This window comes from Tamandua tetradactyla, chromosome 2, assembly GCF_023851605.1.
Source record: "Tamandua tetradactyla isolate mTamTet1 chromosome 2, mTamTet1.pri, whole genome shotgun sequence".
NCBI classification, from domain to species: Eukaryota; Metazoa; Chordata; class Mammalia; order Pilosa; family Myrmecophagidae; genus Tamandua; species Tamandua tetradactyla.
In genome coordinates, this window is record NC_135328.1 from 146,604,969 (window position 1) to 146,818,694 (window position 213,726).

General features: G+C 39.9%; 1 protein-coding gene and 1 pseudogene across 2 annotated transcripts; both read right to left on the minus strand.

Moving 5' to 3' along the window:
• Window positions 1–2,478: 2,478 nt before the first annotated feature.
• Window positions 2,479–97,225, minus strand: CNKSR3 (CNKSR family member 3). Of its 2 annotated transcripts, none has more exons than XM_077149317.1 (13): window positions 96,748–97,225; window positions 36,583–36,746; window positions 30,064–30,266; window positions 29,282–29,369; window positions 22,799–22,840; window positions 21,569–21,688; window positions 19,271–19,330; window positions 14,593–14,661; window positions 14,194–14,340; window positions 9,815–9,939; window positions 8,723–8,928; window positions 8,129–8,218; window positions 2,479–5,318 (listed from the first exon to the last, which is right to left on the minus strand). In XM_077149317.1, exons 1-13 carry the CDS (start codon window positions 96,797–96,799, stop codon window positions 5,125–5,127), a joined length of 1,560 nt encoding a protein of 519 aa, XP_077005432.1. In that variant the 5' UTR covers window positions 96,800–97,225; the 3' UTR covers window positions 2,479–5,124. The 2 variants fall into 2 exon arrangements, with proteins under 2 accessions (XP_077005432.1, XP_077005431.1); XM_077149316.1 differs by having other exon boundaries at window positions 2,481–5,406.
• A 112-nt stretch (window positions 97,226–97,337) lies between these two features.
• LOC143657609 (death-associated protein kinase 2 pseudogene) lies at window positions 97,338–120,566 on the minus strand (annotated as a pseudogene).
• Between the last annotated feature and the right edge of the window lie 93,160 nt (window positions 120,567–213,726).

Genomic DNA, 213,726 nt, shown 5'->3' on the forward strand with positions numbered 1-213,726 from the left:
TTGGAGCAGAATGCTGCCACTCTGTATATATAGCAGAACAAATAAAAATGTAGTAGATTGTCCACATACTTTCATTTCCAATTAGCCCATGGTCAACTAGCGAACACAGGCAAAAATAACTCTGAGCCTGTTACCAGGCCTTGGGCCATCAAGTTATCATGAGAACTGAGTTACCATCATGATCTAGGTTTTGTTTTACCCAATAAGCCACAAAGTCAGGCATGCACAGCAGAATTGCATCATCAAACAGAAGTGGTATACATAAGATTGAATTCAAGCAGGTCCTGAAGACATGAGTAACTTATATGAGGAAGTGGCTTAAATGCCTATGGCCTCCACTGCTGTCACATTACCTTCTCTTTGCCAGCCCACAGCTATGGCCCCTTGGGGTGTTCCTTATGATCAGCTCTCTGAGGAAGAGAAAACTCAGGCCTGCTTTATAGATGTTCTGCATGTTATACAGCCCCTTTTTGGGACATCCCTGAAGGGCAGTGAAAAAATCCTCCCAGTGGGCAGAAATTTGAGCAGTGCACCTGATTGTTAATTTTGCTTGGAAAGAGAAATGGCTTCAAGTGCATTTGTATACTGATTCACAGGCTGTGGCCAATGGTTGGCTGGATAGTCAGAGATTTGGAAAGAACATGAGGCCTGAGGAAGAGGTATATAGATAGAACTTTCTGAATGGTTGAAAAACATGAAGACATTTGTGTCATATGTGAATGCTCTCTAGAGGGTGACTTCAGTAGAGGAAGATTTTAATAATCAGGTGGGTAAGATGATCCATCCTGTGTATACCAGTCAGCTTCTTTCCCAGCCACTATCATTGCCCAATGGGCTCATGAACAGAGTGACCATGGTGGTAGGGATGGGCTCAGCAACATGGAATTCCATTCACCAAAGCAGACCTAGCTACAGTCACAGTGGAATACCCAAATTGCCAGCTGCAGAGACCAACAGTTAGCTCCCTGTATGGCACCATTCCCTGAGGTGATCAGCCTGGTACCAAGTGGATTACATTGGACCACTTCCATCATGGAAGGGGCAGCGTTTGTTCTTCCTAGAATAGAAACATACAGCAGATACAGACTTGCCTTCATTACTTGAAATGCTTCTGCCAAAACTACCATCCATGGACTTACAGAATACCTTATCCACCATCATGGTATTCCACACAGCATTGCTTCTGATCAAGGAACCCACCTCACAGCAAATGAAGTACAAGAATGGGTACGTGCTCATGGTATTCATTAGTCTTTCTAGTCTTGTTCCCCATCATCTTGAAGCAGTTGAATTGAAAGAACTGTGGAGTGGTCTTTTTAGACTAAATTTCAGTGCCTACTGGATGGCAGTACCATGCAGGACTGGGGCATTGACCTCCAGGAAGCTGTATGTGTTCTAAATCAGCATTCACTCTATGGGGCTTGTGATGGTTAAGGTCATGTGTCAGCTTGGCTACGTTTTGATGTCCAATTGTTTGTTCAATTAAATATTGGCCTGAGTGGTACAGTGAGGATATGTCATGGACTTAAATCATCAGTCAGGTGATTGCATCTATGGCTGATCACATCTACCGTCAACAAAGGAGACTGAATTCAACAATGAGAGACATTTCATCCAACCAGTCAAAAGCCTTAAAAGGAGAAGTCATGATTTCAACATTCAGAAAGGATTCCCATCTCTACTTCACCCAGTCAGTTTCTCCTGGAAAATTCATAGAAAATCTTCATCAAGGTTCCCTGCTTGTGGACTATTCTTCAGAATTTGGACTTGCCCATCTCCACAGTCACATGACTACAATAAATCTTATCATATTTACACAAATCTCTCAGTTCTATTTTCCTGGAGAACCATAACACAGTATTATTTTCCCCAAAATCAGGATCTAGGGACCAGGAATCAAGGGGTAGACATGGTGGCAGCACCACTCACTGCTACCCCTAGTAAGCCTCTAGAAAAATTTTTGGTTCCTATTCTTGTGATCTTATGCTCTACTGGCCTGCAAGTCTTAGTTCCAAAAGGAACTAGGAAACACGGCAATGATTCCATTGAACTGGACGTTAAGACTGTCACTTGTGTTGGGACTCCTCATGCCTCTGAACCAACAGGCAAAGGAGGGAAGTACTGTATTGTTTGGAGTGACTGATTCTGATTATCAAGGGGACATAGGACTGCTACTATACAATGAAGTAAAGAAAAGCTTGTATGGAATACAGGAGATCTTCTAGGGCCTCTCTTAGTACTACTACAAACTGTGATTAAAGCCTATGGAAAACTGGAACAACCCAATTCAGACAGGACTACCAATGGTTCAGACCTTTCAGGAATGAAGGTAAAGAATCAAGACAGCTGAGGTGCTTGCTGAGGGTCAACAGAATATGAAATGTGTAGTGGGAGAAAGTGGTTATAAATATGAGCTACGTTCATGTGACCAGTTACAGAAGCAATGACTATGATTATGAGTATTTCTTCCTTGTTTTTTTAGGAATATTTGTATATATACATAATACAAGTATCTTTGTTATTGTCTCTCTCTTATCCCCTTAGTGTATAACATAAGTTGTATTAACTTTATGTCAGAGTATTTAAATTACAGGATACCAAGTTTAAGAATGAATATTACCAAAGAACTTGCAACCTTTTTTGAGAAAAGGGTTGGTTCATTTATGGTTGTACACAGAATTATGTTAGGCAGAAGTATGACTGCTACAGTTTTATTTAGAGGTTAAATATGGTTTAAAGAGATATGTATGGGTGCCAAGTTGAAAAGGGGTTGACTGTGATAGTGAAGTTCATGTGTCAATTTGGCTAGGTTATAGTTTCCAGTTGTTCGGTCAAGCAAATACTGGCCTGATTATTTCTGTGAGGATATTCCATGGATTTAAGTCATTAGTCAGTTAATAGCATCTATGGTTGATTACTTCTACAATCAACAAAGGAGTTTGTCTTAAGCATCGAGAGAAATCTCATCCAATCAGCTGAAGGCCTTAAAAGGAGAATTGAGGATTTTAGCAGTCAGAAAAGGAGAATTTCTATCTCTCCAGTCAACTTCTCTGGGGAGATTCATCAAAGCTTTCATCTGAGTTTCCAATTTGCAGCCTGCCCTACAGAATTCAGACTTACCAATAAACATGGTCACAGGAGCTAACTTCTATCTAAATCTCATAATAAATTTTTTTTTTTAATTTAAAATGAAGCTGTGGAGGCTGATTGAAAGTTGGGGTCCCAGAAACCTCTCTGGCCTTCCCCTAGAGCTTTAAGGAACAGGTCTGAAAAACACCCATTTGAGACAGGAATTTAAGTGGGCACTGTATACAGTTAAGACTGACTTTGGAAAATTCACTTGAAGTTGGTCGTTTCATACACAAGTGGCATTTTCCCTACAGGAAAGGGGCAACCTGCGAGGTTAGACCTCCAAAGCTATTTATTTCATGATGGACCTCCCTACCCCTATACTCTGCCCTTATATTAAACTAAGCACCCCAAAAAATCACTCACTCCAAGTCTCTTCTATTCCTCAATTTGCCACACCTTCCTTTGATCCCCAATGAAACACCTCTTTCTTCACTGTCATTCATTTAGAGGTTGACAGGAAGGCAACATGACTGAATTCAATCATACTAAAATGTGGGTGGTTGCTGGTTCCTTTAATCTCACCAGAGACATTTTAAAGGGAAGATGTTTCCTAACTCCAGTAAATTAGTTGAATTTCAGGCAGTACAGCAAAGTAAACAATTCCAGCAGTGTGGGAGGGGGTATTTTGGGGTTGGGGATAGCAGTTCTGCCTAGAAACATCCCTCTGTTTTAATTTTACTTTGCACATGCTTCTTCAGTCTCTCCATTTCTAATCCATAAAATCCCAAAAGGCTTGGGAGGGTTTATTTCATTTTTTTAACAACAGCTCCCATGGTTGCAATAGTCATGGTAGACACTGGTAAATTTGAAAATAACTTGAACACTCTTTTTCATTAGCTTCAAGTATGACGCAAGACAGAAATATTCCAATTACATGTGACTAAGAGTAAGAAAAATATACAACTATATTTAAAACACTTAAATTAACAAGATAGTACTTTTCCATTCTAACAAAATATCATACATTCAGTTTAAACAAGAGTTAATATCCACGCATACATTTTCAAAATACATATGCTAGCTGAAAGTCAGTGACCATGAGACTTTCCAAGATATTTCCAATTAGTATGATGTGTAAAATTTTGAAGAACTGTATGTTCTTTTCTGGAAGTTAGATATTGAGCAGGTCAAAATGTAAACCAATGTATCTTTCATAAACCATAGTGTTTTTGCTTTGTTTTTCTGAATGATACTTTGGCGGACAGCAAATCTTATAGCTTTTTTTTTCCCTTAAAGAGAATAATATATAACAATGACAATGACACCCCTCACAAATAACAACAAACTTCTTTGCATGTAAGAATCTGTATCTAAATGTGTTCATGTGATTCAGTATTAATTAATCTATACAGTACTGAGATTTTTATGGAAAAGGAATTTACCAAGTGGAAGAGACCTACACTGAAACCTCTGCTTTGCAAGAGCATCAAACACTTACACTTCCCACTTGTTATTTCAAAGTCAAAGCTGCTATACTTACACATATGGTATATAGCTTTAGAAATCAAGACAAAACATCTTCTCCACTGGCTTTTTCAAGTGAAGACACTGGACCACAAACCAACACATCTTTGTGTCAATAGAATGGCCCACCATTTTTAGCTCCCCCAAAAAGCAAACTATGCCACCAGCTCCTCGTAAGGACCACACGTTCTAGCTCGGACCGTCCACAGCTGCCACCCAAAGCTCCTCGCTTGCAAAGGAGCGCTGTTTCCCACTCTCGTGAAGCATAAAAAGCAGATTCTCCCCCCGTGACCCTCCTTCCACCAACACAGGCCACCGTCTGTGATCTTCGCAATCTGTTCCTAACCCATGTGTTCCCAATTCCTAGAAGGGCAGTATACGACTTTCAAAGAAAACGAAATGACACGAGGTTGCTACGTAATACTGTGGATGAAAATAAGAAGAGGTTGTCGACTGAGGAACCAAGGCACTTGGTAGCAGGGGCCACTGGAGGAGTGGGACAGGGGCGTCTTCAGTGAGTCAACAGTTTCAGCCGAGTGAGCCAGCTGACCAGGAGTGACCGTTCCGTGGAGGAGGACGTGGACGAAGAGGAAACTGGTTTCTTTTTGGTCCCTTCCTCCTGGAATGGAATGGTGGCGCTGCTGTGGAGATCTGCATTGAGGTAGCACCTGCTCCCTCGGATGTAGTCTGCTCCTCGGACCAGGTGCCTCTCAGCTGTGGGCCTTGAGACGCGGTAGGATGGAGAGGAGCTCTCTTCAATGGTGGGAGGGATCCTCTCGTTACTGAAATACCGGCACAGGGCATCCTCACCTGTTTTCAGACAAAGCCAACGACTGGATTAAATGACACCCCATTGCACTGCGCTGTTCAGAAAGCCCTTTCCTCTGCCTGCTTCAAATTCTGAGCTGCTCGGAGAGCGGGTACAAGACCCTGCTCTCCTTCCTAGGCCCCGCTACAAAGCCTCACACATGGCCAGGTCCACCCCCGTGGGAGAGGCAATCTATTGGTTGTTCAGAAAGCAGAAACAGGGGATGAGCACTCACTTTAGGCTGCTTTCATACCTGAGAGGGTAGTCAAGGGAAGGACAGGATCAGAAAGCCCACCCTTTTTTACCACTGTAAGAATTTTCATAATTTCACGTGAGATCAGAAAGCAAAGAGAGAAAGTCCTGTGATTACATCATCCCTTGCCCTCTGGTCCTTGCTTCATGTTTCCAGAGCAGTGATCTAATCCTGAAGCATCTCTAAGGGACGTTCAGAAATCGAGGAGTCAGGGGTAGGTAATATCTTTATCACGCTGAATGTACCTCTCATGGTTGGGGTTTAAGAATTTGGTGCCCTAAAATGCTTGGGACATTTCTGAACAAGGAAGAATCATCTTGCTCTAAATAATCCCCACTGGGATGGGGGGGGGGGGGAGCGGGTAGGGAGTGTTTTAAGTTTTTAAGTGTTAAAAGTGTTAAAAGCTTAACGTGGGGAACTTTGGCAAATGTAGTGTTCTTTTTTTTCTTCTAATTTTTAATCAAAAATGTTTTTGTTATTAGGGAGTTTTGTGAAAAATCATTCATAAAATACACGGTTGACATACACCATCCTATTACTAGCACCTTGAACTGGTGTGGTACATTTGTTACAATTGATGAAAGAGCATTTTTATAATTGTACTATCAACCACAGTCCCTGGTTTACATCAGGATTTACTGTTTGTGTTATAGCATTCTTTTGACCAAGAAATGCCACTCCTAAAAATGTGTGAAGATTCATGTATATAGACGCTAATTGTAGCATTTTTTAATAATTCAGAAAACAGAAATAAATAAAACGTCCAACAGTTGCAGACCAGACAAATTGGTGCTGTAGCCACAAATGAATTGCTAATGCAACTATTTAAAAAATGTTCCAGAAAAGTGTGGCATATCATTAGACAATGGTCACTTTACACAGTATTACTGAGCATCTATGACTTCCAATTTATACATTTTTCTGAGTAACTATAGGAACAACTGGTTCCTATATTCCCAATTATTATTTCTTAATTGGGAAGCGGATTACAGGTGAAATGTATTTTCCTGCACCTTCAGATGTTTGACAACGTACTTGTTTTGCTTTTGTAATCAAAGGAGGAAAGTGACTTTTAAAAAGCGCCCATCGTCAAAAGGTCAAACTGTATAATTCCATTTCTGTGAGACGGTCGGAACAGGCAAATCCACAGAGACAGAAAGTAGATTAGTAGTTGCCAGGGCTTGAGGGGAAGGAGAAATTGGGAGTGATTGCTAATGGGTGTGGAGGTTCTTTTGAGGGATGATGAAAATGTTTCAGAATTAAATAGTGGTGATGCCTGCCCAAATCCGTGAATAATTCAAATCCACTGAATTTTGCACTTTAGAAGGGGAAACTTTATGGTAGGTGAGCTATATCTCAACAGAACTGTTATTTCTTTTCTTTTTAAAAAAGGGGCCCCTTGTACAGATATATTCCATTCAAAAAATGATCATACAAGAAACATATGGAAAGGGGAGGAGGTCTCAAGTATTTTTCCATTTCCCTATTTCTCACTTCTCCTCCCCCATTGCCCCATCTTCAATACATAAAGGCAATAAAAGGGTAAACCAGGGCTCAAAGGGATGGCAATGAAGATGTTACTGCTTTTAAATCTAAACAAAGGACAGTCCTGCCACCTGCTGTCTGCTCCACAGATTTCCCTTCACCAGTAGTTTGAACTGCCGGCCACTCCTGGTTTTAACACATTAGCATAACCCATTAGTGTAATCCAGGAGATACAGCTCTGAGGTGACAGACTTCTCCCAGCCCCCTGTTGATGTCAGGGGTTGATCACTGGGGAAGGATTCTCAGATTGTTTTCTTCTTCCTTTTACTATCTAAGGCCTATTGTACTGCAAATTTTCACCCACTCTTTCATTTCAGCACTACAAAAACAATGGAGTTCCAATGTCCTGCCGGTATTGACAATCAAATGTGATCCTGTAAAAACAAGACAGTTTTATTCCCAGTGCCTGCCCATGCAAAAAAAAAAAAAAAAAGACTATTTTAAAACATTTTCCTTGGGGCTAGTGTAATAAATAGCCAGTAATTCTGATTACAGGGTAAATTGAACATAACTCTCTTTTCAAATAGAAACTACTCTCTAACACAAGGACTGGGGAGAGATAGAAAAGACCGTGATTTTTTTTTCATAAAAAAAAAAATCAAACAGACTCATAATAATAAGCCATTAAATTCAGGATGAGATTATTTAGTGATTGATATATGTGTATGGGTTTTACAATATGGCCATTAATGTCTTCAGCCTTTGAAAAACACACGAAACTGACTGGGAGACTTATAGCCACTAGGATCATACAATTCTGCCACTTTAGGAATCATTAGTCAACCTGATTTTATAGACAAGGAAATGGAACTCGAAAGAGCTAAGACCTACGTCTCTACAACACACTTAGGAGGGGAGCTGACATGAGGGAATAGGCCTTTTGATTGCCAGTTTGGTGCTTCCAGGTTTGCTTACATTAAACTTACCTTTCCTCCCATGCCCCCGAGGTCTGGCAAAAGGGTCCACGATGCCCATCCAGCTCCCATCGGCAGGCATGGACAGAGGACGGGGCCGGCCTGCCCAGCAGCGGGAAGGAAGGCGACAAGGTTGGCAAGTTCACAGGCTGTACAGAATTCCTCCCTCTACTTGAAACTTAGATGTCCCAATCCCACAACCACTTAACAGAAGCAACAGTATAGTTTAAAACGTGAACACTACTTTAAAGCGTTGTTATTTCCACAGCAAGCAATCGGGAAGGAAGCAGGCTGAAAACTCGAGTGTGCACGCCTAAGAGCCAAGCGGCTCCAAAGTTGACGTCCAGGCCTGAAAGCTAAAACTGCAAGATGATCTCACCCAGCTGGGGCTGATGCTAGGCAAGAGGAATGACTCAACAAGGCTTCGCTTTAGTGAACATGAATAAAGGTTTCATGCTTAGAATTTCATTGAGGTTTATGTTTTCCTCGGATTACCCTTCAAGCCTGCCAAATCCATCCAGCAGTCCCAAATAAGGCAGGGGGGTGGGGAGGAGAAGCACAAGCAAGTAAGTGGCAGAACCCAAAACAAACACACTCGGGACTTACCGTAAGATGGTGTTTTTTCCCTCATTTTTGCGGGCAGATTGGTTTCCACCGAGTACCCAGGCAACTGATCAGAGTCGGCAATGGTAAATCTTCGTCTTCGGCTCTCCTGGTCCAAGAAAGAATTTGGGGACTCTGAGCCCTTTGGCCCAGGCAGTGGTTGTTTACTCTTACTGAATCCTCCATAAACAAAACTCCCATTCTCATCCCTGGAAGAGAAAGTGCAATAATTAAATTTCCTACAAGGATCCTCTTGTACAGAAGTATAACAGGGGTCTACATCCCGCACACATAATTTCAATCCTCTTTTTTTTCCACTGGAGGACAAAAGCATTCCTTTCTCAATCCCTATTGCCTCTCCGGTGCATAAAATAATAAATAGGGGTAAATGTCCTAAATAGGTGAACTGACATAGAAAACCCTAAATTTCACACCTAAATCATCCCCATACACCAACCAGTATGACCGTTCTCATTATACCACAGGCCACACGATTAAAGTTTCCTGAAATAGCTATTAAGAAAGCAACTATATTTAGGGATTTATGATAATACACGTAACACATGTACACACACACACACGCACATACACAGGCTCAACACCTGCACTCACATGCCTTTTTTCTTTTTTTAAGTTCTCTGAAGACAACATCTCTCTTGCAACAAAGTAAAGCTGTAAATTTAATTCATCTCAATGCAATATTTATTATCCTCCTCCCCAGGAGTGAGTTTACCATGTAGTTAGTGCAACTTAAGATTTAAGGCCCCTCTAACAGCCACTTCCAAGGCCCTAGAAAGAAGGAGCCTTAGCAACATGTTCCCAAGAGCGCAAGTTTTTGTAAATCATTCAAAAGTAAGATATTTCCAAATTTTCTTCTTTGAGTCCCTGCCCTCCCCCAATGGCATCCCTTCAAGCCCCACAAAACCTGGATCTGTGCCTACACGTCCCCTAAAGTAAGTCTGATCACACTTCTTAACAGCAACTTTCAGATCTAGCCTTTCGGCTCTGAAGTTCAGGATCCTCGTGGGTTTTCTGCCACCACTTAGAATCTCCACAAACAGGGGCCGACACACCACCAGACGGGTGTCCACCTACCGTGGGGAGTAGGGGACAGCCGGTGGGGGCGGAATATAAAGGTCCAGGATGGCAGGCTTCTCCTTTTTCAGCGAGGTATCCATGGTGCTTTCGGGGGACTGGGTGGTCGTGGGCGGCGGGGAGGTCTGAAAAAAGAGCGGGGCAGCCGTGCCCACCGCAGAAGCACAGGGACGATGACTCAGAAATTACTGGCAGCACTTCGCACCCCACTCCCCAACCCGACGCCAGCCCATGCGTAAAAGGGGGCCAAGGTCATGCATGGGTTACAGCTGTCAGCGACATTCACCAGACACTCAGGGTTTGCTTTCAAAGACGGGACGTGCAATGGGGAAAAGCAGAGGCTCAGGCCCCAGGTGCCCAGGTTATAATTCCATCTCTGGACAAATTACATAACACCTGTGATTCATTTTCCTCCCCTGCAAAACAGCCACACTGACTGTATCTATCTCTTGGGGTTGCACTGAGGATTAAATAACTTAGTTCATAAAAATCCCAAACAATAGAGGAGTGTAGACTCAGGAATCTGGCTTGCCTGGTTATACGTTTTAGTAGCTGTGCACTGCTGGGCAAATTACTAAACTTCTCTGGGCCTCCTTTGTAAAGGGGGAATAAATGGGCACAAAAAGAGTTCCCACAGAGCAGAGCTGTGAGAATCACAGAGATGATATAGGTAAAGGGCTCAGGACACGGCTTATACTATTTAATTTAGTATAATTTAGTGTGAATTTTAAATTTAAGAATTTAAAATTCTTAAAATTAACTTCTTATGTACATAAGCAAGTTAATTTTAAGAATTTTAAATCGACACAGCTTAATTCTAATTATGTTATTAGTCTCAAGGGATCTATTTTTTTAAATCTAAATGTGAGGCTTGCAATTTCATCTCTTTTACAGTCTTCTAAAAACATGAACCAAAAAAAAGTTTTTCTGGTTGGCAAAGGATGAGCAAGGAAAAGCTTATATTCAAAACACTCCAAGCAAGACACTGCATGAGAATTGTGCTAGGCCCTGGGTGGATATAAGAAAGATGCCTTTAAAGTTTTGTCTAGCTGGGGTTGGGATGGAAAACTGAAAACATGAGCTGGAGTCTAAGGTTTGGATGAACTGGAAAAGGAGGAAGCTAAAAGGGGTCGCTAATTGGTGCATGGAGGGACACTGAGGCATAGAAAGACAGGTACATCATCTTCCGTCTCCCAAAATGTAATTCCCATTTCTTGGACTTTGGCCACTCACACATAATCTGCCAGTTTATTTAATATGTAACCAATCTGCATTGGATCTCAGTACATCAATCTTGGAACATGTCTTAAAACCCAGGGCCAGGAACCAGGACTTCAGAACTTGAGAAACAAATGTAAACTGGGGAATTCCCCACCAAACAGCCACTCCCTGGAAACTCCAACATTAATAATTAATTCTGTATCAATAACCCTAATTTACCAGGATTATGGCATTAAAACCAGATATGGCCTAAAAATGGAATGATGACCACCTTGTCAGTGGCAGGATAATACTAGGGATGTTGTAAAGAATGAAAGAAGTTCACTCCCAGGAGTGGGGGGTACCCAGGCACACAGAATACTCAAGAATGAGACACAGAGTGATGCCAAGTGAGGGGTTGGGGACTGAGAATGTCCACAAAGAATATTTATGTACCAAGTCGTGGAAGGACCCTGTAGCCCAGATCTTCCATTCTGGAAATATCTTGGACACATGGGGAGAGCACTTGACAGCTAAGCTGTAAAAACGCCTCTGCCCTTGAATGATCTGATCCCCAGCTCAGAAGCAAACACCCAGCATCTCTATCCTCCACCATCACCTCTTCCTCAAACCATGCAGGCAATGGAACTTGGCAGGGTGACAGGTAAACAAATCGAGAGAAAGAGAAGACTGTCTCTTCCTAAGTGAATTTCCAGGAGTCAAGGGACTTAAAACTGTTTTCACCAATCTTCTGAACATATCCCCTTGAATTTTCCCTTTTTGCTTCAAACAGGGATGTACAAGAAACCTATCATCTTGCCTTTCACATGGCTTTTTCCTGAGTTTGCAATTTCTGTCCCAGATACCTCCACCCAGGCTCGCTGTCCTGTTGAACATCTGCTTCTCTCTTGCCTTAACTAACCCTTACCTTTAAATCCTTTTCTAATTAGTCAATACTGATCATTAGGAATTTGAGACTTAGAGAGATTTTTATCTAAGTTCATCCAGTTCATCAATGCAGAGCTGGGCTTTCACCCATCCCCCAACCATGATGCTAGGCTGATTTATGTGTCATTTGTTTATTTATTCTGGGTGCATGGGCCTGGCATCGGACCAGGACTCCCACATGGCAGGCACGGATTCTAGCACTGAACCGTATGAGTCATTTTTTGATGTTTCTTCCAAATGGCCTCTTGCTTTCTCTTTCTTTTGAATTGCCACTGTCCCCAGCTTTGCCCAAGACAAAATCACTCAACATCTAGACTTGGTATTCCTTACGTTTAGATACTAATGTGAAAAACACAGTCACCTATTACTTGTAGGACAAAGTCCATGCTCCTTAGCTTGGCCCTGCCGCTGCCCCATCTCAGCCTGCCAGTGCGACTGGATTTCCCTCCCTGTGCTCTGAGCAGTTTGATCTACTCATTCCCTATAGGCAGAATGCAATGCCTGCCTAGAGCCCCTTTGCCGGCCAGCAGACCACCCCCCAACCAATTAAGTTCACAGCGACCCCCTTCTCCAGAGAACAGCCCTCAGCTGACAGAGCTGCTTCTTCTCATTGAAACCATTCAGAGTTCAGGGCCTTGATTCAGGGGATAAGAGGCTGGTTTCCTGACCTGGTTATGCCCGGCGTTACCATCCTATATATTAGGCCAAGGCTACAACTGGCCTGAGATACCTTCTCCTGCCCCGGCTGCCTCTTCCCTTCCCTGTAGGTTATACATGAAACCGAAGCTTTCAAAATATCACTTCCATGAGAATCTCTGCCTCAGACTCTGCTTCTAGGAAGGCTTATCTAAGAACACTACCCTGTCTTCCTTAATGCCACTACATCCATGGTTTGTGGGTATGTGTGTTGAAAAAATTCCATTAATCTCCTCTATGCTAGGCACCTCCCACCTGCCAAATGAAACCCCTCCTGCTCCTCCAGACTTCCAAGTGCTCTCCCCTGCCCCCTCTACCCCCACACACCCCCAATCTGAGAGAGGTATCTTAACCTGCACACTCCAAACCTATCTCTCCTTTTTGGAAACACAGCATTTTTCTTGTGCACCAATTATCAGGCACAGCTGGCACAGGATAGGCACTCCATAAATTATCTATGAGGAATTAAGCACCTCTACTATGGTAACTGACATATACTTAGAAGTCAAAAAAGAAAAGTTAAAACTATCACACCATATACTGGGGGATGCAAACAGAAGCAGCTGGGGTGTGACCAATACGCTCAGCTATTATGTAAGAAGTGACTTTCATTATGTGCCCTCCTTGCTCCATTCTCTGCTGGGTTTTTTTATTCTTAAACCCTTTCTGTAATGTGCACACGTAGTTGCATTTCCAGGGCTCTATGCAACACTGTTGTGTCCAAACTGATGCAGGCTATTGCTCCCTCTGTTTGAAGATGTACAATTAAATCACTCTGTTATAAATGCATTTTAATCTCAGTCCTTTAAAGTGCATTAAATGTCACTAGTTTCCTTTCATGGTTTAGGAAATACACACTAATAGCACAACAAGGTAGGGTGGATGGTGGGGATGGACTGCCCAGGTGCAGGCAAGAAGGGGATGTACTATTAGTACAGGGTTTCAATAACAAAAACCATTCAAGTCTGTCCTGCCTTTAATTATCACCACATGTTAGCAAACTTACACAGTGTCAGGGATAATATGCCCCTCATCACTGGGTAGACTGCTCCCACCACCCAAACTCTGCCAACATCTTGACTCCATGCTGTCTCTCTCATAGATTAGTGTTCAAACCATGCACATTACATGTGACTGAAATGGGAGAGGAGGTGGACGAGAATGAACTTTCTCTAATGATGGAAATGTCTACCTCTGCGCTGTCCAACATGGCAGCCGTTAGCCATATGTGGCTATTGAGTCCCTAATAAGTGGCTGCTGAGACCGAGGAACTGAGTTTTTAATTTCATCTAATTTAATTAATTTAAATTTAAATAAGGCCCAGGGGCCTAGCAGCTACCATACTCTTCAGTGCAGATCTTGAATTTTTATTTCCATATAAACAGGATCGTAGGATGCATTTACCTAAATAAACAGAAAACATCTGATACCAATTAGCTTCAGATTTCAAGTTTCCTTTGCAGAGACAACTCAGACAAATTGTCCGTGTGCTGTGACAGATCTTCGAAGGTGTGCCACAAAGGACAGGTACCTACCTGCACAAGTGGCGGCTTCCACCGGAGGTTTTTCAAGGGCGCAGGAGTAAAGTTGAAAGAACCTGTGGGGCGCTTCTTAAGCAATAACACAACTCCTGTGGGATTCTCTCTCAATTTTCTCACCAGATTTTTTAGCTGCCATCCCACCTTCAAAGAAAAAGAAAAATTAAAGTGAGGAGGGAGGACTCACTCAGGAATAATAATAAATCAGATCAATAAATTTATTTCAAGGAAATCAGGGTTGTGAGCAAACAGGTAGATAAATACGTTCATTTCAGCACCTACTTAAAATAGCGGACAACTGGATATAAACTGCAAATTTTAGAAATTCAAACAAAATGGCTCGGATTTAATTAAAAGCTCTAAAGCAGACTCCTAAGTCTCCATAAACAAACTCACCACCGTCTGCCGATTAACTTGAATAACTTCATCACCAGCATGAATCTTCTGAGATTTGTCTGCAGGAGACTATATGGGGAGAAATAAACAAACAGACATATCTTAATTTTTTAAACTTTCTATTGCTTCTTCTTCAGGCAACTAATAATGGAAATACAACTCTCTCAGGACAAACAAAACAGTACACCCTGGAACACTGAGACAATATAGTCTGTAGAACTTGGCATCAGAATACTTGTATTAACTATTTTATTTGTAGCTGTTATAACTGACAATGTCAGTGAGAATAGCAGCGTTCATCCAATCTAGAGGGGTGAGTCTGGAAATATTGTTGAGAACGATTAGCTAGTTGATTAAAGCCACTGGTTCATCTAAAAACTACTTTACATACTTACCTATGAAAATTAATCTTGTTAAAAGTTTATCAACTGTTAGAACATATAAAGATTATTGTTGTAACCCTCACATACCATTTCCTTACTTTGAAGTATTTTGTGGTGGTAGCATATATATATTTATATTTAACATGAAACTTGCCATTTTAACTAGCTGCATTGATTTATCATATTGTGCCATCACCACCATCTATCACCAAATATTTTTATCTGTGCAAATAAAAACTCTGTCCCCATTAAGCAATTATTCACTAACCCCAATCCCTGGTAATCTCCAATCTGCTTCCTGTCTCTATGAATTTGCCTATTCTAGATATTTCATATAAGTTGAATCATACACTATTTGTCCTTTTGTGTCTGGCTTCTTTCACTCAGCTTAATGCCATCAAGGTTCATCCATGTAGCGGAATGTAAATGTATCAGAACTTTATCCCTTTTCATAGCTGAATAATATTCTGTTGGGCGTACATGCCATATTTTGTTTATACATTGATTTTCAATAGACACTTGTACTGCTTCCACCTTTTGGCTATTGTGAATAGTGCTGCTATAAACGCTGGCACACAAGTACCTGTTTGAGCCCCTGATTTCAATGCCTTGGGTTATATACCTAGGAATGGAATTGCCAGGTCATATAGTATGGTGAACTGCCAAAACTTTTCCCATTTCCTTTTTGCTTGTTTCGTTTTGTTTTTTGGCATGGGCAGGCTCCAGGAATCGAACCCAGATCTCCAGCATGGCAGGCGAGAACTATGCCACTCAGCCACCATTGCCCACCCCCCATTTCCTTTTAAACAATTATTTTTAAAGTGCTATTTTTACTCAGTCTTGTTTTTCATGTTATCATAATGTTATTAAAACATTAAAAAGTCATTTTTATGCTATTAAATTAGATAGTGACAATAAAAAAACTTAACTCTTTAGAGAAAATGAATTTTAAAGTGTTTTCATTTTCAGGTTCAATTCAAAATGATTGACTTTCAGTACAAAGTCCATATTTTGTTTCCCCAGAATAATACTTTGCTACAAATTTGCAGAAGAAAAAAAAATATGTATATACACATAAAGGAATATAATCTATCTCTCAAATATTTTGCCAGTAAGTATTCTTATTCATATAAACAATCTAGATCTTTAGGTTTACGCTATCTCCTATGACCAGCAGAGAAAGTCAGGCTAAACCTCTGATTTAACATTATAAGCAAACCAGAGTATTTTACCTTGTTCCTTAGGTAACTGGCTGAACCTTCAAGCAGTTTACAACTACCCTAAAAATACAGCACCTTTGAACACAGGAAGGGGGCGAGCAACTAAAATTCAGGGCACCTTTGCTGAACTTTCTCACTCAGCTGCTGCGATAGGCCCAACAAGAAGTGAGCAAACATCATTTAACTGCAGGAACATTCTCCTCAATTTATCTAGGGTCAATGCAAGGCACAGGTAACTGCGACAATTATTTTTAAAAACTTTTAACCTGCTGCCATAACAACCAGCAGTGGCTCACCTGAGAGAGCATCATTATGCTTACCACGGGGGAATGACCTGCCTTCCATCCCTTTCTCATGGGGCACTTGAAACAAAGTGAATTTATGTTCCTTTTTTCCCCAGTGTGTCAGATGTTAGCTCAGACTGATCCTAATCAGCACAGTCCAGGTAATTTTCCTGGGCCAAATCATTAAAATTTGCTTAAGATAAAGCTTTGCTTTAAAACCAATGCCTGTCCAACCACATTCTGAGATGGCTCTTAGGCCAGTAAGTCCCTGTTTGTAGATGTGCCTTGATGTCCTGAATTGACTTCCCTTCCTAAAGATACTCATGCATTCATTTCTCAAATGTCCGACCAGGTGATTAAGGGTTGCACTTGGCAGAACACCGGTAAAGAGAGCCCGAGATACCAAAATTCCCCCCAGGGCATCGCTTTGCCCATCTTCGCCAGGAGCCAGAAGACTGAAAATTAATGCTTGCTCTGGTTTGCTGCAAAGGGTGATGACCTGGAGAAGAATGCAGTCATTCTGCAGAGGTCAATCTACTTCTCCTCTAATCTCGGGGGTAGGGTACAGGAGTACGGATGGGGTCACATCCAGAGCCCTCTTAAGGTCTTGAACAAGATCAACAAGGAAGTCAGATAGAGAATCAACAGATACTGTTAGTCTGACCTTGGAATGGAGGTAACCTCCCAAAACAGCCAAGGACTGGAGACCTGAGCGTGGCCTGCTGGCATTGCTACAGAATGGAGTCCAAGACAGAGTAAGATGGAGACAATGCACCTGGGAATGCAATGGGGTGATTTCCATGCACTGCCACCCTCATACTAGGAATTCCACTAAAGCATTATGACTCCGAAGAGTCACAGTGGTCTTAAGTGATAGTTAGAAAGCTGTCCTGGAGCTGGCATTTTCGACTGTCCACCTGGCATATCAGACCCTTGAGAAGCAGGCACTGATCTAACTTCCCACCCTCATCTTGAAGACTTAACTCAGATCTGAACACATTAAATGGATTCAATAAGGCAAGTTCAATGACTGAAGGAATGAGTGTCACTGTCAAAGCTTTCCACATCTCTTGGGGATGTACCAGATGGAAGCACTAAAAGAGCCTACAGCCAGGTGAACCCTGAATTTCTTACCCAATCTTATGATTCTGGTAGGAATTCTGGAGAATAAATCATTGCCTCAGACATGTCATCTGATTAAAAAGCAGCTTTGTTTAGCCTCTCACTCAACTATCATTCTCTTAAAAAACTGTTTAAAAGGGAAGGAGGGGAGGAATCTGCGTGCCTTCTGGTATTAATATTACAGCATTCCACATGTTTATCCAAAATTGAAATTGCTCCAAGAAGACTAGAGTCTGGAACTGCACAGATCTGGTTGAGCCAAACAATGCAATCGTCAAATTGCTAGATGCAAAACTTCAACTCTTTAAAAGCAAAGATACTATTTATCATCCTTCTGAATCCATCCAATTCCAACACAGTGTACTGAATGGTACACGGGCATGCTCTTGTCATGGTTTAGCTGAGACATAGTGATGTCTCTGACAAGGATGAAGGATAAATTACATAAAGCATTTTTTTTAACATCACTCTCAGTCTAAAAGCACTGCTTGCTCTGCTGTTATTACCCTATCAGATGACTTGGTATAAAAATCCTAGTGGCTTTCCATGTATTTTCACCATAGCCCAATAGAGAATGCTTTGAAGCAGCACTACAGCTGTCCTGTCTATTTATTAGCCTATCAGAACCACATAATATCAGAACTTATAATTAATCAACTGCCTTAAGTAATGTCATTTTCTTGCTACAAATATTAAGTATTTGTCACAAACCCTAGTCAGAAATCATGTCACATTTTATTTTTTCAAAAGACCTCACAGCTAAAGCTTTCAAATGAGAAACGTTAGAGCTTTCAAAATGAGAAACATACTTGTACCGAACAGATTATCAAAGTGGTTACCAAAATCTCCTCTGTTTTTCAGAATTATTTCTTCCTGACTTAGTTGACTAAATAGTCGATTAATTATCCAGATATATGCTTCTTTGTACACAGACCCAGGGAAGCTATTCAAACTTTCTTGGCTTCATATCTATGTCATTCAAAAATCTGGCCATATTGTAGGTTGCAAGAAGAAAGTGTTCAAACAGCTCTACTTTTTTAGAAATTCAAAATACTTGAGGGGCTAAACCCTACATGCAGAATTTCCAGAAGGCAGTAAGCATGTACAGAAGTCTGTCACAGTAGAAATGGCCCTGCATTTTCTTTTTAAAGGATTGGGATAAAAAATCTAAATTCCAATCTCTTGCCAAATATTATAAAATACAACTCTATAAAAATAATCTATGTCATGTAAGAATCCCAAAATAACTCACTTGTTGGCATCCATAAGTTCAGTTAAACAAACAAGAAAAAATTGATTTTACACATATGGTCACCAAGCCCAGTTCTTAAAAGAGTGATTCTCAACAACAAAGAGACCACTGCTTTTATATTTATGCTTTAATGCTTCCAGAGTTTGAAAGGAATAATTAACATAAGGGTGGAGGTAAAAACTGGGCAGGGTGTGTGAAAAAGAACATAGAATACAATGTAAATTAAATAATAAATTGACAGCAGTTGTTGACAAGCCAGCACAAGCTCTATCAACAGAGATAAACAAAGCAGGCACCCAATGCTTTCACTACAGATAATAAAACAGCATACACACATTTAAATGAAAAGTGTAGAGAATTTATGTCAAGTTTGTTTAAATGTACAACAGCTTTTAAATCGAACAGATATACACTTACATTTTCTGTGGTTCCAGTAATCATATGCAATCCATCATAAGTTGATTTGATGTACATACCCTAAGGTGAGACACAAATAGATTAACTCATTGATCCAACATTTAGAAATAAAGCCGCAAGGGAAACTTAGAGTTAGGAAACATTAATGACGGTCCCTTTGAACGATACTCATTTTTAAGCATCCTGAAACACTGTGAAACAAAATCCAAAAGGCAGTAAGGGGGAACTAACACAAACACTAGTGAAGGAAATCAGAAATGAGAGCTCTCTGATAACAGAATTTGTGTACCAATCACAGAGAGTCTGACCACTACCCTAGGAACTTAGAAGTCTTCCTGCTGAGTGAGGAAGGCAAGAAACTCTTCAGGCGCATTACAAACAAGGACTGTTTTTTTCTGACCACCTCTTTGTGTCCAGGGAAAAGATACATTCTATTAAATTTGGTATCAGCAGTAATTGCAGGGTGACGTATTCAGGATGTATGAATGGCATGTTCAAGAGAGAAGACTGTTAAATAACATAACATAGGAAGCAAATTAGAAAAGCATAAAAACTTCAGAAATCATTTTGACCCTGAACTTAGCCTCCTCAGCAACCTATGCCGCTTTCTAATGAGAATCTTACCAAACACAACCTCCTCTAAAGCTCTCCCCACACCTCCCACATCCTGTCATTCCCATTTGCAGAGTAGGTACAGCAGCTTCTCCCCAACACAGGACTCGCCCTTTCCAGGGCACTGGTAGTATAACCTTTCCATCTGAAATGGCAACCCCATTTCTGCCCACTCAGGGCATCTGCTTTCTTCAGAATTTGACTATAAACTCACCTCCAGGAAATCTTCCCTTTTTAAACCTAATCTATTACAATCCATCATTGACTATGCAGCGTCCTTATGTATAATGCTGGCTTGTCCACACTGAGTTGATTTTTTCCCCCCTTCTATGGTAGTTTGAATTTGTACCTCAACAAACACATGCTTTTAATCTTAACCCAGGTCCCTGTGGGTGTGAACCCATTGTAAAGTAAGTCACTCTGGCTGTGCTACTTTTAGTTAAGGTGCGTCCAACTAAAAACTTGGCCATATTACTGGAGACCTCATAAAGAGACGAAACCAAGAACCAGAGACAGAGAAGGCCAGGAGGAGGAGATGGACGCAGGAAATCAGCAGAAGCCAGAAGAGAGACCACAAGGAGAGAGAGAGAAATGGCCCTGTGATGGAAAGCAGAGAGGCAAGCCAAGGAACTTCTAGGATTGCAGCAAGTCAAAACCCAAATGCTACAGATTGTGGGTAGAAAGCATGACCCTGTTGACAACTTTATTTTTGACTTTTAGCTTCTGAAACCATGAGCTGATAAATTCTTGTCATGCCAACCCAACCGTGTGCTATTTGTCAGAGCAGCTCTGGCAAACTAAGACATGATCAAGGAGCAGAGACTGCCTTCCTACCTCCCCACAGCTACCTACATTCGAGGCACTTTATCCGACTCCTCCACTACCTCCTTTCCCTCCTCATCAATGGCAAAGCAGCAACAGTAACCACCGTTCACTGTGCACCTATCATGCTCTCAGCCTCTGGCGCTCAGCTTTCGTCCTCTCATTTTATACCCTGAGTGGCCCTATGAGGCTGTTATTATTATTATTCTCTTTTGACACATGAGAAAACTGACAGGTAAAGAGGTTAAGGACTTGAGAGAGCTGGGATTTACACCTGGTTCTCTCTAACACAAAGCCGGTAATGTAATCAACCAGCCTCACAGTTTCTTCCCTCGATGTCAGCACGTTAATCATGGAGCATGCATGCCCATCTAGGTAGTGGGAGACCACCTTAGTTTATTCTCTGGACCTCTTGTTATACAACTCATCCAATACTTATGAAACACTTCTGAACATTTTTTAAGGATCATTTCCTTCCAACGGCCTCTTCTCACATTTATCCTGCATGCTAACAGAGGCTTACGGAGCAGATTTTCATTTTTTCACCCAGACACCATCCTTTCTTCATGTAAATGTCTTACATCTCCTTGCACTACAGTCCTAAAAATAAAACTGTTGAAATAATTCCTTCTCAGGGTGAGTACACATTTTAAAACCTGTATTTATTTTTACACTTTGAAGATCTAAAACATATCAATAGAGTTCAAGATGGCAAATTCCTAACCCCACAATGGAAGACAGCCTAATGTTGTAATTCAACTATTCAGAATCATAGCAAAAATAATAAAGAATTATAAAAAAAACTTTAACAAAGGATGGTGCATGTTATCGTTTGCAAATAAAACAAGTGTTAAGAGTTCTTACCAGGCCTTCCCCAGGTTTAATGTTGGGTAGGTGAACCTCCTCCAGACAAGCACATTGGCTCATGAGCGGATCTGTAGTAGATTTGATTGTTTTGTCACAGATTCCATTTAAAACCTTGACCTAGAGTCAGAGAGGAAAATCAGAAAGGTTCAGTCATTAGCCAAGTTTACCTAAAGTTGATTTTTAGAGAGACACACTTTGCCTATCATCTGTGCTTGGGGTTGGCGATCATTTTGAAAATACTGCTTGAACCAATGCGAAATATTTACTCCCCATATTTGAAAACTGTGGAATAGTGCCACTATTTCAGTTTTGTTTAAGAAGTGCAGCTTTTATTTAAACTCATATATGACCACTAATGAGCATAGTCCAGAAGTTAAGGAGAATCATCTATCCCCATCTGTATAGTTTTTTAACGATCACTCACATTCTCCAAACACCAAGTACTGGCTGGGTAAAATTTTAAAAGAGACAAAAATGAGGATCCCCACAGGTGGTCTCCAAATAGGAATCACAACAGTAATGTGCAGTTATCTTACCTCATTGGATTCACCTGATCTTTCAGATCTGAATCATCATAAAAATTAGGAAATTCCCAAAAGTGATTTTCTTTCCAAAGGGGAGAATTCAAGATGTGACATTTTATAAATTCCTCCAATTTGTTTAGCTCCCTATTTATGGAAAATATATTTATAGCAATTTCATTGCTAAATTCCTCAACATCAGCAGGAAGGTCTTATCAAAAGAGCTCAGCCTGGCTTATGTCAAAAGGAGGAAGTGATGATGAATAGTGACAAAATGCTCTCTAAACAGCCAGAGTACAATCCCACCTCCATCCTAAGGTTTTTGCCAAGAGATTATTTTTTATTATTTTTTTTTTAGCCAAAATGGTCCCAAAGTAAACTGGCAGATCAGGTTAATCCTGATTAACAAGCTAGCTAACAATTTAAGTATAACTGTACACTGATGAAATGTTTAGGGAGAAAAAAATAAACAGAACAGAGACAAACTTACGTAATATAAGCACAGGAATTTTCATAGTAATTGATCATTTTGTCAAATAACTTTTATTCTTCCTTTTCCACCTAAATCATTAGAACCATATCCCAAGAGCTAATCTTTCGAAGTATATCCTGAAGTAACTAGCCACAATGCACGTACTTTAATTAATGAGATTCCTGCTGCCTTTCGAAAAAGGAATTTTCCAGTAACTTTTAGAATGGTACTTACTACAGTTAATACTTTATCCTCCATTTCTGCTATAAGGCAATCCTAAAGAAGGGGGAGAAAAAAATGAAAACTTAATATAAGCTCTAAAAACTTTCAAAAGCTGTTGGCTTGGCTTCCTAGGTATTTCTTTTATTCTGAAAAGGTTTCTTACCCTTACCACAATGGTCTGAAATCCTGCCTGTGAGGCATTCCCAAATATTTATCATAAAGAACTCAGTTTTTTCCCCCCCTGAATTGATGAAGAGGAAAAAATAAGGAAAATAAAATTGGGGCAGGGGAGGAGGGGGCCATGATGCCTGCTCCCTACTTCTTCCCATCAGGGACTCGCAGAAATCCTAAGGAGCTCACGGCTTAGTAAAGTACAAGGAGGGTCACCAAAGTTAGAAGAGAATACTGCAAAAGCCACCTCGTGTTAGTTACGAAAAGTAGATGCTAGACGAAATTCCACGGAAGGGAAGTTCTTGGAGCCCAAAATGGTTCCTGACAACCCCCCACTCCCACCCCTCCACCAACCACACTCATCTCCCACCCCCAACAGCGTGAGCTAGGCTGAGACCTGGATGGGAGAGGGGGACAGAGCTGGACAGCAACTGATGTTTGTCCCCCCCCTAAAACTGCCCTCCCCTGACCCAAGGAGCTTATCACCTGAGGAACCCCACTGACAGATTTGAAAACGTAGAGAAATCACGGAAGTGACATCTACCTTCTGTGCAAACTATACAGAAGAGAAAGGCAGAGTCAAAAGATCAAGGAACCTGACAATGGCTCCCACATGTGAGCTCCGGCCCAGGAGGCTTGAGCACTGGCCTGCCCGTAAGAATAGCTTTCAAATAAGGGCGTGGGTAAACTTAGCCACAAAAATTTATTTTAAGCACCACTGAGATTAAATCAGATATTTCAGTCCTTAATAGATGAAAAAGGCTCAACAAAACATTCATTAACAGACTGCCAAAAAGAAAAAAAAAAGATGTGGTCTTGAGGTATGCTATTGATGGCATTTTAATAAAGGGCTGGAATGCAAAGCATTATTTACTCAGCCGAAGAACAAAAGACACTGAACACTGCAGGAACCTGGCTGGCTGATTACAGGAATCACCACTGTCCTCCATAAAAGAGTCAAAGTGAAACTGTTGAAGTGAAACTTTCAGTTAACTTTCTAGAATTTTCTGCAGTAAAGGATTTCAACATATACTGCAGGATGCATGCAGAAGAAAGAAAGACTAACTAGATTCTTCCGAATTTATTCAGCACCATTAACTATAATCCGAAACTGGGACATACAAAGGAAAACACTAATAAATATCTCATGTACATGAAGAATTTTAATCAATTATGTTAGAATTGTCAACAAGATTTTCAGTTACATCAAAAAATTATTTTTAGGTCATTTTACCACTATGATGGGGGAGGGAAGGAATATGAAGGAATAACTACCAATTTCCATTTTATATAATTGTATACTGAGCTTTTGGTTGTATTTGTAAAAATGTCGATTTTCTCTATTAGATAAAAATGCAGGAAACAATAATGGCTATTCTACTGCCCCCAAATTTACATGAACTTTCAGGAAAAGAGAACTGTACTGGGAAAACACTTAAAGAAGAAAAAAAGTCCCTTTCTTTTCTGTCTTTAATAGGGGTGACAGTGTAAGGTGAGAAGAGAAGTGGTTGAAAACAAATAACAAATGGATGCTTTAAGAAAAAATTCCCTAGGGGAGTGTTCTGAACTGCTTTACTATTGGGAAATGTATTTTAACATGATGTCAATACACACTACAGATATAACTGTTATAATATATGAGTAATCCCAGCTCAAAATGTGCTTTTCCATTACCCTCTAGGGTATGGTATCAACAATCAGGATGGCTCATCCTCTATTTATACCCCCTGATTGACAGGTTTATTAAATAACTATCAACTCTACGAAAACTGTAAGCTCATGCAGTCTAGCGCCAGAAGTAAAACAAATGATTTGTGTTTACGATCTTTCATGAACAATCCCAAAATGACTGACCTGCTGTCACCCCTGTGGGATGCTCACCCATGTGCAGGGCAGTACGTTTAATATGCCAGGGCCAAAGACTGTAACCTTTAGGAAGCTATTTGACCGCATGGTCCCTGATATGTGATTCTTTGATGGATCCAAGAAGATCCCAAGACAACGGTTGCCTGTTGTGATGACCGAGCCAGTGGGCAAGAAGAGCCCTCTGCTTGCCAGACTGTACAAGCTGGCGTGTGAAAGGGCTCACTTTTTACCTTCTATCACCGTGAGCGTAGGTTCCCACACCCATCCCTGCTCAGAGGAAGCAGCTGCAGGCATGACTTCATACTGCTTGGCATGAAGTCAGTGGAATGGAAAAAAGAGGTACTGGAAAAAAGTCACCCCCTCATGAGTCAGATAGGAAGACAGGGAGTGAGATTCATTACAGCCATGGTCCCCTGGACCAGTGACACAGGCCCCCAAATGGCAGAGACCCAGTCTGGGCCACTACTGGGAAGCTGTCTCCAAAGGTCACCCCTTTCTCCTGCTTCTCTTCCTTACTTAACCTTCTTACAGACTAAGTAACCCTGGGCAAGCTGTTCAGTGTCACTGCGTCTCTGTTTCCTTCTCTGTACAATGAGAATGAAAACAAAACCTACATCATAGCCTTGATAAGGATGAAATGTGGTAACATGTAAAGCATGCATGGCACACATGAGACATCATTCATGCTCATTACTGTCTCAGTTTCTTCTTCTGCTGCTTCCATGCTTATCTTACTTTCTACTCATTTCTCTTGGGCTTTATATTGGTTATTTCCCCCATTTCTTCCCACACTGGAACTTAGCACCTGCCTTTGCCATTTCATCATTTTTGATGTCATCACGACCTTAATAGGGTAGACAGAAAATGCAGATCACAGTCTCCTTTCTACCCTTCCCTTTCATCTAAAAGGGCAGTCCTAAAACTGAAAGGGGAAATGTAGAATTGGGCCTCAGAAAGTTGAACAGAGAATTACCATATGACCCGGCAACCGCACCCCTAGGTATATACCTAACAGAACTGAAAGCAGGGACTCAAGCAAATATTTGTTCAAATATTTGTTCATAAAAGCATTGTTTACACTAGCTAAAAGAAGAAAGCAACCCAAGTGTCTATCAACCAATGACAAGATAAATCAAATGTTACATCCACGCAATGAACATTATTCAGCTGTAAAAAAGGAATGAAGTTCAGATACATGCAACAACATGGATGAGCCCTGAAAATAATATGCTACATGAAAGAAGTCAGACACAAAAAGACAAACATTGCATGACTCTACTCATATAAAATGTTTAGAATAAGCAAATTCATAGATACAGACAGGAGATTAGAGGTTACCAGGGACTAGAGGGAGATGGAACAGGAGTTACTGTGTAGTGGGTAGAGAGTTTCTGTTTGGAGTGATGGAAAAGTTTTGGCTCAGCAATGTGGAGACAGTGGCACCACTTGCCAAAACACCTACATTCTCTAATCCTAATCACTACAGAAAACACATGTTTATCAAGACCTAAGCATCTTTTTCAATCTAACTTCATAGAATGAAATTTTCACATACACTCATATATCGCCAGTTTTAATCCTTAAAAATTGCTTAAATTTAAAAGCGACACATACCAAAATGTAAGAACAACATGTTTGTTTACTTCTTCTCTTTAAACCATTAAGTTTGGTTCCAGAAAACGAGTACAAACAAGTTTTCAAAATTTCCTAACATAAGCTACTATTTCTTAAGTGGGTACTGTGCTTTATATATACTATTACTATTTTTAAATTTTTTAAAAATTATTTCTCTATACCTAATTTTACATGTGTGCATGTTCCCTCCTACTGCTCTCTGCTAAGTAACCCAATTTTTCTTCCACATTCCTTCTACAGCCATATATTCCAGTGTATATAGGTTCGTGGGTATATGTTTGTGTATAAATACGCATATATACATGCTTAAAAAAATTTTTGACATTTGTTTTCATATTAAACTCACCTTTTCTTTGCCTTTTTTCTTAACAATAACTTGTGGAAATCCCACCAAATCATCTGATAAAGAAATTATTAGTATTCCCATTTTACTAATAATAATGAGAAAATAAATGCTCATACATTTTAAGTGATTTGCCTAAGGTCACAGGCTAATAAATGGTAGAGGTAACATTTGAACATATGGCTGTCTCCTTCTAAAGCATGTGCTAACCATGAGACTAACCTCCATTAATGAGCACAAAAGGAAAACCAAAACCAAAAACAAATGCATATATAAGCAAAAACGTAGTCTCTTGTGTCCCTTAAATTTGGGTTAAATTTCTGTTGAGAAGAGACAAATTCTCATTAGCTTATTTGTCAAAGTCATTAACTCATTCACGTAAACACGCACTTAAAAATCACCATTAGTTCTGTGCCCGATGCCCAGCAGGTACATTTCTAATGTGACCAGAACAGGATGTGCACCTCACATGGGAAGATTTTTTTTATCATCATTTCATAACAATCAGTACCTCTATAAACCCAAGGAAATATACCACTTAAAACGATGCCATCAATGCACTCACTTAGGACATTATATGGGTCAGATTACTCAATGCAGCCTTCTCTATAAGGTTTACTCTGGCCACGTGTCTAAAACTGTGCTCCACTGTCAAAAAATACTTCTTGTCCTCCTTCCCTCCTTAGCACATCTCTCACGTCAGGCATTTTGCTTATTTATCTTTTTTATTTTCTCTGTCCCCCATAGAAGTAAGCTCCATAAAGTCAGGGAGTTCTTTATCTGTAACACATAGTCTGTGCTAAATGTAAGTATTCATTGAAGGAAGAGGCCAAACACCCATAAAACCAATAATACCAATGTGCCTAGGCAAAGCAGACTCATCTGGTGGAAAGGAATGCTATCCTGCTGCCTTCGTTTCATCCCTCTCTCCTCCTCTTCCTATACTACAGCAGGGGGCAGCCTGAATCAGTTATAGAGTCCACGACCCTTCATAATAAAATGCAGATCCATCTACCACCCAAACTTCCCTACTTGCCTATTAGAATGCTTAACTCTTATGTTTCATGGATTGGAAGTAAACTGTGAAACACTGAAATGGGATGTAGGATACTGTGGGGGGAGAGGCAAGCTGAGAAGGAAAAGCCAAGTTTCAACGTATCAAGAGAGTGCCTTCTACCACATATGCAAGGACCAACCCAGTGACTCAATAATTAACGTGTCACAATTGGTATTACGGTTTTTATGTCAAAATTAATTTACACTTCATAAAAGGAGCAAAGACTTAGAGCCACTTTAGTTCTCCAAGCTCTTTTAAGCACATAGTCTCAAATGTAGGTGATGAAGTTACATGTGCCTTTAATCCCACGGCTGCTCAGACTGCATCCCAACAACTTTGCAAAGGCAAATTTCACTTTTCATGTTGCAGAAACAAACAGAAAGCACACAGCTTTTCAGAATCATGTCTATTTTATGGCATGATCAGCGATGAGGAAAGGATGTTCTTTACTTTTTGCCAAATCAGCAGTGGAAACAAATGCTGAAAAATCACAATGGATCCAGGGTACAGGAAAAAAGAAGATGCCATTCCTACATTTTATAGCCTCAGTTCAATTAAAAAATATTTCATGAGAATCTGCTACATGCCAGGAACTACAACAGAAGGTGATCTTAAGGGCTGATGGTCTAATAGGAAACTAAAAACAAAAAAAAGTTAAGGTCACAGAAGCTACTTCAGTTGTAGATGAACTTTGGCAAAACTTCCTGAGCCCTTACTAAGAAAGCAAGGTCTGGCTAATGAGCCACAAGTGGAATTGACATGTATTACCTCCAAAACAGACTATTTGTCAGTGTGAAATCCTTCAAAGTTCTTTGTCCATCTGCCATGGGTCAGGCAAGATGAGATACTAGATCCAAAAATCAGGAGAAATGGAGCAAATCCTGCAGCCAATCCATTTGGATGTAGATAATCCAGAAATAAGCTGCTAAAGTTTTAGAGCTGTTTGTTACAACATCATAACCTAGCCCATACTGACTGGTACACCAGAGATCAAAATGAAAAGAAAATTAAGAAGCATATGCAATAAGGTACTCAGAACAACAACTATAGTGACACTTAATTACCCAGAGTTTCTAGTTTAATAAAATTAAGTGCTCTAACATTTTAGAGAAAGAAGAAGACTATTTTAAAGCAAAAGAAAATCATCTTTGATTCAAACGCCTCTGGTTATTTCTCAAAGAAACCACTTATGGAATGTATCTATTAAGCCTTTCGTCTCTGCCTGATTTTGGTAGAACAAAAAAGAATGGGGTGGTGCAATGGTGGCTCAGTGGCAGAATTCTCGCCTGCCATGCCAGAGACCTGGCTTCAATTCCCATGCCAAAAAAAAGAATGATACTCCATACCTACATGTGACCCCCTTTGAAGAAGAGGAAAAAGGAAAAGAAAGAAAAAATTTAGAAAGCAACAGCGATATACTAACCTTCTGTACTGTAGTGGTCAGATCCAAGCAAAGTTGAATGATTTTGTTCTTCGTTACTGAGAAATCAGTGATCCCTGTAAATGGAGTCCTAGAAAGTAACAATAATTCTCTTAAAAAAAGAAAAACCAGAAATCCATTGTATGTTGACAAACACGGCTATTCGACAGGCTAATTTAAATGATTTGTTACATAAATGTTTCCTCTCAAGGAACACATAAAATGGGAGTCCAGATCAAAAAGAGACAGAGAGAATTGATACAAATGTTCTAAGAAATGATCATGATGATGAATATGCAACTATGTGATAAAATTGTGAATTACTGATTATAAATGTAGAACGGAATAGATCATATATGTTAAGAATGTCTGTGCTTCTTGTCATATTTAAAACAAATTAAAAATTAATAAAAAAATTAAAGAAAAGAGAGAATCTAGATAAAAACACATTCAAATATGAGCCAAGGCAATTAACCTCCTGTTTGAAGCCAACTAACAGCATTCATACCAACCAAATAGTGGTTAATGTTTAATCTCAGTAAAATACAACCTTGAAAACTGTTTTCACTCTTCTCTAAGATGAGGTTTATTAGTTCCTGTTATTGGCCTTTAAAGTAACGTCCAAAGGGATCCGAACATATATCAATGGGTCCAGAACTCCTGCACAGTCCCACACACAGAGACATGAAAGGAACAATGGCTCGTTTTCCTGAAGCAAAATGCAAGCTTCTGTGCCTTTCCGTCCCTGCTTTTAAAGGAGGGTAATAGGCACACGCATGGCATACCTGTCAAGCCAAGCCAACAGCGACTTAGCAGCACCGATGAGCTCCACCACAGATGTTAGGAACTCATTGGGGGGCTTATGTGATGTGTTTCCATCATATGCTGGGCTTTTCCGCCGGCTGCTAATGTAATTCTGTAAGTTGTGGGAAGACGCACGCAGCTTCAGAACCAAGTTCTTCATATTATCTGTTTCAAGACCATAATTCTATGGAAAATAAAAACAATGGGAAAATTTCCAAACAATCAACAACATCAAGCTCTCATAATAACTCAAACAACAACAAAAAGCCCACTGATAAATTTAAAATCTCCTGCAATGGCCACAAAATCCCATCATGATTTGGTTTTCCCCACGGCGCTGATGTTACCCATTCTGGCCACACTGCCTTCTCTCAGCTCCTCTCAAAACCTGTGTCAGCCTCAGGGAGCCTATTCTTGCTGGTTCTTCTTCCTGAAATGCTCTTTGGGAGCCTCCTAAAATTCACGTGCTGGCCAAAATGTCTCCTCCTCTGTGATGTTTTCCTGGCCACATAGTATACAGCAGGATTTCCCACCCTGGGCACTACTGACATTTGGGGTTGGAAAATTCTCTGATGGGGACTGTCCTGTATATTGCAGGATGTACAGCAGTGCCCTCTACCCCACTCGGTGCCAGCAGCAGTGTCCCACCTGATGTGACAAACAAAAGCGCCTCTAGCCATTGCCAAATGTCCCCTGGGGGGAGGTTCCCCCTGGTTGAGAATGACTGACCTCAACTAACCACTCCATCAAGCCACTCTCTAGCGTATTTCCAGCTTTTAGCACCTATCTGAACCACTAGTTTGCAGGTTGACTCCATCCACTGGGAAGTAAGCTCTCTGAGAACAGAGACCTTGTTTGTGTTGCTCACTATTGTATTCCCAGCACTGTAGACAATAATATATTCAAGAATGGGTAAATTTCCATCAGATGACGATAACTTACAAAGAAAAAGAGAAACACTGATTAAATGGCAATCCATCTAAAATGTAATTTCTATCTCTTGACCTTCTAGCCTTGTATTCTTTTGAATAAAACTAAACTTACTTGGTTGCTTAAAAAAATAAATTTCACATGGCCTTACTTCCTTAGACTCCCCTTCAGATAAAGAACTAATCCCCGGAAACAATGCATAAATCTGAGATGACTTTTGGAGGCAGGGAAGGGGTGATGAAATATTTGTATTCAATTTCATATACATGTCCTGAGTTAGCTTTTTTTTCAATGAAAAGTGAAGATATTTCTAGGCTCTGGAACAGCATTTCAATACTATCCCAAAGTCAAAATGTGATACTGTTTAAAAACTGAGAATAATATAATAGCTATCATTATTGAACACTTATTCTATGTCAGGTACCTGGGCTAAGTACTTGACATACATTATCCCAGGTAAACTTACCATTAGGGTTGGAAATATTATTAACCCTACCTTACAGGTGAGGAAACAGAGGCTTAGAAAAATTAATTCTCCAAGGTCATGCAGCTAAAAAGTGGGAGGGTTAGGTACTATTCAAGACAATGGCATCTAGAGCTCAGGCTTTTGGTTACTCTACTCTAGCTTCTTCCTTGCACACACCCTGCCCCAAAAAAGGCAAAGGGATAAAGGAGAAAGCAGAATGGATCTTAGACTAGAATAAGGAAAACTGGCTAGTGATCTTGTTTGTGGCACAAATTAGCAAGCTGTGAAATCTTCAAAATGCTGCTTACCTTCCAGACATTCTATCCTGGTCTTCTCCATCCCTTCTACCTGTCAGAGACTCCTAACCTCCCTCCTCTGACAGGTGAACCTGTGAGGGCCCCTCTGGCTCTGATCCCTGCTCTTTCTTCTTCCATCTGGCCCATGCCTTCCAGCCTCTTCTCTTCTACAGCCACCAGCCCCAACCCCCATTGAGGGGTGACCCATGTTTCAAAATCAAGATCTATAAAGCACAAATATAGGAAGAGTTAGCAAAAAAAAAAAAAAATTTTTTTTTTGGCAAGATGACCAAGGGTCACTTAATAAAACAACAAAAGACTTTGACCCACTAGTTTAAAATAATCAAAACCTTAATGCAAACAATTCTAACTTCAAGTACGTTTTATTTACATTTTAAGTTTATATTGCTTCCAAGTAAAATAAAAACTAATTTTAAAAATAATTAGACAAAAATGGGGAATGGAGTTAAGTCCAAATGCATTAAAGAAAAATAAAACTTCCCAGATTCACTAACTGAAGCTTTTGCAAGCTTTCTTCAAAACTGCAAAACCATAATATAAATGAGTGTTCTGTATTAGCAGCAATTTTCAATCTATTCACTTTCTTTCTTACTGCCATTTTTTAGAGACTAAAATATGATATTGTTCTTCAACAGAGAAGACAAAAAAAATGAAAAGATGGATTCTCATCACGGCTTTTTTCAATTCAGAGACTTAAAGTCTCACAATTCAATGAATAAAGAGCCCACATGACTCAACTTGTTTTTAAGGACAAGAGCCTGATTAAAGGAACATGTCCCCTCTTTCAGTCAATTACTCAGCCTGCCAATTTATAATAAATGTTCTGAGCTAAAAGCCAAAAAGTCAGCTTCCTATCATCATCACTACAGTAAATTCCTGCAACTTTTATTACTATACACAACATTTACTTCTGAACTCAAGAGGGTTAAATGCATTTTATTGTTGCAAGAAGTTTTAAACCTTAATCTGCTATAAACTCGCTATTTTTAATGTTAAAATAAAAGGGGAGAGCAGGTCAACTGGCCAAGCCTAAGAGTGGGATATGGAAGTATGTGTATACGAGGAGGCAGGGCAAGGGAGGGGCTGTATAAAGCTCTCTCTGAACAGACAGCTCAGAGCTGCTGATTTTATTATCATATAATTTGCAGAGGAGCAAAATTATAATCTGCCGCATTCCTGAAGCAACCCTTTCCCATCATTACCTCTTCTTTAGGCTACCTATAGCACTTACTGTTTATACCACTCACAATTTACTGCTTAATTTTATAGGGTTTTTATGTTATTTTCTGGTTTAGGTATATTTTAGCTTTCTATTAGGCTTGAGGATAGGGGCTATAAATTATATTTTTTTTACTTCTTTTAGCACCATACTAGAGGCATCTTGGTTCCTCATTTCGTGGTCTGGCTAGAGAAAAGACTCTCTAGACAGGAGAAAAGGAAAGGGGCAGATTCCCACTTTTTTTGGTACCTTAAAATTACATACATTTTAGTTAAGGAGAAATCTTATACAACTTCTCTACTTTATTTCCCACTTCCTACTAGCTCTGTTCATGATCTAACATAAGTGATTAGGGGTGTTAGAGAAACACAATGAAAATCTTCTTAATGACTTGGGCTAACTGAGTTACAATCATCACAGTTTTACAGAACTTATGTGATAAGCTCATAGCAAGATCAAGTTAAATACAAACTGCCAGCAAGACGCCTGTTCCTTCATAATTTTTCCCCATAGGAAAGTAAAAAAGAAGCGGATAACATTTTTGCTTGAATGATTTCCTATAGCTAAATGATTACCAATTTCAGGGGTCTAGGAGTGTACATAAGCACTCTGGGCAGGTAAATAAATTACAGGTATTCAACTCAATTCACGTAGCATCACTTAACACATGTATTGATTCCAACCGTCTTCATTTTCCCAACCTATTTCAACCTTAAAAACACAAATGTTCCCGCCTAGGTCTTCAAGAAACCTAGGCTCCTTGAATTTGCCAAAGAACACAGATTACAACCATCCTTTCTTACTCTCTATCGCACCCTCTTGACCAGCAATGTCCAATAGAACTTTCTGCGAAGATGAACTATCCTCTCTCAGTGTTGTCCAGCATGGTAGCCACTAGACAGCATGGCTACTGAACACTTGAAATGTGTCTGAGGAACAGAATTTTATTTAATTTCAAGTAATTTAAGTTTAAGTAGCCACATATGGCTAGTAGCCGTCCTACTGGGAAGCAGCAGCTCTAGAGTCTGGCTGGGTTACCCTCTGCCCCAGACAGAGGGTGAACAATTGGGCCTGGATTTTGAATTCAATCCTGCAAGGGGTTCTGGTTCTGTCTCATAAGAGAAGCCACTTTCCTAGGCCCCTGGAGCAAAGCAAAGTCGATGTTCACAAAAGACATGCTCTCTCTTTGCTCTCTACCCGTGACCAGCTATTTATAAAGATCTAACGGCTCACCCATTTTGGAATCTTCATCAATAACAATTCCCTATTTTAGGTCCTTTCCCACCCAATCTGCCCATCCGGTTACTCCAAACCTTGCCAGTGGTTCTATTGGTTTTTTTCCTTCCTCTTTTCCTTATTTCTAATTCTATTCATTTCTTGTCCATCAAAAAATCAAATCCACTAAACTAAGTCTACATAAATGTTCCATAAAACCTCTTTGTAACACCAAGGGACAATTGCAAATACACATTAACTGCCCAGGGAATGCATTGCTTGAGGCAAAAAAATTCATTGTCAATTTATATACCAATAGATGTACAAATAGATTCAATAGAAAGTCAAGCTAATATATGCGTTATATTAAGAAAATTAGAAAAGGAGATTACATGGAGACTGAAGATATTTTAGTAAAACTACTAAAAAACATTCCCCCAACCCCCAAGGAGGCTCTTTCCTTTGACCACCCCCCCAACCCACCCCTTCCAGGGCCCTCCTGGCCAATGCACTCACTGGCTCTCCACCTCACAAAGCATATCCAGAATGAGACTGAGGTCAAAACTTTGTCTACAAAGGAAATTAGAAGGAAATTGTAGGAGATAAAACACAGCCTCAGGTTCTGGCATTTGTCCAGCTTTGTTCATTTTAGTTTAATATTTTAAGAGGTAGGGAAGGGGAAAGAGCAAAGAGAATGCCCAGGGAAGCTGCCGTGTCCACCACCCACTGAATGTCCACAGCATTGTGAGCCCCACCTCACCTCTCTTATTGAGGATCTCAATGGAATTTACCTGTCCTCACAGCACTGCCACAAAATGAAAGAGGCCAGTCAAACTTATGGCGCACCTAGCAGAAAATACCGAAAAGCAATGTTCCCGAAAAGTGTAATAAAAGTTGATTCAAAAATGTTTTACTGTCGACAGGCCACGGTGGCTCAGCAGGCAGGGTTTTCGCCTGCCATGCCGGAGACTCAGGTTTGATTCCCGGTGCCTGCCCATGCAAAAAAAAAAAACAAAATGTTTTACTGTATAAAAAACATACAATTGTAATAATAGACAGGACGCTAAGGAATCTTCTCAGCACTGCAAAACACTCACGCATTAGAACGTGGCGATGTCTAAGGTAAGCATTAACTGTACAGACTGAGAAAACAGACAGCTTCATTTCCCCTGGGGTCACACAGTGAGTGGAATATAGCAGAGGCAGGAGTAGAATTCAAAAGTCCTGCCTCCCAAGCGAATGCTCAGACCACTTGGCCAGAGAGGCTCCCTTGTGGCAGCTCATTCATCAACTACAAATAATCTCCCCTTTACTTTCCTAAACAAGAACAATGCATCTCAGAGCAGAAGACAAGGCTCTGTCCATTTTAAGAAGAAGAATACACACAATGCAGCAAGTGTTATATAATCAATGGAACGCAACCAGCAATGGCTGCATAATCGGGTGCACATTCTTTCCCACCATTCTCAGTGATGTAACTGTATATACCTCTGGCTCAGGCTCCTCACAACATTACTAAGCCAGCTTGAATGCTGCTGGGTTGGTTCAAATCCTGACATTTAAGTAAATGGTACCCTCACCATGGCACCAAGGAAGGCAGACTTGAATACAAACCTATGCCAACTGGTTTATAAGCAAAATGCCCTTTCTGGGGTTTTAAGTCCACACCAAGGAAGTCACCTCCAGGGCCAAGAGGTATAATGCAAGGGTCCAGATAGGTTAAAGCTACCTGCAAAATGCAATTAAATTCATGTTTTTCCCCCAATCTAGCTACCATTTCATAGGTTGATTACTTTAAGCACAAACATCAGCTATTTAAATATCCCAAATATCTATTAAACTCAAATGCTATAGTGACAAATACAGACATGAGCATCAGAGTCCATTGCTCATTTCTATTTAGAAAAAGAACTTTCATCCGGGACTATCTCCACTTTTCTGTCCCTTATAAAAGATAAGAAAACAAGACTAATGCAGCCTTTTTTTGTAAAAAAAATAAAACTTTTTCTGTAATGGGCCTTGGAGAACCACACAGTCTCTGTAGCAACTGCTCAACTTGGCTGCTGTAGCATGAAAGCAGCCAGAGATAACACATAAATGAAAGGGAATGGCTGTATTCTGATAAACCTTTATTTACAAAACCAGATTGACTCCCAGGCCATAGTTTGCCAACTGTTAATCTAGAAAATGTTTCTTTTCTTCCCTTCCTTTTGTTAGCTTTGGCTCACGTTTCACGTCAATGGATCTTAAAAAAAAAAAAAATGCTAGCATGTTAAGATTGAAGAAAATAAAGATTTAAGAGAATAAAGCCTTAAAGAGCGTCATCACAGTACAGGTCATCTTTTTAACTAACCAGTGCACAGAGAAGGTCAACAGCCTCCAACACAAGCTCCTGGTGTCCGATCCGTGTGACGCCCAACTCTTCCAGATCCTGGTGGGAAATCTGCAGGAGCTGCTCCCCATTGATCTTTTCCTGCTCAAACTTGTGGACATACTGCTGGAGGCAATCATCTAAACCTAAGGGGGGGAAAAAGTTATTATCATTCTGTCCACTTACTCAAAAAAAGGTCCACATTTACATCAATCTCATCAATCACCAATTATGCTGCTGCAATTTATTGTCTATACAAATGTGTATTTCACCTGATGGACACCTTTTTGAGTGACATGTTAATTCAAACAGGTTTATCTCAAAATTCTCAGATGGATCCACACAATTCTATGAAAATTATCTTCTCATTCTCTTTCAACTAAAGGAATAAACACTAACTCCCCACTGATTTGAAATACTAGTTATCTGTATCAGACATGATGCTTATTTGCTAAGCAATCCTCTTTTGGGACACCATCCTTCTCCCATCCCATGTGGTCCCAGTAGGTTAGCCAATCAAGATGCTTTGCCACAGCTCTTGGCACTCTATCCACCAGGCAGCTGCAGATTCAGGAATGGCCAGGAGACACAGGCAGAAGACAAACAAAATCTTTCTTGATATTTGATATATGCACCTAAGAGGCTCTTTATTTGCCTTCAATTGAAGTCATAAGAATACAATCCTGGGGAGGCTGACAGTCAATTCTCTAATCAGTTGTCTGAGAATAAGCCCAGCAAACATTTGGAAGCAGGGGATTTGTATGAAAGAGAGGGAGAAAAAATACCCTGATAATACTGGATACATCCTGGATCTAATCCTGCTTAAAAAAGACTTCTACTCCTAGAATTTTTCACTTAAATTGAAATGAATCCCCTTTTTAACCTAAGCTTGCCTGTGTTGAAGATAGTCTATTTCTGTCCCTTGTAACTGGAAAAGTTCTGACGAATATGGAATCCAAGAGAAAAGGTATCAGCAGTGATAAAAGAAAAAGGCAATGTTGAATAGGTTAGCTTATGGGATATTTTCCAGGTCAAATGCTACTGAAAAGAGTGTTGTCTTTTAAAGCTCTTATTATATAATGATTAAAATAGGTATAGTCAAATAGAACTTGGGAATCTTTATTCTTATTTATAGAACCTTCTGGTCAGCTTTTAAATGGTTTTACTGGAATGAAGTTTGACCCCGAATCAAGTGAGCTATTCAAGCATAATAATTAAAGCCACCTGAATGTTTTAAAAGACTAGTTTCATATAAATTCAGTCCCAAAGGATGAAAGCTCAATTAAACTAGAACAAAGTATATCTAAAGGCATACTACTGCTACATACACACAATTTCATTCAACCCTCAAAAAAGTTATATTATGTGGAAATTTCTCTGGGATACAGAACAAATACACAAGGTTCAGAATACTAAGTTCATGGATCTTAAAATTGGATGTGCTATGACGTCTACATACCTCTACCCCACAAATTTCTACCCTTCACCTCTTGATTAGTGTTCGAGTTTGCTAGCTGATGGAATGCAACACACCAGAGACGGATTGGCTTTTAATAAAAGGGAATTTATTTTGTTGGTTCTTCAGAGGAAAGGCAGCTAACTTTCCACTGACGTTCTTTCTTATGTGGAAGGCACGAGATGGTCTCTGCTGGTCTTCTCTCCAGGCCCCTGGGTTCCAACAACCTTCCCCAGGGTGACTTCTTTCTGCATCTCCAAAGGCCTGGGCTGAGCTGCAAGTGCTGAGATGAGGAATGCTGAGCTGCTAGGCTGTGCTACATTGCGTTCTCTCATTTAAGCACCAGCCAATTAAGTCAAACATCACTCATTGCAGCAGACACGCCTCCTAGCCGACTGCAGATGTAATTAGCAACAGATGAGGTTCACGTACCATTGGCTTATGTCTGCAGCAACAGAACTAGGTATGCTCACCTGGCCAAGATGACAACTGAATCTAACTAACACAATTAGAGATAGGAAAAGGGGTAACGGCAGGCACTTAGTGGGTCAAATTACGTACTCCAAACAAACACATGTTCTTAATCTAAATGCATGTTCCTGTCTTTGTGAACCCATTGTACATAGGATCTCTTGAAGATGCTATTTTTAGTCAAGATGTAGCCAATTGAAGCATGATGGGCCTTAATCCAGATTACTGGAGATCTAATAAAGACAGCCGAGAACTCACAAAAGCCAGAAAGGAAAGGGCATCACCATATGACAGGAAGCAGAAATTCAAGTCAAGGAACCCCAAGTTATGAAGACAGCTAGAAGCACACTGCTGCAGATATTTGGGAGAAAACAAGTCTTGCCGATATGTTGATTTTGGACTTCTTTTAGCCTCAAAAGCATGAACCAATAAATATGCATTATTTAAGCCAGCCCACAGTATGGCATTTGTGATAGCAGCCTGGCAATCTAAGACAGACTGATTTTCTGAGAACCTTTTGGGGTTACAGTTACAGAAGAGGAGGTAAGAAAAATCATTCTTCAAGTGGTAAACCCATTCTCCCTGAAGAGACACCTGCCTTGCAGAGACTAGGTCACATAGGAGGCAAGGCTGGGGACAGTGAGATGGGCCCAACTGGCTTCCGTGGCATGTGAGGCAGGTGGAGGCCAGAAAGCAGATGGATATTGAGATGGAGGTCCCTTGTAGGCTGCAGAGGCTGCGTCTTGGCACCTGGCCACCCAGAGTGATCTGTGATACAGGCAACAGTGCAGCAGGTAACAGTGACAAGGGCCAAGAGCCAAAGAGAGCTTCCTAGCCATGCTCTCCCCATGATACAGATGACGAAATTGAGCCCCATGGAGGTTACATCACCTGTCCACAGTCGCACAGCTGTTAAGACGCCATGAAAAGGATTTTTATAGCCATTTTATTTAACTTGAGACAGAAGAAATGCGCTTGAATTTAAATCTAGATCTGTTTGACATAAACCTTGCTTGCTGTCTTGCACTCAACCTGGCAGAAGTAGGGTTAAAAAGTTCCTCTCTTGACATCTTCCTAAACAAACAGTTAAGTCTAACTACAAAAATAGTTATTAAAATAGAATCACAGAGAGGCATGGAAGAAGTGAATGAACCTTAGGGACATTGTGCGGTACAAAATAAGCCAGAAAGAAAATAACAAATATTGTATGGTCTCTTTTAGAAAATATGTGTAAGAAAATTGGGGCCTAGACTGTAAGTTTTTATAGCAGTCACATTTAGTCCAGAACTGTTAATGTTATTTCTAGATTTTGAGAGGCTGTGCTACATCTGTACAACCTGGTATTTCCCTGGAACTGTGGCTACCTGTGTGCCACCTAAAACTCAGAGTTAGGGTTCCACAGCTCTGAAACTCAGCATTGCTACATACAACAACTGTTAAAGAAAGGGACAAAGAGATAAGGCTTCAATTAGAGATAAGGTGGAAGCCGATGAACAGAACTAAGGTGAACAGAACTAAGGTGAACGAGAATACAAGATTAAGGATGACACTGTCTGTATTTTAGAACTTCACCTACTCTATGAGAACAAAGGAAGAGGGATTTATTTTCTGTAGAGCATAATCTAACTCAACCTGTCTGGAAAGCTCATTTAAACAACCCAAACACATGGAGCCCAGAATGGAAATGAGAGCTTATAATTCTGTATAGTTAAAGGTAATACCCGGATACATCCCAGAGTACGTTTGGCAGTTAATTTAAAAGTATTGGCAAAGGGCAGGCTACAGTGGCTCAGCAGTCTGAGTTCTTGGCTGCCATGCCAGAGACCAGGGTTCGATTACCGGTGCCTGCCCATGCAAATGAAAAAAAACATTCAAAAAGTATTGGCAAAGTCCCCTGAAGGACGGGAGGAAAAACATGGAACAATTATGCTTTATCATCTGGGAGCCTCCTAATACTGTCTCGATTATTAGGCACTCCCAAGTCAATAGGCCAAGCCCTTGATCTTGAGGCTTGCTCTCGTGAAGCTTATTTCTGTAGTGGAGAACCTAAGCCTACCTATAGTTGTATCTGAGTTACTTTCAGAAAACTTTAATTGTTCAGATGTGGTCTCTCTCTCTCTGTCTCTCTAAGCCCAGCTCTACATGTAAAATCATTACCCTCCACTGCATGTGGGATATGACCACCAGGGACATGCCTGGCCCTGACACAGTGGAATCAACAATGTCTTCCTGACCAAAAGGGGGAAAGAAATGTAACAAAATAAGGTATCAATGGCTAAGAGAGTTCAACTGGAGCTGAGAGGCTAGTCTGGAGGCTACTCTTATGCAAGCTTTAGCAAGATATTGCTAATTACCACGGTTTGCCAAACTCCAACCAAAACCATTCCTGTTACCCCTAAAGAACACCTAGGGCTCTAGCCGAGATTCTACAAAAGTTTTACATACTAAGATTACTTTCCAGAAACTTACAATGCCCAGATGGGTTCCCAGGCCAGATAAGTCCTGAATTCCAGAGGATCCAGCCTCTCCAAGAACATCAACTAGTTCTATCCCTCTATCCCATATTATTGACACCCCTTTCCAACAGGAAAAAGTTAGAATGGGCATAGCCCAAACACCCCTAAAGATTGGGAGAAAGATCAAAGGAGATGGAGTTATAACAGAGAAGATAGGCTTTAACAAATGAGCATGACTGCTGAATCATTATATTGATATTTGTTTAAGTCGCCAATGTCATAGAAAAGCTAGAAGAAAAACCTAAAATTGTAGAACAGTAACCCATACCAAACTCTGAAATCTGTTCTATATCTACTTCTTAGTAGATATAGAAATTTATCTACAAATTTAGTGAAATGTATTGCTTTTTTTGTATAAATATTTCATAATAAAAAATGTTTTACAAAAATAGAATCACAGAATTTTAGAGATACTTAGGTATTTTAGAGCTCATGGAGTTAAAAAAAAAAAAGGCGGGAGGGGGGGACTATAGGCAAAAATTAATGACTGTGAATTTTACCTTAAATCACTCAGCCGGTTCTGAGCTAGATTAAGACTAGACTAGAACCTGCATTCTTCTCTCATGGAGAATGTTCTCTTTCCCTGCTCACTTTTAAGCTTTAATAAGAATTTTTGTTTTATTTTTTCATGAAAGTCTAGAATAATGCTTACACATATAGCTCTAAAACATTTTACTTCATATTCACCCACATGTGACATTCTTTCTTAAACAAAATAAACAAGACCCAACAACCAGCATAATTAAAATTCATGTCTATTGTGCCAAGTAGTTCATTGCTCAAAATACAAGGACAAAAAACCTGAAACTCAGTATAGTTTTCATGTGCAAAATGAATCAGTCCATGAAAATTTAAGTGAAGAAATCATGTATAATGGATGCTCATCAACTTTAACCCCTGAATGATAAGGAAAGAGAAAGATGATGTTAGCCGTCTCTTCTAATTAACTATGCAAAATTCACTGAGAAACAGAATTTCAGAAGTGGCTTTAAACATAAAGGAAATGTTTGAGGGATGGAGAAGTTTGAAACGGAAAGTGTGGCGAGGGTTCCAGTTGCTACAATGATCACAGACTGAGAACTGAAGAATACGGAGTAAGTCCCTGAGAAATGAGCCAGCATCTTCTTGAAGATTACAGCAGGGTACAAACTATCGAATCTCAGTCAAAAGCACCCTGAGAGACAATAAAATTATCAAGTTAAAACATTATACTGCTGCCCATTTAAAAGCAGAATCTATAGTGGCTTAAACACTTTTCCCTCAAAAAACACACGCACTGAATATGCTGTTTTAAATAGTATTGTCCTTAGAGTTTTATTATTCAACATGTAATGGCCCATTGTTCAATTATCCTATTGTTTAGAACACAAACACCTATAACAGCTAAATTAAACCACTATGTAGTCCCACATCCTCAGTTTCAAATAAATTGGTCTAATAATTTTAAAATTTACAATAAACCACACTGTCTTACTTATTTGTCAAATCTACTACACCTCTTTGCAAGGTTGTTACTGCAAGGAACTTACAGAAAGTCCAGCAAGACTGAGAACAGCACATAATTCAATTCACTTAAAAGCATTCAATTTACTCAGAATAAATTAAACACAAATGTGAAAAGACTCATGAAGGAAAAGAAGGCACTTCCACGGAATGGAAACCACAGAAAGAAGACCCAGACTACCTCCATGATCACAAAATCTGGCTGCAAATAATACTAAACTTTCAAAGAACTCTTCAATGCAAACAAAACAAAACAAAACAAAACAAAAAAAAGGCCAAATACTAAGGTGCTCCCTCTGGAACACAGTAAATTGGAACTCAAACAAAACCTCAATAGTCCAAGATATTACCTTCCCCAGGAGTGTTACCAAATTTGGGGAGCCTATACATAGCATTGATTTCACTTAAAAATATTTTATAATTTATATCAGAGTACAAGTACCTTCAAATTAGGTACTTCCATTTTATTCATTGCTTACCCTGCCGCATCTAGAACATTGCTGGGCTCAATAAATAATTGTGAAATGAATAAATGAATGCATGAAGAAAGAGGAAGAAATTCACATAGATATAAATGCCACACGAATGCATGAAAACCACCTGATTTTGGTTTCCCATGCAGCTAAGGAGCCAAAGATAATTAATGATAAAGAAGTTATTGACTGTGATCTCAGTTACAGGTATTTGCTTCAAGTTTCAATCTTTCAAGATGAAAGGAGGTCATTTCCACATGGACAGATCGTAAACAAACTAAAACCCCCAAACCTCTGATAAGATACTTGCCCCGTACCAAGCATTAATTTTTATTAATTAACCAAGTTATCCATCCAAAATATAGAAAGGATGGTAGCAAATTAAGAAGTTAGAGTCATGGTCCCCCAGTGCAAAAAATAAAAAAAAAAAATTCTATTCTTATTCTCTGTACAAGATAAAATCAGATCATTTATTGGGCCACAGAAAGTAAACAATTCAGACTTTCCTGAGATGGAAAGTCTCATGTGGACAGCAACCTCTGTGCTGGTGTGAGAGACCCACTGAGCAACAGGTACACAGCTATGTCTTTTGCCCATGAGGCTTGAGTCATCAGCGGGTATGACTCTACAATACAGTGGTCCAGGGTCCTACTTAGAGCATTTCTCATCAAGCACTTTGACCTTGAAAGCATTTTCCAACCAGAGTTTTTTGTTTGTTTTTGTTTTTAAAGAAATGTTTTGATTTGACAATCAGTTTGGCTGAAGCACATAGATTCCCATCTCACCTAGGATTTGTAAGGGCCACAAGTGATGGAGGATGCAAAGGATTTGCCCTAGCAGGATCTGAGAACACTGTGTTTTTTGACTAGGAGTCTCAAAAATGCAAACTCAAAGAAATTCAATTCGATTAAAACAAAATGTATGGAACGTGACCATCACATGTGCCAGGGACAGTACTTCAGTAGGGAACCAAGGGCTTAGGGATGGGTTTCTACATCATTATCTGAACCAGAGGAAAGGAAATGAAACTCGGGGTGGAATGTTTGCATCTAATTACAATATTCTTGGAAATCACAGCATGTTTCAAAGCATTCAACGGCAACGACGTGATCTCAAACTTCTTCAGCCTGCCCAACTTGCTGACGCCCTTGATCCAACATTTTATAACTTCTCCCACACATACTCTGCTAAGAATAAAAAAACAAGTTTCTAACTGGAGATTAATATGTTTTGGCTTCTATGCAGGCATGGTATGATTCACTGAGCGAATGAAGCTGATTTCAGAAAAGGCTAAAATTCAGAAGGCCCTTTTATGAGGCGAGCCACTCAATTATACCACTTTGTAACATGACCTTCTTAGGTCTCATCACCTCGGTTTTGTTGAAATCTGTAGGCCTTAATTTTAAAACTAGCTGATAAAATGAGCTTATGTATAGTTATTTGAGATTAGGCAATACACCATCTTTGAAATGGAGGGGTATACTGACTTATAATTATATATATTTTTTAAAGGATTGAAAGGATAAGATTCCTTCTGCCTGGCTGGACAGACCCCTGATGGACTGACCTCTTTCGATGAATAAAAACTACAATCAGGGTCTCCAGGAAAAGGGGTCCCAGGGCCAGCTCTCAGGAGCAGCCTAAAGCAAAAAGGCATGTGCCTAGGCCACCTGCTGAGATCCCCAGCTGGAAGCAAAGCTCCCCCTCTTGGCCATGAAAGGACCCAATTTTCTCAAGAGCCTACAGGCTGCTGGAGCAAACCCTTCCTCTTTCTGCAATATCAGAACATCCTACACTCACTGGACTGGGAATAAACAGCAGCCATGAGCTCCCCTCTTTGGTTAGTTCAGCCAAGGATGTCAAGAGGGCAAGAAGTAGCATTAATGTTCCGTTTAACATTTTTGTTCTTCTTGCAAGTTTTTGAGTCAGCAGTCTCTCATTGAAGGATAAAAAAATCCGTGAAACTAGAAAGCTTTTCCTTAATCTAACACACTTGTGGCAGTTCTTATGCTCTGGTTATTTAATAGCCCCAAATGAATAATAAATAGCAAGCTGTGGGTATTGCTGCCACAATAACAGATGCTTTCCAATCACTTAGGCATAAAATACTGCTTAAAACCTTTCTCTAGCAGGGTTTTTTTCTCCTCAATTCCAAACAGTGACGATTTCAAACTTTCAGCACATTCCTGAAATCCCCTACTCACCCACCACATACCTGACCACAAAACTTCCAATAAATGATCTTGCTGTAAGATAGGAACTTGTAAACCTACTTCAATTGCAAGAAAAGATAGTTTTCTCCTCCTATTTCAAACCTAATCCCTCATCCTAGATTTGCAATCCCATTTCCTCCAATTTTCTCAAGGACCAACATTTATTCTCACTGACTCTTCTGCATATTCAGCTTCTCCATCTCTTCCGCTCCTTCTTCTCCCTTCCGCTCCTTCTTCTCCCTTCCAGCTAAAAAGGAAATTAAGAAACATACTCGTCTACCTACAACCTCATCTCTTCAGCACTAGACTTCCTAGGAGTAAACAGTTAGCACTTAGTATCAAGGCTCCACCCCTTACCTCCTGTTTGCTGAACTTGCCATGTTTCTAGCCCATGCCCCTACTACTCCAGGGAAACAACCGCTCTGGACTACTTTTCAAGGACCTGCTACTTGATACATCCAATGGATAATTTGCAGTCCTTGTCTCTCCTCTCTTTAACGGTGTTTTAACATCAATACCACTGCCAACTTCCACATTCCAGAAACCTTCTCCTCTTTTACCTGCCCCATGTCACTCTCTCCTGGCCCTCTGATCACATCTGACAGTTTCTTCTCTGTTCTTTTATTGATTCCTCTCTCTACAACTGTCCAGTAAGTTTTGTAATAGCGGACTTTCATCCCTGGCTCTCCTTTTTCCCTTAATATCTCTGAAGAAAATCTCATCAATTAACAAGGAACCAAAATCTACAACAATGGCCTAAAGTGGGATGTAAGCATGAGGTTTTCTACTAGGAATGGGAAGAAAATATTAGAACTTTACGTATATTGTTCTACCTAAAATTGCAAGAAAGAATCTCAACATTACTAATATTCAATATTAACATTTTATATACAACTGACCCTAATGCTCTCACTGAGTCTATAAGTCAGACGTTCCATGACTATAGGGTACAGCAATATACTGAGGAAGGGTGGAAGGGCTACAACTCAGAAAGGTTCACTTTTAGCCTATTACACTGTAACTCAGTTTATTACCTACTTTTAATTGAACTAGCTCCAAAACATGAACAAAGTCCTAAAGAGATTCCTGCAATATGAATTGTAAATTGACAGTAATACAAGTATAAGTTAACTACTATCAAAAATAGTAGAAGTGATGTTTCTAATCAATGATGAGCACATCTAACAAGAACCACTTGAACCACAGGGTCACATTCCCTAAGGTTAATGAAGAATAATACCCGAAATATAGATTCGCCTTGTGGTTTTTAAAATATTTGTTAATCTTTTCAAAATGTAAAATTTGTATGTTTTATTTTATAATGTGCATGCTAGATAACAGAATGTGTATATGATTTATAGATGAATGGTTATTTATTGTATGTGTCTCCAAATTATTTACTTGAGAATATATGATAAAAATCTGAAGACTTCAGGTCTATACTGCCTACCAAATGTTGCACTCTAATCCAGAATTCAACACACCCAAATGCCTTAATTATCTTCCTCATCAAGCCTGCTGCTCTCTAGTTTTTCTTCCTTTAACCCCATTAAAGGCCCTGGGGTTGATGGAGTTGGCCAAGCCAGAAACTGGGCTTACCCTCTCCTTTTCCACATTCCTCATCCCCAAATACCAGTCTTCAGGTTCTCTTGATTTTACCTGCTGAGCATCCCTCAAGATGTGCTCCCTTCTTCATCTTCACTGTCACAGCCAGAATTATCATTCTTGCCTGGATTTCTACAATGGTCTAGAAATGGGTCTCCCAAACGTCGCCAAAGTCCCACCTTTCCATACCACTCATCCTACCAGGGAGAATCGGAGAATGTCCATTTCACTGACTTCTTCCAGCAGGACAAAATTCTAACTCAGATGTCAGCTTGATGGCCCAAATACAGCCCACTGCCTGCTTTTTTGTAAATAAAATTTTGTCAGAACACAGCCATGCTCTCGCATTTAGGTATTGTCTGTGGCTGCTTTCACGTGATAATGGCAGGGCTGAGGAGCTGCGATGGAGACCATATGACCCACAAAGCCTAAAATATTTACTCTCTGGCTCTTTACAGGAAAGAATTTGCTGACCCTTGGTCTAATGAATGACAGCAACAAGTATAAAGTGATGATAAATCTGCCAATGATGATAAATCTACTTAATGGAAAAACAGACTAGACCAGAAGTTAAGTGAATTTGCTTTTTTCTTTCATTTTTTATATTTTTAAAATAATGCTGTATATAATTAAACTGAATGTAAAAGCAGAGAAAATGTTTACCACTACCACCACCCCCCAAAAAACAGAACTAGACATTTTTTTGAGAGACTTCTTGGCAATTTTTTTAATCCATCTTCCTTCCTTCCTTTCTTCTTCCTTGCATCCTTCCCTCCTTCCTTTTCAGCTTGAGGTACACTTTATGCACAATAAAATTCAGCAATTTTCAAGGAGTTTTGAGAAATACATACAGTCATATAGCCACACCACAATCATGATTGTATCCCCTGAAAAATTCCCTCATGCCGCTTGGCTGTCACTTCCCTCCTCTCAGCATCTGGCCCTGCATTGGCTAACCACCCGCTTTCTACCTAGGAAGAACCCAATTCTCTCTTGCCCTTACTCCATGTACTCCCAGGGAATGTAGCTAAATCCCTTAGCCCTGGTTCTGGAGCTTGTCTTTTGTGGATTAGTATGCTTTGATTAACAACTACTGCCCACACCCCCAGACACACCCCCCACAACCCCCCAACACACACACCACGGAATTCATCTCTCATTTCATCAGTCACACCACTGCGCTTCTGGCTAAGTTGAGTTTGAAGAAAGGGTAGCATGACTAAAACACACTGTCTGAAAATGAGATTAGAAGAGCTCTCAAGTTTCCTCCAAGTCTAAAAAGCTGACCTTCTACATACTGTCTGAGCTAGTATCAGTTTCTCTCAGTTACAAAAACAGAGTGTGGAAAAGAAAATCAACTGCCCAGAAACTTAAATCCCAAATGTCCCCAGAGTGAAAAATAATTAGCAAACCTATGAACTTGGTCTTGAGAAAAATCTGTCAGGTTTTCTTCCCTGATTGGAACTGTGAACCTATTGAAGCCCACCGCTGAAGCAGTTGCCCCCTCCAAAGCAGCAGCTTTGGATGGAAACTACCATGGAGGGTTAAAGAAAATGCAGCAGAATATTTTGCATAAGGAGACATAAGCTGAGAAGTAGTATATCACTGAGATTTTGGAGCTTGTTTGTTACCACAGAATATCCTAGCTACTGCAGACCGCAAAGTTTATCAAATACTTTGTCTCAACGATTAAGATGTTTCTCTTTCTCCTTTAGTATAATAATGACGAGAACTTTATTGCTATGGTTTCCACTAGGAGCCATGCGTGCACAACCAATAGTGCATATAAGCAGAAATCATGGCATGTAATCAGAAGGTAATTTTTAAAATCAACCTCACTGTGGTTGAATATACATACAATAAAACGCATCCATTAAAAAAAAAAAAAAGTAGCAACAAATCCGCAGCTTAAATTTCTTACAGGAAGCAACAATAGGGAAGAGAAAAGAAAGGTAGCAAGTATTGTGTTTCTAAAGCAAACTCGACTTCTTTGCTAGTAAACAATGTCTTCCAAGACTCATGGAACTCTTAAGACATCAGATGTAACCAAGAAACAACCACCCTTTCACTGCATAAGTAAAAGATATATTGCTTAAAGGAAATTTGGGAAGAGCAAACATATCCAAGCCAGGATAATTTAAGGAAGCAAAAATAACAGGAATGTGTTGGTTCAAGGATTTGAGCTACCCAGAAAACAACAGGCAGACGGACTGTCCTCATTTGAGGTTTCTGACCTGCTAAAGGAATGCATCCCAGCTAGGAACCTCCTCCAGCTACATGGGCTCCCAATGGTGGCTCCTCCAGTTCTATCGGCCTCCACTCCCACCCCCAACAGATCCAGGGCAACCTCCAACCACTGAGAAAGGCCCATTGTTCCTTCCTCCCAGATCCTGAAGGAGATGGGTACTCAGGGTGGCAAACAGGAAAGAATGGAAGTTGGTGGTATTTGAAATCTTTTTTTTTTTCTGGAGGTACTTATGCTGCTCTAAGTCACAAAGAAACCTGGTATGCAAAGGACAACCAACCAAAGAACTGATGGTCAATGACAGAATGGAATGACAGTCCTGCACCTTGAGCTGTGATACCTCCTTCTCTCACCCACCCACCACCTCCTTCCCCAAAAGAAGTGTGAGAAACTTTTAAACATACTCAAGGCCAGGAAGAAACTTGACATTGACTTAAATGTCTGAGGGTGTGTATGTGTGTGTGTGTGTGTGTGTGTGTGTGTGTGTGCATGTGTATGTGTATAAAGGTATGTATCATATGCATTCATCCAACATGTGCTAAGCTAAAAAAATGCAAGACGAATTTTCAGATTCTGAAAACGAAAATAAAATTGTGACAAACAAATCATACTCCAGCAAAAGAAATATGTACTTTCCAACGCTGTTTTTTATAATTCAGTAACCAAAAGATTGTATACAACTTCACAGTACTTGGACCTAAGGGTAAGAATGGAGCCCAGCAACACGCGAGACAGAGAAGGAAAGAATGTACTTCATCCAACAAGATGTATTTTTACTCCCCTCTAGCATAGCTTATTTTGCCAAAACTATAAATTAGATTTGGTCTAAAAACTAAACACTGGCTACTACCACTGTGACAGGTGAGCTTAAGCTAAACTGAGAGCAGAACTGATTCATTTTCCACACACACAAAGTTATGGCACCAGCGAGAGTCGCCTCCATGTGCAGACCCCCAGGTGGCCCCAAGTCTGAACCCTGGGCTCAGCCCTGGCAGCTGCTTTCATGGAGGTTCCACAGTGTGGAGGTGAACGTGCCCCACGTCTATCGCATCGGCTCTACCTGGGCCCATCAGGATTTTGAAGGAAAAACGCCATGTGTCCAACTCTCTATTAATGCTGCCGTACCCATTTCTCAATGCACAGTCCAAAAAGTGGGCTGCATAATCAGTGGGGCCCCTGCACGATAGGGGCTGCACAGTTGAGAGAACACCTGCTCATACACTGTGTCACTGATCCTCCCAATGGCCCCAAGAGGGATGCTGGCCAGGGTGTCCTTATCTCCAATTTGTTGGTGAGGAAACCACAACTTGAAGAGCAGCTTCCCTGGAACATGGTGCCAAGAGGAAGGCAAAGCTCAACAGAGCACCCAAATCCTTTTGGGACCTGACTTGGTCGAGGGAGAAAAAAATGAATAATGGAAAAGCAACTTTGTCAAATTCATTAAATTACAGACCTTCTAATATGAGTACGGACCATGTTTCAGGCACTAAGCTGAGCACTGAGGAAATGGTTTTAGGTGCACTTACTGTTCAATCATTGAACATGGAAGGACTGTAAACAAGGCCAGGAAGGGGCTTTTTAAACCTGTTTTATGAGACAGCATGAGGTGGGGGAGAGGGTGGGGAGGAGTAAGGCCTCTGGAGTCAGGCTGCCTGAAAACAGCTCTGCCACTTAGCAGCTGTGTGATCATGTGCAAGATACTTAACCTCTCTGTGCCCCAACTTTCTCATCTGCAAAATGAGGAGGACAACAGCCCCTACCTCAAGGGGTTATGGGGATGATTGAAAGCGTTCAAATTTGTAAAGGATGTAACATTCTTAAAGCACTTACAAATATTAATGCCAAGTACATAACAAGTGCCATTTACATGTTTGTGAAAATAAAGGTTTTTGTTTTTTCAAAAAGAAACCTCAGGGAGATTTTTAAGGAACTGGCCTAAAGTCAGAGGCAGAATCAGGACTTAAAACCATGCCAGAGCATTCTGGAAGGAGAGCACAGGCCCCAGGTGGGCTCAGGAGATTCAGAAGATTTGATGGGAAGAAGTTGACATTGTCAGCAGCTGAAGTAGAAGATGGAGACAGAGGGAGATGCCCTGATGCAAGGAGACCGAATCCACTGCTAAACTGAGGACAGCTGCCTGGGACAATACGGCTTGTCAGGCAGCGTTAAAGACAGAATTGCCATACCATACAATCTACCCACTTAAAGTACATGATTCAATGGGCTTTAGTACAGTCACAGAGTTGTACAACCATCACCACAGTCCATTTTCAGCACTCCCCCACCCCGATTATGCCATCACCCTCCATTCCATCCTCTCCCATTCCAAGATACCCACTAATCTGCTTTTGCCTTTATGGATTTGCCTACTCTGGACATTTCACACAAGTGGAATCATATACTACGTGATGTTTAGTGACTGGCTTCTTACACTTAGCATTATGTTTCCAAGGTTCACTAAAGCCTTCTTAACTTACAATTTAAATGTCACTCTCTTGCTCCAAGACCTGGTCACCCCCTGCTGCATTTGGGATAAAACAACCCACAGACATGGAACTCCAGAATAATCTGTCCAGCTCCTGCCACCTTTCCCCTTCAACTCAAGCCACATAATCCCCAAATCCACTCTGCTGGTTACTGGTCTTAACCTAGTTCTCTACACGTCCTAAGTTCCTGTCTCCCTCAAGGCCTTTCATGATATTCCTTATGTCTAGAATGTTCCTGCCTCCTCATCTGTCAGTCTCAACTCAAATATGGCCTCTACAAGGAGCCCTCAGGCGATCATGGCATATAAAGCTGCCCAGCAATTCCTGTTATTCTCTGCATGTCCTGTCTGCTTCCTCCTAGGTCTTAGCCAAATCTGTGGCTATTTATTTGTTCATTTTCCTGAATTCGCCTTTCTCCCTCTCTAAAACATAGGGCGGGACCATGCATGTCTTGCTTATTCACCATGATACCTCATCCTTAGCCTGGCTCAAAGTAGGGCACTCAAATACTGCTGATGCTGATGAGAGACAGAAAAGAAGGAAAGGCCCAGTTGAGGTTGAAGATCACAATACAGAGAGCTATAAATCCATGAGGCTCTGTGATTCCCATGTCCCCCAACCATTCACTTCCTTTTAGTCAATCTGTCCAGCTCACACCTTCTCACCATCAGGGATTGAATCGTGTCCCCCACGAGACCCGTTCAAGTCCCACCCCCCACTCCCCCAGTCCCTGGATGAACAGGATCTCTGAAGATCCAATTAAGATGAAGTCAAGCTACAACAGGGTGGACCAACGGGTATGACTGGAGTCATTATAAACAGAAATCAAGACAGACACACAGACAAGAACTGAGTGGAAGGAACAGAGTGAAGAGAAGACAGATGGCCATGTGACAGAGGCAGGGACTGAGTTATGGATTGCCGGGAAGCCACTCCCAGAGGGTTCTCCAGAAAACTCATTTGTAACTATACTCTATAGGCCAATGCAAAATGCCCTATCCGAATCGACATGAGTGCCACATCACTCTCCTAGGCCTTCCAGTCTTATACAGTCACCTTTGTAATTACTGGGCTGGAGAAGGAACACCTAGCTTGCAGCTCTAATTCTTACCAGCTAGGCATCTTTGTTTCTAGAGGTGTGTAACAAACTGAGGGGCTTAAAATAGCAAAAAAATATATATTGTCTCACAGATTTGGAGGCTAGAAGTCTGAAATCAAAGTGTCAGCAGGGTCACATTTCAGCTGGAGTCTGTAGGGAAGGATCTGTTTCGTGCTGCTTCTGGCTTCTGATGGTGGCTTGCCAGCAAGCCTCGGTGCTTTCTTTCTTGGCCTTGATATGGCTGTCGTATCTGTCTGTGTGTCCTCCCCCTTCTTAAAATCACATCAGTCAAGCTGGATTAAGGAGTACTCTCATCTTCAAAGGTCCTATTTCCAAATAGGATCACATTCACACCCTGTGACCTTGAGTAGATCACCTCACTCATTGGCCAATGTGAAAAACACACGGGCTGGACAAGCTGACCCCCTGGGTCCAGCCAGCGCTACATTTCTATGCTTTTGGAGGTCACTACCTTCTTCTTCCCATCTCCAAATTAATAAGACGCCACCTTCATCCCCAACCCCTGTGAACAGAAAAGTCAAGTCCTCTCATCTCAAAGCCAGCTCCCACCAACAGGGCAGGTAATTGGCAATATCTGTATATAGTAACTGGCATGTGAAAAAGTAGTACTTTTGAGGTTAATGCTTTGTAAGATCAAACAGGCCCAGGATTCGAGCGGAGTCTTAAAGCGTTATTGCACACCTCGTTTCTTTGTTGTACTTTAACAAAATACAGCTATGCGTATATTGCATTTGATTTACAGAAACCAGTTCTCGTGAGGGGCTCAGCAGGGGGTACCTGGCTGTCAGGAGGCACAGCCACCAGCTTCCCTGCGACCCGTTTTCTCATCATTAAATCTCAAAGAGCCCTGCTGCTCTGCTGACCTTGCCACAGATGCACGGGTCGCCGACAAGACAGCATCCAAAGAGTTTTCTGACCCACTCAAAAGAAACACCTCCTACATGTGGAAACATTCAAACCGACACACAGCAAAAAGCAAAGATTAAAAAAGGACACTGAAGAATGTCAGAGGCCCAAATGAGCCATAAAGTCTAAGTTCCCAGTGAGCTCTCAAGGGGGTTATCACTGCAGGAGGAAATGCCAGGTGAAAACTCAAGGAGACCTGTGTTCGATGAATCAACAGGAGAATCTGGTCTCCAGATCTGCAAAATTCGTGGCTTAAATCAATTTCTAAAGTCTTTTTTTAAAAAAATTTCTAAAGTCTTTAATGCAAACTAAGATAGGATTGGTATTCTACCCACTATTGTACCAGATACCATGATTAAAAAGAAATCAAGTTTTCTGTGACATGAAATTCAAAAGCATAAATTAGATTTGGGAAAAATGAACGGATCAATTACACATATAATAATAGCAAACAGTTAAGTGTGATTACATGGCAAGCATGTTCCCAAGACTTAGCTCATATAAACCCCTTACTCTTCCTAACATCCCCAGGAGACACCCAAAGGAAGGGACTTGCCCCAGGTCACAGGGGTATGAGTCACCCAAGAAACATCCCCACCCCTCCAATAGTCCTTCCTTATTCTTCATGCAACCTGCTCTCTTTCTCCTATATGGAATGTTCACACAGGACCTCTAACTTATCCAAGTAAAGTACACTGTATACAACAGAAAAGTGCGTAAGTGATTTAATCTAGCTTGGTTACTGTCTATGCCCGCCATTAGAAGTAGTAATGACCATGTCAATACAAATGGCTCTGCCACTTAGATGGGTCAGACTAGAAAAATACTTCCAACTAAAAGACATTTATTAAAAAAAAAATAGTTTGCAAGGGATTAGTCTCCCAAGTTTCTTGGTAACTCTCTAAAAGTGAGATGGACTGTCTGTATATTTCCCAGGAAGCCTGGACAGAATTTCTTTCTAGCTCTTTTACTGTTGGATGTGGTTCCTATAGAATTTGGACCTTTAGGCCAGTGGAGACAACAAGAGGATGGTGACAGACCGGGTAAAATTGGCTTCTTCAAAAGGATCATAGGCCCATAGAATTCCTTAAACTCTCTACTTATTTTCCCCAAATCTATTTTCTGAAAGTTTTTCTAGAAAAAGACAAGTTACCACTTTCTGGAACCAAATAAAAATATAGAATGTTAGGCAGTACATGTTAAGTCTCCTGTGTGCTCTTAGGGTGGCAGAAAAAGGAAAAGGCAGAGAAAGACAATACTGTAAAACAGAGAAAATGATAAGGAGCCTGTCAGCTCAGGTCAACACCTCCCTTCACATCCTAAGGATTACAGAAACAAAACTCCTGCCTGTGATGGGATCACTAAGGAGGAAACAGCCGGGTTCCCTCAGCTCCTGCAGTGATCTGTGTCTTAACATATAATCAAAAACAAAGCAAGCACCTGCCCAAGAGAAGCGTGCACAAGCAGAAGCAGCAATGCTGGCAAAAACACGGAGATACTGTGAAGTTTGAGAGTTCGCTCCCCTCTCCACACTGGGGCCCAGGCTTAGCCTTCAGGGAAAGAAGCAAGAGCTCCCTGAAAGTAAACTTTTGCATGGGAAGGGAGAGAAAGGAATGGAGAAGAAAGGCAGTGCTGAGCTTGCTTCCTCCACCAACTAATTTTTTTTAGAGAGAGAAAGAAAAGGTGGGCATGCTACTCTATGAAGAAATGCCAGTCCAAGAGAGAACAGACAGGAGAGGAGACAGGCATCAGGTAGCTGGGCAGAAAGCAGAGAGAGAGAGAGAGAGAAAGAGAGAGAGAGAGAGAGGAACTGCTGGGAAGAGGAAATGCAGGTTAGAAAACTACTCCCTTCAGAGCCCCAATAACTTTGACAAGCATGATCAAGACCTGTTCTTCAGGGGAACTAAAGCTACTAAAACTTTTTCACTGAACCTCCTATTTGTCTGCCCCAAACACCCCCAGAACTCACAGATAATTGATTTGAATCATATCTATCCCTCCACTTGCCTGTAGAGACGAAAGTTCTCTACCTTGGGGTTCCAAAAAAACCATAAACCAAAGCATTAATTCCACCTGAGCCAACTTAGATATGTTCATTTAAGCCAGTAAAGATGCATCAACTAAATGTCACTCGATAGCATTGTTCAGTGGCATGCTTAGAAGCACATTCAGGGGTTCTCAGGAAGTTTACTGTCAACAGATGATCCCAAAGGGGACCAAAAACAGGAGTAGCTGTGTTATTCTTCTGATTCTTGTAACTGTTGAGTCGCCCAAGCACAAACCACAGGTCAGATTCTTAAGAGATAACCCATCGAAGTGATTATGCATGAACCTTAATTTTTAAAACTTTGATAACATTAAAATACATCCCATAAGGCTTTAGGTAGAGGTGTTGATTTTCAAAAATTATTATAATTCACATACCATAAAATTCATGCTTTTCAAGCCTTCAATTCATTGATGTCTAGTACTTTCATAGGGTCGTGCAACCATCACCTCTAATTCCACGATCCAATTTCCATCACCCCAAAAAGAAATCCTGTACCTATTAGCAGTTATTCTGCCCTCTCCCACCTCACCCCAGCCCCTGGTAACCACTAATCTGCTTTCTGTCTCTATGTATTTGCCTATTCTGAACATTTCATATAAAAAGGAATCATACAATACGTGGCTTTTTTGTGCGTAGCTTCTTTCACATCACATAATATTTTCAAGGTTCATTCATATTGTAGCATTATCAGAATTTCATTATTTTTTATGGCTAATATCCATTGAATGGCTATAACACAGTTGGTGGGCATTTGGTTTGTTTCCACTATGGGGCTATTATGGATAATGCTGCTATGAGTATTTGTGATGAGTATTTATGTGAGCATATGTTTTCATTTCTCTTGTGTATAAACTAAGGAGTACAACTGCTGGATCACATAGTAAGCCTATGTTTGTTTTTTTTAAGGAACCTCCAAACAGTTTTCCAAAGTGGCTGCACCATTTTACATTTCCAAGAGCAATGTATGAGGGTTCCAGATTCTCCACATGCTCACCAATTCTTAGTATTCACCTTTTTTATTGTAGTCGCCATGGTGGGTATGACGTTGTACCTCATTGTGCTATAAGAGTTGAACATCCAAATTTTAAATATTCTCAGAAACCAAATACCAAATAGTGGGGTGGGGTAGAGGGGGGAATCCAGATTACACCAAAGTTTCACTCTCAAACTTAAGTCATTCAAGTACCACCGTCATAATTTTGTCAAATCTGTGAGTTCTATTGTTATTTACTTAAATTCTAAAATTCAATTTACCTTTTAATGTCATCCAATTCATTTTTAAAAGAATCTTCAAATCATAACTATAAATGTGAAATGAGTAACAGCTGTCACAAACTGAAAGCATCATAAACATGAAAAAAATGTTAGCTAGAGATCGTCCCTCAAAGCTTGCCTCTACAGGTTAAAAGGGAAGTCTACAAGTGACAGATGTTGAAGAAATGCTAGCCACAAGCACACACTCTCCCCTGACCAAGTCAGACAGAATGAACAGAGGCAATAATTCAGTGAGGCTGTTATTCAACATCATGTCCATGAGAACCCTTTCAAATCACTTCTCATTCTATCTCATGCTCCTTGCACTGAAAGACCCTGTTATAATGTTTCAAAAAAATACCACTCCTAAAAGAGAGGGTCAGAAAATGAGCTCCATAGTGATACTACACCAGAGATTTTACAGGACAAGTCCCTAAACAGAATTCCTGGTCGGGTAACCTATTACATTTGGCTGAGATGTGTCCTTTCTTTGTGTTAACAAATAGTGTTCAGCAAATTTCCACTAAACCTGCCCATGCTCTGGCTGCAAGCACCTGGCTCTTCAGGTTTCAATGACAGCAACTTTCAGAGCAAATATACATAAGACAAATTAAAGTGAAGAGCACCTGCCCTCGGTAGGCAAGTCCAGACAACACTATGGGAGAAGGTGCTGGATTAGCCTTACTGAAAGAACTGGCCCTGAGTGTAATAAAAAAAATAATAAATAGGGAAAAAAAACCCACAAAGCTTGGGTTGTGCTGAAATACAGTTTAGCATCCCTTGCCCAACCCAGCACGCATGCTATTTATACACATGTTGGGTAAAAGCAGTCAATCACAGCATATCTGAGTACCTGCACGTTTTAAGGCTGATTATCATCCGTCATCATCCAAGCTTAATAAAATACTAAATAGCATATTACATTAAAAGAAAAAGCATGAGTATTAACCTCGAAGGGATTCCTTTGCCTCTAATTTGATTTTTCTTCTCAGCCTGCAGATCTCAGCCCAAATATCCTTTTCACAGGGAAAATTTCCCTGACTCTCAATACCTAATCCCCCTTCTTACATACCTCCTGGCACCCTTTACTCTCCCATCATGGTATATTTCACTTTGTGATTTAATATTTGCATGGCTGGTTGTCTTTGCTTGCCATTGAATCCGTAACAGCTAAGATAGGTCTTGACACAAAATAGGCACTCAGGGATGTCAAATTATTTGTCAAATGTATGAGTTTAGAGGTTGTCATCATTTTGCTATACAGTATAAGGCTTGGCCATGTTTAAAACCAAACCATTAAGCATTTCACAAAGGCAAAAGTTGTGAAACTTTTGAGGCTCTATAACTTCCTAGATTGTCCGGCTCATTGACTGCAATCCAGTCTACTCCATAAAATAGAAAGAAGCCTTTCTCTCTTCTTATATAACTTACAAAGAACTAAAAGTTAGGTACTCAATTGGTGGTTCTTCAAAAAGTTAACCATAGAATTACCATATGACCCAGCAATTCTACTTCTAGATATATACCCAAAGAACTGCAAACAGGGACTCCACTAGATTCTTGTACACTCATGTTCATAGCAGCATTGTCCACATGAGCCAAAAAGTGATGATAACCCAAGTGTCCTCTGACAGGTAAATGGATAAGCAGAGGAATATTATCCAGTCATAAAAAGGAATATTATCCAGTCACAAAAAGGAAAGAAGTTCTGATACATGCTACATCACGGATGACTCTTAAAAGTATGCCAAGTGAAATAAGCCACACGCAAAAGGATTGTACAATCCTACTTACAGGAAATATCTAAAATAAGCAAATTCATAGAAACAGAAAATAGATTAGAGGCTACCAGGATCTGGGGAGAGGATGAAGGGGAAGTCATTGTTTAGTGAGTACAAGGTTCTCATTTGGGGGTGATGACATTTCAGTGATGGATGGTGGTGATGGCAGAACAACATAATGAATTTAATTAATGCCATGGAATTGTACACTTAAAAATCATCAAAATGGGAAATTTTATGTTATATATATGTTACCAAAAAAAAAAGAAAATGTTAGGTACTTCAGTCCATCAAAAAGCTTTATGGAAGGCCCTCGGGTCGGCTGGGGAGGAGCTGGTAATGAACATAGAAAGATTATCAAGAAAACTAAAGTCTACTGAGTGCTTATCAGTTACTCCTTATTTAATCCACAAACAGCACTTTGTATTACCATGTTTCTACCAACACCTCAGACTTGTTTAGTAACTCGCTCAAAGTCACACAGCAACCAAACAGACCAAAAGGAACAAAATTTAGTTTTCTATGGGTACGACAAATTTGACAGAGCACACAGAATCTGAAATCAGCATTCAGTTCATTCAAAAGAATGCACAAAAGTTAGATGAAAGAGCCATAGAAGTGCATTAGAATGCAACTCCTTACAGGAGTAAGTGTTTATTGACTGTGTTTTATATGCATAGCACAGGATTAAAGCACTGAACATCACCGTTTCATTGATTCTTCATGCCAATGCCATGAGAACTGTTTTCCCTATTTTATAGGGTAAAACTATTGCTTACCAGAAAAGACTTGGTCAAAGTCAGGTGGCTGTTAAGTGTCTGCGACCTGAAACCTAGGCTTATGAATTCAGATCCAGAGTACTCATCTCTGCCTCTACCTCTTGCTCTGATGTTGGCAAGGGATAGCATGAACAAGGACACAGAGGAGAGAAAGAGGAAGACACATGTGCTGTACATGCAAGCACTTAGTGAGTGCCTACTGTATGTCAAGGCTAGACCCAGAGTGTGGAGAGTAGGGAGGAATGCATGGTCCCCGCTCTTTAGGAGCTTCAGTGGATGGAGGGCAGTAAAAACAGAGCAGAACTTCAGAGGATGGGCTCTGGAACCAGGACGTCTGGGTCCAAATATCAACGAGCTGTGCAATCTTGGATAATCACTTGATTTGTCTATGCCTAAATTTCCTCTACTTCAAAATGGTAATAATGATGATAGTACCTACCTCATAGGGTTGTTATAAAGAAGACGGGTTAAGATAAGGTCCTTAAATATACCTGACATATAGTAAATATAAATACTAGCTATTATTATGCTCAGAACTAATGAAAAACAAGGTATGGCAGCCTAAAGCTATGTGCCCCCAGCAAAGAAACATGTCTTCATCTTAATCCATCCTTGTGCGTGTTAACCCACTGTAAACAGGACTTTTTGAAAAATGTTATTTTTAGTTCAGGTATGGATCAAATGAATCAGGATGGGTCTTAATCTTATTATTGGAAGGCTTATAGAGGTGGCCATTGAAAGAAGCCACAGGGAGCAGCCAGACGCTGGAAGTCAAGGGAACACAGAATAGAAAGAAGATGCCCCCATGTATACTGCCATGTGATGGAAAAGCCAAGTGTTATTGTTTGTTAATGCTGCCAGAATGCAATATACCAGAAATGGGTTGGTTTCTAAAAGGGAATGTATTACAAGTTTACAGTTCTAAGTGCAAACTAAGGCATCCAGAGAAAGATACCTCCAGAAAAGCCAATGGATCCAGAACACCTCTGTCAGCTGGGAAGGCATATGGCTGGCATCTGCTGGTCCTTTGGCTTCTGGTTTCAAACAGCTTCTGGTTTCAAAACAGGAGGGCATTTTCATTCTGCGTGTCCAAACATTCACCTTTTAAAGGACTCTAGTAAAGTAATTAAAACCCACCTTGAACGGGCAGAGTCACTTCTCCATCTAATCAAAAAAGTCAAACCCACAATTGGGTGTGTCACATCTCCATGTAAGTAACCAAATCAAAAGGTCACACCATAAACAATACTGAATCAGGATTAAAGGACACGGCTTTTCTGGGGTAAATGGCAATTTCAAACTAGCACATTGCATCCTCTGGGCCCTGAAACAACATATTCTTTCCATATACAAAATGCATTCATTCCATCACGATATTTCACAAAAGCCTTAAACATTTTGGTAACAATACAAATACAATACAAAGTCAGAAACAGTACAAAACCTTATCAAAGTCAGTTACAGGCATGGTCTGTTCTAAGGCCAAAAAATTTTTCTCTGGCTTTGCAAAACTCAGCAAGAAGTTATCTACTTCTAATATACAAAGGAGGGACAGTTATAGGATACATGTTCCCACTGCCACAGGGAGAAACTGAAAGGGAAACAGGTGTCAAAAATTCCAAACAGTTCCTAAAACCTGCAGGGCAAACTTCATTAAAGTACAAAGTCTGAGAGTCATTTCTGGAATGACATTTCGTCCACAGGACTTCAGAGAGCAGCAGTCTCGCCCTTTATAAGGGTTTATGTGGAGGCCCTGATCTCTGCAAATGCTGGGATGAGGGCTGTAACATTAGGGTGCCTTGGGGGAACTACCTTTCAGCTCCACCCCCTCCAAGCATCAGAGCAGCACCTGGGCTCTCTGCCATCTCTGGAGCACATGCTCAACCCCTTTTGAACAAAGGGATGATCACCAGGCTTTCCCCGACCCCCGGTTTATGTGTTCTACCCTCTCCTCTGTCCGCTGCTTTTGGGACAAACTCACTCTTCCCATGTAAATGGGTGGGTCTGCTCTCCTGGTCTGAGATTTCCTGGCTCCACTTTAGCTTCCACGGTTCTGCCTTTGAAGGATTTTTCCTCCAATCTGTCCCTTTTCTGTCCCTTTTAGTCCAGACTGGAAGTGATTCCATTTATACTGAAACTTGTCAGTTTTCTATGCAGTATACAGGGAGCACACCCATCAAACAATAGGATTTTCCACAAATCTTTTCTGCATAACTACATCACCAATCACGGCTTTTGCTGAAATGGCTGGCTGGTTTCATGTTTTTTTAAATCCTTATGTGTGGCCCTATTCTCTGAGATCTCACTTTCTGGAAGCCCAGAATTTTCCAAACCATCAATTTCTCGTTTCTCTGTATCCAAGAGTTCAGCTTACCTCTTTCCTCTTATATTTCACTATAAGCTGCAAGGAGCAACCAGGCTGCATTTTCCACATTTAGATTGGAAATTTCCTCAGCTAAGTATGGTTGTTGCCTTTAAATTCTAACTTCTATACAACAGATATATACAATTTTGCCAAATTTGCTGCTACATGAATACAAGGATTGCCTTCCTTCCAGTTTGCAATGTTACATTCTTCATTTCTGCCTAAGGCCTCATCAGAAGTATTTTTATTCTATTTTTTTCACATGGGCAGGCACTGGGAATCGAACCCAGGTCTCCGGCATGGCAGGCAAGAACTCTGCTAGTGAGCCACTGTGGCCAGACACAGAAGTATCTTTAAATTTCACATTTCTAACAGTAGTCTCCTCAAAACTATCTAGGCTTTCTCTATCAAGCTCCTCAGAATTTTTTCCAGAATCTTTCCCTTATCCATTTAAAAAGTCATTCCAACATGTTTGTTAGTTGCAAACAGCAGCACCCCACTTCTTCGGTATCAAAATCTGTTTGGGTTTGTAAACACTGACAGAATGTGATATACCAGAAATGGGTTGGCTTTTATAAAGGGAATTTATTAAGTGACAAGTTTACAGTTCTAAGGCCATAAAAACATCCAAACTAAGACATTCAGAGAAAGATACCTTGACTCAAGAAACGGCAATGGGTCCAGAACACCTCTGTCAGCTGGGAAGGCACATGGCTGGTGTCTGCTGGTCCTCCAGCTCTGGTTTCAGAAAGCTTCCCTGGGGGCATTTTCTTTCTGAATCTCCAAACACCTCTGTCTGTGTCAGCTCTGAGCTCTCTCCAAAATTTTTTGTCTTTAAAGGACTCTAGTAAACTATTTAAGACTTTGAATAGGCATAGTCATATCTCCATCTAATCAAAAGTCACACCCACAACTGGATGTGTCACATTTCCATGGAAGTAACCAAATCAAAAGGTCACACCATAAACAATACTGAATCAGGATTAAAGGACATGGCTTTTTCGGGGTATTCAGCAGTTTCAAACTAGCAAGTCAAGGAACCCCAAAGATTGCTGACCAGCCAGAATATACCCACTTTAGGAGGAAGCAAGTCTTTTTGCCTCTGAAACCACAAGCCAATACATCTCTACTGTTAATTCAATCCATTTCGGGGTATTTGTCTTAGCAGCTGGGAAACTAAAACACAGGTTAGATAAGAAAGATATGGCCAAATCAAGGAACGATGCGTTTGGGAATATCTGAAGAATATCAAGGCAAAGATGCCCTCAGGAAGGCTGCTGGGCAGCCCATATGCCCAGTGATGTGAGCCCAGGGCAAGTGCAGAGTTGGGCACTATAAGAGGAGGTAATGCACAGGTTAAGGTCATGGTCGTAGACTAAACATGTCCCGTGAAAGGCAAGAGTTCATTAAACAACTTGCCAAGGGTTTGAAGCAAGCTGACCATAAGAAAGTAGCCTCTACGTCTAACAAAAAATGGGGACATGAAAGGCAAATGGACTTGAAAAGGGTGAAGAAAGATATAGGAAGAAGATGAAGTCATGCATTTGCTGTAGACGTGCTGCGGTGACAGCAGCAACAAATGAGTCAACAAGTGGGCACAGTCTGTGGGCAGCCAGGGACTCCCAACTGGGGCCTGAAGCAAGGGCTGGCCCTGGGCAATGACTGTTTATTTAGCATATACTATGCTTCCGTAAATGAAGGTAAATATAAATCTCATTTATTTTTCTGAAGAGTCCACAATATCAGGCTTATTAACTCCCTTTCACACAAGAAATGAATATGGAAGAAAAGGGCCAAAGATGACACAAGTAGAGAGTGGGTGAACAAGTCTTGAGATCCAAGTTCATCCACCTCCAGGACCTATTATCTTCCCACTGGGAGGTTCAGTAGGAAAAGCCAGGGGAATGAATAAGCTCTCCAAGAAGTGAGCACAGTGGCATTACAACACATACATCAGCACTTTTCCATCTTCCCACTCCTGGGCATGGTTCCCTTGGGCAGCCTTCCCTCCCTTCTCCAATCCAGCAATCGCACTCATTCGTCGAGATATCGCACTGATAATCCAACCTGCTCTCAGAAGTTTTCACAAACCACCTCTCCCCAAGAGGAAAGGATGACCTCCCACCCCTCTCCCCCAGATCCCTATAGCCTTTGCTGTCCATTGATCAGCGTGGCATGTAGAGATTAAGCTTTCCCTGAAATCTGGTGATTTGGCCACACTGGACCACCCCAATGACGGACAGGGATGATTCTGCCCCTGTAGTGCCATCCATGGGACTTCTTTCTTCCTCTCGGCTCCATCTCAGTTACACTGGAAGCAGCACCCTCAGTCAAAGGTCAGCCTTCTGAGAGAGGAAAACTTGTTCAGTCATGCATAGCCCCAGGGCCAAGCTGTTCTATTGCTGCACCTTTCGGCAAACTCCAAGAACTACAATTGTTTCTACTTCTCAACTTCCTCTTCCTGACCAGAAGTTATTTCCTCATGTTATTCAGTGTCTTACATATGGCAGGTACCCGATAAATAAACGCTGTTGTCAAAGATGATGAAAAGAAACCTTAACCACAGTAACAACTCTAGGGACCTCACCTCACTCAGCTGGGAATGCAGAGGTAAGCCAAAAGGCTTCAGGGAAGCAGAATCTGTTTACACCCTGCAAACCCAGGAGCACTGCCAGTAGAAGTAAAGGTATTATCATTTTTTTGTGTTTATTTTTTCAGATATGGATGGTTCAATGTTAGGAAGACTTGCAAACAATAAAATGAGTCCTTTTTCTTTAAAATGTTAAAGATAACATGAAACCTATGCAATAAAGGACATTCATTTGACACACATGCCACATAAACCCTTACCCAAAGCCTATTTACTCTCACTTTAGGGAAACAAATAGGTCACTTTATATCTCGGTGTGATGATTTGGAGGTTTTACAGACCCCAGAAAATATACTGTTCTTAGAGCTAATACATTCCTGTAGGTATAGCTTTTTGTGGGTGAGGTTATTTGATGAGACTATTTCAGTTGAGATGTGCTTCAGGTCAGTCTTAAATCTTCTTTTGGGAGTCCTTTATAAGAGGGTGAAATCCAGAGAAACACAGAGAAGCTGAGAGAAAGAAGAGAAGCTGAGAGAAAGAAGAGAAGCTGAGAGAAAGAAGAGAAGCTGAGAGAGAAGCACCACGAACAGAAGCTCAAAAAGAAAGCCACATATGGAGCAGCCAGAGGCTGAAAGTAATGAAACTCAGAAGCGGGAAGAATCAGCCAACATTGCCATGTGACTGGCTGGCCATGTGACAGAGGAACCAAAGATAACTGGATCCCTGCTGATGCCTTGATTTGGACATTATCACAGCCTCAGAACTGTAAACTTGGTAGTTAACAAAACACCCATTGTAAAAATCACCCTGTTTCTAGTATATCACGTTTCGGCAACTTCAGCAAATTAAATCATCTGGCCCTCAGGAGAGACAAGTTGAATAAATGTAAGGAGGTATAAAGAGTTATGCTGTGAGGAACACCAGTTAACCAGAAATTAAGGACCCTAACTTTAAAAATCTGGCATTCTGGGGTTCTTTGGCCAGATACATGAGTATCAACAGGTCCTATCATTATAGTAATTGGGCATTGTAATAATCATGCATAATTCATTCTCTCATAAATGAGGAATGAGGAGATTTTTAACTCCAGTTGAATGCACTCTGTTGATGAGCACAAAAAAGGAAATAATTTGTTTTAGAAAAACTGCCATCTGCAATCAGAGGAAAAAAATTGTAAATATTCAGACCAAGGATGAGGTTCAGATATCAAGAAGTTTCATTCATGTGAAACAACTCATCCCTCACGGAGTCCAGAAAACAGGATGATACATCCTATTACTTCTATCAGAAGTATTGCAAAATGTCCACTTTCTCATCTTCTCTAACTCTGCAAACAATCTAACTGTAAGACACAAATGGCTATGAGATCAACTCAACTGTCCTCACTGAAGCCAATTTTAGAGCCTAAGAGAAGCTATTTTTGCATAAATATCTCTATTTCAAAGCATTCAGCACATTTTAAAGAAAGACAATTCAGTAAGATTTTAAGTCTCTAGATTGCTGAACAACCAAGATTTGAAGAAAATGACTAGAACATCATTCCTATGAGAATACCTGAGTAATTGGCTTTGCGGTGTGAAAAAAAAACTCTCATAGCATCTCTAGAATTTTTTAGTACAGTTTCAAAACACATATTCTACTAGAGATAGATCCTAGCTTTTGGTTATTAATCAGGTCAGCAGAACTTGGGCCCACCCACGGGAACCCCAGGATCTACCTTCCTTTCCTCAGTAAGCACCGAGAACTTCCTTCCAAAACACTGGTCATCGGCTCTTCTCAGGCCTTCACACTGCTTTCTATAACTTCCAAATATCCTCATGCTACTCCCCCAATTAAACTCCTTGATGGTTTCCATTACTCCAGGGATGAAGTTCAAACTCCCTAACATCCCTCAATGCCAGACAGGTTTGGGGCACGGGGATATACCACACCTGAATAAAAGTCCTGCTCTCCCAGGCTTCCAGCCTAAGACAGGCTAAAAACAAGCAAACCTTAAAGATGTGAGGTGGTACATGCTGGGAAGAAAACTAAAGAGGCAATGGAAATAAGAATGACACTAATCAAAAAAGGCCTCCTGAACTAGCCTGAAGCTTACTGGTCAAGATCCCCTCCAGTAGTCTGGCTAGTTAAATCCTACTCCCTAGCCATATTCAATTAGGTCCAGTGCTCCTAATATGTTTGCTGCTTCACGTTTCATGCCTTTTGCATTTGTTCTTCTCAGGCACGCAGTGCCCCCTGTGCTCCCATCTGATGTGGCAAACTCCTCCTTATGTTTCAAGACTCTCCTCGAGCTTCTCCTAAAAAAGGCCTTCTCAGGACACCAATCACACACCACCCTCCACCTCCAGCAAGGGGAATCACCTTTCCTTCCTGCCATCACTATGCAGGTATTTTTTACTTATGTGTGACCCCCATCCCTGGTAAAGCAGAGCTTCAGGGGCTGGAGTGGGGACCCTTGTTCCCATATGCCCAACCCTGGGTCTAGACCCTGGACTTTTGGGAACTCAGTTAATGAATGGATGACACCCATGCCCTCTTTTTTATAATGCTGCTTTGAAATGATCTGGCCATGAAGAAAGCAAAATTACCCTTTTATTTAAAACTCCTTTGTACAAATGACACTTTTGTTTCCCTGAAAGCTGTGTGTTTTAGAGTCCTTTCGGGTCTCCCCCTATAGAATTATCTTGATGCTTAGCTGTGTCCCCCAGCACCTGTAGCAGCCATAACTCTGCAGCTGAAGAAAGAACATGCTGGAACCCTACCTGCCAAGACACTAAGGCATGGCTAAAGTTATAATGCCAACAAAACACTGGACCCAAAGAGAGCAGTCCATGTTCTCTTTTACAGCCAGCGCTCATTTTCACAAACAATATTCCTGAATCTTGCATATTAAAACTTTTTTTTCCAGGAGGATAATTTGTTTAAAAGGTGGGGGAAGAACCCACACTCTATCTTAACTTTTCTATGAAGCTAAACCCTGGACCTCCGACAACTCAGCCTATACCCTCTCCCATCATTATGACACCCAAGTAGAAGGACTACAGACATAAGGGGGAAAAAAAAAGAAGTCACAGATCAGACACAAGACACATGGCTCCTTGGCTCCTGAAAAAGGAGACTAATTTAGAGCAGGAAATTCTTCTTGCAGCCCAGATTCCTGTACTGTTATTTTTTGGCGTCCATTTTGTTTCAATGTGGGGCAAATAAGCATTTTGGAAGTGAGAGTCTCCCATTTCATGTTGGATTCAAGGAGTCAAGCTATGACTGCAGATATTTTAGCCAGACCTCACAAAGGCTGGAGTAAGCCACCCTGACAGCTGTCCCTCCTCAAGCCCAATCTAGAGCTCCGAAACCAAAGACCCCTTAAAAATAACAAAGAAAAAAAGCTCAGCTGCTCCAACCCAACTCAAGCACAAAAGAAGGGGGAGAGAGGAGGGAGGAATCATTGCCATATTTCATGTAAACACAGATCTTACTGCTACACTTAGGAATTCGTGAGTCAAACAAAAGGCAGAGGATGACTACCACACAAACACAGCCCCCCAGCTAAAAATGAATGATAAGAATCCGCAACACAGAACTGGAAGCTCGGAAGTCCCTACCGGAACATGTTTGTGTTTATATATTTCGAAATGGCTTCGTCAAAAATAAGGTCTTTTTTCAGATGGGACTTTGACTTTTTTTTTTCTTCAAAGGGAAGCACCTGGAAGAGTCATTAGAATTAAAAGTGTGTGCCAAAGTAATCTGAGATTTTACACTTGTAACTGACTGTAACTGCAGAGTACAGGTTTGCCCCACCAACTCCCCGAACCCCTGCACACTATGGTTGAGATTAGTTTTGTCCTTGAACAGACTCTGTGTGTCCTGTACTTCAGGGGTCATGGAGGGGGCTGGACGAGAGGAAGATGAATCGCAGAACAACTGAAATTCCAGAAGGGTGATTTGGGGGGAAGTTAACTTTCTCTTTGTTGACTTGTCAGCCACGGAAGGTTGTCTGCGGCACCCAATGCTGAGAACCGAACAGCAGAGCATCTCGCTCCGGGGTCACCTCATTTCAGGGCAAGGGAATTGTACAGGAAAAAAAAAAGAATCACAAGTACCATTTTCTGAGCCCTTCTGAGTAAGCCAGAACTTGGGCCAGGCGCTCACTTCCAGTGTCTCATTTCATCCTTATAAGAATGATTTCGTGGATTACTAAATGGGGAAGCAAGCTGAGGGGCTAAGGGATCAAGATTACACTACCAGTGAGTGTTGCAGGAACCAACGCAGGGTCTTCTACTTTTCCTCAGGCTGGTTCTGTCTTCTCCCTACAGCAGATGAGGCTGCAGTCCTGGAACTTCTGAGTGTGGGAATGACTCAGGAGCAGGACGGATAGCAGGAAGCAAAGCTTTTGTCTTCTTGGCTTCTTCTCAGTGTATTCAGTTAACTAGTTGGCGCTTACTACATGAATGTAAGGAGAACTTAAATCTAGAATCTGAAAAACCCATGTTAAACATTTTCTGAGTCTGCCCCTTGCTGTCCACTGTCAAAAAGGTGACACGAAGGGCCTGGAAATGGCAATTTCACATCCAAAAGAGGATACACCCTGTTCTCAATCTCTAACCATATCCCATAAATCCCAGGTCCTGTGTATATGCCATTAAATCTAGAGATTACAGTCTGTTTACAAAACCATGACACGTTCCTACATCATGAAGACATCTGAAGGCTCCTTGAATATTTATTTGATAATAGTTACAATAAAAAAATTTAAGTGATTGGCCAAAAGCCAATCAGTCCTTAAAAATGTCCTTCTTCAAGGCAGCGACTGGCAATATTCAATGTAAGAAATCTGATGCCTTCAAGTGTGGAGACGAAGTATCCAGAAGTAGATATTCATGTCTCCATAAATGCCATGGTTTTCTATTCTACGGTCTTTTGCATGTCTGTGTTCTATTATTTTTAAAGGAGACTTGACTACCAGTTCTGGTCACCTGGTCCTGGGGGAAAAGAAAGATAGCAGGTGGCTGCAAATTTTCTTGTGGGAAAGGCACCTTCTCCTTCTGTCCAAACAACATGCATGAGGTCATCAGGACAGCATTCTAGCAGCAACTGCTCCTCTGGGGACAACTGCCACTGTTCGGCGGGGAGTAGCCACACAAGCCCAGTCCAGCCCGTTGGTCTGTTGGGGCTTGGCAAGCTCAAAGGTACAACACAAGTTTAGCACTTCGTCATCAAATGGTTTCCATGATGTCGTCAGCCAGTGACTGTATCAAAACAACGGCCTGCTCCCTTTCCCCTTCCAAAGGGTTCTCCTTTCTTAATTTTGAGCCCCACATCTCAGCAATAAGACACAAAGAAATGCAGAAATTGACCAACCTCTCTTAAACAGGCCTTGCAGAAATGATGAACCAAGCTTTGCAGGAAGACACAAATCCCATATTCTTCCTGTCTTAGAGATCTCAAAGACTCAAAGATCTCAAGCTACCTCTCACTTTAATATGATCCTGGCATTTAATAAAAAGTAAATTTTGTTTTAAACAGAACTAGTGCCACAGTAATAAATGTTCCTACCAAGAGATCAGTTCTCCCTTCTCAAGCTGGACCAAGACATTTTACCAGGTGCCAGCCAGCCCACTCTCTTGCCCCAATGTGGGTGGACCATGGCACCTTCTGTTCCTAGGAGGCACCTAGATGACCATCCAGCCATTCCTAAATTACTGATGATATTCATTATATCTAATTACATAAAAATTTCACTTCTAAAAGAAGATTCGAGGTTTATCTACAGATAATGATGTGTAAACATCTTTAAGATATCACAAAATTTAAAAAGAAATTACAAATCAGTAAACTGTGTGAAACCATTTTTATAAAAGAAAAAAGTTACGTGAATACATTTAAACATGGATGCAAAATGTGTAGGGAAGATTCTGAAAGGGGCTCACTACTAATTAAAAGAAGAAGGGTTAGCAGGAACGGAGGCTGTCTTTTCTCATCACCCTAGAGGTATATTGTTTATAATTTTCAAAAGAAAGCATTTCTGTACTAATTGAGTAACTTTTTTAAAATAAAAATAAGATCCGCGGGCAACAGAAAGACAACGGGGGAGGGGTAAATATTATGAAAACAAATCACATTCCACAGCTCCCAAATGTTTAATCAGAGAGGACTTTCCATTAATAATCTTGTGATTACCAAGTTGCTCCATGAGGTGGTAGGGCTGCCTGCTGCGTTAGAAGCAGCTGTTTCCTATCATTCATTACCTGCTTCCTCCACAGCCAAGAAAACTGAAAGGCAGTTCTGTCTGGTTCCAGAAGACAAGCATGTAAATCTGCATCCACACCTTCATCCAAGAGCATCATGGGCAAAGGGTTAGGCTGCCTTTATATTTTTTGAGCCTAAGGCAAAGCATTATTCCTGAAACTTCTTCTCTGACCACACCTAAGCTGTTGAGCTTCGAGGCACCTGACAGTCCACGCTAGTAACTACCTAACGCAGTCACACCAGCCATCACGTTGGAAGGCATGTACCATTCATTAGCCTAAAGGAAAACAGGATCGCTGATGTAATTTCAACAACCTCTTTGCATTCTGCAAAAGGCTGAAAGGGATGAACCATGTATGACATGGATTTCTGCAGATTGCCATAATCACACTGCCAGCTTGACACTCCAGCACTACCCATGGACCACCTGCAGCTTTCTAAATCTCTTCTACCTTAGAAGCCCCCCACCCCATTCCCAGTCCACATCTGGTCAAATCCATCCTCAGGGAATTGTTTCCTATACAACACACACACACCTTTTTGTGCTCCTCTGAACGGCTCCTAGATCTATAAATATTTTTCTACTAGACTGAAGCCCCTCATCACTGGATCCTCAAACCAAGACCTTGAGTCTCACATATCCCAGAGGATTATGTGAGGCTTATTGATCTGAACTGTATTACAGAATGGGAAGACAGCTAGGATGCTCAAAATTATTGTTAATGGGTGAGACCTACAATGGGAGCGACCTAAAACTTTATTTGGTGGTAGAGGGGTGAGTGGGGGGTGGGGTACAATTAGGGCAAGGTTGGGAAAACAGTACAATCAGAAACGTCCTGAACCAGGAGTCTGGGACATTTGGTTCCAGTCTACGTTCTACCACCACACCTAATCCATGTGATTCTTTGGCCCATTGTTTCCTGAACTACAAAATGACAAAATGGATTCACTCAAAAGAACATCTCCTTGCACTGGATGAACTAGGTCGTTACCAAGATCAGAGTCATACGATCATGCCCTCTTCTGCTATATTCCCAGTAGGAGTCAAGATACATCCCGATGTCCCTCATACACTGCCTGCCTTCCAGTTCATGATTCTAAATAGAATTGGTTTCTTGGCATTGCCCAACGCCTCTTGTTTCTTACTAGAAGGATGCTCCTGATCTCCCTCATCTCAGATCTAAATATCATTTACCGCTCTCTGTCGTCCCTCCATCCCCAAATAAAACGCAATTATTTTAACTGAGGCAAAGATATCTGTTGCAAATTTAACCAGCCTAGGACAACTTTTGACCAACCCTGGTCTTTTAGGCTTGTAAAGTGACCATAATTTAGCCACACAGCCCAGTAGCTGCTCTGGGCCCAATTGCACCTGGCATTCTGGAAGTGGATATTTTAGCTCAATTCGCAGATCTCTACTTTCTTAGAGTTCAAGATTTGCCAATTCTACAGATCACAGGGCTATAAATTAACTCAGATTTTAACTCTCTCTTTATGGAATTTTCTCTGGATTTTTTCAACTTCTAAATTCAATGTCCTGGCTCGAAGATTAATAGAATCAAAAATATGTGGTGCATTAACTCTTTAATTGTATATCACATCCCCATACACAACCTAAAGTTGTAATGTTGAGAAGAGGACAAATACAGATACATTACAAATGTTGTCTTTTGAAGCACCACTTACATACAAAAATTAGACAAATCTTTTAAGTTGGAAACCGGATCTAGAAGAAATGATATGCCAGTTCCTCAAGAGGAAAAGGGCAAGCACAGATATTCCCAGTTGTAAAACTGCTTTTCTACAATGCTCACTGCTGATAATCCTTTTCCAGAGGCGGGCACACACTGACTAAAATGCAAAAATATTTCTTCCCTCAGCTCAGAGATGCCTTACCCAAAGCCAGCTTCATCTGTAGATAGGTAAGTAGGGTAAACTTTGACTTAACAAACCAGACTTCCCAAAACAAACATCAGGAATGAGGCTCGTGCACCTTAAGCCTAGGCATGCCACATCACCAGCAGCAAGCTTCCCAGCACTCAGGGGCCTCCTGCAGCCGTAGGAAGCACTCCTTCTCCTCTTTGCTCGTGCAACCTAAGAGTCCTTGGAGATGCTGGCAGCTCTCTGTGATTGTGAAACAGAGGACAGCCACCCTGTCGGCTAAGGAGCAGGGAGGCAGTCAGCAATCTGATAGCTGTTCCCACAGAGCTTACAGGAGCAGGTCTTATGAAATGACTTCTTGGCTCCTGAGAAGAAACTGGGCTGGCCGCCTTAACTGGACTTGGCGAGACAGTGGCCTTTGCTGTATGTGGGGCTGTTGGGCCAGATGATGACAAGGATATGACTCAGTGGGGCGCCCACTACACCGGGACACACCCTTGGGCTAAGGTCCCACCCACAGCTATCAACAGCCAAGGGAAACAGGAAGCAGAATGAAAGTCTTGGACATTAACTGTGATAAAACAAGAAATGGGACCTCACAGGCCTGCCTTCAGTGCAGCCTTCTCCCCAGCTTTTCATGACTCTGCTCTACAACTCACCATCCACAGCTTTCAAGTCTCCAAACACCGGTGAGAGAAATTCAAAAACAATTTGCCATTTCAGGATTAGCGCCTCTGCACCTTGAAGGTAAGAGATGTAAGTAACATCTCCTTGTGTCGTTATCCTTTTATATCAACCCACTCTCCGAAGGATATGCAATCCATTTTTTCTATTTCCCGTTCTCGCTCATTCCTAACTGACCATTTATAAGAGGCAGAGCATCTCTGTGTAATTTGAGGTTGAAACGATCCTGCTAGAAATGTTCATTTTTTTTTACAGACTATACTTGTAGTTCATGCAACAAAAATAGCAACTAACATTTTATTAGGTGCTTACAATATGCCAAATAGTGTGGTAAATCCTTCACCTTGCATTACTTCACTTAACTCTCAACATAAACCCTGAAACTGTAAGAACATCATGATTCCAAATTTAAAGATAAGTTAGTTGACTAAACAATCTTATCCAACTGGTCAGCTCACATATCTAGTAACAGGTGAGGGTCCAAACCTAAGCCGTCTCCACAGCGCTGGGCCCTTCACAAATGTTTCAAAATGAGGAACTACCCAGCCAGAGAACACAAACTTATACAGCCATAACAGAGAGAGGAGGAAAGAGAAAAAGGAGGGAGAAGAAGGCAGAAGCAAAAGGAGAAAATGAATGAATACATGAATCCACTTTCTGTCTAAGCAAACCCTTTAAGAGAAAAACAATTATTCCTCTATTTGCAGGCAGTTAACTGCAGTCACGTGTTCTTACCACCTCTTACAGCAGGCACATTCCAGTGAGAAACATGATTTTTAAAAGCTGATTCAACTTTGTTAGAGAAACTTTCAGGTTTTGCCTTCCTCCCTATCAGGTAGGTATTCACTGCGAGTAAACAGGTTCCATCCCTGGCCCCAGAAGTGCTAATGTTGATTGTCATTAGACTTTAGGATAAAAATAATACATTTTAAAAGAACAAACAAAAAAACAAAAACAAAACAAAACAAAACTCCAGTCCTTCCATCTCGCTGCAACAATGCCTGGCTTTTACTAGAACTACAAACCTGCAAAAAGCAAACAAATCCAATAGGAGCAACAAGGCTTGTGGTGGAAAGTCTGCCTTTTCAAGAAGAACAAGACACTCTCATAATGTTTCCAGATACCAAGGATGATAATTACCTACCTGAACCCACAAAAATATCTCAAGATCTTTTGAGGACAATTAAACCAGTATAAAAAATGGTCCCTGACTTAAGAGGGAACCGAAAATTAATTTCACCTCATTTTTCACTTCCGGGAAGTCTACCACAATTAAATTTAATAAGACAGTTTTTTTTTTCACTAACCTCCCTGGATACCTAAGACTGTCTATAAGTGTTTACATGGTTTACTCCTGATTCATGAGACCATTTTCAAAGGTGGAATTTCTACAGCAGGGCTGGAACACTACATGTCATGTCAAGCCAAACTTAATGTTAAGATCAGAGAGAAAAAAAGGTTCCAATACGCATGGTACCTTAAGAAAATATTTTTGTGATAACCATCCTAGAGGTTTTTTAAAAAGGAGACACAAACACCCTTGGGATGTGAAATAAACCCATTGATGCAAAAAAAGTAAGAGATCTTCATATTGCAAATGCATGCAAAGGAGGATGGTAAATGGATTTAAGTGGCAACCATAAATGTCCTCTAAAGGATCATTTAATCAGAATTCATGGTGGGGAGGTGAGGGAGAAAAGAAGCACAAAAATTGTCTGGGTTTTTTTGTTTTGTTTTGTTTTACTGTAACTATTAAAAACTAACATTTTACCTTCTTAAATTGTTTCTAAAATCACATTCCACTGAATTACAATTTGGTAATGTTGAAAATGAAAGTCTTCCCAGAAATGAGTATATGTTTGACCCTGGAAATGATGTGACGATGTCAATCACCCACAACAATTTGGGAAACAATGCGAAGCAGGAGAAACAGCAGGCACGCCCTTCAGAGATGGGTTCTGCTTTTTTCGCTTGTTTTTTTTTTTTTTTAATCCTGCCTTAATCAAGCCTCATTAGTTTTGAGTGTGACCTGCCTGTTTTCACAAAGTTCACGACCTCAAAAACGAATAGCCACGTGGCTGCTTCTGGATCTGGTTGAGCAAGTATATGATTCATCGGGGCCTGGGGTCTGAAATGTTCAGTATGTGTTTTCAAGATTTAAGTATAGAGCTCACCAAGCTAAAAGTGGACATGTAGGGGGAGGGGGAGAGAGACAGTGCAGGAACACTGGACTATGTGGTTATCTTGCACACACACACACACACACACACACACACACGAACATCATCCTCTCTGGGAGGGTGAACCCCTTCTAATCCTTAGATATTTCTGACCACCTCTAAGATAATAAATTCCTACAGATGCTCTGCCTTGACCCACTAGAGTGAAGTCTCTGAACATATAAGGACTATATTGTATACTGAACGAGAAATAACTAATCATGATTCAGTAATGGGCAAAAGACTGCAGGTGATAACCCACAGAACACCCACAGCTCAAGGTGTGACCTCCGGGAAATGCTCACCTTGTCTGTTCTCACGGGCCGCCCCCGCCCCTTCCACTCTCTTCCTCTTCCTCACGCCCCCATCACCCTTATCCCTTTTCTCTCCCACCACCGGCCAGCCCTAACTCCTATCTCTTCTTTAACTCCAGTCAATGTTTTAGTTGCTCCTTTGTTTATTTAATGAAGAATTTTTAGGTTTCCTTATGCTAGCAGTCAGATCAATTTTACATTTCACAGATCAAAGGACATGAATATCCACTAAATCAAGTTAATTTTTTCACAGAGCCCTTATCTGATTTCCCCACCTCCTGAGATTCAACTTTCCCTTTCCCTTGCAGTGGAGTGATGAAGTTCACTTCCAGGTTGAAAATAACAGTGCAGTGCTATGCTCTGTAGAAAAGAAGTAAGCACCTTCCTGATGGAATTCTGAATCAAATAAAAACAACTCCTTAAATAATGTCTATGTATTTATTTTATTTGTATATGCATCCATATATGTGCATATTATGTTTACATTTGCATTTATATTTATTTCCTCCACGAGGGAAGGCCCCAAGTCCTTCAATGGCTCCCCCCTGCTTAAGTAGAGCCTGGGTGACCTGGCCCCCAGCCACCTTCCCCAGCCTCATCTCTCTTTCCTGTCCACCTCACAGACATCTAACACAATGGAGTTCCCTAAGTTGCAAGCAAACACCTCCTAGCTTTCTGCCAAGTACATACCCTACCCGAAGCCTGGCTAACTCCTGTATTACTGCAGGTCTCCATTTGGATGTCACTTCCTCCAGGAAGACTTCTGTGCTGGTTTGAAATTATTATGTACCCCAGAGAAGCTATGTTTTAATCCTGATCCAATCTTGTGGAGACAACCATTTCTTTTAATCCTGATTCAATATTGTAGGCCAGAAACTTTTGATTAGATTATCTCCACAGAGATGTGGCGTGCCTAATCGTGGGTGTGACCTTTTGATTAGATGAAGATGTGACACCACCCTTTCAAAGTGGTCTTGATTAGTTACTAGAGTCCTTTAAAAGAGGAAATATTTTGGAGAGGGTTCAGAGCAGATGCAGACACTTGGAGAACAGCTGCTTCAAAGCTGACAGACACAGATGTTTGGAGATGCCTGGAGAGCCTACAGAGAGAGCAGATCCTTAGAAACAGGCAGAGCCTAGCAGACATCACTATGTGCCTTCCCGCAAGATGCTAAGCAAGCCACAACCCAGAGTTGTGTCCCAGAGAAGCTAAGTGAAGGATGACAGATGCTTAGAGAGGAAACCATGGGAAACAAGAAGCTGCAAGCAACGGAGCCCAAGAACAAGGAACCAACATATGGCAGCCAAGAGCCTTCCCAGCTGACAGAAGTATTCCGGATGGCACCAGCCTTTCTTGAGTGAAGGTAACCTCCTTTCGACACCTTAATGTGGACATCTTCTCAGCCTTAAAAATGTAGACTTTTAACTTATTAAATTCCCTTTTTAAAAGCCATTTCATTTCTGGTATATTAGATTCTGGTAATACAGATTTTGATACTGGAGAAGTGGGGTGCTACAGTGGTTTGTAAATACCAAACATGTTGGAAAAGCTTTATAAATGGACAAGGGGAAGATTCTGTAAGAGTTGTGAGGATTTTGATAGAGAAGGCCTGAATTGCTTTAAGGAAACTGTCAGTAGAAACATAGACTCTACTTCTGACGAGGCTTTAGACAGAAATGATGAGCATGCTGTTGCAAACTGGAAGGAAGGCATTCTTTGTGGATGGAAGGCAGAATTTGAGAATGACGAACTTGGATATTTAGCAGAAGAAATTTTCAAACCAAATGTGGAAAATATAGCCTGGCTGCTCCTTGCAGCTTATAGTAAAATGTGAGAGAAAAGAGGTTAGTTGAGAACTGAATTCTTGGGTACAAAAAAACAGAACTTAATGGTCTGAAAAGTTCCAGGTCTCCAGAAAGTGAGATCCCAGTGAATAGGACCCCACAAGAGGATTTAACCAAACATGGAACCAATCAGCCATTTCAGCACACGTGAGGATTGGAAATGGAGTTATCCAGAAAGGATTTGTGGAAAGTCTTATTGTCTGATGGTTATGATCCTTGCATATTACTGGAATTTGTATAAATGGAACCAATGCCAGTCTGGACTAAAAGTAACAGAAAAGGGAAAAATTGAAGGAAAATTGATTTCAGAGGCAGAACCATGGAAGCTAAGATCTGAAGCCAAGAAACCTCAGGCCTGGGAGCGGACCCACTCATACACTTGGAGAGGGTGAATTTGCCCCAAAGGCAGAGGGCAGACCTTCTGCCTCCATGCTCAGGAAGAGTTATGGTGCCCCAGGTCTTGGAGAGGTTGCAGTACATAAATCTGTGTTTGAGGGGAGCCTGGCTGCCACCCCACTGTTCTGGAGGGGTTGAGCACATGCCTCAGAGATGGCAGAGATCCCACATGCTGCTTCAAAGGGTGAAGAAGGTGGAGCTAAGAGAAAGATGATCCCCTCAATAAGCCCCAGTGTTGCAACTCACCCCAGCATTTGGAGAGAGAGCTGGGCCACTGCATAGGCCTTTGGAAAGGGTGGGACTGCCACTTTCTAAAGCTCCAAGGATAAATGACTTTCAAACTTTGAAATCCAATGGAGTTTGCCCTGCAGGTTTTTGGCATTGTTTGATCCAGTGACCCATGTTTATCTTTTAATTTCTCCCTATGGAAATGGAAACATGTATCCTATGACTGTCCCTCCTTCGTATATTGGCAGCAGATAACTTGTTCTGAGTTGCACAGGTAGAGAGTCAGAGAAGAATTTTTGCTTTAGAACATATCTTGCGTGTTGCTGACTTTGATAAGATTTTGTACTGTTTTGGAATTTGTATTGTTACAGAAATGGCTTAAGTCTTTGTGACACTATAATGGAAATTATGTATTTTGTATATGGAAGGAACATGTCTTTTTTTGGGGTCCAGAGGATGGAACGTACCAGTTTCAAACTATTATGTACTCCAAAAAAGTCATGTTTCAATCCTCATCCAATCTTGTGAGGGCAGCCATTTCTTTTAATTCTGATTTAATATTGTAGGGCAGAAATTTTTTATTAGAGTATCTCCACACAGATGTGGCATGCCCAATCAATACTGTAGGGCAGAAACTTTTGATTGAATTGTCTCCATAGAGATGTAAGGTGCCCAAATGTGGGTGTGGCCTTTTGATTGGATGGAGATGTGACTCTGCCCATTCAAGGTGGGTCTTGATTAGTTTACTAGTTTCCTTTAAAAGAGGAAACATTTTACAGAGAACTCAGAGCAGATGTAAATGCTTGGAGAACAGTTGCTTTAGAGCTAACAAAGACACAGATGTTTGGAGCTGCTAGGAGTGCTGACAGAGAATAGATGCCTGGACACAGGCAGAGCCCAACAGATGTCACCATGTGCCTTTCCAGGAGATGCTAAGAAAGCCACAGCACAGAGTTATGTCCTGAAGGAGCTAAGTGGAGGCCGACAGATGCTTAGAGAGGAAACCATAGGAAGCAGAGGTTGAAAGCAATGGATCCCAGGAGCAAGGGAAGCAGATGCTAGCCATGAGCCTTCCCAGCTGACAGAGGTGCTCCGGACAGCATCAGCCTTTTCTGAGTGAAGGTAACCTCTTGTTGGTACCTTATTATGGACATTTTCTTGGCCTTAAAACTGTAAACTTTTAACTTATTAAATTCCTTTTTAAAAAGCCATTTCATTTCTGGCATATTGCTTTCTGGCAGCTTAACAAACTAATACAGCTTCCTTTGTGGCACCCCTCGTAAATCTGAGTGAAAGACCTCTTCTCTGTGCTCCTACGATGCCCAATGCACTGTAGCTTAAATGTTGTTGACTCTGTATTCTCCCCTCATTGGAAGGTGCCAGAGAAGCAGGGACCCTGTCTGTCTTGTTCTCTGCAACCAGAACTTTACAAATTATGGGTGCTCGATAAATATTTGGTGAATTCTGTTTAAGGTAGATTGGTTTGTCTCTAGTTGTACCAATTTTCCTGTTGACAAAGGCTTCCACTTATGGGATATAATAGACATTATTTATGTATGATCCCATGTTATTCTGAACATTTCTGGTAAAATGTACAGTATGTGAAAGTAAATCATCTGAAATATAGAATTCTTCCAAGGTTTTGGATCTGCCCATAACACCTCTTTTCAACATACATGGTTAAGCATTGGAATAACTCACACCTCAGGTAGAGAACTACTTACTCTCATTTCCAAAAAATTGCAATGGAGAGGGATGATTTCTGCTGAATAACTCTTCCCTGTAGAAGTTAGCAGTGCATAGTCATTCATTAAACGAATGTCTTTTTCAGTATTAAAAAAGCATTACATGATCTACCACATACTGTTAACCCAGTTCAGAGAGAGAGCAACCTGTCCCAATTTATTACATATCTAGCTATCAGTTATCTATTCCAGAAGTTGATTAGAGATTTTTGAAGAATTAAAATAAAATGAATTTAGTAATACTCTAATCACACTGAAAATAAAAGAGTATCATGTTCATTTTGGAAGGTGCTTTAAAGATTGGACGGTTTCTCAGGACCATCAATTCCTCCTCTTCCATCTGCTCTGAATTTGCTCTAATCAGACTTTTGCCCCACTTGCCCACCAAAACTACCCTTGTCAAGTCCGCCAATGACCTCCACACTGCTAAGCACCATGGTCAATTCTCAGTCCTGGTCATACTGACCTTACAGCAGTATCTGACCCAGCTGATCAAGTTCTCCTCCCTGAAATACTTATTTCCACTTGCCTCCAGGACTCAACCCTCTCCTAGTTTCCTCCAAATTTAAAGGCTGCTCCTTCTCAGCAATCCTTGCTGGTTGTTTATCTTTCAGATTTCTAACTGCTGGAATGCCCCAGATATCTTCTCTTCTTGTAGTCCAAGAAAACTTGCCTGGTTCCAGAGAGGCAATCTCCACATCTTTGTAATTTCCCTTGACGTGTCTTTTGTATTCATGGTGGGCCAGGACCAGGCATGATAGTTTATATGCTAATGAGATGGCAGAGTAAAGCAGACCCATGTGCACCCTTACGAGTACCGGTCCCACCAGAAAGACCAACCATGTGATGAGGGGGTGGGGGCTTTCAACCTGTCACATCAGCCCACCTCCCTGACCTTTGGTAGCAAGAAGGGAGTGTGTGATGAGATTGAGTTCAACCATGTTGGCATTGATTCCACCAACCAGGCCAACATGAGGGAACCCTGTAGAAACTCTGGACAGTGGACACTCTGTGAGCTCCCATGATTGATAATGACCTCGTTCTGTAGGCAGGGTGGTGCCTTCTGAGTCCTTTTGGAGAAAACATGGGATCTTACCTTTGACACCCTCCTAGACCTCACCCAATACATCACTTTTGGTTGTCCTTTCACTATAATAATCGTAAGTATAGCAACTTCCATGAAGTCTGAGTCATTTTAGTGAATTACCAAACCAAAGTGGGTGGTGAGAAGCCCAGATTTTATGGCCAGGTGGTCCTAAGTGTGAGCAGACTGGGCCCCTAACTTGCCTCTAGTGTCTGAAGGGTACCCTCGTGGAGAACAGCCTGTAAACTGCAGGGTCTGGCCTAACTCCTCGTACACAGAGTCAGAATTGAATTGAATTGAGTAACTTTTGATTAAACTTTTAATTTTAATCAAACTTAAAAAACTGATTAAACTTTTGTACTCACATAGTTTCTGTCAGATGCTGTTGGAAGTTGGAGAAGTTTTGCAGCAGAACTTATGTATTTCTCTTCTCTCCTTACACACCCTTCATGATGTCACCCAGTCTCAAGGATTTAATAACATTCATTCCCTGATGGCTACCAAATTTCTACATAGATTCTGTTAAATCCAGAAACATATATCCAGCTGCCCACTCAACATTTTCACTTGGTGAGCAATGGACCTTTCATATTCAAACTTATAAATATGCTTCAATTCAAACTGCTTCTCCCATCTAGTAGAAGGCAGCTTTTCAAACTGTTCAGACCAAGAACTTCACGGGTCTCCTCTCACACCCACACCCAAGCCCTTGGCAAATCCTACTGACCCCTCAAAATACAAGAACACAATCACCTCTCAAAGTGGCCTCAGCTACTTCCTTGTCCAAATAACCAGCATCTTTGATGTTGATTATTGCCATAGCTTCTTAACTGGTTTCCCCAATTCCATCCTTCCGTCTTCTCAACACAGTAGCCACTGTCATCTTAAAATGCAAATCTAATAAATTTGCTGAAAACCCCCCAATGGCTCCCCAAAGCACCAAATTAAAACTAAAGGATTTATAATAGCCTCTAAGGCTCTATCTGGCTTCCCCTATCCTCTTTGACCTCATCTGCTGTTCTTCCCCTCATTCATTCTGCTCCGGCCACACTGGCCTCTCTGCTCTTTGAATATGTCTGGCACATCCCTGCCCCAGGACACCTGCACTTGCTGTTTCCTCTGCCAAAGGTGTTCTTCCACCCACCCAACAGCTGCATTGCTCTTTGAAATTCTTCCCCACTCATGCTAGTTAAAGCTGCATCCTTACTCCTTCCCTGCATCTACTCTGTTGTCCTTTGTCATAGCACTGATCACATCTATGAGCTGTGATTTTCCTTACTGTTTATCTTACCTGCAGTTCCAGGAAAATAGGAATCATTGTCCACTTGGTTCACTACAGTATCCATAGCTCTTGGAGCAGTGGCTTGGCACATCATAAGCACTCAACAAACAGTTGTTGAAAGAATGCCCGGTGAACATTAATCCCCACCAGACTTGGTGGAGACACCAGTTAACAGAGCATTCTAGGGTGCAGAGGGTTACAGTTGTATGTCTCTTAAGTGTTCCTGTGACATGGTGCTTCATCAAAAACTTCATTTGCAGAGGTAGATTTCATGGGAACAACAAGTAGCAGCATCACAGAATATCAGGTAAATGGAATTATCATTATTATTATTTTTTAATCTAGTGTTTAAAAGTCATAGATGTGAAATTACCAACTTTTAGGAGAAATGTCAACTGAGCAGTGTTGGGGAAGGTAAACGTTAAGACAAGTGAGCTTTGATACCTGACCTATTAAATAAACTATCTGTTAGCTTTACCTGAGAGAAATTGTGGTAGACCCCAGTTTAGACATGTTCTTAATCATACTCCACATTCCTAAGGGTGTGACTCTCTAGTAAATAGGATCTCTTGAAGATATCATTTTTAAACAAGGCCTATTATTGGCCCTACTGCATGAAGGTGGGTCTTAATCTGGATTACTTGAGGCCTATAAAGAGATAGCCAGGAGGAGGAGTCAGAAGCTGAAGTCAGCAGGAACCCCAAAGAGAAATGAAAGGATATCACCATGTAATGAGGCAAAGATAAGTCAAAGAACCCCAAGGATCATAAGCAGCAAGAGCAAGAACACTACAATCTTTGGAGAGAAATCACCCTCTTGCCCACATCTTCATGTTGGACCTATGGCCTCTGGAACCATGAGCTGATAAATGTATATTGTTTAAGCCAACCCATTGTAAAGACGTTTGTCATAGCAGCTCAGGCAAACTAAGACAGAAGTCACAAAAGAAATCACATCTACTTCTAAGGGTTGGTTGGACCCAATGATGGATAAGGAAATGAGCCAAGTCATGCCTGCTGAGGAAGGTGGCATAACACCGGCTCCTCTTTAGTGTCAAGCCCTTAAGGAGCCCTGTACTCCTTAGCTCTCTTCTGGTTGGTCCTTGCAGTCACCTGCTTGCTTTGGCAACCCACTAATCTCAGGGAACTGGCTCACCCACCCACACAGCAACAGAGCCACATAGGCAAGCCAGAAATGCTTATATTAATCCTCATTGAACAGGACTTGAAGGATCATTCCAAAACACACTGCACATGTAACAGCACTGATTTTATATCTCCATTCATATGTTGTTCTGTTGGACTCATATCCTGCATTCAATTTTATAACCTATGACTTAGGAAGAATTGTCTAGAAATCACTCTGGGTGTCATATTCATGTATATTGCATCATTTCACACTGAAGTTTGAAGACCTGAATCTCAGCTAACACCATTCCTATTTTAACACATCTCGTGTGCCAAGCTGCATGATATTTACACCTCATTAAAACATGAGACGCTTATAGTGCTGCAACAGGAGAGGGCACCCTGTTTTCTTAAATGTTCAAATCATGCAAGATGTATTCTCTACAAAATAGATTGGCTGTTTAGGTTGGATTCTGTAAGGTCTGCTCACTCTTAAAGCCACAAAGCAGCTCCTCCCGAGTTTAATACATTATTAATGGCACTGACACCTGAGTCACTGAAGCCCAAAACCCTGGCATCCAAACTGCCCCCTCATTATTCCCACATTTAAATACCTGCCACCTCTAGAAAGCTGTTCCTAGACCCTGAATCTCTGCATCTCTTCCTGGCTTTCTCTACAAAGGACTCTATGCTAGCTCACTCCTGCATTAACTCTTAACAAGAACCTATCCCAAAGCCTCCCTGCTGCTTCCCCAGACTTCAGTTGCTCCTCTCCTCCAACGCTTCTCCACCCCTCCACAGTTCTCTCAGAAACACGTCTTCTTTCCAAATGCTGTGTTACTTTCCATCATCCAGTGAGTGAAGTTCAAACTTCCTAAAAGTCAGTGGTTCTCAAACCATGGTTCATAGACCACCTGAAAAGACTTACCACCTGAAAAAACGCAATTCTCTGGGTTTCCCAACAGACCTACACCATCAACCTCTGGGAATAAGGACAAGGGACCACTGGATCCTGACTAGTGGATCTTATGCCCACTTAAATCTGAGAATCAACACCCTAAATATCACATTCAAACAACAGGGTAGACATGCTTAGCTACAATGGATTCACATATATCAAATCAACCTAGATAAAACAAATAAAAAAGTTTTTTTTAAGATTTCAGAGAGCAGCTAAGGCAGCTAGGAATTAAGAGGTCAAGAACCTGGAGAGAAAGTTGACATGAGCCCAACATTCTCTCTGCCCATTTCTCATTAAAGCTTTTCTGACTCCAAAGCAGCCTGCATTGAGGGGACAGCTGAACTTAGCCATAGTTCTGGAAAGAGGAGAAAAAAAATCACTGATTACCTTAACAGGTTTAACTAAAGAAATAAAAACCACCTCTAATTTGATCATCCCTATATAACCAACGTGGGCAATTTAAAACATTTCCTTTCTGTCTTTTTTATTTTTTTTAAAGATATTCACACACTATCTCAAAACCTTATGAGAAAATTAGGACCTCAAAACATTGTGACTGTCCAAAAGCTACACAATTCTTATTAAATATATTTTAAAAGCCTCCTTTCCCATTTGCCCAATCAAATATGTGAAAAGGAAAATAAATAGATGAAGTACACCCTAGAATTTGTTTTCATTGCATGGTAAGGTAGGCCAAATTTGGGTAAATTACTTCAAATCAGACTGTTAATAATGTAAATGTTTTCTCTTACCCTTGGAACTTATTTCCAGAACACACTGATGTGGTTGCCTTCCAAAGCACAGCAGGTGCAAGCTCAGTTTTGGAACCAAATGCTTCTTGATTCCAGTCCCATTTCTGAGCTATTTAAGCTCAGATACACTAGGTAACACCTCTAGGGCTCGGCTTCTTTGATTCTAAAATGAAGATGATCAAAGGGTTGGTGTCACATAACAATTGTGATGATCCAATGAGATAATTCACAAAAAGTCTTACCAAGGGCCTGGCATATAGAGGATCCCAATAAATAACAGCGGTTAACTGCTGACTCCCTGCTAAACAAAGGGCTTCTTGGAGGCATGCTTCGTTTATAATAAACACAACTTCCTATCCCTAGTATGGAGCAGAGCAATTGGCTCAAAATGGAAATCCACATATAATTTTATCTTTTAAAAAGGAATTAATGGTTGAAATAAAAACCTAATGAAAAAAACCTATTAAGGTTTAACAAACAATGCTCCATCATAAAACTAAAACAAAACAAAACAAAAATCATGTGTATGCCTATGTGTGTGAGTGGAGAGAGGAAAATGAGGGAGAAAGAGAGCTGGTATATTTACAAAGCAAACTGATCTACAAAAAGGGTAAAATATTCCATGACTTTTGTAGACAGGTTTTGCAGATTACATTTTGGAGTGAGCACTACTCTGGTTTAAAGACTGAATCGGCTATTGCTTTCCTTGTTTGTTTTTGTTGTTCCCCAATACAGAGCACCATGAAGATAGAAAAAATCTTGAGTAAACTAACTTGGTAACTCAAACAGGACCCCACAACTTATTTTAAGTTATACACGAAGCCTTTCTGAATACACGGAAACCAACAAAGAAACCATTCTTGTCAGAAGCCAATGTTATATGGCGATAGCAAAGTAAACTCAATGAAGAGAAGCCAAATTCCTGTTTTTACACTGAACAGTGCACAGTGTGGTTTTCTGGGTACATCAGGGCATCAGCAATTCTGGCTTAATGATACGTGCATGCAATTACATTTTGCAATTTTAGAAATATTGGAATCAGTTAAATGGCACCAGGAAATAAGAGGCAAACAGATATACTAAGCAGTTGATGAAGTACTGTATGATTAATTGTATTCACATACCCTAGGTATGTTTCTCCCTGGGTCAGATACCACCCAACCATGACTGTGCATAGAGGAGATCACAAACTGACCCTTAGAAATGTTTGGTTTGACCTGCACTAAAAACCATAGGCAGTTTTCTAAAAATTGGGAAATCTCACACAGAAATTCAGATTTCTCCATCATTTGAAAGCAACAAACACAACAAAAGTCAGATCTTTCAGCTTCAGGCCCACCGCAGAAATTGAGCAATAAACACCTTTTGGTTTGCCACAGTCTCCATCATTCCCTATTGCCACATACCCCCCACCTTCCAGTGTATGACTTTGCCTGTCTGGCTCCCACAGGCATCTGAGTTCAGAGTTCCTGTTTCAAGTCTTGGTACTTTCCCAGTTTCTTCAGTGTTACTTTTGGAGTGACTTTTATTCTGGGCCCTCTTGGCCTCTGTCAACTGTGGAGGCTGCCAACCCATCTGCACTGTGTGAACACAAGAGAGCATTTTACCTTGGTCTGTGACATATTTAACTGCCCCAAGTATTTCTCTTTGTTGATTTTTTCTTTCCTTCACTTCTCTTTGCATCTCCATGCTCTGTCCAAAGCCAAAGTCTGAGTACTGAGTATGAGAAAACTAACCACTCTCTTCTCAAAAAGGAGTACATGGTGGGGGGAGAGGAGAATTGGAAAGAGGGATGTTACATTCTGCTCCTCCATTTGAGTAAGGTCTGGAAATTCCACACAAAACCTGAACAGGTCCCTACAGATCTGTGAAACATTCTCCTCCTGCTAAGATACACAACAAAAGGATCCCCTTGGCCTGGGGTTGAGCAGCGGGCCAGGAGCTCACAGAGAGATAACAGCTTCAACTCTTTCCTGCCCGCTCTGTTGAGAGAACACTTACAAAATGAAATGCATTCTCCCATGCACTTCAGTATACACAACTGTCCCTACTAGAAAATTTTTCCTTCCTAATCAATCATCCATCAGCTAAAAATCAGCTGTAGGCAGGATTCATTTATTTGGGGATACTTCACATGAGTGGTATAAAAAAGCAGTTCTTCAAACTTGAGCATCACCCAAGAGACTTGTCAGAAACCAGGTTTCCTGGCCCCACCCCCAGAGTTTTTGATTCAGGGAGTCTGGGGTGGGGCCCGAGAACTAAAGTTCCTAAGGGATGCTGATGCTGAGAAAATAAGTTCCAAAACAATGGTGACAAGATATTTTGGAGGCACCAAAATATACGTGGCTGAGAAAGAGTCTCTTAAAAATTTGATCTCAGGGTGCAAGGGTAGTTCAGTGGTTAGAAGGCCCGTCTTCCATGCGGGAGATCCAGGTTCGATTCCCAGACCATGCACCCAAAAGAAAAAAAAAATTCGATCTCAGCTTACAAATCTCAGAGTCAGGTATAATGTTCATATATTTATAAGTGCCCATTAAGTGTCCCTATTACATGGTGACAGTCAATCTCTGTTTTGATCAAAGACCTCTTCTCTGCTCAAAGAATAATGAATTTCCCACCAAGCACTTAATATAAGATTTTTCAACTTGGCCTCAGGGTGCTTATAGTCCAACTACCTCATACCAAGTATCTCTAGATATTTGATCAGCAAGGAGTCTTTTTCTTTTCAAACGCTTATTACTAACAATTTGAGGCTTTGACATATACAGAGTCATTTTCATAAATGCTATTCATAGAAACATCACCTGCTCACCATTAGTTTAAGATCTCAGTGGAATCAGTGTTAAGACAACTTTAATAGGGTTTCCTGACTTGGTCCTCCCTCCCCTTTAAGCTCGTTTTACTCTATTTCAAAGATTATACTGCAGCGAGTATTTTGACTTGATTCTGTTTAAGACATTATGATATCAAATTAGTCTAAGAACATGAAAGACTTCAATTAGTGAATGTTTAAGTAAAGTTGGAAACCTGGAAACACGCACACATGCACCCACTCCCAAGCCAAAAGTACTGAATTTCCCCTCTGCTGCAAATCTCTGAAAATAAGGCAGTGGAATTTTTCCTTTTTCCAAAAGGTTTTCCTCAGGAAAGCATGATTCAGACGATCATAATCACCACACTCTCTAATAGACAACATGAGGGGTTGTCCTCCAATGGGGCTCACAGATATTCCCCTTAATCAAAGGGGGAGGGGCTTGGGAGGGAGGTCAGGGAGGGAGAAGCAGGGCGTGTGTAGGGAGATAAGTTTTACTAAGACAAGTCTCCCCTCTTTCAATTCCCTCTCTCCCACGCTCTTCCACTGTCGAGACGTTGCATTAAGTGTTAAAATTGTGTTCAGATCTTACCTATTGAAAATTCCTTAAAATACCATCTATTCAACCAAAAGTATGGCGGTTGTATTCACTAAAATAAAGTAGGACAGTCTGTCAGTGGGGCAAAATATTCTAAAACTGACCTATCTGCCGGTTTCTTGGACTCAAATATCTAGCAAATTTGCTAATTTTTACAACCTGGTGATCTGCATTTTAAGGTACTGCTTTGCTCAAATAAACACAACTGCATTTGCCCTTCTGATCCCAGGTTAAAAAGTGTTCAATCAGCCATCTGATGTCAAAGAAAACAAACTCGGTTAAGTCCACTTTCACAAAAACCCTATTCAGAAATGCACAAACAGCTTCAGAAACTGTAGCTCCCAGCAAAATGTGCCAGAAAAGAACAAAGGCTTGAACTGAGCATGTGGATGCAAGAGGACAGATCCCCATCTCTATTTTAAATGATCATGACATGCAGCAAGTGAGGAATCAGGATGAGGGGAGGACAGGGAGGTCTCTAAATCCCAAGAAGGGGGAAAAAAGAATACACATCCCAGTTTCCAGTGAAATTTTTAAATTGCTGGAATTTGCAGATACCAATGAGCCAACCTAGAAATTGGCTTCACAAATGCTAGCACACCAACAATTTAGTTCAAGACACCATCTTCTCAGGAGTATTGCAGCGCCTCCTACCAGAATCTCTGAATTCAGTTCTGTCCCAAGAATCGGGAGTGATGTTTCAGACACACAGATGAGACTATGACATGCTCTGCTTTCCATTACAACTGTAAAAACAGCAAACTCCAGACCATGTTTATGAGAACCTACTTGATCTGGCCTTGATATATCTTTTTGACCTCATTGCAAATGACAGCCCCCTGCCTTTGCTCATTATGACTCCACCACAGTTCCTTTCCTCAAACCCACAAGCTCATCCCCACCTCAGGGCATCTGCACCAGCTGTCCCCTCTCACTACAGTCTTTTCCCCAGTTATCCAATGGATGATTCCTTCCTATCATCTTCTCAGAAGGGCTTTCCTAAGGACTCACTCCAAAGGAGTTCCTCACCCAGTCACTCTCTTCCACATCTCTGTTTTACTCTCTTCTTTGCAGTAGCTGATACGGTCTTATTCACTAGCTTTGTTGCTATCATCATTGTCGCTTGTCACCCCCCCCCCAACTTCCCCCCAATATCTTCAACACTAAAGCTGTATTCCCAGCACCTGAAACAACACCTGGGACTTTGTAGGCCCTCAGCAATTATATGTTGAACACATGAAACTAACACCTTCTACTACAGGGTGGAATTTGTCATCAAGGTAAAAGCTCCTCTTAGGATCTTTCAGGAAGAACGATTACTGACCTCTTCTCTGCCTCCAAGATCCTCAAAGGAAGTGACGGAAGAGCGTTCAAGGAAACAATGAGACAGAAAATTAAGGTGACTTAACTCATCACCTATATACTAACAAAAGCGAGGATAGAATTGTCCTAAATTATTAGTAAGGATGTAAACGGTGTCCTGTGTTTAAATAACAAACAGCCACAACAGTGTTAAATATTTAAACAAACAAAAAAAAAGCCCAATTATAATACGTTAACTTGAAAGTATCATGAGTTAATCATTAATAGCATGTGAACACTTACACGCTTTATGCAAAGTACTCCTTCCCCTATATGACTTCTTTTAATTCCAACTAAAATTCCATGAGCTGGTTATCATCATTCGCATTTTACAGATGCAAAAACTGTGGACTGAAAAAGTAATAACAAAGAAAAAAAACATGCTCCTGAGTGTAAACCTCACATTCCTTGAAGCTCTCCTTTTCACACGTGATCGGCAGCGAACTATACGAACTACAAGGTAACACACTGGCCAGAGCTGGACCAGGCCATGGGGCTGCACAGAACCTAAGAACCCAGGTCAGGCCTGAAGTCTGGTGCCAGTTTCTAACCTTTGACCTTGGACAACGCCTGTACCATCCATAAACTTCAATTTCCTCATCTGCAAAGGAAATTTGCCTCTGCATCTCACAGGCTGGTGAAAAGATTCAAATGAGAACAAATGGGAAAGTGCTCTGCAGAGCTCAGGTAAATAAAACTTGATCTATTAACAACCTAGCTAATGGCTAAGTCCGTGATGAAAACTCCAAGAAAGAGCATGAATATGAGGGTAAAAAGGGAAAGCAATTCTTACTAGTTCACAAAGTGAGGATACTAATATTCCAGGGCCAGACTACACACCAGGGAAGAATGGACCAAAATAAAGGCAGCATCACACAGAAGCGGTGAGACCAAAAATAGAGGCCCTTACAGTTCTCTGCATTGATATGAACTCAAAAAAAAAAGTCCCAATCAGGAAGACATCACCTCCTAATCTCCATGGAAACAGAGCTGAGACACTCTGGCCTTTCAAATTTTGAGACCTGTCCTGGTTATCTATTCCTGAAAGGATATGCAGTGCCATTTCTCAGCAGCAATGAAATCTTCCCCCAACATCAGCTAAGTGTGGTGAACCCCACGAAGTTACAGACCATAGGACAGTGTGCCTGGCCACAGCCCATCACTTCCTCCAAAGTTCACCTGAGGATCCTGAGAACAACCTTCACCCACAGAGCCCACTGACCATCCGCACCCTTCTTGCCACTTGTCTTGTTAACACAAACAAGCATACAAACATCCTTGTTAAAAGAACTCAAGTCTCAAGGAACATTGAGAAATCTCAGGGGCAATTTCTCACTGTTTGCTAAGAACTGCCTGATGCTGTTGCTAGGTGGTACCTATAAATACAAGCATACGCCTTACGATTGCTTTTCTTCCTTTAATTAGTGGCCAAGTCAAGCAGCCTCAAATTAAGTGTCATCACTCCAGGACTTAAATAAAATGCATTCAGCACGTGTCAGATAAGATACCGTAGCTGGAAAAGTCTGAGAACACGTCTGCAGCTGGGTGCCACAATTCCTCTGAAACGGTAATGAGCACAAACATTGTCCGCTGGAGATCTGGTGAAGATGCAGATTCTGATTGATTTAGCAGATCTGAGGTGGCACCTGAGATTCTGCATTTCTCCCAAGTGCCCAGGAGATGCCAATGCCCCAGTCACAAGCCAGGTACTAGACAGGGGTCAGCAATCGATGGTAAAGACCAGTCCTAAGTGCCATACTCAGTAGAAGTCCAGTTACTACAAGCAAAAAAGTTGACAATATAGATTTTGAAACTATTTGCCCAAAGAAGGTTAATGATTTTGGCAAGAAAGAGGCATTTATTACTCTGCTAGCAAAGGAAGGTCCTGACCAGCTGTCAAGTCCTGCCCTGGGCCCTCTGACTGGTTAACAAATGGCAAAGGAATCTCTTCAGCATCGACGGGTGCCTCTGGATGGTAGAACTCTTGTTAGGAAAGACCTGACGGGTCTGAGAGAATAATTTATGTCCTGGAGGTATAGCATAAAAGAGGAGAGGAAGCAATAAAAACAAGTAGTAGCGCTTACAAGTAAGATCAGAGCCAGAACCAGCATACCAAACTCGGGAGCTGGGTACAGAGCCCACACCCCGTCCACTGAGCCATATCACGTGGGACAAGTCACTGAAATGATCAAGGAAGTAGACCAGGGTGTTTAAGAGCATCTACACTTCTAAATAGGTGCCTCTGTGCAAAATGTTTAATCTCTCTCTGCTTCAAGTTCTTCACCTTTAATATGGGCTAATAATAGTACATACAACTCACACATTTTTTTCTTGGGAGGGGGAGGAATTAAATGAGGTAGTTTAAACAAAGCACTTAGAAAAATATCCACCACATAAATGCTTCTGTAAATGTTTTGCTATTATGATGATTAAGACGACCCTGTGGCTAGAGTCCAGAAAACAGAATGGAACCAGGGATAGGGTGGAATAAGGAGAGAAGTTTCTGACCTAACGGCCAAATGGTGGACCAACAGCTGGGAAAAGAAGAGGGCCTCTGTTTCCCAGCGACCACAGAGGCTAGAAGGAAAGTGATAGCCTAAAGTGGAAGGTGGATTAGAGAAATAACTGGCATCTGAATGGACAGTATGGTCTGAAGGACTCAAAAGAGCTGGGTGGTACAGTGCAGTTGACCTGCCTGCTCCAGGCTGATCGATGACCAAGGGCAGGACACAGCTGCCAGGACAAACTAGTCTCCTTTCACCTTGTTCAAGACCCACCCCAACACAAAGTAGAAACACAATTTGGCTGTGGCTGCATTTTCCAATGAAACTCTAAATATCTGACACAAGCTTTGAGTCAAAGACCTCATACAAGTTAAAGTTTGGATCCCTGAGAACCAGAATGAAGATGTAACACGCTGGTCTAAAGCAGGGCTGCCCCCGCTCCCTCCTCATGCTGGGTATCAGTAGGAAATTGCAACATGTGTCCCACTTGAAACAATGATCTATGTAAAGTAATTTTTCATAGAGGCTGCTGGCTGCCTACCTACCAATATGTGTTCTTCTCTTCCTCCCTACTGAACAAACTCCAAGTTTCTTTCAGGACCCCAATGTACCCAACATTTTTTTAAAAAGCTACACTGGCCAGCCTCCCTCGCATCATGAGGTAGCCACATGGCCAACTAAGACGGAAGTTAAGTCACTCAGCGGTGTTTCTAAGAGAACTCTTTAAAGGGGAAGACTCTTCTGTATTCTGTGGGTTTCCTTTTTCCTACCTGGATAGGAAGGGGATCTGCAAGTGGAATGGCCATCTTGCACTGAGTGTTAAGTATGAGGCTGAGCCCTTCCTGCAAAGAAGGTTGAGCAGCACACAAGCAGGAGCTTGGGTCCCTGACAGCTCCGTGGTGCCCCCAGACATTCCTGGATTGCCTAGCTCCAGACTTCTTTTACAAGAGAAAAACAAAACTCCTATGGGCTCAATCCACTGTAAGCTGTGTTTCCTGTTATGTGTGGCTGAATCTACTCTTACATATGTTGTAAAGGATCATTTGCTTTGCAGAAGTCTTTACTGAATTGCTTGATTGGCAAGGTGCCATGCCTATGAATGAATCTGATTTGCAAATAATTTTGCTGACATGTACCTAATATGTATAATTAGGTTTACTTACACTGGGTGACTCTCCCCAACTAATGCATGAGAATCCCGAAGATCTATTCACAAACGTGGTGATGATTCTGAGTGTATTCTAACAATGGCCCTGGAAAGCACCTCCTGAGAAGATGGAGTGAAATGAAGCTCCACTGATCAAGGTACTCAATCTCTCTGTGCTTCAGATTCCCCAATTGCAAAATGGTAATGACAGTTCCCACCTCACAGGATGGTTGTGCACATTAAATGGCTAATACTCGTACAAGACTTAGACCTGTGCTTGACACATTGCCAACACTTATTGGACATCTAACACTACTATGATAAAACTGGTAACAGAACAACTAGTCATAATAAAAGTCAGATGAATTCATTCATTTCACAGACATCAATTTCTGTAAGAATGCATGCATTTAATAACATCCCTGTGAGAGTAAGCTTAGACTGTGATCAGGGTTGACCTAAGGCTTTCTGTGGGGCTTAAAGTCACCATACCTATACTTATGCAATACCAAGAGTAACAAAGTCCATTAGAGGAGCTGCTTATCAGGAGGATGTATTTATGAAATGGGGGTTGAGTAGAGAGGTTAAGCAAAGACAGCTAAAAATAGTTGTATAACCAAACAAGTTTGCATAAATCAATAGTTCTTTTTAAAAGTTCATGCTTTGGGAGCATTACTATGAAAAATATTCAAGAAATGTGACATGCAATTTGGGGAAATGTAGCTCTAAGAGTCACACACTTGCTCGTTCTCTTTTTACAGTCTAACTCAGAAAGTAATCAGGTCCTTCCATAAGGCTGTATGTAAGAGACCAAAAGGGTTCAGGCATCTTGAGTAAAGTTGTCAAGTGCTAGCCACAGGCATGTGACCTAATCAGCAGTCAATGCTTTGGACACCAAAGTACTGAGCCACCCACAACAGCTCCTTCTAATCAGGAGGAAACTTTTCCTAGATGAAAGCAAGCTCTACTGAGTGAGAAGGCAACTGGATGCCAAAAACGCGTTCTAATATGCTCTTCTTTTTAAGAGCTAAGCAAACATAACAGGATGTGGATTTACACTTCTCCTCTCCCATTCCCCAGAGGGACCAAAAAAAAAAAGGCACAAATCTTAAGGGTGTGAAGATCTCACTCCATAATCTATGTGTCTGGTACCATTTTTCTGGTAGTACATTATCAAGTAGGCTGGTGGGGGCTCAGGAAAGCCAGAGTGATAAGTTTTAACCCTTTTTTTACTCATAAAGCAATGTAAATTTAAATTTTTTAGTAGCCACATTTGAAAAGGCTATAACAAACGGGGGAGGTTACTTTTAAGTCAAATATTTTGTTAAATCCATTATATCCAAAATATCATTTCAACATGTGGTAAATATGAAAAATTACTAATATTTTACATTCCTTTGTTCACACTGAGTCTTGAAATTCTGTGTGTCTTTTATACTTAACAGCACATCTCAGTTCTGACATGATCACATTATAAGAGTCCAGTCCCTCATGTGGTATCTACCTTCTTGGAGAAGATCCAAGCTTCAAAGATCAAAAATTGTGGAACTTATTAGCCTCTTAAGTTGCTTCTATGATGGAGATAGAGGTGAAATAGAACAATGGACTCAGTCTCAAGGGAGAGGTACGGTTGCTAGGTGGGGGAATTTGGTAGTATCTTGAGGATGGAGAGACACGCCCCATTCTTAACCAAGGTATTTACAACTTTTAAGTTAATGTTTTATTCCAAGCACTGATAATGCTATTTACTCTTTACCCAGTCAAACCTAATTACCAATTTGCAAGGTGTTTGTGGGTTTTTTTTTTCTCCAATCTTCATTTAAAGTAAGAGCCTATGAAATTTAGGTCACTTGATAAACCCCTGCTGGAGAGAGTGACTTCCCTTCTCCCAGAGGGGCAGGAAATGGTCAGACACACACCATTGACCCATCCCCTACATCTAGGATATCCCATTTGATGGGGTCTGTGGCCAATGCATAGGAAAGAGAAATGACTGGCAGAGATGGTCAGTTTTCATTATGCACAGTCAGAGGTGAGACAGTTTGAAAGATGCCCTAATCTTTACCAGCATTATTCACCTCACCAGCATACACTTGTGACCACCAAGAGTGATAACAGAGAGGGCACTCAGCAAACTGTAAAGCACTACACAATTCCAGTTATTATTAAGAAAGGACACCGTTCTTTACCCGAAAACCAGATAGAAGAAAGAGGGGAAAAATGCAGCTTGAAACAGAGAGATGTTGAACTGCGTGGGGAAAAAAAGACTTTGTTCTCTTGGAGAGTACAAAGAGGCTTGGGTGGCCTCTATCTCCTTTCCCTAGAAATCTTGGGAACTAGTAAAAAGGGAGACAGCCAAGAGCAGCAGCATCTACCCGCCCACTTCCACTCCACCCCACCGCTTTTCCTCAGGCCAAACACTGTATAACTCAAGATAATGGTTCAAAAGAGTTAAATTTCTCCTTTCCACTTCCTAAATGTTGCCTGAAAATGTGATTCCACAAAGGATACTGGCACCTTCCCAGAGCAAAAGCCACCGACTCCCGGGGTGTCTTGGCTCAAACCTTCCCACCAGCGCAGAAGTTCCAAGGTTGGCTCTCCTGCTGCCCTGTCGCCTTCTCCAACAAAAACAGAAAAGCGCGACGAGCCGAGAGTCTCCCTTTACCTGTTCAACCGCCCCGTCATGCCTGCGCATAGCTCCCCGGCAGCAAGCTTTTACGAGTGTCCGGTGGAGTCGCCCACACAAAGGCGCCTTGTGCCTCTGCGCTCGGGAACCGGTGGCCGGGACACCGGGCACGGCGGCACCCGAGCAGGGCAGGGAGAAGGCTCCCTCCCCCCATACACCCAGTCCCAAGATCAGCACCCCCAAACTTCACCCTCCACAGACAGGCTACCACTGCTCCCCAATTTAAAGTTCAGACTCCCCTCGGCTTGTGACCACTGCACTCCCAAAAGGAACACTCGGAGCAGACAGAAGAGTTAGGGGCGCACAGGCCATTCTGAAGAAGTTTGCACTGCCCACGCGCCAGGCTTGCAACGCCTCTCGATGCGGGGGGTGGGGTGGGGTGGGGTGGGGTGGCGGGAGGAGTAAGAGGGCTGAGCACCCCTGCCCCTGAGCCCAGCGGCCCTATGCCCGGTCCCGCTCACCTCTCGTCCACTCCACTACTTGCTTGGGGCTCCACTTGGTCACGGGCTCCATGGTAAACGGCTGCGCTCCCGACTGGGCGACAGCGTCAACGGTGCGGTGGTGGTGCCTGCGCCCAGTGCCGGGTCCCCCCGCGCGCCGGAGCCCTCCGTCAGGGCTGCATGGCCGCGGGCCACCCCCGGCGGCTCGGCGGGGCAGCTGGGTCTCTCGCGACCCCCGAGCCAGCTGTGCGCTGCCCCCTCCAGCGGCCCCGGGTCCAGCGGCAGTTCTTGCTTCCAGTCCTTCCTGCGGGATCCGGGACACCGACGCAGCTCCAAGTGCCGACGGCACCTGAGGACGCGCAGGGTTGAGATCTTGACCCCGAGGCACGGCTCCGCGCGGGGACCCCCGCCCGCTGTTCCGGCGGCTCCGGGCCCAGAGGTCCGGACCACTTCTTTCCGCCGCGCGGGCGCGTCTGCTGCCCGCGCGCAGCTCCTCCTCTGCTGGCGCCCAACTCCGCGTCGGTGGCTCCCAGTCTCCCTCCCGCCCAGGTCCCACCTCCCGCGCCGCCCCGGGCTCACGGGGGAGGAGCGCGCGCTCGAGTTACAAAGTTTCAGCCCGGGTGCAGCGGGTCGGGGCGGGCCCGGGACTGCAAGGAAACTCGTGGGGGGCGGAGCCGCCCAACTGCTGACTTTCCCTCTTTGCGCCCTGCTCGCACTCTGGAGTGTCCCGGCGGTACTTTCCTTTTCAAGGGGCGGAGTGTAGGTCCGACATGCATCCTGGGGAGCGCTTGTTTGAGGTCACAGTCTTATTGATAGCATAACAGTCCCAGTGAAAGCAAAAACATCCTAAAAAAAAAAAAAAAAAAAAAAAAAAGGATCTGCATGTTCTGTTCACTTTAAATGCTTTGTATTACAATATTGCCTCTTGAGTAAACCCTCGCTGTAAATTTCTTAAAACATATTTTTGCTTTATATTTTGGATGAAAGAGTAATGACTTAACTCGCTTCTTTTTTTTCCTACTACTACAGTGATATTCCTACTCCCAACTAATGTTAATCATAATGAATTGATAACTTTTAGCGTTATACATGGGCATATTATGATATTCATATTTGCAAAATTACCTCTTGCTCATTTGAATTAGTCATTAACCATGAGGAGAAAGTTATTAGTCGGCCAAAAAAACAAAGAAGTGTGGATAATTTCAGCTGACTGACACAGAGAGGGCACCTCCGCATTTCATGGGACTCAATCTGGGGCCAGAGTTAACCCTGAGCTGGGGAAATCCGAAACCATGTTTCTAGCCCCGTTCCCATCCCACTCCCATCCTCACCTCCTTCCAGCCTTGCCTGCATCTCCTCCGCAGCCGAGGAGCTTTATCTCCTAAGTATGCTTAGAGATTCTTTGGGCACTAAATAATTCCTACTTTTCAGTTTTGGTTATGTATTTACATCTCTCCCTAAGAGAGCGTTAGCTTCTTTGAGTGCAGAGTGTACCTGTATTATTCAGAGCTTTCTCTCCTCTCCCTCATCCTGCCACCTATGTTTTAGCAGCTGGCACAGAGTCAAAGGTGTGTCAATAAATATCTCTGAATGCCTCCTATGTGCCAGCCATTGCAGTCATCGAATATTTGTTGAATTTATATGTGACGTGTTTTTACACAGATCTGTTTGGATGCATATGTTGGGAAACTCGCTAGCTGTACACCTAAACATCTCCTGCTCAGTGTGTTACCCTGGAGTAACCAAGAAGAAGAAACATTAAAGAAAGTAAAACATCAGGCCCCCTCCCCTGCAATTTACCTATGGCGTTGCTGAACCAACACACAAATCTGCAACTATCAAATACAATTATTCTTTTTATGCACACCAGGAAACTTAGCGAAATGGAGAAACTCCTGGTAGAGTAGTTGGCCTTTTAAAAAAAAGCAAAAACAGAAAATTAAAAAGTGACCTTTTAAACTTAACATTATGCGTTATTAACCATCTTTATGGCAGTAAGTGGAGAGAAGGGCCTTGCCACTGAGTTCACTGAATAAATTAAACCAATCTTATCCACACCTTTAGATACAGCAATCACTTGTATCATCTTTGATTATGATTAGGGTGACCACATCATTTCCCTCCAAACCAAGACACTGCGGAGTATGAAAGGGGGAGAGGAGGCGCTATCAGTAACTGTACTGGCATAACAGGAATAAATCAGGTCATATGGTCTCTGTAATTATGAACAGCAGCCAAGTGTTAATGATTTTTGCCACAGAACTTCACTTGATGCTTTCATATTGTTTTCTAGTTCATTTGCATTAGTCATTTCTGGAGAGTTAAAAGTTAAAGTACGGAGAGTCAAACAAGAGTTTGCAAAACGTCATCCCACTGAGTCAACATGCTCTATCTATTCAGTACATAAGACATCATAGCTAAAGGGGAAAGTCATGCCAAGATCTCCAACCTGGAAGACCAATTAACGATCTAGATGAATTAGCGTTCTGTTTACACTTCAAGTTCTGAAAGCTAATTACTATTTAAATAAGGCCTTCTACCTTAATTGCAGCAGTTAACAGGTGAAAGTTTTGGGGAGGCCTGCCTTCCTGTCTGAAATGCAAACTTGAAGAAATGTAATTAAAGGCAGAATCATAGGTAAATAGCTTAGGAAATTAAAGTGTATACAAAATAACTTACAAATTTGCTCATCTTTCCTCTCTGCTAGCTTTAATATTATATTGGAATATGCACCAAACTGTAGTTTTGCCATTTTCTTCAGAAGCAGAAACTCTTCCTTTGAATCCTGATATTTACGACAGCTCCTTGCATATAACAAGCAGCAGAATAAATCTTTATTGAATTGAATCATAGAAGAACTGATGCTGGTAGAACAACACTTGTACATTTCTTTTTCCAGTCCCTGCATTCTTCCGACATTGGGTGTCATTGCATACTTAGGTCATTTATTCAATCAAATAACTGCTTAATAGGTACTTATAAGACAGTAAAGTAGGCTCTCAGAGGATTCAGAAGTGAATGCAAAGCAGCCTTTTTAGATCGAAGGCATTATGTGATTTTCTGAGGGAGGTTTTCCTTCTGCAGGCATTCATAAGAGGGAAGTGCCTTGGTAGACCCAGAAAAGGGGATTTTAAGGATCAGTGTGATGTTAATACTTTAGGCCAGTCTATATTTTCTTAAAATTTCTGAGAACTAAGAATGAGACATTTTGGATTAGTGGATGTTCCTGTAATTTATTTAATAATCACAAGAGAAGAAAAATAAGCAAATTTTTAAGCAATAAGTTATTAATCTCCAAAGACCCAGTCTCTGTCCACAGTTCAAAACAATGTTTTCCAGATGAAAGGAAAAATAATAATAAACCAATTTGCTCCAAAGATTCAGCTTTATCTCACGATCTTTAGGTCCCACCCTTGAATATCAATTTTTTTCCTATTGTGTTGCATTTTTTTCTTTTTTTTATTATTTTCAGAACATTCTAAATTAATGTTTCCTTCACATATAATTGTCTCATGTATGTCTCTTATGTCATCTTTTATCTCGAGAGACTCCAAACAATTATGCAAATTGTTGCCTGGGAAATATTCTGAAGTTAGAGTTAAGTGTTCTTTTCTATGACATTACCTCATGCAAAGTCACTGGTTAATTAAATTATCCACACTGCTTGATGCACTTGCCTTTCATTCAATTCCATTTGGTCTGGATTTTTCACATCACAGTAATGTAGTTCTCTCCCTAAATACACCAGGTATCAGATAATTCAGATAATTCAAGTAGGAAAGTTCTCAAAGTGTTGTTTTTTGTTTATGTTTTCATTTTCATTGTTGTTTAATCTTTCAAGTGCTGCCCTACTTATTCAAATTTTTTGCTCATTCACATATGTTAATTAAGTCATACTACAGTAGAAAGCTGACATTTGACTTTCCTTTAATAAGCCCTATCCACACGCTCAAAGACCAATATCATTTGGGTGAATATTCAAAAACCTCACCTAATTTAAATCATACTTGGAGAAGTTGTTCAACTACATTTTTCTAATTAAAAAAAAATCATTGACACTTAAATCTTATCTTCAAGAATTTGTACTTGTGTTTTAGAAAGGTTAACATATGAGGCAATCCCTCAGTAGAGTTGAGTTTCCTCACACTCAAGTGCTAAAGCAGTTAACAAAGGAACATACTATAGACAAAGAGGGAATGAAACCAATCCTGCATTTTACCCCATGATTTATGCTACTTTTCGTTCCAGCTATCAAGTTGCAGTGTGTCCAAAAAGAACAGAATGCCTTTCACACCAGTTGTTCTTACAGTTTCAATTTAACATTGTGGGAATCGTAATCTCTGAGCAAGTAAATACAATACCAAGAATTTCAGACTCAATAAATTTTGTTTCAAAGAGAAATAAAAAAATATTTTTGTTTCAAAAATAAATTCCATGCTGATAATGACAAAGGCTTGGGATAAAAAAAAATTTAAAAAAGAATGAAAGTCAATCTAACCCTAAAGATAAAACTGTCATTAAATTATACCAAGAAAACTGTTACCATAATAAATAAAACACAGATCTGAGCATCATTAACACACTAAGCTAAAATTTTAAAAGAAAGTTCCTCTAGTTCATTAACAATAAGAGCATAAAAATTTGTTTATTTACTATTTTGGATTTTTCTAATTTAAATTTGGTAAAACAGAAATATTTCATAATGCCATTTCAAATCTAATAGAAATACATATCCATATGCTCTAGATTATAAATTAGCAGCTTTAATGAACTTCAAATTCAATCTAAAAATTGTTTGCTCTGTTATTTAGCTACAATGGCATAGAGAAGAGAAAAAATTCTTTTAGTTTCAACCTACCAAGTGTATTTAATTCTGTAGCCATTACTAATCACTACATCTAGATTTTCACTAAAAGCGTATTTATGTTTTCCGTTTAGGATCCTTAGAGATTTGAGTTTGTAATAGAAACTTATTCCTTTATTTTTGACATCTAGCCCCCTTGCATGATGAAATGCTATAATCATTTGGAATGGGGGAGAGGTGGAAAGAAAAAGAACCTACTAGAGAAGCAGGAAGTGTTTCAGTCTACTTAATCATCAAAAGGGAAAGGATGAAAAATAATACCAATCAGTGTTTTCCTGTATGGAGTCAGATGATTCCATATTATTTTGAGAGCAATCCCAAAAGTCTAACTGAACAAGAAAACTTACACTTGGGGCCAAAAAGTCAGCAAAATGGTCATTAAAGCATAACCAGCTCACAAATGCTTTACCTCAATAGTAAAGCAGTAAATAGTAAAACAGTAATTGTTTTACAGTATGCATTACGTTCTGGGGGGATGGGGTGGGGGGTGGAAACAACCACCTAGATCAAATCTCTGTTTCCATTTGAGTTCCATACAAGTTTTCTTTCTGGTTACAGAGGAATGGGGTTATATCCATTCCTTTTCTACCTTTTGTTCATCTCCTGGGATTAGTTCCAGAGAAGCAGCTGGGGGCCTCCAGGAGCTGGTAGCATTGCTCAGTTTAGAGGTCAACAGAAAGCCCTTCCGTGGTTAAGCCTGTGCTGCCTGAGTCCCATGAAACCCCTGCTGCTGGGTGTATTGCAACAAAAGGGCTACCTGAATAAAACCAGGGAGGTGAACCAACAAGCTTCACTTCTGTCCTGCTCCAAATTATGTCCCCTACGGTGTCACACATTGGCCAGCCAGGTGGAGCAGGGAGTGCAGGGAGTAGGGTGCCAACCAGCTCTGCCTTACCTGACAGGCCCTGATACCCTGGAAGAGGCCAAATTTGCCTACTGTACCGCCTACTCTCTTGGGGTCGCTTCCCTTCCTGGCCTCCTCCCTGCATTACACTACTGTCATGCTGTTGGATAGCTTCATTTCCACAAAGGTGTGGCCAAAGTTGTTTCTTTTCTCGTAGAATTTGTGTTTTAGAAGGGAACTCTGAAATACCTACTAGCTTTATCACTGAAATCTCTTACTGGTCTGTAACTAGCCATGTAGCCTTGAGCAAGTGAACTTCTTTGGGCCTCAAGTCTACACTTCTAGAAAGAGAGGGTTTGGGTCCAAAGGCACTTGAAAGAGCCTTCCAGCTGGAAACTTCTTGCCAATAGTGACGTGTCAGCTGTCTAAGGCAGATGATGGGAGAGGCATTTTTGCATGAAGCCTTGACTTTAATCAGCACTTGATTGTTTTTTAAACATTTAGCACTCACTGTATGAAATATATCTTTCTGACACTATGAGCCTCCATCCTTTTTAAGTTGTGTCACTATACAACCGGATGTGTCTCAAACATGCACTATGCTAAACTCCTGCACTGCGATGAGAGAAAAAGTTCTTCCCCTACACCTCTTTTTCTCTTTAACATCTGGTTCCGTCCACATCTTCTCTACAGTGTGGAACCTCGGAGAAGAGAAGAAATCTTCATGTAACTGACAAGGTCTGAAATCTGGCCGATTATATTTTCTATGATCTTTTCTAATTTTTTCTTCTGAAAGTACTGGTTTCTGCAGTTATTTGCTGTAAAGTGGGAGCAGTTCAGGGGATGGTAATGGTGCTATCTTCAGTTACTTATTAACCCACTAAGAAACTGAAAAGGATTCCCTTCTGGGAAAAGGGAGTTTTATGTAGTTGACAAAAAGTCTTTATCTTCAAAGGCCCAGAGGCCAAATCGTTGTCAATCTCCAGTAAAGCTTCCTTACAGACTTCCCATGGAAGAGTGCCCAAAGGGGAAGACCAGTCATGGAGAAAAGTAGCGCTTGATGAATCCTAAATTTACCATTTTAGCCATCAAGGGATAAACTCCTAACTGCCATCACACACTAGCCCAGAGAAGGAGTCTCAACTGTCACAACCAGCTCTGCAAATATGATCATCAAGTAGACAAAGAATTACTCCTAAGCCCGCATTTTCTTAATATGTTATTTATATCCTCTGAACAAACCATGCACAACCTCCTGCCAGATTTCCTGGCTAAAATTTAAATCTCTCTACATCCCATCATACAGCATTTACGTACAACAGCCTGAGTGGAGCCCACACAGGAGTTACATTTCTATAGATGCACTGCCAAAAGTAACTCATTTGGGAACCAGAGGGGATTTATTTTATCCTTGAGCCATGTAATTCCAGAATCCCACTGATTTAGGGAAATCATATGCAATACAAAATGTATGGTAATAATAAGTGATCTTAGATTCATCAACCAATAACAGAAATGAAAAAAGAAATTCAAATGTTTTCATTGGGGAAATCCTAAACTGTGTCGACAGATTTGTAGCAAAATAACAAAAGAAATAATAAAATAGTAAAGCCCAAGAAATCTAGATTTTCAAGGATTCTTTGCCCAATAATAATAATAATAATCAATAGATATCAAGCAAGGCATAGCAAGACATTATATTCTAAAAACAAGCAAGGTGTAACTAATTAAAAATATCTCTGAAGCTTACCATTTAATTTGTTTCAAATGCCTCTAATTATGATGGTTCTAAAATTTGTCTGCAAATTCTTTGATATTGTCTTCTTTAACAGGTAGAGCCTGATTTCCCTCCGCTTGAGAGTGACTCACTTCTACAAAATAGAATATGGAGGAAATGAAGGTGTGTAGTTTTTGAGACTGCCATAAATGACACTGTGAGTTCTGCCTATTTTTGTCTTGTATCACCAATTGTGTGGGAAGCTGGGCGCCATGCTGTGAGGACATGCAAGCAACCCCCATGCAGATGCCCACTTGGCAAGAAATTGGGGTCTCCTGCCAACAGCCAGCACTAACTTGCCAGCCATGCGAGTATGCTACCTTGGAAGCAGATCCTTCTTCCCCTGTCTTTAGATACCTGCAGCCCTGGCTGACATCTAGACTCTAGAATGTAACCTCATGAGAGACCCTGAGCCAGAGCTACCCAAGTAAGCCATGCCTGGATCTCTGACTCACAGAAACTGTGTGAGACAATAAATGCTTACGTTTTAAGCCACTAACTTTTGGGGTAAATTATGCAGCAATAGATAAAATAAAAAATTTCATACATTTTCACAGTAAGATTTCTATCACAGCAATATACAATATGCCTCTACTTTAAACATTATACTTTAATTTATCCATTGTCAATCCCATTGCATTAAAAAGGTCAGCTCCACAAAGGCAGAAAATTTCTCTTTAGTTTTTTTTGTCTTTTAGTGCCATGCATTTGCAGTGAGAACAGTGCTTGGCACAGAGTAGGTAGTCAGTACATATTTTTGGTTGTGTGAAGCATTTGATGAATTAGTCACTATCTCTATCAGATAAGGAAGTAGGGATAAAAAATATCTGGTTTTTTGCCTGTTTCTTAGGTAGTAAACTAAATAAACTTCAAAAGAGGCTGGATGATAATATTTATGATAAAGATAGAATAACCTTTCTAATGTTACAATCCTTTATGTTCTAGAAACAGTACCTATGAAATCTATTTGCTGACGAAAGGAAAGACTCACCTGGGGATAAAATTGTATATCTCCACAGAGTATTCAACAACACTCTAGTAGGAGATGAAGGAATTCTATATACAAACAAACAAAAACCCAAACAATAACAGAAATGAAACCTACAACACCCCATGATCTGGGAGAATGAAACTTCTAGATAAGCATATGATTAACTCTATCAAAAACGTGAAAATGCTGATGGATTGTAACATGAGTACAATATGGTAAGTCTTCTTAGAGCGAAAACAATATCACAGTGTTAATTTTCAACACTTACAAAGCTGTTGCTTTCCTGTATGTACTACATAACCAGATAGGCCAGTAAATAGCAGTTTTCCCATTTGCATCTGAAGACCCATCTAATCAATCTAATTATTTTCCACCCATGGCCAGCTGAATCTTTCTGTACTAAATTGACTCTATTCAAGTTATATAATTTCCTTTGCATTCTTCTGTGACAGTTACTTACTTTCTTTGCACTCACTGGGCATTAAAGAAATGCTTAGTAAAAAGCTGTACTATATTTCATTATTCAGGTCCAAGATAGGTTTAAAAAGCCTATGATGGTCACATTGTTAATTCAACAAGGAGCTGAGTGTCTATTACTAGCTCCAACAGTTCTAGATGATATACATGAACCATACTTTAAAAATATTCTTTCCTCAAATAAAATATAAACCATCCCCCCGACCACCACCACCAAATTTTATGATAGTAAATGTATCATCACTTTAGCCTTACATTTGGCATTTGGGGGGATTAGCTTTGCAGCTGAATTATCACAAAGATGGAAACTATGGGGGTCCAGTGAAATCAGAGCTAACTAAACTTTTCAGAAGCAGAAATGGTCATGCCAGGTCTTGTATAGTTTGTTTGAACTACAGCCAGATTGACTTACAGGTCCTTAAGAGAATAATTCTACATGATAAAGGAGAAAGAAGAGAATTAGCAGAGAAAAATGGGAGTGCATAAATAAATCAAAGACATCAGATCTGACTTAATAATGGGACTCCACCTATAATAGAAAAATGGCAATAGAATTCTTTATGAATTATTGGTGCCGGAGACATTAAAGAACTAGAATTGTTTGATGAGCCTTATATTTGGAAGCAACAAGGAGAGGAAGGTGGTTGGGGCCAGGTAGTTACTACGATGGGCATAATCAGGCAGCAACTTCTCCTGGTCAATTAGTTTAGAAATTTAAATACAGAGAAATGTCATAAACCAGGTACAGAGAGCTCTCAAGTAATAATAATATTTGGAGGAGGAGTGCTCAGGAAAATCATGGTGAAAACAAAATACGATGAAAAGTACACCATCATAAAGTATCTGGGTTTTGCCACCTATGCAGCCAACCCCACCCCACCACCCCAGAATGCCTCCATTCTCTGCTCTGCCCAGTAGCCCACTGAGACTGTTCACACACTCGTGGGCCAGGCCCCGTGCAGGTGTGGGAATACAGCAAAGTGCGAAACAGACAGAAATCCCTGTCCTTATGGAGCTTACTTTTGAATGCGCAGGGGATGGACAATAAATAAAACACATAAGAAATATGTATTACAATTTGATGTTAATTCTTCACTTTAAACCAAGAATGTTAAAAGAAAAATTTAAATGACAGAGAAAAGCCTTTTATATTTACTCACATATTTACCGTTCCCGAAGAATTACCCCTCCCCCCCCCCCAGGAGTGAGGGAGTTGAGTATTGATATGCCAACTCTCCTTAGGCATAGATTGAGGGTTACTTCCTGAGGAGTGTTAATTCTCTGGCATGGAGCATGCTCTTTGGGCCAGAGAAAGGCCTTAGGCATAAGGATGTAGTTACTGGCGATTGATCACAGGGCCAATTTGCTCTGAAATGGTAAGGGCTGAGGGGAAAAGGGTTGGCCAGGGTTTGCTACAGTTTATAATTATACATCCTATGCTTCAGGTGCATTACTAACAGGCATACTACTGCCTGGGTTCCTATCTATGGAGCTAAGGGCACATACCTTCCCAGAACACATGCACCCCCTTCTAGAACATGCTCTGCACCTGGAATCCTGAAATTCTGCCCAAATAACCCCAAAGCTGCCTCGTGGCCCGTGCAGGTTTCTTCCCTGGGCCCAGACTTCTAAGGGACTGCACTTATTCACAAAGAGGTGGAGCTGAAGCTTGGTTAGGTGGCGTTGGGTGTCCACATCTTGTATGAAAGTCCTTCAAAGGGAGGATGGAGCCAGGAGTGAAAGGAGAAGTCCGCATCTCCCACGCAGTGCCAGCATGGAATTCTGAAGAGGCTAGAAGTTGATATTCAAACCTAGTCTCTTGGGTTGTCAGAATGATATGGCAACGTTGGAGAAAGTTTTAACCTTTTATTTTAGAACAAAACAGCTACAGGAAACCACTCGAAACAGATGTGAAGCTTAGTGAATTATAATAAGGCAAACAGCCTTGAAAACACCCGAAGCTAGAAATAAAACTTGGCCAGCTGCCCCCAAAGTTCCTTCTTTGTGTGCTACCCTAGTCACCATCAACTCTCCAAAAGTAATCATTGACATTATTTTACTAATCACTTTTGTGATTTCTGTATAGTTTAACTATACAAGCATTTCAGCCCTAGATACTCCTGTTTGGTCTTATCTGTTTTTTTTTTTTTCAATTGACAGGTCTTTTAAGTCTTTTTTAACATACAATCTAGTTTTCCCCTCCATCCTTTCCTTTTACTTGCAATTTATCTGTTCAACATTCCAGGTCATTTGACATGTAGAGTTTCCCACAGTCGGGATGTGGATAGTTGCATACTCATCGTGCAGTCCAACATACTCCTCAGTCCTCCATGTTTCCTGCAAACTGGCAGCTGGATCCAGAAATTTGACTAGACTCAGACTCAGGTCTGATCTTTTTGACATGCCTATAAGTGGTCTTGTGTTTTTTCATCAGGAGGAATATAATATCTGGCTCTCACACTTTTTTATATTGGCAGTTATTGATGCTCAGTGCTTACATCTGTTAAATCATTGGGAGTTGCAAAATAGTGGTGTTCTAAATCTGCCATTCACTTTTATTTATTAAACATCCCTATGCTTCTCTTATTTTTTTTCAGCTTTAGTGAATATTTTCTACAACCAAGGACAATATCTTACTTAATTTCAATATAATAATCAAAATCAGGAAATTAGTGTGTTATCTAAGCTGCATATCTTATTCAAATTTTTCCAATTGTCCCCATAATGTGATTTTACTGGTATGATCTTATCTTGGATCACAGTACCTTGCATTTAGCCTCCTTTCATGGAACAATTCCTCCGTCTTTCTTGACCGTTCATAACTTTTGGAAGGTAGAGGCCTGTATCTTGTAGACTGTTATTCAGTTTGAGTTTGTCTCTTGTTTTCTCGTGATTAGACTCACCTATGTATCATAAGTAAAACACCATGAAAGTGATATTGTGTCCTCCACAGTACATTTTATCAGGAAGCACACAAAATATTTTTTTTACAGTCCTATTTTTAAAATTTTATTCTAGTAACATACAGGCAGCATAATTTTTCCTCTTTTAACCACGTTCAAATGTATCAGTCAATACTGTTAATTATGTTCATAATATTGTGCTGCTCTCACTACCAAATTGTTTAGAATTTCTATTTAGATTGTTTAAAAAGTTTTGATAAAGTTGTATTTCATGTTCTTTAAAGGATATTTTTATTGAGAAATCTTCACATGCATACAGTCCATCCATAGTATACAATCAATGACTCACAATATCATCACTTAGTTGTGGATCCATCACCATGAGCATTTTTAGAACATCTGCATTACTCCAGAAAAAGAAATAAAAAGAAAAAACCCATACATGCCATACCCCTTACTCCTCCTTCTCATTGACCAGTAGTATTTCCATCTACCCAATTGTTTTTGCCCTTTATCCCCCCTATTATTAATTTATTTTTATCCTTAATGTTTTAACTCATCTGTCCATAGCCTGGATAAAAGGAGCATCTCACACAAGGTTTGCATAATCACACGGTCACACTGTAAAAGTTGACAGTTTTCTCCAAGAATCAAGGCTACTGGAGCACAATTTAACAGTTTCAGGTACTTCCCTCTAGCCACTCCAATACACTATAAACTATAGAGGGATATCTATATAATGCATAAGACTAATCTCCAGGATAACCTCAAGAGTGTTTGAAATCTCTCAACCACTAAACATTTATTTTGTCTCATTTCTCTCTTTTGGTCAAGAAGGTTTTCTCAATCCCGTGATGTCAGGTCCCAGCTTATCCCAGGAATCCTATTCCACATTGCCAGGAAGATTTACACTCCTGGAAGTCACATCCCATGTAGTGGGGAGGGCAGAGTTCACATGCCAAGTTGGCTTAGAGAAAGTGGCCACATCTGAGCAACAAAGAGGTTCTCTGGGGGTGACTCTTTGGCATATTTATAATTGTGATTAACTTATCTTTTGCAGGAATAAGTTTCACAAGATTGAGAATTCAACTTATTGAATTGGTTGTCCTCACTGCTGTGAGAATATCAGGAATTCCTCAAATGGAGAAGTTTAATTTCCTCCTTTCTTCCCAGTCCCCCAAGGGGACTTTGCCAATACTTCTTTATTCTCTGCCTGAATTACTGTAGGATATATTGAGTCATCACACTAACTTGTACAAACCAACAAGGTCTCACGTTTGATTCAAGATTCCATATAATTATGGAGGAGGCACATGCTATTGATTTGCCCCATTATTCCTGATTTTAACATTGATTACTTGGTTAAGGTGGTGTCTTCCAGGTTATTTTACTCTAAAGTTACTATTTTTCCTTTTGTAATTAATAAGTCCCTTGTGAGGAGACACCTAAGCTATGTATACATCCTATTTCTCATCCTAATTTGGTGGCTAAATTTTAGCTCACCAATGTTAGCATCTATATCTAATTCTTGCATAAAGCAAATCATAGTTGTATTTATTACCTGATGAAGATTTTATAATTCTGTTATTCTTTCAACACATTTATTGCTTGGAATCCTGCTCTGTGAGCTTTCTCTTCTAATGCATTTATGTATTTATTCAATAATTTATCAGTAAGGACTCATGAATTATAATTTTAATTCTAGTAATTATAATCCATTACTATTGTTATTTATTTAGTTGCTCAAATGATATAAGATTTGATTAGTGAAAGCCTATTCAAGGTGAATCCTGTGTTCTTTAGATAGGTTCTCATTGTTTCTTTCTTTGTGGCACCATAAGACTGTTCAGATTCATCTTGTACTTAACCTGTCACAGCCCTAGAAGGAGCATTTCTCCCCAGTTCCTTTTATTGATGAAAGGCATTATTGAAAACCAGGATCTGGGCACTAGATGTGCTCACTGGTGCTAGGTTGTCATTGTTTCTAGGCACTCTTAGCAGACAGAGCTAGGAAATACATCCATACACACACATATAAGCACATACACATACACATACACACACAAAAGCACATAAACCCATGCAGCTACCTACATCTATTTCTATCTCTATCTCTATCTTTATACCTATCATCTATCTATCTATTTGTCTGTCTATCTTCTATTTATCTAACTATCTATCTGTCATCTATCTTTATCTATCTATCTGCCTGCATGTATATTAAAAACTAGGAGTTCATACTGCTACCTCCTATACCACAGGATTCATTCTGGTCTTCTCCATTTCCTTGTTTGTAACTTCCTTTTCTTACAGAAAGAAACACGGCTCTCATTATTCACAATGTATGTACATATCTGTTCAATCATAAGACACACGTCAAGGCGTTTCAGAAGTGCCAGCCCATACTACTATGAAAACAAATCTACTAATGAGAATAAAGTTTTTGTTTATATACTTTCTGTCTTTAGCCTCTGATTATACAGTCAAAATACTGAATTGCAAAAGTATTGAGGTTAGTTCTCCCCATTCCTCCACTGTTCCTTCGGTGTGGTTCTGTTATTCATTTGAAGGACTACTAGATATATTCATTTGTACTAGGTATATTTACAATCCAATTGGTTTTTATCCCTACTGTATTTTTTTTGAGTATATGAAGCATTAGCATTGTCCTAAAAATCAGAAAAGGAGAGTTTAATCCATTTACATTCAGTATAACTGACAGGGCAGGACTTACTTCAGCCATTTTGTTCTTTCTTATATATATGTTATGTATCTTCTTTGTTCCTCTTTTTCTTTAGTGTAGCCTTTTGTGTATAGTTCGTCTTTTGTGATGTAACTTATCTCTTTTTCATTTCCATTTCTGTCCATGTTTTAGATACTTTCTTTGTGGTTACTCTGGAGTATTTGTATCAAACAACCTAAGTCTATCTAACCTAACCTACTAGTTCAAAAGGTTGTGATGGAAAGCCCACGCAGCCAGAGACCTTTGGAGATGGAGAAGGAAAATGCCTCCAGGGGAGATTCATGACACTAGAAGCCTGGAGAGAAAGCTAACAGGTGTCACCATGTTCACCATGTGCTTTTCCAGTTGAGAGAGAAACCCTGAATGTCATTGGCTTCCTTGAACTAAGGTATCTTTCCCTGGGTGACTTAGATTTGATATTTCTATAACCTTGTTTTAATTCAGACATCTTCACAGCCTTAGAACTGTAACTTTCAACTTATTAAATTCCCCTTTTTAAAAGCCACCTGTTTCTGGTATATTGCATTTCTGCAGCTTGCAAACTAGAACAGATTTTGGTACAAGAGAAGTGGGGTGCTACTGCAGTTTGCAAATGCCAAACATGTTGGAATGGTTTTTTAAATGGATAAGGGAAAAATTCTGGAGGAGTTGTGAGAAGCTTGATACAGAATGCCTAGAATGCTTTGAAGAGACTGTTGGTAGAAATGTGGACTCTAAAGATATCTTTGATATGGCTCTAGACAGAAATTAGGCATGTATTATTGCAAACCAAAAGGAAAGTGACCCTTGTTTTAAAGTTGCAGGAAATTTATCAAAACTGACTGCTGGCTTTAGATGGAAGGCAGATTTTAAAAGCTGTGAACTTGGATATTCAGTAGAAGAGACTTCCAAATTAAATATGGAAGGTGCAGCCTGGTTTTTCCTTGCAGCTTATAGTGAAATGTTCCAAGGAAGAGATTAGCTGATAACTAAACTCTTGGGGACAAAGAAACCAGAAATCTATGTGCTAGAAAATTCTGGGCTTCTAGGAAGGGAGGCCCCAGAGAATAGTGCCCCATGTGAGGATTTAGCCAAATGTGGAACCAATCAGCCATTTCAGAAAAAGCCAGATTTGGAGATGGAGTTATTCAGAAAGGATTTGTGGAAATTCCTATCTGATGGTCATGATCTGAGCCTACTGCATAGAGAGCAAACAAGAGTGCATGGGACCTGTATAAACGCAACCACTGCCAGTCTGGACTAAAGGTCTCAGAAAAGGGACAAACTGAAGATAAAATAACTTCAGAGACAGAACTATGGAATCTAAAGTCTGAAGTCAAGAGACCTTCAGGCCAGGAGAGCTGACCCACCCAAGCACTTGGAGAAGATAAGTTTGCTCGGAAGGCCGAAAATGGGCCTTCCACCTCATTGCAGTGGAAGAGTTGTGCTGCCTCAGGTCTTAGAGAGGGTGGAGCACATTCCTTGGGGATTGGGGAGAGTCTGGCTGCCACCACATGGAAGGGTTGACCATGTGTCCCTGAGATGTCAGAGAGCCCGGGTGCAGCACTGATGCTCAGAGAGGATGGAGCTGAGAAAAATGTGGTCTCCCTATTGTCCCCCATGGTTGCATTTGGAGAGATTGGAGAGAGGCAGGCTGTTGCATAGGCTCATTGAAAGGTTGGGACTGCTGCTTTCTAAAGCCCCAAAGATAAATGACTCTTAAAACTTTGAAATCTAATGGAGGTTTCCCTGCATGTTTCCAGAACTGTTTGGGTCCAGTGACCTCTGTTTACCTTCAAATTTCTCCCTATGAAAATGGGAATTTTTATCCTATGATTGTCCCTCCTTTGTATATTGGAAGCACAAAACTTGTTCTGAGTTTTGCAGGTCCAGAGCCAGAGGAGGATTTTGCCTTAAGACAGACCATGCCTGTAGCTGACTTTGATGAGGTTTTGTTTCTGACTTTATATTACATTTGCATTGTGACTGAAATGCTTTAAGTCTTTCTGATGTTGTTATGGAATGAATATATTTTGAATTTGAAAAGAATGTATCTTTTTGGGGTCCAAAGTATAGAATGTGCTGGTTTGAATCTGTGTGGTACTCCAGAAAAGCCATGTCCTTTAATCCTCATTCAGTATTGCTGTATGGGAGCTTTTTGATTATCCATGGAGATGTGACCCACCCAATTGTGGGTGGTAACTTTTGATTAGATGGTTTCCATGGAGATGTGTCTCCACCATTCAAGGTGGGGTTGCTAACTGGAGCCCTTTAAGAGGGAACCATTTTGGAAAGAGCCATAAGAGTCCATGCAGCCAGAGACCTTTGGTGATGAAGAAGGAAAACACCCCTGGGGGAGCTTCATGAAACAAGAAGTCTGAAGAGAAAGCTAGTAGATGTCATCATGTTCATCATATACCTTTCTAGTTGAGAGACAAACCCTGAATGCCATTGGCCTTCTTGAACCAAGATATCTTTCCCTGGATACCTTAGGTTGGACATTTCTATAGCCTTGATTTAGTTTGGACATTTTCATGGCCTTAGAATTGTAAACCCGCAGCTTATTAAATTTCTCTTTTAAAAAGCCAGAAAAAAAAAGGTTATGGTTACTCTGGAGTTTGTATTAAACAGCTTAAGTCTACCTAACCTAACCTTCTAGTTCAAAAAGATAGCAACTCAATAGTATACACATTCACTGCTCCCATTTCCCTCAGTTTCCCCTCTTTATGTTGTTTTTGTCACATATTACCTCTCTATATTTTGTATGGAAATATTTTTTACTCAATTGCATTCTAAATGTATAAGGAATAAAGAGTAGAGTTACATACTGAGGATAGCATAGTATTGGGTTTGCATTCACCCAGATAATCACCCTTACTGGAGATCTTCACTTCTTCATGCTGTGCCAAGTTACTATCTCCTGCCCTTTCCTTTCACCCTGAAGAAGTCCTTAGCACTTTTTTGTAGAGTATGTCTTTTGGTGATGAATTCTCACAGTTCTGTTTATCCTTGATTGTCTTTAGCATCTATTATTTTTGAAAAACAGTTTTGCAAGACAAAGAATTTTTGTTGCATTTTTTCTCTGTCAGTACCTCAGATATGTTGTAGTGTGCCTTCTTGTCTCCATAGTTTCTGATGAGAATCCCTTGCATAAGGTGAATTGCTTTTCTCTCTCTGTCTTCAGAATTCTTTATTTATCTTTGGCATTCAACATTTTAATTAATAGATGTCTTGGAGTATATCTATGAGGATTTATCTTGTCTGGAGTTTGTTGTACTTCTTGGATATGTATACTTGTGTCTTCCATAAGATTTGGGAAATTTTCAGCCATTATTTCCTCAAATATTCTCTCTGGCCCCTTTTCCTTCTCCTCTCCTTCTGGGACTCCAACAATGCATATGTTGGTATGCTTCATGTTTTCCCACAGGTAACCTTAGGCTCTGATTACTTTTTTACACTCTTTTCTCTGTCTGATTTTCTAATTATATGGTTTTGATAGTCCTATCTGATTCTTTCTTCTACCTTTCAAATCTGCTTTTGAATGCCTCTATTGTATTTTAATCTCCATTATTGTGCTTTTCATCCAATAAGTTCTATTATGTTCCTTTAATACAATTTCTTCTCTTCCTTCACATATTGTCTTCATTATATCCTTTAGTTCTATATCAAAATTTAGGTTTTTTCCCAAGCATATTTTCCTTTAGACCCTTGAATTAATTTAGGAGATTTGACTGAATGTCTTTGATTAATTGTTCCAATGTCTGTGTTTCCTCTGAAGTTTTAATCTGTTCCCTTATTGGGCCATCACTTCCTATTTCTTTGTATGGCTTGTGATCTTTTGTTGATGTCCAGGCATTTGATTGTTTTGATGTGCTAACTCTAGAAGTCTTTTTCCCCCTCTTGCCTAGAGTCCTAATGTAGATTGGTTGTGTGTTGAGGTTCCTCTTCAACACGTGGTCCAATTTATATGGAACCTTTAAGCCCATATTTAACAATTTGGATTTTTTCAGGTCTCTTGCACTTGCCTTTTGTTCTGGGCATGTGCAGTAACTGTTAAGATGACCCCATTATGTGTGGCGCTTTCCCCTCCAAGAGAGAATTTCCTTTCCTCTGTTCCTCCTCAGGGAGTACTGGGCTGTTCCTATGGTTTTTATACAAATTTTCCTCCCAAATAGCAGCTATGATTTGCTCAATTTCTGTCTTGTACTCTGGGCCACCTTTTCACTTCCGCTTTCAGTACTGGGTCTACCCTGTCTTACAGTGGTTCAGTTGCTCCTTTTCTTGTGGCGTTTTTGCCCCTGGTAACTTCTGCATTACAGGAACCTGACCCACAGAGCAAGTGGTTCAAAATTTCCATGTTTTTTCATTTCGGTGCACCAACAATTAGGGACCCAGTGAGAGAATGCAGAACTCTCTGGTAGTTCTGCCATGGTTGCTTTGGTTTATAGGGAACCATTTTGTATGCAGAACACTTAGGCCATGCCTTGGGATTAACTATGTTTCCTTGGGTCCCCATGCCTGAATATACTCTGTGGTCAGAAACCATAGCAGGAGGTGCCTAGGCCAGAGCACTGCCACTGTGCGTTTCTTAAGTCAGATGGGACTTTGGAGCATGGAGAAGGGATCTGAACTGGCATGTCTGTGCTGCTCTCCACCTCTTTCTCTCTCTCTCTTTTTTTTTTGGTGTGTTTTTTCTTTGCTTTGCTTCAGTGTTTGTGGAGTCTTTCCCAGTCTCTACCATTCTCCAGAATTCCAAACAGTTAAATCTGCCCTTTCATTTAGCTGTCTCAAAGGGGAAATGTTCCCAGGATGTATTATGCCACCATTTGAATGACATCATTCCCCATGTATATTTCATTATTATCCACTTTTTCTCACATGAAACATTGCATATCAAAGATGCTTTATTTTTTTTACCTTCTTCATTTATTGTATCTGGGAAATCATTTCAGACAGTTCATTCTTTATTTCAGCAGCATAACACTCCATTGCATGAACATAACATAATTTATTGAACTATTTGCTTATGTATGAATATTAGATTGCTTCTACTAGTTGGATAATTGTAAATTATGCTGCAGTGAATAATCCTGTACATGAGTATTTTTTTATTGTTGGAAATATGTTTATCTTCTGGGTAAATTCCAACAATTGACTTTGTTGGGCAAAAAGTAGAAACATATGTAGTTTTATTAGATATTGCTAAATTCCCCTACAAATGGTTGTATAAGTTTGCATTCCTACTAGCGATGTATGAGATTGTCTGTTTTCCATGGTCTCAACTAACAAAATATGTTTTATCTGCCAATCTGATACATGAGAAATATTATCTTAGCGTAGTTTCAATTTATATTTCCCTAATTACAGGTCTCTCCATATTTTTTATTGTTGTACTATTCTATCTTGTCTCTATAATAAATCTGTTATAATCTCTCTTTTACCCTCATTTAGACCTAGTTCTACACACAACTATACATTTAATGCTCATTATCAGTCCTTATGTCAATGTCTCGAGTTATTTTAGTTATCTAAAACTCATAATCTATTAGGTTTCTTTGGACAGACTCACTGGAACAATATTCCCTATGTTCTTGCATTTTGATAACAGTTTATCCTAAACTTTTTTTTTTTTTTTTTTTTTTTTTTTTAAAGGAAAGACAGAGAGAAGGAAGGAAGGATAGAAGGAAGGAAGGAAGGAAGAAAGGGAAACATTTTTAAACATTTTCTTGTTTTATTGTATTCTGTTTCTCCGTTTTTGTTACATGGGCTGGGGCCGGGAATCGAACCGAGGTCCTCCGGCATAGCAGGCAAGCACTTTGCCCGCTGAGCCACCGCGGCCCGCCCTATCCTAAACTTTTACATGTGAAGGTCAGTTTTGCTAAATATAAAATCCTTTGCTCACATTTTCTTTCTTCAAGTATCTTAACCATTGTTATTCCATTTTCTTCTGGCATAAACTGGTGGTGTCTAAAGTCTAATGATAAGCCTATTTTATATTCATTTTAATCCATATGTTCTTTTTGCCTAGACGTTCAAAGGAATTATTTCTTTTTCTTTAGTATAATACTTCAGTGCTGATATTCTGGTATGATATTTTCAGTTGTGCTTTTAAAATGTGGAGGTTCATTTGGTTTTTATTTCAGGAAAGTGTTTTTGAATTATAAGATTTTTCTTTTGTTTTTATCTTTGCTTTATATTTATTCTATATGCTTGGTTTTCTTCTTCAGGGACTCCTATTGTTTATATTTTAGCTCCTCTTTGTCTGTTGTTAACATTTGTCATGTTCTCACTTTTTTCTTCTTTCTTGGTTCTTTTCAATTCTAAAATATTTTCCCTTTCTGTCTTCTTTTTATCTAAGTGCATTTTCTTGTATTTATTTGCACTTGAGATCCTTTTAGTTTAGACTTCATTTCTAAAATATTCTTCTTGTATTTCTTATTCTTTCTTGATTCACCTCATTTCTGAGTTTTTCGAACTATGACTTTCATAAATGTTATTCTTTCATGTCTCATATTGATGTCTTTTATTTTATCTTCACATAGTATGTTACAGTTTTCATGTATTTTGTTAGTATGTCTTTCTGGTATGCTTTTAATTATATGTAATGATGATTTTTAGCTTCTTATTTCCTTTTACTTATTGTAATTTTTAAGGAATTTTATCCTAACACTTTTCTGTTGCTTTTTTTTTCCAGATAAAACAGAAATTTAATTTAAAAAATGAAAAAAGAAAAAAAGAAACAATACAATGAGCTGGCAACAGGCTGTTTTAAGAGGTTTGCATATGTTGGTCAGCCTGATACCCTGACTACATGTGGGTTCTGGGAGGTCACTGAATTGGCCCCTCACACCCCAAGATTCACTCACTCATCCTGTAAAGCCTCTGACTCACTGGTATAATTTTGGATCAGTCTGGTTCTATGCTACCTCCCTATAAAGAAAGCTGTCTGAGCCTGACCTTTACACCCATCCACCTCTCCCATCCAGGCCTCCTTTCTCTCTTGCTCCTCATAATGCCAGCCAAGCTCCACCCACAGGGATAAAATGGAATATCCTGCTTTCTTCATATAGAAGACTGGGACTGCTGGACCCACGGTTTTCCCTTTATCCATTTGCCTCTCTACCATTTTACCTTGTCCATCTCAGTGCAAATAGCACTGACCTCCTGTTCTGCCCCTCAGATAATGTCATAACACACTCACTTTCCACACTCACACACACAGGTCCAGATCTCAATGAAGTTATATTTCATTCTTTCCTTAAGTCCACACCCTCACCCCAGGTTCTAAGATTGGCAGACAAATGAAAGCTAGTTTTATGGAAAATTCGGAACTTTGGGAATGTTGGAGTCTCCTCCAGAGGAGACAACACAGTTCCCGGTGGTATGTTGTCTCCCCTGAAAATACTTCTAAATCTTGCAGGCTCATCTCTCTTGAAAAGTGTTCAGGGATGCAGAGTGTTTCAGGGTGCTAGTTATTGTCTGGATGTAAGAGCTGGGCTCAGGCCTCCCTGGAGGCCACTGTGAGCTAGACCAGTTAGGATGTGCTGCTCCTTCTCCAGGGTTGGAGGGCTTTCCTCTTGGTGATATCCTCCTGTGTCACACTCACAATTCCTCAGGTTCTTGTCCAGCCTCAGGCATAACTTTTTCATAAGGAAGTGAGTAAGGTGGTGGCACAGTGTGCTAAAGCTGCTGGAATGCAATATACCAGAAAGGTATTGGTTTTTATAAAGGGGATTTACTAGGTTACAAGTTTACAGGTCTAAGTCCATAAAAATATCCAAACTAAGGTATCCAGAAAAAAAATCTTGACTCTAGAGAAAAGCCAATGTCTGTAACATGGGGAAGGCACGTGGATGGCATCTGCTGGTTCTTGTTTCGTGTTCTGTTGCTTCCATCTTCTGATGCCAGTGCCTTCCTAAGCATCTGTGGGTCCACACTTAAGTCCTCCGTGGAAACTGAATTTCATCTTTTATCTTAGCATCTCCTGGGGCCAGAGATTTCTCCTCTTCAGGTTCTGGCTAACTTTGTGAGTTCTTACTTAGCAACTGGGCTTTTTCTGTCTTGATCTCCAAATGTCTGCATCTATGTCACTTCTGAGCTTTCTCCAAAACAGTCCCCCTTTTAAAGGACTCCAGTAAACTAATCAGGGCCCACCTTGAGTGGGTGGAGTCACATCTCCATCTAATCAAAAGGTCACAAGGTCATTTGGGTGCCACATCTCCATGGAGACAACCTAATCAAAAGGTTCCACCCTACATTATTGAATCAGAATTATAGAATATGGCTGCCCCTAAAGATTAGATCAGGATAAAAATAAACATGGCTTTTCTGGAGTACACAACAGTTTCAAACCAGAATGGGAACTTACACAAAGAATCAATGATGAAGGAGAGCTTCTACCCTTGGCAGACATACTGCTTCTTGAAGTTCTCCAGGTTGACCACAGACTCCCTGCACACCATGGCTTGCTGGCTGTCCACTGGCATAATCCAGCAGTGCCTGAGAGCATCTTGGATTATGAGCCACCTCTGCATCTCTTTAACCAAAAGCTTCTGAATGAAGTCCTTGGCCACCTCACTGGTCTGACTGAAGAATTCTTCATCAAAATCATAACTCACTACCGGAATATTTGCCAGCATTTCCTGCTTTGTGTCTCACAGGAAAGGGGACTCTCCACTTAGGAAACTGTAGGTGATGACACCTATTTTCCACACAGCAGCCTCCAGCCCTAGGGGCTTATAGTTCATGATTTCTGAAGCAACAAATTCTGGCATCTCCCAAATGTTGTTAAACTCAAATCCATCTTTTATTTTATGAGCCAGGCCAAAGTCAGTCAGCTTGTTTGTATGGAATGGGAATATTCTTGTCTAACAACATAATGTTTTCTGGCTTGAGATCAAAATGAGCAATTTTCTTGGTGTGAAGGCAATTCACCCTGTCCAGGATTTGGTTAATGAAGCTGGTAATTTCTCCTCACTCAGTGATTTCTCCTGGGCCAGAGAGTCAAAGAGCCTTCTGGACACCAGCTCAAGGATGAGCAGCGCATTGGTAGAGGTCTGTAGTCACGGACGTTGTGCAGCACAATGACATTGGGGTGCAACACCTGCCACAGAGTGCTTACCTTCTGTTTGCTCCATCTTCTCCCTGCATATATCCCTGCTGCTTGGCCTGGCTTGATGAGCTTGGCTGTGCACTCAAGCCACTGTGCATTTTCCCCCAGCTCTTCTTCACAATGACAATGACCGAGTTTTAAGGCCATGAAAATATCCAGATCAAAGCACTATCAAGGCAAGGCTTTCTTACCGAAGACTGGCTGCCAGCAATACTTGGCTCTGCCACATGGCAGGGTACATGGTAGGGTCTGATGTTCTCTTCTTCTTTTCTGGGTTTTGCTGAACTAAGTAGCTCAGACTTTTAGAAAGGTTTGGTTCAAATCGATTTTGTAACTTCACAGAATTCTTTCTCCTGCTGCTTCAATGTAGAGCTAAAATATGATGACTTGTTGTCTGAAATTTTTTGGCTATCTTTTTTTTTTCTTGGCTATACTTTTATCTGTGTCTTCTTTGTCTTTCATTTTTCTTTTAAGTGTGGTCTTTAGTTTCAAGTGTTCACAGGGGTTACAGAACATCACCTCCCTCTAGTCTTCTGCACTTCTCTTGAACTTATTCCGCACTGATGGGAAGCCTCCCTTCCCCAGTTTCAGCTGCTGTTTTAAATTAACCCTCACACTTTCCAGTAAAAATGTTTAGATTTTTTTGAGTTTGTCTGTTCCCGGGTACTTCATACGTTCATTGCTTTCTTCGGATTTACTGTACACAGACTGATAGCAATGCAGGTCTTGTGACTATTGGTCATTTGTCCCCATCCATACTATTTTAGAGTTTGTAAGGATAGCTTGATAACTTCTCACCACATTTGTCATAATATCCCCTATGGGTGGTTTGTTTTGCTACCTCTGTTTTTATGTAGGGATTGGGAAGATGCAAAAGCTGTATTGCCACTGCCACCGTGTTTTTCCCAATATGGAATTTGTACCATTTGTACCATTTGATAGGATAAAACTTCTGCTTTGACTAGTTATCAATGAAAACTGAATCTTCTGCTTACAATTTTATACAGATGGTGATTAGAAAAGTCCTCCACAGACTGAACCTTCATGTCAGTATGCCAGGTGTGATAGATTGTACAACGTCCTCCATCACCATGAAAGAAGTCAGATGAGGAGAAATAGGAAGACAGATACCCATATAATGGAGGCAGAGATTGATGACTAGCAAGCAATCACCAAAATTCTACAGATTTTGGAGAAGGCGTGGCATGCCAATCCCTTGATTTTGGATTTCTAGTCACCAAAACTGTGAGACAATAAATTCTTATTGTTTAAACCAAGCAGTATATGGCATTTGTTCTAACAGCTCTGACAAACTAAGATACCAGGTAAATCCACACAGTGCAAGCTAAGAGTATTCCTAGATGCCAGTACTACACCAAGACAGCTGGAAATACATTAATTATATACAAAGAAATTGACTGAAAACCACATAAATATGTCCCAATAGGTTTAAACTTAGTGTATCTCCATCCAGCTTTTCCTTAGCTGCATCACAAAATTTTCCATGGCCATCAAATGCTACTCAACACAAGGGGAAGTTGAATTTAAAAGAGAGAATGGTCTCAAGTGATTGTGGTTAAGATATTTTAGTTTTACAATTATTTTATTTTTACAAACATATGACTACACAGAAACATGGGTGGGAGGAAGCTCTGAAAGTTAAGTTTCACTTGCTTCTCAGCAATCTATCTCCAAACCTTTTGCTACTGTTCTTTTCACATACACATCTATTTTTAACAATTGCTATATGTGGTAATGCTGACTTTCACAGCTGCAGAACTCTAGATCTAAATCTCAGTTGTCACACAAATACCTGAAGTTCCAGGGAACACCAGATTAAATACAAAGAGCTCAGCACATCTCAGAATTTAGGAATAACAGTTACAACTTTGGAAAAGGTTGTAAAAGCTTACAATCTAGCTTTACAATAGGCATTCACCTGATAACTTATGCTCTTGAATTTAATTCTCAAGAGTTTGCATATTATGATTAGCCCATATTAGTGAGGCATAATAATATTTGTCCTTTTGTTTTTGGCTCCTTTAATTCAATTAATTGCATGCCTCACAACTTCATTCCTTCTTACAGCTGCAAATTAGTATGTATACACCACCTGTTCTAGTTTGCTAGCTGCCAGAATGCAATGTACAAGAAACAGAATGGCTTTTAAAAGGAAAATTTAATAAGTTGCTAGTTTAAAATTTTAAGGCCAAGAAAATGTCCCAATTGAAACAAGTCTATAGAAATGTCCAATCAAAGGCATCCATCCAGAGAAAGACACCTTGGTTCAAGGAGGCTGATGAAGTTCAGGGTTTCTCTCTCAAGTGAGAAGGCACATGGTGACACAGTCAGGGCTTCTCTCTCAGCTGGAAGGGCACATGGCAAACATGTCATCATCTGCTGGCTTTCTCTCTTGGCTTCCAGTTTCATGAAGCTCCCCAGGAGGCTATATCCTTCTTCATCTCCAAAGGTCACTGGCTCGTGGACTCTCTGCTTCATAGTGCTACAGCATTCTCTGCTCTCTCTGAATCTCCCATTCTCCAAAATGTTTCTTCTTTTATAGCACTTCAGAAACTAATCAAAACCCACTCAAATGGGTGGAGACACATCTCCCCTAATCCAGTTTAACAACCACTCTTGATTGTGATATACCTCTGGAACGATGATCTAATTACATATTCAAACATATGGTATTGAATAGGGATTATTCTGCCATTACAAAATGGGATTTTGATTAAAACATGGCTTTTCTAGGGTCCATACATCCTTTCAAACCAGCACACCACCATTCTGTCTTCCATTCCTCAATGGATACCCTTAGGTTACCTCCATTCATTACAAATCCTTGTCCATTGCTGCCATAAATACCAATGTGCAAATGTCCATTCCTGTCCCTTCTCTTAGTTCCTCCAAATATACACCTAAGTACGTGGTTGTAGGATCCTATGGCAACCTCAGTCCTAGTCTCCTGTGGAGCCACCACATTGCTCTCCAGAAAAGCTGCACCACTCTCCTTCCATACCAACAGTGAATAGGTACATCTCTCCACATTTTCTCCAGCACTTGTATCTATCTCCTCATTTTTAAACAATTTTATTCACACATCATCTAATCCAACCAAAGAAAAATATCAATGGGAAGAGACTTCCAGGAAGATGGTGGAATAGGATAGGCTGAGTTTACCTCTGCTTCATGGACCAATGAAAGAAGGGACTGCAGTTCCAGGGTGCAAGTGGCCAGGGTGGGTCTTCAATACTGTATAGGGATGTTCTGGATGAAAAAGTGGAGAAATTAGGGTGGAGAGAATGGGGTGAATGTGCTCAGTTGTGAAGCCACTGGGATAAGTGCAGGTCCTGAAGAAGCGTGTGCTCTTACACTCCAGCCTCACTAATCTGGGCTAACCATAATATGGGCTAACCTCCACAGCCAACTTGGGAAATCTTCCCTCACAACTCCACAGCCAGGAGCTACCATGGGGAATGCAAAAGCCAACAGACTTGCTTTCTTGTGCCCCTGTGAAAGGCTGCTGTGGGCATCTTGTTTTTTGGCAGAGAGTGGGGGGCCCTACCCCTGGGAGGAGAGGGAGATGCAGAGTGCAGCCAGTCTGATAACTAGCTGGTGAAAGAGGCTCACCCCAACACTGCTTCCCTTTCCCCATGGATGTGCAGAGCCCTCAGGCATGCACAGATGGTGAGGTGGGGATGAGGAAACACATCCAGCTGTGGACCAGTTGCATGTCCCATGAACAGTCACATGCCCCATGAACAGTTGTGTGCCCTGCACCAGCCACCAGGCATCTGCAAGTTGGCTGTGGGGAGGGGCACCTGAAATACCCAATCCCACAGACCAAGTTCATCCCAAGTGGGACTCTGTGGGCACCAGATCCATTGGGCATACAAGTGGAGTCTCCACCAAGTTGCACACTGCTCAACCCCCAGCCCCTGGGGTGGCAGATTTCAGTGTACAATGAGACCAGTGGTCCTGGTTGGAATTGCACTGGGTATCCATCCAGCTCTGCCAGCTGCCACAACCAGGGAGAGGTGAGCTTGAGGGAAAGAGAAGGCTTAAGAACACTGTCTGTTGGGAAAAAGCAGAAAGTGCAGCCTGGCAAACTGTCTATATGCCTAGCTTTTTTTTTTTTATTTTTTTAATTTTTTTTTATTAATTAAAAAAAGAATTAACAAAACAATTAGAAATCATTCCATTCTACATGTACAATCAGTAATTCTTAATAGCATCACATAGTTGCATATTCATCATTTCTTAGTACATTTGCATCGATTTAGAAAAAGAAATAAAAAGACAACAGAATAAGAATTAAAACAATAATAGAAAGAAAAAAAAAAAACCTATACCTCACATGCAGCTTCATTCAGTGTTTTAACATAATTGCATTACAATTGGGTAGTATTGTGCTGTCCATTTCTGAGTTTTTATATCCAGTCCCATTGTACAGTCTGTATCCCTTCAGCTCCAATTACCCCTTCTCTCTTTTTTTTTTTAATTAACGGAAAAAAGAAATTAACCCAACATTTAGAAATCATACCATTCTACATATGCAATCAGTAATTCTTAACATCCTCACATAGATGCATGATCATCATTTCTTAGTACATTTGCATTGGTTTAGAAGAACTAGCAACATAACCGAAAAAGATATAGAATGTTAATATAGAGAAAAAAATAAAAGTAATAATAGTAAAATCAAAACAAAACAAAACAAAAACCTATAGCTCAGATGCAGCCTCATTCAGTGTTTTAACATGATTACTTTACAATTAGGTATTATTGTGCTGTCCATTTTTGAGTTTTTGTATCTAGTCCTGTTACACCGTCTGTATCCCTTCAACTCCAATTGCCCATTATCTTACCCTGTTTCTACCTCCTGCTGGACTCTGTTACCAGTGACATATTCTAAATTTATTCTCGAATGTCTGCCTACATCAGTGGGACCATACAGTATTTGTCCTTTAGTTTTTGGCTAGACACACTCAGCATAATGTTCTCTAGGTCCATCCATGTTATTACATGCTTCATAAGTTTATCCTGTCTTAAAGCTGCATAGTATTCCATCGTATGTATATACCACAGTTTGTTTAGCCACTCTTCTGTTGATGGAGATTTCGGCTGTTTCCATCTCTTTGCAATTGTAAATAACGCTGCTATAAACATTGGTGTGCAAATGTCCGTTTGTGTCTTTGCCCTTAAGTCCTTTGAGTAGATACCCAGCAATGGTATTGCTGGTTCGTATGGCAATTCTATATTCAGCTTTTTGAGGAACCACCAAACTGCCTTCCACAGTGGTTGCACCATTTGACATTCCCACCAACAGTGGATAAGTGTGCCTCTTTCTCCGCATCCTCTCCAGCACTTGTCATTTCCTGTTTTGTTGATAATGGCCATTCTGGTGGGTGTGAGATGATATCTCATTGTGGTTTTGATTTGCATGTCTCTAATGGCCAGGGACATTGAGCATCTCTTCATGTGCCTTTTGGCCATTTGTATTTCCTCTTCTGAGAGGTGTCTGTTCAAGTCTTTTTCCCATTTTGTAATTGGGTTGGCTGTCTTTTTCTTGTTGAGATGAACAATCTCTTTATAAATTCTGGGTACTAGATCTTTATCTGATATATCATTTCCAAATATTGTCTCCCATTGTGTAGGCTGTCTTTCTACATTCTTGATGAAGTTCTTTGATGCACAAAAGTGTTTAATTTTGAGGAGTTCCCATTTATTTATTTCCTTGTTCAGTGTTCTTGCTTTAGGTTTAAGGTCCATAAAACCGCCTCCAGTTGTAAGATCCATAAGATATCTCCCTACATTTTCCTCTAACTGTTTTATGGTCTTAGACCTAATGTTTAGATCTTTGATCCATTTTGAGTTAACTTTTGTATAGGGTGTGAGAGATGGGTCTTCTTTCATTCTTTTGCATATGGATATCCAATTCTCTAGGCACCATTTATTGAAGAGACTGTTCTGTCCCAGGTGAGTTGGCTTGACTGCCTTATCAAAGATCAAATGTCCATAGATGAGAGGGTCTATATCTGAGCACTCTATTCGATTCCATTGGTCGATATATCTATCTTTATGCCAATACCATGCTGTTTTGACCACTGTGGCTTCATAATATGCCTTAAAGTCAGGCAGCGCGAGACCTCCAGCTTCGTTTTTTTTTCCTCAAGATGTTTTTAGCAATTCGGGGCACCCTGCCCTTCCAGATAAATTTGCTTATTGGTTTTTCTATTTCTGAAAAATAAGTTGTTGGGATTTTGATTGGTATTGCATTGAATCTGTAAATCAATTTAGGTAGGATTGACATCTTAACTATATTTAGTCTTCCAATCCATGAACACGGTATGCCCTTCCATCTATTTAGGTCTTCTGTGATTTCTTTTAACAGTTTTTTGTAGTTTTATTTATATAGGTTTTTTGTCTCTTTAGTTAAATTTATTCCTAGGTATTTTATTCTTTTAGTTGCAATTGTAAATGGGATTCGTTTCTTGATTTCCGCCTCAGCTTGTTCATTACTAGTGTATAGAAATGCTACAGATTTTTGAATGTTGATCTTGTAACCTGCTACTTTGCTGTACTCATTTATTAGCTCTAGTAGTTTTGTTGTGGATTTTTCTGGGTTTTCGACGTATAGTATCATATCGTCTGCAAACAGTGATAGTTTTACTTCTTCCTTTCCAATTTTGATGCCTTGTATTTCTTTTTCTTGCCTAATTGCTCTGGCTAGAACCTCCAACACAATGTTGAATAATAGTGGTGATAGTGGACATCCTTGTCTTGTTCCTGATCTTAGGGGGAAAGTTTTCAATTTTTCCCCATTGAGGATGATATTAGCTGTGGGTTTTTCATATATTCCCTCTATCATTTTAAGGAAGTTCCCTTGTATTCCTATCTTTTGAAGTGTTTTCAACAGGAAAGGATGTTGAATCTTGTCAAATGCCTTCTCTGCATCAATTGAGATGATCATGTGATTTTTCTGCTTTGATTTGTTGATATGGTGTATTACATTAATTGATTTTCTTATGTTGAACCATCCTTGCATACCTGGGATGAATCCTACTTGGTCATGATGTATAATTCTTTTAATGTGTTGTTGGATACGATTTGCTAGAATTTTATTGAGGATTTTTGCATCTATATTCATTAGAGAGATTGGTCTGTAGTTTTCTTTTTTTGTAATATCTTTCCCTGGTTTTGGTATAAGGGTGATGTTGGCTTCATAGAATGAATTAGGTAGTTTTCCCTCCAATTCGATTTTTTTGAAGAGTTTGAGGAGAATTGGTACTAATTCTTTCTGGAACGTTTGGTAGAATTCACATGTGAAGCCATCTGGTCCTGGACTTTTCTTTTTAAGAAGATTTTGAATGACTAATTCAATTTCTTTACTTGTGATTGGTTTGTTGAGGTAATCTATGTCTTCTTGAGTCAAAGTTGGTTGTTCATGTCTTTCCAGGAACCCGTCCATTTCATCTAAATTGTTGTATTTATTAGCGTAAAGTTGTTCATAGTATCCTGTTATTACCTCCTTTATTTCTGTGAGGTCAGTAGTTATGTCTCCTCTTCCATTTCTGATCTTATTTATTTGCATCCTCTCTCTTCTTCTTTTTGTCAATCTTGATAAGGGCCCATCAATCTTATTGATTTTCTCATAGAACCAACTTCTGGTCTTATTGATTTTCTCTATTGTTTTCATGTTTTCAATTTCATTTATTTATGCTGTGATCTTTGTTATTTCTTTCATTTTGCTTGCTTTGGGATTAGTTTGCTGTTCTTTCTCCAGTTCTTCCAAGTGAACAGTCAATTCCTGCATTTTTGCCTTTTCTTCTTTTCTGATATAGGCATTTAGGGCAATAAATTTCCCTCTTAGCACTGCCTTTGCTGCATCCCATAAGTTTTGATATGTTGTGTTTTCATTTTCATTTACCTCAAGGTATTTACTAATTTCTCTTGCAATTTCTTCTTTGACCCACTCGTTGTTTAAGAGCGTGTTGTTGAGCCTCCACATATTTGTGAATTTTCTGGCATTCCGCCTATTATTGATTTCCAATTTCATTCCTTTATGATCCGAGAAAGTGTTGTGTATGATTTCAATCTTTTTAAATTTGTTAAGACTTGCTTTGTGACCCAGCATATGGTCTATCTTTGAGAATGATCCATGAGCACTTGAGAAAAAGGTGTATCCTGCTGTTGTGGGATTTAATGTCCTATAAATGTCTGTTAAGTCTAGCTCCTTTATAGTAATATTCAGATTCTCTATTTCTTTATTGATCCTCTGTGTAGATGTTCTGTCCATTGATGAGAGTGGGGAATTGAAGTCTCCAACTATTATGGTATTTGTGTCTATTTCCCTTTTCAGTGTTTGCAGTGTATTCCTCATGTATTTTGGGGCATTCTGGTTTGGTGCATAAATATTTATGATTGTTATGTCTTCTTGTTTAATTGTTCCTTTTATTAGTATATAGTGTCCTTCTTTGTCTCCTTTAACTGCTTTACATTTGAAGTCTAACTTGTTGGATATTAGTATAGCCACTCCTGCTCTTTTCTGGTTGTTATTTGCATGAAATATCTTTTCCCAACCTTTCACTTTCAACCTATGTTTATCTTTGAGTCTAAGATGTGTTTCCTGTAGACAGCATGTAGAAGGATCCTGTTTTTTAATCCATTCTGCCATTCTATGTCTTTTGATTGGGGAATTCAGTCCATTAACATTTAGTGTTATTACTGTTTGGATAATATTTTCCTCTACCATTTTTCCTTTTGTATTATATATATCATATCTGACTTTCCTTCTTTCTACACTCTTCTCCATACCTCTCTCTTCTGTCTTTTCGGTTCTGACTCTAGTGCTCCCTTTAGTATTTCTTGCAGAGCTGGTCTCTTGGTCACAAATTCTCTCAGTGACTTTTTGTCTGAGAATGTTTTAATTTCTCCCTCATTTTTGAAGGACAATTTTGCTGGATATAGGAGTCTTGGTTGGCAGTTTTTCTCTTAGTAATTTAAATATATCATCCCACTGTCTTCTAGCCTCCATGGTTTCTGCTGAGAAATCTACACATAGTCTTATTGGGTTTCCCTTGTATGTGATGGATTGTTTTTCTCTTGCTGCTTTCAAGGTCCTCTCTTTCTCTTTGACCTCTGACATTCTAACTAGTAAGTGTCTTGGAGAACGCCTATTTGGGTCTAATCTCTTTGGGGTGTGCTGCACTTCTTGGATCTGTAATTTTAGGTCTTTCATAAGAGTTGGGAAATTTTCAGTGATAATTTCTTCCATTATTTTTTCTCCTCCTTTTCCCTTCTCTTCTCCTTCTGGGACCCCCACAACACGTATATTTGTGCGTTTCATATTGTCCTTGAGTTCCCTGATACCCTGTTCAAATTTTTCCATTCTTTTCCCGATAGTTTCTGTTTGTTTTTGGAATTCAGATGTTCCATCCTCCAAATCACTAATTCTATCTTCTGTCTCTTTGAATCTATCGTTGTAGGTATCCATTGTTTTTTCTATCTTTTCTACTTTGTCCTTCACTTCCATAAGTTCTGTGATTTGTTTTTTCAGTTTTTCTATTTCTTCTTTATATTCAGCCCATGTGTTCTTCTTGTCCTCCCTCAATTTATCGATTTCGTTTTTGAAGAGGTTTTCCATTTCTGTTCGTATATTCAGCATTAGTTGTGTCAGCTCCTGTATCTCATTTGAACTATTGGTTTGTTCCTTTGACTGGGCCATATTCTCAATCTTCTGAGTGTGGACCGTTATCTTCTGCTGCTGGTGTCTGGGCATTTAGTCAGATTTCCCTGCGTGTCGGACCCAACAAGGTTGTAAGATTTTTCTGTGAAATCTCTGGGTTCTGTTTTTTCTTATCTTGCCCAGTAGGTGGCACTCGTGGCACACGTTTTTCTGCGTGTCCCACCAGTAAAAGGTGCTGTGGGACCTTTAACTTTGGAAACCTCTCGCCGTCCGGGAGGTTCACTAGCCGAAGCGGCTTGGAAGAGTGCGAGCCGGTCCGGGGTCTGAATGCGGGGAGGGTTGCTGGCCGCCACAGCCAGGGAAAGTGCCCGTCCGAATTTCTTAGTCGGCCCGGGGCGACAAGCATGGCAGGAGGGCGCCAGCGGCAGCGGCCCGCCTGGGAGAGTGCACGTTCCCGGGGAGTCACGGGTTTGGAAGGGGCCTCCCCCACCCGTCGCCATTCTCTGCGGCCTGGGGATTTCTGATCCAATTCTCTCAGTTGGTCCGGGGGGCCGCGTGTGGTGTGGGCGCCAGCCGCCGCGTTTTCAGGGGACCGCCTCTCCAATTCTCCCAGCCGGCCCGGGAAGGGGGAAGGGAGTGACTCCGGCCGCTTGCCGCCCCGCCTGGTGAAGCCCGTGCGCCTTGGTGATCTCAGCCAAGAGGCTTCTCTCAGCCAGCCAGCTGTTCCAGGATGGGGTACGCTGTCTTTTTTTTCTCTGTTGTGGCTTTGGGAGTTGTTCTGTATCGTTTCTACTCCCCTAGTAGCTGTCCTGGAGAAGAAACTAAGATCTGCGCGTCTTACTAAGCCACCATCTTCTCCCATGCCTAGCTTTTAACGGATCCTCAAGCAGAATCACATCTCCTGAATGAGGCCTGAGACTTGGATCGGCTGGGAATTACTGACAAACCAAGTGCAAAAGAAGATCTTCAATGCAAACCCAAGAAAATACAAAACCTTAGACGAGTAAAGGAAATCAACTTTTTAAATAACTTTATCAAGATAATCAAATGCTCCAAAGGCAACAAAAAAATCACAAAACACATGAAGATGCATGGAGATATGGCCCAGTCAAATGACCAAATTAGAACACCAGAGGAGGCACAGACTCTGGAATAACTGATCAAATATGTTCATATAACTCTCCCAGATAAATTCAATGGGTTGGCTAATGTCATAAAGGAGATCAAGAAAACACTAGAAGAGTATAAAGATGAATTTGAAGGACTGAATAGAAAAATGGCAGCTCTCACAGAGATGAGAGATACTGTAGACCAAATTAAAAATATACTGGAGAGACACAACGGCAGATTTGAAAAGACGGAAGAAAGAATAAGTGAATTAGAGAACTAGGAAATTAAATTTGAAGGTTAAAAAAAAAAAAAGGAAAAATTGGAGTTGGATCCCAGGGAAATGATGGACAACATGAAACCCAAATATAAGAATCATCAGTGTCCCAGAAGCAGAAGAGAAGAGTAAAGGGCTAGGAAGATTAGTTGAAGATAATGGAAGAAAACTTACCAACCCTTACAAAAAAGCCCAATGAACCTCAAGTTGAATGAACCCAAATAGGCCATCCCCAAGACACATACTAATCAGTCTGTCAAATGTTGAAGAAAAGCAGAAAGTCCTGAAAGTAGCAAGAGAAAAGCAATTCACCACATACAAGGGAAACCAAAATTAAACTGAGTTTGGACTACTCAACAGGCACCATGGAAGCCAGAAGGCAGTGGTATGATATATTTAAGATTCTGAAAGAGAAGTACTTCCAGCCAAGAATTCTTTATTCAGCTAAGTTGTTCTTCAAAAATAAGGGAGAGATTAAAGTTTTCACAGGTAAACAAAGACTAAGAGAATTTTCAGCAAGAGACCTACTGTACAAGAAATACTAGAGTTCTGTTAGCTGAAAAAAAAAAACAGGAAAGGGAGATATGGAAGAGGGCACAGAATTGAAGTGTATCTGCAACAGTAACATAAAGGATAAAAAGAGAGAGGGAGGGAAAAAATATATAGATCTGACAAATAAAAACCAAAAGATAAGATGGTAAATTCAAGAACCACCTTTACAATAATAATTTTGAATGTTAACAGATTAAACTCCCCAATTAAAAGACACAGATTTGCAGAATGGATTAAAAATATGACCCATCTATATGCTACTTACAAGAAACTTATCTTAGACCTAAGGATACAAATAGATTGAAAGTGAAGGGATGGAAAATGATGTTCCTTGCAGGTTGTAACCAAAAGAAAGCTCGAGTCGCTATACTAATATAAGGGGGAATAAAAAGACTTTAAGTATATAGATGTCATAAGAGACAGGAAGGACGTTACATATTCATGAAAGGGGCAATTTACAAAGAAGAAATAACAATCATAAATGTTTATATTCCTTATCAAAGAGCTTCAAAGCACATGAGGCAAACATTGGCAAAACTGAAGGGAGCAATAAATGTTTTAACAATAATAGTGGGATACTTCAATACATCACTCTCCTCTAAAGATAGAACAATCAGACAGAAGAGCAACAAGGAAATAGAGACCCCAAACAACGTGATTAATGAATTAGACCTAACAGACATATATAAATCATTGCACCTCAAAACACTAGCATATACATCCTTCTCTAGTGTGCATGGAACATTCTCTAGGATAGATCACATGTGTGGGCACAAAAAGGTCTTAATAAATTTAAAAAGATTGAAATTATTCAAAACACTTTTTTGAACAGAATGAAGCTGGAAATCCATAACCACCAAAGAATCAGAACATTCTTCTGATACATGAGATCAAATACATGGAGATCAAATAACACAACTCCTAAATAATCAATGGGTCAAAGAAGAAATTGCTAGAGAAATTGGTAAATATCTGGAGATGGTTGAAAATTAGAATATAACATATCAGAACTTATGGGCTGCAACAAAGGTAGTGCTAAGAGGGGAATTTATTGTTCTAAATGTCTATATTTAAAAAGAAGAATGAACAAAAATTAAGGAATTAACCGTCACCTGGAGGAACCAGAGAAAGAGCAGCAAATTAACCCCAAAGCAAATAGAAAAAGCAAAGATTAAATCAGAAATAAAAGGACTGGAGAAAAAAATCAATTGAAATAATCAATAAAGCCTAAAATTGGTTCTTGGAGAAAATCAATAAAATCAATGGACCCCTAGCTAGTCTGACAAGGAACAAAAGAGAGGATGTAAATAGACAAAATCAGAAATGAAAAGGGTGTCATTACCATGGATCCTGAAAAATTTTTTAAAATCATTAAAGGATACTATGAACAACTACATAACCAGACAATTTGATAAACCAGACAATTTAGACGAAATGGACAAATTTCTAGAAACACATGGACAATTTACAATGACTTAAGAAGAAAGAAAAGATCTCAACAGCCAATCACAGGTAAAGAGACTCAATCAGGCATCAAAAATATTCCTATAAAGAAAAACCCAGGGCCAGATGGCCTCACAGGGGAATTTTATCAAACATTCCAAGAAGAACTAATACTAATCCTCCTCAAACTCTTCCAAAAATTTGAGGAAAAGGGGAACTTACCTAACTCATCTTACAACGCTAATATCTCTCTAACACCAAAACTGCATAACAATGCTACAAGAAAGGAAAACTACAGACTAATCTCCCTAACAAACATAGATGTATAGGTACAAAAACCCTCAACAAAATGCTAGCAAACTGAGTACATCATAACCAAGTGGGGTTTATATCAGGAAAGCAAGGGAAGTTCAATCCACGAAAATCAGTCAGTGTAATACAGCACATTAACAAATTGAAAAGGAAAAATCACATGATCATCTCAATTGATACTAAAACAGCATTCAACAAAATTCAGCACCCTTTTCTGATAAAAAAAAAAAATCACTTCTAACGGTAGGAATTAAAGGAAAATTTGTCAGTATGATAAAGGGCATGTATGAAAAACCCATAGCCAGCATCATATTTGACAGTGAGAGGTTGAAAGCATTTCCCCTAAGATCGGGAAAGAGACAGAGATGCCCATTGTCATCACTATTATTGAACATCATACCAGAAGTTCTAGCTAGAGCAAACAAGCAGGAGAAAGAAATAGAAGGTATCCAAATGGGAAAGGAAGAAGTAAAACATTCATTATTTGCAGATGACAAGATCCTACATCTGGAAAACCTTGAGAAATCTATGATAAAGCTACTTGACCTAATAAACAGATTCAGCAAAATGGTGGGATATAAGAGTAATGTACAAAAATCAGTAATGTTTCAATACACAATGAATAACCTAACTAAAGAGACAATTAAAGAAAGAATTTCTTTCAAAATAGCAACTAAAAGAATCAAGTATCTATGAATAAACTTAATCAAGAATGTAAGGGACCTGTACACAGAAAACTAGAAAACATTGCTAAAAGAAATCAAAACCCTAAATAGGTGGAAGACATGCCATGCTCATGGATAGGAGAGTTGAATGTCATTAAGATGTCAGTTCTACCCAAATTGATCTACAGATTCAATGCAATACCAACCAAAATTCCAACAATCTACTTTGAAGATTGGAAAAGGTAGTGTTCTAGTTTGCTAGCTGCCAGAATGCAATATAACAGAAATGGAATGACTTTTAAAAGGGGGAATTTAATAAGTTGCAAGTTTACAGTTCTAAGGCTAATTAAAGAAAGTCTATAGAAACGTCTAATTTAAGGCATCCAAGGAAAGATACCTTGGTTCAAGAAGGCTAGTTACATTCAGGGATTCTCTCTTGGCAGAAGGGCACATGATGAAGTCTGCTAGCATTCTCTTCCGGCTTCTTGTTTCATGAAGCTCCCCCAGAAGCATTTTTCTTCTTCATATCCAAAGGCTTCTGGCTGCATGAGTTCTCCTTGTGGTTCTCATCATTTTGTCACTCTCCACATTTTTCCAAAAATACCGCCTCTTTTAAAGGATTCCAGTAAAGTAATTAAGACCCACTTGGAATGGGGGTGTCACATCTCCCTCTAATGAAAGGTTAATACCTGCAAGTGGGTGAGTCACATTTCCATGGAGGTAAGCTAATCAAGTTTCCAACTTCCATTATTAAATAGGGATTAAGGTAAACAGTTGCTTTCACAAGACTGATTAAGATTTAAACATGCTTTTCTAGGGTACCTAAATTCTTTCAAACTGGCACAGGTAGTTATCAAATTTATTTGGATTGGGATGAGTCATTGAATAGGTAAAGATATCTTAAAAAAGAAGATCGAAGTGGGAAGACTAATCTTTCTGACTTTAAAGCTTATTATTATAAAGTCACGGTGGTCAAAATAGCATGGTACTGGCACAAAGATAGAAGTATTAACCATGGAATTGAATTACAAGTGTGGAGATAAACCACCAATCTATGGTCAAACAATTTTCCACAAGACCCCCAAGTCCACTGAGCTGGGACACAATAGTTTTGTTTTGTTTTTATAATAAAGGGGCCTGTGAGAATTGGATATTAATAGCCAAAAGAATGAAAGAAGACCCCTACTTCACACACTATAAAAAATTAACTCAAAATGCATTAAAGACCTAAATATAAGAGCCAGTACCTTAAAACTCCTAGAACAAATTAAAGGGAAAGATCTTTAAGACCTGGCAGTAGGAAGTAGCTTCTTAAACTTTACACCCAAAGCACAAGCAACAAAAGGAAAAATAGATAAATGGGAACTCCTCAAGAGCAAATGCTTCTGTGCCTCAAAGGACTTTGTCAAAAAGGTTAAATGTCAGTCAATAAATGGGAGAAAATATTTGGATATCACATATCAGATAAAGGTTTGATATTCTGTATACATAAATAAATCATAAAACTTAACAACAAAAGAAAAAATAACCCAAATATAAAATAGGCAAAAGTTGGAATAGACACTATTCCAAAAAACAAAATCAAATGGCTGAAAAGCACATGAAGAGATGCTCATTTCATTAGCTATAAGGGAAATGCAAATCAAGACGACAATAAGATATTACCTCACACTTATAAGAACAGCTACTATCACACAAACAGGAAACTAAAAATGTAGGAGAAGATGTAAAGAAATTGGTACATTTATTCACAGCTGGCAGGAAGGTATAGGTACAGCTGCAGTGGAAGACTCTTTGGCAATTCCACAGAAAATTAAGTATTGAGTTGCCCTATGACCCGGCAATACCACTACTCTATACATACACAGAACAACTGAAAGCAGTGACTCAAGAAGACATCTGCACACCAATGTTCATGGCAGCATTATTTACAGTTGCAAAAAGATGGAAATAATCCGTGTTCATCAACAGACAAGTAGATAAACAAAATGTGGTAAACACATATGATGAAATATCATGCAGCAATAAGATGAAATGAGGTTCTGAAGCATATGACAGCATGAATGAACCTTGAGGACATAATTCTGAGTGTAATAAGTTAGACACAAAAGGATAGATACTGTATGATTTCACTAATATGACCCTGATAAATGTCAATTCAGAGGCTTATAATGTAGAATATAGCAGTTCTAGAGGTACACAGAAGCTAGAGATGGGGGGAAGGCTACCAAATGAGGTTGAACTTAAATGGAAGAGAATGGATAGAAGTGATGGTAACTATTTAGTGGAATTATAACAGTGCGATATTGAAGGTGAATATGATTGACAGGGGTTGTATAGCACTATGTATCCCAATGATTAACACTACAAATATAAACAAGTTCTTGCATGAACTACTTCAAAGGTATGAATCTTATGCAAAGGGTAAATAATAGAGAGGTATAGGAGGAAATTACTATTGCATGCTACGGCCTATAGTTAAAAGGAAGACATCAACAATAGCACATCAATACCAGAAGTAAATAATTGGGGGTGAGGAACAAGAGCTAAGGGGAGTTTAGATTTGATATTTTTCCCTTTGGACTAATGAAAACTGTCCCAAATTGTACAACAAAGTGAGGATACTATAAGATACGGATTGCTCATTTTGGACTTTATCCATGGTACCCAATGGACAGAGATGGCCTAAGGGTACATTTACTGAGAAGTAAAAAGGTGAACTGTGGTGTTTGCACATGTTAGAACAGAAAGGAATGAAGTTGTGAGGTATGCAACGAAGTGAATGAACCTTGGGATATTACGCTGTGCAAAATACGCCAGAAACAAAAGGGCAATTATTGTATAGCCTCTTTTAGAAAATACATATAAGAAAATTGGGGCCTAGATTGTAAGCACTTATAGCAGTCAATTTAGCCCAGAGTTGTAAGTATATTTCTAGATTCTGACTTGCTATGCTATATGTGTACAACCTGGTACTTCCCTGGAACTTTGGGTATGGTATGACGCCTAAGACTCAAAGTCGGAGTTCTGTAGCTCTGAAAGCCAGCATTACTGCAAATAACCACTGTTAAAGAAACCAAAAAACAGATCAGGCTTCAGTTAGAGATTAGAACGAAGCTGATCAGGTTGGGACTAAGGTAAATCAGGGCAAAGGACAATATTGTCTGTATTACAGAGCTTCACCTATTGTATGAAACCGAAGTTAGAGAGGTTTATTTTGTTGAAAACCTAAATTCTCTGCAACACATAATCTAAATCAACCTGCCTGGTTAGCTTATTTAAACAAATCAAACTCATGGAGCCCAGAATGGGAATGAAGTCTTGTAAATCTTACAGCCTAATGTAATATTTGCATACATCTCAGTGTATGTTGTGCAGGTAATTAAAAAGTATTGGCAAAGTCCCTTGAAGGACTGGGAAAAAAATTTTCCCACCTGGGAACCTTCTGAAATTCTCTCAAGCATTAGGGACTCACAATTTAGTAGGCCAAGCCCTTGACCTTGAGGCTTACTCTTATGAAACTTATTGCTGTTGTAAAGAAGTTAAGCCTAACTCTGATTATTCCTAAGAGTTACTTCCAAAAAATCTCTTTTGCTGCTTAGATGTGGTCTCTCTCTCTTTAAGCCCAACACTTTAAGTAAAATCATTACTCTCCTCTCTATGTGGGACATAACATTGAAGGGTGAAAGTCTCCTTGACAACATGGAACATGTTTCCCAGGGATGAACCTGGCCATAGCACCGTAGGATTGACAATGTCTATCTGACCAAAAGGGGGAAAAGAAATATAACAAAATAAAGTATCAGTGGCTAGGAATGTTCAGATAGAGTCAAGAGGCTATTCTGGAGGATACTCTTATGTCAGTTTTAGCTAGATACTGCTAATTGCCATGGTTTGCCAACTCCAAACAACATCATTCCTGTTACCTCTAAAGAACACCTAGGGCTCTATCTTAAATTTTACAAAAGATTCATATTCTCTGTTTACTTTCTAGAAACTTATAACCTCCAGATGGGTTCCTTATTCAGGTAGGTTCTGAATCCCAGAGGGTCCAGCCTCTCCAAGAACACCAACTAATTCAATCCACTTATCCTATATCGTTGACACCCCTTTTCAACTTGAAAAAGTTAGAATGGGCACAACCAAAATATCCCTAAAGATTGGGAGAAGCATCGAAGGTGGAGGAGTTATAAGAGAGAAGATAGGATTTAACAAATAAGTATTACTGCTGAATCCTTATATTGATATTTCTTTTAGTCTCCAGTGTTTTGGAGCAGCTAGAAAGAAAAACTTGATATTGTGGAAATGTAACCCATATCAAACTTTGAATTCTGTTCTATAGCTACTTGTTACAATGGATTTTGAAATTTATTGCTTTTTTGTATATATGCTATATTTCACCATAAAAAATGCTTAAAAATACTTGAGACATTATCAACCAATTGATGTGCAAGGATAATATTTGTATCCTGATTGAACAAGATTTATAAGATTGTGACAACCAGAGAAATCTGAACAATAAATGGATATTTGATGACATCAACAACTAAACATCAATGGTTCCCAGTATAATCACATAGCCATGTCTTCACCACCACAATCTATATGAGGACATTTCCATTTCTCCTGCAAAATTTCCCATTCCATCTCCCCATATCCTCCACTTATTGACATTCAGCTTTGGCGTATTGCCTTTGATACATTCAGTGGAAGCATATTACAAAGTTACAGTTAACTACAGGCTTTAGTTTGATTATTTTTCCTGTATACCATTCCATTTTCAGCACCTTGCAATGTGAACATACATTTGTTCTCCCTCATGCAAAAACATTCTTATATTTGTATACTTATTCACCATCATTGTCCACTCTAGGCACGTCCAAGTTGATGACTGGGATGGTATTTCCCAGTCTTTATCCTCCATCTTTCTTTCTGGTCTCATACATGCCTCCAGCCCACCTCCTTCCACCATGCTCACTCTCAACTTCATTCAGTGTACTTACAATATTGTGATACCATCAGATAGTACTGTGTTATCCATTTCTGAATCTTTACAATCAGTCCTATTCAGTATTCTGTATTCCTTCAGTATCTAATGCCCAGTCTCTACCTTCTTTCTATCTCTTGATAACCTGTATTCTTAACTTGAATTTTCAAAGTTCACCCATGAATTTTCAGTTCATAGAAGTGAGACCATACAGTATTTGTCTTTCTGTTTCTGGCTAATTTCATTCAGCATAATATCCTCAAGGTTGGTCCACATGAACCTTGTATGCTTACACGTTGTTGCATGCTTTATGATTTTACAGATGTGAAATATTCCACCATACGTATATACCTCAGTTTGTTCAGACCCTGTCCATTGATGGACATTTGTGCTTTTTCCCTTTTGTCACAATCATGAATAATGCCATTATAAACATCAGTGTGCAAATATCCATTTGTGTCCTTGCCTTCAGTTCCTCCAAATATATACCTAGTAGTGGGATTGCTGGATCATATGGTAATTCTATACTTAGCTTCCTGAGGAACCACCAAACTGCTTTCCAAAGCTGTTGCACCATTCTGCATTCCCAACAGCAGTGAATAAGTGTGCCTCTACTTTCCACATCCTCTCCAGCACTTGCTGTTTTCTGTTTTTTTGATTATGGCCCTTTCAGTGGATGTGAGATGATATCTCATTGTGGCTTTGGTTTGCATTTCCCTAATAGCCAGTGAGCTTGAGTATGTTTTCATGTTTTTCAGCCATTTGTATTTCCTTTTCTGAAAAGTGTCTGCCCATATCTTTTGCTTACTTTTAAATTGGGTCGTTCATCTTTTTGTTATTAAATTGTAGGATCTGTTTATATATTCTGAGCATTAAACCCTTACCAGATAGGTGGTTTCCAAATATTGTCTCCCATTGTGTAGGCTGCCTTTTTACTTTTCTGACAAAATCCTCTGATGCACAAAAGTGTTTAATTTTGAGGAGATCCCATTTATTTATTTCTTCTTTCATTGCTCATGCTTTGGGTATAAGGTCCAGAAAACCATCTTCTATCATAAGATCTTAAAGACGTTTTCCTACATTTTCTCCCGAAAGAGTTATATCCTTAGCTCTAACATTTAGGTCTTTAATCCATTTTGAGTTAATTTTTGTATAAGGTGTGGGATATGGGTCCTATTTCATCCTTTTGGTTATGGAGTGCCAGTTCTCCAAACAGTATTTATTCAAGAGGCTCCTCTGTCCCAATTGAGTTGCCTTGATCACCCTATCAAAGATCAATTGTCCATAGATGAGAGGGTCTATTTCTGAGCACTCAATTCTATTCCATTGGTCAGTATATCTATCTTTATACCAGTACCATGCTGTTCTGACCACTGTAGCTTTGTAATATGTTTTAAAGTCAGGTAGTTTGAGACTCCCACTTCATTCTTCTTTCACAAGATATTCTTAGCTATACAGGGCATCTTGCACTTCCAAATAAATTTTGTTGTTGGTTTTTCTATTTCTGCAAAGTAATAGGATTTTAATTGGTATTGTATTCAACCTATAAATCAATTTTGGTAGAATACAATTAATTGACATCATTAATTGTATTTAGTTTTCCAATCAATAAGCATAATATAGCCTTCCATTTATTTAGGTCTTTGATTTCTTTTAGCAATTTCTTGTTGTTTTCTGTGTGCAGATCTTTTGGGGCTTGGTAAAATTTATTCCTAAATATTTTATTCTTTTGGCTGCTATTGTAAGCGGATTTTTTTCTTGATTTCCTCTTCAGACTGCTCATTATTAGTGTGTAGAAACACTGTTGATTTTTGTGTGTTGATCTTGTACCCTGCCACTTTTCTGTATTCATTTATTAGCTCTAGCAGCTTTGCTATAGATTTTATGGGATTTTTGACATATAGTATCATGTTATCTGCAAACTGTGAAAGTTTTACTTCCTCCTTTCCAATTTGGACGCTTTTTAATTTCTTTTTCTTGCCTGATTTCTCTAGCTAGAACTTCCCACATAATGTTGAGTAACAATGGTGATAGTGGGCATCTTTATCTTGTTCCTGATCTTAGTGGAAAAGCTTTCAGTTTTTCCCCATTCAGTATGATGTTAGCTGTGGGTTTTTCATATATTATTTTTATCATGTTGATGAAGTTCCCTTCTATTCCTATCTTTTGAAGTATTTGCATCAAGAAAAGATGTAAGCTCTCAGCTACTGAAACTTCATTTTGCCTCATTTTTCCCCTCATCTTTTTGGTCAAGAAGACTTTGTCAGTTCCACGATGCAGGTCATCCTGGGAGTCCTGTATCGTGTTGCTAGGGAGATTTACACCCCTGGGAGTGCTCCACATAGCCAATATGCAGGAGTGCTCCACATAGCCAATATTCAGGAGTGGAAGGAATGATTTGATTAAGAATTTGAACAATTTATTATTTTAAAAGCTTTTTATTGGATTTTCTAATTATTAATTCAAAATGATTACATAAAATGATGCATGTATTGACACAAACAAGCATAATAAACAAGCAAGCATAAGACATTTTCAAACCTGTCCAGCATACTGGAAAAGTGAAAAAGAGAGAGAGAGAGAGAGAAGAAACTATTCTCATCACACTGGGGAAAGTCCCCAAATCTGATACTTCTGGCTGGGAAGATCCTAAACTTCAGACAATCAGAGTCCTGGTTAGACTACATGGTCCCAGGCAGAGCATCCCCTAAGGTGAGATGTCCAAAGTCTGCCCGGGCAAGGGCCAATATTTATATTGAATAGTACAATAAATTAACTAGACTTAACAGACATTTATACAGCACGACACCCCACAACAGCAGGATATACATTTTCCATATGTACTCATAGGTCATTCTCGAGGAGAGATCACATGTTGGATCACAAGGCAAGTCTCAATAAATTTAAAAAGATTAAAATCATACCAAAAAAAATTTCTCAGATCATTATGGAATGAAGTTGGAAATCAATAACAGGAGAAGGCCAGAAAATTCACAAATGCACAGAGGCTAAACAGCACATACTTAAAAAAAATTTTTTTTATTGAGAATTCGTCACACACACTCAGTCCACCCATAGTTTACAATCAATGGCTCACAGTAGCATCACACTGTTGTCTACTCATCACTTTTAGAACATGTACACCACTCTGGAAAAAGAAATAAAAAGAAAAAGAAAAACTCACACACCTTATACCCCTTACCCCTCCCTCTTATTGACCACTAATATTTCAATCTACCCAATTTTTTACCCTTTATCACCCCTATTATTTATTTATTTTTATCTTACTTTCTCACTAATCTGTCCATATCCTGGGAAAAAAGCGCATTAGGCACGAGGTTTTCACAATTACACAGTCAAACTATAAAAGCTGTATCATTATACAGTCATATTTAAGAACCAAGGCTACTGGAACATAGCTCGACAGTTTCAGTACTTCCCTCCAGCCAGTCCAATGTGCCATAAACTAAGAAGGAATATTTATATAATGCTTAAGGATAACCTCCAAGATAACCTCTCAACTCTGTTTGAAATCTCTCAGCCACTGAAACTTTTTATCTCATTTCTCTTTTCCCCTTTTTGGTCAAGAAGGTTTTCTCAATTCCTTGGTGCTGGGTCCTGGCTCATCCCAGGACTGGGAGGGGCACCAGTCACCACAGCTTCAGAGACTAACAGTTCTTTGAGGGATCTTGACCATTCCACCAATCAAAGACTGGTGTTCAATGTGTATTTGTTCACTGAAGTCCCCTAGACAGATATTCCAAACAGTTCCTGGCTATTTACTAGCTTCCCTGGAAGACTAACTAAATTCCACACCTCACTATATTGCCATGTTGTCATGCCTCTATCCCTCATTGCTGAAAGATAGTTTTGCCAGATATAGAATTCTTGGTTGTAATTTTTTTGCTTTCAGCACTTCAAATACGTCATCCTATTACCTTCTTGCCTCCGCTGTTTCTGATGAGAAATCAGTATTGATTCTTATAGGCTCCCTTTTACACGACATACTTCTTCTCTCTTGCTACTTTCAGAATTCTGTCTTCATCTTTGGCATTTGACAGTTTGGTTACAATATTCCATGGCATGGATCTATTTGGGTTTGGAGTTCATTGAGCCTCTTAGATGTGTATTTTCCTGTCTTTCATTAAATTTAGAATATTTTCAGCCATTGTTTCTTTTAATGTTCTCTCTCCCCTTTCTCTTTTTCTTTTTTTGATGCCTGCAATGAGTATATTTGAATTTTTGCTGATGCCCCCCGGTTCCTCAGATTTTATTCTCTATTCTTCATTCTTTCTTCTTTCTGTGTCTCAGACTGAATGATTTCAATCATCTTATTATCAAGTTTTCTGACTCTTTCTCCTGCCAGCTCCAATCTGCTGTTAAACCACTCTAGGGAGTTTTTAATTTCTATTACTGTGCTCTTCAGCTTTGTTGGTTCCTCTTCATAATTTCCACCTCTCTATTGGTATTGTTTTTTTGTCCATCTATAGTTTTCCTGAGTTCGTTTCATTCTTTGTCCATGATTTCCTTTAGTGCTTTGAGCATATTTAGGACCATTTTTTAAAAGTCTCTGTCTGGTATGTCCCAGGTCTGGTCCTCATCACTGATGATTTCTAATGCTTTAATTTTCTCCTTTGTCTGGGCCATCATTTCCTGTTTCTTTGTATGTTTTGTAACCTTTTGTTGAAACCTAGGGATTTTGATATTTTAATGTGCTACCACTGGAATCTGGAATCTGAGGCATCTGTTCCTTAAGTTTATACCCAGCTAGTATTATGAGAGAGCATTCCCTGTATGCTGGGAACTAACAAAGAAGAACAAGGAGAATGTTAGGGAGAGGGAGAAGAAAAAGAAGGCAAAAAGAAAACTTTCCTGGTCAGTGAAGACTGATCCGTGTGAGAGCTCTCCTGCAGATGATATTCATGCAATTAGTTTAGAGAATACCTCTAGGTCAAAACATAGAAGCATCTCTGATTCTTTCTGCACATGCATCTTGTTTGGCCATGTGCATGTGACCCTATGATTTCTGCCAATTACATGATTCGGAATGTCGCCTCTTTCCTAGGAAACTGTCCCAAGCACTGCACTCTATGACCTACAATCAGTTATCCTTTGCCACAAGCATGACTTGACTGTTCTCCCACAGTGTTCTGTGGGAGAGCTCTGTGAGCTGCCTCCCAAACTCAGGGTGAGTTCTTGGAGAACAAGTATCTCAGGCCGCCACCAGACAGATTGGGCCAGACATACATGCTCTCAGCATGTGCACAAGGGTAACTCTGCTCCTTCTGAACCTGGATCCAGAGATCTCTGCACTGGGAGCACAGACTAACTCTGTACTGAGCTGGTGAGGCATGGGGGAGGGGCTAGCCATGGTGCCACAAGATCCTATTACCACATAAATAATTTTTTTCTTGATTCAATGCTCACCTTGTTACTAGAGTCCTGTTACTGTTTTCTGGAGACTTGAAAATATACTTCTCCCATTCCTTATAGGTGTTCAAAGCTTCTGTGGGGGGAATTGAGCCTGGAAGTGAAGTGCTTCACTCTGCCATCTTGGTTTAGGCAGGTTCAGAAATACAGACTTTGATAAAATCAGAAAGTTCTTTCACTGTTGGGCTGAAATGTCTCTTGCAGTTTTTTGCAACCATGGGGATTGGCAAATCCAAATTCTGTAGGATAGGCTACAATATGGAAACTCAATGAAGGTGAATTTAAATTCCCCAGAAGAAGCTGGCTGGCTGAAGTAGAGATTGAAATTTGTCTTTCTAGGTAATCAGTTATTTTAAAGGTTTTGTGTGTGTGTGTGTGTGTGTGTGTGTGTGTGTGTGTGTGTGTGTGTGTGTGTGTGAAATATAACATATATGCAAGGAAAAAGCAATAATTTTCAAAGCACACTTCATCAAGTCGTTGCAAAACAGATTTCAGGATTTGTTATGGGTTACCATGCCACAATTTCATATTTTTCCTTCTAGCTGCTCCAAATCACTGGAGGCTAAAGGAAATATCAAATAGTGATTCAGAAGTCATACTCACTTGCTAAATCCTATTTTCTCTGTTATAACCCTTCTCCTCCTTTCATTCTTCTTCCAATCTATAGAGATTGTTAGTCAACGCCTGTACCGAATTTTTTCATGTTGATAAAGGGTGTTGACACTAGAGGATAGAGGGATTAATTAGTTGATAATCTTGGAGAGGCTGGTCCCCCTGGATTTCACGATTTATCTGGCTTATAAATCCTCTGGGAATTATAGGTTCCAGGAAAGTAAACTTAGTGCAAGAAACCTTTATAGTCTCAATTTGAGCCCTAGGTGTTCTTAAGAGTTAAGGAGTGGGCAGGCCACGGTGGCTCAACAGGCAAGAATGTTTGCCTGCCATGCTAGAGGACCTGGGTTTGATTCCCAGTGCCTGCCTATGTAAAAAAAAAAAAGGAGTTAAGAAGTGCTGTTGGTTTGCAATTATGACTATGTAACTGAAGCTTGCATAAGGGTGACCTCCAGAATAGCCTCTCAACTTTATTTGAGCACTCTTAGCTACTGATGCCTTATTTTATTACATTTCTTTTTCCCCATTAGGAAGGCTTTGTCAATCCTATGGGGCCAGGGCCATACCCATCCCTGGGAATCATGTCCCATATTGTCAGGGAGACCTTTACCCCTGAATGTTATTTCCCATGTACGGGGGAGGGTAATGATTTTACTTGTAGAGTCTGGCTTAGAGAGAGAGAAGCCACATCTAAGCAACAAAAGAGGTTTCCTGGAAACAATTATAGGCCTCATTAAAGGTAGTCTTAACTTCTCCCCTACAGAAATAAGTTTCCTACGGGTAAGCCTCAAAATCAAGGAGTTGGCCTATTTTCTTGGAAGTCCCCAATGGTTGGGAGGGTTACTTGGGGTTTCCCAGTTGGGACATTAAATGGTTCAATTATTTTTTTCCTTCAGACCGTCAAGGGACTCTATCAATATTTTTAAATTATCAGCTCACCATAGTCTGAGATGCATTTAGTTATTACATTAAGCTCTACAGAATTACAAGATCTCATTTCTATTCTAGACTCCAAGAGTTTGCGTTGTTTAAATGAGCTATCCAAGCAAGTAGATTTAGATTATGTGTTACAGAAAATTTAGATTCTAGAAACAACAAACTTCTCTGCCTTTGGTCTCATGTAGTAGGTGAAGATCTAGCATGCTACCACTTTCATCTTTTACCCTCTTTTCTAATTTACTTTAGTCCCAGCCAGATTGGTTTCATTTTTAACTCTAATTGAGGCCTGGTTTCTTCGGGTTATGCTAACTTTCAGTGGTGCAGCACTCCATTTCTGAGTCTTAGGTGTCATGAAATTGCTCAAAGTTTTGGGGAAATACCAGCTGATACACACTGTATTAGCTTGTTAAACTGCTGGATTGCAATGTACCAGAAATAGAATGGCTTTTAAAAAGGGAATTTAATAAATTGCAGGTTACAATTTTAAGGCCCTGAAAAATGTCCAAATTAAGGCACCAACAAGAGATTACTTTCATTCAGGTTAGGCTGATGCTGTCTAGAACACCTCTGTCAGCTGGGAAGGCACCTGACTGGTGTCTGCTGGACATTTACTTAGAACAAGAGTTTCCGGTTCTGTTGCTTCCAGTTTCTGATGCCAGTGGTTTCCTCTCTAAGTGGCTATGGGCATCCACTTAGCTCCTCTGAGACATGACTCTGGGCTCTGGCTTGCTTATCTCATGGGAAGGTACATGGCAATATCTCCTGGCCTCTGCTCATGTCTAGGCATCTGCTCTCTGTCAGCACTTCAGGCATCTGCAAGCACGTGTGCCTCTGTCAGCTCTAAAGCAACTGTTCTTCAAGCATCTACTTTTCTGTCAGTGCTGAGCTCTCTCCAAAATGTTTCCTCTTTTAAAGGACTCCAGTAAACTAATCAAGACCCACTTGATTGAGCACTCTCAATTTTAGACAATTTTCATTGGTTCGTAGTGACAAAGAACTGACAAACACAGCATCACCAACTATTAAATCAAAACTACCCCTTATCACTTGTCCCTCTCCTCCAATTGGTTGCCTTTACTAGTGCTGTGGTACTGTTGATGTTGCCCTGTTAACTATTGGCCATAGCACACATTTTTAGTTTTCCCCCATACCCCTGTACTATTGACTCTTTGTGTACTACCAGATCTTTGAAATAGTTCATGTCTGAACTTATTTATAATTGTAGATTTAATCAGTGGGATACATGGCACAATACAGCCCCTTTCAATCATATTCACCTTCAATATGGCAAGGTTATTTATGACCTTGCTAATTAGTTACCATCACTTCTATCCACTCACTTGCATTTAGCTTCAATATCATTGGGTAGCCTTTCCCCTATCTCTAGACTCTGTGTACCTCTAGATCTGCTATATTCTACAGTGTAACTCTGATATTACCTTTATCAGGGTCACAATAATGAAATCATACAGTGTCTGTTCTTTCATGTCTGACATTTCACTCAGCATGTCTTCAAGTTTCATCCACATTGTTATGTGCTTCAGGAACTCATTTCACTTGCTCTGCATAATGTTCCATGTAATTTTCCATTTGTTTAATAGCAGCCATTCTTATAGATGTGAAGTGATATCTCATTGTCATCTAAATTTGCATTTCCCTTATAGTTAATGAAAACGAGCATCTCTTCATGTGCTTTCTAGCCATTTGTATTTGCTCTTCTTAAATGTGTCTATGCATATCCTCTTCCCATTTTATAGCTGATTTGGTTGTTCTTTTGTTGTTGAGCTGTATAATTTCTTTATGAACTCAGGATATCAAGCCTTTATCTGATATGAGGTTTCCAATTATTTTCTCCCATTGAGTTGGTTGCCTTTTCACTTTTTTGACAAAGTCCTTTGAGGCAGAGAAAATCTTGATCTTAAGAAGTTCCGGTTTGTCTAGCTTTTCTTTTGCTGCTTGTGCTCTAGGTGTAAAGTTTAAGAAGCGGCCTCCTATTACTAGATTTGGAAGATGTTTTGTTGCATTTTCTTATAAAACTTTTTTTATGGTGCTGGTGCTTGCATTTAAGTCTTAATCCATTTTGAACTAATTTTTGTATAGGGTGTAACATAGGGATCCTTTTTCATTCTTTTGGCTCTTGATACCCAATTCTCCCATATCCATTTACAGAAAAGACTAATGTGTCCTAGTTCAGTGAATTTGGGAGTCTTATTGAAGATCAATTCTCCATAGATTTAGTGGTCTATCTCCGCACTTTTAATTAGATTCCATTGGTTGATAGTTCTATCTTTGTGCCAGCACCATACTATTTTGACTACTGTGGCTTTGTACTATGTTTTAAAGTCAGGAAGTGATAATCCTCCCACTTCGCTTTTTTAGGATATCTTTAGCTATTTAGGGTCTCTTTCCCTTCTAAATATATTTGATAATTAGCTTTTCCAAATCTTCAAAGTAGATTGTTGGGATTTTGATTGGTATTGCATTGAATCTGCAGATCAACTTGGGTAGAATTGACATCTTAACGACATTAAACCTTCCTATCCATGAGTAGGGAGTGTCTTTCCAATCTATTTAGGTAATTTTTTATTTCTTTTAGCAATGTTTTGTAGTTTTGTGTCTATAAGTACTTGACATTCCTGGTTAGGCTTAGTTCTAGATACCTGATTCTTTTGGTCATTAATTTGAACGGAATTTTTTCCTTAACTGTTTCCTCAGTTAGTTCATTACTTGTGAATAGAAACATTTAAGTTTTCAATTTTTAAGTGAACTTGTTGCAGACTATAGTGCGGTCATGTAATGAGTATGGATTTTGCCATCAGCTAATGTCACTATAAGAGGAAGTTTTGTTGATGGCCATGGATTGGTGTTGGCTGGATCAAGGGGCAATGCCATCTGGTGTGGTAGGCACTATAAGGTGGGCATTAGCTAAACAACATCAATCCTCAGAGATTCCTCTGGAAGTATTAGCTTTGAACCATTTATTTCAAAGGAGCATAAATACTAAACTGTATTCAAACTATAATTCTATTGTCAGTCTTAAGTGTGATCTATAATTTGAGAGTAATGGGCAAAGGCAGAAAACCATAATAGTCAAAAGGCTGAGTGGGACCCCAAAGAGATTAGACACAAATAGGCATTCCCCCAAGACACTTACTAGTTAGAATGTCAGAGGTCAAAGAGAAAGAGAGGATCTTGAAAGCAGCGAGAGAGAAGCAATCCATCACATACAAGGGAAACCCAATAAGACTATGTGTAGATTTCTCAGCAGAAACCATGGAAGCTAGAAGACAGTGGGATGATATATTTAAGTTACTAAAAGAGAAAAACTGCCAGCCAAGACTCCTATATCCAGCAAAATTGTCCTTCAAAAATGAGGGAGAGAATACAGCTAGACTTCCTGGAAGATGGCGGCTTAGTAAGATGCGCGGATCTTAGTTTCTTCTCCAGGACACCTACTAGGGGAGTAGAAACGATACAGAAAGCGCCCAAAGCCACAACAGAGATAAAAAAGACAGCGTACCCCATCCTGGAACGGCTGGCTGGCTGAGAGAAGCAGCTCGGGTGAGATCGCCGAGGCGCGCGGGCCTTACCGGGCGGGGTGGCAAGCGGCCGGAGTTACTCCCTTCCCCCTTCCCGGGCCGGCTGGGAGAATTGGAGAGGCGGTCCCCTGAAACCAAGGCGACTGGCGCCCACACCACGCGCAGCCCCCAGACCAACTGAGAGAATTGGATCGGAAACCCCCAGGCCGCGGAGAACGGTGACCCCGTGACTCCCGGGGAACGTGCACTCTCTCGGGCGGGCCGCTGCTGCTGGCGCCCTCCCGCCACGCTTGTTGCCCAGGGCCGACTAGGAAATTCGGACGGGCTCTTTCCCTGGCTGCGGCAACCAGCAACCCTCCCTGCGTTCGGACAGAGGGCCGGCTCAAGCCGCTTCGGCTAGCGAACCCCCAGGACGGCGAGAGTTTTCCAAAGTTTAAGGTCCCACAGCACCTTTTACTGGTGGGACCCGCAGACAAACGTGTGCCACGAGCGCCACCTACTGGGCAGGATAAGAAAAACAGAACCCAGAGATTTCACAGAAAAATATTACAACCTTGCTGGGTCCAACACCAAGAGAAATCTGAATAAATGCCCAGACGCCAGCAGCAGAAGATAACTGTCCACGCTCAAAAGATTGAGAATATGGCTCAGTCAAAGGAACAAACCAATAGCTCAAATGAGACACAAGAGCTGAGACAACTAATGCTGAATATACGAACAGAAATGGAAAACCTCTTCAAAAATGAAATCGATAAATTGAGGGAGGACATGAAGAAGACATGGGCTGAACATAAAGAAGAAATAGAAAAACTGAAAAAACAAATCGCAGAACTTATGGAAGTGAAGGATAAAGTAGCAAACATAGAAAAAATAATGGATAGCTACAATGATAGATTTAAAGAGACAGAAGATAGAATTAGTGATTTGGAGGATGGAACATCTGAATTCCAAAAAGAAACAGAAACTATAGGGAAAAGAATGGAAAAATTTGAACAGGGTATCAGGGAACTCAAGGACAATATGAACCGCACAAATATACGTGTTGTGGGTGTCCCAGAAGGAGAAGAGAAGGGAAAAGGAGGAGAAAAACTAATGGAAGAAATTATCACTGAAAATTTCCCAACTCTTATGAAAGACCTAAAATTACAGATCCAAGAAGTGCAGCGCACCCCAAAGAGATTAGACCCAAATAGGCGTTCTCCAAGACACTTACTAGTTAGAATGTCAGAGGTCAAAGAGAAAGAGAAGATCTTGAAAGCAGCAAGAGAAAAACAATCCATTACATACAAGGGAAACCCAATAAGACTTTGTGTAGATTTCTCAGCAGAAACCATGGAAGCTAGAAGATAGTGGGATGATATATTTAAAATACTAAAAGAGAAAAACTGCCAACCAAGACTCCTATATCCAGCAAAATTATCCTTCAAAAATGAGGGAGAAATTAAAACATTCTCAGACAAAAAGTCACTGAAAGAATTTGTGACCAAGAGACCAGCTCTGCAAGAAATACTAAAGGGAGCACTAGAGTCAGATACAAAAAGACAGAAGAGAGAGATATGGAAAAGAGTGTAGAAAGAAGGAAAATCAGATATGATATATATAACACAAAAGGCAAAATGTTAGAGGAAAATATTATCCAAACAGTAATAACACTAAATGTCAATGGACTGAATTCCCCAATCAAAAGACATAGATTGGCAGAATGGATTAAAAAACAGGATCCTTCCATATGCTGTCTACAGGAAACACATCTTAGACCCAAAGATAAACATAGGTTGAAAGTGAAAGGTTGGGAAAAGATATTTCATGCAAATAACAACCAGAAAAGAGCAGGAGTGGCTATACTAATATCCAACAAATTAGACTTCAAATGTAAAACAGTTAAAAGAGACAAAGAAGGACACTATATAATAATAAAAGGAACAATTAAACAAGAAGACATAACAATCATAAATATTTACGCACCGAATCAGAATGCCCCAAAATACGTGAGGAATATACTGCAAACACTGAAAAGGGAAATAGACTCATATACCATAATAGTTGGAGACTTCAACTCACCACTCTCATCAAGGGACAGAACATCTAGACAGAGGATCAACAAAGAAATAGAGAATCTGAATATTACTATAAATGAACTAGACTTAATAGACATTTATAGGACATTACATCCCACAACAGCAGGATACACCTTTTTCTCAAGTGCTCATGGATCATTCTCAAAGATAGACCATATGCTGGGTCACAAAGCAAGTCTTAACAAATTTAAAAAGATTGAAATCTTACACAACACTTTCTCGGACCATAAAGGAATGATGTTGGAAATCAATAATAGGCAGAGTGCCAGAAAATTCACAAATACGTGGAGGCTCAACAACACACTTCTAAACAACGACTGGGTCAAAGAAGAAATTGCAAGAGAAATTAGCAAATACCTCGAGGCGAATGAAAATGAAAACATAACATATCAAAACTTATGGGATGCAGCAAAGGCAGTGCTAAGAGGGAAATTTATTGCTCTAAATGCCTATATCAGAAAAGAAGAAAAGGCAAAAATTCAGGAATTAACTATCCATTTGGAAGAACTGGAGAAAGAACAGCAAGCTAACCCCAAAGCAAGAAAAAGGAAAGAAATAACAAAGATTAGAGCACAAATAAATGAAATTGAAAACATGAAAACAATAGAGAAAATCAATAAGGCCAGAAGTTGGTTCTATGAGAAAATCAATAAGATTGATGGGCCCTTAGCAAGATTGACAAAAAGAAGAAGAGAGAGGATGCAAATAAATAAGATCAGAAATGGAAGAGGAGACATAACTACTGACCTCAAAGAAATAAAGGAGGTAATAACAGGATACTATGAACAACTTTACGCTAATAAATACAACAATTTAGAGGAAATGGACGGGTTCCGGGAAAGACATGAACAACCAACTTTGACTCAAGAAGACATAGATGACCTCAACAAACCAATCACAAGTAAAGAAATTGAATTAGTCATTCAAAAGCTTCCTAAAAAGAAAAGTCCAGGACCAGATGGCTTCACATGTGAATTCTACCAAACGTTCCAGAAAGAATTAGTACCAATTCTCTTCAAACTCTTCAAAAAAATCGAAGTGGAGGGAAAACTACCTAATTCATTCTATGAAGCCAACATCACCCTCATACCAAAACCAGGCAAAGATATTACAAAAAAAGAAAACTACAGACCAATCTCTCTAATGAATACAGATGCAAAAATCCTCAATAAAATTCTAGCAAATCGTATCCAACAACACATTAAAAGAATTATACATCATGACCAAGTAGGATTCATCCCAGGTATGCAAGGATGGTTCAACATAAGAAAATCAATTAATGTAATACACCATATCAACAAATCAAAGCAGAAAAATCACATGATCATCTCAATTGATGCAGAGAAGGCATTCGACAAGATTCAACATCCTTTCTTGTTGAAAACACTTCAAAAGATAGGAATACAAGGGAACTTCCTTAAAATGATAGAGGGAATATATGAAAAACCCACAGCTAATATCATCCTCAATGGGGAAAAATTGAAAACTTTCCCCCTAAGATCAGGAACAAGACAAGGATGTCCACTATCACCACTATTATTCAACATCGTGTTGGAGGTTCTAGCCAGAGCAATTAGACAAGAAAAAGAAATACAAGGCATCAAAATTGGAAAGGAAGAAGTAAAACTATCACTGTTTGCAGACGATATGATACTATACGTAGAAAACCCGGAAAAATCCACAACAAAATTACTAGAGCTAATAAATGAGTACAGCAAAGTAGCAGGCTACAAGATCAACATTCAAAAATCTGTAACTTTTCTATACACTAGTAATGAACAAGCTGAGGCGGAAATCAAGAAACGAATCCCATTTACAATCGCAACTAAAAGAATAAAATACCTAGGAATAAATTTAACTAAAGAGACAAAAAACCTATATAAAGAAAACTACAAAAAACTGCTAAAAGAAATCACAGAAGACCTAAATAGATGGAAGGGCATACCGTGTTCATGGATTGGAAGACTAAATATAATTAAGATGTCAATCCTACCTAAACTCATCTACAGATTCAATGCAATACCAATCAAAATCCCAACAACTTATTTTTCAGAATTAGAAAAACCAATAAGCAAATGTGTCTGGAAGGGCAGGTTGCCCCAAATTGCTAAAAACATCTTGAGGAAAAAAAACGAAGCTGGAGGTCTCGCGCTGCCTGACTTTAAGGCATATTATGAAGCCACAGTGGTCAAAACAGCATGGTATTGGCATAAAGATAGATATATCGACCAATGGAATCGAATAGAGTGCTCAGATATAGACCCTCTCATCTATGGACATTTGATCTTTGATAAGGCAGTCAAGCCAACTCACCTGGGACAGAACAGTCTCTTCAATAAATGGTGCCTAGAGAACTGGATATCCATATGCAAAAGAATGAAAGAAGACCCGTATCTCACACCTTATACAAAAATTAACTCAAAATGGATCAAAGATCTAAACATTAGGTCTAAGACCATAAAACAGTTAGAGGAAAATGTAGGGAGATATCTTACGAATCTTACAACTGGAGGCGGTTTTATGGACCTTAAATCTAAAGCAAGAGCACTGAAGAAAGAAATAAATAAATGGGAGCTCCTCAAAATTAAACACTTTTGTGCATCAAAGAACTTCATCAAGAAAGTAGAAAGACAGCCTACACAATGGGAGATAATATTTGGGAATGACATATCAGATAAAGGTCTAGTATCCAGAATTTATAAAGAGATTGTTCAACTCAACAACAAAAAGACAGCTAACCCAATTACAAAATGGGAAAAAGACTTGAACAGACACCTACCAGAAGAGGAAATACGGATGGCCAAGAGGCATATGAAGAGATGCTCAATGTCCCTGGCCATTAGAGAAATGCAAATCAAAACCACAATGAGATATCATCTCACACCCACCAGAATGGCCATTATCAACAAAACAGAAAATGACAAGTGCTGGAGAGGATGCGGAGAAAGAGGCACACTTATCCACTGTTGGTGGGAATGTCAAATGGTGCAACCACTGTGGAAGGCAGTTTGGCGGTTCCTCAAAAAGCTGAATATAGAATTGCCATACGACCCAGCAATACCATTGCTAGGTATCTACTCAAAGGACTTAAGGGCAAAGACACAAACGGACATTTGCACACCAATGTTTATAGCAGCATTATTTACGATTGCAAAGAGATGGAAACAGCCAAAATGTCCATCAACAGAAGAATGGCTAAACAAACTGTGGTATATACATACGATGGAATATTATGCAGCTTTAAGACAAGATAAACTTATGAACCATGTAATAACATGGATGGACCTAGAGAATATTATGCTGAGTGAATCTAGCCAAAAACTAAAGGACAAATACTGTATGGTCCCACTGATGTGAACGGACATTCGAGAATAAACTTGAAATATGTCATTGGTAACAGAGTTCAGCAGGAGTTAGAAACAGGGTAAGACAATGGGTAATTGAAGCTGAAGGGATACAGACTGTGCAACAGGACTAGATACAAAAACTCAAAAATGGACAGCACAATAATACCTAATTGTAAAGTAATCATGTTAAAACACTGAATGAAGCTGCATTTGAGCTATAGGGTTTTTTTTGTTTTTGTTTGCTTGTTTATTTGTTTGTTGTTTTTTTTTACTATTATTACTACTTTTATTTCTTTTCTCTATATTAACATTTTATATCTTTTTCTGTTGTGTTGCTAGTTCCTCTAAACCGATGCAAATATACTAAGAAACGATGATCACGCATCTATGTGATGATGTTAAGAATTACTCAGTGCATATGTAGAATGGTATGATATCTAAATGTTGTGTTAATTTCTTTTTTTTTTCTTTCCGTTAATAAAAAATAAAAAATAAAAAAATAAAAAAAAAAAAGGCTGAGTGGGACCTTTCACAGGTCATCATTTTATTTATTAAGAAACTGAGGGCCAGTGAAGTAAAAAAACTTGCCAAAGGTCCACAATGAAGCCAATGTTAGAATCCAGACTTTCTTACACTTATCATCTTCTTTGTGAACAATAACACTCTGCTTCTCAATTCAAGCATAAGAACTCATTCATTCACTCAGTCCACACATATTTAATAAGCATCTCCCAGCTGACCAGTACTGATATGCACAAAGAGATACATTGGCCAAGAGAACCAGGATTTTTTCCTCATGGTGTTTACAATCTATAGGAGAAAACATTTTTAAAATGTTTTTAAAATAATAGAATGATGATACTACTAAAACAATCACAAAAGAATATATAGCAAGTTATATAATTTCATATTATGACAAGGGGGATGAAGAAAGTAAAAGAATGAAAATGGAAAGTTATAACAATAAGGTATTCTCAGGAAAATAAAAGAATTAAATAAGGAAATTAAGTCCAATATTCTCGCAGCCATTTCTCAACAAATCAAAAGTTAGGCTATTTTGTTATAAATTTCTAAACACTAGATTAGTGATTTTCACCAGGGGGTGATCTTTGTCCCCCAAAGGGCATTTGGCAGTGTCTGGAGACATTTTTGAACCATTTCAATACACCAATAAACTGAAAAGTGAATATCTATATACTGCATAAAGATAACCTCCAGAATGACCTCTCAACTCTGAAATTTGGCAGCCACTGAAACTTTTCGAGAGGGTAAGGCACCTTTTGCCAGACCAGTGTCAACTACCTGTTAGTCATCAAATTAAAAAATTAGTCTCTTTCGTGGTATTCCATTCCCTGGAAATCTACTCAGTTTCAGAAGATACCTACAGTTCCACCAAATCCTCTCACAAACTGTGACCCTTCTTGTGACTTATCTATGACAATTTCCAATGTAGCTCTGAAATTTTTTACAGTTGTTAACAAAACATTTCGCAGGGGCATGCTATCAATCAGCTTGTGTTCGTGTCCTCCCTTTGTCTGCGAAATGAGGTTACCCTTCTCTTGCTCCAGAGATAGAGAATTTTCTCCTCTTCATGCCTTTGTAATGAAGAATGTATCTCATTATATCCAGATTTTCATAGACTATAAGAATCTCTATAGCTTCCATTCCAAAGCCTTTAGTGTATTTTCAAGTTCCAAATGATATTTACTCATGTCCTGGCAGATTTCACTAAAATATAGATCTATTAATTTAGTTTTGACCCAGGAATAAATTTCACATTACAGAGGACTTCAGTAGATAACTCAAAGCTTGGCTAAATTCATTTTACTGTCAGAGGAGATATCGACTAAATTTAAAACTTGATTGCAACCACTGATAAAACACACATTGATTTCGTTCAGTCTTAAAGTCAGCTGATCAAGCTAAACTGAGACAAGGTACATTCACTTTGTCCCTAGAAATAAATAGCTACACAAAAGCTGTTTTCAGATGTGGTTATGTTGTTTCCCCATTCTTACAAGGGCAAAACGTAAGGCAGACTGATCTCCTCTATCCTGCTTCTTTGGGAGATCCACGGTAAAATTTTGCAGGACTTCTCTTGTGTTTCCTTGGAGCGTGCCCCAAAGTGTATCACTACTATCTATTCCAATGAAGCTAAACTTGCTATCATACAGAAGCAGTGCCTCTGTATGGAATTTGTTGTCACACAAAGACAATGATGCTTTAATTGTTTGAAAGCCTCAAAGTCAACGTTGGCTTTCTTTTCCTTTCCTTCTTCCATTACAGTTGTTCCATGGTAAACAAGTCCATTTGGTGGTATTTTGTTTTAAAACTTAAGTCTTTGTTGTACAAATCTAATGGCTCCCACAACTGAAAGGTGGTTTACTTGTGACTTAATGTTAGATGCTGTTCCCAACTCATCTGCTAACATTTTTGCCACTGATGAAATCTGAAAGTTGGGAGGAATGACCAATGAAATCATGCTTGTGCCATTGCCAGAGGTCCAGAAGATGAGAATTGGCTAGTGCCTGGGTCTCCTCATCCAGCCATGTGGTGCGGGGATGGCCATCCTGAGGGGTCAGGGAACTAGGAGGACACCAGGCGGCCAGACACGGCACTCACTCACAGGTGACTCAAAGCTCTTGATGAGCTTCTTGATCTTCTAGATCTCCCTGTTCCTGTGGGCAGCACTGGGGTTGTCTGCAGTTTTCTCCTCCTTAAGGACCCAGTCCTGGACTGTAAGCCCTGTTTCTCCCTGGCTATGGCTCTGATATGGGATATTGGCTCCCATCCTTAGGCCTCCTGAGTCCTTTAGTCCTGACCACAGTAGTCTTTGATAAGTTCCTTTCTTTCTGGCATAGTAAGATATTCCCACTTCATCTTGTTAAGTTTCTCACCCCAGACCCCATCTTCTCCCACATGTGTGATCCATTTTGCTTTGCTCATGGGGTTTTTCTCAGCCTGGCTCAGGATTACTGAGGGAAGCTTTCAGTCTATGAGCACCGAGTGGGGTGGGGCAGGAAGCCCATTCTTTTCATTTTTGACATGAATGATAGTATATAGTGCCTGATATTCTGCATCTCATAAAGTAAGTTTTATTAGTCACTACCCTATATTGCTTCCCTCCAAAAGTTAAGCTCTTTGGATGATATAGCATTTCATCACTCAATTTTTTTTTTGAATTTGCAAAATAAAAAAATATATGTAAATGCTCAGTGGCATATTCACTAAAAGGCAATCTATAAGCCCACCTGAAGATAACCAACATTTTGGACTGGTTTAAGTGTGACCTGGCTTATCGGCAATGAACAACTAAGGTTTTTTTAAGGCTTTTCATGATGATTTGGTGCAACACTCAAGTATGGTTGGAGACACCTGATGGTTCCAGAGACACTTTTATTTTTTTTTTGCATGGGCAGGTACCAGGAATCAAACCTGGGTCTCCAGCATGGCAGGTAAGAACTCTGCCTGCTGAGCCACCATGGCCCGTCCTCCAGAGACACTTTTGAGGGCCCCCCAAATCAAAATTAATTTCTTAATAATACGAAGACCTTATTTAACATTTTTTCTTTCATTATCTTACAGGTGAAGTTTTCCAGAGGCTTTGTGGTGCTTAATATCACAACAGATGATGAATGCAGAAATAGATAGATCCAGCTATAAATAAATATATAGATCCAGCCAGTCATTAAAGACATATGCAAAAACATAAAGCAATCCCACTCTTCTCATAAATACCTTGTGTTTGGTATGGTTAGTTTTTTTTAATAGAAAACATTAGTTAACACAACTATTTTAATGAGTATTTACATAATACAAATAAAACTATATTATTGTAATTACATAGTTACAAGGGTTATTACAAATAAAATTATACATATATATTATCATAAAAATGTTAAATATTTCAAAATGTTAACTTTCTAAATTTCCATTATGGTAAATATTGATAGATACAACTCAAATAAAGCCACAAAAAAAGCCCTTTGTATTTCTTGATATATTTTAAGAGTATAAAGAAATCTTAAGACTAAAAAGTTTGAAAACCAATGAGTTAGTGATTTAGAGACCTGCTCACTATAGCATAAAAAGCATTATCTTGCCTCCATTTACAAAAAGATGTAGTCATGGAAATCACAAGTATAAGAATGAAGAGAAAAGTCTATAAGAAGATCTGCTATTCTTCTCTGATTGCTAAGAATGTGCTAAGAACATTTTGTCATCTAAAAACAACAGATTTTTTTTTATCCCCTTTTAAATAGAAGGAAAAGGGGGTACAAGGGTAGTTCAGTAGTAGAATTCTCACTTGCCATGTGGGAGACTCAGGTTTGAGTCCTGTCCCATGGACTCCCCCACTCCCCCCCCAAAAAAACCAAACAAACAAAAATTCAACAAATGGTGCTGCAATAACGGGATACTCACATGGAAAAATAATGAAATGTGGCCCCGCTGTACAGCATACCAAAAAACAAATGAAACAGAGGAATACTTTTCTCCTTCTGAAACTAGAAAAGAGAGGGCAGGCCACGTGGCTCAGGAGGCAGAATTCTCACCTGCCATACTGGAGACCTGGTTTCAATTCCTGGTGCCCACCCATCCAAAAAAGAATTTAAAAAAATTAGAAAACAGAGTGGGATTAACAGAGAAATAGTTGACTGTTTAATAATATATGGTAGAATTTTTTTTGGTGGCATTAAGATAAAAATAACACAACTCAGCTATTCCAAGAGAGAGAAGGCTTCCCTAGCTTTCTCACAGACGCCACATTAAATGCCAAGTGCCAGTGCCATTGGGAAACATTCACGGTCCCTTTGAATTCATTATAAACAGGTCATACTATGACTAGAATGTAAATGTAGAATGACATTTCAAAAAATAGAAAAGATTGTTTTCAGATTTTCAAAATTGTGTGGACTATAGCTCAATTGACGTTTGTACAAAGCTCTTGACTGATGGCATAGAGATGAAGATAAACTCTGTACATCTAAATGGTAGGGGACACAACTTTGTGTTCTAGATCTCCCATCTTCGCTTCTCTTTTCTTTTGCCTTCAGCAGCATCTCCTCCCCACTTTCCTCCCATTTCTATCTCAGTACTTACTGCTTCAGCATCTCCCAGAGTTCTCTGCATTCTTAACTTGAGTGGGCATTCTGGTGTAGCCACTAGTAGCTGTAGGACCTAAGCCATATCATGTCTCCTCTCTGAGCTTCAATTTACTCATTTATAAGATGGGGATGATAATAATACCTACCACACAGGGTAATTAGGATCAAATGAGAAGGCTCTCCGCAAATATAAAACTGCAAACAAAATTGGTATTCTTATTAACCCCCTAAAATTTGTATCATTGTAAAATATTCATACTATGAAGGGTAGGGAGTGTGGGAAACCACTCATAGCAAGTGCCTTGAACATGAGTCAGCTTAGAAGTTTAGTAGCTTTGGGTCAGTGGGTGGAAATACTGGGCCAGGGGATTAATATAGCACTTTTGATGAACCTCCTCCTTTCTTCCTAACTCCTCTCCTTCATTTCACCTAATCTTAAATTCAAGGATTCATGGGCCCCAGCTCTTGATCTCAATGGATCCTCTTGTTTCTGCATGACCACCCTGAACTTTGGCCTTCCATACCCTTCCTAACATCAGGTTGTTATCCTCATACCACCCCACTGCTGGCATCCAAAGTCGACATCCTGAACTTCTGCAGCCACCAGCCCACTGATGCTGCGTTCACTCCCACTGGTTTTAGAGGCTGGGGGTATGTCTTCAAGGTCCTGTCAGCCTGAGAGGGTGAGAGGACAGAGAAGAGAGATTCAGGTAGGAGTGTCAAGGCAGAGCAAACAGAACTTATTTTTTTCTTTTAGGTTTATTTATTTTATTAATTAATTTTAAATTAAAAAAATATATAACAACAAACTCAAACAATCTTTTTTTTTGTTTTTGTTTTTTTTGTTTTTTATTATTATTATTTTTTTATTAATTAAAAAAAATTAACTAACACAACATTAGAAATCAATCCAGTCTACATATGCAATCAGTAATTCTTAATATCATCACATAGGTGTATGGTCATCATTTCTCAGTACATATGCATCGATTTAGAGAAAGAAATAGCACGACAACAGAAAAAGAAATAAAGTGATAACACAGAGAAAACACAAATAAAAATAAAAAGTACAAAAATATATAAGAGAAAGAAAAAAAAACAAAAAAAAACTATAGATCGGATGCAGCTTCATTCAGCGTTCCAACATAATTACATTACAGTTAGGCAGTATTGTGCTGACCATTTTTTTTTTTTTAGACATCATACCATTCTACATATGCAATCAGTAATTCTTAACATCATCACATAGATGCATGATCATCGTTTCTTAGTACATTTGCATCGGTTTAGAAGAACTAGCAGTATAACAGAAAAAAATATAGAATGTTAATATAGAGAAAAAAATAAAAGTAATAATAATAAGAACAAAACAAACAAAACAAAACAAAACAAGAACCTATCGCTCGGATGCAGCTTCGTTCAGTATTTTAACATGATTACTTTACAATTAGGTATTATTGTGCTGTCCATTTTTGAGTTTTTGTATCTAGTCCTATTGCACAGTCTGTATTCCATCAGCTCCAATTACCCATTATCTTACCCTGTTTCTAACTCCTGCTGAACTCTGTTACCAATGACATATTCCAAGTTTATTCTCGAGTGTCAATTCACATCATTGGGACCATACAGTATTTGTCTTTTAGTTTTTGGCTAGATTCACTCAGCATAATGTTCTCTAGGTCCATCCATGTTATTACATGCTTCATAAGTTTATCCTGCCTTAAAGCTGCATAACATTCCATCGTATGTATATACCACAGTTTGTTTAGCCACTCGTCTGTTGATGGACATTTTGGCTGTTTCCATCTCTTTGCAATTGTAAATAACGCTGCTATAAACATTGGTGTGCAAATGTCTGTTTGAGTTTTTGCCCTTAATTCCTTTGAGCAGATTCCCAGCAATGGTATTGCTGGGTCGTATGGCAATTCTATATTCAGCTTTTTGAGGAACCGCCAAACTGTTTTCCACAGTGGTTGCACCATTTGGCATTCCCACCAACAGTGGATAAGTGTGCCTCTTTCACCGCATCCTCTCCAGCACTTGTCATTTTCTGTTTTGTTGATAATGGCCATTCTGGTGGGTGTGAGATGATATCTCATTGTGGTTTTGATTTGCATTTCTCTAATGGCCAGGGACATTGAGCATCTCTTCATGTGTCTTTTGGCCATTTGTATTTCCTCCTCTCAGAGGTGTCTATTCAAGTCTTTTTCCCATTTCGTAATTGGGTTGGCTATCTTTTTGTTGTTGAGTTGAACAATCTCATTATAAATTCTGGATACTAGACCTTTATCTGATATGTCGTTTACAAATATTGATTCCCATTGTGTAGGCTGTCTTTCTACTTTCTTGAAGAAGTTCTTTGGTGCACAAAAGTGTTTAATTTTGAGGAGTTCCCATTTATTTATTTCTTTCTTCAGTGCTCTTGCTTTAGGTTTAAGGTCCATAAAACCGCCTCCAATTGTAAGATTCATAAGATATCTCCCGACATTTTCCTCTAACTGTTCTATGGTCTTAGACCTAATGTTTAGATCTTTGATCCATTTTGAGTTAACTTTTGTGTAGGGTGTGAGATATGGGTCTTCTTTCATTCTTTTGCATATGGATATCCAGTTCTCTAGGCACCATTTATTGAAGAGACTGCTCTGTCCCAGGTGAGTTGGCTTGACTGCCTTATCAAAGATCAAATGTCCATAGATGAGAGGGTCTATATCTGAGCACTCTATTCGATTCCATTGGTCGATATATCTATCTTTATGCCAATACCATGCTGTTTTGACCACTGTGGCTTCATAATATGCCTTAAAGTCAGGCATCGCTAGACCTCCAGCTTCGTTTTTTTTCCTCAAGATGTTTTTAGCAATTCGGGACACCCTGCCCTTCCAGATAAATTTGCTTATTGGTTTTTCTATTTCTGAAAAATACGTTGTTGGGATTTTGATTGGTATTGCATTGAATCTGTAAATCAATTTAGGTAGGATTGCCATCTTAACTATATTTAGTCTTCCAATCCATGAACACGGTATGCCCTTCCATCTGTTTAGGTCTTCTGTGATTTCTTTTAGCAGTTTTTTGTAGTTTTCTTTATATAGGTTTTTTGTCTCTTTAGTTAAATTTATTCCTAGGTATTTTATTCTTTTAGTTGCAATTGTAAATGGGATTTGTTTCTTGATTTCCCCCTCCGCTTGTCCATTGCTAGTGTATAGAAATGCTACAGATTTTTGAATGTTGATCTTGTAACCTGCTACTTTGCTGTACTCATTTATTAGCTCTAGTAGTTTTGTTGTGGATTTTTCCGGGTTTTCTACGTATAGTATCATATCGTCTGCAAACAGTGATAGTTTTACTTCTTCCTTTCCAATTTTGATGCCTTGTATTTCTTTTTCTTGTCTAATTGCTCTGGCTAGAACCTCCAACACAATGTTGAATAATAGTGGTGATAGTGGACATCCTTGTCTTGTTCCTGATCTTAGGGGGAAAGTTTTCAATTTTTCCCCATGGAGGATGATATTAGCTGTGGGTTTTTCATATATTCCCTCTATCATTTTAAGGAAGTTCCCTTGTATTCCTATCTTTTGAAGTGTTTTCAACAGGAAAGGATGTTGAATCTTGTCAAATGCCTTCTCTGCATCAATTGAGATGATCATGTGATTTTTCTGCTTTGATTTGTTGATATGGTGTATTACATTAATTGATTTTCTTATGTTGAACCATCCTTGCATACCTGGGATGAATCCTACTTGGTCATGATGAATAATTCTTTTAATGTGTTGTTGTATACGATTTGCTAGAATTTTATTGAGGATTTTTGCATCTATATTCATTAGAGAGATCGGCCTGTAGTTTTCTTTTCTTGTAATATCTTTGCCTGGTTTTGGTATGAGGGTAATGTTGGCGTCATAGAATGAATTAGGTAGTTTTCCCTCCGCTTCGATTTTTTTGAAGAGTTTGAGGAGAGTTGGTACTAATTCTTTCTGGAATGTTTGATAGAATTCACATGTGAAGCCGTCTGGTCCTGGACTTTTCTTTTTAGGAAGCTTTTGAATGACTAATTCAATTTCTTTACTTGTGATTGGTTTGTTGAGGTCATCTATGTCTTCTTGAGTCAAAGTTGGTTGTTCATGTCTTTCCAGGAACCAGTCCATTTCCTCTAAATTGTTGTATTTATTAGCGTAAAGTTGTTCATAGTATCCTGTTATTACCTCCTTTATTTCTGTGAGGTCAGTAGTTATGTCTCCTCTTCCATTTCTGATCTTATTTATTTGCATCCTCTCTCTTCTTCTTTTTGTCAATCTTGCTAAGGGCCCATCAATCTTATTGATTTTCTCATAAAACCAACTTCTGGCCTTATTGATTTTCTCTATTGTTTTCATGTTTTCAATTTCATTTATTTGTGCTCTAATCTTTGTTATTTCTTTCCTTTTGCTTGCTTTGGGGTTAGCTTGCTGTTCTTTCTCCAGTTCTTCCAAATGGATAGTTAATTCCTGAATTTTTGCCTTTTCTTCTTTTCTGATATAGGCATTTAGAGCAATAAATTTCCCTCTTAGCACTGCCTTTGCTGCGTCCCATAAGTTTTGATATGTTGTGTTTTCATTTTCATTCGCCTCGAGGTATTTGCTAATTTCTCTAGCAATTTCTTCTTTGACCCAGTCGTTGTTTAGGAGTGTGTTGTTGAGCCTCCACGTATTTGTGAATTTTCTGGCACTCTGCCTATTATTGATTTCCAACATCATTCCTTTATGGTCCGAGAAAGTGTTGTGTAAGATTTCAATCTTTTTAAATTTGTTAAGACTTGCTTTGTGACCCAGCATATGGTCTATCTTTGAGAATGATCCATGAGCACTTGAGAAAAAGGTGTATCCTGCTGTTGTGGGATTTAATGTCCTATAAATGTCTATTAAGTCTAGTTCATTTATAGTAATATTCAGATTCTCTATTTCTTTGTTGACCCTCTGTCTAGATGTTCTGTCCCTTGATGAGAGTGGTGAGTTGAAGTCTCCAACTATTATGGTATATGAGTCTATTTCCCTTTTCAGTGTTTGCAGTATATTCCTCACGTATTTTGGGGCATTCTGATTCGGTGCGTAAATATTTATGATTGTTATGTCTTCTTGTTTAATTGTTCCTTTTATTAATATATAGTGTCCTTCTTTGTCTCTTTTAACTGTTTTACATTTGAAGTCTAATTTGTTGGATATTAGTATAGCCACTCCTGCTCTTTTCTGGTTGTTATTTGCATGAAATATCTTTTCCCAACCTTTCACTTTCAACCTATGTTTATCTTTGGGTCTAAGATGTGTTTCCTGTAGACAGCATATGGAAGGATCCTGTTTTTTAATCCATTCTGCTAGTCTATGTCTTTTGATTGGGGAATTCAGTCCATTGACATTTAGTGTTATTACTGTTTGGATAATATTTTCCTCTAACATTTTGCCTTTTGTATTATATATATCATATCTGATTTTCCTTCTTTCTACACTTTTCTCCATACCTCTCTCTTCTGTCTTTTTGTATCTGACTCTAGTGCTCCCTTTAGTATTTCTTGCAGAGCTGGTCTCTTGGTCACAAATTCTCTCAGTGACTTTTTGTCTGAGAATGTTTTAATTTCTCCCTCATTTTTGAAGGATAATTTTGCTGTATATAGGAGTCTTGGTTGGCAGTTTTTCTCTTTTAGTATTTTAAATATATCATCCCATTGTCTTCTAGCTTCCATGGTTTCTGCTGAGAAATCTACACATAGTCTTATTGGGTTTCCCTTGTATGTGATGGATTGTTTTTCTCTTGCTGCTTTCAAGATCTTCTCTTTCTCTTTGACCTCTGACATTCTAACTAGTAAGTGTCTTGGAGAACGCCTATTTGGGTCTAATCTCTTTGGGGTGCGCTGCACTTCTTGGATCTGTAATTTTAGGTCTTTCATAAGAGTTGGGAAATTTTCAGTGATAATTTCTTCCATTAGTTTTTCTCCTCCTTTTCCCTTCTCTTCTCCTTCTGGGACACCCACAACACGTATATATGTGCAGTTCATATTGTCCTTGAGTTCCCTGATACCTGTTCAAATTTTTCCATTCTTTTCCCTATAGTTTCTGTTTCTTTTTGGAATTCAGATGTTCCATCCTCCAAATCACTAATTCTATCTTCTGTCTCTTTAAATCTATCATTGTAGCTATCCATTATTTTTTCTATGTTTGCTACTTTATCCTTCACTTCCATAAGTTCTGCGATTTGTTTTTTCAGTTTTTCTATTTCTTCTTTATGTTCAGCCCATGTCCTCTTCATGTCCTCCCTCAATTTATCGATTTCATTTTTGAAGAGGTTTTCCATTTCTGTTCGTATATTCAGCATTAGTTGTCTCAGCTCTTGTGTCTCATTTGAGCTATTGGTTTGTTCCTTTGACTGAGCCATATTCTCAATCTTTTGAGCGTGGACAGTTATCTTCTGCTGCTGGCGTCTGGGCATTTATTCAGATTTCTCTTGGTGTTGGACCCAGCAAGGTTGTAATATTTTTCTGTGAAATCTCTGGGATCTGTTTTTCTTATCTTGCCCAGTATGTGGCGCACGTGGCACATGTTTGTCTCAAGTGTTTGGAATGGGTCTCCCCCAGTCACCGATCTCCGTGGCCTGGGGATTTCGGATCCAATTCTCTCCGTTGGTTCAGGGGCCGCGCGTGGTGGGGGCGTCAGCTGCCGCAGCTTGAGGGGACCCTGTGGCTGGTTGTGGGCCGCAGCGGGCCTGGGGGATTCCCCACCGGACCAGGAAGCCTCCCGTGGGGGGGGTCTACCGCTGCTTGGATAGCCCTCCTATCCGAGACTCGTATCCGCGGACTCGAAGCAGAGACTCGAAGCCGCCCGCAAAAGAGGGGTGCCGCCTGCCTCGGCTTGGGAAACTTGTTTCTCCAATACTCTCAGCCAGCCCGGAAAGGAGGGAGGGAGTAGCTCGGACCACCGCAGCTGCCGCTGATCGGGAAATCACGCGCCGCTCGGGGGTCTCACCGCAGCCGAGTCTTGCAGTCAGTCTAGCCAGCCCAGACTTTGGATAGCCCTCTGATCTGAGATTCGTAGCCGCGGACTCAAAGCCGAGACTCGAAGCCGCCCGCAGAAGAAGGGCGCCGCCTGCCTCGGCTTGGGAAACTTGCTTCTCCGATACTCTCAGCCGGCCCGGGAAGGAGGGAGGGATTAGCTCGGACCGCCGCAGCTGCGGCTGCTCGGCAAATCACGCGCTGCTCGGGGGTCTCGCCGCAGCCAAGAGTTGCAGTCAGACTTGCCAGCCCAGACTTTGTATAGCCCTCTGATCCGAGACTCGTAGCTGCGGACTCGAAGCCGAGACTCGAAGCCGCCCGCAAAAGTGTGGCACCGGCCGCCTTGGCTGGGAAGCTTGTCTCTCCGAGTCTCTCAGCCAGCCCGGGGAGGAGGGAGGGATTAGCTGGGACCGCCGCAGCTGCGGCTGCTCGGGGGTCTCGCCGCCGCCAAGTCTCGCAATCAGACTTGCCAGCCCAGACTTTGGATAGCCCTCTGATGCGAGACTCGTAGTCGCGGACTCGAAGCCGAGACTCGAAGCCGCCCGCAAAAGTGTGGCGCCGGCCGCCTTGGCTGGGAAGCTTGTCTCTCCGCGTCCCTCAGCCAGCCCGGGAAGGAGGGAGGGATTAGCTCGGACCGCCACAGCTGCGGCTGCTCGGGAAATCGCCCGCCGCTCGGGGATCTCACTCACTGCAGCCGAGTTTCGCAGTCAGACTAACCAGCCCAGACTGGGTTACGCTGTGTGTCCATTCCCTGCTGTAGCCCCGGGAGCTGTTCTGTACTGTTTCTGTTCACCTATTAGTTGATTTGGAGTCGGAGGAACTAAGACGCATGTACCTTACTAAGACGCCATCTTGGACTCTCTTCTCAAACAATCTTAAATGATCATTCCTTTCTATATATATAATCAATAATTCACAATATCATCACGTAGTTGCATATTCATCATCATGATCATTTCTTAGAACATTTCCATCAATTCAGAAAAAGAAATAAAAAGACAACAGAAAAAAACTCACACATACCATACCCCTTACCCCCTTTCATTGATCACTAGCATTTCAATCTACGAAATTTGTTTTAGCATTTGTTCCCTCTATTATTTATTTCTTTTTAATCCATATGTTCTACTTGTCCGTCAATAAGATAGATAAAAGGAGCATCAGACACAAGGTTTTCATGACCACACAGTCACACTGTGAAAGCTATATCATTATACAATCATCTTCAAGAAACATGGCTACTGGCACACTACATTTTCAGACAGTTCTCTCCAGCCTCTCCATTACATCTTGACTAACAAGGTGATATCTATTTAATAAGTAAGAATAACCTCCAGGATAACCTCTAGACTCTGTTTGGAATCTCTCGGCAATTGACACTTTATTTTGTCTCATTTCACTCTTCCCCCTTTTGTTTGAGAAGATTTTCTCAACCCCTTGATGCTGAGTCCCAGCTCATTCTGGGATTTCTGTCCTACGTTGCCAGGCAGGTCCACACCCCTGGGAGTCATGTCCTACATAGACAGCAGGAGGGCGGCGAGTTTGCTTGTTGTGTTGGCTGGAGAGAGAGGCCACAACTGAGCAACAAAAGAGGTTCTCTTGGGGGTGACTCTTAAGCCCAATTTTAAATAAGCTTGACCTATCCTTTGTGGGCTCAAGCTTCACATGAACAAACGCCAAGACTGGAGACTCAGCCTATTGCCTTGGCTGTCCCCACTGCTTGTGAGAATATCAAGAAGTCTCCACTTGTGGAAATTGAAGTTTCCCCCTTTCTCACCATTCCCCCAAGAGGACTTTGCAAATACTTTTTTTTACTCACTGTTCATATCATTCTGGGATTAATGATATGATCCCAGATTTGAATGATCCCATTCTGGGATGGGGCATCGCTCTGGACAAACCTACAAAATCTCATGCCCTGCTCAAGAGAACAAACAGAACTTTGCTATTGGGTGTAAGGAGGTTGGCACAGGGGTAAGGGAACTCCAGATACCCTGTGAATAGATACAGTTAGATCCAGTGTGAAGTGATGGTAGTGTTGGTGATGATGACAAAGAGGAGGTGATTCAGGGAACACTGTGGGGGCTGATTACAGATACACCAAAGCAAGACATAAAAAATTTGCAGATTTTTTTGTGTATGTTTGTGAAAAGATTATAATAATTACAGCAATTTATAGAAAATGGTAAGCATTTATATTTAATTATCATGCAGCTCTGTGACGATATGAGTGAGATCATTTTTATTGTTTTCTTTGACAACAACAGCAAACAGCTGCATCTGCATGTTCACATATTATCTGTGGGCATCAGTTCCCTGTTCTGAGCAATCCCAACGCAGGCCGTAAAGCACCAGCCCTGCCTGCAAGGCAACAGTAGAGGCAGAATCCCTTGTTAATATGTGGTATGGGGTGAGTGTGTTGGGGGTGTGTGTGCATGGAGTATACTGTGTGGTGTATGTGGTGTGTGAGTGGGTATGATGTGTGTGTGATAAGTATGTGGTATGGTGTGGTTTGTATTTGCGTGGTGTGTGTGTGTGGTGTGTGTATGGTGAGTGTGTGATGAAGTTTGTGCATGTGGTATCTGAAGTGTACATGTTGTGAGAAGGGGTTGGGGTGCGAGTTGCATGTATGATATGTTTGTGTGGTATGTGCGTGTCTCCTGCTCTTTGTTTTCCATCTCTCCCTTTTATTGAATGGCTTCAGTTTAAAGAAGAGTGAAGTATTGACGGTTTTGAATAGTTGCCCACAATAACAGCATCTGGAGTAGTGATTTAAGAGTTATTTTAATGGCAATAGCAAACTAAAACATTCAAACATAAGTCCTTGTGCAATTTTTAGCTGTAAAGGAATTCAGAAAGACCGCCCTGATTTTGCACGATGCATTTTTTCCAATCATTCACATTATTTAAATAAATGATTAATGGCATAAATAAAACTTTATTTCTGGAGGATATATGTTAACAATGACCTGACTATTTTTTGTAATTCATTTTCCAGGAGAAAAGGGCAATGATGAGAAAGATTTTTCCCTTAAGAATTTATGTGACAAGTTAAGTGCCAGGGGAAATACAAAAAGAAATAAGATGCAGCCCTAATTTCAAAGGCATTACAACATAGTATGGGTCAGGCAACCATAAACACTAACTGTGATATAAGGGGATGTAAAGGCCCTTGCCCATTTAGGAATGTACTAAGAAATTGCAGAACAGAAAGTTTTATAGCTTTATTAAAATTTTATTTTAAAAAATAAAGGGAGAACCAAGAATGCTCATAATACAATGTGTTATTAAATCTACTAAACAAATTTTGTAATCATTAGTAAGAAATTTTTAAAGTAGCAAACCCTATATGGAGTTACTAATCAGTGAAATGAGTTGTTTTTTGTTTTGTGTGCATGTTTGGTTGCTTGCTTTTAGTTTTTAAATACTAAATTCCTCCTCTAACCAAAAGTTCCTTTATGCCAAATTCTGCTAAAAGCAGATTGGCTTCTATGGATAAGTAAGTATGCAATGGCAAAACTTTGGTAGAGTCACATGAATTGTGAAACATTTTATTGGGAATAATTAGCAAAGTGGGTGCTATAATTTAGTAATATAAAAAATTAGGTAAAGCAGAAGCTGAGGGTTTTTGTTTTGTTTTGTTTGCATGGGCAGGCACCGGGAATCGAACCAGGTCTCTAGCATGGCAGGTGAGAACTCTGCCACTGAGCCATCTTGCCTGCCCAGAAGCTGAGATTTTGTACTCAAGCCCTATACAGAACTTGTTTTCTGGCATATTAGGAGGCCAGAAATGGGACAAGCTGAGTAGGATCCAAGTATTTGACATGAAGTTACAAAGGGCAGCGCTGAGGCTCTACAACCTTGGTCCCAGTAGTAGCTGAGGTTAGGGGTTTGGGTACTTGAGAAATACTTAATTATGGAGTCTTAGTTTGCCAGGTCTGCTATGACAAATACCACGGTCTTGGTGGTTTAAAGAACAGGAATTTGTCTCACAGTTTTTGAGGCCACAAGTTCAACATCAAGGTCTTAACAGAGCTTGCTTTCTCCTGTAGTGATCTGGTGCTGGTTTGCCACAATCTTTGGGGCCCCTTGGCTTGCATCCATCATGTGGTGAGATCTGTCTCCTTGGTCTCCTGTGATTTTCTCTGCTTTCCGCCTTTTACTTCTATGTCCAATGTCCTCTCTTCTAAGGACTTCAGCCATATTGGACAAAGGCCTAGTGTGATGATTTAGAGGCTTTAGGGACCCCCCAAAAAGTATATTATTAAAGTTAATCCATTCCGGTGGAGGTGGGCGGGCTTTTGTAAGTAGGATCTTTTGGTGAGTATGATCTTAAGATAAGATTCACCTCATTCAGTGTGGGTCTGAATCCTTTTAAAGAAGACCTTTGTAAGAGAATGAAATTCAGATGAACATAGAAACTGAGAGAGCATCACAGAAACAGAGAGAAAGACTCTGAAGTCAGGAGTTGGAAGCAACAAAACTCAGAAGAGGAGGGAGAGACCAGCAGATGCTGCCACATGCCTTGTCATCTAACAGAGTCCAGGATAGCCAGCAGCCTGTTTTCAGGAAGAAAGTATCATCTTGATGATGCCTTGATTTGGACATTTTCACTGCCTCAGAACTGTAATCTTGTAAACGAATAAATTCCCATGGTTAAAAGCCAGCTCATTACTGGTATATTAAATTTCCACAGCCAGCAGTCTGATTCAGTTTGGCCCCACTTTAACTAACAATAACATCCTCAAAGTTCCTATTTACAAATAGGTTCACACCATAGGAATGGGGAGTGAGACTTGAACGTGGCTTTTTGTGGGGAACATGAGTCAATCTCCAACATATATCAAACAGCTTAAATAAAGGTGTCTCCAAGCATTTTTCATCTCAAGCATTCAGATCTGCATCTCTTGAGATCCCGCGGGAACCTAAGAGACAGTCATCATTAGCTGTGGGCCATAAAGTTAGAGAGGCACAAACATGGGAATGCAGGATCAGAAAAGGAAACAGTTATTCTGAGTACCTATTTTGCTGTAAAGTATCATGAATTTACTTAAGATCTTGGTGAAGGAGAAAGAGAGAAAAAGATAAGGACAGTATACGGCAAGGAGTATTTCACTACCCATGATTTTTGTTTAACATGTATAAGATGTCACTAAAAAACACTTTCAATTAATGTGCTCTTTTATTAAATGTAAAACTATTCAGAAGGGATTTGTCAGTGCTAAATAAATGTTTTTTTTATCATGCAAATATTGCTCCTTATTGACCTTTCCCTGTTTTATACAGAAAATGCACTTTTGAGCCTCTCTTACAGAGAAGCAAGCATGAAATTCTAGTTTTATCAGAATAGTGTATCTATCTATCTATCTATATATGTTTGGCTATATATGTATATATACAGTGTGTATATGCATCTATGTGCATACATATATGTGTACACACCTATATGATATGTTTAAATATGAGAATGACAATTAACCAATTTTTATACATTCTATAGTTATAAGGATTTTCTTAACATTGGCCAACTTCTACTTTAGCCATTTCTTTCAATGGACTTTCACAAATCTGTTGGTGAAAAACTCAGCCATGATTTCTTCACAATGGTTCCTAATATACATCTTTTAAGAATTGGAATATGCTATTAATCATGCTTCTATCCTTTCTTCTCATGGGAATAGTTTCTCTTTCAAGAATGCCAATCATACAACTACCTCTGTAGTTTAAAAATCACATCGGTAGTACCCAAACTAGCAGATCTTACAATGTTTCCATTTTCAAAAATATTAAAAAAAAACCAAAACTCTGAATAGCATCATTATCTTCTGAGAAACTTCACAAAATGTCTAAACTTTATTTACATAAATACAATTATCTTACAACTCCCGCAGAAGTCTGAATTGATATATCATCCTGTTTTGTTTTCCGACAAGACTGAAAATTTCCGAACCATGAATTCTTTTACTATAATGTTTTCTGGAACTAAAGTCTAGAAAGAATTTAAGTAAAGAGAGGCACAAATGAATAAAGCAACTGTGATCACAAACTAATAATACCAGAATTTTCTAAATTGTCCAGGACAACCCTCAGCTATTTGGAGACAAGTTTCCCAGATGGTCTTTAAATGATCATAATCATGGGACACGCCAAAGTTATGATCCAGGAGCAGGGGAAAGTACTGCCCTTGAGTACATTTTAAAGAACAGTGAAAGACAAATAAAGCTATATTTTGTATACATCCTATGACTTATGTTCAACACTCTAATTTTGTTGTTTTTAAATGAAGTAAATTTGCCAAACATGAAATACAAGTTCTCATGATGATCAAAATTTGTCCATTTGAAATATATAGGAATCAGTCTTTTCATACACATTTCAAAATTACTGTCTCCTCCATGGAAACATCCAAAGTGGGATTAAATCGTGGTTCCATTAGATGGCACCTTCACCTTAGTGCACTCATCGCAATGTCCTTTTCCTTGCTTTTTAGAGACTCTTCCCTACTGGGTTGAAAACTCTTTATAATCTGCAGTCTAGGGACCACATGTTATTCATCTAGAGCAATGATGCTCCATATTACATGGTATTGAGTGTTGTGCACTGGTATTCTTAAAAAAATCTTGTTAGACAACTTAAAATAGTTTCAATAAGCTTCTTTTTGAAGGCTTGTCACTCAACAATCTTATAAGTTTACTAGCATCCCATTTCACTGCTGAGGAAACAAAGGCTTAAAGAGAATGATTAACTAATGCAAGACTGCACAGTAAGAGCTGGGACAGAATTCACACCTAGGCTGGGGAACTCCAGAGCCTGTGCTCTTAATGACACCACCGTATGCCTATGCCTCCTAGATTAATTTGGTCAGCAAGCACGATGAGCACTTGCCGTTGGCCAAATGCTGCTCCAAATGTTGGAGACATAGCAGTAATCAGACTTGGACTTTCATGGAGCCTACACTGTAGTGTGAAGAGTCTGAAAATATATGAAGAGTGAGATGGGCACAGATGGGGAAAGAGGAAGGGAGAGAAAGAGAGAAAGAAAAGATCTGAAAACAATTAATCAGGCAGCTGTGGTAATCTTAGGGGCAGCCCACACTAACTCTGTCTTTGGATTGCATGGTTGGGGATGGCCTCTCCATAGAGGTGGCAGCTATACAGAAACCAGAAGGAAAATAAAGGGTCAGCCACAGGATGTGGCATGTGAGCATTCCACACAAAAGACACAGCTGTCCCTTGGGGCCTAATTCAAGGATGAGATGGCATTTTGGGGTAACAGTAAAAGGGCCAGGGTTGCTGGAGCACAGAAGCAAGGGGGAGAGATGAAGCTGGCTAGCACCAGCCAGGAGGGTATTTGTGAGCCAGGCTAAAAGTCTAGGGTTTTGCCTGAATGTGATGAACCCTGTTTTAGGTGTGGGGATGACATCATCTGATTTATGCTGTTAAAAAAAACACCCCGGTTGTTCACGATGGAGGCTGCATTGTTGAGAGGCAGGCCTGAATATCTATGTACATGGATCAAAACAATTATAAACTACCATGTAAACAACACTGAGAGCAAACACGTGTCAGGTACTCTTCTAAGAACCTGCCATTGTTCCCATGGATGGTATTTAGAATGGCAGCTTTTTAAAAAATAACTTTGTTCTAGTTTTATATGTTCTGCTTAACATATTACGTTCCATAAAGGCCCCTTTTGAAAAAATTGTTCACTTCTCCCAGTGGGAAAGAAAATTACAAATAAAAGACAGAGACTATCCTTATTTTTTAACAGCTTTATTGAGACAAAAATACCAGACCATTCACCCATTTAAAGTGTACCATTCAGTAATTTTTAGCATTTTCAGAGTTTTGCAGACATTATAATATCAATTTTAGAGTATTTTCATTACTCCGAGAGAAACACCACTCTCTTAGTCATCACTCCCCATTTCCTCTTCCCCCTCAGCCATTGGCATCTACCAATCTACTTTCTGTCTCTTTAGATTTGCCTATTCTGGACATTTCATATAAATGGAATCAACTATATGTAGTCTTTTGTGATTACCCTCTTTTCTTTAGAATAATGTTTCCAATATCCCTCTATGTTGCAGCACATAGGAGAATTCATTCCTTTTTATTGCTGAATAACATTCCATTGCATGGACATACCACATTTTGTATATCTATCTATCAATTGATGGACAAATTGGGTTGTTTTCATTTTGGGGGAATTATGAATAATGTTGCTATGAATATCAATGTACAAGATTTTTATGAATATGTATTTTATTTCTCTTGGATATATATCTTGAAGTGGAATTGCTGGGGCACATGGTGTAGTAGTTAGGTTCAGGTGTCAGTGTGGCCAGGTATTGATACCCAGTTGTTCTGTTGCTATGGACTTAAGTCATCAGCATGTGAACTTCATCTATGGTGGTCAGCTAAGGGGAGTACCTTCTGCAATCAGTGAGGCTTAAAAAGAAAGGTCAGAAGAAAGAGAAACCGCTCAGCACAGCACTAAGGAGCTCAACACAGCCCAGAACAGTGCTGCTTAGAGATCAGAGCCAGCTCAGACCCAGAAGTTCGGAGACACAGAAAGGAACCACCCTGGGGAAAGCCATTTGAACCAAGAACCTGGGAGAGAGGCCCAGCAGACATCACTGTGTGCCTTTCCAAATGAGTTAATCTGTAACTAAATAAATCCCCTTTATAAAAGCTAATCCATCTCTGGTACATTGCATTCTAGTAGATTTAGCAAATTAAAACACATGGTAATCCTCTATTTAACCATTTAAGGAACTGCCATATTGCTTTCCACAGTGATGCACCATTTTACATTTCCACCAGCAATGCACAAGGGTTTCTCCACATCTCCACATCATCACCAAATACTTGTTATTATCTATCTTTTTATTATAAGCATAATTAGCCTCATTTTAAATTTCTGATCCAATTAATCCTAAAACAAAGCTGTTGGATAATGTCACAAATCAATCAGATTAAGGAAACAAACAAACAAGCAATGTCCTAAATTTTAGAGTCCAAATTAGCCTCAACACAGAGCAGCTGAGCTCCTCTTCCTGTCTCTTCAGGGACAATGGTGGGGCCTGCCCAGGCACTCCGTGTCCAGGACAACCCCCAGCTATTTGGAGACAAGCTTCCCAGAAGGTCTTTAAATGATCAATCAGTGAGGACCGTACTTCCTCCCTGCTGTGTCTTCCTCCCTGCTGTGTCAGTGAAAATAAGGTAAAAGGTTAACTCTTTAAGCAGCCAACAGAAAGCCTCCTGAAAAGCATAGGTTTGCCTTCTTTCTTTTCTCTAAATTGACATTTTACAGGAATCACATCTCATTCAAATAAAAATGGATGACTAGTGTATTAGATCTATACCAGGTGAAGAGAGCCGTTTCTATTTAAGTGACATATCAGTTTGGGGCTCATTTTTAAATTAAAGAACTTTTAAATAATAAGAGAGGGGAGGGTAATTTTACATCTTAAATATAATTTTACATTTTAAAACACATATTCCAACTCTTGGGGAACATTTATTTTAAGACCTCACCTAAAACAAATAAAGGGTGTGTCAAAAGTAAGTGATGAATCCATCTAGCAATTAGGTTACCTACAATACGTAAAATAACTGTACTATCTAAAACTTCCAGCATAGAATCTTCAGCCAGGATACATTCCTGAAGAAAAATTTCTACAGGCAAAACTATGGATCTGTACTAGGAACAAGGAACTGACTATACACTTGGAATTCCCCATTTGTATTTGTTATGATTAGAATATTGCCTTTAACTTCATAAAATGGCCAAGAATTTTTAGTATTAAAGGTTAAGAAAAGAGTAATATGAGATTAAAACTAAGGCTTCCTGCTATTTTAACTATGAAGGAACATCAATAAAATAAAGCTGAAAAACCTTACTGAAGAATTCTTTAAGTAGTAGTTACATAAAAGCCTTGTTTCATGTTTTTCCACTTAGTGCTTTGATCTTACTACTATTTTTTTTGTTGTTGGGAACTCCGTCTGACTCCAATTTAAATAAATAAAATTTGTTTTGAAGGCACTGACGAGAAGCCTGAAATGCGTTCAGAATAGTTCTTCCACATTTTCTTTTCACCAGACACGTAGAATACTTCACAGTCCTTTTCCAACCAAATGGGATTTTCAATATAATAATATATTGAAATAATACTCAAAATACCTTGTATCTTTCATCTTATGAGCATACAAAACTTGGCTTCCTTAATACAGCTCTCTGTCCCTCCCACCACGAGAGTATAAACATTAACTTTTGTTTGCTGAGAAGGGTAAGGTAAGAAGGTTAAGAATTTTTTATGCAAAAAAAGACCTTTAAGATGATCTCTAGGCCGTCAGTTCTCAAAATGTGGTCCTCAGACAACCTGGAAACCTAACAGAAGTGCAAATTCTCAGGCCCCACTAAGGCCTATTGAATCGGAAGCTCAATGGTAGGCTTAGCAAATAATGGTTTAATAAACCCAGCCCCCCACCTCCACCCCGAGGTGATTCTAATGCATGCTCAAGTTTGAAAACCACTGATTTAGGCTAACCATTTATTTTTCAATTAAGGAATCTTAACCTCAGGCAAGTTAGAGATTTGCCTAAAATCTCACTGCTCATTAATGTCCATATTGGGCCTAGAATTCAATCCCCTTACTTCAATTTGCCTCAACCTGCAGACTTCAAAGCCATGAAACACATCTAGGCAAATCTCAGCGTTTTCTTTCCCCCTTGACCGTACTAGGTTGTCTTTATTCATTCCCAGTTTTCCAGCAAGGCTCAGAACAGCAAAATGATTTTGGTGATAGTTCTTTTCAAAATCCTGCCCCAATCTCTTTTAGTCCCTATGGTAGATTGAATCATATCCCCTTACAAAGACATGTTCAAGTCCTCATCCCTGGTCTTCTGGGTGGGAATTAATTTGGAATTAGGATTTTCCAAGATTTTAAATCACAGTTTAGTGAGGGTGGGCCTTAATCCAATATTACTAGAGTCCTTACAAGTAGAGGAAATGGTATACAGGAGGAGTAGAAGCCACAGGAAGAGAGAGGGGGGAGATCCATATGTGATGGAGGAGTGCTGGAAATTCAGCATCAGAACCCTAAAGCCTTCAAAGGAAGCATGGCTGTGTTAGTTTGCAAGCTGCCAGAATGCAATGTACCAGAACTGGAATGGCTTTTAAAAGAGGGAATTTAATAAGTTACACATTTACAGTTTGAAGCCTGTGGAAATATCCAAACTAAGGCATCCAAGGAAAGATACCTTAATTCAAGAAGGCTGATGATGTTCAGGGTTTCTTTCTCAGCTGGGAGGGCACATGGCAATGTCTGCTAACTTTCTCTCATCATGTCATAAGGCCTGATGCATCTGGAACACCTGTGTCACCTGGGAAAACATGCCGATCCCTTGCTCCTGGGCTCCACGCTTTTCAGTCTCTGTTCCTGTGGGAATTCCTCACTCTGTTTCTCCATGGCTGGCTTTCATCTCTTGGCTCTCCGTGGCTCTCTCCAGCTTCCGGCTTGTGTAACATCTCATGGTGACATCTGCTGGGCTCCAGGTATCTCCAAACGTCCATATCTCTGTTCTCAGAAGCAACCGTTCTCCAAGCGTCTATATCTGCTCTCTCTGTTGACTCTGTAGTTTTCTGATTCTTTCCAAAATGTTTCTTCTTTTGAAGGATTCCAGTAAACTAATCAAGACCCACATGAAATGGGTGGAATCATATCTCCATCTAATCAATGGTTCACACCCACAATTGGGTATGCCACATCCCCATGGAGATAATCTAATCAAATGTCCAACCTATCCTGCTGAACAGTTAAAGGAACTATTTAGTTAATAGTTAAAAGAAATGGCTGTTCCCATAAGATTGGATCAGGATTAAAACATGGCTTTTGTGGGGGTACATAATATTTTCAAACCAGCACAATAACCTTGCTGAAACTTTTGGATTCCTAGCTTCCAAAACTGTGAGATGAAAAGTTCCTACTATTTAAGCCAACCAATTTTTGGCATTCATTCTAGCAACCTGGCAAACCAAGATACACTCTCTAACTCAGCTCACATTATTTGTTGTATAGTAAAAAATAGAATTGAATTCCAGTTCTGTCTCTATTGCTGGCTGGCTAAGTGCCCTCAGACAAAGCATTTCCGTTTTGTTCTGTTTACACCATCGATAAAAAGGAAAGATTCATATTAGAAGAATTTAATATTCTCTATAGCTCAGAAATTTCATGATTCCCTGACCCTCCCTTCTACTCAAATTTTCTCATTATCAGAAACTTTTCTCATTGTCCATGCCAGATGGAATAAATCCAATTCCTGGTGATCAGAAATCCGGGTTCCTAAAACTTTCATTTCACTTTTTCCTCTGCTCAAAATCTATGTTCTTTACAACATCTAGCATATTGCCATTTTTCAAATGTTATACAATGATATGGTTGTGATCATTAAAATGGAATTTAAATAATTGATCATAAAACTAACCAGGAGAAAAAGATTAATAAAAATCTGGATATTTTAACTTTCCCAGGAAAAGAAATTTTAATATATGTGCCAGTTCAGTAATATTCCCATAATTTACTCCATGGATTTGACCATCACCCAAAACCTACAAGAAAATTTTTTTAAAAAATACTCGAAACAAATAGCATGTAATGTTATAATATAGGCTAAAACATTGGCAATTGGCACAGTCAGCTGCTTTTTGGTTGGCTGTGTATAAATGTAATATTCAGTACATGGAGTCATTGTAAATCTACCCAAAGCAATTTACAACTTCACATGAACTGAAGAGAAATAATCTGGGAAATGGAACCACAAACGCTGTCAAAAGGGAGACTCTACAAGAGAGTCAGAAAATGTATGTCCCATGAACTGCAAGGCCACTGCCCTTGGATCATATTTTCAAGCCAGGACTCTGTATGGGACATCAACGTCTGGAGTCCTGATGTATTTCTTGAGTCTTAAATTAGGGAAATGACTTCATTAATCAGAGGCTGCATTGGTGAAGATCTTGTTTTATACCTCTCAGCCATATGTATTGTTTTCCTAACTTAGAACACAACAGGTGTAAAGTCATACATTTATTCTGGATTTTAGATTTCTGTAGAAGAAGACATTTTTAAGGATATGAACTGTAGCATTAGATACGGGAATAAGTGAAGGATGTTTCAAGTTTCTAAATTAAATTTTTTAAGTATGTGAGAAAAAGGGAAGGAAGGAAAAATAACAGTACTTCAGGAAATTTCACAAGTTGATTGTTAAAATAAGAACCAGTAATTTATAGAAAAGAAAAGCTGTGAAATCAGTATCACAAAGAATTAATTATCTCCTTGTATTAATACCTACATGAAAATACTTGTGCATTTTGTTATATTTTCTGATATAAAGGAAATGAAAAGTGAAAAGGAAATTTGATTCACTTAAGGACTTCATCCAATGATAGTGGACCTTGAGGAAAAATATTTTAACGGAGATATATATATATTAATCGAACAAAGAAAACTGGCTAAAAAGAAAATAACAGAATTTGAAAGTAATTTTTTATAGAACAGGAATTACTGAATGTTATATATATCTTAAGAGTATGCGTTAAGTATTCAAAGCCATCAAAATATACCCTGAGACCCTGTTCCACATAAATTATATATACACTAAAACATTGCATATCATGCCATCCCCAGTGCCTCTCTTTGGATATAATTGAACCCCATGGCCCTCTGTAAAGAGTCAGTCACATCTGGGTTGGACTTAGAAGTAAATTGCCATAGGGACCCCCTGTCCCTTTCCAAAATAAGGTCAATTTAGAGTCTTCAGGCTAAGACACTGTGGCCTTTGGGGTAAATAAGGAAAAAGAATGTCATCAGAGAAAGCCTCCTTCCAAACAGACCAAAGACACTTCTCTTAAGTTGTCAGAATCTTATCGTTGTAATATGACTTTTGTTTTGTTGGTAGGGCTTTTGTTTTTCTTGGGCTCTGAAAAGAGACTTCACGTGTGGATGAAGCTATTGATTTAAAATAAATCCTTCAAGAGAGGGAGAAAAAAAAATCACTGAATTACAGCGTTAACAAGATCTTAGAAGCATTCTAAAAAAAACAACCAGGGAGAGCAAGGGGAGTTCAGCCTTAGAATACTCGCCTGCTGGGCGGGGGAGACCTGGGTCTGATTCATGGTCCATGTACTTCCCCACAAAAAAACAAACAAACAAGCAAAACAAACAAAAGTTCAACAAATGCTGCTGCAATAATGGGATACTCACATGGAAAAATAATGAAATGTAAGCCCACCATACAGCATACATTAAAAAACAAAAAGCAAAAAAAGCAAAGGAGAAGATGCTGCCATGTGCACTGCCATGATATGGAAAAGCCAAGGAACTCCGAAGATTGCTTGCCGTTAAGAAGATACTGACCCTGGGAAGAAGCAAATCTTCTAACCTCTGAAACTGTGAGTCAATCAATTAAATTCCTAATATTAAGCCAACCTATTTTATGGTATGTGTTTTAACAGCCAAGAAACTAAAGCATGACTCATAAGAAGTAAATCTATAGAGAAAGGCATTAGATTATAGGTTGCCAGGGGCCAGAAAAAACAGAAGAGAGAACTGAGGATTATAGCTTGGTGCTGAGTTTCTGGATGATGAAAATGTCGGAATAATGGATATTAGTGATGATATTGTGAATGTAATCAATATTACTGAATTTTACACTTGGAAATGGTTAAAATGGGAAGCTCTGAGTTGTGTATGTGTTACTATAATAAAACGTTAATTAAAAAATTAAAAAGTCAAATGGTTTGCCTTAGCCAGCAAAGCCGTGACCACTGTCTACGTTTCAAACCTCACCTCCTGGCCTCTGTTTCTCTCCAACAGGCCGAGCTCACTCCTTCCCGTCTCTTTACTACTTCTCCTTCTGCAAGGAGGACTCTTCCCCTGGATGTTTGTTCAGCTGTCCCCTGCCCCATCACTGAGGCCTCAGCTCTAATGCCTACTACAGAGAGGTCTTGGCCTCCAGATAAAGTAGGGACTCCCACACAGCTTCCGATTTTTTGCTGTTTATAATATTTACCAACTTATGACCATTTGTGTGTATGATCTTAAGCTTGTTTTATGTCTGTCTGTCCCCAACAGAAAGTAAGCCCCCTGAGAGTAGAGCCTTATTCATTCCTCATCACCTTCCTCTCCCCTAGTAACACTGTCTGCAACAGAATAATTATTTGATAAATACTTCCTGAAAGAACGTATTTAATCACATCATATTCATCTCTGTTTACACACACGCTTATATGTACTCCCTAGCGCATGTCTTTTTTCCAATGTGAATTCCTATCCAGCCCCATTGTTTGCCTAGACTTCAGGATTTCCTTGAAAGAGGAGGCTGTTCTCAGGTCTTCCTTTCTGGTCCTCAGCTTATGCAATTTTACCTATGATGCCATCCTTTATTAAAGGATGTGTGGTTTTATTATGTCCAGAACCTAGGTCTTCTGTAGCACATGATCTAACTCAACCAATCTAGATAGATCATTTAAACAATCCAAACACAGGGGACCCAGAATAAGAATGAGAACCTTTAATCCTGTATAGCCTAATGTAATGTCTGGATACATCCCAGAGTATATTAAGCAGATAACCAAAAAGTATTTGCAAAGCCCCTTGAGGGATGGGAGAAAAATTATGGAACTGTTAAACTTTACCACCAGGAAAAACCCAGATACTGTGCCAAACATTAGGGACACCCAAGTCAATGGGCCAAATTCTTGATCTTGAGGCTTGCCTTTGTGAAGCTTATATAGGTAGTGGAGAAGCTTGGTCTACCTATATGCCTGAGTCACCTACAGAGGACCTCTTTTGTTGCCCAGAGGTGGTCTTTCTCTCTCTCTCTCTCTAAGCCCAGCTCTGCAGTGAAACTATTGCCCTCCCTCCTATGTGGGACATGACATCCAGGGGTGAAAGTCTCCTTGGCAGCATGGGAGATGACTCCCAGGGATGAGCCTGGCCCTGGCACCATGGGATCAACAATGCCATCCTGACCAAAAGGGAGAAAAGAAATGTAACAAATAAGGTATCATTGGCTGAGAGAGTTCAAATAAAGTTGAGAGGCTACACTGGAGGTCACACTTATGCATACTTCAGTTAGACATTGCTACCTATCATAACTTGCCAAACCTCAGCTAGGTCACTAGCTGCCAAATGCAATATACCAGAAATGGAATAGTTTCTGAAAAGGGGAATTTAATAAGTTGCTAGTTGGCAGTTTTAAGGCTGTGAAAATGTCCCAACTAAAGCAAGGCTATAGAAACGCCCAGTCTAAGGCATCTAGGGAAAGATAACTTGGTTCAAGAAGGTTTATGACATTCAGGGTTTCTCTCTCAATTGGAAGGGCACATGGCAAACATGGCAGCGTCTCCTAGCTTTCTTTTCAGGCTTCTTGTTTCATGAAGTTCCCCTGGGGACGTATTCCTTCTTCATCTCCAAAGGTCTCTGGCTGCATGGATGCTCGACCTTGTGGCTCTGTCATGGCTTTCTTGTGGCTCTAAAAACGGGACTCTCAAAATTTTTCCTCTTTTAAAGGATTCCAGTAAACTAATTAAGACCCATGTGGAATGGGCAGAGTCACATCTTCCTCCATTCAAAAGTAATACCTACAGAGCAGTGCAATGGTGGCTCAGTGGCAGAATTCTCGCTTGCCATGCCGGAGATCTGGGTTTGATTCCCAGTGCCTACCCATGAAAAAAGTAAAAAGTAATACCCACAATTGGGAAAGTCACATCTACCTGGAGACAATCCAGTCAAGTTTCCAACATACAGTACTGAATAGGATTTATAAGAAATGGTTGCTCCTACAAGATTGAATTAGGATTAAAACATGGATTTTCTAGGGTACATAAATCCTTTTAAACTGGCACACAAACCAAAACCATTCCTGCCAACCTTAAAGAATACGTAGCACATTGTATAAGATTCTACAAAGTTTCCACGAACTAGGGTAACTTTCCAAAACCTACAACTTCCAGATGGGTCCCTGGACCAGATAAGGCCTGAAATGCAGAGGGGCCAGCCCTTCCAGAACATCAACTAGTTCCATCTCCTTATCCTATATTATTGACAGCTCAACATGAAAAAGTTAGAATGGGCATAGTCCAAATACTCCTAAAAAGTGGGAGAAAGATCAAAGATGATGATAGGATTATACAGAGACCGTAGGATTTAACAAATGAGCATGACTGCTGAATCATTATATTGATATTTTTTTAGCCTCCAGTACCTTAGAGCAACTAGAAATAAAAACCTAAAATTGTAGAATTGTGACCTGCACCAAACTCTGAAATCTGTTCTACAACTAATTGCTCCTATGTACTTTGAAATTTATTTCTTTTAGGTATATATGTTATTTAAACAGAAGAAAGAGTATAACAGAGAAGATATAACTTAACAAATGAGTATGACTGCTGAGTCATTATACTGATATTTCTGTTGGTCTCCAGTGCCTTGGAGCAGTGGAAGGAAAACTGAGAAATCATGGAACTGCAACCCATGCCAAACTTTCAAATCTGTTCTATAACTACTTGTGCTGGTTTGAAAGGATGCATGTCCCCTAGAAAAGCCATGTTTTAATCAAAATCCCATTTCATAAAGGCGGAATAATCCCTATTCAATACTGTATGTTTGAAACTGTAATCAGATCACCTCCCTGGAGATGTGCTTTAATCAGGAGTGGTTGTTAAACTAGATTAGGTGACGACATGTCTCCACCCATTTGGGTAGGTCTTGATAAGTTTCTGAAGTCCTAAAAAAAAGAAAACATTTTGGAGAATGAAAGCGATTCAGAGAGAGCAGAGCAAAATGACATAGCCATGAGAAGCAGAGTCCACCAGCCAGTGACCTTTGGAGATGAAGAAGGAAAATACCTCCCAGGGTGCTTCATGAAACAGGAAGCCAGGAGAAGAAGCTAGCAGATGACGCTGTGCTCTCCATGTGCCCTTCCACATGAGAAAGGAACCCTGACTGTGTTCACCATGTGCCTTTCCAGATGTTCACGATGTGTCCTTCAACTCAAGAGAAAAACCCTGACCTTCATCGGCCTTCTTGAACCAAGGTATCTTTCCCAGGATGCCTTAGATTGGACATTTCTATAGACTTGTTTAATTGTGACATTTTCTCGGCCTTAGAACTGTAAACTAGCAACTTATTAAATTCCCCTTTTTAAAAGCCATTCTGTTTCTGGTATATTGTATTCCGGCAGCTAGCAAACTAGAACACTACTTGTTAAAATGTACTTGGAAATTTATTGCTTTTTTGTATATATGTTATATTTCACAATAAAGAAAAAAGTAAAAAGAAAAAAAGTTTTTAAAAAACCCATGCCGTGAGGGTGCCCAGGTGGTTCAGTGGTAGAATGTTCTTTCATGTGGGATGCCTGGGTTTGATTCCTGGACAGTGCACCCTCCCCCAAAAAACCCAACACTGTGTCCTCCTAGTGGCAACATCCAATGGTCTCTCCCTCCTTCTCATACTATCCAACTATTTTGCAGCTTTTATCTTTTCATCTTTCTATCCCCTGATCCTAACATCCATGTCCGGCTGATGAGAGGTGCTTAATATGTTTTTAATGAATTAATAATTAATGGATTACTTTGACCAACACTATCATAGACTTTCTTGGCACTCTCTCTTCCCTTGCCTTCCAAAACACTGCCTTGCTTTTTTCTAATTGGCTTCCTACTTGACATATTACAACAATGGTCTTCTTTCTTTCTCACTCTTCTTCATTCGCCCTTTCCTCCTGCAACAAATCTCTTCTTACTATTCTTTGGTGAATAAAATCAATCCCAATAGCTTCAAGCATCATGTATTAAAGGCCTTCCACTCTATACCTCCTCCCAATCTTTTGTTTAAGCTCTGTATTACCTAAGGTCTACTAGAGGAACAGAATTAGCAGATGATATCTGTGGATGTAAAATTTATAACAGTATCTCACATAACCATGGGGATGTAGATCCCAAGGTCTGTAGTGCAGGTTGCAAGCTGACAACTCTGATGAAGGTCTTCAATGAGCTCTCAGGAGAGGCTGGCTGGACAACCATGGGAAAGGAAGAATCCAAACTCCATAGGGCAAACTGTAAAGCTGGTGGCTCTGATGAAGGGTCTGGACGAACTCCATGGGAGAGGTTCACTGGCTGAGGCAGGAAGACCGACTGTCTCTTCCGAATCTTCCTTAAGAGCCTTTTGGTGATTAGATTAAGCATCACTCATTGCAGAAGACACTCCCCTTAGCTGATTATAAATGCGATCAGCTGTGGATGCAGCCAACATGATCATGTTTAAGTCCATGAAATGTCCTCGTAGCAATAGTCAGGCCAGTGTTTACCCTACCAGACCACTAGGCACCACCACCTGGCCAAGTTGACACATGAACTTGACCATGACAAGCTCCATGTAGATATTCCCAACTTATAAGTATTATGTTGATATTGAAAATGTATGATTTCATCAAGTTAAATTTGTCCAGATTATAACTCATAATCATGTTCTCAGTTCCAAATCCACTCCACTCAATGGCATTTTTGTTGGTAGCAGCATTATTCAATCAATTTCCCAAACTTGGAACCTCAGAACATTACCTCCTATTCTCCACTGACTATGTAAAAGAGTGAAAATAGAAGAAAGGAAGGAAAGGGAACTGAGAATTCTTGTGCCACCTTATCTCATTATTCTTCTTCGGACTTTAGAAATTTAGCAGGTTTGAAAAATATATCACACACTTCTATTGAGATGTGCAGAGATGTAATTTCTTTGTTGCCAATCTTTTTTTCTAATCCCCAGCTGCTGGTGATAGGAAAACAAATTAAACTAATCTTCTTTTCTGTTAAAAGCTTAGTATAGCCCAATAATTTAAATAGAATATTTAGGGAATGTCAAGTCTCTTGGAAAAAAACCTCAGTGTCTCAGGAAGACTTTCCCTCTTCTGCTGCTTTTTTGAAATGTTTTCCAGGAGAGGTGAGTTGTAGCCGTGTCTTTGAGGTTTAGGCAGAAGTTGGGGCTCTTGGATCCACAGAATCTTAGAGGGAAAACTGGTTCTTGGGTGCACACAATATCTGTTGATGGTGGATCCTGTAATCTGGACCCTTCAGCTGGGTCCCTGGCTAACTCAACCTCACTTTGGCTTCTGATGATTGTTTTACCCTCAGCCCACTGCCCTGGTGGAATCACCTGACCCTGTCTCTTCAGTCCCTTCACAGATTGAGTGTCTACCCCACACAGGAACTGAGGCTGAACTTCAGAAAATATCTGCACTGCCATATGTTCCTGAGGCTGCACCCCAGAGTAGCTGTGCCAGTAGTTCCCACTTTGCCTTTGTGTTATCCATATATTTAACGTGCTTTTACCCTGAGACTTAGGACTAGCTGTTTGGCTCTCTTCACTCTCCCTTCACTCTTCCCTTCTCTTCCCCATAACCCCCAGGACTGGAAAATGGGTATTTTTTCCCTTTGTTTTCCCCATGTCCTTTCTTCCTCCTTCCTGATTCCATCTTTAATAGGGAGTATCCTCCTTACCATATAAACCCACATCTCCAAGCCAATTTGTTGAAATGCTAAAAAAAGGAATTATAGGAGTTTGGAAAGTATTTTCTCAAGATGGCCTGTGTGCCAATTTGAAGCTATTATGTACCCCAGAAAAGCCATGTTTTAATCCTGATCCAATCTTGTGTGGCCAGATCGATTGTTCAGGGTGGAAACCTTTGACCGAATTGTTTCCATGGAGATTGACCCACCCAATTACGGGTGTGAATTTTTGATTAGATGGAGATGTGACTTTGACCATTCAAGGTGTGTCCTGATTTATTTACCGAAGTCCTTTAAAAGTGGAAACATCTTGGAGGAAGCTTAGATGCTCGGAGCACCAAGGGAGAAAGCTGACACAGACAGAGACATTTGGAGATATAGAAAGAAAATGCCCCCAAGAAAGCTACTTGAAACCAGAAGCCAAAGGACAAGCAGACACCAGCCACTTGCTTTCCCAGCTAACTGAGATGTTCCAGACCCATCAGCCTTTCTTGAGTCAAGGTGTCCTTTCCTGGATGCCCTCATTTGGACATCTTTATGGCCTTAGAACTGTAAACTTACAACATTATACATTCCCTTTTTAAAGGCCATTCCATATTTGGTATATTGTATTCCAGCAACTTTAGCAAACAAGTATAACCTTGCAAGTCTGATATAAATTAAGACTGTGTTGTCAACTTTATCTGTCAGGCTAAGGAATTTTGATTGATCTTAAAGGCAAGATGATGAACTATTAAATGCTATAATATGATTATATTTGTACTTTGAAAGATCACTTTGGCAACACTTTAGACAGTGGATTAGACATGTCTCTCAAATTTTTACATCCACACTGGAAAATGGTACAATGAGGAAACAGAAGGATATGATTCTGGGTCCTGCCCAGCTGCCAGGAGGGCTGAGAGGATTGACATGCCTGTGATCCTGCTATGGTTGACCCATTCATAAGGGAGGAAGTGTAAGTCTGGAAGACAAGGAGTTAGTTTAAAGGCAATTGCATTAATTCATGCAACAGATGATAATAGTCTAAACATTATTTCTTCATGGCATCAGATATGAAGAGAAATTAATAGATCGAGAGATAGAAATTAGATAGAGGAAGGACTTGTGTATGACTGGACAGCTGCGGAAAAGGTAGTATCAATTCATTGACTTCAGAAGGAGTTTCCAAGGGAGGTGGGAGGCAGGGAGAGAATAACATTTCTATACAGTCTGAAATAAGGAAGATATTACTAGGGGGCAAAAGTCTTGATAATATAGAATTTTTTCTAAGTTGGAAAAGACCCTAGAGATCCTACTACCTAACCTGCCCATTTTATAGGTAGTGGTAATTCTCACTATTTACTGAATACCACCTCCTATAAATTAGGCAATGATTTAGTTGCTTTATATGTCATCTCATTAATTCGTAAGTAACTCTATGAAGTAGTTGTTATTTCAGAGTGAAGAACTGCTATCCCTTATTAATTAGAAACTTGCCTGGGCAATTCAGAAATTCAGCCACAGAGCCAAGATTCAGATCCTGAATTCTCTTATGCCCCAAACAGTCCATTTCTCATATCCTACACCTCTTCAAAGGTTCTACTTTATGATTTACACTGCAAGTTACAAATCTGCATATGTTTTACAACTTCCAAAATATTTCCATTTAATTTCCAAAGCCATAGATCCAATTAATAGTGACCAGGATTAGACCCAGGGTCTGTCCCCACCCTAAAGTTTCTTTCCATGCACCACACCCTGAACTTGTTGAGCAAAGTGCATCTAGGAAACAATGAGACTGTGTTTTGTTACTGGACCCTGGAAGCTCAATGTTTTAACTTTACAACCAGCCACCTCTCCATCTGTAAACCCTCCCATCTCCCATTTTATTACTGCACTATTTCTGCAGAGACTCCTGGGTTCTAGATTTCCCTTTGTCATAAAACCCTCAACTTTAGTGTTGTCTAGATTATCATCCAGAGCCAAAGAATGGGGAAAATGTGGACAACTTCAGATCCAGATCCATTATTACTTCTATAAGCCCGATTTTGTGAGTCACAGATTTAAGACTTTAAAAATTATCTGTGTTGGATTCAATTGAAACCTGAGGTCTTTTCCATCTTATGGCAAGATAACATGAGATAACTCTCCCCATTACTAAGGCTACAGCGTACAGTACACATGCAATCAAATACTCAGGCCAAGTCAGGATGATGTCATTTCTGTGTTCAACTTAACCATGCCCTAGCCCAAGGGGAAGGACTCCTTTTACTCATTATAAAAAGTCTTAGCTTTGTATGTAGGTTAAGATAGTTTTGATGATATGATTTCATTTTTGATCTGTGACAATTCTCATGCATTAAACTGAGGCTTACTGCAGCTTCATAATGGTGTGTGTGTTTGTTTTAGTATAAACAAATGCCAACCTTACCACCAGCACTGTCAGATTCTTTGCATGCCGTAGCACAATCGTTGAGAACTGAGTTGTTGCAAAGTAATTACATATGGATTAATGTGTAATCTTTAAGAGCAGTAACACTCAAAGCCAAGCATGAACTCTGCTTTGTTACTGTGGGGGAGAGAATTCACTCAGGGCAGGGGAAATTCCAAAACATGGGCATTCATCTAACTGAACAGACTTAGGTGATGAGTTAGTGTTTTGATAACTGAAAGCATCTAACACTGCTGAATAGTAGGCATTCTTCAACCATCCCTCAGCCTGGCGCTACCCCAAAGGTGTTTTCCTGGCTACAGAGAGAAGAGATGGGAAGCCTTAGGAGGTTCTTCTAGGGTTTCAACTGGCAGCTGTTCCTACAAATATCACAAGGATTTTCTAGAGAAGAGGGATATTTTCTTCTCTTTGCCTTTCTTTGTTTTTTCCTTTTCCTCTTTCTAATTTGGAAGCCTATAAGATTTCCTGAGGAGGATGTCTGTTTTGGTTTGCTAAAGGTGCTGGAGTTTAATATACCAGAAATGGGGTGGCTTTTTCAATGGGATTTATTAGTTTATAAATGTACAGTTGTAAGGCCATGAAAATGTCCACATTAAGGCATCAAGAGGAAGATCTTTCTCTGGGGAAAGGCTGCTGGCATCCGGGGTTCCTCTGTCATATGGAAAGGCACATGGCGATGTCTGCTGGTCCTTCTCTCCTGGGCTCTAGATTCAGTGTTTTTCTCTCTCAGCTCCTGTGGGTCCTTGCTTGTTTCTCCTGGGGCGTTTTACTTTCCATGCTCTCATAACAGGCTCCAGTCCAGGGCCAAGGCCCACCCTGAATGGGCTGGGTCACATCTCAACTCAGCCAAAAGGTCCCACTCACAATAGGTCTGCCCCCACAGGGACGGGTTAAAAGAGCGTGGCCTCTTCTGGGTACATCACAGCTCTAAATCAGCACAGTGTCATATGCAGAGACACATATTTGGAAACTGCTTTCTAAAAATTCTGACCATGTAGCCGACTAACACATCAGAGTAGGGAAAAGTTATAATTATCGCTGTGATTGAAATGTTTTCTACTATACCCTATTATGTTAGGATTTTATGAAAGAGAGGTAAAATTAAAAAAAAAAAGGTACTCTATTTCAAAGCAGGGTTAATCGGAAGGAGGGAAATTATCAATTATTATAAAATTATTGATAATGATGAATAGTATTAAATAATAAAATTATTAATACATAAAAACAGATTATCTTTGTGTCTCATTAGAATTTCAGAGGAATTCTATGACAGAAAGTTCCATACATGGACGTGCTGGGTTAGTTGCTGAATGGATCTGCTATTTCTCTGTTCATTGTAGGACCCTCAGTTACAAATATTGTTCACAGAAAACAGGTATGGATTTTAAAAGTGTGGAAAAAAAGCAAGTCGCAGAGGTCCTCACCAAACAAGCAACTTTTTTTTTTTTTGGTGAAGATTATCTTTATATTTGTGAAGTAAAATTAATATTAAAAAGTTAAAAATAGCAAGGAAATCCTTACACAGTACCTTTCCTGCTGGAGTTGGGAGGTAAATGGGCTTTGAAAAGGTATAAACGGTAATTTCAATGGTTTTGGTAAAATTCTAGTTCTCTTATTCAGTGGTGAGTTCGTGGATGCTCATTTTATTAAATCAAAATATCTGGGTGTCAAAAAACAAACACTATAACAAGAATCTCACCAATGGGTCTCCTGTCCAATCAGGGTTGAGGACCACCAAGCTAAAAACTTTCCTTTTATCTGGCCTTTGTTGACCATCAGGTCCATTGCCTGCCCAGTGGCTGTCAGGTCAAGGGATCGAGTGTGCAGTCTGGGCTCCAGGCTTTCGGGAAAGATTTCTTTACTAATTGAAAGGTCTGCAGAGCTGCTCAGTGCCTATGGGGAGCAAAGTCACAGCCACTGCCTTGCTCTCATTGCTTCTTCCCACCTTTTGGCTAAAAGTGAGCTCTTTATAGTAAGGAAAGGGTGACGGTGGTGGGATGGATCCACGAGTGTTTACCTTCAGGAATAAACGTACAGTATAGAAATGTCAGTAAAGGGAGGATCCCAGGACTACGAGGATAAAACCCTCATGAGAGTATATTCTCTACTTTCTTGCTGGTACCACCATAAAATCATAAAGCAAAAAGTGCTGGTGGACCTGCCTTTAGGAGAGCAAAAGTGGAGCTGAGGTATTTATTTCTGTCCAGCAACTTTTCTCTGAGGAAGAAAGTCAAAGCAGAGCATGAGTCAGAGCCACCTTAAACAGAAAAAAAAAAAAAAAAGAAAAGAAACATTTTGAGTTCCTTGGGTTTGTCACATGGGTGTGAGCCAGGAGACTTAGCAACAGGCAGGTTGGTGGTTGCCAATATGTAGCTGAGAGGTGGGCTGTGTTCTCCGATCTTTCCCCGTCACGATCTTGACCCATCGGGCTATCCCAGAAAGCGCCTGCATCCGGACTTCTCCAGTGAGCACCTGGTAAGGGCACAGATCTCTGTCACTTCAGCTTAGCTCTCTTCATCTCCTGCCCTCGGGTGCTAGTTGGGCGAGCAGCCAGTGTAAAAATCTTCCACGTTCCCAAATTGTCAGACACCGAGAAAAGGGATTTTGAAATATTGGGACACGTTTGAAGCCAGAAGTCATGTTCAGTTCACACAGTCACCACATGCAAATTGCTGCCAAGTGCTAGAGAAGCACTTATGAATAGTGTTCTTCCCTTCATGGATTTAGTTATTTATGAGCTTCACCAGGTTGATATGTGTCTTTATTCCTTCATGACCTAACTCCTGCTTAGGAATTGCTCTGGCAATTTCCTAAATGCCCTCTCATTTCCCCCCCTCCCATCTCCCCAGCCAAACTCTTACATTTTCTTTAAGACTCCACCCTGACAACCAAGCTGTATGCGCATCCTACCGTTTCTCTTCAGCACTCTGGGCTTAATTCACCAATTTACAAAGTTGCTTGTTTTTCTGCCTTCGTAGTAGGTTTTTTGAAACAAAGGACAAAGGCTGGGTCTCCTTCACTATGTCAGGGTTCCTAGCACAGCACCTGCAAAGCAGTAAGTGTCCAAGAACATTTGCTGTCACGAATGAGTAAATGAGGTTCGTTCTTGGGACCCGCTGTGTTGTGTAGCACGTACACGTGTGTGCATGTGGGGACTTGCTCATTGCTGCAATGGTGGTAGACACTGCATTCTCTGCAGCTAGGATCCCTGTGTTATCCCTTCTAAAAGGAATCAAAACAAAACTCTCACGGCATTTTCAGTCAAAAGAACAGTCAATTGGCCCCCATCACCCTAGAGGAGGATATACTGGAGAGTGAAGCTCCTCACAAAACCAGAGTTTCGCTCACAGGATTCTCTCTCCCCATCTCTTCTCTCTGCTTCTGGATAAAGTAGATGGGCTTTCTCCAAACACTGGGAGAAATGGCTTCCAGAACACTGAGCTTGTATCTTCCCAACTTTGCAAGGAAAAAAGTCTTCTTGTTCTGGTCCTAATTTTTATCCTGCAGAAGGACTCTTGTGTGGTGGTTCACTTGCTCCCTTCCCCAGCCTCCACATTTATTGTGCTGAGCACTTGGTAAGCCTTTCGGTATGAAAATGCATGTCCTTCTAATCTTGTGAAATTAATACAGTTTGTCTTTTTTTTTTAAATAATTCCTTCCTCTCTTGTTTCCTTGTTCTGGTACAGTTATTGGTTGTTCTTTTCATTTGCTTTCTTTTTTGTTGCTATTTCTAATCTCAGTATCCTTCCCCCTCCCCTACTTTTGAGCAGATATTGGCAATTCTATCTTTCATCCTTTTATTTAATTTTCTTTTACCTATGTCGTCTTATTTTTAATATCCAGGAGGCTCTTTCTTGTTCTCCTGGTGATACTTTCTTCTAGAAGCCTCACTCTTATATGCAATTTTATTTCTTATCTTCTCTGAGGATGTTAGCTAATAGCGAATGGTTTATTTATTTATTTTGCTGGCATTCTCTTCTGTCCCCTACATTGTCTGTTTCCTCCAAGTTGCCTTTTTGGCTCTGTCTTTCTTCTCAAAAGTTTTCCTGGGATGCCTGGCCATCTCTGGCTATCTGTGCATATTTAGGACTAAAGCACAAAAATCTTGCTTGTAAGTTCAGAGTAAGGGGTACTTCAAGACAGGGTGACTGAAGGGGAGACATGGGGGATCCCCAAATGCCAGTACCTGTAGATCTTTTGTCCTAGCTGATCAGTTTCCCAATAGAAGGATCCTCAAATCTCCTACACAGAGGGGATGCTCCTGGCACTCAAAGATGGGGGGTTGGAAACCAAGGGCTTCATCTTTCTGTAGTAATATGTGCATTTAGTCCTCATTATTCTTGGGCCAATGCCTCACTCACTCCACTCTGAGCTGTGCCCAGCATCTCCAGCCAGCCCAAGAAATAAACCTCAGGGCTTAGGTTGGGGATGGGCGATGTTGCCTGGTCACACTGGGTTAAAGAAGTAACCTGAGGAATTATCTCCCCCTTTAAAAGTTTTCAACCAATTCCCTGATAATCAGATTCTACCCTGCAGTCCCACTCAGCTCACCTGCTTTCTGGTAGGAGATGGCTCACATTTCTGTACCTTTCTCAAGTCCTGCAGTGCATGTCATCTTGTGCCTGTCATCTCTGGGAGGCTCTTAACTTTCACCGCTCACTGTTCTATGTGTTACAATTTCTCCACTTACTGCCCAGTTTCCAAAATTTTATTAGGGTCACTTCCTGTTATCAACTCTCTTGCTCATTGTATTTGTCCTTGGGGTTTCATGCTTCCTTTTTTTTCTCATCTTCTTGATTTTGTTTTGTTTTTACTGTTTTACTTCTTTACTGCAGTTTAGTGGGACTTTGGGAAAGAGCAGAGATAAACATACCTATTAGTCTGCTGGGTTTAAGCAGAATTTGCAGGGTCATCTTAATACACAAAAGACAATCCATGGTTTGCTAACAGGCATGGGGTTTTTTGGGGGGTGATAAAATGTTCTAAAATGGATTGTGGCTATGGTTGCACAAACTCTGTGAACACACTAAAAACCATCGTATTGTACATTTTAAATGGGTGAATTGTATGGTATATAAATTATGTATGAATAAAGCTGTTATATTTTAAAAATATAAAAAGAAGACAGTCAGGGCGCTGATGTCTTTAACGATACTAAGGATCAAAGCTGTATACAATAAGGTCAAACATGGATGGGGTGGAGATTGATGAGTCTGCGAGAAAATAATGTAATTCAAAATCTCTTTTAAAACTTGCCATACTCTTCAAGAAAAGCACAATTAAGTATTTTAATAGCATGCTGTGATAGAATATAGGACTATGATTTAGGTTTGCAAGTGAGAATCCATAACCAATAAATCAAATCAGGTGAAGTGATTTCACACAATCCACAAACTAAAAAAATTAGGGTGCTAGAGGAAGTTCACTTTAGCTGTTTATGTCTTAAACAGCCATCAAAATAACATTTTGTGGTGGATACTTTTTCGAATAAACTCCACTGAATGGGTACTTCCAGATCTTTCTGTACATACCAGCTGTTAAGTTTTGGGGAAACTACATCTTGTAATTTGGGAACATGTCAAAACCAGTAGGCATGTTTAGTTCATATTTATGCATCAATTAAATTGCTACCAGAAAATAGAAGAATGTCCTAGAAATCTAAAGGGATTGCTTGGTGTTTCAGCATTGCTTTTTGGGAATATAATGAGGGGAAATGACCTCCTAGAAGAGCAACATCTGGAGTTGTTCAAATGCATGACTCCAGCACTGGTCAGCATTAATGTCATAAGAAGGATGACACCATCATTTAAAAATATGTTTATGCTTAAGAACCAACTCAAGTAAGAAGCAGTGTGAGTCTGTGTGGCATGGAACATTGGCTCACCAACATCCTGAAAAGTAATATTTGTTTTTTAGTCTATGCTTTTATGACCGGATAATACTATGTTCTTATTTTGTGGGCCAAAGTCTCAAATCTCAAGAAACAAAACCAAACCTTCTGCCTACCCCAAACCAGGCAATAAACAGACTAGCTGGCCCTTTGTCTAGCGGAAAGGGGACTGAGTGAGCCTCCCTCTCACATGCCCCAGCCTTCAGCCCCCATGGCTCTTTGCGTGAATTTTATCGGGTCACAAGATCTCCAAACTCCACTTTCCTAGGGTGTAATCAGCCCAGCCCAGCCTGACTTAAGGGCCAGCATGAAGAGCAATGAAATATTGTGTGTGGATGTGATTTATGAACTTCAGAGAATTGAACGTGTAAATTATTGATTTAAGTGGACAGGGATATGTAGGAGAGGGAAAAAGGAGAAATAATAAGCAGAGCCTGCCCATAGAAGGAGAGTTTCCCCTCTAAGTCTGTAATTTTAAGATTAATAGGTTACCTGGAGAATATTTACTAGGGTTAAACTCTTGCTGCCTAGTCTCATGTGAGAAGAGGTTACTTTCATCAACTATTAGACAGGTGATCAAATTGGAGTTGGAAAAGCCTATGTGACAGAGCTACCTAGTTTCAAGTTAGGTACTAGTGAACCGATCTTAAATTTTGCAGCCACACAGAAAAGATCAGCTTTCTCAATTACAATCACAGCCAAGCAAGAATTATGTTTAATCCTCATTTGTTTTTTGATAACCAAAATTTGATGCCTTCAACAGTGAAGGAGGTATTTAATCAATCCAACAGGTCCCTTGATACTATCCTTCAAGAAGTAGGAGAAAGCAATTGCATTGTTTTATTCTGTCTCTCCACCTGGAGTCACATCAATTTTGGTTTGGGGGAGGAAATCAGAAGGTAACAAAATCAAGAAAAATGAATAACAATTGGTGTTTTCTGAACTGTCTCTTTAACTATTCCAATCTCACTTGCAACTCCGATTGCCCATAGCTTCTTTCCCCCACCACCACTGCTGCCTTTGAGCTGAGCAAGATTTCAGAGAGTAGAAGTGTTAGGACTAATGACAAGAGATCTCTCACATAGTATTATGTTTTTAGGGTTCTTAGTCCTGGACCCTGTTAGGAAGACCTCATATAGTTGTTTAAAATAAGACCACATGGATTCAAATCCCACCTTCCTCATTTCCTCTGATTGTCTAGATGATCTGGAGCAAATCACTTCATCTCTCTAAACTTCGATTTCTTCATCCATAAGCAGGAATCTACAAACAACAGTATCCACCTTAGAGGTGTGCTTGAACTTTAAATGAGATAATGAATGTTCTCTCAGCACAGTACCGGCTCAAAGCAAGTACATGTTAAGAATTGTTATTGTTTGTGCATTTATTAATGAGCTTTGTATTTAGGGATTTTTTTCAGAGAAAAGTTAAGCAGGGTGTTGAAGACAGTTACGGTCTTCAAGAAGAGTGTTCTATTAAAAGCAGCAAAAAAAAAAAAAAATCATTAGCTAATATTAGGAGAGCTCCTTGAGCCCAAACAATCATTTTCTTGTTCATTATCAAGTTCAGTAAAAGTGCAAAAAGTTCTAGAGACCTGATGATAATTAAGAATATTTACAGGTTTCTTCTAAGGCTCCTTTCCATCACTGATTTCAATATTTGGGTCATATTTCTATTAACTGCTTTGATCATCTTTTATCTCTCTCTCATCCTCAATCCAGAATATATGGGGAAATTTTCCAAATTAGAATATTTGCTGTGACAGTTGCCCTACTTTCATGTTTTGGTTTTAATAATTAGACACTATTACTCTAGAGAAACCTTTCATAAATGGAGTATTGTTTCAAAAACTGATTATTTACATTTCTTGTGGAACTCTCTGTTTGGTAGGAAACATCTGTCTTTGGCATTTTCGTCACTGCAAGGCAGTTTACTGCAGGACGCGGCATGCCTGGGTGCACACAGATAACTCCCTGCTGGGGATTGCCCAGGTACATGTGTTCTCGGTTATATCCACAGCCGGAGCCTCACATCAACACTCGTGTTTGGGAGCAGAGAACGTATGGAGATCTGGTCCAAGTGAATCCCACCCCCCCAACACATACACAGTGTTCCAAGGAAAGTTTCTATTGGTGATGAGACAAGCATGTTGCTAGGACACAGTCCGGAATATCTGAGGGACATTGTAAAACTGGTGCTTTCATTAAAAGTGAGCTCAGGGCTTTTGAGGAACTTTGGAAAGTTTGAATTATTCAAACTACTAACTTCCTGTTGACATCTCTCATTCTCAGGGAACTCCTATGTGAGAAGTGGAATTAGACTCTTTTCCATTGGGTTTGCATAGTCAACCTTCCCATTTTGGACTAGCAAGTAAAATCCTCTAGTTTTCAAGACCTATGGTTTTTCACAGAGACCAAGGAGTTCAGAAAAAAAAAAGGAAAATTACAAAGACTCTATTCCTAAACCCAGGGCAGCCTCCCCAAACATAGATCAATACTCTTTGGATATTTTTTACATCCACATAGGTTGTTAGTTTTTTAAATTGAATTTGTTGATTCAAACTTTCCAGTGTTGGAAAAACGGTGAGTTACTGCATAAATGGTGTAGGGTTTCTGTTTGGTGTCATAGGAAAGTTCTGGTAATGGATGGTGGTGAGGGTAGCACACATTATGAATGTGATTAATCCCACTGAATGGTATGGTTTGGGTAGTTGAGATGGGGAAGTTTATGTTGTATATATGTTTACACAATTGAAAAAAAAAAGAGCAACTAAGGAGACAATGGCATTAAAAACAATGTGTGGTGGGCCACGGTGGCTTAGCAGGCAGAGTTCTCGCCTGCCATGTGGGAGACCCAGGTTCATTTCCTGGTGCCTGCCCATGCAAAAAAAAAAAAAACCAATATGTGATCATGTGGGTCCTATTAATGGAGAAGTCTCAAAAACTAAACCTTTCCAATGTCATTGCCCTATTCCCCACTAAACCAGTGCTGCACCTGATAAGAAAATAAAGTGACCCTCTCTACTTTTAAAATAATGGTTCTAGCAGTGGTATGCTTCAGCTGGCCCCTACCAGATCATGAGAACCAATTATGTGCTCCTCCTGCCAATTCTGCATTCAGTGAGATCACATTGGGAACCTGAAATCAGCTATGGCGGGAGTATTTACACCAGAGGAATAGGGATTGCTACAAATCAGGCTTGATTTCCCTCAGATAGCTGGGTGTTCAACCTCAGCAGCACATCCCCGCTTCTCGTAGAGCTGATGCCATCTCTGTGAAGCAGACTGGTCACAGGGAGGCTGACTAGACAGCGTAGATCCAGGCTGGCTCTGTTTTCCTGCTGCAACCAAGTGGTATATAGAGAATCACGCACCACCCAGATTGTAGGGATCACAAAGTCTTAGAGTTGGAATATCAAGGCTGCTTACTGAAAAACTGCTAGAGTGAGGGTTTGGTTATTTCTTCCCATTATATTATTACAGTATAGGGTGTTTTTTCTATTAGATTTTATTTTAGTGAGTTTAATTCATTTTTCCAGATATTTTCAATGTTTTCTTTGGATCCTGATTCTGTTAGGCAATATGAACCTGAGTGAAACATTTTAAGCCACAAAATCCAATATAACATTATATATTGCTGATATTTTCATGCACATTTGACAAGTATGCATTGAGTATTCATACTTGGGTCATTGATAATAGTACTGACAAGCTCAGTGTTTTGGTTTGGGTTTCCCCAACATGGAGTCTGAAACAAGAACTTGAATATAGATAGTTTATTGAAGAGGTGTCCCCAGGATATCAGAGAGAAGGAGCAGGAAGAGTGAGCTAGGAAAGGAGGGAAAGCTAATGAAATGTATGTGATAGAGCCATTTGTCACTGTGAACAACTGAGCGCTATCCTGCTAGAGACTCTCTTAGTAGCTCTGTAAGAGGCACAGGTTTTCTGGAGGAGGAGATCCTGGAGCATTTTTCACTGACTCGCTTCTTCCATTAGTCAAGGGTCGCCCCTGCAGACAACAACTTCCTTTCAGTTCCAGGCTGTGTGGCAACTTCCCAAATTTCTGAGAGCCTGAAAAACAGAAGGCTCTGCCTGAACTTGGGGTGAAACAACACCAGCATATACCGAAATTATCCAGGGCAGCAACAGCTGAAGGCAGAGGAGATAAGAGGAGAGTGGCACAGGGCGCCAACAGCATCTGCCACAGATAGAAGTGAGAAATGAGTTTGGAGAATGGTTTGTTAATTCAACAAATACTTATTGAATTCTTTAGTAATTGATCAGCTTATCAAATTTACCAAGCAACCGTGATTTCCAGGCGCTGTTCTAGGTGTTAAGGATACAGAAGTAAATAAAAGATAAACTGCTTGCCTTCGATAAACTTATATTCCCATGGAAGGAGGTGATAGACCCAAGGTGAGGATGGGGAGGGCTATTTTAGAATGGGTGGGTATGGAGGTGTCTCAGATAAGGGTCCATTTGAACACAATCTTGTGTGAAGTGCTCAGGTGTCTGGGGTCAGGGGTCTGGGAGATAGCATTCAGGCAGAGGGGAGACTCAGTATGAAGTTCTGGAGGACCAAGGCCCGGACTGTGTTATACACTGGTCCACAGTGTGAGTAAAAGAGATGTATTCTGGCTTGTGTCGAGGTAAGAGTTTATTGGGGGAGCCTGTCATTAACTTAAAAAATAATCACATATATAAAGGCAAACTTGCCAATGGTGTTAAAGGCATTATCAGATTTGGGTTTTAACTCAAAACCACAGTGAGATACCACTTCACTCCCAATAGGATGTCAATTATTAAAAAACAAAATAAAACAGAAAATAAGAAGTATTGTGAGAATGTTCAAAAAGTAGGAACCCTTTTATATTGCATTGTAAAATGGTGCAGCCGCCGTGGATTTCAACTTGGCAGAATCTCAGAGAGTTGAACACAGAGTTAGCATATGATCCAGCAATTCCACTTCTAGGTACATACCCAAAAGAGTTGAAAGCAGGGTGGCACACCGATGTTTATTGCAACATTATGCACACTAACCAAAGGTGGAAGCTACGCAAGTGTCCATGAGCAGACGAATGGATAAACTGTGGTATGTACATACAGTGGTGTATTATTCAGCCATAAAAATAATGACGTTCTGATGCATGTGGCAACATAGATGAACCTCGAAGACATCATGTTCCGTGAAATAAACCAGACACAAAGAAACTAATGCTGTATGATCTTGCTTGTATGAAATACCTAGAAGCAAATTTCAGAGAGACAGAAAGTAGATTGTAGGTTATCAACATCCAGGGTGGGGGAGCAGGAGCAGAGAAGAGGGCATTATTGCTTAATAAGTGCAGATTTCTGTTTGAGGTGATAAAAAGTTTGGATAATGGATGTGCTGGCTGATGGTGGCACAAGGTTGTGAATATAATTGATACTAACAAATTGTACACTTGAAAACAGTTAAAAAGGAAAAATTTGAATGGTATATATGCTAACTACGATAAAAACTTTTAAAACAAAAAGATGGCTGGCTATTATAAGGAGAAGGATTGCAGGGAGTCCAAGCTTACTGCAGTCTATCATTTAACATTGCCCATTTACTTCTTACTATCAATAAACTGGATACAGCCTAATGCTCAGTGTACTTTGTGGCAATCTGCTGTGTGACATGGTTTCTGGAAACATATCAGTTTGTAAAACAGGGAAATGCTAATATCCTGTCCTTCAACAAAAATGCATATATCCTGTCCTCCAACTCTGCACAGAAAGGCTGAAGGAAACCGACCTGAAAATTATATGTCATATAATTCTAATGACATGCCATTTAATAACTAAAGATTCAAGAGCCAGGGTGGTATAGTAGAGAGAACATAGAGTTGGAATTAAACTATGTTCCCGTTCCAGCTCTAATAATTATTAACTGTGCAGTTTTAGACAATTTGTTAAACCTCTCTTACGTCTCATATGCAAAAGGGAGATACTAATACCTGCTCTGAAGTATTAGGAGATAAAGTCAGATAATGCATATAAAGCATCTCATTAAAGAGTCTGAAAAATTAGTCAATATTCTTATCATATTGATCACTTGGTGGGAACATGGTGGCTTGTGTATTTTTTGTCTAAACCATAAAAAAATATTAAAATAGTGCATGCAAGATGGATGCTAAGTAAACAAATACACTGAAAGGAGCTTGTAAAGAGATCTGACAAGCCAGTTACATCCAATTATCCCAAGACACATATTTAATATCCGTGAGAAACTGCTGGGGATAGTGAGCAAGGGACATAATGAAAGCAAAAGTCAATAGCATGTGGATGAGTTCCTGGAAAAGTGTTTCTTTCCAGATCTCTTTTTTTGAAAACAGGTAAGACTGGTACTGAAACACAAATGCTGAAGCCGCAAAACTAGGAATAAGATTCTACAAGATCTGATCCCCAAAAGGGAAATGCATTTTGATGATTCAGCAAGAAATTCTTATTAGCACAGGAGCACAACCTGCCATCTGTCAAGGGAGGCTCTAACCGCATCATTGACTCCCACACAAAGAGCAGAGCCATAATCATCTTTTACTAGGCCTAAGAGATCACAGGAGCAGGCATGCCCTGGGACTGGCATCACCCCTGCAAGGTAAGCAGTTCACAGGTGTGTCTGGGTCTACTTCTGTTTGGACAGTTTGAGACAGCGGCACAGGGACCTCCCGCAACCTGAACCCTAAAGAAGGTCAGCCCCAGCCGAAGCTACCACACCAAGGAGGAGAAGCTGGGCATCATTTCAGCTACAAACATAATCATATTTAGGCTAGACTACTAAGCAATTATATTTTTCAGGTCCAAACGAGAAATGAAAGTTGGAATGGTATCAAGAGCAACAGATTATTGTCCAATCAGGAATTGTTGTCTGGTTTACATGGAATTTTAACATATACAATTTCATTTTAATCCTTATGGCAACCTATGAAGAAGGTTACTATTATCGTAGAGTTGAGGTCATTGAGCCTCAGAAAAAATGAATTGGCTCACCCTAGGATCCACCTGAACCCTGAGCTCCTGACACCAAGTTTAATTTCTGTGGCCATACATTTCATGGAGTCACAGATCTCGAGTTTCTAAATTTAGTTCCACACTGGCCTTGCAGCTCTCTGGTGAGAGTGGGACAAAGTGCATTTTACCTGTTACTCTGGAATGAGGCTGCAGCACCACAACAAAGAAAATGTAGCCCATAGAATTGTCTAAACAAGCCAAGTGATAGTCAGTTGCCAAATCTAAGGAACTGTGGTCTGAATGCAGTAATTCCTCAAAAAACTGAGGTGATCACAGGCAACTGAGCTCAGTAAAAGAGCAGATTTAATCCTCTTTTTCAAGTAAAGCATGAAAGGTGGATTGAGCAGCATTATTTGAAGATCCCTTGAATATATATTATTAAGGTTGAGGCAAATCATGCAAATATTGCCTGAAGATCTAGTTTTTTTGCTTTGTACATGCATTTCTTTTAAGTCTCTGAATATGGACTCCTGAACAAAAGATTTGATGGAGGCCTATGCTTCCATTTTATATACTCTCTAAAATTTTCATACCCTATTTTACTATTTAACGGAAGCATTGTATGATGTGGCAACTATTTATAATTTGAGAGATATTTGGGTATTTCCTTTGGTGGTCACAATTTCTTTGCTATGAAACTTAATGAATACAGAAGTTCCATAAGGGTAGGAATTTCTGTCTCTTTGGATCAATCATATATATCCTCAATACCTGGCATATAGTAGAAGCTCAATAAAATTTGTTGAATGAATGAATTGTGAAGATGGTGGGGGCATTTTAAGTTGCCTTTTAACTGAAACAGTTGCTTGTCTGGAGGCCAAACTAAAAAACAGATTTATTTACTATTAATTAACATGATTGACTTGGTATCATCAACATTAAGGATCGTCCCCTTTCCCAGCTAAGGCATAATCTATTTGTCCCTTTCCTAATAGCATATAGACTTCAAAATTAAACACATGGTTAAACAGGCAACAGATGACATATATCAAGCATGAAATGCACTGATTGTGTAGGCTGTGTTTATGATAGCAGACATGGATACTACGTCAAGGTCCTTACATAAGAAACTATTACCCCACATCCTATATAACTTTTCTGTAAGTGGAAAACCTATTTATATTACTGAACCCAGAACTTAATTCCATTATATAAATACAAGGTATTTTTGCTCCATTTAACCGTATGAATAATATCACTTAAATTGAGGAAAGTTTGAAAACCTATTTATATTACTGAACCCAAAACTTAATTCCATTATATAAATACAAGGTATTTTTGCTCCATTTGACTGTATGAATAATATCACTTAAATTGAGGAAAGTTTGGGTCTTGTTTTGTTTGGAAATTTTCCTAAAGTAGTTTACCACTAAAGAAAATCACCATAACACATGCTCATGGTATCAGAGGGATGAATAGAAAATACCTGTTAGTCTGGTTTTCTTTTAATTTTTTTTTAACTGTATAATATAACATATATTTTCAAAGCACTCTTCAACAAGTAGTTACATAACAGATTCCAGAGCTTATCATGGGCTACCATTACATCATCTCAGATTTTTCCCCCTAGCTGCTCCAGAACATTGGAGGCTAGAAGGAAAATATATTTATTTATTTTACCATCACAATTGGCTTTTTTTCTTTTTTGTGAATAATAACATATATTAAAAAAGCAATAAATTTCAAAGCACATCACAGCAATTAGCTGTAGAACAGATTTCAGAGTTTGGTATGGGTTACCATTCTACAATTTTAAGTTTTTAATTCTAGCTGCTCTGAGATACTGGAGACTAAAAGAAATATTAATATAATGATTTAGCAATCATACTCATTTGTTAAATCCTACCCTCTGTGTACAACTCCACCATCACAATTGATCTTTCCCCCAGTCTTTAGGGGTATTTGGGCAATGCCCATTCTAACTTTTTCATGTTGGAAGGGGCTATAGATAATATGGGATAAGGGGATGGAAATAGTGCTCTGAAGAGGCTGGCCCCTCTAAGTTTCAGGACTTATCTGGTCCAGGGACCCATCTGAAAGTTGTAGGTTTCTGGAAAGTTACCCTACTGCATGGAACCTTTGTAGAATCTTCTGTATTGCCCTGGATGTTCTTTAGGATTGGCTGGAATGGTTTTGGTTGGGGGTCAGCAGGTTATGGTAAGTAGCAATGTCTAACTGAAGCTTGCATAAGAGTGACCCCCAGAGTAGCCATTCAACTCTATTTAAACACTCTCAGTCACTGATCCCTTAGTGTGTTTCACTTCTTTCCCCCCTTTTGGTCAGGATGGCATTGTTGATCCCATGGTGCCAGGCCCAGATTCATTCCTAAGAGTCATCTCCCATGCTGCTAGGGAGACCTTCACCAATCAATGTCATATCCCATGTATGGGCAAGGACAAAAAGTTGGAGAGTTGGGCTTGGAGAGAGTGAGGCTACATCTGAAGAACAAAAGAGGTCTTCTGGAAGTAACTCTTAGGCATGCCTATACATAGGCTAAGCTTCTCTACTACATATATAAGCTTCACAAGAGCAAGCTTCAAGGTCAAGGGCTTGGCCTATTGTTTTGGGTGTTTCTAATGTTTGACACAGTATCAGGGGTTTCCCTGGTGGTAAAGTTTAATGGCTCCATATTGTTTCTCCCATTCCTCAAGGGACTTTGCCAATACTTTTTTATTATCTGCTTAATATACTCTGGGATGTATCCAAGCATTACATTAAGCTATACAGTACTAAAGGCCCTTATTCTTATTCTGGGGCTCCCTGTTTTAGGGTTATTTAAATGATCTAACCAGACAGTTTGAGTTAGATTATGTGTTACAGAAAAATTAAGTTCTGAACAAAACAAACCTTTCTTCCTTTGGTCTCAATGAGTAGGTGAGATCCTACAACATAGACAATGTCTTCCTCACCCCTGTGTTCTGAATTACCTTAATTCTGACCTGATCAGGATTCTTATTCATTCTTATTTCTAAATACGAAGTTATACATATATAAAACAGCCTCTCAAAATCCAGAAATAATAATTACCACTCTGGAGTAAATATGACTGCCATGAGAGCCTACAATTTAAGCCCCTGTTTCTTATAAACATTTCTAGAGATCATACAATAATTTCTCTTTTGTTTCTGGCTTATTTTACCTCACCAAATGTCCCACAGACTCATTCACAATGTTGCATGACTCACAATTTTGTTCCTTTTCGTGGCAGCACAATATTTGATCATATGTATACACCATCGTTCACCAATCCATTTCTCAGTCAGTGCATCCTTCATCTACCTCCGTTCATTAGGCATCGTGTATAATGTCCAAAGTCCAACCAGACTCTCAATTTTAGATAATACCATTGTTCCCAAGAGAAAGATAATAACACTTCCTCACGAAACAGAAAATCTAAACCTCCCCTTACCTATATTGTCCCTCATCTCATTTTTTACCCCTGGTGTTGCTGTGGCATTGTTGATGATTTCTTGTTAAATATAGCTCATAGCATGCAGTTTTCCCCTTATACCCCAAACTTATACACTGTATTCTTTCTTCTTCTTTTTTTTTTTTTTTTGCATGGGCAGGCACCAGGAATCAAGCCTGGGTCTTTGGCATGGCAGGAGAGAACTCTGCCTGCTGATCCCTACATTCTTTATATAAGAACATTTTGGAGTAGTTCATGCGAGAGCTTATTTGTATTTGTAGTGTTACTCAATGGGACACATAGACTTATACAACCCCTTTCAATCATGTTCACCTTCACTATGGTAATATTACTTACAGATCCATTAGTGAACTGCCTTCACTTCTATCTATTCCCTTCCATTTGAGTTCAACCTCATTAGCTAACTGTTCACCCATTTCTAGCTTCCATGTATCTCTAGGTCCACTATATTCTCTATTACAAACCTCTGATTTTAACTTTACCATGTTCATAAAAGTGGAATCATACAGTATCTATCCTTTTGTGTCTGTCTTATTTCACTCAGCATTACTTGTCTTCAAGGCTCATCCATCTTGTCATATGCTTCAGGACATCATTTCATCTTACTGCTGCGTAATATTCCATCATATGCATATACCATATTTTTTTAATCCACTTCTCTGCTGATGGACATCTAGATCATTTCCATCTTTTGGGGATTGTGAATAAGGAGTAGCACATGCGTCCCAATTTCTCCACATCCCGTCTAACATTTGTAGTTTCATATTTGTTCAATAGCAGCCATTCTTATACGTGTGAGGTGGTATCTCATTGTAGTCTTTATCTGCATTTCCTGTATAGCTAAGGAAAATGATCATTTTTTCATGTGCTTCTCAGCCATCTGTATTTGTTTTTCAGTAAAATGCCTGTTCATATCTTTAGTCCACTTTATAATTGGGTTGCTTGTTCTTTTGTTCTTGAATTGTATTATTTCTTTATGTATACAGGATACGAAACCTTTGTCTGATGTATGATTTCCAAATATTTTCTCCCATTGATCTGGCTGCCTCTTCCCCTTTTTGTCAGTCTTTTGAGGCACAAAATCATTTGATTTTGAGGAGTCCCCATTTATCAATTTTTTCTTTTGTTGCTTGTGTTTTGGGTGTAAAGTTTAGGAAGCTACCTCCTATTACTAGGTCTTAAAGATGTTTTTTTACATTTTCTTCTAGGAGCTTTAAAATATTAGATTTTATATTTAGGTGTTTGATCTACTGTGAGTTAATTTTTGTATAGGGTGTAAGGTAAGGGTCCTCTTCATTCTTTCAGCTATTAATATTCAGTTCTCCCATACCCATTTATTGAAAAGACTATTGTGTCCCAGTTCAGTGGATTTGGGGGCCTTGTCAAAATTCGGTTGACCATAGATTTGGTGGTCTATTTCTGCAGTCTCTATTTGATTCCAGTGGTCAGTATTTCTATGTTTGTGCTAGTACCATGCTGTTTTGACCACTGTGGCTTTATAGTAAGTTTTAAAATCAGGAAGTGTTAATCCTCCCATTTTGTTCTTTTTTCGGATGCTTTTAGCTATTCAGGGTCTCTTTTCTTTCCAGATGAATTTGGTAACTAGCTTTTCCAAGTCTTCAAAGCAGGTTGTTGGAATTTTTATTGACACTGCATTGAATCTGTAGATCAATTTGGGTAGAACTGACATCTTAACTACATTTAATCTTTCTATCTATGAGCAAGGAATGTCTTTCCACCTATTTAAATCTTCTTTGGTTTCTTTTAACAATGTTATGTAATTCTCTATGTGCAAGTCCTTTACGTCCCTAGTTAAGTTCATTCCTAGGTATTAATTTCTTTTAGTTGCTGTTTTGAATGGGATTTTTTCCTTGATTGACTCCTCAGGTCATTCCTTGTGTGTAGAGACATTACTGATTTTTGGCACAATAATTTTATATCCCACTACCTTGCTGAATTTTTTCTTAGCTCAAGTAACCTTGTTGGAGATTTCTTAAGATTTTCAAAGTAGAGTATCATGTCATCTGCAAATAATGAAAGTTTTTTTTTACCTCTTCTTTTCAAATTTGGGTGCTTTTTATTTCTTTTTCCTGCCTGATTGCTCTAGCTAGAACTTATAGTATGATGTTGAATAATAGTGGTGACAGAGGGCATCATTGTCTCATTCCTGATCTTAGTGGAAAAACTTTCAGTTTCTCATCACTGAGTGCGATGCTGGATGTGGGTTTTTCATATGTGCCCCTTATCATATTGCCTTTTGTTTCCTACATTTTGAAGTGTTTTTATCATAAAAGAATGCGGAATTTTCTCAAGTGTTTTTTCATCATCAATCAAGATGATCATTTTTCCCTTTTGATTTGTTAGTGTGCTGTATTACATTAATTATCATGTATTGAACCATCCTCGCATTCCTGGTATAAAAAACACTTGGTCGTGGTGTATAATTCTTTTAATGTGTTGTTGGAATCTATTTGCTAGCATTTTGTTCAGAATTTTTGCATCTGTTTTCATTAAGGAGATTGGTCTGTGGTTTTCTTTTCTTGTAACATCATTACCCAGTTTTGGTATTGAAAGGATAGCTTCATAAAGTGAGTTAAGTAGTGTTCCTTTTTCTTCAAATTTGGGAAAAGTTTGTGCAGGATTAGTGTTAGTTCTTTTGGGAATGTTTGATAAAATTCCCCTGTGAAGCCATCTGGCCCTGGGTTTTTTTGTAGGAAGATTTCTTGATGCCTGATTGAATTTCTTTACTTGTGATTGGTTTGTTGAGGTCTATTTCTTCTTGAGTCAGTGTAACTTGTTTGTGTGTTTCCAGTAATTTGTTCATTTCATCAAATTGTCTGGTTTATTAGTATATAGTTGTTCATAGTATCCTCTTATGAATTTTTATTTCTTCAGGGTCTGTAGTAATGACCCCCCTCTCATTTCTAATTTTGTTTATTTGCTTCCTCTCTCTTTTTCCTTTGTCAACCTTGGAAGTGGTCCATTGATTTTATTGATTTTCTTAAAGAACCACTTTTGTTTTATTGATACTTTCTATTGCTCTTTTGTTCTCCCATTCATTTAACTCTGCTTTAAATTTTGTTATTTCTGTTCTATTTGCTTCAGGGTTCATTTCCTGTTCTTTCTCAACTTCTTCCAGGTCAACAGTTAAGTCCTTGATTTTTGCTCTTTCTTCTTTTCTAATATAGGCATTTAGGGCAATAAATTTCCTCTTAGCACATCCTTTGCTGCATCCCATAAGTTCTGATACGTTGTATTCTCATTTTCATTTGTCTCCAAATAGCTACTGATTTGCCTAGCAGTTTCTTCTTTGACCCACTTGTTAAGATTGTGTTATTTAATCTCCATATGTTTATGTAAGTTCCCATTCTTTGGTGGTTATTGATTTCCAGCCTCATTCTATTGTGATCAGAAAAAGTGCTTTGAATAATTTCAATGTTTTTAAATTTATAAAGACCAGTTTTCTGCCCCAGCATATGGTCTATCCTGGAGAATGTTCCATGAGCACTACAGAAGAACAGATATCTCAGTGTTTTGGAGTGTAATGACCTATATATGTCTGTTAGGTATAATTAATCTATCAAATTGTTCAACTTGTCTATTTCTTTGCTGATCCTCGTCTGGTTGTTCTATCTATAGAGGTGAGTGGTGTATTGAAGTTTTCTACTATTATTATTGAAATATCTATCACTCACTTCAGTTTTGCCAATGTTTGTCTCATGTACTTTGAGCTTCCTGATTGGAAGCATAAACATTTATGATTATTATTTCTTCTTGGTGAATTGCCCCTTTTATTAATATATAGTGTTCTCATTTGTCTCTTATTATGTCTTTTCATTTAAGGTCTTATTTTGTCTGATATTAGTATAACTACTCCTGCTTTCATATGGTTACAGTTTGCATGGAACATCTTTTTCCATCCTTTCACTTTCAATCTACTTGTATCCTTGTTTCTATGATGAGTCTTTTGTAAGCAGCATATAGCTGTATTATATTTCTTAATCCATTTTGCCAATATATATCTTTTAATTGATAAGTTTAGTCTGTTAACATTCAAAGTTATTACTGTAAAGGTGTTTCTTGAACCCATCATCTTACCCTTTGGATTTTATTTGTCAGATCTATATAAACTTTTCCTTCTTCTCTTTTTGTCCTTTAAGTTACTCTTGTTGGTACTCTTCAATTCTGTTCACTCCTCCAGACCTCCCTCTCCTGTCTTTTTTTTTTCAGCCTCCAGAATTCCCTTTAGTATTTCTTGTAGGGCTGGTTTCTGTTGACAAACTCTTTCAGCATTTGTTTGTCTTTGAAAATTTTAATTTCTCGCTCAGTTTTGAAGGACAATGTGGCTGGGTACATAATTCTTGGCTGGCACTCTTTCTCTTTCAGGATTTTAGCTATGCCATACCACTACCTTCTTGCTGCCATAGTGTCAGTTGAGTAGTCTGAAATCAGTCTTATGTAGTTTCCCTTGTATGTAGTAGATTGTTTTTCTCTTGCTACTTTCTGGATTTTCTGCTTCTCTTCAGCATTTGGCAGACTGATTATGTGTCTTGGGGAAGGCCTATTTGGATTTATTCTATTTGGAGTTCATTGGGCCTCTTTGATTTGCATATGTATGTCCTTTATAAGGGTTCCTAGCCCTTAGTCTCCTCTTCTCCTTCTGGCACACCAGTGATTCTTATATTTGCATGCTTTGTTTTGTCCCTCATTTCCCTAAGGTCCAAATTTTTCCACCTTTTTTGGGCATTTTCTCTTTTGTGTGTTTGAAGTCAGTTGTCCTGTCCTCTAGCTTGCTTATTCTTTCTTCTGCCTCTTCAAATCTGCTGTTGTATGTCTTTAGTATATTTTTTATTTGGTCTACACCATTTTTAATCTCTGACATCTGCTATTTTTCTATTTATTCTTTCAATTTCCTCTTTATGCTCTTTTAGGGTCTTCTTGATCTTCCTTTTGTCATTAGCCATCCCACTGATTTTATTTAATAGAGTTATATGAACATCTTTGATTAGTTGTTCCAAAGTCTGTGTCTCCCCCAGTGTTTTAATTTGGTCATTAGGCTGGGCTACATCTGTCTTCATCTTGATATGCTTCGTGATCTTCTGTTGCCTTCAATGCATCTAAATATCTTGATAGTTACTTTGAAAATTGATTTTTTTAGTAGTCTAAAGCTTTGTATTTGAAAGTTGAATGTAGAAAAAGATGCAGGGCATGGGGTGGGACTCAACAGTACAGTGATGGTTTGCAGCATAGGTACAGGCATAGGTTGGGGACACTACACTGGCTCCTGTGAGCATGGATTGCAAGGCACAGGGTTGTGGAGTCTGATGCAGGGGCTATGGGGACAGGGTGCAGTTCAGGCAGGCCTTGGAGCACAAGAGTAGTGTGTGGTATAGAAGACATAGTGGTAGGCCCTCCTGGGAAATGGATGGGGAGGAGCTGTGCAGATGCACAGGGGCTGGTGTGCAGCCAGGATGTGGGTGGGTTCATGGAAAGTGGGTGTTGTGGATATCAGGGTTAAGGTAGGTGGCACAGAGGTCAGACTACAGTAGGGTTAGGGTAGGGGTGTGTCCTTGCATGGGGGAGAAGTCCAAGGGGCTGGGATGTGGATGTATGAGTGTGTAGGGGTGGGGTTGTGGGTTGTGGGACATGGATCAGGAGTGGATGATGTCTAGTGAGCAGGGCCTTAGCATTGGTGCAAGGTACGGGGGTTGGAGCAGGTGTGCATGCAAATGCAAGGTGGAGACTATGTAGCACAGATGTTCAGGTGAGCACTTGCCAGGTGTGGGAGCAGGTTGCTTGTGCCAGGGGGTGGAACAAGGGTACACATGTGTGGGGTAGGGGGTGGGGTGCAGAGATCAAGAGGAGGTTGGTGCGGGCCCTGGTGTGTGCTGTTCTGGAGGGTAGGGTTCTTGTGTGCACTTGTGCAGAGCTCAGGGGCAGGGCGCAGGGGATGCACCTGCATGGGGTGGGTGTTGGTGTGGCCCAGATGCACAGGATGTGCACGTGTGAAGGTAAGACCCACAGCCTTGATCCACTGGTGACCATCTACAGGGGGCAGAGAAGGGGAGGTGGGGGTCAAGGGGCTGTGCATGGATGATCAGGTCTTGGGAGGGGTGGGGTGAGGCTGTGCTTGTGCAGTAGACGTGGGTTGGGCTGGGGCAGACATGCATGCTCAGGGCTAGGGTATGAGACGAAGACATGCATGGGTTGGGGGATGTGGGAAGTAGGAGCAGAGATGCTTGGAGCATGGTGGGGGGGCAGGTGACGGGGTTCAGGTATGCGGGGTGTCTGGTGAGTCATCAGTCAGGGGAGGAGGCAGCACACATAAGGTTAGTGCATTCAAGGAATGCAGCTTAGCTTACTTCCTAGTCTCCCCATCTGTGCACTCCTGAGGGCTCTGAACCTCCATTTCAAAAGGGGTGCATTAGACTGTTTGCACTAACTGGATGGTCTTCCATTCTCTGCATCTAGGGTCTTCAACTTTTGCAACAAGGGTCTATCTCTGTGGTGAATAAGACCCTCCCAGGTCAGTTACATCCTGGAATTGCCATCTCAGATGTCTTCCCACCCCTTCTTTAGCTATTCCTTGGAGCAGGGGTGAACTCAACCTATCTTATTCGGCCATCTTCCTGGAACCAAGTCAGTCTGTTTTTCTAACTCTTATATACACAGTAATACTTCATTAAACTTCAAATTTACTTATTTGGGTTTCCATTTCAGCTAATAAAGGATGAATGACTACAAGAATTGTCCATACAAAAATTGAAAACTGTCAAGATATATGAAACAACTGTTTTGAGACACTGAACAGCAGGCAGTGCACAACTTTGATTCTTGAATGAAGAGAAACAAATGAAG

What these genes read in the sequence shown, in the direction of transcription:
- CNKSR3 (XM_077149316.1), bottom strand. Translation starts at nt 96,799, where the DNA reads ATGGAGCCCGTGACCAAGTGGAGCCCCAAGCAAGTAGTGGAGTGGACG. An exon ending in TTGACCTTCTCTGTGCACTG is followed by an intron (nt 30,267 to 36,582) that starts GTTAGTTAAAAA and finishes TATTTTCCATAG; the next exon opens with AATTATGGTCTTGAAACAGA. An exon ending in TCGGGGGCATGGGAGGAAAG is followed by an intron (nt 5,407 to 8,128) that starts GTAAGTTTAATG and finishes GTCTGAAAACAG; the next exon opens with GTGAGGATGCCCTGTGCCGG.